At 37.4% G+C, this 262309-nt stretch overlaps 3 protein-coding genes and 1 long non-coding RNA gene across 6 annotated transcripts; 2 read left to right on the forward strand and 2 right to left on the reverse strand.

Moving 5' to 3' along the window:
* Positions 1 to 9971: 9971 nt before the first annotated feature.
* gpc1b (glypican 1b) lies at positions 9972 to 89125 on the reverse strand. The gene is made up of 9 exons (XM_084120372.1): positions 88524 to 89125; positions 42269 to 42427; positions 32183 to 32574; positions 18085 to 18250; positions 15207 to 15337; positions 14971 to 15087; positions 13832 to 13962; positions 13376 to 13551; positions 9972 to 12725 (listed from the first exon to the last, which is right to left on the reverse strand). Exons 1-9 carry the CDS (start codon positions 88666 to 88668, stop codon positions 12517 to 12519), a joined length of 1626 nt encoding a protein of 541 aa, XP_083976498.1. The 5' UTR covers positions 88669 to 89125; the 3' UTR covers positions 9972 to 12516.
* On the forward strand, positions 70422 to 71585 carry LOC311087123. The gene is made up of 3 exons (XR_014607172.1): positions 70422 to 70515; positions 71210 to 71272; positions 71450 to 71585. It is a non-coding gene; the product is annotated as an uncharacterized lncRNA (long non-coding RNA).
* A 20400-nt stretch (positions 89126 to 109525) lies between the features above and the next one.
* gpc5c (glypican 5c) lies at positions 109526 to 243082 on the reverse strand. Of its 3 annotated transcripts, XM_084119784.1 has the most exons (9): positions 242649 to 243082; positions 230636 to 230797; positions 213362 to 214080; positions 200582 to 200727; positions 198412 to 198471; positions 196819 to 196941; positions 164090 to 164210; positions 140250 to 140379; positions 109526 to 112967 (listed from the first exon to the last, which is right to left on the reverse strand). In XM_084119784.1, the coding sequence occupies exons 1-9, from the start codon at positions 242803 to 242805 to the stop codon at positions 112810 to 112812; spliced, it is 1776 nt and encodes a 591-aa protein (XP_083975910.1). In that variant the 5' UTR covers positions 242806 to 243082; the 3' UTR covers positions 109526 to 112809. The 3 variants fall into 3 exon arrangements, with proteins under 3 accessions (XP_083975910.1, XP_083975911.1, XP_083975912.1); XM_084119785.1 differs by lacking the exon at positions 198412 to 198471 and having other exon boundaries at positions 242649 to 243052; XM_084119786.1 differs by lacking the exons at positions 230636 to 230797; positions 242649 to 243082 and adding an exon at positions 224252 to 224585.
* A 6716-nt stretch (positions 243083 to 249798) lies between these two features.
* eeig2a (EEIG family member 2a) lies at positions 249799 to 262258 on the forward strand (the record flags this gene model as incomplete). Its single annotated transcript, XM_084119805.1, has 10 exons — positions 249799 to 250089; positions 251011 to 251131; positions 251244 to 251273; positions 251353 to 251469; positions 252816 to 252862; positions 257737 to 257840; positions 259995 to 260102; positions 260209 to 260392; positions 260486 to 260622; positions 262191 to 262258. Exons 1-10 carry the CDS (start codon positions 249944 to 249946, stop codon positions 262256 to 262258), a joined length of 1062 nt encoding a protein of 353 aa, XP_083975931.1. The 5' UTR covers positions 249799 to 249943.
* Positions 262259 to 262309: the final 51 nt, after the last annotated feature.

Here is a 262309-nt window from a genome sequence, read left to right on the forward strand (position 1 = left end):
CATATAAATTTCCTGCACCTGTCATATAGACGTCCAAATGACGTCCAAAAAAATTACCCAGTTCAAAGGTCCAATGTTGAACGTCAATATGATGTCCAAGTTGGGCCATGGTTGGACGTCCAAATAGTGGACCTAGTTTGGACGTCGAATAGATGTCCAGAATTGGTCATGGACCGACGGACCCAATATAGACATGATCTGCATGTCTATCCAACTTCCAATGTTTAGTGGGCTGGATCATGTCGGAGGAATGTTTAGCTCAGGAGTTTGAATGCTTTTTGTTTTGTAAACGAGGCACAGTGTAATGCAGAGATCTCAAATAAACTTTTGTTGACAGATGAAGCAGTCAGCTGTATTTGGATCTGATAGCAGCAGAATCGCAAACAGCAAGTAAATAATTTCATAATGCTTTGTCTGTGAATAACGGTTTTAAATGGATAATATTTTCAAAACACTTCTTCACATCACAAGCAATAGTGAGTTGGCCTTTAAAGTGTTTACAATGCAATGACCTTAGCCAACCATAATAGTGTCCATTTACTGACAAGCCTTAAAGGTGACATTATGCCCCTTTTCACAAGATGTATTATAAATCTATGGTGTCCCCAGAATGTGTCTGTGAAATTTCAGCTCAAAATACCCCCCAGATCATTTATTATAGCTTGTCAAAGTTGCCCCTTTTAGGGTGTGACCAAAATCACACCGTTTTTGTGTGTGTCCCTTTAAATGCAAATGAGCTGCTGCTCCCCGCCTCCGTTCAGAAGAGAGCCGGTCCTTTACACGTGCTTCGGATACTCCAGCAATAACAAACGTGAATTTCAGTCAAATCTCAGAAATAACCCGTAGCGGAGTGCAGCCTTACAGAGAGACTCAGGAAGAGGTTCAAATACCTGTACGTTTCTGAATGGTTATGGATACACGGATGTAGTTGTTGTGGAGTTGATTAATCTCATCGACTTGCATGTAGGCTACTACTGACTGTCATGTTTAACTTTTATAAGACAGCTGTGATTTTTTTTGGTCAAATAGTGTTCTATGCTCGTCGGTGCAGCCAACGACAGAACAGTTTGCATGCTTTGCTCGAACTTTTGCTATTGCGTTTGAACTGGTTACACTGTTGTCGCTTGCGAAAACCAAATGGCGGTGCCGTGGGTGGAAACGTCCAGATTAAGGGGCAGTAATATTATGATAATATCCCCTTCCTACGTCAGAAGGGGAGCGAAATCAGATCGGCTTAATTATTGACATGTTTGCAGAGAAAGGCTTACCAAAACAAAGTTACTGGGTTGTCACTTTTCACGTTTTCAGGGTTGTAGATGCACAGGGGACCCAATTATAGCACTTAAAAACGGAAAAAGTCAGATTTTCTTGATATGTCCCCTTAAAAGGAGCCGCTCCTTAAAAACAGATCATTTAAGACAGATGGTTAGAATGAGGGTTGAAAGTAATCATTTTTACACACACACACACACACACAGAGAGAGAGAGAGAGAGAGAGAGAGAGAGAGAAAGACATATGAGAAACATCTTGTTATATATATTTATATATTTCTAAGTGTGTAACATTAGTTAAAACATTAACCTAAAATTTGACTAACAATTTCTGCCCAGTTTAGACTGAATGTTTTCATTCTAGCAGTTTATTCTCTGTAAATCCCTGTGCATTGGTTTTCAGTGAAGATTTAAGCATCATCAAAAATTAAATAATGCTTCATTTCAAAACAATTTCTGCAGGTTGCTAATGAAAAACAACTTTATGAGTGTTTTTAACAATGTTCCTTTGAAATGACTTTATTACAATAAAGCACAGATTATCTTCCATAATGACTAGCCATTTTCAAACTGCAGTGGAAATAGGCTCTACTCTTCAGTAACTATGATAATAAGACTAAAGCTGTCTCCGCTGTGCATAACGTAAAGTCATATATTTTGGAGAATGTTGCCCTCTTCTATGCTAGAAAATGTTGTCCTTGATGCTTTCTAGTACCTCTTCCTCGAGAACTTCTACTGATAGAGTCAAAGCGAGTGAGAGAAAGTTTTTAGTTGAAATGTAGTTTTAGGTAGTCATAAACCCTTGAAAAAACTGAACCTGTATCAGCAGTATGGTAATGATCTGTCAGTTTGTTTACACTTGGGCAGCATTTTGGGATGTACTCTATGATATAAAATGTGGCTTAAGGGAAGCCACCAGGGCTTGTTTTTTTATTTCTTTATTTATTTCAGATTAAGTTTCAACTTTGCTCAGCTGGCCTCAGCACTGTTTATTACCTGCAGAGACACACGCACACACACACACACACACACACACACACACACACACACACACACACACACACACACACACACACACACACACACACACACTTCAGCTTCAGCCTGGCTAAAACGGTCTGGAAGCTCAGGAAGTTCTCCATGATTGCTGAGAATTACATCAGGATTCTTACTCACATCTTTTCTTCTATGGAAATTGTAATTGTGTCCCCCTGGTACTGTGCCCTCAAACAGCCTCACATATAATTGAATTTTGAATTTTTATCTAATTATATGACATTTCCTCATCTGAATTAGCTGAACTCAGGTTGAGCGAGCCTCTCAGGATTTATGCACTCTTTAAAAAAAAAAGTAACATACCGCTAATACTTTCATATACAAATATTCAGCAATTGATAAAAAGTGACAGTAAAGACATTTATAATGTTACAAAAGTTTTCTACTTCAAATAAATGCTGTTCTTTTGGAATTTCTTTTCATCAAAAATCAATTCAAAATGTATCATGGTTTCAAAAAAAAATATAATAATAATAAAAATCAGCATATTAGAATGATTTCTGAAGGATCACACTGAAGACTGAAGTAATAATGCTGAAAATTCAGCTTTGTCATCACAGGAATGAATTATAATTTAAAATATATTAAAATAAGAAACAGTTATTATTTAAAAAAAATATTTCACAATACTTTTGTTTGACTATTTTTGATCAAACAATTGTAGCCTCGATGAGCATTATAGAATTAACATTAAAAAAAACCTTAGGGACCCCAACTTTTGAACGGTAGTGCGTGTACCTACATATACCTCAAAACATGCCATGATATTCCTAAATTAAGGTAGTACACAGTATGTTTTTGTTAGTGTAGTAGTCTCTTAAGCCCTAATTGTTTTCTGTTGTTTATTGCATCAGTCCTGCAAAACTTTGACAGTCAGAACTTTATCATGAGTCATGTGCTGTACTGCCTACCAATGGACAGGATGTGAATTGCAGGCGCTAAAACTATAACAGCACTTGCACACATAGACAGTATAAGAAATGGACACAGCGACCCCATTGGATTCAACGGAGACAAGTGAAGTCAATTAGAAGCTCTCACTTCCTGATGGCTGACCGTACTGCGCAGACTCAAACTGAGCTTGACGACGTAGATGTGACGTGAGCAACCCGTCTGTCTTCTAGTAGCTGTGCCAAGAGAAATCTGAATCATTCCCTTCCGAATCTTGCAGAGACGGAGAGTGTGAGTAGGAGGTGTCCATGAGCTTGGAGCAGGAGAAACTTTTGCTACGTACTCTGATTAATTATTTTGTCATTTTGCCTCCATGTCCCCCCGATTGCCCGCGAGCTTCTCCTCCCGTCCATACAGTAATTTCTCTACTGTGCGACAGAGAGTCGCGTGGTTATGACGCAATCGTTAGCCTATTTTTACAAAAACGGCTTCTACGGGGCCATAACGTAAGATACAAGGTAATGGAGCCTTTTATACATTTTCGTGTTTCTTTAGAAATAAATAATGGACAAATGGAGTCTTTAAACGCCTCAGATGTAAAGTTATTCGCTGTCAAAGTGACGCCAAAATGAATGGGAGTCAATGGAATGCTAACAGCAGGTGATGGTCTGCTAATCAATGGCGGCGCCTGGGGAAGCTTGAGTTTTTTCTGAAAGATTACTCCCTTGCTTGCACACTAGTTCTACCAGAAAGACTCGGGGGGGGGGGGGGGGCAAAATTACGTAACAAAGCATACATTTATTAATGGCCCAGCAAGCAAATATTGTGATATAAGTTCTTTGGCGTAGGCCCCATACATAACTCACAATCCGAGGGTAACGGAATCTGCATTTCCTGCCTGAAGACGAAGGCAGAGGCGCAGCCGACCCCTGGGAGGAATGGACAGGGACCATCCTGGTGGTGGTGGGGAGGATGGAGAGGAATGTTGGCGTCAGCATCTGCGAACTCAGACATGTGTAAGTACCGATCTTTTATACTACGAGTATTAGAACACGATTGGTTAGATGAGAAAGTAATAAGTGACGTAACAATTAAGTCTTGCTGGCAGAACTTACGCTAAAGCTTCCATATCTGAAAATTAATTTCTTTAATGTTTGAATTCCAAAAATGTACTTTCTTTCTGCTTAAGACCACAAACGGATCAATCTTTCAAGCAACATAAAAGTAGTCCCTATGATGCACTATATTCCAAGTCTTCTGAAGACATATAGATTTGTTTAAGAAACAGATTATTACTGAAAATATTAACATCCTTGGCATGTCTCCACGGCTTGTTCACAGGAGTAAAGATGAGTAAATGTTTATTATGTGCTTAATCTTTTGAATGAATCAGTTAATTGATCTGATCTGAAATGATGTAGAAGAACAAATACAAAGACAAACCATACTCTGTATGATAGAGATTGATTTGCATGTGATGTTTAACTCAGTCTTTTTAAAACTATTAAAAAGTTGGTCACTGCAACATTGAGATCTTTATGTTTCTCTGTGTAGCCTATATTGGCCACAGAAAAAAACAAAACAAAAAAACAGGCTTCAGGCTTTTCTGTCTGGTGTTAAAATATATACTAGACTATAACCTGCCCCACTCACTCAGAGCCAGTGGAATTGATTATCTTTGTGTGAACTGACCCAGTAGCAGACCAACCAAGCAAGTGAGCAGGTATGTAGGCCAACCTGGCAATTATCCGAGAAGTTCAGACTCTCTCTCCTTGTTCAGCTTTCTCTCTATTATTTTGGGTATATTCTCCTCCAGATGTCTTTAAGAGTGGGATTTTAAAGCCAGGAGAGGCTCGGTTCTGAGAAAACTGTGGGAGAGAGTGGTAAAGTGATCTCAAAACAACAAAAGCCGTACTATAAACTTGTTTTCTAACAGGCACTTTAATAGGCTACTATTGATCGTTCTCAAGTTGTATGTAAACCAGAATGCTCCTTGGAAGGACAGCACTATGAAGTACCACAGTAAATAATTTAGACTCATGGAGGTCTATCATTTTTATAATTATTAATTTTGTGGCAATGAACAGAACGCCATAGAGACTGTCAACAGACCTTAGATACAGAACCCAGAAAATTCCTTATAAACAACCATGAGATGGCAGCAAAGGCTTGGCTAAAAATGAAAACTTTCCATCAGAATATTTAACAGCTTCAAATCTGCATTTGTTTCTAGAAAATCAACAACATGTAGCCTAATTAGAAGCCATAAAACATAGCAAAATAATTACTAAAATGTTCCAGTTGTTTGGCACACATGTATTTTATTGTCATACGTAAGCTCATTGTAAACAGTCAGATGTGATGCTTGAAATTCATCAGATGTTACTGTGATCAAAACCAGCTGAACTCTTCTTTAAACATGACTTTATTATGAATACAATGCAACAAGTCATGGAAAGTCCTGCTGAGAGAGATGTATAAAGGAATAGCTGTCAGTATGAGACATTTAAGAACAAACTGTAGGCCTACGTTGGTAATTGGAAATATTATCAGAAACAAATTAGGATTAATAAATGTCTTTAGTAAATTTTAGCAACTAAACTTCTAGATAGAGTTAGCCTAGTAGTATTAAATAAGGCAAGCAGAACTATTATTGCTCACTTTGGTTTCATCCCAGTGTCCCGAAACTGTTCATCAGAAAGATTAATTTACAGATTCTTACAGTGAAGATTTCAAATGACATATTTCGCCAGTAGGTGGCAGCAAACGATCGACTTGAATTTGCCTGTCTGCAAATTTTTATTTGTATACTATTTCATCCATTGTGTAAACTGCTAAATTTATAAAGACATACAAACAAACGGCAAAGACTGCGAATTGTGCAATCGACAATTTCGTTTGGTTTGAGGTTTGTTCAAATCATTCAACACTGATTATTAGGATTGCCTAAGTATTAAACTTTGGCATATTGCTTGCTATGAATATTTGTGCTACGAGCATTATACCTAAAGATCGGCTTGTTGAGGTGGTGCTAAATTATCCAAGATTTGTCTAGCGAAAAACATGCTAGAAAAAGAAAAATCCCATAGATTTACATTGAAGAAGGCATATGGACCTGAATAGCATACATAATTGAGGATAGACTCTTTAGACTTGGGTGACTACCCAAATAGAAACATGCTAAAAACACTTACCTTAGCAACAGAAAAAAACCTGCTAACTATACAAAACACTATAGCATTGTGGGAAACACAAGCACCACTCACTTTGTCTCTGTGACATATCACTGGAAGGTGGAACAGTCAACGTGTCCCTGAAGACACTGCACAAAAATTTTTGAGGGATTTTCATTCTGTCAGCAGGGTCAAGGCACTCTTAATGTGGAACGCAATGAATCAGTGAAGAGCTCGCTGATGCGGATAAATAACAGCAATGGTCAATTTAGTCTAGCGAGAAAGGAATGTTTAATGGAGACAGAAGAATGTCTGAAAGACATGAACCACAAATACAATAAAATAACATTTGGACTCGCTCTTAAGAACCCAAATAAGAACCGTATGACATTTTATTTCTGCCCGGTGGCTCCACAAACACGAGAGGAATCTCAGATGTGGAATATAGCGCTGTTGACGTTGGACGGTCACATTGTCACACTATTAACCACCATCCATCTGGAGGTGGGAAGAGATACGCTTCAGATCTTCCTACAGCCATCATTGCTTTGAAAAATAAATACACAGGCTGACACGTTGTCGCATTGAAGCTTTTGTTTTATGGGGAATCTGCCTGGTATCAATCTGTTGGGGGAAGATAGCGGAAGCGGATGTGGTGTGTTCTGAGCACACAGGACAAAGAGGATGCGCGTCGCATGCTGACCAGATTTCATCAAAGTGAGAGACGTGCTGCAGGGCCTTTATGTCACATAAAAGAGATAAGCTTCAAACAGACCAATCTGAAGCTGGGCTGCAGGCCTCCATGTGGGGTGTGGAACGTCAGGTTTAAACCATGAAGCAAGCATATAGTTCTCTGTAGAGTGATGGAGAAAGTTTGAGCATTGCTGTGATGGAATCAGACGGGTAATATTTTATGTAATAAAATACTGTACGATTATCATTCATATGCTATGGTATGAATATTATGGTAGTGTCCAAATCCATTACCATGGTATGTGATGCAAGAGGACAATAAAAGTCGGACAATGATAACAATGACAATGGTTAACTGAAGAGAATTGAGAATGTGAGATCTCTTATAAGAAAGAAGTGAAGTACAGTACGTATATCTGGCATCATTCTAGATGTCAAGTGTGATTTTTTTAGGTTAATAATGCTGTTAATGTTGAGTCGAAAATGACTTTTACATCTGCATAAACCAAGAAAACAATATGAATAATACAATAAGCAATCAAACATATAAATGATAATGGAAATAAAACTTAGCATACTAAATTTATAAAAATAGTAAGTTATCAAATAATAAATGTCATTTTCTATATTCAGCCACTGTTTGAGTGTTTGCCAGTTTAATTTGGTCCAGGCTGCGTTTCATGAAAACAAAATGAGTGAATATAAAACCCTGTTTCTTAATGTAGAAATTGCCCATCTGCTGTACCGAGCGTGTGGTGTGTGTTTTTGGATGGGATAAGATGTTATTTTAGCTCCAGAATGAGAGATGCAGAGAGGAGCTCACGATATAAATTATGTCTGTTTCAGTAATCAACCTCCACAATTGGGTGAAATTAACACAGACACACCTGTCAGCAGGGAAAGAGAGAAAAACAGCATGTCGAGAGAGACAGAGATAGAGAGAGAGAGAGAAAGAGAGCGAGAGAGATGTAGAACAAATGAGATTAGGCAGAATAATCAATGAGACACTGATACTGATCCCTGAGCGGATTCACTGGCATGGACAGATTGGCACAATTAGACAGGAAAGGGCTGATGATATCATAAGTTGTGTGGAGGGCACAGATGGGCTCTACCCAGGAGACAAGAAGGTGAGAGGAAAGAAAACATTGGAACAGACCCTCATAGCTGAGATGAAAGCATCTGAAAAAGCTTGATGTGTGTTAGTTTATGGCTTTCAACATTAAAAGAGGGAAAACAGTGTCAGTCTAATTCGTTCTCACACCTCTTAGTGTATTGAATAGGCTAAATAATATTATAATTAAATGTTCAGAATGGGGTAGTTTAGTCTCAAATTTCAGTCAGGGCTGTTCATAGTAAGTTCTTCATAATATGACATCCACAGGACGCATACAATACATTTATAGACAGCTTCATGACAGCTTTTTTTTCCTCACCAGAAAGATGCGAGCGTGAAATCCCGGAGTGGATCCACAGCAGAGTGATTACTGCAAAAAATCTCTGTTGCTCCCCTCCACTCATTTACAATGCTCCGGACCTGTTTTTAGTATGTCCGCTGCTAGTGTCACGCTAATCTTTAGACTTTGGCTGTGTCCGAATTATACCCTCATTCACTATTCCCTACATTAGTCCTCTAATATAGTTCACTTAAGGGAGTGAATGAAAAGTGAGTGAGTGAATTTGGACTCTGGCGCTGAATCAAAAATCGAATACTTCCCTATTATATAGTATGTGAAAAACAGTACGGCAAATGAGTAGTACTCAGCAAACTGGAAGCTCCAGTAGTAAGATGGTGAAATTTAATCTTGAAGTCTGTTATGGAAACTATGTATAAACCTTAATTAAACAATTTAATAATCAATGTTTATATGATGAACATTTAATTTAGGCTTTTATTCACATATAAACATTGATCAGCAAACATAAACAGAAGCTCAACCGAACCTGCTTGACGCACAGGAACAAACCTCTTGCTGAAGCTCAAACGTACTGCGTAACACAAGAATGAATCTCATTGGTTCTTGCTGAAGCTCAAACATGCTGTCTGAGCAATCCGTTTACCACAACTGATGTGTGAGTTGATGAATGTTTATATGTGAATAAAGGCCTAAATTAAATCTGTTCATCATATAAAGCAGGGATAGACAACTCCGGTCCTGGAGGGCCACTGTCCTGCAGAGTTTAACTCCAACCCTAATTAAACACACCTGAACAAGGCAATCAGTGTTTTCAGGATTACTAAATAGATACAGGCAGGTGAGTTTTTATCAGGACTGAAGCTAAACTCTGCAGGACAGTGGCCCTCCAGGACCAGAGTTGTCTATCCCTGATATAAAGCAATCAAGTCTCTTCTGAAAATCTTCTTAATTCATTTGGATTCGTTTTACAATTTCTTTATGAACATTTTGAAGCGTCAATGTGGTAGTTGTGTAGCTGTCAATAGAGGGACAGAAATCTCTCAGATGTCATCAAAAAGATCTTCATTTGTGTTCTGAAGATGAATACAAGTCTTACGGGTTTGGAATGACATGAGGGTGAGTAATTCATTTTTGGGTTAACTATCCCTTTAAATTAGGTTGATAATAATATAGCCTTCATATACATTATAAAAATGTAAAACAGAAACATCTTCACTTGTGGTCTCAAGATGTTTGGACCCCAATGCTTATGAAAGTACCATGGTATTTACTCAGTTGAACAGTAAACTGACCAAAGCTGTTTTGATTATAAAATGGTTTGCACTTATATGTAATGGTTTGATTTTTTTATTTTATTTTTTCTGAAATCAGGCCAATTTAAGAAAAAGATTTTTAGAGAAAGATTCAAAGAACTTGGGTATCATCTCATGTCTATGTGTTATGTGTGTGAACAAAATAAACACGACAGTTGTTTTCAAAATCTTTTGATCTATATAATTGACACAAGGGTTTTTCTTTTTAAAGAACATACAACAACAATGGACAGATCATTTCTTCAGTCTCTTCAAAATGTTTTACTTTCAACCTTAAACACAAACTCCCCATTATTGTTCATTTAAAAACAAACTAACAAAAATAATAAACTATATACCAGAATGGATTTTTTTTTTTTCATCTCAGCACATTTTGACAATATCAGCAACATTCATCAGTAAGGAGAAAGTGGCAGTGCCACCATTACGCCATTGCACCTACAGGTGGGACTGTTTTCCTGACCTGGAGCCAGACCACTAACTGTCAAAGATTTAACAAATGTGCTAAAGACAGCTGAGACTGATTTCAAAGCATATCACTCTACAGATAGTTAGTGAATTGTGCCATGGCACGGGTGCTTTTCTTCAACCACATCTGATGCAATCGATCAACAAAACAATCCATAACACTGCCTGTGGGATATTTCTCTGTTATCGACCCCTGGTCATGATGTAGTCATGCGGACGTGGCTGTGTGCGTCATGCAAAGTGCAGCATTTCTAACTGTAAGAGTAGGGGTGTTGTTCTCCATCTTAATGACCCGGTCAGATCTGTCCACCACTATACAGTGGCTGAAACTGCAGCATTTTCTCTGCAGTGCTCATGGCAACCTCAATCCTCATTCAGGACAGTTACGTCACTTCCTGTAACCTCTACAAACGCAAAGTTCATTAATAATTGGTCAAAATGCGTCATTCTCTCTTAGGCCTGAAACTCAATGCAAGTACGAGAACGCAAATGCTTCTAGCTATGCTCAGTTTCACGTTGCTTTTTGAAATGAGTTTCAATACATAGTTCAGACTCTAAGCAAACACTGATTGGTTCTTCCAACACTATGGCATCGGCCAATCAGAAGTACTTCCTAATCCACGTGACCATATATATCGTACCCTAGCCTGTGATCGGCATGCTGCGTGATTATAAAAGCTTCTGTTATTCCTCCTCCTGCTGGTTGAAATAATCCACTCCGAGAGTTGTCAGGACCGAAATGTATTTAATAATGTAAGAGAAGCAAACTGATGATCTACTATCATGGCGGAGCAACAGTTTGAAGTGAATTCTAGCTGAGCAAGCTTGTTGAAGTCCAACTCTCAACATGTTTATAGCTACCTGGACATGCAAATATCCAAAGGTAACTCTATCGCCCCCTTGAGAACTAAGGTGTGCTATCGCTACATTGCACGCAAAAACACACATTAGTATGCATGATGGCATGTTATTTGCATTTACATACTTGCATAGAGAATGATTCTTGCCTACAACTGACAGACTTTCATTGGTAAAAGTTACGCAAACGTTTGCTCGTTGTTGCGCAACACCATTTTTCACATCAACATTGTGTGCGTGCCATAAACAATCCAACTTGTCCGCTGATGAATAGCAGGGTGTGGGGCTGGGAAATATTTGAGACACACATACAAAATGTGACTCACTGAACTAATCTGATCTGACATGGATGCAGCATGTATTGAGTACACGTGTAGTTTCGTATTGTGAGTTCTTACAATGCTTTCTCTGAAGTACACTCACACATAACACACACATCTCTATGAGGTTGGAATCAATATCAAATTAACAATGTCCAGAAACCCCTCCACATCCCTCTGGTTTCGAGTCTTTCATTCTCTGGCTTGTCTTTTCCCGCGTGTAAAATCCCTTTCTGAGATGACGGTCATTATATATATCTGTCCCACGGATTAGAGCACATCGTTTCGTAAAATGTGCCCGTCTCTTTCTCATTGCTGGTGCATTAACGTTTCATTCCATATATTGCTCTAGTGCCGTTGAGGGTCTTCAAGGATATACTGAAAATGTGACTGTGGTTAGTAGACGTTTATTTACATCCAGAGTAAATACATGTTGGGCTTTCTTTAGGATGGCCCCCGAAACCCATTTGTGAAGCGGAGTGTGGAAACTATTACAATAAACGAGAGAGAGAGAGAGACAGAGAAAGAGTGAGACAGCTGGTCTTCACAAAACAAGACTCAGTAAATCTTGTTTTCAAGATTAGAAAGCTTTAAAACAAAGGAGAACACACTGTTCTTTCATTTGCTTTGATCGAGTGTTGAAGGACATCCTCGAGCTTTGAGACGTCTTATCTTCATGGGTCTTAATTAATAAATAAATATAACCTAAAATATTTTTTGAATAAGGAAAAACCTTCATGTTTTGTTTGTTGGGGTGGGTTTTCATAGCTATTGTTATAGATATCATTGAAGCATTCTCAGAGACCTTTTTCACCACAGACATAAAGACAAGCAAAAGACCAGCTCTAGGGGTGTCATATATCAAATAAGAGACAAAAAAGTACACAGATCTAAGAATATTATTCCATGGTGTTCTTATTCAAGACAAAAAAGTGATGCATTCGCCGGTTTCTGTTGAAGTTTGTACGTTTGTTTTGGCAATGTGACTAACCCCGCCCCTCCACAATCTAACCCTGTCCTGTACTCAGTCCCAGTTGGTGGAAATGCCTGTCAATTATCGCCTAAGCAGGACTGTGACCAATGAGAGAAGGTAGAGGCTGACGCAAGGAAGGTTCTGGCTGCTTTTTCCATTCACCACCTTCTTGATCCCTGGCTGATAGGCGTACACTTTGGGTTTGTCCGTGTTTGGGGCAATTAAACGCGGACCACGGGAACATTGTTCATCGACACACATTCCACTTCCTGAACCGCTGATATCATCACCTAAAGATGAGAAAACAATGAGCTAAAGTGAGACAGAGTTCAGGAACGTTCCACAGGAATGACCAAGCTACATTCCAGGGATGGAGAGTAACTAACTAAGTAGCAACGCTTTTAAAGTTAACTACATTTTTGGATCCTGAATGTAGACTTTTAAATTAGTTTTAAATTTGATTCATTTTAGTGAATCGGTTCATTTTAATGAACCTTAAAAAAAAAACGGTAACACTTTACAATAAGGTCTCATTTGTTAACACTAGTTAATGTACTAACATGAACTAACCATGAGCAATACATTTCGTACTGTATTAGTTAATCTTTGTTAACTTTAGTTAATAGAAATCCAGCCGTTCATTGTTTGTTCATGTTAGTACACAGTGCATTAACTAATGTTAACAAATACAACTTTTGATTTTAATAATGTATTACTAAATGGATTAAAAAATTAACATTAACAAAAATTAATAAATGGTGTTGAAGTGCAGTTCATTATTAGTTCATGTTAACTAATGTAGTTAACTACTATTAACCAGTGAAACCTTATTGTAAAGTGTTATCAAGTCAGTCAATTAGTATCACTTCTTTTGTAGCAAAATAAGTAGTTTTCAGTTCTGTTAAATTAGGATTTTTTTGGTGTATTAGACAGTACTTACTGGTGTCCTGGAAGTCCACATCATTTCCATTGATGGCATACTTCAGTCGGTTGATCATTATCTTAAGCTGCATGATCTGTTTGCGTACAGTCATGTCTGGTTTAGTGATGTCGATCTCCACCTCAGGATTATTGATCTGACTGGCCAGCCCGTCTCCCATCACTTCAGGCAGATACCTGACAGAACACGACGCAATAGGAAAACAGCATGCAACCATCAACAGGCAACATCACAGACACTAAAATCTGAGTACATGTCTTCTGAGTAGCAATCTTTCCATTGCTGATAATATCTGTGCTCCCCAGCTTTTAAAAAGCTGCAGATTTTGTACTATAAAACGCTATTAAATAATCTACAGAGAGCCATCGTGTAGTCACTGTACAAGACAGTACAGCTGTGCAACACTGTGTGTTTCTATTAAAACTGAGGTTGATTGAGCTGTTCATGTGCATTTACCTGTCCACATTCATTCCATTCCAACATCTGTCTACATCACTCGGTCCAGACTCACGATCCACACACAGTTTTCTGGGCAAATGGACCCAGTATTGCATCATATCCCTCAGCATTCTGGACACATCGGATAACTGAGAGAAAGAACATGTGATATCACAAATATGGCATACGGCAACAAAAAAATGTTGGCATACGGCTTCTGCTATTTTTTATGCATTTACAAAATGATTCTAATTTAGATTATGCTAACATTAATCATTGAGCATATTATTGAGCCTGCAGTTCACTCTAATATTAATACTATATATACTGTATCCTATTTGATGCACACATTTTTAAGGCCTCTAAATTATCACCATGATCAAAACGTTGCAAAAAAACCTGTTGCATGCAATATGTCTTCTGTCATCTGATTTATAGTTCATACTTTTTTAGCAAGTATTTTTTAAATTATTCTTAAAAGGTCCACATTCAGTTTGTGGTACGCATGTCTTTTTACTGTGAAATCTTTACTGATCTTTATAAAGTAAACGTAAAAATAACTTTTTATATTGTTAGTGATATTTCAAGATTAACACTTACTGGACTGAAGCAACTTTATTTGATTATCCATATGTATAGAGAGAGTGAAAATGGATATTTATAGGCATTTTATGTACATGCTATACTGTTAAAGATTTAATTGATTTACATAACAAGCTACTGTATCTATATTAATATCATTAACTGCACCAATTTGACTATATTTGAGCCTCTGAACTTCTTTCACAAATTCTTTATTTTTTTTCCTCATCGACTTTGAACTTCATATTCTCCTATGTCATACCATATGAACCATAAAAGACCTATCAAATATTGTACTCAACGAAAAACATATGAAAACCTTCTTCTTCTTTTTTTTTTTTTTTGTGTGTGATTTTGTTTTTAAAAATATAAATATATTTTTACAAATTAGATTTTTCTTATTATTATTTTATATGTCAGGCTTTACAGGTAAAAAAAGAAAACAGTTTTTGAATGAATCTTTTGTGACATTTTGTATAATGAACAATTTTGTTACTGTGGTGGGCTGCCACTTTATGTTCAATGTAAAATCTGGGTCCAAAAACTGCTACAGTACACCATCTAAACACACTCACCAGTTTCTCCAGCTGGGCTTCTGGGGTGCTGCTAACTTCTTCTGCTGTGTTTCTCCCTCGCTTGATCTGGTCCTCAGTGACGGAGCTCTGAGCAGGAGAACCACATGCCTGAAGCACCTGAAGAACAACAAATCATGGCATTGGTTTTGGCACAGGGTTCTGGTTAACTTTGGTTCAAGATATATTAATGAATTCATGATATATAAAAGGTTAAGTCAGTTAACTTCAGCACTGACCTTATTGTTGAATGTGTTGCGGTTGTCTTGCATGTAGAGAATAGCTTCAGCAATGCGTTTTGGTAGAGACAGAACCACCGAATCCACACTGTAAGGCCGACTCAGTTTGTCAACCACCTCCAGCATAGCATCTACACACAAACACAGAGTCTTTCTTGATTTGAAGCAAAAAAAAGGATTTGAAAATCGTACAAAAAGACAGAAAGTTCTAAGACTGTGTACTTAATGGCTTTAATAAGGGGAATAACTACAATCCCACGAAACATTGCAAATGTCAATCAATTAAAAATATTAAATTATTAATTTAAAGGCAGGGTAGCTGATTTGTTTCAAGACCATTTTTTTGTGAGTTTGGTTGAAATTCTCTTGATAGCATTCACCACGTTAACTGGTCTAAATGTATTTATATGTATATATATATCATCTATGGAAGGCGTAGGAAAATGTTCATCCAATCATTGAATTTGGTCCGAAAGCAATGATACGATGTCCTAGCACACCTTTTACAGTTCCTCCTGAACCAAAACAAGCTTATGCTGCGTTCACGCCATAACTACTGTAATTTGGAAGAGATGACGTTATACTCGGAACGGTTTGTGACTCGAATTTATGCATTTCAATGGCAACACCATCAACGCCGAAATGAACCAGTCAGGTGGTACAGGTCAGCTCTCTTTAAGTTGTTTATGTTCATAATAGTGGTGGGCATAGATTAATTTTTTTAATCTAGATTAATCTCACTGTAATCTTGGAATTAATCTAGATTAATCTACATTAAAATGGCTCATTTGAATTCTGCCGAAGGCATTCAGAATATGTGTGCTACCCAAATAATGACTAAAGGGCACGTGTTTCTTAAATACAAAGTGACATTTAAAAGAACTTCTGAAGAAATACCAGAGATTTATTTAATTTTTATTAAAACTAACATAATAAAGTATGATTTTTTTTTTTTTTACTTTGAGCAATGATGGAGCTATAATAGACTCTTCTTATGAGCATCTAAAACAAAACAGCTCCTTGGAAAAAATAAAAAATGTAGCCTAATATTGTAGTAGTTATAAACAAAGGTCTATTTTTAGTTCAGATTAACATTTGAGGGCAGCAATTGTATTCATAATGTCAAAATAAAACCAACGTAATGTTACTTGAAAGCATTATAGCCTACTATTCCTGCCAAACTTCCATGGTTGCAGTTAGTGTTACTACAGTAAATCCATGGTAAATGTTGCTGATCTGTGGACACTGGATAGTTCATTCATGGCACAATGTTTCTTCCTGGTTTCCACGCGCTGTTTTATCCGTTAATAACAGAGAAATGTGAATGTTTCTCACTAGATCTCGCAGCGATGTTATTACTTAAGTAGCGAATTCAAATTATTTATTTACTGGATCTCTTAGCGCTGTGTAGTAACAGTGTCGCTTGATCAAGATCGTCTCGCGCTGCTTTGGTCCAAACTGATAAACTGTCTGTCAACCACACAATAACGAGTAGCTCATTTTCGTTCCGCTTACATTACGTTTGGCATTTGATGTCGGACAATGTTGTGGTCACGCCAGCGTCTCTTACATTATGAGCGTGCTTGCTACGAACACCAAACCGAATCTGCACTAAAATATCAAGGTGAAAGTCATCATAGCTTGTGTAGTATAGACCCAGCTCCCAACCCAACTTTGAGAATAGATTAACGGCGATATTTTTTTTATCGCCCGATAAGAGTCTCACGTTAACGCAGCACGTTAACGCCGATAACGGCCCACCACTAGTTCATAATTATTGTAATGTCATGTGCTTTGAGACATAAGTTAATTTAACGCCATCTCTCGTGACGCTTTGCAAACTCTTGCAAACTGTGTGCGTTCATGTGTTTTGAAGAACGCCAACTTTGGAGACGCTCTGAAGGGCTTTCAAAGCTAACTTGCAATTGCTAGCCATTTCAAAAATTGCCTACCCTACCTTTAAATTTGCTGTATTGAGACCGACTCATTTGCAGTGCTTCATGGGAGAGAGCATTCCATGGCATTTTGGTACAATTTGCTCGCAGCGACTCTCTGATTGAGATTGGTGGCATTTTCTTCTCAGCACTAGGAATTCCACTGTCAAACACGATTATTTTTAAAAAATACGTTGAAATAATGAGAACTGATGGCTTCAGCAAAAGAATACCATCAACTAACAACCTTGGAGATCAACACAGGTCTGTCTTCAAAAGTCTAAAAGTTAAAATCAATCCCCCTGAAGAAAATGAATGGAATTTTTACTTCCGGAAACCGACTGTTGCATTTTATGGCCCTGTCCCAAGTGGCACACTTTATATGCACTTACGGTCTTATGGACTTACAATGGCTGCCGCGTGCACCAGTCTACAAGACCGTAGGGAGTCCCATTTGTTATTTTAGGTTTCAGAAGTGTCCACGAGCGCAATTTTCCCAAATTTTTGCATATCCTGATTTTGATGAATTAGACACATTCCTGGGTCAACATATTTTGTTGATCCTGGAACAACATTCCTGTCAAAAAATGTTTTATCCTAACCATATCCCTACCCCTAAACCTAACCCTACCCATAAGTTATCCCTAAAATCAGAGGGAAATGATTGGCTGAATAACACTGATGAAGAAGCACCTAACCCTGGTTGTAAGACTAAACTTGACATAAATTATAAACTTTGGATTGGTTGATTGGAATGTTGTTCCAGGATCAACAAAGTTGTTGATCCAGGAACATGTTCTACTTGGTGAAATCAGGTTCTGCAGCGAGCTCCAGACAGTCAAAGCGGCGTTACATCACAAAAGGGCGGACTCATAAGAAGACTGCAAGTGTTTAGGGTGCCATTTGAGACAGGGCTTATAAGGGTCTATCTTGGCCCCGCCCACCTGCCAGGTTCCTCCACTCAGAGTCCAGATCCGCTTGATTAGCAAGGCAGCCCTTCATGACATTCTTACAGTAGTTTGAGCAGGGCTTGGCAATGGTAACGCCGCTACAGTGAGGACAGTACGTCAGCTTCATGACGGCACGCACACATTCAGTGCTCAGAGACACCTGCAAGAGAGAGACAAATAAATGAAAGAGCAGCGGAAGCATATCTATACTGACTCATGTAACCAAAGAAAATGTCCTGAATTGTTATGAGTCACACATAATAAATAAAATTGCCAATTACAATCCACAAATAAGTCTTTGTCAGTTCCTACAGTTTCCCATGAGGTCCAAGGATGTGGGATGATACATTTTTATATTGCATAATATCATGCTTCTCTACAGATAGTCTCTGAGAGTAACCTCATGAGGTCAAAGACATCTTTCACAATATTCCCACTTTTTATCAGAAACCTCCACCCTTCTGATGTCAAAGCATGGGATTTATTAAGGGCCCCTTAGGGAAAGTAGTGCAACTCGGAAAGAAAACTTGACATTTGCTTGTATAGATATTTAAATGAATCTAATTTCATGGATATTAAAAGGCAAAACTAGTTTTTGTTTGGGTGTAAATGTAAATACAGTCAGCATGACATTTCGTTTCTGTACATGTAACTGTATTCGTTCTGTCCTAACTGCATTGGGCTGCATGAAACATTGGGGCAGCTGTGATTCAACTTTGACACATTTTCACAAAGCTGAATGTCAGTAACTGTATACTGCAATGACTTATGTGAAGCAACCGGTTCTGAACAATCTTTAATCAAAACCTTCCAAGCGACCAGACGAAACACTTGCAATCACATCCTTTTATTCTAAATTCCTTTTATTTATCCTTTTATTCTAAATTCTGAGTCGTTCATATAGTGATGCGGTTAAATTTGTATCTCACTGAAAATTATACTTTTAAATTCAAATCGAAACAGACAAGTAACCCCAGATGACATCAGCGCAGTTAATGCTGAGCAGCAGTTCTGTCATGCAGTGTGTGTTCAGCCTGATAAAAGTAGACTCCATGGTGCATTATATTAAACCTGGATGAAAAGTAGATGCTATGAGACGAGCAACAGTCAATTCTGCTGTGGCTTCGTCGGCGGAGCAAAAAAAGACAGCGTAAATGGCAATATTGTGTCTAAAATGTAAGTTACTCCAAATTAACTTTTTGTTTGTTGAACTGTAGTAATGTGACTGGGAAAGGCGCCACATGGGTAGCAGATTCGCTTCGCTCTAGATATTAATATGCACATATACTTGGAAATCCGGCAGCATCAAGGGAGGAAGAAATTTTTATCACACGTTGAGATATAAATAACTGGACTGGACCGAGGTAAAAAGATTTGATTCAGACTCCTACACACACACACACACACACACACACACACACACACACACACACACGCACACACACACACACACACACACACACACACACACACACACACACACACACACACACACACACACACACACACACACACACACACTCTTTAATGAGGAGAGAAGAGAAGAACCAGAAAAATAAGATGAGATAGGAATAGAGAATAGACAAATGGAGTGAATGTGAGAAGGATGTGTGAAGATGCACAGGAAGCTCCGGGGAGGAGGGAAAGTGAGGACAGGAGAAGAGTGTGAGAGAGGGAAAAGATAGAACAAGTTGAGGGAGGACAATATGGCACATTAAATCCTCTGAGCACTCATGATTCATCAGATCAGAGCAGGATAGAGAGAGTTCGCTGCCCAGTATACGGCTCAGATTCAGTTCTGACACTGGACCCACATTTAGACTTCAGACTCGTGGACTTCAGTGGAATGCCAGGCTGGACATTCAGCAATCTCAAGATAGTGATTCAACAATGATTTACATTTTTTATGAATCAAATGAATTGATTGAACCAATTTTCAAATGTGTTATTTGCTCATTGAATTGGTCTGGGCATTTCATACCCTCTTTAAGCTGTCACCTTTAAGAAATTATCTCATAATTTACTCACCCTCAAACCATCCTAGGTGTATATGGCTTTCTTCTTTCAGCAGAACACATTTTGAGTTATATTAAATGATATCATGGCTCTTCCCAGCTTTGTTATACCATTGAATATCGTCAGAGTTTTTGAAGCTCCAAAAAGCACATTCATCCATCATAAAAGTAATCCATGCTTATGACGTATGACGTAGGTGTAGCAAAAGATAGAGCAAAACAAAACACCGTTCACGATTTAGAAGTCTAAAATGAGAAGTTTTTAAAAAAAAGGATTTTGATACAAGAGAAGAGGAGCAATGTCCTGCGTCATACGTCGGGTCAAAGGTCACCATTCCGCCGGAACTCGATTCTCTCGTGAACGCACGTACGGTCGTTGCCAGAAGCCAGTTATTATAGTTTATAAAGTTTTAAATATGATATAATATTATATTGATAATATAAATATTTAAATATAATATTTTGCATACAAAAACCTATCACTTCGCTTCAGAATGCATTTATTAACCCACTGGAGCTGTATGGATTACTTATGATGGATTATGATGGATGTGCTTTTTGGAGCTTCAAAAACTCAGACACTATTCAATGCCATTACTAAGTTGGGAAGAGCCAGAATATACTTTAATATAACTCCGATTGTGTTTGGCTGAAAGAAGAAAGTCATATACAGATAGCTTGAGGGTGAAGAAATTATGGGATAAATTTCCTTTTTGGGTGAACTTCTCCTTGCATGTTAGTATCTTTTGAAAGGGTACAGCCCCAGAACCTTTTTTTCTGAGAGTGTGCTGAACTTGATATGAACACTTTTTTTCTGTCAGGATATGACCTTTAGTATTGTTTATGCAAATAATTATTAATGAGCAAAATCATGGCTGCTGTAAAAACAAGGATGAGTTGCATAAGACTAGTGAACTATGCTTAAGGCACAAATATTAAATATTTATCTTACTGCAACACTGTGATGTAACTCCACATCTGCTATAATTTAGGCAATGAGAGAGATTTGATCAATGTCAATATGATGCATAACTGTCAATATGCCTATATAATGAGAATGTAAATGTACATTTTGGATGAGCTTGTTCATATAATCATATTTCAAGGATATATAAGAGCCTGCTTACCTCACTTTTGTGAAAATACTTCCAGCATCCCTCCTTCACCTTTATTTTTTGCCTCCTATATTATTTATTATTACTAAATTCTTTATCTATTATGTTTTTGCTTTAGTTCAAGGGGAGGTCTAAGTCCTTGAGCAGAGTCTCATATTTAATATGCTTATTTAATGTGCAAGTAAAGTATTGTAGTGTGACCGTATATGACATGTTAATCTCAATTAGACTGAACTGGAACACATGAGAATAACTAAATCATTTATGTGGGACTGTCTGGAGAACCAAATTTGCAGAAATGAGTCATACTTTCCAAACGCTGCTAATTTGTGCCCAGAGATTCTGAACATTGTAGGTTTAAGATTTTAAACCACTGAAACTTGCAGAATGATTTAAAAAATGACCGCAGATGGAGGAAAGAATGGTGTGAGACGAGTTCATCCGTAATGTAGAGATCAGTTTGAGTTAAATATCCATGTCTCTCAAAACCAAGCACTCACAGAATCTCTAGGCCTGTATTTTACTTGCCATCTAGTAGGGGGTGTAACGATACTCTCATGTCACGATTCAATACATATCACGAAATTGAACCCATGATACAATATTATAGATACGATTTTAGACGAATATGCTTGTACTCTGTCACTAGATATATTTAAAATAATGTAGGCCACTTTTTACTTGTAACATTAGACATTTGGCATTATCAGGACCCACAAATATTCCCCCAATGCATTATTATACATTATTCAAAATTATATATAGTAGTTTAAGGTACTGACACTAATACTCTGAAAACTTGAATTTATTTCTCACACAGTAATTTTTATTTTGAGTGAACTACACAATATATATTGTCACTATCCACAATACATAGGCTATTGATGCATTTTTGTATTGCAATATATTGTTACACCCCCTGCCATCTAGCCTCTGCATCCTAATGAGAACGCCATGGCACATTTGCCAGAATCTATTTGGCACCAAAATCCCAAAACAAAGGGCTTAATAGAATTAGCGGTTAACCTAATGCTACGATAGCTAGAGGTTAATGTCGGCAACAGTATCTAATGTAATCCTTTTATCTGTTCCCATCTTATCGCCTCACGTTATTAATTTCAGCTCTGAATCAGACACCCCAGTGAGCAGATTACACACGTATCACTGATTCCTGATAATTAGAAGGAACTGCTGGAATATGTGTCAGGGAAACATACCAAAGAACCACAGTGAATCTGATCAAGAGCTTTGGAGTAACAAAACAGAAACGAACCGAAACATGTTTGGAACATTTTTCTTGGACAGAAATTAAAAATTGTTGGACTAAACCTCCCTCACCAAAAGTAGTTCAGAGTAGTCCAGATTAAATTAGACTTAATTAAGCTTATGGGCTACTGTCATATCTGTTTATCTAAAGTGGTTGAGGAAGTATGCTGTTTTCATGGAAAAACCCTTTAAATCAAGCTGAGGTCATGCATGCCATTGGGCAACAAATGTTGTTAAAAACATGTGGTTTCCTATGAGATACAAAGTTATCTTTCTCAAGTGGGATTTACTAAAGTTGAGATGTTTCAGCTACACGATCCTTCAAGAAATCATTGTAATGCGTTGTTTTAGTGTTAAAAACATTTGTGTAAATCATTTGGAATTTTTTGTTTCAGGAGTCTTTGATGCATAAACAGTGCAGCATTTATTTGAAATATTTTTTTTTTTGTAAGAATGTAAAAGTCTTACGTATATGTCACTTTTGATCAGTTTAATGCATCTCATATATATGATATAGACAATGATCCCTTAGCAATGTGCCTTTTTACAGTCAAAGATATTAAGAAAAGGCTGTGTGAAATCCAACACTATCTCACGACCAATTCGTACGAATTCGTACGAATGATAAAAAGATGGCTAATTCGTACGAATTCGTACGACCTCACTCGTACGAATTTGTATGATTTGTCTAAACCCACGTGATGGGTAGGTTTAGGGGCGGGGTCAGGGGTAGGTCATTCGTATGAATTCATACGAATTGGGCAATTCGTAAAATATGTATGATTTTGCAAAAATCTTACTAATTCGTACGAGTGAGGTCATATGAATTCGTACAAATTAGCCACCTCGTAGAATTTGTACGTTTTCCCGTGAGATCGGGTTGGTGAAATCTGTCACATTAAACATTAACATGGGTTTCACATTTAATTTATACTTGAGATCATCACCTTGTCTGTTTAAAAAAATGTAATCTTTATCAGTATCTAAAAGGGCAAAAATCCAGTCAGATAAAGTTAGAGTGCCACTGAGCTATTTCACAACATTGGGTGACAATTTCAGAGAAGATAACTTGTTCTCTTGAGAGCTGAGACTATGGTTAAAAATATCACTGGAGCTTATTGCTCTCATTACCCTTTTTGTGAACAATCCATAGTTATATTTTGCTTTGGGGAAATTAGTAAAATCCACATGAAGCAGAAGAACAGATTCAGAGATGCACATTTTAGTTAATAAAAATTGTGCAAGGTAATAATACTTGTTTTCAGGGAATATATTTTGTAGGGTCCGAAAGTCTGAGATCACATTGAACATCTGGTTGTTGTTTTTAAACTGGAGCATAGATAGAAGGAAATGTATGAAAAATGCAACATGCAACAAAAAAATATTTATGATTCTGCAGTTTTTACAATACTCTAATCAAATACACAATTAGTGACATTAATGATGTGAAATAGCCAATGTTTTACAAAATATAAACTCAATTTAAGATGCACTATACTGTTAAAAACTTTGGGGTCTGTAAGATTTTTAATACATGAAATCTTTTTTGATGAAAAATATAGTAAAAACTGTAATATTGTGAAACTTTTTTACAATTTAAAATAACTGTTTTTCATTTGAATATATTTTAAAATGTAACATTCCTTTAATGGCAAATCTTTTCAGGATCATTACTCTAGTCTTCAGTGTCACATGATCTTTCAGAAATCATTCTAATATGCTGGTTTGATGCTCAAGAAACATTTCTTATTGTTATCAATGTTGAATACAATTATGCTACTTAATATTTTGTGAAAGTTGATACACAAATAGATAAATAGAAAGCATATTTTAAAAGAAAATAAAAATACTGTACAAATCTTTTGTAACATTATAAATGTCTTCACTGTCACTTTTGCACTTGCACTTGCTGAATAAAAGTATACATTTCTTTCCAAAAGAGAAAAAAATTGTGTTGACCACAAACTTTTGAATAGTGGTGTATTCTCTGAAAAGAAATCTTAATATCTAATGCAATTTCTCAAATACAATTGATCTTATTTAATGATGTTAAATGAATGTGCATGTTTTTTTGCAGTGAAATTAGCAATGTTAACACACACATCACAACTGACATTGAGCCATTCTCTCACATAGCTTTCTGCATTCAATGGACCCTTAAAGCCAAAACAATTGAATCATGATGCCTTGTTTCCACATTCCCAGCTGTGATGAATCTGTGTTTGAAAGCAGAAGGCCTGATCCTGTGAGGTCCACTGTGTTTGTCTGCTCTAGATTTTTCGCCTGGGCTCATCCTATCCCACAAAAGCCCTGTTTTTCAGAGGATTCATGCTATTTATTCAACTACAGCTGTTGTAATCGATTCCACAGACATAATATTTGCAAAATATTGCTGTTTAATTACCATATTCAAATGCTACAGTAATTCACATCAACAGAAAATGGCAATCACAACCCGTTTTACTTGTCAATGTACACTTATAAAAAAAATACCATGTACTACCATGTTTTTTAGATGTACAATGGGAGAACTATGGAGTACTATGATAATACCATAGAATACATTAGGGTTAGTGCCATGGTCTATTTCAGAATACCATAATATTATCATCAGATACCATCACTGTACCATGATACTGCCAGAGCATGTTTTTCGCAAGGTTTAATATTGTACTGTAACGTACTTCAAAGAATACCATGGTATCACCACCAAAACACATTTACATTGGATTTTTATGTACCACTGTATTTTTAAAGAAGACCTATATATTATGCCATTTTACAAAGTCTTGATTTTGTTTTTAGGGTCTACTAGAATAGGTTTTCTTGCTTGAATGTTCAAAAAACATTATTTTTCACATGTTTTTCATTGTTGCAGCACCTCTCTTCCCAGTCTGCCAGTAACACTCTGTTTAGTTCCTGTCTCTATGAAGCCCCTCCTTCCCGAAAAGCGCAATGTGCTCTGATTGGTCGGCTGGACCAGTGTGTTGTGATTGGTCAACCGCTTCACAGAAATTTCAACACACTACTAACGCAACTCAACCAGGCCTCGCCACTTTTTTTTGTTTGCGTACATTATTGAACAAATTATTCAAATGAGGAATATTGTGTTGTACATTCACTGATGAAAATGAAAGACTACAATCGAGGCGTTTCAAGGAGTTCAGAAACAGTGCTTATAGATATAGCGAATATCAAATACACAAACTCACTCCCAAAGTGACTTTGCAGACCTTTTTCATGCTTAAACAGCAACATTACACACAAAAGAAAGTGAAAATGAAAAAACATAATTGGTCTTCTATAAAGAGTTTCCACCTCTGTTTGATGTATTACTTCATTAACATGTGCTGAAAGTTCTTGCTAATTTTTTCCCATCTCTTGTCTGTTTTATAAGGCTCTACTTGTGTTTGTGTTCTTAAATGGCACGTCTGATAAAGGATGTGCGTATGTGGTCGGGGTATAGATGTGCTCTTTTTATAGACGACATTCTTTTAAGTAATTAGAAAGAAATATGGCTGCGTTCCTCCCTGTGTTCGGCGTCTGGACTACTTCTGAAGACACGGGGAGCACATGCCGTCCTTAATAAAAATGAATAAAACGAATGACTAAAGAGGAAAGAAGGAAAGACCAGCTGTGCTCATCGCTCTTTTATTCTTTCATTTCCTTCCTTCATTTCAGGCTAATACTCCCCTAATACTTTTTCTTTCCTCTAAAACTCTTTCTTTTTCTTTCTTTTTCATATTCAACCTGAATGACCCCAAACAATTTATAAGTTTGTGTGTTGGAAGAATGAAAACATATTTTAAATCATTCATAATAAGAATAAGAATCCAGAATCCAGCCTAACACAAGCTGTCTTATTCTACATGGAGTGGGTCGCCTCATGGCGGCAGATATATTTAGATCACATGACCACTTAAATGCAACTCATTAGGACACTTTCGTTCACTGAATAAATAAAAAATGGCCAGCTGCTAACAGAGCATTTCTGCAATGGCTTTGGTGACCAAAAACTATTGCTTTTGCATGATACATTTACATATATCACTAAGAATCAGTATGGGTGAGTATATGGATTCTATGGAAGCTTAATTCCGCCACTGAATAACAAAGTAAAAAAGGTAAAAACAACTTTTTATCATCTTGCATTTCTGACATAATTTTGTCTCTGAATTGTGAGATATAAACTCACAATTGCAAGAAAGTGTCTGAATTGTGAGTTGACTTTTCCTCAGAATTGGACTTTATAACTCAATTTATATATCACAATTATGAGAAAAGAAGTCAGAATTACGGGATATAAACTTTATAATAAAGTTTAAAGTAATAAAGTAACTAATGTAAAGTTTATATTAGTGTGTATATGTCGCAAATTTACTTTAATTTTTGCAAGTCTGACTTTAATTCTCGCAATTGCAAATTTATATCTCGCAATTCTGAGAAAAAAAAGTCCGAATTGCAAGATGTAAACTTAAAAAAGTAAAAATTGTGAGATAAAAAGTCGCAACTGCAAGAAAAAATTCTGAAATGCGAGATATAAAGTCACAGTTATAAAAAATAAATAAATTATTCTGTGGCGGAAATAAGCTTCAATAAGCTTCAAATTAAGGTAATTATCTTCTTTTTTTACACAAACAAAGCACATGCGTGCGTCACTCACCACTGGAGTCACATGGATTAGTTTAATGATGTCTTTACTACCTTTCTGGGGCTTGAAAGTGTCAGTTGCGTAGCTGTCTATGATGGTACAGAAAGATCTCAGATTTAATCAAAAAGATATTCATTTGTGTTCTGAAGATGAAAAAGTCTTACGGGTTTGGAACGACATGAGGGTGAGTAATTAATGTTTTTATGTTTGGGTGAACTATCCCTTTAACTAAAACTTAAACTATTAAAATATTTTTGTTGATGGAAATAAAGTGGAAATAACATTTGATTTTAAATATAAGATTAAAAACTTAAAACACAAACATAAAATTTGAAATATTGCCTTGGCAAATAACTGAAATACATTTAAGTTGAAGCACCAAAATTACTGGAAAAACTGGAACTAAATAAAAACTACAACTAAAATTAAAATAAAATGAAAAAATAAAATAAAAATTAAACCTAAATAGTAAGATTTAATAAATACAAAACAAAAATTACAAAAGCACAACAAAATTTGTTTTTGCTGTACTGTTTTCAGTCCTGTCAAAGTTCATGTATATCTTTGAAGCAAACTCCCACTAGAAATTATGTCAGTAACCAAACGTTCATCCACCTAATAAAAGTAGTCCAACACCAAAAAGCACAATTTAGATGACTAATTAATAATTGATATTAATAATTAATAAGGGTTTTACTGAATAATTTATGGGCTTCACATTTCATCGTTTAAAGCCTTTGGAATGTTGGCCTGGTTTACTTCCATTGTAAGTATGTCATTATAACCGCGATCATTGCTTAAAAGAAAAACTGAGGGATGAGTCTAAATTCATTTCTGTGGTAATCGACATTATGCCACACATGCTGAGCTTAACTTTTACTGAAGCCAGAACAATCCATTAAAAGAATTGCCGCTCATAATGAATGCTAAAATTATGAATGAGTATAACAGAATAGAATGACGCATTATTAAACAGAAATGGATGGAGGCATAAGGGAAAGAGGGCACTACTGGAGATCAACGTTCTAATATTAAAGAAACAGGGACGCTAGTCTTATTGCAAAACAATCACTTCCAGATTGAGTTGGATAAGATACACAGAGAGCAAAAGATAAGACAGTATGTTTAACCAAACCCTCAGCAGAAGAGAACAAAGCAAAAGTAGAACGCTCAAGGCGCATGCACACAATAGTATTATTCCAAAACCTTTAGTTGGCTGTCTTGCTGTACGCTGCCTGCATAGGCAACTGCCTAGATCTGGAAAATCCTACACAGGCAGCAACACTGCATTTCACACAAATAGTGGAAGTGCAAGTTTGACATTAGCATGTTGCTAAGCTAACAACATAAAATTCTAATAAACATAAAATACTTGCCACATACAAATATTAGGTAATATGTTTTAATAATAATGGCCATATAGTAAATTTTTAGAACTTGTCAGACTTTTGACATGCATATTCCCATCCCAATCAGCTTCTCTTCACACAGGTTTGATACATTTTTTTTACAAAGATATGTGATGCGATTTGAAAGAATAACAACTAAACTTTTAATGAAACATCAGCCAATCAAGCATTATTATGACAGAAGTTTAGTAATTAGAACTAGAACGTGGCAACTATGAATGAATGAAAATGTATGAATGCTTATTTGTCATATTAAACAGAAATTCGAGAATTTTTGGCTGGTGGTGGTGCTCGAGACATTATTGGTCATTCAAAGTTTCTGTAAAAAATTACTAACAATAAAAACAAATACTGCCTCTAATAACAATACAAAACGTGCTAATGTCTGACAGGCTGCTGAGCTCATGAATATTAATCAAGTTGTTGGAACTGATTTGCTGCAGTCAAAACGTGAAATGTGACAGGTAAGCGCCAGCCAATGGGATTGACGCTTCCGCATTGTGGCTAACAATATACATTATTTAGTCACCTAGTGCAAAATGTAATTGAATATGTGTGTGATGTGCAGTGCATTCTGGGATTTTCTTTTCCCTCTTACATGCTGGGGTTAAAAAGCATCTCTTGGTCAGACAAAACAGACTGGAACTGAACTGCCAAACCAATCCTTTTCCCACCTTAGCGCGCACACAAACACACACACATGCACACACGCGCACACACACACACACACACACACACACACACACACACACACACACACACTGCCCTTTTCAGTATGCAACGCTGGCAGTTTCTCTGTGTTGTCAACCTTGACTTACTTTGAAGAGGTCAGACACAGAGTTAGGTTCCCTTCACTACTCATTTAGATTTCAGGAGAGAAGAGAATTGAGAAGAGGAGAAGAAAAGCGGAGGAAAAGAATGAGAAGTAAACAACAGATAAACCAAAGCGGACAACAGGAATAAAAAGAAATCAAAGATCTTTCTATCCTTTATCAGTGATAATGTAACATGTTTTTAACCCTATGTGAAACTGTCTGAATCACTTCCTAGTATGGGAACAAGCTGCTTGGTTCAACACAGTTTGGAACGACACGAGAGTGAGTAAATAATGATAAGATTTTTGGGTGAAGTATTTCTTGCTAATAGAAGTTTCAAGGATTGAGAGAATGAGAAGGCTTTACCCAGAATTCAATTTCTGCACAATCATATTTTCACAGGAACATACTTTTTCTACAACTAATGTAAGAAAACACTGTTCGCTGAATGACACTGATCAAACACACTAAATTTGTGTTCTCTCTCATTATAAATTCTGATTCTTCACAGTGAATCACTTCAGATAATGATTCACTTCATTAAAAAAAAACGTGATTTTCTGAGTCATTTGAGACCACACATGGACATCTTACATCATTTTGAAGTGATAAAAAAATATTATAATATTTATTACAATAATAAACATAAATTAGTATTATGTACTACAGTATATTGCAATAATAAATAGTAGGGCTGGGTTAAAAATATTGATTTCTCGATTTTAATTGATTCTCATTGCGATGAACCAATATCGATTCTTAAATCCCAAGAATCAATCTTTTAGTCTGTTTTCAGTTGATGAATACACTTTGTGAAATTTGTGTCAATACCTAGTCCTAATAATTAAATGTATACAAAATAATATATTTTTATCAAATGATGCTATTCATGACTAAATGTCTGATGTAATAATAGTAATAAAAATAAATAATAATAATAATAATAATAATGTAGTTATTACCAATTTATTGTACTTTTTATTATTATTATTATATGAAATATGATTAAGTCAACGGCATCTTTTGATAAAATGTTACATTATTTTGCATAATATACAAGAAAACAAAAGGAAATCCCGCTCACTATCAATACTTGCAAAAAGTATAAGACAAATATTTATTAGCAACGTTTCAGTCTCATACGGCGTATATGCTTGACGAAGGTCATGACACCGAAACGTTGCCTATAAATATTTTTTTATACTTTTCGCAAGTATTGAGTGTGTGAGATTACCTTTTGTTTTTTAGATTTTTTACTTTTTTTGGTCTTCTCTCCTACACACCTATTACCTGCAGGTGTGCGATGGTGCGGTGGTTGTTAATTGCTTAATATATAAGACAATTATGTTTTGTAGTTTTATAAATAATTGTTATTAATAAATCTGTTCAAATGCTGATCCTCATATAAATATGGATCAAGCAAAAATATATGAATCTGTCTATAGGTCTATAACCTTAGTTAAAAATAAATAATAATCGCACTGTTGTTGAACTACTAAATATAAGTAGCTTGCCGTTTCCTCTCCAACTGCTGAGTAAACTCCAAAATATCAATGAATGAGAGTCAGGTTGGTTTGATCTATCACTACACTTACTGTCTCCCTGCAATGTAATATATTGCAATAATAGGGGCATGTGCTATGTCTGCGGTACATTTTAGGTTTCATTAACATTTCTGACTTTAACATGTCAGAATATACAGGCACTTTTATTGGCTAAGGAAATGGGTTTTTGCCTCCAAGGATTTCAAACAACAATAAATTGTCTTTACAAGAAACGAAGTAGAGTTTGGATGAACCTGTAAAGGCTGACGTTGAGAGCATCTCTCCATCTAATGTCTACATTAATTGGATAGATGCAATACTTTTGTTGCAGTGTGTCTGTGTGTGTGGGTGTGTTTGTATGTACATTGATTGCCACAGCCTCAGGGATATTCATTTTGTCTTGTTTTCCTGGTGCATTGATCCTACGCGGTTTCCACCAATGCTTCAACATGTGTTTGTATCTGTTTGTGTCTCGGTTCTAGGTGGTATTGGGTTTGTGCATTGCCCCAGGTATAAAATACGAATACAATGAATACTGAGAAGGAAATCTTGCTGAAATCTATAACCAGGCGCGAAACAACAAGTTTTCAGTATCGAGATATTTGTCTGTCCTTCGTGAAATCTGAAATACAGCATAGAGTGAAGAAATCAGAGAAAGTGCCAACATATTTGATGTTTAAAGTAATAGTTCACACCAAAATGCTAAATTATGTACTCAGCCCCATGCTGTTTCAAACCTGCATGCTGTTAATATGCATCAGGGTCCTGCATTTGTTTTGTTTTTATCACAGTTTCCATTAAAACACTAAGCAGAACAACTGTTTTCAACATTGATAATAATAAGAAATGTTTCTTGGGCAGCAAATCAGCATATTAGAAGGATTTCTGAAGGATCATGTGAGGAATAATGATGCTGAAAATTCAGCTTTGCCATCACGGGAATAAATTACATTTTAAAATATATATAAAAAAACGTCATTTTAAATTGTAATAATACAGTATGTCACACTTGTAACTGGTTTTACAGTATTTTATTTTTTCAAATAAATGCAGCCTCTTTGAGCAATAGAGACTTCTTTCAAAAAGACGTTTTACATCTTTCGGTATGTGAAGTGGACCGATGAGATATCATGATATAAACTGGGCTACTCGGTGCAAAGTGATGGAAAAAGCAGCCAAGTGACAGCCAAAATGTCTTTATATCAAGGTGGATGGGACAAAACATTAGATTATGGTGGAAAGGTTATTTGAAGACACAGAGAGTGAAAGTTCCCTACCTGTGAAACCTTCCGGACCGCTTCGCCGCTGATCACCAGACCCTGCGCGAATGTTCTGGCTGCAATAACCGTGCGTGTGACTTTGGTCTTGAGCTCTCTGGGAGTGTCTCCAAAGGGCTTCAGCGTTTCTGACTGCTTGGCTACACACTCCAGATAGTCCTCTCCAATACTGTACTGAGGGTTTAAAGCTTTAAAGAGTCTTTCCAGCAGACGGGCCCAGAATTCGTTCAGAGCCTCCTCGAGATTGAGGTTGGCCCCTCGATAGTAGCGCCGGAGGTCTGAGTACAGATCCTGAAACACCTTTGTCATTTGGGAGAAGAGAGGTCCAAACCCACTCTGGAAGGAAGTCTGGAGTGATGCTTCAGAACGATTCAACAGCTCCAAGAAATAATCTGGAAACACACACACACACAAGAACATTAGAGCAGCGATTCAACTTTGGAAAGCTCAAGGGCCACACTCCTAATAATAAATAACAAAACAAAACATTGGCCTGGTTTCACAGACAGGGTTTAGACTAAGCCAGGATCAGGCCTTAGTTCAGTTAGGACAGACAGTTAGTTCAAGTAGGAAGACAGTGCAATATGACCAATATTTAACATTGCAAATATTTTTATATTACAGTATATCAAATTAATATATATGTATATGTTAAATTATATTTATGTGTGTTGTCCATTAATAGATGCATTTATATTTAATTACAATAAATCACATAACCATGTACTCATAATAATAATAATAATAATAAGTCAAGTAAATTATATAATCATGCTGTTTATTTTAAGGCACTTCATCTCATGATTATTTCCTTATTTGGGGGAATTTGATGGATGCACCCAAAAGATAAGATTATTCATAACAAATAAACCAAATTAAATGAAACTGTAGGATTAATTGAGTATGTTTTACAAGAAAATACCATTTCAGTCTTTCTACTAAAATGTAATGACCAGTTTTTTTTCTCAGTTTTTTTTTCTTCATAAAATAAATGTAACTGAAAAAAATAAAAATAAACTTACTTTATTTCAGCTAGTTGCCAAGACAACATTCCTCATTTTAATTTAGTTTAACTTAATGCACTAAAATAAAATAAATAAATACAAAATGATATAGACATTTTAAAGAAGAAAAAATGAAAAAATAAACATCAAAATGACTAAAACTTGAACTAAAATGAAATCAGAAAATATAAAAATAAAAACTGATTCAAATTATTAATAAAAACTATAATATCTCAATTATACTAAAATTAAAAGAACTATAATAGAATTAAAAGACAAAACATCTCAAAACAGTAATGCATTATAAATCTGATTGGATGTCTATAGTCTTTCTATTATTCACCAGAATCATTCATTAATCTAGCTAAAGTTATTTATTCCCCACATAAAATCACCAAAGACACGTTGAATCACATCTATAGGTAAAATTCCATCCTTAGTCAATAGACAACAGTCAGATGTGTAGTTTGTGTACCAACACAATGAGAGGCAATGAAATAAATATGAATAAGTTTTGCCACACACACACACACACACACACTTACTCGCATGCAAAAATGTTCAGAGACAAAGGCGATAAGTATGAATTTTGTTATGTAACCCAGTGATATCATAAGCTCACAATAACCCATCACATCAGTCAATCACACATTACCCAAGAGAGAGTGTTAACGTACAGAATGAATGATACTCTGCATCAGAAACTGAACACTTCCCTACTACTGTATATAGCATATGAAAAACAGCACATGTCCATATACATAATATTTGAAAACAGTATGCGAAAAGTCCCCCGATGGCCTACTACTTCTGTCAGCATTCTGAAGTTTGCATTCAATGGACACTTTACTGTCCCATGAGGCCACGGGAGAGGATTTATGAATGGCAGTAAAGCGGCACAACTGACAGGTCACGTGACAGTAACAACATGGCGGATGTAGTACGTCTGAATTTCATTCACACTACCCATATTCATACTATAGAGCGTACTTTTTAACGGTCGTGAAGTAAATTCAAATTCAAATGTAGAACCTACTGAGACAGAATGCGATTTCAGGCGCAGCGATTGAAACTGGATAGGGCTGCAGTAATGATGTAAGTTTCTCTAAAAAACATTTTCCCTGAAAGTTTGAATTAGAATAATTTGTAAGATTGTGATTATAAGCATAACATTCCTGTTCTGAGGGCAGACATCACTTTTTTATTCCTCACTGGATTTCCTCCACAACTTGTAACATTTTAAAACAACATTCGGTGGCTGGTCCCCACAATAAAGGTGATCTCAGGTTTTACTATCCTTTTTTTACAAAGGTTTTACAAAGTATATTAAACCTGTACACACACACGTACACACAATTAATAACGATGAACCCTAACACGGTCAAAATTAATCTTCCTAAATCCTATACAATTTCTGTTCCTACTTTTTATATGTGTGTTCAGAGATCTTGCCTAGATTGCACCAATGGGATTATGTCTCTACAAATACTTTCATGATGAAATACAGAGCAGTGTGCTAAATAAGACCTCTTTGTGCCCTACGTCTGATTAAGTTCACATTAATCATACTTTTGAAATGGCCCAACAAATGCTATGTAAAGGATAGTGCACATACTGTAGACTTGATGAAGAATTTCAAAACATCCATATTAAACAGATCATTGACCATTAAGTTTTTCCAGCTGTCCTTTCTTGTTGAAATGACTGTTTCTGGACTCTAAATCCCATCACATTCACGTCCCCCTGCACTGTGAGGATCCCACATTCATTATCTCTCTTCACGCTTCAATGGACACTTTTCTCACCTTTCATATTTTCATTTAAAAGCCTCTCCGAAGTGTGTTACCATTGATCCAGGTGAGCCTATCTTCACTCCCTGTCACTCCGAACGCAGGTTTTCAAAGTCTGATTCATAACATGACAGTCCGCAGGACAGAAATCTCACTGCCCTTGCATATTTGTTCGTTCTTTATTATAAAGGCATAACAATAGTTTTGATCAAAAACACTAAAGAAAATAAACTTTAATAAACTAAAGTTAAATGTTTCATTGTTCTTCCCACATTAAAATGTATTGAGTTGAATTAAAATGAAAATGTACAAATATGACACTTATATATTGATACTTTAATGGCTTATCAATGTTAGCACCATAAAGTAAAATGTAGATATCTTAATGTGATAGTTAATTCATAGATTAAAATGCAACTATACTAACATTTTATATATGTGACCCTGGACCACAAAACCAGTCACATTGAAACCACACACTGAAATTGAGATTTATACATAATCTGAAAACTGAAAAAAAAAAAAAAAGCTTTCCATTGATGTATGGTTTGTTAGGATATAACAATATTTGTCCGAGATACAACTATTTGAAAATCTGGAATCTGAGGGTGCAAAAGAAAATCGACACATTGAGAAAATCGCCTGTAAAGTTGTAAATTTATTTTCGCGACTGTGCTGCATTCACTCACATAAATAAATATTTTATATATTTACGGTAGGAAATTTACAAAATATCTTCATGGAACATGATCTTTACTTAATATCCTAATGATTTTTGGCATAAATGAAAAATCGATAATTTTGACCCATACAATGTATTGTTGGCTATTGCCACAAATATACCCGTGCGACTTATGACTGGTTTTATATATATATATATATATATATATATATATATATATATATATATATATAATGTTAAACTAAACGTTAATTGAAATAAAATAAAATAAAATATAAAGAACTTTCATTTCAGCTAGGTGTCAAGGCAAAATTAACATGATGTAATAAAATATATAGACATTTTTTTTTTTTTTTACTTAAAACAAAATTACTACAATCTACAATTAAAACAAAATTAAAAAGAAAATATTAATAAAAACTATAATAGTATCTTAATGATACATACAGTATAATATGTATGCATTATTTTCAGGTCAAAGTTTTAAATTTAACATATAAGAAGATATTTTTGGTGTCCAAATTGTACGTGTTCTACAAAAGAAACATACAACATTCTGCAAATGGTGACAGAATTTCCATTTTAGGGTGAATTATCCCATTAAGTGTCTGATTATGGGGGGTCAATGTATCAGGTGAACATCCTGACTTTAAATAAAGAGAAACTGATATCAAAAACAAAAAGAAAAAAGGAAGGCCATGAAAGGTAGATCCTCGGTTCTTTATATTCCTGTCACACTCGTCTGACCCTCCACCCCCTCACTACACCCCTCTCTCCCTCTCCCTCTCCTCCATCTATCTCTCCGACAGGCGTGCAGGCGTAATGATATCAGTGGCGTCGTAACAGAACACGCGGGCTGTTAATTTGCGGCCGAGCTCGTGATGGAGAGACAAGCAGCTGGGGACCACAGAGTGATGGAATGAGAGGAGGGAGAGAGGGAAGGGATGAAAGGAAGAGAGGGATTTGGATGTGATTACATGTAATTGTATTTGTGTATTCTGACAAAGTGCTGAATGGATGAATTTATGGAGTACCAGCCCTCCCTCATTTTATTCAATATTTTAAATTAATGCACACACAGAGACATTTGAAGCTGTATTGGTAAGGACCTTTCATAGAAGCATACTTTAGCAAACCCTACTACTACTAAAGGCCAGTTCACAGCAAAAACAATAACTACAACAATAACTATAGTGTCCACACCAATGGGCGATAATCTATTGTAAGTGCACTCTGCAGTTTTGTCATCCGCTGCTTTAAATGCTCGAGCTCTTTAATGACGCTTTATTATTCATCATCTGGACAAAATCAATCAGAACATAACCCTCTGTATCACTCTGTGTCGTTATCGTAATAATGGTGGTATGGACTTCACTATTCTCCTAGAATTAGAATGATCATCAAAACTTGATTTGATGTATCAAAACTTGGTTACTTGACAGTGGTTGGTGGGAACGGGCTTTAACCCTCACAAACACCTGTAGACATTATTCAGTTTAAAGGTGCAGTATGTAATATTGACAACTAGCGGTTGAAATTGGTACTGCAGTCCAAAATCTAAATATTGGAGAGGGTTGTTTCTCTCGTCATCAGACTCGGCGCTCACAGGGGTGGCCAGATTGAAAACGCGCAACAGGAATGAGCGCAATTGACAATGGAAAGCGACAAGTCTTACACTGTAAGTTGATCGACATTTACGGAAACTAAAAAAGTTTAGATGAGCATAAACATGGTTAAACAGTGAATAACAAAAATTGTACAGCAGACCATAGACTACATAATTAATTTACTTAAACCTAAATACATTATTTGTCCCAGTTTTGAATGACAGCACCATAGAATAGAATAGAATAGAATAGAATAGAATAGAATAGAATAGAATAGAATAGAATAGAATAGAATAGAATAGAATAGAATAGAATAGAATAGAATAGAACAGAACAGAACAGAACAGAACAGAACAGAACAGAACAGAACAGAATACAATTGAATTGAATTGAAGAGATGTGAATTGAAGACATGTGAAATAAAAGATTAATGTAAAATGAATTGAAATTTTCAGAAACTTGACCCTTACACAACAACACAAGCACACACACACACACACTTTTTCCACTTGTCCTGTGAAAGGGCGCAGGGTCCATCACATAAGCTGAAGAGTTCTGATTGGGTCTTGAACCCACGTCCGGTGGAGCAGAGCCACAGCTGAAAGGTCATGTTCTTCACCTACTGGTCTGTCTACACCTATATCGGAGATCATGCATTTGGAATGTACATTAATTTCAGGAGCTAAATTGGTCACAGACGAGCTCTTTAAAGCCTCCTTCACTGGAGCTTGTAAACTCTAGCTCTGTCTGAAGGGTCTTAAATCAGACAGTACACCAGCTGTGGCCTAAATCTCCTCCTGATAACATGCATGTCAACCGAGTCTCCACAGGTGCACACACAGGTGGACCTACATGTCAATGGAGCCTATGGTACTTTACTAACGTTCAAAAGTTTGGGGTCAGTAAGATTAATCCTTTTATTCAGCAAGGATGCATTAAATTTATCAGAAGTGACACTAAAGACAAAATGCAGTTCTTTTGAACTTTCTGTTCATTAAAGAATTGTAAAAAAAATATATATCATGATTTCCACAAAAATATTAAGCAATGTTTTTTTTAACATTGATAATATGAAGAAACTGATCTTAAGTATCAAATCCGCATATTAGAATGATTTCTTAAGGATCATGTGACACTGAAGACTGGAGTAATGATGCTGGGAAATTTAGCTTTGCCATCACAGGAATAAATTACATTTTAAAACATTAAAATAGAAAACAGTTATTGCAAAAATATTACTGTTTTTACTGTATTTGTTATCAAATAAATGCAACCTTGATGAGCAAACTTTTTCAAAAACATTTAAAAATACCAAGATTTTGAAAGGTAGTGTACAGAGAGAGATTCATTAAAGCAATAAGGGTGGTGGAGGGTTGTGATCCACAAAAAAAGGTATTTTAAATCACTATGTATTTGTTTTCGCATTTATCTCCAATTAACAGGAAGACTAATTCATGTTTAAGGTTTTCACCCAAACATATGCACAGCACTTTGGCCAGCAACCATTTTGGCATTTGGAAAATGAAGGAGTGTAAAGAAAAGAGGAAACAGAATCATAACATAAAAACTGTCACTGCTCCTCATAAAACTCGTGTGTGTGTGTGTGTGTGTGTGTGTGTGTGAGTGAGAGAAAAAGAGAGAGAAATGTCTCTGGGATCATAGGTCTGTATCACTGCAGGTCTTCCTCAACATTTATTCATTTTACATTTATTTTTTAATTTTGCTGACGCTTTTATCCAAAGCGTCTTTAATTTGATATTCTTACAAATGATATTCTTGCTTAACATTATTTGCATGTCATCATGAAACGGCCAATAAGGATGGGCGACAGAGCAGCTGTCCTTGTCGCAGATGACATCATCAGAGGTGACCTTCAACAGGAAATTGTTTTCCTGGATGACTCAGTGTAATTGAAAATATTATTTCAGTAAATCAGCACTTAAATTGCTCAGCTGCTATTTACAATCAGGACTAAATGTATTCAGATAAGAAAATATCACAGATTAAATCTGCAGTGATTCAGACAAAGGCACTCGAGAACAAGAAAAGTCGTAAATTGAACAATGTGATCTGATAAAAGAGATTTATTATCTTCTATGCTGCGTTTTGATTAGTTGTCTTTACCACAGAAGGGTAAATCTTCGGGCCTGCAACCTGAATTTGATTGTCTTTTGAAAGTCTTTTTCTATCACTTCTGTTTATACGTTTTCAGCGTACGTGTCTGAGTCTGATACGTTCAGAAACCATCCCCTACAGCGAAAGCCACTCAAATTCCTAAACACTACAGAGAATCTCCTCACCCTTACAGAGAATCCAGCATACACACACACACCCTAAAACACATCGAGAGCCATACTTAACCTCCTAAAACAGACTCATAACAGCTCATTATGCTCTAACATACTTTTAGCTGTGATTCTAAGAAGACAAAACAAACTCTCTAGGAGACAAACCTTTCAACACATAATGAAACAAACCCAATCATACACATACCTGACGACAGACACAACTAAACAGACAGTAAAAGAGGAGGAGTGGTGTATGAAAGGATGATTAGATTTACATGTCCTAAGGATAGAAAGATGATGGGTGGATGAAAGACAGACATGATAGAACTGAATGACAGACAGACAGACAGACAGACAGACAGACAGACAGACAGACAGACAGACAGATAGATAGATAGATAGATAGATAGATAGATAGATAGATAGATAGATAGATAGATAGATAGATAGATAGATAGATAGATAGATAGATACTATACTCTTTACTGCCAGTTTTTTCTCTTTATCATTTTTTTTTTTTTTTTACAAAGCTATTAAACTAAACTAGAAAAATGTGCGAGAAAATTAAATCGATGTGGAAATGACAACAGCCCTTGAGATTTATGATTTAAGAGACTGGGCCCTAGGTTGCTGTAAATTGATCTCTTTTGCAGTTAGTAAGGGGTGAAAACTGGAAACAAATATTAGCGTCTTTGACAGCACGCATGATTCAGAGAGGCTGTTTTATAATGTTAATAATAAATATTGTCACATTTTACACTGTTACTGCCTTTAGTCTTTCAAATCTTACATAAATAGCTGCACACACACACACAAACACACACACACCCTGGGTATAATCCACCATCACTGCTTACTGTGCTGCCAAGCATAATTCATGCTGGGAAACACACACTGACCAGATCTCCTCCCTGTGCAACAGCACTTGGGAAATAATCACAGTTCAAGCATTCTCTCCACAAACACACTACATCATGTGTGTGTGAGAGAGTGTGTTTGTACACACACACAGGATTCCTGGAGGTGAGCTGGCAGAGACATGCTTTAAACCCCAAAATTGGCACTTATGAACTCCAGAACAACAGAGACACTGACATTTTTTCAACTTTAAGTACCAAAGTCACCAATTGTACAAAAAAAAAAAAAAAAAAAACAGTACAAGAGAGATTCTATAAATGTTTCTTCAGCTTTTAACATTCACATTCAACAATGATTCTAGAGATTATTAAATCTTTGAAAAGCACTATATATTATGCCTGTTCTCTATTCTACTTTTTTGTTCTGCTTGCCAATAAAATGAATCAAATGCGACATTTGGCAAGGATCATGATTAGAATGCCAGACCTACAAACCCATCTGTTGACCTTTATTATTATAATTATTATACCTCTCAATGTCAAGAAATGTCCTTGTCATGTTTTACCTTTCTAAATATGTAAATAAATAAATATGAATTGTATATTAATAATATTATTTTAATATAACTCAATTATATTTTGCATTAAGAAAATCAAGTATTTTTTCTAATTATTATTTTTTGCATTATGACATTATTTTAATTTAGTTTATACTTATTGAAATACCCATGTCTAGTATGATGTACACCACAGTACTGTAGTATTATTGCAATGCCTGTAATATTGTTTTTTTTTTTTTTTTTAATATCCAGACAGTGATTTTTTAATTGCTGTATCACAATAACAAGAAATGCATTTTTATTTCTTTATAGAAATGAGAATTTAAGAGGAAAATGCACTTGAATGAAAATAATGTCACAATGCAAAAAAAAAAAAAAACTTATTTGTTTTAAAAAAAGGCTTTGATTTCTTAATGCAAAATATAATGTCTTTTTTATTCTTTTGTGAGAATTCCCCCCATCCAAAATCGCAAAACACACACATTTATTGCATGTAATTGTGTGAAGGATGCTGATTGAGAAGTTGTTTAACTCTTACAGAAAGAGCTAATCAAACAAATCTCACACCCACACACACACCAATCTACACAAAAAGCAAAAACACTGATTAAGATGCCTACACACACAGAGAGAGAGAAAGAAATGATTATGAAGCAAGAGAAAGTTAAATGGGAGATATATAAATATATTTTTAACGTTTTTTGGGCTCAATCTCCATCTCTCCAAACACAATCACTCAGGTAAACAGCATGAATAATATTCACACTCACAGTATTCAGCAGGCTTGAGGGTAAGTGAGAAATCCACACACAAACACACACACGCACACACGCACGCACGCTCACACACACACACACACACACGCACACACACACACACACACACACACACAGACACACCATCTGTCTAAAGCCATGGAGGTTTTAACTGTGCTGCTCTGATATCAAGCACAGGTTTGTTGGGCAAGCATATCACCCTCTTAAAAAAGGTTCTATATAGAACCTTAGGGTTCTTGACTCAATTTGTAAGAAGCCTTTATGCCAGTTCTAAAGGAGAAATGTCTTAAATGATTGCATAGAAATTGTATTAAAACAAATTATAACAATCAACTAATTCCATAACATGATCCCATGATGGGAACCCCTAAAAGACTCTATATTATGAAGTACCTGACAGAACCCTTTAAGGTTAGAACATTTTCTTCAAAGAGTGGCATCCTTTTTTCAACAAACGATTCTTCTCAACCTCATGATGGGAAGTGTAATGTAAAGAGACACTCTTTCCAGACAGTAACTCACCGTCAAAGCTCTTGAACTGGACGTTGAGAGAGGCCTGTAAGGTGCGTCCAGACTCCTTCACCTGTGTTTCAAACTCTCTTCTGCTCAGGTTCAGGAGGTTCTCCTCCATCCCGGACGTGCAGCAGGTGTAACCCTGAGGACAGACCCGCAGGTGCTCACCTGAGAGAGACACAATTAACAACATCATCAGGACCGTCAGTAGAAGTGCATTTAACTTTCTCCATCCATCCATCCATCCATCCATTCATTCATTCATCATAACCCATAATATTTCAGTGGCTTGAGCCCCTGCCCCTTTAATGGCTAGTAAATTTGCAGTGCCGCCCCCCGGAATGCGATTTCATCCCCCAAATAAGATTTTTTTTTTTTTTTTCTCTTATGGTCACCAAGCCCTCAAAGATACAATAAAAACAGTAATATTGGAAAAAAATATTATTACAATTTAAAATGACTGTTTTCTATTTAAATACATTTTAAAATGCAATGTATTCCTTCAGAAATCATTCTAATATGCTGATTTGCTGCTCAAGAAACATTTTTGAGGAAACTGTGCTAGATTTTTTCAGTATTGTTTGATGAATAGAAAGTTCAAAATCCAAAATGCAAAAAGAAAAATCTATTATTTATATACAGTGCAATGCATAAGTGAATACACCCATGCTAAAGTTGACTAAAAAGAGGAATAAAAAATCATATTTTGGAAATTGAACTTAATGCCTTAATTTAAAAAATTAGGAAAAATCCAACCTTTAAGGACACCAATTTTCTTTGTGAATGAATAATGTATCGTAAATAAATAAATTTTCTTCCTTAAAATACATGGTGCATAAGTGAGTACACCCCTATGTTAAATTCCCATAGAGGCAGGCAGATTTTTATTTTTAAGTATTTAAAAAAAAAATTTTTTTGGATACTATGCATCCTGATAAAGTTCCCTTGGCCTTTGGAATTAAAATAGCCCCACATCATCACATAGCCTTCACCATACCTAGAGATTGGCATGGGGTACTTTCCATAAGATCATCTCTCAATGCAAATCAAACTAGCTTTTAGGCTAACTGAAATAAAACCATGCCAATCTCTAGGTATGGTGAAGGCTATGTGATGATGTGGGGCTATTTTAATGTAGAAATAACATAAAATTATTTTGTGTGTTAGTATATTTTAAATATTTGATCTAACAGGAAATATCCAGAAATTGAATGAACCTGACGTACATTTTGTGTGTTTTTGTCAATTCAAATGCAAAAGAGAAGTCAATATGATCTGAATGTGTCCGTGACTGACAACTGAACATCACAGCACGGTTATATAATGGAGTACAAATGATTTTTTTTATGATGGGAAGGAGGGGGCTGAAGAGTAATTGAAAGTTTCCACTCAATCGACTGGTGTTCACGCCTGTGTTATTGTTTTATAGAAGTGATGACCTGCTCAGTCGATATAAAAACTCTCTCTGTCCTTTCCAGTTTTCAATTTTCAGAGTGTTCTCTATTAACAGTTTGCAGCACAGTTGCATACAAAAAAAAAAAAAGTGCAAAATAAATGTAATAATACAATTAAAAACTAAGAATTATTATTAATTATTATTATCAGCAGTACAATTATTATTATTCATATTATTCCATTAACAACAATAAAACAAAAAATAATAAATGTTATTATTATATTGCTATTTTTTGTTATTTAATGATAAATAATAAATTCTTGGAAAACCAATTATTATTATTCCCTCTGATTAAGCTCTTATCAATATAAATTTTATTCTTATAAATTTCTATCAATTAGAAAGCCACATCATTCTTATTTATTGCCATCTTGGGCCATAAAGATGTGTGTATTTGTGTGTTAGTGTGTCTATCTTGTGTGGTACGTTAGTGTCAAATAAAGCAAGTGTCTACCTGTGACTTGTGTATCTGAGCACGTGTGTGTTTGTCAGCGGGTGAGAGTACACACTGTCAGAGACAGGATTCTTTTTCTAAAGTGCTGGGCTGTCAGCCATTTCTATCCTGAGCCTATTCTCCAATCCAAGGACAGAGGAAGCATATAAAAAAGCACACAGCAAACAGATGGAATTTAATGCGCTCTTATCTGAGCTTAATGTTACTGCTCAAGAAGGTTTACAGGCCCTTGAACAGCATAGCATTTGATTAAACCCACACAACTAATGTGTTTGGCCTCCAACATCCAAAGTGCAATAAACTGAAAACAGAAACCAAGGAAACAGACAAAATGTGTTTCTGTGAACCATGGCTGGTTAGGAAAAAAATTTGATATAGGGATGTGATTCATTGTCATTTATTTTGTGAGGCTGTGGACAGATGACACTGGGTTCAGCAGTCAGAAAGAGGATTCAGATTCTCATTTATTCCACACACAAAAAAATAAAATGAATGAATAAATAAATAAATAATAATAATAATAATAATAATAATAATAATAATAATAAAAAAAATTGAATTGAATTGAATTAAAAATACGATCTGAAAAAAGTGGGCATTCTGTCACAGAAAATGGCAGGAAATAATTTATCCTAATTAATTAAATTCTTGTTTGAATGGATACATTATATTAATGCACTATAAACTAAAACTGAGCTAGTTATTATCATTTATCTTTTAGTATTTTACCTAACAGACTAGTTACACAGAGGTGTCAAGCAATTTGTTGTGATCTTTTGGTGGCTGATATTCAGTGTTTTTGGCCGTAACAACCCCTGTTCGATTCTGACTCATGTGTGCTTGCTAAATTACCCCTTAGAGATCAATAAATCACATCTCTCTGTAAAGTGAGCTGAGCTGGGCTGGAGTTCTTTTCCGCCTCGATAAATTAGAGTTAATATAAAATAGATTACTCTGTAGGTAAAACTGGAAACATATAAACATCTTCTGGTTTCTGCCTAGAGAGATACCTTACATGACCCCTAATAAAAGCATTTAAAATAGTGAGTAAAACCAATGCTATTTCCCTCTAAGGTCTCTCATGGCCCACTAACACACACACACAGTAAGACTGGAGATTGAAGAAGGACCAATTCACAGACCATTAACTTATCTGAGAACTCTAGGGAGGAAAACTCCAATTAGGATCCAATTAGACCACAGAATGAGAATCCCAAATAAACTGTCTGTGTGTGTGTGTGTGTGTGTGTGTGTGTGAGTGAGTGAGTGAGTGAGTGAGTGAGTGAGTGAGTGAGTGAGTGAGTGAGTGAGAGAGAGAGAGAGAGAGAGAGAGAGAGAGAGAGAGAGAGAGAGAGAGAGAGAGAGAGAGAGAGAGAGAGAGAGAGAGAGAGAGAGAGAGAGAGAGAATGTTATTTTACAGGGAAAGGAAGGAAATGTTCACTTTAATCCGTTCAGCTCAAAGCATCAAATTAACACACACAGTCAGCCTGTATGTGTAGCAGTAACTATAGCATCACCACATTCAGAAGGAAGTGATTATGGATATCTATCTTAAAGAAACCTCTTGGAAGAGAACATTTATAACATGAGATTCCCAGAATACATTTCCTCCATGTGAATGTACACTACCGTTCAGAGGTTTGAGGAAGTGATTATGGATATCTATCCTAAAGAAACCTCTTGGAAGAGAACATTTATAACATGAGATTCCCAGAATACATTTCCTCCATGTGAATGTACACTACCGTTCAGAGGTTTGAGGTCAAAAGTCTGCAAATAGACCGCAAAAGTAAACAATAAGTTGCTTTATGTCAACGCTCTTTAAAATAAACCTTTAGCAACCTTTACCAGGCCCTGATGGAATTTACATAACACTTTACTCACAAAACATGCACATACATTAACACGCAATCGTATTACTCTTTTTTGTTTAAACATCTGAGCAATTTGGCCAGAGAAGATACGTCCCTCCTATACTTTACATGGTCGCTACACCACTAGTACAATCTTTAGATTCCCACTAAGCACAAGCCTTCCTATGTTACTTTAATCCTTTTCACCATCACCAGCCATCCAAACAGTTTTTATTTTATAGTAAACACAGTTATTACCTTTTATTTCCCGTTTCCTTCACAGTATTGCTAAAAGTGCATGCAAAGACAGTTAGCCTAGCAATTAGCCTATCAACACATTCTGAGGAAGCTGCTTAATGATGTTACAAAGCAGAGAAACAAGCAGGCATTGTCCATTTTGCTGTTTCTAAATGTAAAGTGGGTTGTTTTCAATCTATAAGGGAGACATGTCAGCAATTGTTTTAATTTCAGCACATTATTTAGCGGAGTGTCATAGATTTTTCCCTAAACCTAACTAAGTCCTATCTCATCTGACCTAAGTCTACCTGGGCCTATAATATTTACTCTAGTGCGTCTACACATCGATGTCGGCTGAGTACAACTCTATACCCTAGCGCGTCTACACATCGACGTCGGCTGAGTACAACTCTATACCCTAGCGCGTCTACACATCGACGTCGGCTGAGTACAACTCTATACCCTAGCGCGTCTACACATCGACGTCGGCTGGGTGCTAATCCTATACTCTAGCGCGTCTACACATCGACGTCGGCTGAGTCTAATCCTATGCCCTAGCGCGTCTACACATCGACGTCGGAGTCTAATCCTATACTCTAGCACGTCTACACATCGACGTCGGCTGAGTCTAATCCTATGCCCTAGCACGTCTACACATCGACGTCGGAGTCTAATCCTATACTCTAGCACGTCTACACATCGACGTCGGAGTCTAATCCTATACTCTAGCACGTCTACACATCGACATCGGCTGAGTCTAATCCTATACTCTAGCACGTCTACACATCGATGTCGACTGAGTCTAATCCTATGCCCTAGCACGTCTACACATCGACGTCGGAGTCTAATCCTATACTCTAGCACGTCAACACATCGACGTCGGAGTCTAATCCTATACTCTAGCACGTCTACACATCGACGTCGGAGTCTAATCCTATACTCTAGCACGTCTACACATCGACGTCGGCTGAGTCTAATCCTATGCCCTAGCGCGTCTACACATCGACGTCGGCTGGGTGCTAATCCTATACTCTAGCGCGTCTACACATCGACGTCGGCTGAGTCTAATCCTATGCCCTAGCGCGTCTACACATCGACGGCGGCTGAGTCTAATCCTATACTCTAGCGCGTCTACACATCGACGTCGACTGAGTCTAATCCTATGCCCTAGCGCGTCTACACATCGACGTCGGCTGAGTCTAATCCTATGCTCTAGCGCGTCTACACATCGACGTCGACTGAGTCTAATCCTATGCCCTAGCGCGTCTACACATCGACGTCGACTGAGTCTAATCCTATGCCCTAGCGCGTCTACACATCGACGTCGACTGAGTCTAATCCTATGCCCTAGCGCGTCTACACATCGACGTCGGCTGAGTCTAATCCTATGCCCTAGCGCGTCTACACATCGACGTCGGCTGAGTCTAATCCTATACTCTAGCGCGTCTACACATCGACGGCGGCTGAGTCTAATCCTATACCCTAGCACGTCTACACATCGACGTCGACTGAGTCTAATCCTATGCCCTAGCGCGTCTACACATCGACGTCGGAGTCTAATCCTATACTCTAGCACGTCTACACATCGACGTCGGCTGAGTCTAATCCTATGCCCTAGCACGTCTACACATCGACGTCGGAGTCTAATCCTATACTCTAGCACGTCTACACATCGACGTCGGAGTCTAATCCTATACTCTAGCACGTCTACACATCGACGTCGGCTGAGTCTAATCCTATACTCTAGCACGTCTACACATCGATGTCGACTGAGTCTAATCCTATGCCCTAGCACGTCTACACATCGACGTCGGAGTCTAATCCTATACTCTAGCACGTCTACACATCGACGTCGGAGTCTAATCCTATACTCTAGCACGTCTACTCCTATACTCTAGCACGTCTACACATCGACGTCGGAGTCTAATCCTATACTCTAGCACGTCTACACATCGACGTCGGCTGAGTCTAATCCTATGCCCTAGCGCGTCTACACATCGACGTCGGCTGAGTCTAATCCTATACTCTAGCGCGTCTACACATCGACGTCGGCTGAGTCTAATCCTATGCCCTAGCGCGTCTACACATCGACGGCGGCTGAGTCTAATCCTATACTCTAGCGCGTCTACACATCGACGTCGACTGAGTCTAATCCTATGCCCTAGCGCGTCTACACATCGACGTCGGCTGAGTCTAATCCTATACTCTAGCGCGTCTACACATCGACGTCGACTGAGTCTAATCCTATGCCCTAGCGCGTCTACACATCGACGTTGACTGAGTCTAATCCTATGCCCTAGCGCGTCTACACATCGACGTCGACTGAGTCTAATCCTATGCCCTAGCGCGTCTACACATCGACGTCGGCTGAGTCTAATCCTATGCCCTAGCGCGTCTACACATCGACGTCGGCTGAGTCTAATCCTATACTCTAGCGCGTCTACACATCGACGGCGGCTGAGTCTAATCCTATACTCTAGCGCGTCTACACATCAACGTCGGCTGGGTGCTAATACCTGTTCCCCTAACTAGCTTACTTCCTGCGCAGGAATAATCGTATAATACAAAACAATAATTGTCCTTTAAATGCTTTAATCACGGCCGGAGGATCTCTCGAACAGTTCTCAGAGAATCTCCCCCAAGAAGAAGCAAGGCCGGAGGATCTCAGACAAATTCCATTGAGAATCCCACCAGCTAAAACGAATACAACAGTTTTTATAGAATAGCGAGGTATGGCAAAATGATATGAATTTGATTGGTTCTTCATATGCAAACCCTTCTGTTACTAGGTAAAGCAAACTTTGTTTTAATGATTACTTCATTGTTAATCACAAGGTTCAAATTTAGTCATCTGTCTAGTTTCAATTCCCATATTTGTTATTTATACACTCACACAACCAAAGTAAAAGAGGTATGGCAACACAACATACAACATTCAAAAACAGGACAGAACGTTTTAGTACATTGTGTTTCAAAGTGTTATCATGTTAGGCCTAAAAAGAGAAATAAGGTTAGATGTTAGAAACATGGTTAGTTTAATATACAGTTTACTATTTTATCTATTAAAAATCCACCACAGGAGATTGCAGGAACATTCGGATTAAGGTTAATGCACTCTAGAGAAAAAGTGTGTGTGAAAAAGCCGATGACATTCATTAGCATGTCAAACTTTGAAAACTTCCCATTTATTCCTCACATACAGAAGAGTGCGAGTTATCAGCAGGGACACTTTATCTGAGTGATTTGATATGAAACATTTAACACGCTAGCTCTTCACCACCCAATCAATACAACAAGAGCCCTCATCCTAAAACACTTTTCTGAGGTATTTGATAAATGAGTTTGCCAGTGGCGTGCATTTCTCCTAACGATCCACTGCAAACAACGACGATTGTGAAGCTGCGTGTCTAGCATTAATGAGAGCATTTGAATTCTGGGATAGATAGGAGAAGCATCCTATGATAGCATCACTCATTCACATACACAAGCATCCGGCACTGTAACAGACCCTTACACAGAAGTACTCTGGCTGTACCATGGTAAAATGGTGGTATCAGTAATACACTATACCGTTCAAAGGTTTGGGGTCGGTAAGATTTTTAAAATATGTCTCTTATGCTCAACAAGGCTGCATTTATTTGATCAAAAATACAGTAAAGACAGTAATGTTATGAAATAGTATTACAATTTAAAATAACTGCTATATATTTTTAACTGCAATTTATTCCTGTGATGCAAAGCTGAATTTTCAGCATCATTTCTCTAGACTTCACTGTCACACAATCCTTCTGAAATCATTCTAATATGCTAATTTACTGTTCAAGAAACATTATTATTATCAATTATCAATATTATTATCAATGATGAAAACAGTGTGATTTTTTTCAGGATTATTTGATGAATAGAAAGTTTAAAAAACATTTATTTGATATCAAAATCTTTTGTAACATCATAAAAGTATTTTGATCAATTTAATGCATCCTATAGCTGAATAAAAGTATTAATTTATTTATAAAAATGAATGGCTTCTGAATGGCTGTCAATGCATCACAAATGTACAAACAAAAAAAAGCACTTGTTCTCGAATCAGCTAATCTCAGACTTGAATATGCATCTCAAAAATTATGAAATCTTGTCAGAGCTCAGTAATACATCATAGTGTTCTGGTTTATTAATGTCACTTGCATCAGATGAGAGGAAGTAGAGATATCATAGGAAGTTGCAAGACCCATTCTAGTGATTTGCCTCGTTAAATAAATCCCAGACAGAAATCCCACCCACACACCACTCCTGTCACACACACACAGAGAGAGAGAGGGTTATCAGGAACATGATGGATTACAGCGCGTTTTAGAAATGAAGCCTGAACAGAGACACACACACACACAGTGGCGTTCAGTATCACTGAGCTAGTGTTGTGGGCAGAGAGACAGGACAGATGATCCGGTGTGTAAAACTAAACACAAGATTATCACTGTAACATCTTTCTGTCTGCCGCTGGATCAGTTTATTTCACTGGGATTATTTCCTACAAATTCAACCAATGCAGTCATGGGGTTTTTGTGTCATTTTGGCACATGTCTGCAGTGTTTTAGCACCCAATTCACAAAAATATATTATGCAAATAGAGTATGTTGCAAACAGACCCACCAAATTACTGCTTGACCATGCATACAAATTATAACAGTATTTTACTGTATATCATTCGAGGAATTGCTGCTGGACACCCCGCTCACAATTGCTGTTTCGGTCTCTTTTTTCTTGACAAGAATTGCGCTTATTTAGACGCAGAACCCTCTCTTTACAACCACAACACACAGAAGACCTTTCAGGTGCACACTCCAACAAGCACAGAATAGATAGAGGGAGATTGAGTGAACGGCGAACAGTAGATAAAAGAGATAGTGGAACAGTTCATACAACATGAATTAATATGGAGTCGATTAAAGCAGCGTCAAAACTTTGCATGCATGTAGCCTAGTATGTATTTGTTATGCATCACATTTTAGAACATGGCTCTCAAATGTATGGACTAAAATATAATGCTATGTGAGATCACAACATTAGTTGTGACAACATACATTTTTCATCTGTAATTTTAATGCACAAAAAAAGTATGAGAAGTGTGCATTTCTAAAAGAAAATCACCGCCAATTTTGCGGACAAATGAAAATGGATCACATTTAAATGTGCATAAGATAACTAATTTTACATTCTGGCATTTATATGCGGCCGGTGTGATGACAAATCAGGTCCTCCCTCGAATTTGGGTCTCTGTTAGGACCCCAAGCCATCCCATTGGCTCCAATTTTTGTTTGTTTAAAAGCTACTCTTTTAAGCTCCTGATTACAATTCCAACAAAATCATGTTATGATAAAAGCTATTTGAACTACGTTATAATGACAGTTTATGTCTATAGTACTTATGTACTAGCATAGCATACAAATACCCGATTAGCATGTGATGAACTAGCCGTCCTTATTCACTGAAAATATTCCCCTCTGCTGTTGCTCTCAAATCAAATATGTGCTTTTCGGTGTGTAAGTGATGGTTATGAAACATGATTTGATCAATATTTCATGTCACTGACATCCAACCTGTGCAATAGCCACCTATTTCATTCAAGAGCAATGACAGAGTGGAACATGTTCAGTTTAGTCGCTGCTGAAAGAAAAAAAAAAACTCTGTCCCGTCACTTTTTGCTGTTTCAGCTCAATAGAAAACAGGACTACATGGCACTGACAGGAGGCCTTGTTAAACAGACAGGTAATGCTGAGATGACATTCAGATGATCCAAGTTTTGCCGAGAGGAATCTGGATTTGCATCTGTCTCCCCCATCTAGAATCACAGGCAAAAATCACTGAAGCAGAGCTGACTGGACAGTTTTTCACACGCAGCCTCATCAGCAGGCATTTATTGGTGTAAATGAGGGATTTGAGAAATGAATGTGAAAAATATGAAAGTTGAGAAAACAGGGGGCATCTGTTTACTGTCAGATGTGGTGTAATTCAACACTGCATAATGATACGAAAGTCATTCATTTACAAATTTTCCTATAAAGAAACAGACTGAAGGGTTTTCACAAAAAACTGCATCACTTTACAATTTCTTGGAATCAATATTATAGTAAAAAATATTAAATATCTAGTGCCTGACATTATGGTTTCAGCATAAGTAGCCTAATAACAGTAAAGCCAGCTTGCAGTTAGTCATTCAGGACGCTAACTATGAGCTATCTTTACTGCAGTGGGATATTAGTAGTGAACGGGATCCGAGAACCAGCTGGGCTCTGTGGCCCGTGGTGCAGCGCGTTCTGTTCCCTGTGGGAGAGTTCCTCAGGGACACTGACATGGATCTAAATCAGTGTCTAATCCGCTCACTTGTCAGGCCGACGCAGGTGAGCATCAGCGCCCTACATCTGCATGCTAACCTGCTTTCGAGTCTGCATGGTGATTCGCTTCTCATTCCTGTTGTCCCAGTTTCTGAATGAATCGAGTCATAAATGCATTGGGACTAGGAGAATTACAGCGCAGCTGGTGTGTCTGAGATGGCCTAAAAGGTTTACACAGCACAATTTTAGTAGAGTTAAATTGGACTATTTTTATTGAATAGTCAAGGTTTCTTGCACAAATAAAACAGATTTTCAATATGTTCAGCTCTCTTGTTGATTTAACAGGCGGTTTTTATAACAAAGAGGTGAAAGGTTTGTTTAGTGGCTGAAAAAATGTTCAAGAAAAGACTCAGTTCTTGACCTGATCTACAGATGGGCTTTGGTTAATCCGTTTCGTCTGCTTTTGTTTTAACATTCATTATGGACACAGTCTACTGGAAAAGGCAATCCCCTCTGTGTCTTGGTGTTTTGACAGCATGAGATATTTTGGACTTTTGTAATTTGTGTGTGTGTGTGTGTGTGTATTTGTGTCTGTGAGGGTATGAACATTTAGTGAACCTTGTTGCTGAGATACAAAGGAAGTATTAATCAAGGACAAATATAAATTTGTTAATGGCGCAAACACACACACACACACACACACACATATATACACACACACGTTTTATAAAATCTGGAATCCTATTAAGGGAGAATAAAATGCTATATGAAACTTATAATAAATGTTAAATGTTTGACTTCGTTTGATTATATTTTATATATATATATATATATATATATATATATATATATACATACATGCAGATTAATTATAAAATGTATTTATAATATAATCAGTATAATAATATATAATAATAAACATTATTATTATTATTAATAAATATTAATAAAATATAAATGAAATAAAATATACATTATCTAGATATATAATCTGAAATGTTATTAGAGAAAATAAAATTATATATGAAAAGTATAATTAATAAATAATTTAGATTTTAAAATGTAAAATTATATATAGATGTCTTTTTTTTTTTCAATAATTATACATCAATTATTTATACATTAATAATTAGAAAATACAATGGTTATCTATGGAGAACTAATCTGGCATATTCTATAATGAAACTTATTTGTATAGAATGTGACAATAACTTGATTGAAATATAAATATTATACGTACATGTATGTACTATACAAGCACATTACGCAATTGAATAAACAGTGGGTTGTAAGAACAAAACACAGGGTTTACGTTCAAATAAAGCATGCTGAAGTGTGAATTCACCTCAAAGTGTGTTTGAAATGAGACGGCACTAGTCAAAAAACTTTCTGCACACTCTGTAAAGCCTAGAGCAGCTGTCCATGAATCAGCAGACACTGTGGTCCCTTCATGAAATAAGGGCACAAAAACACAATTCAGCTGTCTTTCTATTCTTCACTCTTTCAACACAACACCCACATCAGTCACCAGCAACTGATGAATCACACACATTCACAGGTTTGTGTTTGTCTGGAATATCTCAGCTCCTCGGGCTGGATCAGAGCAAGTGCAAAACTCTGCATCAGTCTGTCTGTCTGTTCCCTTCTCTTGTTTGCTCTCTCTCTCTCTCTCTCTCTCTCTCTCTCTGCTGAAATCTGTCAGCCCTTACTCAAGAGAGCAGATTCGCAGTCGCCCCAAATGTCGACAGCTCGCTTCACTATGAATGTGTTTGAACTAAGAAATAGACTGAGACTTTAGTGGAAGAAAAGCAATGCAATGAGCAAAGGGTCGACTGAGTCAAATCTGACACCCACAGAGATAACTCGAAAGGAAAATTTAATTAAATAATTTGAATGAGAATATAACTCAGTTATTTCTCTTAAACAGTGATGAGAATGAATATGCATTTAATTAAATGTAATGTGTGAAACAGGATTTTTACTGATAAAAAGCTTAAGCTAAAGTAACTACATCTTTAATTAACATTCGATTAGCATACATTTTTCCATAAGTGTAGCCTTTCCAGTAACAAACTACTTTTCTTCGCAAGTAGCCAAGCGGTATCGGGTGACAAGACACTACATCACTGTTTTATGTTATCACGTTGCACAAGCCAAGCCAAGTGAGCAGAGACATGTTCTCTTAACACATTCACATTAACTCTTTCACTCGGATGTAGCGTCAAAGTTTTAGGTTAAGTTATGTCACTTTCCACTCCAGTTATGTCCAGTCATGGGAGTTCAGCTCCTATCTGCAAAATCATATAACATCAGTGTTACTAAATACCATTTAATAATTTAGGGTCGGTAAGATTTTCTCAATGTTTTTGAAAGAAGTCTCTTATGCTCACCAATGCATTTATTTGATCAAAAATACAGTAATATTGTGAAATATTATTACTAATTAAAACAACTTTTCTATTTCAATATATTTTAAAATGTAATTGATTTCTCTGATGACAAAGCTGAATTATCTTCAATACCAAATAATTCTAACATGCTTATTTGGTGCTCAAGAAATATTTCTTATTATCACAGTTGAAAAATGGTAAGCAGTGCTGATTAATGTTTTTATTAATTTAATGCATCCTTGGTGAATACAAATTAATTGATTATATACATATATTTATAATGTTACAAAATAATTCTATTTTAAACGGTATTCAAATGATTTCTTAATGATCATGTAACACTGACAACTTGGGTAATAGATAAATAAAATAAATATTTTTATAGCAGTTATTTTAAACTGTGATAATATTGAATATATTTTTGATCAACTAAATGCAGCTTTGGGACACCCTATTTTAAAAACAAAAAAATTGCACTGATCCCAAACTTTTGGACAGTACCGTATATAAATATATATGAAAAACAGGAATCTTATTTCAAATGAGGAATAAAATGAACATAAAAGGCACAATAAGATGTAACAACAGTTCATAAATCATAAATTGTGCTTATTTTAAGGCTTTTTTTTCTATTTTTAAGTTGTATTAATTTATTAATTTTAATTTTGGAAAAGAGAAACATATGTGAACATATATGTTGATCCATGAAGAAACGTTGAGCCTCCTGGGCTTTGGAAGAGCAACCTCTGCAATAAAATGTGCCTCTGGCCAGAGCAGTCAGCCTATCTCAAGAGCGCAGATGCAGAGTCGCCTCAAACCAAGTAGAAGACTCAACTTCAGAGGAAGAGGGTCAGAGCAGAAAGCACGTCAAACGAGGCGATCCTGACATTCACGTTCAAATGAAATCTCAAAATACACATATGTATTCTCCTCTCTCTCTCTCTCTCTCTCTCTCTCTCTCTCTCTCTCTCTCTCTCTCTCACACACACACACACACACACACACACACACACACACACACACACACACGCACACACCTTTGTGCCCATGTGGGTGGGATACACTCCATCTCACTGATAGCCTAAGGTAAGGTCCTGTTAAGTGTGTGTGTGTGTGTGTGTGTGTGTGTGTGTGTGTGTGTGTGTGTGTGTGGTGTGTGTGTGTGTGTGTGTGTGTGGTGTGTGTGTGTGTGTGTGTGTGTGTGTGTGTGTGTCAGTCTCTGTGTCCTGAGGGTTACATGTCTGTTGATATGCAGAAAGTTCAAGTAACATTGACTAGCCTTTGTTTCCCCAATACAGAAACAATTCCATTCCAACATTTTTAACACCCAGCGGGCAAGAATCAAGTTCATCCAGGAAGACTTAAATACACTCTGGAAAACTGAAATATTCATCGTATCACCTCAGGAGATATGAATGAGAGGTGAAGGCAAATATAATTTAGCTGTCAGGACGGAGTTGTGCTGGGGTTCTGCTAGTCTACGGCACAATCACTGTGGTCTCCAATAGCGTGGGAGCACTAACTGGACAGGCTAAAGCCTAACACATCATAACACAAACCGTTATAGCTTTTCTTTCAGCTACAACATCTAACACTTAAATTAGACCTTTATATTTTAGAATAAATAAGATACGTTTCAGTACAAAACTCGATGCTATCATTTTGAAGTGTGTGGTTGCGAAGGCACTGCTATAGGTGTAACCGGTCCTACTCAACCCTCTCCGAGCGGGATTCAAACCGTGGTCTCTGGCGTGGGACGCGGGCGCTCTAACAAGGAGGTTAAAGACCGCAGCCTTTAGTGTCAGTCACTAGAGAACCTCTTGAGATAAGGGGAGTGAGGTTTACACGTACAGCCAGGGCTCTCAAGTCTCACGCATTGGGCGTGAGACACACGCATTTCAACCCGTTCACACGCTCACACGCCACACCTTGTATTTCTCACGCAGAGACATTACGAGGATTACGCCCTCCAAGTTGCGGCGCTATTTTTTAAACCGTGAAACAGGTAGAGGAATCAAGTGAGTTCCTTATAGAGATTTGAAGGCCCTGACACGGACCAGCTAATCAAATAAAAAAATATGGCTACCGAACAGCCAATCAGAAAATAGCATTGCTGTATCTGGGTAAGATTTTCACAGGCTCGTGCGTGCGACACAGATTCTTCAGATGCTCGCTGAAGTAACGTAACGGTTACAGAGGAGGACAGCGGCTGTCACATTTTAAATGATTTACATCTCGCCAAACTAATTTCTACAGAGTACAGACTGATCAATGTGGGAGAAGAACATCCTATGTAAGTCATCTCACCATTGCTGGGGAATATGTGTCCAGACAGCTGGTAACGTTATGTTAGCTAACAGTTTGACCAGACTATCACGTGAATTAGCCTGTCTAGCCTGTTGAATCCCTGGTAGTTTTATCTTAAGTAACTTAATTCACAAAGCAGTTGAGACCAACTTCTAGGAAGGACATTACCAACTTAAAGGGATAGTTCACCCAAAAATGAAAATTCTGTCAGTAATTACTCACCCTCATTTTGTTCCAACCCCGTAAGACCTTCGTTCATCTTCGGAACACAAATTAAGATATTTTTTTATTAAATCTGAGAGCTGGATCACTCCTCCATAGGCTTCTAAGTGATTTGAACTTGCTGGCCCAGAAAAGTTATTAAAGAGATCGTTAATATAGTCCAAGTGACTACAGTGGCTCAATCTTAAGTTTACGTACAACACAGAAGCGTTGCGTTAAAACACTACGTGAATTCACTCGAGGCCCACAGAGAAGGAAATGAATAGTAAAATAAAGTCTTTTTTTTTTTTTTGCGCACAAAAAGTATTCTCTATAATAATATATATATATATATAATATATAATAAGTATTATACACACACACACACACAAATAAATGCTGAATTAAATAAATATTATTTTATTTGTAAGAATATGTGTCATTTATGAGATCAGACACCCGTCCCCACCAAACCCCTGCCGCCGCTGCGTCCACCGCCAAAATCTCACTCTGAACTCAGTTCAAAACTTGAGAGCCCTGCGTACAGCTCTTACTGGCCTACGACAGTTACATAGGATTGCTAAGGTATTTTACCATATTGTTTTGTATTTAGCATATTGGTAGCATTTCAACTATGTACGGCACATAAATAGCATAACAGAGTTTGTCATTAGCTATACTGCAATGTCCTAAAAACAAAAACAACATGCACAAATACTGGGTAGTTCATTTTCTAATTATATCAAATGATTATGTATCAATATTTTTTTGGTGTTGAATGTAGTATAAGTACACTACTGTTCAAAAGTTTGGGATGAGTAAGATTTTTTTTAATGTTTACGAAAGAAGTATCTTATACTCACCAAGGTTGCATTATTTTTAGCAAAAAACTATACTGTATAGTAAAAACTCTAATATTGTGAAATATTTTTCTGTTTTAATATTTTTACATGTAATTTATTCCTGTGATGCAAAGCTGAATTTTCAGCATCTTTACTGAAAAGTCTTTACAGTCTTCAGTGTCACATGATCCTTCAGAAATCATTCTAATATGCTGATTTGCTGCCCAAGAAACATTTATTATCATTACCAATGCTTTTGAGCAGTATAACCATAACTTTTGAGCATGTAATCAATAATCATAAAATGTTAAAACGTTTAAAGACTTTGTCAAAGACAAGCCAATTAGGAAAAAATAATCCCAAAAGACAATTTAAGTAAATATAGGCTTATCTAATGGAGCAAATAATAATAATAATTTCAAAGCATAAACATCTGCTTTTTATTACATTCAAGCTACTTCAAATGTTATCATTCACAGGAAGTGATGTCACACTCCTTGTCTTTTCCAAGGTCATGCATTGTAGCAATTGCCCACATTGATCCATAACAGTGTGTCTCACCGTCACATGGGCATCTGACACAAAGGAGTCTGAGACACAGTCATTGGACCCATGCTGCTGACTCATGTGGAGCCATAATGTGATATTTCAGCACAATGTGCGTCTTTGAGTGATATCGTGCAAACGCTGGCATGAACGCTGGCACAAAGCAATCTAGCATGAGGATTAGCTCCAGAAATCTGACAAACTCCTGGCAGAAACATCCTTGAGCGTCCAGGAATTCAGTCACCCAGTTCTTTAAATTCCATTCGCCTCATGTGATTTGAGAACAACAAATGTCAATTAAATAAAATTTTAAGTGAATAAACAACAGCACCTTTTACACAGTGAGAAATCAAATCTAATATTTTGATTAATTAGTCAGATGGCATAACATCACATATTAAGATGTGAATGAGAGCAGAAGTCAAGTGGGAAACTGGGCCGCATTCAGCCTGAAACGCTGCTTGACTGGGAAGCCCATAGCCGGGCATCATGCCATGCCAGCCTGTCCTATCAGGCTGACACACGCGACAACACGCACTCGCACAAGCACACACACAGTAAGCAAGGGTCCACAAGAGTTCATCTGCCCCTGTCTCTGCCTGAGTACAATCCAATTTAAAGTTTTCAAATTCCACATACACGCATCATTCACACTCTCTTATACCCCTTACACACAGAGCGTTGATCCCAGAAAATTGCCATATAATTGCTAGAGTGACTTTTGTGTGAACGCAAACACGTCCCGGGATGGGGGCCTAGTAACTTTGCCAGGATCAGTCCCGGAAGCGCGCCCCGTGTGAACAAAAGGCAGGACCAATGCCGTAAGGGATGTGTCGTAGTGATGACTCTGAAGCTGAGATTGTTCGCCAGCTTAGTGGAATGGTACGCAATGTGAAAAAAAAATGCACAAGCATGGTTTCGAGAGAGAGAAATCGCAGACCATAATAAGCAAACTTAGATGCTGCGGAGACATTATATGTCACATCCTGATGTCACGTGTCTTTACGGGATCTTTACGGGATGTGTGTAAACACACGCACAGGTTCCAGAAAATCACTGGCACTCTGAATTAACCAAAATCAAACAATCCTGAAACAAATCCCGGGACACATTATCAGTGTATTTTCCGGATCTATCTCTGTGTGAAAGGGGCTTTACAGACGCCAGCCTGAACCCTTTTCCTCTTGTCCTCATTGCTCGGGTCAGATCCGGCCAGTAATAGACCTGCTTTAAGCTCAGATAGGTATTACATTTTATATACTATATACTGACATACACAGACACAAATTGACAAGGAGCTAGGAGCTAATCCAGCTAGGAAGCCTCCTTCGGCCTCCACACACACTCCTGGCGGTAGCACACTCTTCACTCTTCAGTCTCGGGTGGCGGACAGGGACAGGGTGGCGTTGATATTAGAGCAAGGTATATGTTTGTATGTATGCATGTATGCATATGTTTATATATACACACAGTTGTAATTTAAAGGTGCATTGCGCAACATTTCATGTTAAAAATACCCGTTTTTCTAACCCATACATGCTGAACGAGCCCTTCTCTGATGACTGCGATTGCCTCTATAATCCTGTACAGTAAAATAAATAAGAGGGATTCGGGATGGAATTTGAGACTGGGCGTGACGTCATGCGTGTTCACGCTCACCTGGTAATGTCTGGCAGGTTTGTGTATTCGCCGCCATTCTCCGTATCAGCGAAGACAACTCGAGCGACAAAACAAAACTTTAGTCAACTTTCGACAAAAGTAAAAGATGGATTCAAAGAGACCGGCTTGTAGTTCATTCCAAACCCCAACGCAAACTCCACGTAAGACAAAGAAAAGAAAACATTTGTCTAGTGCCACAGGCGTCGGAATAAGACGAGAGTCAACATCGGGAAGGCTTTCAACAAATGGAGAGATCTCCGGTCTGCACACACTAGGAAGCGCCCGCGCCCTCAGATCACTTGGACGTGGCTGTGTACAAAAGGTAAAAACGATATAAATACTGTTCGTTGGAATCTCCGGTCTGCTCTAGGGCTCAAACGGGATCCTCAGTTGGCTTTTTTCTTGATAAAACGGTAAGATATAGCCCAGTCTCTAATGTCTAATACGGCAAATCTATGACAACAAATGATGTAATAATCTATGAATATTACCTTGAGACATTTGAGTGTACTTTGTTGACCAACTGTGTATGGTATGATTATTATTTTGAGCTTTTACAAAGTAATAACAAAGTAATAACTTATATTGTTCATGAACGTGTTTCCATAATAATACAATCATAAGTGGATACAGTAAACACATAAAACAGTTCAACATGGAGATAGATGGAAACAAAAACCGAAGTTTTCTACTACCCCCGTTTTCCCCTCACACATAAGTGTGTACTTTACTCAAATGCCTTTCCTTTCACATATTTAAAATGACTTGCAGATTTATAACTTTATTACCTCTGAAGACATTATGACTGTAAACAAAAGATTTGTGCGGCTGATGCTCCTTTGGTTATGAACAGCTCGTGTTCGTGCAAGCGTGCGTGTGGTCCATGAGCGTGCACACCTCTGGTTGCAGTTTCGCTTATCGCCAGAGGGGGCATAGTTCTGCAAAAACTCAGAGACTTGCGCAATGCACCTTTAAATTATTCAACCCCCATTGCAAATCAGGTTAATTGGCAAAATGTACAGACTTTCAGCTGTTTGCAATGAACAAATCAAACAAAAGTAATTGAAAAAGCTCAACACAACAAATGTTTCAAGTGGTTTCCCCAAATTCAACTGAAAATGCAACTTTAATGACTTCTGCAGTCTCAAAATTATTCAACCCCTTGAATAGAATCCCTCACAAGAGCACAAATCTGCAAAACACAAAATCTTCAATAGTTGCACCAGGTGTGCTTGAGCTAGAACACATGAAATATTTGAATTGGCTAGGTTTGTTGAGTGTCACGCTTGACTGCATGTTAGAAATATGGCTAAGTCAAAAGAATGATCCAAAAAGTTAAGAGAAGATTTTATTGCCCTTCACAAACAAGGAACAGGATACAAAAAGATAGCGAAGGCACCTAAATGTTCCTAAAGACATTGTTGGTATAGTTTGCAAGTTCAAGGTTAAAGGAACAGTGGTTACACTACCTGGACGGGCAGCTATCAATGGCTGCAACCAGATTTCTGAGAAGGCAGGTTCAGAAAAACCCTTGAGTGACTGCAAAAGACCAGCAGCAAGACTTGGCAACAGGCACTGAGGTTTCAGCTTGAACATTAAGGCGCGAACTAAACGCATGCCAGAACTCTAAGACGTACAGCACTCCTGACCCAAAAGCACAAGAAAACTCGCCTCCAATTTGCTCAAAATCATATTAATTAGCCACAGACGTTTTGGGATTCTGTTCTGTAGAGCGATGAAAACAAAACTGGAACTTTTTGTCCCTATGGATCAGCATTATGTCTGGAGGAAGAAGAATGAAGCATATGCTGAAAAGAACACTGCCTACAGTTCAGCATGGTCATGGCTTGCTGATGCTCTGGGGCTGCTTTGCATCCTTTGGCACTGGAAACCTGAAGCGTGTGGAAGGCAAGATGGATTCATTGAAGTATCAGGAAATCCTAGGAGAAAACATCATGCCGTCAGTGAGGAAGCTGAAGCTGAACTTCCAACAGGACAATGTTCTCAAGCATAGGCCTACCTCAAATTCCACCAAGGCTTGGTTACAGAAGAAGTCCTGGAAGATTCTACAGTAGCCATCAGTCACCTGACTTGAACCCCATAGAAAATCTCTGATGGGGTTTGAAGAAGGCAGTTGCAGCACGCAAACCCAAGAATAATACTGAACTGGAGGAATCTTAGCCTGTTCCACATGAGCAATGGCACTCATGAGGAATGGGCTAAGATTCCGCAGAAACACTGCCAGAAGCTGGTGTCTGGTTATACATCTCGTTTGCAGCAGGTCATAACAGCAAAAGGGTGTTCTACTTAGTACTAAAGATGCTTGCCATGAACGGGTTGAATCATTTTGAGACTGTAGAAGCCATCAAAAGCTGCAAAGGTCATTGAAGCAGACAGTCAGGTCATGGTGGTGTTAGGCCTTGGCTGAGATTCAAACTTTTGGACTGTTGTAGATTCACATTTTTTTATTTGCTTAAACTGATTAATGAAGAGCCACTACACTGACATTATCTAGAAGACAAGATGAGTTCATTAAATGGAAATGAGGTTGATATTGATAAACGAAGCCATTCTCAAGAAAATCCTCGGGAGAGTGGTATTATATAGCTGAAGCATTAAAATGTCTGTGGTCTATAACTGATGGTGCTGGCTAAGGCAACCATCACTATTACTAATGCTCATACTTAAAGTTAAGGATCTGAACAAAACCCCGACCACAAGTATTACACATTTTTAACCATTAATGCTATGGACATGAACAATACCTTAAATCATGTGACTTAGTTACGTTTTTGTACTCAGAGTACAAAACACCCCCACAAAATATGATTCTTACAGACCTTAATATATAGTCTATATATAAATATTATGTACTATTATGTATATTTATTTATCCGGCTTCTAAAGTGCGGTCAGAGCCACTGCTCTACCTGCAGATTCACGGTTTCATTCACGGCTAGTAGGTCTCTTTTACACATAGCACCAAACACGTTAGCAGAGCTACACAGAGACAAAAACAGAGAGAAAGAGTTATAGAAGGCAAGGAATCGCTACAAGTTCAATATAAGCTTTCTTAATATTTTTTTTTACATGAGCGCACAGACAGTGGTGAGAGACGGAGAGTGAATTAAGGTGTTTTGACGGATGAATGGGAGCGGCGTTTAGAGGAATGCACTGTTCTTTCTCACCATCCACTTCTCCCTAATCCCTCTTTCACAGTCACACTGAAAGGAAGCTTTTCATCAAAAGAAGGTTGAAAGGCATGAATGCCCATCTCTCTCGCAGTCTCTCCCTGTGTATCTCTTTTTATCCCACTTTCATTTTAAAAACCACATTCCTGCTTCAGTGTTCAGGTACCGATCTTTTGTTCCAACCCCTTTTTCCATCTCTCTCTCTTTCCCTATGGCCATGCATTTTAGAGAGATTGCGTCTTGTTTTGGAAACAAAAATTCCAGTTCTAAGCTATTCCCAGCCACATTTCTATATTGCCAACAGGACTCTAATACTTTAATTTCACCATGGTAAAGTGTCTGTAAATCTCAAGTGTTATTGCAAATGTGCTTTCCACAGTATCTATAGAGAGAAGCATTTAATCTCAATTAGATTTGAGTGCACAATGCTGAGGTTGCTACCAGGACATTGTTAAATTATTATTTGTCACTAAAGGCATTATCAAACTAGCCAAAACAGCTACAGTAACAAATAAAATACTTCAAATTTGAATTCTGGCCCACTCACAAGTGACAAAAAAAACTTCCCACCCTGCAAAAGCAGGTTCAGTATTCCTCAAAATGAACAAAAACAATGAACTGCAAATAATTACTGCACATCTGCAATGATTAAATGTTAAATTACTCAGATACTTTATGTATTTAATCTCACTTTATTAAAGGGATAGTTCACTTTGATATTACATTTTGGTATGTTTTAGCTTACCTCAAGGGCATCCAAGATGTAGGTGTCTTTTTTTCCGCAGTAGTTTCAATTTTGATCTTTTTAGGTCAAACCGTTCTTGTCTGTCAGTCATATAATGCAGGTCTATGGTCACTATCTCAAAGAGCATGCACAGTGAAGTCCAAATTAAACAATTCCCCATCGTAAGTACACATTGATGGCCTAAGACACGAAACGAGCGGTTTGTGTGAGAAAACGAACAGTATTTATATTGTTTTTACCTCTTGTACACATCCAAGATCACGTCCGGCGCTTTCCGGCGCTAGCACAGACTAAGCCAGAACGCGCGCACACGTCACACACCAGGAAGCGCGTGCGCCCAGATCACTTGGACGTGGTTGTGTAGAGGTAAAAACGATATAAATACTGTTCGTTTTCTCACAAACTCGTTTCGTGTTTTAGGCCATCAATGTGTACTTACGATGGGGAATTGTTTAATTTGGACTTCACTGTGCATGCTCTTTGAGATAGTGACCATAGACCTGCATTATATGACTGACAGACAAGAACGGTTTTTGAAACTGTTTGAAATTGAAACTACTGCGGAAAAAAAGACACCTACATCTTGGATGCCCTTGAGGTAAGCTAAAACATACCAAAATTTAATTTCAAAGTGAACTATCCCTTTAACCAGTGTCTTTGCAGCTGACCTTCGATGATCAAATTCAACCATATTCATAAGCAAAAATTACATTTGTTAAACATCTTCTTTTTTTGTTGCTGAAGTAAGAGCGCCGGACTTTCGTTTCCTGTGTCCTATTCTTCTGCAATCCAGAATGGCAGCACAGCTGAAAGGTTTGTTTGAGATGCGCCCTCTAATGTACAGATATGAATCTGCATTTCCTTCAGCCTAAGGCTTATTTCACTTTTGGTGTGAAAGGGCCTTTATAGTTGCCAAAAAATTAACTTCTTTTTTTTTTTTAAACAAACAAGCAAGCCCAGCCGAGGTCAGAAAAAGTATCGCAACATTACTTTCCATAAAAAGTTACTAGGTAATGCAATTAGTTACTTTTTTAGGGAGTAACATAATTTTGGAATGGATTACTTTTAAAAGTAGCTTTCCCCAACACTGGCAAATATAATCTGTTTTTAATACTAAAAAACTTTAGTCAGTACTAAAAAGTCTCAGATAGGTAGCCTGTCAATCAAACTAACCATAACCATAGCTCCTTCTGTGTATGTACGATCACAAACTGACAGCCAGACCATTTACATGTGATCATCAACAGACTTACAGTTCTGCAACCCCAGGCTGTTTCCTGATTGGCTGAGGATTCGAAAGCCTTGCCAGGACTCAGTCTGGATAACAGTTGACTGTTATTCAATTATTAGCTATAAAGCATCAGGTATGACTACACATGTGTATGTTTGTATAAAGATTACAGGTTGGAATATTTTAGAGGTGACCACACTTACATCATTTTACCCTTTACCCTCAACCACAGAGGCGTACAAAGCATGCATTGTCCAACTCTTTCTTTTTATCCCTCTGTCTTTCTGTCATCATAAAGGGCTGGCTGAGTGAATGGATGAAAAGTTCACTTTTAATTCAGTTGAAATCTGTCTAATGTGTGTTGTGCCAAAAACACAAAGTGCATGTCAGATCATGTGCCACGGGAACTTCGAGACGATCTCTTCCATATTCCATCTCTTTTCCATGTAATATTTCCTAAGCAGCCAATCAATACAGGACCAGTATTGGATGGAAAACAACAGTGCTCACAGGCATTGGGGAACATTATGAACAATGGAAGAGTTCACCGAGTTTATGCCCATTACTAAATTATACAAAACATACACAAAAAAGATGATGCAAATAGACATTACAGTGCAGGTGTTCATTAGCAAGGGCTGATGTTGAGATTTTCTCATTGTTCCAATTATACATTTTGCAGTAATTTGGAAAGATTCTGTGGTTGCCAGTTCACCTTCTGGCTTCATCTTAAACATACAGTGTGTCATTTCTATGCCACAGAATTGCATAAATAATTATTGCTTTCAAACAGGTTTCAATGACTACCTCGTCTAGCCTTATCCCGAATCACAGCATTGGATGAGTCAAAGTTGCTATGTCAGGCTGCTTGAAAAAAACAGATTCAATTTGGGGCCGCTAGTGGCAAGAAATACACACTTGACCCTTAAATAAAGAGAAAAGGTGTTTTTCAGGTTTAAAGTCAGATGCTAAAGAAGAACCTTTTAAAGCTCCATAAGGAACATTTTATCCTGTAATACTTCAGAGAACCATTTACATACTGGTGCTTTAAAGGGTTAGTTCACAGAAAAATGAAAATTCTGTCAGTAATTACTCACCCTCATTTTGTTCCAACCCCCTAAGACTTTCGTTCATCTTCGGAACACAAATTAATATATTTTTTTATTAAATCTGAGAGCTGGATCACTCCTTCATAGGCTGCTAGGTTATTAATATCTGCCAGCCCAGAAAAGTTATTAAAGACATCGTTAAAATAGTCCAAGTGACTACAGTGGCTCAACCTTAAGTTGATCAAGCGACGAGAATACTTTTTGTGCGCAAAAAAACAAAAATAACGATTTTATTCAACTATTAATTTTCTTCTGTGTGGGCCTCTGAGTGAGTTCACGTAGTGTAACAGCGCAGCGCTTCTGGGTTGTACATCAGAACGTATAGGCTCGCTATTGGCCAGCATCACACGCATCACACACATGACCAGCGCCGGCCAATAATGAGCCTACTTTCTGATGTACAACCCAGAAGCGCTGTGCTGTTACACTACGTGAACTCACTCAGAGGCCCACACAGAAGAAAATGAACAGTGTGTATTTCTTGCCACTAGCGACACCAAATTGAATCTGTTTTTTCAAGCAGCCTGACATAGCAACTTTGACTCATCCAATGCCATGACTCATCCAATGCCGACACAAAAAGTATTCTTGTCGCTTGATAAACTTATGGTTGAGCCACTGTAGTCACTTCCCAGTAAACAATTAACGTCTTTCAACGTTGAAATATGGTTGAAAATAAGTCGGTCCGCCTTGTTTTACGACGTGATTTCAACTAAGTAGATTCGGCCGGACTGTTTGACTACGTGTTCAACTGATCATCTAAGACTGGATAAGTCTGTTATACATGCTAAAATAACAGATAAAAACAAACTACCAAACCATGCTCATTATTATCTCAAATAAATTGAAAGAGTTTTACATATTCCATCAAGACGCTGAAGAGCGACCTGTTTTCAGTGTTGAAAAGTCGTAATTAGACATTGAAGATTTTCGTCTATTCAACGTCTAATAGACAACATTTTGCTAGCTAGGTTGTACTATTTTAAACATTGTCTTTACTAACTTTCTAGGCTGGCAAGTTTCAATTACAGAGAAGCCTATGGAGAAGTGAGACAGCTCTCAGATTTAATAAAAAAAATCTTAATTTGTGTTCCGAAGATGAACGAAAGTCTTACGGGGCTGGAACAACATGAGGGTGAGTGATTACTGACAGAATTTTCATTTTTGGGTGAACTAACCCTTTAAAGTAACAAAGTTCAGAGCATGCAGAAGACAGCGGTGATGATTTCAAATCAGACACGTCAACGCTCTGACTTCCTTCCAGAAACCCAACAGCTCATTAAAAACGAATGACCTCACATATGATTCAGACTCTTTAAGTCATCTGTCAGAAGAAAGGCAAAGGTTACATAAAGAACACGTCCTGGGGGGGAAACTATTCAAAATGGGCTGAGATTTTCTAGAGGGCCCTTAAATGGCGAAAGCAAAGTCAAACACATGAGCAACTTAAAACATATTTAAAACATCATCTGACAATGTAGGTGGTGGTGCTTGTTTGTGAAAAAAAAAAAAAGCCAAAATGCTAGAATGTTGCTATGCGGTTGCTAGGTGGTTTGTAGGGTGGTTCCTTATTGGCCCAATTTAAAAGAGCAAATATTTATACTTCTATAATATTATTAATGCTATAAAGTGTTCATTCATTTCCCAACCATAAAGGTGTGGTCACATTAGTGAAATTTTGGAGGCAAAAATATCAATTGTCCATTGTCACGTGTGTAGCTTGGTATGAAGCACAGCTCACAAAGAAGTCATTTTCAAATCAATAAGCATTCTGTTGTTCAACACGTCAAATTTGTGTGAGCAACTTGAACCAGATGCAAAGTCTGCATGGGGAAATCTTTTGTCCTGATCATATGGATTCCTATTGAAATTTTGCTTGCGAAAATTCGCAGAAGAATGATAAATGTGACAGCATCCTTAAGGGTAAGTTCATACAAAATTTTTAATTCTGTCATCAGTTACTGACCCACATGTTTTTCCAAATCCATAAGACTTTCGTTTAGCTTCGGATTCACATACAAACATTTATCAGTGAACAAACTTAACTGTACTTGCTTGACATGCAAGAACATACCTCATTGGTTCTTGCGAAAAATATCATGGACATATAGCATTCGAATTTGGTAAGCATGCTTGCTTGATGAGGTCCACTGTCTAAGTTGAGTTTTCGCACGTCAAGCAAGTACAGTTGAGCATCAGAGTTTTGGGTGAATAGGCTTTCAATGGAGAGGCAGAAATCACTCAGATTTCATTATCTTCATTTGTGTCTTCAAAAATCATACACGTTTGGACCGACACGAGGGTGAGTGATTTTCATTTTTAGATGAACTATCCCTTTAAGTGTGAGCACTACTAGCTCATACTGAGCCTTAGCAAGTGGCACTTGCTCATATTTCAGAACAAGGTCCACACACACTTGCCTGTCTGGACAGGCTCACTTCAAAATTACAGGCTGTCAGAGATGGAGCTGATGTTTTCTGGCAGCTTAATCTGAACGTACATGACACACAAACACACTTTACCGGCTGCCAGACTGAATCTGCTGGTGGTAAACAACAAGGTGCTTTCTGTCTGTTTCTATGTGCGGGTCTGCATTTGTCTACATTGTGTGGACTAAATGTTTTAACAAGGATAGAATTTTGTTATATTGTACTTTTGTATGGACAAGCACCCCTTACATTTTCTTTTGAAACATAAAATACAGATTTAGTTTGTATTATCATTTGCCTATTCTGCTTTAGCTTGGGCTATAATACATCATTGTGCAAATACATTTTCAGAACACTGAGCAAGAGAGATAAAGAAAAAGGAATGAGTGAATGCATAGTAAAACACACACAGAAACACACCATACTCAGTTTCTGTCCATTCTCCAGTGGAGTGTGTAGTACAGATCACTGATACCCTCATTAAAGGGTATCCCATCCCAAAGACCACGATTAGAGGATGATTGATAAACACTGCATGAATTCTTTCCTTGCTTATGTGCAGGACATAAATAAAGTCCACTCACTTCAGCTCTGCTTTTGAAAACACACAAATACATATACACTGTAAAAAGTAATTGCTGAATCTACTTAAGAACAACTAGTGAATTTAACTAACTTTGGAAAATTTGTTGATTTAACTTGATTAGACTTTGTACTCTGAACTTTTAGGTGGATACTAAACAAATCTAGTACATTGTACTTAAGATTGTTAAGTGTATTGTACTAAAGGCATGTTCACACTATTGCAAACTTCTTAAGCACAGAATTTGCTAATAATAATAATAATCCTAATAATAATGAAATGAATAAACATTTTAGTAAATACCCTACAATTAGAAACGGTTGTTAAGTTTATACACACACACACACGTGCGCGCGCGCGTGCACACGTGCGTGTGTTTTTTCCTTTGCACTAAATAACTTGGAAACTACTAAGATTAAAGCTTATTGGCAAGCCCATTTGCTGCTGCTGTGTCACAATATATATTATTATTTATCACAATTATATTTTTATTAACAGATATATTTACTGCCCTTTATTGGTTAAGTTTAAGCCATGATTTCAGCATAAAACCAAACTTTTAATTTCTTAAATGCATTTTCGTCTCGCGCATGCGCAATGGGAAGGTTTGGTTATTGTTTGAACTTGAAGACGACAATCAACGAAGAAGAACTTCAGCTCGCTCGTGTTCGGGATGCAACAGCAAAATTAGGTAAGCTATTTATAAACCTCAATGTCATTGTATTGCTTATAAAAACGTAAATAAATGTAATTAGATTCTCACGTAAGTGGAAAAGGCATAAGTTAACTGTTACTTAAGTAGTTTTATGTCGAAATAATGAGACCAGCTGAGAGACCAGTGGCTTAACTTACTAGCTAGGTTGCAAAAATCGATTTTTACTGAACACTTTTTATGTAACTTAAAGTTTGTAAGCTATTTTACTCGGTTGTAAGTTCGGGGTTTATCATTATGTAAAAACCTGCGCGGCCTACTTTACGAACATTCTTTCTAGAACGTTCGATGCTCACGTGTCGTTCGTTCACATGGAAATGATCAACAGTTAAGAAAGCGTCACTAACAAGTAATTATTACCTTATTATTTTTGTCTTTTTCTTTTGTGTATGCTTATTTTGGAGACTTAATTGATGCACTGAACGTGCAAGTTCTGCTTGTTTTCCTGTGAAAAGAGGTCTCAGCTGTTGAAACACTTTAGATTAAAACATGGAAGCTAACGTTACTCTAGAAGTACTCCGATTCCATATGTCTACAAAGTTTGTCTGTGTTCATTAAAATAATTAAATGCACTAAGAATGTACTTAATAAAAAATCATTAACATAAGGTACATGGTAGCCAATCCAGTTCATGTGATAACATCCTTTTGATATTTTACTGCCCACTTTGCAGTTTTGAGGAGCTTTGCTGTGAAGAATAGTGGAAAGGTGGCCAGCCCTCTTCACTCAGAGTCAGGTGAGTAAATATTCCTGTCTTTATTGTTTTCCTATATAATTTAATCTTCAACATTTTCAAAGCAAGTTGATCATTAACCACTTTTGATGTTTAATTTATACTCTGACATTTCAGTGAAAAGTGCTTAATGTCAGTTTGTCCTACTTTTTTTGTTTTTGTTTTTTTGGATCCTGGCAGAGTTTAGTCTTGTATTTGGCAAAAAACGTCAAACTGAATTCTTTCAAGAACTGGACCGATTCACTCTACGTTTCATCGATATCTTCTGGGCTAAAGGTGGAGACATTGGCTCCAGACTTAAGAAGATATTGCAGCACATTGAAAATAAAGTAAGCTCCTCGACATATTACAATTATTTTCCGATAGCAAAACAACTGTTACCTTTGCTGTTTTTGTTTGCTCTTTGTTGTGTTAGTGTCATGAGCGTTATTTAATATACATTTTATAATTTTGCAGAAATCCAACATCAATGCGGTACGATCAGCCGTTCTTCATGGCCTACCACTCCTCCAAGGAGAGGACCCTTCTGATTTTTACAAGATAAATTTTGTAAGTATTTTCTTCTCTGATGTTATTCTTATTTAAAAGGCAAACTGTTCTTCAAACAGTTTTGACATCTGGCAAGAAGAGTAATGAAGGCAAGATAAAACAGTCAGACACAGAAACAAAGTAAGGGATAGAGAAAATAATTAAGAAATTAGAGGAAAAAAGACACAAGATACATTTTATATTACATAAAGAAATTAATGAAAAACAGTTGTAAGAAAGACCATTTTTTTTGTGTGTTATTTTTAATTTGTATAGCTGGGCTTCAGTTTTATTTGTCTTTTCATGCAGTGGTTTGATGCATGTATTCCTCCCTGCATCCACTGCTGTGTCCTGTTTGAAAGGGCCTTTACATTTAGTGATTTTAATGCACTTTGTGATTTTATCTGTGAAAAGCGCTTTATAAATACATTTTACTTACTTACTTTTACTTAGACATAATACAGTGTTATTAATTTAGTTTCATGCTTTAATTAGAATATGTGCTCTTAAAGGGATCGTTCACCCAAAAATTAAAATTGCCATCATTTACTCACCCTCATGTTGTTCCAAACCTGTATGAGTTTCTTTCTTTCTGCTGAATGTACAGCAGAAGAAAGAAACTCATACAGGTTTGGAACAACATGAGGGTGAGTAAATGATGATATAATTCTTTTTGGGTGAACTATCCCTTTAAAATAAGTTTTGTGGCTTGATTTGACCTCATTTTTGTTATATGCTATTCCCATTTTTAGGACTGTGATAACAATGAAGATATTTCCCACACTGAAAAAGGCATTCTTACAGTGATTCCAAAGGGCTCTGCAGCCATACCCTACTCCCTGCATCTTGATGCCACAACAACAGCAGTCATTTTGGAAGGTACAGTGGTTGTGGATGAACATGAAAATATTCCACAAGCAATTTGTTTGCTCTTTGGACTAATTTATGCTCTAAACTTATCCTGCAACACTGAAGAGCACATTCGACTTCATACAGAGAGTGATTTTGTCCATTGGCCAAAATTTTAAAGAGAACTGTAGTAGGAAATGTGTCCTGTACTAAACTTACAGACTTGTAAGCTCTCCTTTTGACCACTTTATAAAGATGTTAAAAACATTGATCTTTTTATTGTCTTTTTGTTTTCCTGAGTGCAGTATGTGCTTTTTTTTTCTTCTAAAATGTTGTAGTGGGCCATGTTGATTGGCATGCCTTAAGTAATGTCTCAAATTAATATTGTTTTATGGAGCAAATAAACATTCTAGTGTTGTGCCAAATCTGCTGTCTGTCTTTGTATTCTTAACTTAGAATTTTGAGTAGAACTTGCTTGAGAAATTTAAGGCAATCAGTTTCCACATATTCCTCTAGTAAAATGAACAAGCAGACATGTTCAAATAACTGTTTTGTTTAAGTTCACCTTACTTAAATCTGTAAGTTGCCTAAACTTTTGAAATTGAGTTACCTCTACTCAAGTTTTATGGTAATCTGTACAAATGTGCAAGTTAACTCTACAAAGTAATAGAGAGTAGTATCAAATCAAACATTATGACCTAATTCACTTGAAAATTTTGAGGCAATCAGTTTCCACAGCTTTTCTAAGTAAAGTCAACTTATTACTTTTTACAGTGTATACATACATTATAATATATTGTAGATGCAGTGCTTTTCACAAGGCAAGATCATTCACATGCACATTTTTAGCAAAATTACACACGCATCATTTTACGATGCTAATTGTGAGAATTAAAATACTTACTAAATGTATTAGTTATTTTTTTCTTTTTGCTACATTACTCTCTTAGAATACACTATTTTCTTATACTGTATTTTATCAATATCAATTAAATAATTAAATAAAAATATTTTTTAAATTAATGTATTATATTATTTAATTAAAAACATTAATTTCTTTAATTAATAATACTTACAATAATTGAATGTATTATTATTTATTAAATTATCAAAATTAAATTACATTTGCATTATTGTTAGATAATAATGATTCATACAAATCAAGAGGGGGCAGCGATGAAAGTGAGATGACAAGTGAAAAGCAGAAAGAGGAGGATGAGAGGGACAGATGGAGAAAAAACAGAAGAGTGAGACAAGGATAAGGAGAGAGAATGATGGATAGAGGATGGATGCAGAGAGAGATGAGGAAAAACAGAGGGCGGGAAGAAGCTTTGGTGTTCCGCTAAGAACAGGATTACTGCCTTGATGTTTCTCAGATATTCAATTTCTCTGAGGCATTTTAATCCCACGGGAAAACAAACCCTGCAATATCTTTCTCTCCCCCTCTGTTTGCGTTTTGTGTCTCTTCTTATGTGCTTCTGTCTTTAGTTAGACTGCAGAACAAACACTGAATTCATCAAGCTGTACGGAACACCACGTCATTGCCAAAACCCAACAGAGACCAAACACTTCGCTCACGCAACCCTCACCTCTACTAACAAACCGCACACCGTCACACTGGGTTTGGCTTCTGCATGAACTGTCCTCACTTTCGCATAAAACCATGACAAGATCAACACAGGTGCCAAGAAGCAGAAGAGGTCATGTCATAATAGTTAATTGTTTAGTTTGAACTCTTTCTCCGCCAGCGTTTTTGAAAAAAAGTTGCCAGCTACCGCCAGCATTTTTAATAATTTTCACAAAAGTTTCATGGCCCCAGGATATTTTGTTGAATGCATATCTGAACATACAATATATCAAAAGAAAGAACAGAGCCTCTGCTTTGAGAGAGAAAAAAAAAAGTTTTATTCTAGCTTAATGCATTCTTTTTTATGTGAGCAAGTTTCATAAAAAAAAAACACATTTTGAGCAAAAAGCTGAGAAAAAGGCGTTTTTGGATTTTGGATTCAGAATTCAGGATGATGATCAAAACATAGAAGGAGTAGATCATCAACAATACCTAGTCCTGGGTCAACATTTCATTCGATAACATTAGGCAGTTTTGATTTACTGATTGACTGATATACTGTTTAATGTTGATGATTGTATTATTTTACATATGCATCTGCTTACATATGAAATCACTTGTTTCTGCCTCTTCTTCGCCTGTGTTTTGATCAGGAGATTCAGTAGTCTTTCAGAAGATGCGTAATAGCGCCCCCCTACCACATAAAACATGGAAAGAAGGACATTTCCGTCAATGGCAGGAAGCGTTGTCTCATAATTGACGAAAAATTCCACCAAATGGTGGGGAAAGAGTTAAAAAAAGCCATTTAATTTTGTCAAATTTTTCCACTTAAAGAGAAATTTTAATTCTTTCATTTATTCATTCTAAATATTGTTTCAAGCCTGTATGACTTTCTACTTTATTCTGTGAAACACAAACAAAGCTATTTTTTAAAATGTCTCTGTTTTTTTTGTTGTTTTTTTGTATACAGTGAAAGTCAGTGGGGTCCAAAACAACAGTGACTTTCATTGTATGAATGACACCAGTCAAAGCATTCTTCAAAAACATTCTTCAAAATTCTTCTTTGCATTTCAGGCCATTGTCGACTTCTTCGAGACTTCTGTCCACTAATAAGTATAATTTTTAGGACACAGAACATGACAAACAACTGTAAAATTTCCACAGCAATCCATTTCATATATATATATTTGGATAAATCATGGAAATTCATTGATAAAAATTGGTGGAACCCCAGTAATTTTCTTAACATTCAAACTTGCAAATAAATAAATAAATAAATATTATTACAATTAATTATTATTGGGTGGGAACTATGTACTATGTAAAAAAAAATACAATACATTACAATGTCATGCAATACAATATTATATATTATATTAAAATAGTATTTCAAGGGTCAGTTTTTTTCCAATTGCTTTCCAGCTTTTTTTCTTCTTCAGAGTTCATATTTAAAACTTTTAAGAACCTTACAGAAACTGTCACACACACTAAAGTAACCGAAACTGTCACACACACTAAAGTAACCAAGAAAGGGATCGTAAAATAAATATCTGCTGTTTCCTTTGACTCCTCACTGTGATGTCAGAGTTTTGTGCGGTTGTCTTTGTGTAGTTGAATCTTTTTCAAACACGCGGCCCATTGAGTTTCTGTCTACATGTTCATTGTTATCTGATCACTGGTGAAAGGCTTTAATCTGAGACCGCTGTAATGCACTGTATGATGGCCCGTCTCTGCTCAATCTCAACATGATGCCATTAGACTCCCAGCATGCATCAGAACGACAAGGCTTCCCACTGTGATCATCTAACCCATGATGGCCAGCAGAGAAGGATTACATTAAAAGTGAAACACTACAGTACAGCATTTGGGCCTCTGAATGTGATGAGAACCTGATGAATGCCGTCACCCAACCAGCACCACCACACCTCTGGGTGATGATAGACACCCTGAAAAGAACATGCAAGAAGATTCACAGACCAAACATTAAAAATGAAACTAAGCACTGTGTGAGCAGTAACTGCAGACATGTTAACTATCATTCCAAAAATTATTCTATGAACCATATGAGTTTCAGTAAAATGTATAAAAAATTGACAGTATATTGAAAGTGATTATTGCTTATTTTCTTATTTGGTCTGAAATAAAGTGTGACATCTACTTAAATATACTGTGTGTATATTATAGGGACCTTGAGTCACGTAATTTTCAATTGCCCAAGCAACAATTTAATATATTTTTAAGATAATTTATACAGTTATTACAACAACAACAACAACAAAAAAACATAAATGCATAAAACAATATTGCATAAATAAATTAAATTAATGAAAAATAACAACATAAAACCATCTATTTTCTTTTAATTAATAGTTTCAGTTCTCATTTCCCTAACTTGATTCTTTGTTATTTTTTGAATCTCAGAGTGTCAGTCAACAGTGTCTCTTTTATTTAAATAAATATATTACATCAACATAATCTTAAGCCTCCAAAAAGAGTCTGTGTGAAGATGTCATTGTAATTTATGGTCTACAAATGATGAATTTATGAAGGCTTATTATGCTCCTTTATCAAGAACAAAGCGCTGGTATTTAAATCTAATCAGCGGTCATGGAACTATCAAATGCGCTCAGATGAATCAACAATGCAAAAACTACAAAACCTTGATCTAACAGCCGTGATTTTTCCAGTGCAGATGTAGCGGATCTGTTCAGTTGGCTGGAAATTAGAAAATTACAAATTAATGCAACAAACAGCTTATTGGAAATGAGTCAGCTTTCAAACAGAGCCGATGTTTCTGGAGTGTATCAATAACCACAAAACACTCATCATTTAAGAAAGCAATGAAAGATTAGACTAAACAATCCAAAACACATGGAGAACAGAACACCCAATAATCACATACACACTTTTCCCAGCTTCTCACAATGATCAAGCCCTAATCTCAGCCAGTACAACCACAGACTGTATACTGACTATCTGATGCAGTTGCAGGTAATCCAGCCTCTAAATGGTGCATAAAAACAAAATGAACTGTGGTTGGTCTCTATACATGTCAATCAGACAGTCTCCTCCGGTCTAAACGGCAGTTGCTAATTTGCTAAGTGGACCAGACCGTACGCAGTATCGCAAAAGGTCTGTCAATGCTGGACAAACCTAGCCTTTAACACACACACACACACACACACACACACACACACACACACACACACACACACACACACACACACACACACACACAGGCGTAATGTCCTGAGCTCCAGCTCCCAAGTAATCCCAGAAACCATACATGACAGCACAAATGTAACATTAGCGCAAGCTTCAAAGAGCCAGGTACAGATTAGCTGATCCCTGAAGAGGATCAATAACTGTCACATCTGCTGCTTCAGCTAAAGCCTAGAAAAGCCAGACAGTGTCCACCTTCAGCATTTATATTAATACACGCACACACCCCATCCACAGACAGTGTGTTTTATATATATATATATATTTTGGGCACATTTTTGTGGCCAAAACCATATTGTGTGCAGTCAGGTCAATATCAGAGCTATAAAGAGCAAGTATATGATATCACTACTCTGTGCCTCATTTCACTTCATCTTGTCTTTTCCCCTCCTTTTCTCATCTACAAATACAACACCCTTCTACTCAGCCAACATATAAACAAAATAGGTTGTGCCTGACGTCAGACAAAATCAACAACAGTCAGAAATCACTTTGCTTATGTAACAATGCTAATCACTGTGATTCCCAACAGCTGGAATGACTCACTTACACAAGAGAGAGATCAGCACAGGGCGCCTTCGCCTGTCACCGTATGAAGGGCAGTGCGGAATCAGCTCTGCCTTGGCCCACGATCACCACATCTACTATTGCTCTTTCTAGTTGTATTTGGTCTGATTAATGAACATTAAGGCCAATCCACACCACACTGACAGACGTCGAGTCGACCAACATGGACAATCGCCAGATTATAGCAGGCTACGTCACTTACATGACCAACACCAACAGATGCCAACAGGGTTAACACACTGATCTGACAAAACCAAATACTGAAAATGCCTTCATAACACAATAACAGTATTATTGTGTCCTATTTTTTACAGACTTATCTTAGAGTGTGGTTTGCAGGTCTTATCTGGCCCAGCTAGTCTAGTCTGATGGATTTAGAGACCTGTGTTTAAATGTTAAAAATGAATTTCTCTTTAGTGATTTAAAATAGGATTTCTACTTCCATCATCAAACTTCTATTAAACTGCTGACAACTTAATTTTCATTTAGAACCATCTAAGACCTTTGGAAATTGAAGACATGCACTCTTGCATGCTTAAAAACACTGACGCTGGCATCACCATTCAGATTTTTAACAGTATGCATCCATCTTATCAAAGTGTATTCTTACTTATAATGGATTGAAAATCAGAAATCAATGTGCTGGAAACATTTTTACAGATAAGTTTGAAGCTCAAACACAACTGAGAGTAGGTACAGGAATGATGGAAAAGTAAAAAGGGGTAAAGGCTGAAAGAACAGGGATAGGTTTTCTAGTACACTGTAAATCAGCTCTGAATTTCTATTCAAAGCAACAAAGAGATGGACTTGTGTCGTGGTGAGATGTAATGTACTGTAATGACTTTAAGGAGAACCATTGATAAAACTGATGTGTCAGCATTGTTCTCTTTCTCCCCCGTTCCATCCATCTCCCTCCTTTCTTTCCTCCTGTGTGGATTTGTGATTCAATTTTGTTGAGTGATGCCATGTGGTTGGGTCACAGAGGAGAACACCTCCTTTCACAGCCAAAGAGACAGATTCCCTCTATGTGCTGGACTAATTTAAGAGAAGCTTGGTTCACACTGACCAGCCACATCTGCCATAAAACTCTGAGTGCAACCTGATCAGCTATAACTGCTACTGTCAACTAAATGAGATAGATAGATAGATAGATAGATAGATAGATAGATAGATAGATAGATAGATAGATAGATAGATAGATAGATAGATAGATAGATAGATAGATAGATAGATAGATAGATAGATAGATAGATAGATAGATAGATAGATAGATAGATACCCCTAGTTCACTGTGATAACAAGCTGCACTACTTCCACTGGAAATCACTTTATTCTGACATCATACTGGAAATATGCATATAATATAAATCAGCTTGAGAGAGTTTAGAGCCAGTAGGCCATCACCCTCCAGCAGTGTCATTTCACTGAACACGGAAATTAAAGAGACAGCGCTGTGTTGTGTGTTAACACTGAGGCCACATGAAGGACTTGGTTTATCACAATAACAGTATGGACATTACACTTTTAACAGTTTATCTATTATTTTAACTTATTTGTGAGAAAAGTTTTGCTTGAAAAATGATGTGTGCTATCTTTGTTTAAAATGAATGCCACTTGGTTTGATACTTTGTTTTATAATGTAAGACATTCATGCAATTTTAAGTGTGACTTAAGTGTTCAAATACATTCTGTGGACTGTGTACACACACACACGCACGTCGCACACACACACGCACACACACAGAAACTCAACTGAGCACGAACTATCTACATCAAAACAAAGCTGGATTATCTGTATTATTTATGAACAACTTTGGCTCAGAGGATCAGAAATAGAGAAAGAGAGAAATAAAAATAGCAAACAAGAATACAAGAGAGAATTTGCACTCCAGCTTTGTCTCAAATTACACAGACTACTGCACGAGATGACAGTTTATACTTCTCTTTGTGCAGTTATCTTAATGTTAGCTGATTCTTCAGAGAATTAGAGAGATAACTGGATCGCCCAGAGCTTGTAGCACATCTAAAAATACATCAATCTCATCAAACTCACAGAGGACAAAATATATCTCACTCCCCTGTCTCAAGGGCCTGTCTCTAAAAGACGATGCAAAGAAACTGATGGCATTTGAACAATTGTGATGAAATTCCCTGCTCAATACAGAAATTACAATTGGACATGATGACAGCATCTGTCCTGCTTTACTGTACCTGTACTGATAATATGTGTACAGAATTTTTCTACTCTTATTGGTACTTGAGACTTCTTGGCGGTTGAGTAAACAAATGCATCCTTTATCGAAGTATCTTTACAAAAAATGACCGTGGTAATAATGGTTTTAGATTTATGCCAAATATCAGTATTCTAGTACTGTAAAGCCTTAAAAAACTACACTTAACATAAACTAAACTTAAAGGTCAAAGGTGAATGTCACAAAGACAGTCAAGAAATGTTCGACTGGATCTCCTCTTTGCATCAGATAGATACTGTAGATCAGGGATGGGCAACTTCGGTCCTGGAGGGCCACTGTCCTACAGAGTTTAGCTCCAACCCTGAAAAAATCACCTGCCAGTAATTTTCTAGTAATCCTGAGGACCTCGATTATCTTGTTCAGGTGTGTTTGATTAGGGTTGAAGCTAAACTCTGTAGGACAGTGGCCCTCCAGGACCGAAGTTGCTCATCCCTGCTATGGATGGATGGATGGATGGATGGATGGATGGATGGATGGATGGATGGATGGATGGATGGATGGATGGATGGATGGATGGATGGATGGATGGATGGATGGATGGATGGATGGATGGATGGATGGATAGATAGATAGATAGATAGATAGATAGATAGACCCTCAGTGTAGTCTGTCAAAATGACGGCCGGCCTTCAGAGTTTTCCATCACTGCTAAAAGCATTCAGTCAATAATGGAAAATATTCGGTTAACGTGACCTTTAGTTCATTCCCAAGTAACTCTGACCCATGAACTCGTAGTTGTCAACACGACACTTAACCCCTGTTTGCCTCAGGGAGGACAGAGCCTGCAATTAGAGCACTGTTTGTTCAAAGACACTTCATCTTCTGAAGCACAATGGAAATTCTCATTAGAGGTATAATAAATTTATATCTGAGCCAAAGGAGAAGGAAACTACACAACTATAGCATTACGAAATTATGAATTGCATAACATTTTGTTTTCTGGGTTAAGTAACTAATTTGTCATAGTTGATTTCAACAGATACACACAATCTTCTCACTGGTTCCTTCTGCAGACTGATAATGAAAACCAACCCACACAATGTTGTGTAACAAGACTTTTGAGACAAAGTCTGGTCCACTTTGCAGCTTGTTCTGTTCAATTTGTTGTATTACATTTAAATGCATGCTGATTTTAATACAAAGAAGATTTTGAACCAAACTGACTTTCATTTTATGGCTAACAACAGCTAAAACATTCTCCTAAATATCTTCTGTTTTGTTCCAAAGAAGTAAGAACGTCATACAGGTTTGGAACGATGTGAGGGTGAATAAATGATGACAGAACTATCGTTTTTCTCTGTGAAGGCTTCCCAGCTTCCACCTGCAGCTTTTCCACAGCACTGGTGCTTGTACGATTTTTATGAGGTCGCTGTACAAGCTGAAAGTTTCTCATAAGCAGCATTAATGATCATTATTACGTCAGATTCTCCCATAATGAATGGGGTGAAATCTCTCTCCTTTTCCCACACCTCCCTACAGCTGCTGAGAGTCCAGCCAAACCAAACACGTTCTCTCCTCTGCAAGCTCGCTGTTGTGAATATCCAAAGCGGAGTTCGGCCCAGCTTTAACAGGAAGCCCCATTGAGTTTCACATTTGAGAGTACACTGCCCTTCCAAATCCCCCAGAATGCTCTCGCTGTACTTCCTTTTGATTGTAGTGCATGTAATGACTCTTTCAAGTCTTCCCTCTGCTCTCATCTGGAGAAGCTTTGCGCTTAGTCTCCAGGGGTTAAAGTTAAGCTGCTGTTAGAAGTGTCAGGCATGAGACTAAGACACATGCTAAAATTAAAACAAGACTTGACAATTTCCAAGAATTCACAAGCTCTGGCACACTTACTGTTCTGTCAGAAAGTCATTACATGAACTCCATGTGCTGGTTGTGCTTTGTTATTCTAAGTCATGACTCAAAAATGTACAGCAATCAGGAGTTATAGATTGAATTTAGGTTCTCAGCCAACTGGCATCCAGTTCAGTTTCATAACGTAACTGCTGTAACCATCTTGCTAACTTCCTGCATATACAATATAAAACAAAGCATATGCAACCCTGTTTCATCTCAATAAATAAATACAAACATTCATACATAAAATTTATTTTTCATTTATTTTTCTTTGAGGTGTAAACAGGCTTCCATAAGGAGGTAATGGACCACTCATTGAAAAATGAATGAGCAAATCTGCTATGCTCAATATGGTGGCTAGAAATGGAAGTACTGCTTTCAATTAAATGAGCCAAGTAGGTGTAGTTACAGTATATACCAGCAGAGGCTAACTAACCCCTTAGTTGTATCACAAATGACACACTATACACTTATACACCATGTACTTATGTATGAACTCAACAGTGTAGTGTATGGATTTTATATGATTATTTTGTCATTCAACACTGGAGTCTGAAAAGATAAAGTTTTAGTACTTTGCAATGAATTTACAATGAATCATTGAGGCTAACAGGAAATGTGGTTAGGATTATAAAGATTAAACTGCTTTACAGAGAACACTGTGTGACTCTTGCTCAGAGTCATGGTCAATTAAGCTTCATTGGGATGAAACAAACTGTCAAAACATTCAAATGCTACACAGCACAGGTGTAAAAAACAGAAAAAACAGGTTAAAGTCAACTAAATTGACTAAAGTATGTTATATTAAGAAAAAAAGACTTGCAGTATATTGATAACACCTATTGATGGAAATAAATGTTGTGATGTTATTTCCATCAAGAGGTGCATACATTTTTGGTCAAGATCTTGTATTGACAATGCAAGAGTCCATCACTCTGTAAAGTCTCCTCCAGCACATCCCAAAGACTTTCAATGAATTTAAGGTCTGGACTCAGAGTTGCAAATTCATGAGTGAAAATGATTCTTCATGCTCCCTCCCAACCATTCTTTCATACTTATAATTTTTCAAAATCTACTGGGATTTTCACTCACAACCATTTCTAGAGTTTACAGATAATGGTCTCGTGAAAATATCTCGTGAGCATCAGTTCTGAGGGCAAAAATGTCTTATTGATGCCAGAGGTCAGAGGAGAATGTCCAGACTGGTTTGAGCTGATATAAAGACAACAGTATCTCAAATAACTCAAAAAATCTAAAAATGTTGAACCCTGTATATCAGTATGTGCCATGCCGTTCAGGCTATGTCATGTACGTGTAGCCTATGTACACACAGGTAGCAGCTATGGGGGGAATGTGACCCTTCGTCTATCTCTCTATCTGTCTCTCTCTCTCTCTCTCATCCTTAAAAGGATGTCACACAATAACAAATCCATCAAAAATGTCTTCATCTAAATGTCACCTTGGTCTGTCAAGGTTGGTCCTCTCTCTCTCTCCTCTGGCAGGGCAGCCCTTCACTCACAGGAAGACTGAGAACTACATTACACACCATGTATTACAATCTGAGTCAGTTTGTCACATTTAGTGGCTAGATAATTCAATAAGCCTTGCTCTGGACTGCAGATTTACATCACGGCACTGTCCTGGCGTTATCTGATTTCAGAAGTATCATATTCAGCTGTGGATTGCATCTTGGGAGAGAGGCCAAGGTCTTGTATTGACACACAGTATTATGTTTTACCAATTACCAAAAAACTCAGGGTCTGCCTAAAACGGGACAATTACATTCAAGACAAATCCCTGGTAAGTGATCCACTCTGCTGAAAAGACAAGTGGACCATGTTAATTCACACTGGTCCAGCCTGGTTAGAGATGGCTGGTTCAAAGCTGGTTAAGCTATAGGCCTAGTTAAAAAATATAGTTTATCCTAAACGATTTTTTTACCCACCCTTGTTCCACCTCACCATTCCAAACCTGTGACATTCTTCAATTAAAAACATCTGTTCTTGCTCATATGAAAAGTGAATCACTCTTTTCAGTTGGATCTTTTCAATGAATCAGTTCACAAAACCCGTCTGAATGATTCGTTCACAAATCAAACTCCTCTGTATCTCGATTCAGCTCATTGACTCAATGATTCAGTTGGTGGTTAACAGCTCAATGGAGGGAAAAAGTTCACTAAATAACAGCTTAAATTTCCGTCTGTTTTACACACAAAGTTACTGCATGGCTTCTGAAGACTTGAAATATAATGCATGAATAATATGGACCCTTTTTACTTTTATGGTACTTTTCCAACCTTTTTGAAGCTTGAAAGCTTCAGTCCCCATTAATTGTAATTGCATGGAAAAGAGAAACTAATAATAAGTCATGCAGGTTAGTAACAACATGAGAATGTGTAAATGATGACCATTTAGGCTAAAATGTTTGGGTGAACTATCTAGGACACCAGCATCCAAAACACAACATATGCTTGCTAGCCATGAGAATCTTTTTTTTTTTTTAGCAAAGCATCAGGGAGGGAACAACACATCAAGAGAGAAATTAATAAAATACTAGTACTTCTAAAGTCCAACAATCTGTTTTTCCTGTTTCAAGGGACAGAAAGGACAGAGGAAGGAGTAGATTGCATGAGAGTCTCAGTATCAGTTTTTTCTTCCCTCTTTCACTGCTGCAGTGTTTCTCGGCTCTGCATGACATCAAACACTATGTGGTGAGTTTCAGGCTCCAGAGGGCAGATTACAGCTTAATGCCTTCAACATCTACTGCATCAGCACTATAAACACTTCACTCTGTGTCTGTGTGCATGTGTGGGAGTCTAGGAATACCCCATTCTCAATTCATCTTGCTATGGATTGGAGGATAAATGCACAAATTCATTGTGAAAGCATGTTGTGTGACCCCTAAAATCAATGCATGCAAATCAATACACATTTACAACAAATCGATACAAGATACTATGCATTCTGTATGCACACACACACACACACACACACACACACACACAGCATGAATAAAAAGGGGAATTCTATACTATGCCCTAGAGCAAATGTGCTCATGCAACTTAAATATTGAAATATTCCTGCACAAAGAACTTCTGCTGTCTATGATGTTACCATGGGCCATTTCGCTTTCGAGCAACCATGGTTTGCCTCCAGCAGTTGCACTAGTGGCCGTCATCCAGCGGGACGCCACGGCTCAGGGACCTCATTAGTGCTTTCATGCTCGCCTGTGTCCATGACTTAAACATGACTAATGACAGATGCTTTATGACCACTGCCGACTCTAGAGTCACAGCTAGGGGGCGCTACACCTCATCATCAAGGTGAATGGGGTTTGAGAGACTTCAGGTGATATCCTGTTTGAGTAAATACAAAATATTTGCTTTTATACAATATTAAAACTTATAAATAATAATAATAATAATAATAAAGAACTGAGTGAAATTGAGTTCAGAAGGGGGATTCGGTCAGTTGGCAAATAAATAAATAAACTTTCATACAACATTAAAAAATGATCCATTCTAAATTACATACAATTTTAATAAATAATAATATTAATAATAATAATAAAGAGAAACTATACATTACATAGTTTAAATAAAATATACATATAAATATATTTTCATGATTAGAATAATTCATTTATTATATATGATTTATAGCCCACATGAGCACCATGGCTCAATATGCTATAGGGGGCGTGTCTGAAATCGCATTCACAATTCCCTACATTAGTCCACTAATATAGTTCACTTGAGGGATTTCAGACACTGAGTGTGCTGGAAGGGCTTCCGCTTTTGTACAGTTTGTGCTTGCTTTTGAAACTTAGCAAACTGGCAGCTCCAGTCGTAAGATGAAAATATTTATCTTGAACTCTGTCATGGAAACTATGTATAAACCTTAATAAAAAATTGAATGATCAATTAAAAAGGAATTTATACCTGTAAGATGTTACGCTGTACCCACATTGGACCAGCGGCTTGAAAAGTGTATGGATGCGTGATTAAGCTCCGGGCGCCATCTTCTGGTCAAACACAGGAATTCATTCGGTGCGTGACTCTCACAGTTATTTATGAGTATTCTCTAGCCATTGAGCGTACATCGGTCGTACACTCGTTATTGTGGTGCATTGCGGGATTGAATGAGTGCACTCGATAACGTCTACTATAGTTTCGGACACCACTACAAATGGCTGTTCCTCAAATAGTGCCCTGTTTAAGGGTATGGGGGGGGGGGGGGGGGGCAATTTAGGACACAGCCTCGCACTGACTAGCCAACCAATTTGTCAATTTTTTTAAGTCATCCATATATTAAGGATCGCCAAATTGTCCAGTTCTTGAAAAACCTAGACTTACCGTTAATCTGATAAGGTGTGTTTGCAGGGACAATTCCAGAAATGTGATCTATGATTGGAGCATATTAGACAATTATATGCTCTCTAACTGTTTTCAATTGCATCAAAACAGTTTGAAAGATTTTACAACATGATAGCCTTCACATTGGGTGTAACTCAATCTACTATACAAGGAGGGTGAGTACAAAGGTGAGTTGAACTTGGCTTGGTTTCCTAAAATGATTCCTGATATGAGCCTAACAAGAACTGACAGGAGCCATCTTGACCTGATCTGTCACTGAATCACTCTTGAAATGAGGTCAGGTAGAGATTATCGTTGTGTATTGTCGTAACTTCAGGCTCTGGTGTGGGTCGCTCAGCTTGTTTGGGCCATTAGCAGGGTGTGCCACAGTTCGCGGAGGTGGGAACCCCACTCCGGATCGCCAGGGGAATATCATTACTCACTTCTGAGTAAAACAGAAAGCATGGGGACTGATAGAAGACAGCTGCTTTTGCATAAGCTTTGTGGTGTTCTACTAGATAAAACACAGTAAACATAAACACTCACATGACCATGGGCCAAACGTTGCTCTCACAGGGTTGGTGTCAAGTTCATCTCAAATGAGTCAGAGAGAAAGATACAATCCAGCTGAATGTTCAAATCCAGCCTTAAAATATTCAAACGAAGCTTTCCTATCAAAAATTAAAGACACAGCCTGAATGAAATTCATCCATCTGAGGTTAATGCCGACTAGCAGCTGGAGAGGAAAGAATGGAAAAAATCGAGAAGAGTTGGAATAATGGGCGATTCCATTAATATCACAGAAACCGCTAAAGAAGATCTGAGTCTGTGTCCAGATTTCCTGTCCAGCCAGCTGACAACAGTCATGCAACTTTAATATTCACAAAAACCAAAATCAGATTTCCGCAGTTTTACACATGGGAGGACAAGTATGTCAGCTCTTGAGTGGAGAGCCAGAGAAACATCAGTGCTAAAGAAAAAGCTGCAGTATAATTGCAGAACATTTCCTGGGGGAAACTCTTGACTCTGAAACAATTACTTTCAATTAAATCTCATTGTCTCCATACGGTTGAGAAGTTATAGGGATAGGGGTTTGATCACCATCACTTAGACATGTAAAAGTGTGCTGTCTAAACACAGCCCACACTGGCAATGTTAACATGTCTGATTAAAGCGATTGTAGCGATGCATCACTCTGATTGAATGCGTCTGGACATGTTGTACGTGTTTATGAGGATAATATCTCCATCACATTAATGTACAGTAACTAACGTCGGATTTCCACCTCTATTAATCTTCTAAATGGAGAACACTTTCTGATCATTAGGGAATACCGGCCGGGATCAGCTCGTGCGTCATGCGCAAGAGGATGATGGGTAAAAATACATTCAGGCTGCAGTGCTGAGCACAGAATCTACAGTGATAGAAAAATTCAATGAAACAAAGAGAAATCAAGGTCTTCTGTGCGTGAAAGCACCTTTACCACACAGAACACCTGGCGAGGTTTATCTTTTCAACTTACTCCTTAAACATCAAAAGTGAAAACTCTATGCCCTCATGGAGCAACTTTGGATGAGACATACAATACTCCACCCTGACAAACACACACCAGAAGCAACTGCAGAAAGCTCATAATCACCAGTAAATCTCTGTAACCATGCCACACACTCAAACCAAATGACAGCAAAAAAAAAAAAAAAAAAACAGTCTAGGAAACTGTTATGGAATCCTGAGTCATGGAAAATTATAAAGTCCAAAGACCTGTGGGAATGTCAAATACATGTGCAAGACAGGAGATATATATACAGCCTATATTATCATAGCATTCAGTTGACCAGTAGGAATTATTATTAATTGTATACTTTGCCACCTTTTTAATATTTGTATTATTGCACTTTGAATTACTGTATCATTGTGTTGTGTTTGAATGAAGTTGCTGATCATAGCATAAGATGAAAATACATTTTAATCGCAATGTAGGTACTTGCATTAAAGTTTGCCTTTGTATGCAATGTCTCCATTCACAACTGTCATTCACGCTGAGATCTAGAATAACAGCAGGACTGATTCACCTACCGGATATTTCCGTTTGCGGGACTCCGTTCAGATTGAACCCCTTGCTGTTGTAGAACTGCCTGATGTCCGAGCATGTCTTGGGTTTACTTTCCCCGAACACCAGCCCGGTGAGAGCGCACAGAAGCACCAGTACGACAAACCCCATCCTGGACAGAAGAAAGAAGCGTGATGTGCGAATCAAATCCAATGGCGAAGAGCAGCGGACAAACGCATCCACAGCCAAATGTATCTGCCGTTTCCAAAAGCGCACCGGTTCGCTCCCACGCGCTGTGTCTTATTCAGTGGCAACAGCTTGAATTAAAACGGAGAGCGCGATCCTGTGTGAGAGATGACGGAGCGGAGAGGGAGGAATGACACAAGCTCACGGGAGCTCACAGTTCGGAGACGCTTCTGTGCGCTCGCGCTCGCGTTCGCGTTCGGTCAAGTGCGAGGCGGAGCGGGGCGGGCGCGCGAGCGAGCGAAGGCACCAACTGCAGGGCATCGGGTTCGTCTGCCACTGCCGCCGCGATCCTCCACAGGATGTTGCATCAAATCATCCCGCTGGCCAATGAAGACGGGATTCCATTTCCCCACAGGCTCTCCTGTAGGACAGGATAAGGATCTCTGAGATTCCTTATGTAATTTAGTGAAACTCTGGTTTTGAGCTGACTTTGACATGTCATTATGCTGGATTTTTGTCCAGTCCAAAGGGATAAAGTAAGAACTTTAAAGGATTCAGTTTGGAATCGTACTTTGGAACCAATCCTAAAGGGAATTTGCTTATAGGATTAGGACATAAAAATGAAATGTAGGCTATACACTGAATGCATCCTGGCCTTGCTTACACCTGATATTAACATCCAAGTGAAGCAGAATGACACTAAATTGGGTTTAATTAGTTTTTAAAATTCAACCACTTCAACCACAAATTCAAACACGTGACCTCATTGACCTCATTGCAGCTTGCGCTATATTGTCAATGTTAATCTCTGTTCTGATCCCAAATAAGAACAAGGATTTTAACCTTTCCAGTTAGGCCTATGTGCGACTTAAAAAAAAAGAAAATCAAGAAAAATATGGAAGAATACCGTTATCAATTAGAAAATAAAAATTTTGCATTTGAAAAAAAAAAAATGTGTTAAAACATCTTAACATTTGGAGATCCGATCATTTAAATCACAGCTAACAATCAACTAAAATTGCTTCCTGTTTGGTGTTCATGGAAGGTCAAGGTCAAGCATGTTGCATTATGGGATACAGTGATTAACAATAGGCCTATAATAAAAATCTTAAAGCAATTATAGAATCTTAAATATAATCTAAATATAATATAATATAAAGTATTTGTAAGATTAAGCTAAACATTCTCAAATAAGTGAAATTCAGGTTTTTTGGACTAGGGGAATTATCTTCCTTTCTACTGGCCGCAAAAACGCCTCTCAATAGGAGAGTTGGAAGATTATATTGAATTATTTATGAGGTAAATAACAAGGTTGAGTCCCAGCCTCTCTATTTCATGTTAAATGTAATACTCTGCCATATTTATTACGGTCCCAGACTGTCAACCCCTCTGCGGACAGGCCAGATCTTGACATGCTTCAAAGATGCAGTACATTTTTGAACAGGCTGCAGCTCGCCTGTGACAATACACACACCCGTAGTTATTCCTTGACAAGACGCAGTGTTTTCTGAGTCATGTCTGCGGCCTCCAGTTTGACAAATCTGACAGGAAACACAGAGAAAATACCGGCCCCAGGGCCACAAACAAGAGTCGACGGAATATTACAAAGATAATCCAGGAAATGTAGTGCTGAAAAGAGAATAAAGGAGAGCGAATATGAACAGGTTAGTGAAAAACAGTGGCACACTTACATGGGTGAGCAATAAGACATTATACTTGCATAACAACTGAGCGGAGCTGCCAGGGACATTTGTGTGAGTGAATAGCGGGGTGTGGCCGGTTAGAACGCTTTCACAGAGAGGCACACAGTTAGTTAAATGCTTCGCCCTTTCTTTCCTCGAGCAGTTAAGATAATGATTATGTTGTTTCTGTTATGTGTGTGTGTGTAAGAGCAAAATTGCAGTACACAGTTTTGTTGAAACTCATGTACATTGCATGATGAAATATTTTAGTTAAAATAGACTCTACAAATTTGGAACAAACTCAATAGAAATCTCAATTAGGATGACTCCATTAAAGTGCAACTCAAATGTACATGTTAATGTAGCACACTCATGGTTGACCGAATGTGCTGTACAATTCACATATGCTCAATGCAGAATAGAAAAGACAATACAGACAATACAGTAAATAATGAATTTATAACTTGTTGAAAGCTAGTGAAAATAAACTTAAACCTAGGTAAGGAGGAGGCATTTCTACTGGCTCAATTCACCAGCATTATATGATTTTCTCAGAGCAAACTGAACAGATGCCTTGATGCAGTTTTATATGGCAGCCTGTGCATAAACATGGAGTTTTTCTGTTGAGCCTGAGAGACAGCGAGATGCCATTTCAGAGAACGAGTGGAGCAAATTCAGCTTATCTAAACAAGAATAGCAACAGCGGTGGCATATCCTCTCCTACAGAAGCAGAACTCAACTAAGCAGAGCTGAATTTCATGGTGCAGTTATTACCAAAGGTCCATCAGATTTGCTGGTCTTGACCCATGCACTGGTCTCACACTGGACAAGGTTGCCTTGTGGCATTTTTGTGTGTTGTTCAGCTTGCTCTCAGTGAGTCAGGCCCTGGGAGAGCCGAAAAGCCACTGAATGCAGTGGTTTGGGACCTTTGTTCAGGTCCATCCGGTCATGTGATCAAAGCCTTTTGGAGAGGGCTGACTCATCCATGCCCACTCATCTGACTGGTCATCACAACATAACATGTCTGATGTCACAAAAAAGACACATAGTCAGTCTGACAAAAAAACGAATGATTGTTAATATGAATCATCTACACAGCTGAATCTTTTATTAGACTCTTCTGATCGGATCTGGAGATATTTGTAGAAAGATGACGTAAAAAAAAGTAAATTTATACCATTTGACAGCTGATGGGTTTTTAATGAATGATTAGAGGTCTTTCATGGGTCAGAAGACTCAAAGCAGATCTCAGTTATGTGACAAAATTTCTTAGAAATCAAACAGGCCACAATAGAGTGCATATAAAGGAGATAAAATGGACAGTGAATTATACGTTTCAAAATGATACAAAATTAGAGAAGATTATTCTTGATAAAATGTCAAATGTGAATTCTTCTAAATGAATTACTAGTTTATTAACGCACTACTTGAAAATATTTGTTCTACATAAAAATGTTTCCAAATATAAAAAGATGTATCCAAAGATAGCTGAATGTGATATTGAGAAACACTGAATGTGAATTACCATAAAAAAAAAGTGTAAATGCAAATAAATGTAATTTTGACAAGAAAAGGGACATTTTGTAAAGGCAAACTTCAAACGTTGGCATGAAAACAGGTCATAAGCTTGGATTTTTTGAAAGATTTTTTTTTCTTCTGCTCACCGGGGCTGCATTTATTTGATCAAAATTTTAGTAATGATCACACGGTCCTTCAGAAAAATGCTGATTTGCTGCTCAAGAAGTTGAAAACTGCTGAATTATAATCTTTTTGGAAAACATGTTTTTTTTTTTTTCTTCTTTGATGATTAGAAAAAAACAGCAATTGAAATAGATTTTTTTTATAACAATGTAAAATTATTTACTGTCACTTTTGATCCATTGTATCCAATGTATCCTAGACAGACAGACGAACTGATAGATACAACTTTTCATCTGTGAGAAGCGCTTGAACTGCTCTTCCTGGCTTTATTGCCAATATGACACAGAGTTCTGAATGCAGAATCCAAAAACAAAGCACTCTGCTAAAGGAAATCAATTTCCATTTGAAACCATTATATAATACTATTTGAAGTTCCCTCTTCACGGTGACGTGGGCTTGCTGACGTGGGGTATTGTGGTCGAGCCCCTGTAGGGCTGAAGTGGTTGCCGTGGCAGGTGGTGGAAGATCTGCTACGGGGTTGTGCTGCAATAATTACACAAATAAGCTTCTCTGCCCATGTTTGCTCCAGACAGACGCATTCAAGTTTTATTGGATCTGACCATGAAAGAGCCTTCTGCCTAATGAGGAACAGGAGCCATGTGTGTGTGTGTGTGTGTGTGTGTGTGTGTGTGTGTACTTTTACGACTATCTTTGTGAGCACCAGTTTGAGTGAAGTGAGGACATTTTGGCCGGTCCTCACTTTCTGAGACCCCTTTACAGTCGTGTTTGAGGGTCAAGACTTGGTTTTAGGGATATGGTTATAATTAGGTTAAGGGTTAGGGTTCGGGTTTAGTCAGGCACTTAATTGTGATAGTTAAGGTGAGGGTAAGGAGCTAGAGATTACATTGTGTCATTGAACGTCATTGAGTGTGTGTTTGCGGTCGATTACTGAGCTATAGTATGGAGACAAAATTGTCCCCAGAACTTTGCTAACTTTGCTGATAAAAACTCCCTTCAGTGACATCCAAGAAGGAAAGATTTCTTTTAGGGCAGGGCTAAAATTATTGTAGAATTAGTCATAAGCTCTGTATGATAACAATGATGGTATTGGTGTGGTACAAAGGACAAAGATTTATTGATGTGAAATCAAGGGAATGATGGTTTAGGCCCTCCTCTTTACACACACACAAACGTTGGGTTTTCTTATTTAACTGGTCCTACTCGACCTGCTCCAAGCGGGATTCGAACCGGGGTCTCTGACGTGGACGGCGGGTGCTAACAAGGACGCTAAAGACTGCAGCCTAGCGTCAGTCGCTAGTGAGACCCTTGAGGCCAGAGGAGTGAGGTTATGCACAGATCTTACTGGCCTACGTCCGTTACACATGTTATGGGGACTCTCCATAGACATAATGATTTTTATACAGTACAACTGTATATTCTGTCCCCTACACCTAAACCTACCCGTCACAGAAACATTTCTGCATTTTCAAATTGTCTAAAAAGATCACTTAGTATGATTTATAAGCTGTTTTCCTCATGGGGACCAAAACATTTCCCCACAAGGACAAGGCTTCGGATATTGCCATCTTTGTGGGGACATTTTGTCCCCATAACGTAGGTTTTACCACATTTGGGCTGAAGAGTTTGAAGTGAAAAATAAACAGAGGTGTGACAGCAAATAGAATGACGATGCACAAACAACGAAATATGAAAGCTGAGAAGTGTTCAGCAAAAAAGTGAGATCACATATATGAAGTAGCTAAAGGAAGAAAGAGAGAGAGAGAGAGAGAGATGGTAGGAATGTGTTGGTGTGTCTCCAGGCATGCTGGCATGGAAAAGCTAAGTAATTACTGAGACAGAAACCACACTTCTGTCCCACACTCCTTAGAGTGTGGGACGCACACACGCTCGCACACACACACACACACACACACACACACACACACACACACACACACACACACACACACACGCACACCACAAAACGAACAACTATCAAAATGACAAAGTGACTCACAAAACTACTGAAAGCTCTGTAACATTAAAGCCTTTTTAAATAATTATTTACAGCATGTGCATGTGACAGAATTCACAGTGGCCAACATACACTCTCTCATACACAGAAGGTTCTTCTATAGAATCCTGCGAAAAACCACTTTTGAAACCTTTTTGTTTTTAAGAGTGTATTTAGACACTTAGCCACATTATGAATGACTCTGCAACATATCAAACCAAATGGCATCTGCAAACAAATAATACCAGAGTTCTCAGAATAAACTTCACTGTCCTGAGCCATTTACTTTTAACCAACTGGTCCCAAAATTATTTTTAGTGGGTGCATGAAAGCAGTCCCCCTCAAATTCACACAGAAGAGTAACCACGGTGGTAGTTCATCACATAAAATATGGACATGATACACTAACGTTTGACAACCAGAAAGGGTCCAGAAAAATTCTCTTAATTGTCATTTATCTAATGTAGTGATGTTCGTATGTTAAAGTATGACTTATGTGTCCAGATACAAAGCAGCAGCGGGAAGAGTCCTGCCAAAGAAACTGAGTCCTGGGGTATAAACCAACAGCCTGGAATACACAACATGCACACGTCATTTGATGAAACGTACACACAGTAGCATAAGGCTTCTTAATAAACAGTCTGTTTGTGTTTGATCTGTTTTAGCATTCTGGTTTTAAATCGTGACTTGACTCCCTTGTTCACTTTGCATCCTCCTACAAAACTTTCCGAACGATTGAGATGTTATTTAATGAGAAAAGTTAACTTCTTGTTGTGCGGTGACATTTTTATGGAAATAAATGGTTTTCCCTTAAATACAGCTCTTTTAATGAAAACAGATCATGTTGGTTTCATGCACTACTATTCCAAAGTATTGGGTCGGTAAGATTTTTTTATATTTTTGAAAGAAGCATCTTATGCTAAGCTCAAGGCTGCATTTATTTAATCATTTTTTTGATCAGTAATATTGTGAAATAGTATTGTAATTTAAAATAATGTTTTCTATTTTAATATATATATTAATATATTTTATTCCTGTGTTGGCAAAGCTGAATTTTCAGCATCATTACTCCAGTCTTCAGTGTCACATGATCCTTCAAAAATCATTATAATATGCTTTGGTGCTCAAGAAACATTTCTGATTATTATCAGTTGAAAACAATAATTTTGTAGAACCTGTGGAACTGCATTTAAATATATATATATATTATATATATATATTTTTTATTTTATTATTTTAACTAATCAAAAGTCTTTACCGTCTCTTTTGACTCATTTAATGCATCCTTACTCAATAAAAGCATTAATTGAGCTTAAAAACATCTTTCTGACCCCAGATTTTTGAATAGTGTAAGTTTTGAAAACTGTTCAAGAAAAATGTGTTGCAATATTTTCCTTGAATACGTGTGAGTGTAAACAACTTAATCATTATTTTCACATGTAATGCAGGTATTCTCAACCACTTTGGCACATTTTTCAAAACAGCCTTAACATTGTCTATACTGTAAGTGCATCATGTGAGCCATGGTCAAAATCTAAATGTTTTATCTCCATGGAAATATTTGTTATATACAAATTGCATGTGTTTTCTACTTTTTAGTTGACACTGTCTGTTTTCTACACTATACAAAAATGTCACTTTTGTCTAGCTGAATGCTGTTGTGTATTACACTGAGCTTTTTACGGTAGATACACATTTCAGCAGTGATTTACTAGGAAAAGTTAATACTGTAGTAGGCTACACAAAAAGAAAATGGACATTTGGTCACACTTTATATTAGGTGTCCTTAATTACTAGGTCCTTACATCAAAAAATAAGTACAGTGTAAATACTTTTGCTACTATTGAGGTGGGAAATGGGTAAGGTTAGGACATGTTTGGTGGTATGGGATGGTTTAAGGCTGATTTAAGGGGTAAGGGATGGGGCAAAAGATTTAATTACAGCTGTAATTACATGCAGGTATCAATATACTGTAAGTACAAAGTAAAAACATGTATGTACACAATAAGTGCATTGTATCAAATTATTAATTTAAATGTTAGTACATAGTAGGTAAAGGGGTGATATAATGCCCTTTTCACAAGATGTAAAATAAGTCTCTGATGTCCCCAGAGTGTGTATGGGAATTTTTAGCTCAAAATACCACAGATATTTTTATATAGCATGTTAAAGTTGTCACTTTTTGAGGGTGAGCAAAAACGCAGTTTTTTTGTGTGTGTGTGTCTGTCCCTTTAAATGCAAATGAGCTGCTGCTCCCAGCACAGGGGGCGGAGCTTCAACAGCTTGTGTCCTTTTACCTCACACAGACATGCACTGAAAATTTCTAAAACTTTTAGCCTTTTATGTTCAAACCGATAGATGGAGAGACTCAAGAAGAAGTGACAACATGTAGACAATATTTCTGAATGGTTAGTTGGTGAATTTATGTAGCTTATGTGTAGTTATCTTCTAGGCATTGATTAGCATATTCTGTCTTGATAATCTATAAATCACATGATGTCACTTACCCGGAATCTGGTGTCGTCCCCACCAGCCGTTTGTTGTAGTCCTTAAAAAGCAATTTCTGTCAAAGAAAATATCTCCCTTTGTTTTGAACTTTGAGCGTTGTAACTTTGCAGATGTTGTTTATTCTCAAACAGCAACATTACACACTAACTAAAGTTAGAAAAGTGAAATCATAATCAACCACCCCTTTAAAGACAACTAATAGAAATTGAGACCGAACATTTTATTTATGAAGCACATTTATTTTTGTGGAAATGTGTTACATGTAAGCTGAAAATTCACAGCTTTTATGATAAATGCATATATAAATGCAATAAATACAAATAAATGATAATAAATGCATAAAATAAATGAAACAAAAAATGAATGCTCATTATAAAATAGGTGTAGTCACGATATTGCATTTACAATGCATTTTTCAATAAATTAATATCTAGGACAAAAATATTGAGTTTACAGAAAATGTGGCTGGAGACACCAGGTCGAGTAGGACCGGTTACATACCAAACAGTTGAAAGTGTTAAGAAGAAACATACAACTGGAAAGAAAGAGGACACGGGGACAGGGAGGAAGAGTTAAAGAGAAGAGGACCACAGCATCGGTTTCTCACAAGCTGACTGCTATTATAAGATATTGTTAATGGCTCGCTGACATTTTGATAAATGGATTTTTCGTCACATCTCCTCCATGGCACTATAAAACGCTTGATAAATCTAAGTGTTTGTGCCAAACAGTCTGCCAAGCTCAAACAATCTTCTCAGTCCAATTAAATACACATCTAAACCATTGAAAAGGATCTACAAATAAGTGTCATATGCCTTGACAATCTCAAGATATTTTGTAACAAGAAAGAGCTGTTGAGGCCTTTTGTTCTCAATTAAAGAAAACGGCTTCATGGGAAAATCTTTCTCGTAGCCGATGTACGCTTACGAAAAAATCAACCACACACCACAGTCTCAGCAGAACACAACATGCTTCCTGAATGATTGAGCAAAGGTCTGCCACAAGCTAATGACCTCTGGATAACCATAAAGCCAGGCGGTCTGAATGTGAATAGAGCAATGTTCATGAGAGTTGGTTTTTAAGAGTGGAATAGTGCAACACTGAGACACAGCAACATAAAGAGCATGAAGTGTCATTCCTACCGGCATTTATGCCACACAATTTAGTCACAGCCACAAGGAACATGGGGGAAATTAAGTTTAAGTTTTAAATTTTGGTACAATCTCTTGAGAAAAACAACATTAACACTGTTATTAACCCTGTGTTGTTGGTCTTAAAGGTACTTTGCATAATTACTAGTACTTCTGGCAGCAGGTTGAATGCCATTCAGAACTGAATTAAATTTCATTTAAATTTCTCAATCTAAAATGACTGAATTTGAATTGATGAAGCAAATAGAATCCAGAACGGCAATTGTAATTTGCCATTTGAATGTTGACACACACAGACATGGATGGATGGATGGATCATAATTCATTTATTATTCCTACTTTTTTTATCTATAAAAAAATTTTCCTTACAAAAAAAGCCTACACTACTAATATTCGTTCAGAAGGTTCAAAATGTTTGAATTATTACTCATTGTGTCATTTAATCCATTAAAAATCACCAAATTGAACTCATTATGTCTTTGGAAGGCGTTTGTCTTTCAAACACATTAAAATGCAAAAATTCACCTTTCATTTTTACATGCAATGCAGGGATTCTAACTTCTTTGACCTAATTTATTTACTTGAAGTATATTCTGAGATTTTAAGTTAATAAGTTAGGTCAATAATATTAAGTCAATAATAAAAATATAATAAATAATAAAATTAAGTTCACGGTTCTCTGATGTCGGTTAATAGTCACATGACATGTAGGTAAAAAAACAAATATATTAATTTTAATTAAAACATATTATGATTTAATAAAAAAAATAAAAAAATGTATTATTAAACTCACAAACTCCCAGCAGTTCCATTACAAACTTTAGTCTGGAAAACCCTGGCATAGTGTAATATTTAATACACTTCATATTGATAAATATTGGAATATATTTTCTTTCTCTTTTTTATTTTTGAAAATTTTGTTTCAATATCTTGAAAGATTATCCTCTTAATGAGTTAGGTAAAAAAAAAAAAAAAAGACCTTAAATGTGTACTGTAATGGATTACATTACTAACTACAATTTTTGTCATGTAATTTGGAATCAGCAAGTAATCTACCCAGCACAGTGAATCACCTTTGTTGAATTTCTAAAATCAGTAAAAAGTGAGTGAGTGAGTGAGTGAGTGAGTGAGTGAGTGAATGAGTGAGTGAGTGATCGATGAGTGAGTGAGTGAGTGAGTAAGTGAGTGAGCGAGCGCTGAGTGAGTGAGTGAGTGAGCGATGAGTGAGTGAGTAAGTGAGCGAGTGAGTGAGTGAGCGAGCGATGAGTGAGTGAGTGAGTGAGTGAGCGAGTGATGAGTGAGTGAGTGAGTATGTGCTTCAGGCAGGAGGGCTGATCTTTCTCAGTATTGATTGGAGGGTGTCTCTGGCGCTGAGGGGGGTTTGGCTTCTCTGCCCCTGTATTCTTAAACACACTGGATCAATGAGACCACAAATCCCCATCTTGTGCACTCACGTATGCATGTATACACAAGGGAATGTACAGTTATTAGCTCACACACATAGAAAGAGGTGGATGAATAAAGACAGATAGATGTGTCAGACTTGCATTTCCATTTCAGAGCGAACTGTCCAAGCCTCTGCTCTGCAAAGAGAGAAAGACAAGGAAAAAGAATCAAAGAGAAAGAGAAGCAGTGTATCTCCTATGAAAGATCTCTTTCTTTTAACTCCGCACAACTCTGTGTACACACTAACCATTCATGTGTGTTTAATGGGCTCTTTTGTACTGGGAGAACTGGGAAAATTTACAAAACTCCAGTGGCTGGATCCACAGAGTGAAGAATCACTGATATCTGATCCGCTTTGAGCTGAAACGATGCGGGGAATGCAGACTTTCAAAGACATATTGAAGAAGAAAGACATTTGAAAGACGTTCAAACATTGATTCATGTTTAGTGAGTAAAGTTTAAAAATAGATGCTTACAAGCTCTGAGGGAGGAGAACTCGTTGATGACCATAGAGTCACGAATCGGTTAATATGTAAAACGAGTTCTTAAGTTGTTTTAGGCTCCCTGAGGACTATTTCATCTGCAAAATATGTGAGACATTTCTCACAGTAATGCATTTTCCCAGGGAAAAACTTGGGAGATGCTGCAGGGCTTTTGGGAAAGTGTTTAGAAAATAGTTCAGAGATGCTTTAGAGTCATCAGTCGAAATAAATTTCCATATATTAGATGCATTTCACAAGAGAACAATATTCAGTTGTCTTTGCATATTAAACACTTCATGACTCCTGAGGAATTTGTTCTTTCTTTCTTCTGTACTATCAGGGCTGCGTGTAACTCCACTTTTAGACATACACTCGTGAACTTCACTAAGCACTTCCCCTAGGGTGAATCCCTGCCACAATTTTGAAGCGCGTTCAACTTCGTCAAGTGGACAAGTGAAGTTTATTAGGACAGACCCGGCCTCGACCTCTCGATTTTGACAGAGGGAGCGAGTCTATTTAAAAAATGCACTTCAGGCAGATCCATAGACCACAATGCAACATGACTCTGATGTCACAGCAGATCATGCTTAATTTACCCCCACCTCACACAACTCTAGTGTATGATATTGCCGTTATTTTTACTTTTGACAACGTAATACTTGTAGCTTCTTTAAGCTGACTGTTATAGTTTATTGTAATGTTATCATTGTCAATCTCTGTGGGGGGGAAAAAAGATAGTGTACCAGTCAAGCAATTATGAATATAAATATTTTTTTCAAGTATTATTTATTTTAATATCTTCTTATTATGTAATTTTCATTTCTATGGCTGCATTCGAAATCGCATACTTCCCTACTATATGGTAGGCGATAAACAGTATGTGACAAAAGAAGTATGTCCGAATTCACAGTACTCATAAAAGAGTAGGCAAAAACCCGGATGACCTACTACTTCCGGTGAGATTCTGAAGTGTGCATATGATGGACACTTCACTGTCCCATGAGGCCACGGGAGGAGGATTTGTGAATAGCAGTGAAGCAGCGCAACTGATGCTGGTAGGTCACATGATAATGACAGCATGGTGAATGTAGTACGTCCAGATTACATTCATACTACACACGTTCACATTATATAGAACGTAATTTTTTAGTGGTTGTGGAGTAAATACTTATTCAAAATAAGTACCTACTCAAGAGAGTATGCAATTTCGTACGCAGCCTATGTTCCTACTTTGTCATGTTCCTGGCTATATCATGTGAATCCCCTGTTCCTCATGTGATCATGTCATGTGCCTCTTTGCTCAATGTGTTATATTGTAATTGGCTCTGTTCTTGTCTTTATAGCCCTCAAGTTACGGGTCTAGCTTTGTTTCTTGTCATCCCTCTGTTGGTGAGTTTGTCAAGTCTGTTTATGGTTCATGTCCAAGTCTGTTCATGTTAAGTTCAAGTCAAGTCACCATTTGATTCGGTTTACTCTTTCACCATTGTTAAATAAAACTGCACTTGGGTTCACTTCAACTTGCTCGCCTATAGTGGGCTATACTGTACATTACAGTAACCATGTCTAGAACATACTTTTTTGGGGGGGGGTTGGTATGGAGGAGATCCAGTCAGATGATTTAATTCAAATTTCAAATTCAAATAATCAATAATAATGGTAAACACATCAAAATGATCATAATGAGAAACACGTCAACATGATAATAATGATTTCTTAAAATATGATGATGACATTTGATTAAATGATACAACATAAGTGAATGATACAATTTTTTTCTTTTTCTGATTCATCAGGAATGAAATAATTAAAGGATTAAAAGGGATTTAAGCAAATAAAGAAAAAGTTCTAGGTAGTCAATTTGAACTATTTTCAAAACAATATTTTATTTTAAAATAAACACATTCACTCTTATTTGTATATGTGTATCATATGTCAAAAGCGCAAAATGTTTCTTGTTTCACCACATTCAGTTATGATATGAATTGGCCTACATTAATCATGTAAATGATAGCATATTTGCAACTGAAAAAAATTTCATAAAAAAGGTTGAGTGGTTTGAATCAATGGATATTACTGTTGGTAGGTGAACGTTTCATCATAGAACAGCTATCAAATATTAAATATTTAGCTACTTACATCTTACAACACAGAATGCACACTTTCACTGCTAAAACTAAAGAGTAATGTTGGAATTCACACTTGTTTTCTGTGAATAAGGCCACCTTCTTGGATTTGACTGACAATCTCAAACAATTTGACATTGACGATGATTGCTATTAGACCACAAAGGTTACCCAGCCCAACTTTTAAACAATTTGGCCATTTCTAATTATTGGGGGGACTTGTTGTCCCCCTCAATGCCAATGGTGGATATTGCCTATATATATATATATATATATATATGATTATTATCTGATTTAAATAGTTGACCGGCATGGTATTTTTGGTAAAGCAGGATGACTATTGTAGACTTGCTAGATGCTGGTCTTATACCGGTAATATCAGGTCAACTCAAAAAAGCCATTTTTGATCCTGCAGTATGATTTTATTTTTATCCCTCTTCAAAAATAAAACAAAAACACAATAAATCATTGTTGTTTATATTAGAAAAAGAAACATAACTTTTGTTCATATTATAAAAGAACAGGGAAGTTCTATTTTGCTGTCTACCTTTGTCAAGATAATATATCATCCATGTCTCATTTGCTCTTTCTCTCTCGTCTATCATCTCAGTCGCTCCACAGAGCCTTCATCCGGTCGTAATGAGCCCATATTGAGCCGAATCGTTATGGGCCGCTCCTGTACTGTATTACTGAGTGTCTGCATTCCACAGAGTGATAGACGGATACAGAGATCATCACACACACACACACACACACACACTCACTTCTTCCTATTTCTCTGCTTCAAAAGCTCCTCCAATCCCTCTGTCTTTTCATTTAATAAACTTCAGACTATGTCCACATTCCTGTGGGATAGACCTTTATTATCTTGCTTTGGACGCAGAGCTTAACAGTCCATGTTTATTTCCGTTTGCCCCTCAAATACTCATATATGAATTAATAGTTCAACCCTCCAGCTACTGCAGAGACTGAGAGCGAGACACGTAAAAGAAAAAAATAGATAATAAAGTTGAAGTGCATCATCTCTAGACCATTCTACAGTTCTCTAGTTCTGGTCAATTTCACTCATGAGCTCATTACTCTATGAATAGACCCAAAGGAAAGCTCAGGAGACATAAAGGATAATTCATCCAAAAAATGAACATTTTGTCATCATACACTTATGTCTTTTTGGATGTTCTTTCTTCTGTAGAGTACAAAAAGAGATTGTCCAAGATACACTTTTCCATAATGGAAAAAAATGGTAACACTTTTTTTTTCATGATCCACTTTAGACATACTTACAAGTAACTTTGCAACTACGTCAACTAACTCTCATTAGAGTTTTAGTAGACTGTCTGCTTAATATACTTTAATAACACTTTATTGTGATGCTCCACCAACAGACATTGCATGTAATTACAAACATACAACATGTAGTTGCAAAGTAACTTATAGTTAATAGAATGTCTAAAGTGCACAAAATAATGTGTAACCATAAAGTGACACTGTCCATACAAAAGTCTTGAGAGCTATGATGGAAATTTTCATCCGTTTCACAAATGTCATTCATGCTTCAAACAATAGAGAGAATTTCAAACCATGTGCTACATGCTTTGAGGCCCAAATAAGCCTGAATGTGATTTGAGAGCCACACTGTTCTAAGTTATGATTCATATTAAAATGAAATGCAGAAATTATGTACTTCACCGTTAAGTATCAACTTTGTTGCCAAAATTTCTTCTAAAATTCCTTAGCGAGAGAAATAAAACAGACATAAGAGCTCAAGGCTATAAAATTTATATATATATATATAAATCCAGGTAAATTTACTGTAAAATTCACTGTAAAAATAAGTTTCCAGTATTATGGGATATTGGTGCCTGTATATTTTACAAGTTATAACCATAAATTTTATTAAGATAAATATTGTTACTATACCAAGCTACTTTTTACCTTAAAATGAACCGATACCCAACTGTCCATAAAATATCATCAATACTAGTATGGCGGACTGGGTCATCCACACAAAGACAAAACACAACACTAAAAAAATACAATAACATTACACCAAAATGTAACACAAAACACTAATTTACATTATAACAAAATAAGAAACAAAACTGCTTAAACAAAATATAATCATATGCAGTTTTGGGGAAAGTTACTTTTAAAAGTAATATATTACAATATTGCGTTACTCCCTAAAAAAAGTAACTAATTATGTTACTTAGTTACTTTTTTATGGAATATAACGTGTTGTTACTTTTGCGTTACTTTTTCTCACCTGGGCTGGCTTCCTTGTTTAATTAAAAAAACAACTAAAGTTCTATTTTTGGCAAATGTAAAGAGAAGAAGGTAAATGAATAAGCCTCAGGCTGAAGGAAATGCAAATTCATATCTGTACAGTAGAGGGCGCAGCTCAAACAAACCTTTCAGCTGTGCTGCCATTCTGGATTGCAGAAGAATAGGACACAGGAGAAAAAAGTTCAACCAACACTCTCGCTACATCCAAAATCAAATACTTCCCTAGAATCCCTACTTTTTTAGTATGCGAAAAATAGTACACCAAAAGAATAGTATATCTGAATAGTATTTGAAAGAAAAAGAAAAAAAATAGGCAAAAAGTCCCTGGATAACTTACTAATTCTGCCGAGATTTTGAAGTTCGCATTCGATGGACACTTTATTATCCCATGAGGCCATGGGAGGGATTTTATAAATGGAAGTGAAACGATGCATGCTGACGCTTGTAGGTCATGTGACAGTTACAACATGGCGGAAGTAGTATGTCTGAATTTCATATTTTGTTGTACATTACTTAACTAGTTACTTGAAAAAAGTAATCTGATTACATAACTAGCATTACTTGTAATGCGTTACTCCCAACAATGATTATATGTAATGTGTCAGGCAAGGACATCTGGGAATATACTTTTTCTTCCAAATGACATTATGTGATGACTTTACTGTAGCATTTGTTTGTGTTTTACATTGAAACTTGGCAAATGTAAACAAAGTTTGAGACATTGATATCTTCTGAAAAGTGGGGGTCTTTTTGTAAAAAAGCAAGAAACTTAAGCAAAAGTGCTCTCCACTGCTTCTCAATCTTTTCACAAATAAACGGTTGATATTTTCTGTTCTGCCTTGTGGCAACACAATATGCACACTGGACAGTGGGCATCTAAATTATAAATCAAAGTGAAACTGCACGCAAATATTTGGAATGCAGAAATAAAGAAATAAAGCATGTGATTTTCCTCTGAGTTTTTCCTACCACAGTCTCTCTCTCTCCATTCCTTTCTCCATCCAGGAGGATCCAAAGCCCCGGATGGATTCTAAGTCATAAATACTCTTTAGTTAGTTGAGTCCAAATGCTGTTAGTTCTTGATCATGTCATGATCTCCAGCCCAGCTGTCTCAATGCGGTTCTGGACTCAGGAGAGTTCAGCTAACTGGATCTGACTGGAATTAAGGCGATGTTGACCAAACAGAGTAGAGACAGAGAAAGTGAGACAACGGTTTGGTGAATCTCCAGGGGAGTTTAAGTTCATGTTTATATTCACCAGAGTTGTCTTACTCATCTTTTTGTGTATATATAAAGCGAAAAAGTGGAGAGCACTATTATAAATCTCTCATCGCAACCTGTTGCCAAAGACACACTAATATGAGATACCACTTGAAAGCTTTAGGGCCCTATTTTAACGATTTAAGCGCATGGTCTAAGCGCAGGGCGCAAGTTCACTTAGGGAGTGTGTCCGAATCCACTTTTGCTAGTTTAACGACGGGAAAAATGGTCGGCGCATGGTCTAAAAGGGTTGTCCCTATTATCTTAATGAGTAATGTGTGTGTTTTGGGATTTATGTGCGTTAAACCAATCAGAGTCTCATCTCCCATTCCCTTTAAATGCCAGTTGCGCTCGCGCCATGGCGGATTCGCTATTTACATGACAGAATTTGATAGTGGAAAAACCAAAGCCGTCTCCAGAGCAAACGGAACTGCTCGTGTGCGAGGTAAAAGTGCGCAAGCAGACCATCTACGGGACATGCCGGATTCCACCTTATCTTTATGTACACAATAATAATATTTTACATTGTAATCCTTTTATTTTAAATATTTGGCATGTTTGTGTGCTGTTGTGTGTCCCTGTGTGTTTAATAAGAGTGTACGCGCGTTGTGGACCCGCCTATAGGCGCACATTACTAACACGCTCTTTAAATAACAAAAAAAATAATATTGTGCCATTGACTTTAGACCAGGTTTCAGTTGGTCAATGGCGCAGTCTATTTCTGTTGCCTCAAAATAGCAAAGTGCCAACAATGCGCCAGAACACACCTCATTTTCAGACCAGCACCAGCACACGCACGTCATCTATTAGACGTTGAATAGACATAAATCTTCAACGTCTAATTATGACTTTTCAACATTGAAAACAGGTCGATCTTCAACGTCTTGATGGAATATGTAAAACTCTTTACATTTATTTGAGATAATAATGAGCATGGTTTGGTAGTTTGTTTTTCTCCGTTATTTTAGCATGTATAACAGACTTATCCAGTCTTAGAAGATCAGTTGAAAACACATAGTCAAACAATCCGGCCGAAACTACTTAGTTGAAATCACGTCGTAAAACAAAGCAGACCAACTTATTTTCAACCATATTTCAACATTGAAAGACGGTAATTGTTTACTGGGTGATTTATCTGTGCATTTCATTATTTTTAAATTGATGTGCCCTCATAAATCTTTAATCCAACTTCCCCTTCCTCTTGCAGCGGCATCGGTTTTCTTCTCTGATGATGTATTTACTGGCGCGAGGGTGGGACAACCTGTCACTCACATGAGATCGACCAATAGCAAACCACAACCATACAATCTATTCCCAATGGACAAAATCAAGGGTAACACTTTATTTTGATGGTCCCTTTTGAACATTCTGGTGTTGAACTACATGTCAACTTATTCTAACCCTACCAGTCTACTTATAGTCAACAGAATGTGTTAAAGGGACTATCAAAATAAAGTGAAACCAAATCAAGTCCCGCCTTACTTTTCTTTTTAGTTTTTAGTTTTTTTCTTTAGTCGGATATGTGTCACAATAGGGAAGCGACTTTCATTTCATGACGCCTTTAAATATTTCTACGAAATGTCATTTACTCTATTGTTCATAAGTGTTTAATAAATTAAGTCTTAAATATTTTTGTGACATCTATGCTAATATTTATGTCCGTGCATATCAAGATACACGTGCTTTTTTTATCAAAAGCAGTTTAGACAGGACTGGTTTTTCAAATATTAGTTAAAATCATGAATAGAAGATGTCTGTGATTTCACATAACATGAACAATGAGACAAACAAAACATGATAGACAGAACAGGAATAGAAAACTAGGCAGATAGGAATGGAGTTAACATTTATTTGGAGTTAACAAGTTGACATTGGCTGTATTCAAAATCAAATTCATGATCACCTACATACAAAAATGTAGGGTCACAAATTTTTTGTGAAAGAAATTGATCAAAATTGACAGTAAATATATTTATAATGTTATAAAAAAAGTTCTATTTCAAATAATTTTTTCACACTTTTACATTTGGCATCTCATTGGCATCTCATCTCATTCATAGTATATGCTAACACTTATTGCGCTAAATTTAGCACCTGTAGAAGAGAAAGAAACGGGTGCAGGGAAAGTTACTGGTATCCAGGGAGGGCCATATAGAAAGAGTAAGATCCCCCAACACATTCGATTACATTACTGTCTCTCATTTGGTTCTATTTAAAGGCTGAATGCTGGCCAGGCAGTTGTGTTGGCTCCAGTAGCTGCTATATTAGCGTTAGCCGCGTGTGTGTGGGCCAGACTGACCCGTCAGCGCTACCGACTCAAGAGAGAACACGAGACACAAATAACTGCATTCCTCCACACAGCCCGAAAGAGACAGAGAGACGGAGAAAGATTCAAATGAAGTGAATTAAAAAAATAAGACAGAAGGCAAACCACTTTGTTGCCCTTGTAGGGATTAAATTTCTCATAATGTTCAGAGAAATACATGACCTGATTATTGTTGACCTATTATTACAATTATCATTAATGCAATGCTTAGAAATGTTGGGCATGGTGGGCAGCTCAATAGGTTTTGGAACTAATCCAAAATTCTAGAATTCTAAAAATGTCTAAAGGCGTCATAGGGAATGTTTAATTTAAATAAACATTTACCCTAAAAGCATAAATGTCTTTTTTAAAATACTATTACCAAATTAAGACCAAATGGAGTACAAGGAAAGTTCCTTTAAGGACATACTACCAAAAGTTGAACACATTAGCTGTGTCCCAATTCAGAGGATGCATCCTTTGAAGGACACAGACTTCATAGGCCATGCTTTCAAAAACCACAAAGGTTGAACTGAACATTGTTAAATGAGACGGCTGTTTTTTTACATTTGTTTCGTTAGACATTCGAGTTGAAATCCAATACTTAAATTTAAATGGTTAATCTGTCACCAAAGCGCAAAGCATTTTTCTCCTTCGAATGCGGCCAACAAATGCATCCTTCATTTCCCGGGCCGCGAAGGATGGAACGGATGGAATTAATGCATTTTCGACTACCTCTGGAAGTGGTCAAATGTGGACATGGTCAAAATGTTTTAGACCTCATTTACACATTTATTTAGAGTTGTCCACTTGTGATTGGATTGACAAAAACACTTCTTAATACCAGGTGTAAAAAGGGCCTTTGTTGAGCCACTGTTACACATTTGGCCTTTGAATGCAGTCTTTGAAGGATGCAGCCTCTGCATTCATTTATGTTGAAGACATAAATTTATGTTTCTTGTTATTTTAAACCATTTAATTTAAAGGCTTAAAGGCTAGATTTATTTATAAATCAATTGTATTTTAACCAATGATTAAAATTGATTCAGCATATGAGGAAACTTTAGAGAATACTGTCCAAAGTTTAACTTGAAGATGCATTTGAAATACCGTGCCAATGAAAGTCTAAAAATAATCACGTGTTCACACTGTGTGGGTTCACATTTATGACTCATCAACTTCTGTGCAGACCTCAGTGCAGAAAAATGTTTCAATCGCTTCTCAAAGCTACACTCAAAATGGATGGAAGGAAAGTAGGACTTGGATTTTCCACATTTAACAGAAAAAAATGAGGTCTTAGGTTCCATAAAAGCATCTGGTTCTCCCGATAGATGACAAGTAAAAGCTCTGCAGCAATTCATGACTTTGTACATTCACTATGATGAGGGGTCCATTGAAAGAAAGATATAAAATGTGCTATCCATCTGCAATATCTCAGTGCGTTCAAGCTTGTTCAAAAACATCTAAAAAGAGACATTACAGTATTTTAACAGTACAGACTGTTTATCGAGGATGGTCTTTTTAGGAAAGCATTGTTTAAAAAAGAAAAAATTTGGTTTTCCCCATTTCAAAAAATATTCTATTGACTATAGTTCAAATCACCTTGTCAGTGGATTTTGACCCATTTAATCAGAAGCATGTCTTGAATAGAGTGTGTGTATCTGTGTGATGGATTAGAGAAATGAACCTTGTGACAGAAAACAGTGTGGCTTTAAAGGAAAAGTTCACCCAAATGTGAAAATTCTGTCATTATTTACTTACCATAATGTTCCAAATCTTTAAACGAAAAATCTAAATAAAAACATAATTAAAGCAGTCCATATAATACAGTATGTTACCATACTTGCTGACTCGAGTTGCCATAATACACTTTTGGAAAAAAAAAGGTTCAATGGGGTTCTAAATAGTTCTAAAATCTAAAATTTTGATTTTTTTTTTTGGTAATAAAAAGTTTACGAGCTGTTTAGTTCATAAAATGTGATTAAATTCAAAATGAATGAAAACTAAATGAATTAAAATTAAATAAATAAAATGATCCCATGATGGGAACCCCTAAAAGGTTCTATATGAAGCACCTGACAAAACACTTTAAGGTTCTATATAGAACATTTTCTTCTAAGATTGTGGGGGTTTGGAACAATATGAGGAGGACCAGGTCAACACATCATGATACAGATCCACTGAGATAAAAAAAAGACAAAAAAAGTCTTCTTTACAACCAACAAGGCCCTTTCGGAAGGCCAGAGACAGGTATGTTACCATTTATTTTGTTTTTGAATAATTCAATGACTTTTTAAAGCCCCCATTTAGATGCTCTCAAAACTAAAACTGTTTCTTTGACTGAAAGTTTAGTCAAACATGGAGACTTACACCATGTCTAAACCGGACGTTTACAGTCAGGAATTTGTCGTGTCGCTACACATCCAGTTTAGACAGCTCAGCATCACTGAGAATAATGGATTCTATTTGCTTCAGTCGCATCACTCTGCTCACGCCCGGTGTAGACATGGTGTAAAAGTGTTGAGAAACACACTTTTTTCAACATGAAATTTTCTGAAATGATCAGTTTATTAGCTGTTTAACCAACTTTTTATATGCGCTGTGTATATCTGAGTTTTTCAGTAGCTTCATTCACCGAGCCGTACGTGTTCAACTGTACCAACCAAAACATGAACAAACAAATAAAACACATCAAACAAACTGTAATCGCAATCCATTTTACAGCCATACACAGAAATGACAGTTGTACTGCAGCGGCGTAAAAACATTGGTTTTGTATTCGCATTAACTCTATACAGGGTGCGAATTATACAATGACCTTCAACTTTTCTTTTCTTTTTTTATGAAAAGTAATTGCTATAGATACATATTTAGAGTGCGATATTAAAGGAATAATTTACCCCCAAAATTGTATTGTCATTATTTACTCACCCTCATGTCAAGTCAAGTCAAAACCTGACAGAATGACTTTGTTTCTTTTCCTAAAAACAAAAGGTAAATTTTTTTTATCAATATCCTTAGGGTGAATGTGATTAAATAAATGGCAGAATTTTAGGTTCAATTAGGTTTAAAAGAATTTGAAAGGAATTTTTAACATACATTTGTGATATGTGATGTTATGATCAAAAGATAAATAATGACATGACTTGTGATTTGTCAAAGTACAACCCAATATTGGACCTAAAGGAAACCGGTCATTATGTTGCAATAGTTCCTGTACCTCCTCAGGGAGAACCCCGGACCCTTGTTTTCTCAAATTTGTGGGGTCATCATCAAGCCTAGGGATCCAGACCCTGCATAATTCGTACCCTGGGTGTACCTGTGTTATTTGAGGCTTAATGGTTGGTTTGCAAATGTTTAAGAATGTATGAAGATTTGTGAACGTTCATATAAAAACATTATAGAACCAACATCAGAGAGATATGAGAGAAATCAAAAGTAGCAATTCATGTGCAATCAGAAACAACAACAAAAGCTTAACATAAAAAATGTTTGGAGACTCATTAGACCCTCTTTGCTTCTGTGTAAGAACTAAAGCAATGTTTTAATACTGACTCTCAAAAAGTTAACATACAATAGGAAATATATATTTTTTTATGTTGCCATGAACACATTGCTAAAGAAGCTATTATAGAAAATATTTGGCATCTCTAAACCTCTTGCATTGCTTTGCTTTAAGTTCATTATTTATAAAAGAAAGGCATTCTGCATATCTGTGGGGTTTTTAACAGCCTTTTTTGATTTTTTTTTTCTTTTTTTCATTAAACATGACAGAACATTCACCCAAACCTGCATCAAACTTTTGGGGGGAAAAACGAAACACTTTTAAAGTAAGTTTAGTGCAATTTCATAAAACTGACCGAGTATACTCCAAATGACAGAGTATATATCAAATATGTTTAATAAATGTACAGCATTAAGTTAAAGTGTGTTTTTTTAGAAAGGCGGAGCACTGGGGAGGTAAATGCAGGATTAAAAAAAAAAATGTGTTAAGTATTTAAGGGATGTTTCGAGCCCTTTAAAGCCATGGAAGCCGTGCAAACAGGTAATGGCAAAGCCCCAGAACATTCCCAATACGCTGTAAGATTTGTGTAACTATATTTGTGTGTTTGTGTGGGCTTCAGTTAGAGCTCATGAAATATTAAAAAAATGTTTGTGTGATACTAGATAAACATTCGTTGTCCTATAAATTCAGCGCCAGTTCAAACTATATACATACTAAATGTGCATATTCATAGTTTCATTCAATAATGCTCTGTGTGTGTGTGGTAATATCCCTTGCTTATTGTGCAGAGTGCAGACAATTTCTGTTTTCTTTTTTGTTGTGTGGTCATGAGCGATGTTTCCACAGATGCACATATTTTGTCATGCATTCCACAGTCCCAGTCGGTGATGATAACAGTTCTGATATAATAAGTCTGTGGAGAGTGTCAACATTTAAACCCCAGAAAGCACTGCTAGTCCCCCTGCCAGAGTCTTCCACACAAATGGGGCTGTCACAGAAGGCTGGGAACATAATAAAACAACATTGAAATGTGGATTTTTAGGGATACATGTGAAGGGAACGTCATATGAACTGATATGTCAGGAAATGCCCAGGTCACGTGTCACCCCAAAATCAAAAGAGGAAATAAGCCACATTTAAACAATATCCTCCTTTTCTTAGAAGCCTACTGTGGTGCAAAAATACTTATATATACAGTATACATATATAATATATATTTGTATTAGTCATGGTCAGAATTATTGGCAAAAACATTTATTTCATAATGTAATTTTCCCCCACTTTCAATTGTTTTACTTCAATGAAAGGTTATATTTTTGAGAATTTTTTGATTAAAAGATAAAAAGGATAAACAATCATTTTTAGATATTTTTTTTTTTTTTTAGATTATTAAATTAAAAGATTATTTTTACAGCTTTCTTTGATCATATTTACTGAGGGTGCCAATAATTCTGATCATGACTGTATACTGTATATACATGATTTTCTTTGTTGTATGACAGTTATGAGAATTAATAAATCTCTCAGTTTTTGCTTAAACTGTCCGTATTTAATTTTGAATCAAATAAATACAATGCCAAATTTTCAAAATGCATAATTTTAGTTATGCAATATATACTTTCTTTTTTCTTTTGATTTTTAGGGGGAATAAGAGCCTGACATTTCTTTATGATGTTCACGCGTGTGTGCATATGATCTTTGTGTGTGTATGTGGTTGTGGCCTTTCAGATGAAGGGCCACTGCAGCCCCAGAGCGAGGATGATGATGATGAAGCTGGCCGTGGAAAGAGACGCATCAGATGAAGGGTTGATCCGGGTGATGGGCGAGTCTTGGAAAGAGACCTTTACTGGCTTTTCGGATACATCAATTTCTGTATCCAGAGCTGGAAAAGAAAGAGAGAGAGAGAGAGATCATGAGAGAGAGAGCAACAACAGTACAGTCACATGTCCGACATGGTGTCTCATTGTTGAGTCAACAGTGTCTTGTCAGGAAGTTAAATAGACAGATATAAATGTGAGAGATTGAGTCTTCCTTGGCGTGTGTGTGTGTGTGACAAGATTTTTGCTGCGTCCCAATTCATCTACTTATACTGTGCCCTAATATTATGTACTGTTTTTGTGAAGAGGTCTGTAGCAGAATAGTACAGGCAAGCTTTGGTTCATTCTGTCACCGTTTAAACTGCCCTGTCAATCATCTGGTCACAGTTAAAATCCTCTACATTCAATTTAATATATAGTGTGGATAACATTAAATAAATATCTTTTCATCAGGTTAGATACTGATTATTATAGTTAAACCGTCAGTCTCGCACATCTGCCATTTTCTATTCGTGTTTGTACTTCTGATCGAATCCTCGTCCAACGTGCCATGGGTTGTAGGCAGCGCTAGCCGTAAGAGTGTGCACGGATCTGCACTTCAGATTCGAACCGAAAAAAGGAGACCATCCGGGTATCTTTGGGATACTCATTTCAACATACTACGATTTGGGACGCACTAGTTCTAATTTTGAATACTCTTTAAGACGGATAGGATACGAATTGGGTGAATGCAGCATGTATCTTTATATCACATTAAAACCTTGCCTCCTCCCATTACCCAGAATTCCTCTGTGCTGCTGACTTCAGCACTTACCTTGCCTGATCCTGTCAAGGTGAAATGTTTTGTAGCTCTGTAATATCTCTTTCCTTTAGCCTACAATCACCCTGTCTCTGTCTTCCATGCCCTTTACATTCATCTCTCTCTCTCTCTTTTTATCATTAGTCTTTGTCTCTCTTTTTTTACCCTTCTCAAACTCCCTGCGGCTCAACGTTTTCCCCTCTCTATAGAGCTGTTCAGTCATGATGGCAATTTGTAGGCCAGCCCGAAGGCTAATTCGCCACGGGATTCCCTCATGAATCTACTGTGGGTTTTCAGAAAAGCAGTTACGATTTATGAGCGAACAAGCTCTGTGGTAACTTTCACATTTTGTTATACAACATAAATTAAACACAGTCAAAGCTCAAAAGTGAAGTTTGAAGTCAGTTTGCTAAGTAACTTGAGTAGCTTTTTCTAAACTCATATGTCTTGTATCTCCTCATGTGAGTGTATTTTTCACTTTAATCATATTTATTCACATGACCACAGGAGTAAATGATATCTTGAAACAAGGAAGAGGGTTCTGCCATCTAAAAACACAAATCTATACACACACCGAAGCAAATTAACCCTCCAGTCAAACTTTCCACCCATTCCGTTGTGACAATACTGCAGGCTCTCGGACAGTCTCAAGACTCCTTAAGCAACTAATTCTGCGGCCTAATGCGTTTGTTATTACACAGAACAATAGACAATGAGCGGCCTATCCTTGGTGAGAATAAAAGTGATTGTTATGGTAGAGGAGAAGGCCTTGCGTGTTTTGTGAGGTGTGGATGACACTGAAGGCTTGTGAACACTAAAACAATAGAGAATGAGACTCTATGGTCCTTACAGCATACGAATTCAAATACACTCATAAGAATGCCCAGAAGAAATCTGCAAATTACTTTCACATTTTCTGCTCTGATTTTGTGGGAAATTCTGCAGAACAAATGTAAAGATGGCAACGAGTTACACTGTTATCATTAGCTGAAAGCTAACGATAAAGGGCAGGGAATGTGTAGATCTAAAAGTCCATTGTTAACATTAAAAAGTCTTTTTGCTTTCATTAATAGACAATTTGCAATAATATAATATAATATAATATAATATAATATAATATAATATAATATAATATAATATAATATAATATTAAATGTAGGCTACTATTGTTCAAGAAATATTATTACAATTAAATTAAATCTGATACCAAGAATACCAATAGATATACTGCTAATAATTTGAAAGTGTTTAGATTTATGAGGATAAAATGTTTAAAATTATAAAATTATAAACATTAAATAGGCCATAATATAATAGTATACAGCACTGTGCAAAAGTCTTAGGCATGTTAATACCCCAAAATGAATATTTGAATCAATCTGCCCATCAGTTTCTATAAGTACAGATGTATGTGCAAAAACGTAGATTTGTCCAAACTCCCATAATTCTCTCTCTCTCTCATCCTGCACCCTTTTCTCTCTCCATGAGGAAATCATCCAATAAATCCAAAAAATCACTGAATCGAAGCCAGCAAACATATTTGTTTATTTTAAATTTATTTTTAACAGTATTTCGCCAGCTCTGAAATGAAAAACAAACAACTGATGGAATGATGGAAAACAACATTCATACCCAAAACAGCCATGATCTCATTAGCAGCCACAAGACCAAGAACAAAAATCACCCTCTGCCACAACTCTCTTTCATGGTAATAAAGTTATCAGCTCGCAATCATCATCCTGGCATGCTCAATAACAGCAATGATGTCTGAGAGTATAACTGCCATCATCCAAAGTGATTACAGGCTGAATCACCATCTCTGAAATCTCTCAAACGTTCTCCAGGCAAGACCTGTTTGCTCTCTAATAGTCAAGTTCAGCCTTCATGTTCACAGGTTTCATGCTGTGCACCGAGAAGCTGCAGGAATTAGCTTCTCTGACAACTTTCTGGTGTAGCAAAGGTTGTTGTGTGTCTTTGTGAATGTTATGTTTGTCTCTATGTGCGAGAGAAAGGGTGTAAGGTAGACTTGCCAGTTAGTCACCAATTAGCAGGAAACCCACACAAAACTTCAACAAAGACTTGAAGACAGAAGATTCATTTTACAAAAGAGTATTTCAAAGTTATCATTAGAAACCTAAATGCAGATAACTAAATGATAATTACATGTTATTCAAAGGGACTATATCATTTCAAAAATATACATACATATTCTGTCATCTGTCATATTCTGTGATTGTTTCTGAACAGCGTGAGGTGAGCTGTCAAGCATCGTGCTGTGTGAAATACAGACTGAACGAAATGGCAAAACATTCCACCGCTGGCCAGATGACACGCAAACTACGTTTGTCGGCTGGATAAAGCAAACCAGTGCCCCGCTAGTAAAGTTTTGATGGATTAGGATTGCAATCAAGGTTAAGACAATTGCGGTGACGTAGGAGTCATACAGTAAGCACGTTTGAGTCCGTTATATTGATGCGCAAATATGTGGATGTATACCCTGTTCGGTATCGCAGCATGACTTGTCTAAAATGTAAACAAGCTCTTTGCTGTTGCATTATACACATACTTATATACACTGTGAATTCTGAAGTTTTTTTCTGTAACATTTTTTTCCATTTGCTTTGGTGTGCATAAATGTAAGAATTATATGGACTTCTTACTGTATATCATTTGACTATTTGGTGTCCTTTTGGAGTCTCCAAGTGCCCTTTTTTGGAAAGAACCTAAATGTACATTTAAAAAAGCTTGGAGAAAATACAGTTTTGTGAGAGTCACCCTTCAATCTGATGGTTTACTTCACTGGATATAGCAAATGATGACAAAATGTTAAACAAGATAAATGGTGTATTCTTAATTTCACAACAAGTATGCGATTAATCACACAAAAGAGTGTGATTGTTCGGGATTCCATTATTTATTTTTATTGGCAGCCCTAATATATATCAGTACAATTGATCACTCATTCCACTGAAATTAATAAAGCGATTCACTAAAACAAGAGTATAATATATTTAAGAGAGATGCATAATACAGTACATATTATTAATGTGCATTTAAGATGGAAAGAGAGATGGAAAGAGCAGTGCACCAGCTCTTTGGATTGCTGTTTATCGCAGTTAATCCTGCTGCACGTGTTGGGGCCCTAAAATAAACACTTGTTGATCTTACAGAGCACTAAAATAGCTGCACTATTTACAATTTTACTGAAATAGACCAAACTGTCTCAACAACCTGTGTATATCAGACAGAAAAGCAAAACTACAAATCTCTCGAGAGCATGCCACATCGTCTGGTTTGCTCACACTGGGAAAGCTCTCAAACGCGACTCTAAAAGCTACAAAAACACCTGCGAGAAATCTTTAAAAGCATTTGCGCTCCGCAGCAACCAAACCAGTATGGAATTTTTTCCCCTTCAATCATTTTATCCTTGGGTTTCTTCCACCTATCAGACTACCATTTGATTTATTTTTTCCATCAATCTCTCACTGGGTGACCTGTAAGTCCCACTGGTCACAACCTGGCTTCACTTATAAAAGTCAGTAGGAAAGAATGTCTTTAGATACTATCATTTGCTATGTACAGTAACCAAAACTGCATGCGCTACAGACTTTGCTAAACTTAAGCCACATTGGGAGGGTGCTCATTTCCAATGACTAAAAAATGATTTAAAAGGAAACAAAAAAAAAAAAAAAAAGGAAGAAAAGGAAAGGAAAGATTTAAAATGTTAAATGCACTGGTCGTTTTTAAAAAAAACACAAAACAAAACAAAACAGAAACTTGTTGATTCCAACCACTGGGTATTTAAAGCTAGTGATTCAGATTCAACTAGGGATTAAAGAGGTCACTGTTTTCATTTATCAGATTTAGACTCCAAAGCCTTGTTGGCGTGACTTGCAGCTTCACTGACTTTAAGTTGATTCAGCATTGTGGTGTTGTGGTAGGAGAGACAGACTGAGAGACAGACAGGGAGAAAGAGTTTATGACTCAGACTAAGTGGGAACTGATCAGCATCTGATGGGAAAGATACACACTAACCATGCATGACCTCTCACACACTCGCACACAAGCACAATCATTTAGATCATATAAAATGTCCATATCCATCTGTCTATATTGCCCGTTGTTCATGTGTTAGTAATATTTAGTTAAATAAAGGTCACATTAAAATGATTTTCAGTGCTTCCTGTATAGATTTTACTGTTTTATCCAGAAACCCTAAAATATGAAAATATATTATTAAAGTATGAATTTAAGTGAAATTTTCAATTCTTATACAAATTATGACTGTCTGTTGGTTGTCATTTCCAACCTGATCTCACGGCAATTCATACGTATTTAACAAGGTGGCTAATTCGTACGAATTCATACAATCTCACTAAATCAAACATATTTACATATTTACGAATTCGTATGAATTCGTACAAATTACCTACCCCTGACCCCGCCCCTAAACCTACCCATCACTGGGGTTTAGACGAATTAGCCACCTCGTACTCACTCGTACGAATTGGTCGTGAGATAGCGTTGTCATTTCTGTCACAACCACCAATTTTGCCAAGCTTTGTGAACAGAATATTGTTATTGTGAGGCATGTCTAATCAAGCTGTCATTTTATCAAATTACGCAAAGAGTACTTAATGTGTGTAATGCGCAACATACTTCTGTATTCTGTTAAACAGGTCGCATCGCTTCCGGTTTGGGTCTTTTGCATGTCCTTTGTTAAATATAGAGCCGTTTTACTGCCGGAGTGAGTAAAAACGAGCATAACCGATGTCCATTGCAGACTGATATCAAAAAGTTTTTTTTTTTTTATTTTTCTCACTAACATTTAGATATTTAAATCGAATGAAACCCTAACAATAAAAGGAACTATCTAGGTTAGCTGATTACTTTAAAAGTCCATTGATATCACAGTCAGTTGTCACTTTCTCAGACAAGCGAATGCAATGAGACCAGTTTGTTTATGTGACATTACAGGCATAAAGCCTGTAAGCTATGCTATTAAATCAAATGACACATTTTTGGCATCAAAATTACCCAAAGTTAAAGAAACACTAAATAATGTACAAAAGCAGACCAGTATCAATACAGTGTTTTTAAAGGCATCACTTCATTGATATTTCTCAAACTATAACTTAAACACAATTTTTTTTTCTGCCTTGCAAGGACTGCTATTTCCTTCAGGAAATGTAAATCAGGTTCCAATTTTAGCTCAATTGTAATTATTATTTCATATCAATTTTGAATAACTTCTGAATGTTTCCTTTTTGCTAAATAGTCTCCCTATGTCTCTGATAGGTACAGTAATTTTCTGCTCATTACAGGAGCTGTACTGATGCTGGTCAAGCATTCAGGCGTTCGATAAAACAGCCATCCCTGAAGGACCCCAATTATCACACGACACTTTGGAGTGCATACAAACTAGTGACAAGAGTCTAGCTGATTTAAAAATAACCAACCAATTATATCATAAACTACCCTAATAAATATATTTATTTATTCAGAGTAGATAGGATTTTTTTTTCTATGATCTATTAAAGTGTTACCATAAAACATTGCAAACGTTATCATTAGTCATATGACAAAATTGCTTACCAAACACTTAAAGTGCCTCTATTATGCTTTTTCAGGTATAACCTTTCATGTACAGTAGTGTGTAATATAGCTGTTCGTGAATGCAAAACTTCTGCAAAGTTTCAAAGATCAAATTGCACGATAAATTAAGTTATTGTCTCCTGAAAGAAAGAACCAATTCTGAAATGCCTGAAACGAGTCGTAAGTAATCACAGTCTTACTTCCTGCACAAACCTATGTATGTTTGTAATACATTTGCATAATGCCCGCCTATGTTCTTCATTGTCTTTATATGGTGTTTCAGGATAGGTAATTCTGCAACAACATATAACCCAGAGAGATAGAGATATACTGCACAAATCTCATGCTACTTTGTCCCGTTTAGTAAATCTTGCCCATAGACTATTACAGTTAGACGTATTTGTCAATTTGCAGATTTTCACCAACAATCACAAAAACTCTAATAGACAAAAATAATTAGTAATTGAGAATATAAAGAACTGCTCTCAGAGCTCAAACTCTAGACATGTGCAGCTACAAAAGCTCTTATAGATTTCTGTGAATGTACACTTGTGTGTTTGTGTGACTGAACGAGAAAGAAACGTGTTCACAATGACTTCTGTAAATGCGGTCAGACTGGGTCAGAGCTTCATGTAGGAGGACTAAACCACTAGCAGAAGTCACAAAAACAACACCCACACACACGCAAACCTATGTATGTTTGTAACACATTTGCATAATGCCCGCCTATGTTCTTCATTGGCTGCCTGTGAACAATGTCTACTTAGACCTGCTCTCAAACACTGTAGATGTAGCTGAAGCCTGGAAGAGTTTGGTTAGTGTTGGCGATATTTCGAGAAGACGCTGTTTTCTGCGCTGTGAAAGCTAATCCACTTTGCATGCACTTCCAAAGGATGAGGACTCAAGCTTGAGTTAATACGGTAAAACCGACCCCATCGTTACTGTTTGCATCACTACTTGCATAGCAAGTGCTGAGGAAGATCTGGAACTGAAATCAATGTATGGTAATGAGCTTATAGTTTCCAACACGCACTGTAAGAGGTAGACCAATCACAACAGACTGGGTCATCTGACCAATCAGAGCAGAGGCTCTCAGAAAAGAAGGGGTTCAGAGAGACTGAATCCTTTATTGAACCGTTTCAGACAATATGAGAAAAGAGATGATGCTGCATTGTATATTAAGATAAAATTAAGTGTTTTTTGACCTTGGATGAATGTAAACCGACTATAGGAGACTTTCAAAATTGCATAACAGTTAAAGCAATCTTTTTAATCACATCATGACAAACTGAAAAATAAAGCCTGGTTATTTTGGAATTGGTTTAAGCACTGTTTACATACACCCACACACTTCACATACAAAAGTAGCCCGACTGCAAAACGGCAACTTAACTGCACAACTTTTTGAAGTAAAGAATTCAATAAAAATGTGCTTTAACAAAAAACAAAAAACAAAAAAAAGGGTCCACATTTCTGCTTTTGAATTAAATGAATTCATCAAGGACTGTAACAAAAGCCCCTATGAGGAGATGTGAAGGTGTTCTCCATCACTGACTGTCCTAAGGAGCTATAATGAGCATATTTCACACGGATTTGTTTATTCTGTTCTCAAACTGCAGCCATTGTGACCATTTAAACAGGAGGTTGACCTTCTGTTGCCTGGCAATCCACCTTTATAGAGCAGCCCCCTCGCTCTGATAAAGAGCATTCAGCAGAAGCATAATAAATGCCAAAGAGAGTGAGAGACAGATAGTAGAGGGGAGAGAGAGAGACAGTACAGGAATAAAGGCTATAAAAATTGAGAGGTAAAACAAAAAACATTTCAATTTAATTATCAATTTAATTAATGCTGCCCACTTTGCATATAGTTTTTTACAGAATAAAGAATCAGAACAAAGTATTGTCCACACTGCAGCATTCTGGCTAAGAACCACTCACTTATAAAGGAAGATGCCATCTGACCCACATGTAAAACGAACCAACATGTCTTTATATGGTGTTTCAGGATATGTAATTCTGCAACAACATATAACCCAGAGAGATATATATACAGATATACTGTACAAATCTCATGCTACTTTGTCCCGTTTAGTAAATCTTGCCCATAGACTATTACAGTTAGACGTATTTGTCAATTTGCAGATTTTCAACAACAATCACAAAAACTCTAATAGACAAAAATAATTAGTAATTGAGAATATAAAGAACTGCTCTCAGAGCTCAAACTCTAGACATGTGCAGCTACAAAAGCTCTTATAGATTTCTGTGAATGTACACTTGTGTGTTTGTGTGACTGAACGAGAAAGAAACGTGTTCACAATGACTTCTGTAAATGCGGTCAGACTGGGTCAGAGCTTCATGTAGGAGGACTAAACCACTAGCAGAAGTCACAAAAACAACACCCACACACACGCATCATTTGTGCAATCACTGAAACCGACAGTGGTCAACTTCCCACTGACCCACTTAGTAACAGGAAAAACAAAACTGCCAGTCAAGTATTTAATAAATTATACAACAAAAGTGAGCAATATGACCCATTTCATTACAATCAACAAAGATGTCACAGCAGATTTACAGTGTTTCATGTGACTGTTGGAGCCCTGCAGCCCAGTTTCTGCACATTTACTGTCCACATCAGCTCCGGACTCTGTACACTATAATCACTGAAGCTGTATGCAAAATATATCTCTTATTTTCACTCAGTCTACACTGTGTAGATTTTAATGGATGAGTTCTAGTATTGTTGTGTTGCTTGTAGGGATGCACGATATTGCATTTTGGCCGATATTCGATATGCCGATATTTTCAAACTAATTTTGTCCGATGCCGATACATATACACATTTTCCCCCTGATATATTTACACTTTAATTTTACTGAAGAGAAATCCAAGTCTCTCTCCTGTACTACCTTTACCGTATTACACTCATGTGTTGTAGATAAGGCAATACACAAGACAAACAAAACAACATTTGATTCTACCATAAATGTATAATTTTACAAATGTAGACAGACATTCACCCCTGAAAAATAGGCAAATTATTTCACTTGGAGAATAAATTATATGCCAGTGCCACATTTTATTTTTAAGTTCAGACTTCAAACTTCAGTCCTTAGGAGTAAAATAAATAAAAATAAATTTTCAAATAAAAAATTTACATCTACTTGAACAGGTCTACCAAATGCTTCCCTGTTTTCGGTGCTGATGCAGTGGTGACCCGTTCATGTAACATGTAAGGGTGGCGCTGCCAATAAAGCAACTAAAAGCTGTCACAACGAACCGCAAAAGTAATGATTATGAATATGTCAAATATAGCAAGGAGACATTTGAATTGTTTATTAATAAACAAGTGTTTTCTGTGTCGGCTGCAAAGATGAAGTTGACGATGACTCGCGATCTTCGCAGTGAACGCGCCAGAGAGAAATGCACATTTCGGATTACATAGTTTTCTTTCGTTTTGAATTGTTCTGTTTAAAAATATGATTTCAAGCGTTCTGTAGATAATAGATATATTTCTCAGGTCTGTGAGGCAAGTAGGCTATGCTGAGTTTCGTTTCATTTATGAGACTAGCTCCAGTTCAATCGCGGGCGCCTCCGTGTCGTGATATCTATATTATCTATTATCTGCTTTACTTATTATTTATTAAATCCAGGCAATTGGTTTATGAAACATTGATTAAAATTAAGATACAATTAATACAAAACGAAATTCACTTAGAAAGGCTTTGTGCTTTCTGTTTGAGGTCTCTGTGGAAGTTTTAAAGTCTCTTTTAGTGCCGCTTTCAGAGCGCTCACGTCCGTAACCGAGAACTGTCACTGTTTTTCCTCACAAATGCGAACACGAAAAATGAAATAAAATGAATATTTTATGCTCTGTGGAGAGCATAGTAGCTTGGAGAGTTTACATTAGTAAGCTACAGGACATCGTCTTTCAAAACATGACCTGCACGAAAGAGAAAAAAAATTACTGCGTCATTGTACCCAGCACTTCTGAAAATGCACTTGCGAATGCGTCTCTGTCCCCAGCACATTTCAAACCAAACTGACGCCCATGCTCGAAATGCCTCCACATGTTAAGTTGCTGGCCCTCATGCACGGTCGTCACATGCACATAGGAAACATGCCACCCTATCGGCAAGGCTCATCAGCAGAAATGATCATATCGGCCGATGCCGATGATGGTCATTTAAAGCTTTTATCGGCCGATACTGATGTTGTGCCGATATCATCGTGCATCCCTAGTTGCTTGCATTGGTGTTATTGGGCAACACCATATGCTTTACAAAATGAGCATGACAACAGACTGAACAGCAGATCCAAAATAATTACAAATTAACATTACTTTTCAGTTTGGTTTTAATGCCACTAATACTTCTCTGACTGGTTCTAATGCCTCTTTTCAACTGGGTTATTAAAGCATCTGTAGATAAGACTGCTTAAAACTCAGTCTTTAGGACTGTGTGTTACTGATAGGCCTAGATTTATGTGCAATGGACAAAAGGTCTGTGATTGGTTGCAAGTGCTGCAAAAATGTTGTAAATTGGGAGATGGAAAAAATACAATCAATAGTAGTAAACGCTTTTCATGTTTGGGCAATTGTGGCAGTCAAAATTATTAAGGATGCTCCCATATTAAAAATACTGGTCGATGACTAATAAATGGCCACTATTTCATATAATTCTACTATTTAACTAAATCATTTATAATAAAATAAACAAAAAATTTAAATCCACTGTTTGAAATGCTACATGTGAAATCATGACATTATAATGCACAGTGTATGAAAAAATTCAATTAATTTTGAAATTTGCTAAAGATTAGATTTAACAGTATTATTAATTATTATAGTGTTTTTAGAGATTAACTTTTAAGTGACTATTAGACGATGGCAAAGGTAATCTAAATGTAAAAATAGGAAAATACACAATTAAATATATAAAGGGAGAGCATTTTCACATTTGGCTCCAAGACTCTGGAATAGCCTTCCTGATACTGTTCGTTGCTCGGACTCACTCTCCCAGTTTAAAACTAGATTAAAGACGCATCTTTTCAGCCAGGCATTCATATAATATTGTTAATCTCACAGTTTCAAACTACAATCCGGCCTCTAGTTCATAAATGCCAGAGGAGAACTGGCCCCCGACTGAGCCTGGGTTCTCCCAAGGTTTTTTTTTTCTCCATTAGGTCACCTGATGGAGTTTTAGGACACCATTAGGCCGCTTGATGGAGTTTTTTCGGTTCCTTGCCACTGTTGCCTTTGGCTTGCTCAGTTGGGGATATTTTGGGGATATTTAATTTTATTCTATCAATCAATAAATTCCACTAGAAACAAACTTTGTTGTATTATTTTATTTTAATACTGTGAAGCTGCTTTGATACAATCTGTATTGTGAAAAGCGCTATACAAATATACTTGATTTGATTTGATATCCATGTATAATATAATTGTGATTATTTATCTGATTCATTGTACAGCCTTCTATTCTTATTTAAGGCAAAAGGCAATAACATACTTCCCCAGTTGATAAAACAATAAACTTACATTAAGACCACTGTTTTTATTTCAAGTTTTCTGAAATGTTATGCAAAATGTGCAAATGAGTCATAATCTAATTAGATATGCACTCATTTAACAGAAATCTAAACACTGGGAAAAGATGTGTAATAAAACAGTGTCATGAAACAAACACTTAAATGTGTATTTTGTATGATTTCTTTCCACTACTTTCAAAGAAGAAAAGTTATAGAAGAAAAATAACCCAAAACAAACAAATGGATTTGCCAGTAGTGTCTTGCCTTAAATTGAGTCCATAACACAAGGCAATAGCCTGACTGCAGGTTTTGTAATGTTTTGAGAGTTAATTATCCAAGCAAACATGCTGGAAACAGCTGAATAAAGTACAGGATATGACCAAAGATGAGTCCAAACATTCACTAAGCATGAGTGAAGTAAAACTAATGAGCTGTGTGTAGTGTATGCTCTGTGAAAGCTGTATGAGTGCGAAAGAAAGTGGTGCTCTGTGTCAAGGAAGATGCTGGGAAATACAGGATTTGTTGACCTGAGGTTATCTCTCCATTTAAGATTTATTAAACAGTCTGCAGGGAACCATCTCAGTAGATTAGCATATCATAAACACCCCAAACAACCTCCAACAATAAGTGAGAAAAAGACTTGGGATAATTATAGTACCTCTTCCCAACAAGCCACATTATTTGAGGTGCCATGTCCGTAGTGGAAATGGTGTGGATTGTGTTACACCCCAAAGTTTAATATTTATGGTTAGGGGTTTGTTCAAATCCACAAAACATGGTGAAGTTTTGTCACAAACCCAGAGCAGATCCATCACTCACACACCATATAAACATTTCTCTTTGTGGGCAAATGTTTTCATTCGAGAGTGTGTTTCTGGATACACTCGAAGGACGTTTCGGCAAAGAACTACATAATGGGATGTAGATATTCCAAACATCAAAACAACACTCTTTGTCCATAATGAGCAGCCCCACTCTCCTGGTTTTTAAAGGGGGAAACAAAGACAAAACAAAACATGCATAGAGACTTGTGGGATTTTGGGCAGTCCGAGTGTGTTTGTGCGATGGGAGAGAGCTTTTCTCAAACCCAGCCGTTGTTTTTCTGCTATAATCCACAAGTTCTGAGAAGGTGCTTCCCAGCTGTGGCGGCTGCCTGAAGGAGAACATTCCGGGAACATTCAGGGCTGTGTCCAGGATATGGGTAGCTCTCGTCCGCCTTTCCGAGCTTAGGTCCCAATCCCACGGATTACATCTGGATCTCTCGCCCCTGCACGCACGTACCTCTCAACTCCATGCGATGACAACAAACAAGAATGAGAAAGAAAAACTGGTGGCTGTTTCATTATCTGATGTGATAATGGCTGAGGGGATTGAGCTAGACAGACACTGTTAACTGACAGACACTGAGACACTGGTTTCACAGTGTGTCGTGATTTTAAGGGGAAGACCCCTGGCCTGGCCTGTTTGACAGATGTGGACCCAAGTAAGGACGGAAATTGCAACCAGTCTAAGCAATTTCCCGGCCCGCTTTCATCTGTGATCCACAGCAGAGACTCAACAGGTCCTTGGGCCAGGGTGGCCCTGCACACTGCCTTAAAGAAATAGCTTGGCCAAAAAAGACAATGTGTTCATTTACTAATCCTCATGTGGCTGTCAAAATCCAAAAAGGATAATAAAGTACCACAAAAGTAGCACTAAACTAGTCAAGTCTTCTAAAGTTATTTGCAGGTGATTCTTTAACTATTGGCACTTCTGGCTCTGTGGACTTTTAGAAAAAATACCGTTCTCATTAGTTTAGTTAATTTGTCTACAAACATTGCACATCAGTGGACACACACTACTGTTTATTACTTGTTTTTTTTTAAGAAATGAATACTTGTATAAGGCAAGGATCTATTCAATTGATCAAAAGTGACATTAAAGACATTTATAATGTTAAAATTTGTATTTAAAAAAACTGCTGTTCTTTTGCTCTTGATATTCACACAAAAGTATAGAATTAGAATTATTACTGACTGTTATTTTAAATTATAATAATTGCTCACAATATTACTACTTTTCTATATTTTTGATCAAATAAATGCAGTCTTGGTGGGCATAAGAGAAGTCTTCAAAAATCTTACCGACCGCAAACTTGCATAAGCATCACTAAAGAATTACATTTTTTCTTTGTCTTTTTTTCCTGAAAGAAATGGGTGCGATCGGCTTTGATATATGAGAGAAGGTTCTTCACATCAGTGACAGAAAACCTGCCATCATTTTTCATGAGGCACAAGCTAATGCACAATCATGATTGATCAAGACCATGCCAATGCCATGCATAAGGTGTGATTTATCTAAGGCATGATTTAGAGACGCAGAGCTTATAAACTCATGATGCTTCAATGTACGGATATTTTGTGGAACATTTCAGCTGGTGTGTGTTTTTTAACACACAAATGACAGAGGTCAGCACTTCTGTCAAAAAAGGCTGAATTTTCAGACTCAAAAGGAGAAGGCAGGTTCTCAGAGCGTGACTACACAATATCACATGACACTAATGCTTCTGTCTATTCTGCAAAATGCACCAGTCCAACTGCATGCCCACGTCAGAATGTCAGTGTTGCACATGAGATGTGCCAAAGCATGTGTCAGATTCTTTAGCCCTGAGTTTGCACATTTTGGGTTGCAAAAAGAGACTTTATGTGCCAATTTACAAAACATGCACAATATCATACTAGAAAAGCACCATCTTATGTTAGAGACAGTCCACCTACTGTACAGTAACCTGGCTGTATTGTATGGATTTTACAGGACTGTATTTATATATTAACATAGTTTGTTTTGTAAATGTGTCCAACAAATGTGTCAACCTAATAACTGAGCTACAGTGGTATCTACTGTGTTTTTTTTACAGAGGAACTTATCAATTAAGTGTTTGCCAGCAAGTGCATGATCAAATCAGCATTATTGACTATGTTCTGCAAAAAGATATTAAAATGTTGGATTTAGCATAACTAAATATCCCTAGTCAATGGGGTGCAAATCAAACAGGTACTATGGTATGTTTATTTAAGTTTTTTTTTTGGTCATATTTCTACAATGCCTTGCAGTGTGATTGCAGACAAGAAAAAGACAGGTGTGTGTGTGTGTAATTGAGAGGGCTCGATGGTCATTAAGGGGCTCATTGGTCATTAAGGTCGCTTTGGGATCTCATTCACACAGCCTGGGCTAATTAAAGACCCGTTAAATTGTTCACTTGGGAACATGACTAAGCACTTTCCCAGACATAGAAAATGATGATTAAATAGAAGTCACAAATGGGCTGCATCCAGTGATCTGAGACCATGTCGCTTTTTTAAAAAAAACTTGCAACTTCTTGGATCATCTGAAAGTGAGGAGTGGATATTATCTTTAGTTCCTCCTACAAAAACAACACAACAGAAAGCCTGGACAACAGCAAATCTGGATCCCTGATTCTCAGTCCCTGCAGGTAACTAACTAAATAAAATACATTTCTGGAGAACTGACCTTGCGCAGGATGACACAATAAACCAAATCAGTCAGTACCTGAAAAAAACACATTTATATATTATTGGGTCTCATATTTTACTTGATCTGTTCAAGCTATAAAAGGTGTGCTGACCCAATAATAAAGAAACTAATGCTCTTTTTCATTATTGCCACTTTGCTTAGGGCATTTGAAAGGCACTGTAAATAAAAAGAGCTATTATACAAATACACAATAATATTATAAGATTATAATAAGGGTAAAACTTTAGTTTAGGGCCCAATTCTCACTATCAACTATAGTTGCTTACTAACAATCATATTACTAGGATATTGGCAGTTTATTAGTATTTATAAAGCATATATTAACGACTTATTCTGCAGGATGATAAACTACATCCCAAATCCTACCCAAAATACCTTCCTAACTATTAATAAGCAGTAATTAGGAGTTCATTGAGGCAAAAGTCATAGTTAGTTAATAGAGAGAATTGGACCCTAAACTAAAGTGTGACCATAATAATAACATAATAATAGCCTAATTATTATAATACAATATTTATATAATAGTTCCTTTCAAAAGTTTGGAACACCCTAGCCAAGGTGGCAATTTTTTTATTTTGTTTTATAAATATGCATATTTAGTATATTTTATATATTTAGTAGATATAGCATATTTTTTAATATACGTACCCTTCAAAAGTTTGCAAATATATATATACACATGATAATATTATCATTGCAATTTACACCTTTACTACTTAGTGAAAGCACGTATACAAAAATACATTTTAATCAAATATCTTTACTGCAGTTCTACCATGATGGGTAACCAAATGCACAAGAGACATCAATCAGCGAAAGCCCACACACAAAATTAAGCCACCAACTAATTAACTATCTAGGCTTCAACCATCCAACTACCATCAGAAGCTAGTTCTGTATGGATTTTCAAGTACAAAACTGTAAAGAAAATATATGCATGTAGGCTGAATCTGAAAGGCACATTGAACCAAGTTGCAACAGGCTCAATTTCCACCGAACAGGATGATAGCAGTTTTCAGAAATCTTTGGAAATATCAGCGCATGCATGCTTTTCTTCATGTCTTTAGACAGAGCCCTGAGCCCATCAACAGCACAATCACGTAAATAAGGTTGTCATAGAAACGTGGCCTTTACCACAATTAGAAGGAGTGGGACGGATCACGCAGCAGTGGGAAGTGAGAGACGCATGTGGAGCGGGTTGGCCCATCAGTTAGCTGGTGTCAATCACAGGCACGCTACAGGCAGCCGGCGGGCGCTCTGAGCTGAGTGCCGCTGGCGAGGGAGGAATCGATAATCGTAGACAGACAGAAACAGAGAGAACACTGGCGATGTATGAAGGAGGCAGGTAAACGAGGTTATAGGACATACAAAACATGTATAGACACAAATACACACACCTTTCTATGATGGACAAAGCCTGACATTGATGTAGTTCAGCCAGAAACAAAGCCACCTGTCACATCACACACTACACAATATAGGAGGGAAAGAACATCTCGCCATCTGTTTTGAGAAAGTATGCAGTTCATTAGGAAGCCATTTTGTAAAAAAGTTTCTTGTCAAGAAGTTTGGTTAGAAACCTGTGATATGGAACAATGCTATTTTAGTATTATTTATATACTTTATAGTATTTATTCATATTTTGAATGAGCTTTTATTTGTATATTTTCAGTTTTCATGTTATTTCAGCTAGCTAACAAGGTAACATTTCTATGTTACAAAAGCATCAGCTTTTTAACAGTTAAAGGTAACAATAAAAACACTGATGTGGAAGTCAAAAATGATTGTGTAATCAAATTAGAAAGTCACCAAAACAAAAGTTTCTCTATCCAAGCAGAACTGAAAAATTGAGTCCCGTTCAGGGTGTGAATTTAATTGGCCACACCCATCAGGAACTTGAATTGGAATGACAGAAAGAGGAATTTATCTATTTGTAAGGTATTTAAATCTTCCACAAAAAAAAAAGCTTTCAAAACTTTCAAACAAGACTTAGTTCACACTTGGCAGGTTTGGTTCATTTAAAACGAACTCTGGAGCGATTGCTCTGTTAGTGCGGTTCAAGTGTGAACGCTGTCATCCGAACCCTGGTGCACACCAAACAAGTGGACCGAGACCCCAGAAAAGATGGGTGTTGCTCTGCTTCCAAACAAACTCTAGTGATATTCGACAGAAACATGAACGCAACACAGACCAAAGAGATCAAAATGAACCAAAAACAGGGCATGAAGTCACAAGATACGACCCTAAAAAGGACAGAATGCTGAAGCGTACTTGATTTTCTTGTCATAGTCGCGGTGTTGCCATCACAGTTCGGTACAGGCGTCAGAACCGCGTCTCCTCGCAGCAGATCTTTGTTTGTGTGCAACAGAGAAATTCCTGCTGCAGTTTTGACTCCTTTACACATTTTATAAACTCTTCACGAGTTCACAGCTGGTCAAAATGTCATCATACATAAGCACATACAATGATTGCATTTAGCCCAGAACACAGTATTGTTTCAGTCTTAAAAATGACAGTGTGAACATTAATCGAACCAGGACTAAATGTATTATTTTCTTTTTTTGGTCCAGACCAAAAGAACCGAACTACAAGTGTGAACACACCCTTAGTCAGGCCAACATTTTATTTTACTATATTTTTCTTTTCTTTTCTATAGTTAAAATCAGAGTCATACCAATTTCAATTCATTTAATTCTACTTCCTAACATTCACATTTGATTTGCAATTCCTAATCCTGTTTGCTATTCAATTCAAATTTAACAGATAATTCAATAATGTGCCAATGTCTCTAAATGCGGTTTATTATTGTCTATTGTACATTCAAGTCACACGTTACTTTACATTAAAATAAGGTGGATAGGAATGGCTGTATATTTAAAAGAAAAATTGCTTGTGATTATCCTCATTTGTAAGTCACGTTGGATAAAATAATCTGTTGAATGAATAAATGTAAATCACTATTATGCCTGGACATATTCCTCATCAAGTCCACTTCCTATGCCATCTCATTTCATCCAAAGCTTCAAACTCAGTCCCTTCTTCCAGATCCAGTCACTGAGGCCCTCTCAGAACCGCTGTTGCCACATTAACGCTGGTTGCTAAGAGACCCAAAAGATTCCGGAATCCCCATGTGCCCCATCCAAGCCCACAGCCATTTAGATGGAGTTCTGCTTTCCCAGCTTCGGTTACTGAGGGAAGGAAATTGGTATTTTGGAGGAGAGGAGAGTACCAGAATGAGAGAGAGAGAGAAAGCAGGAACTCTTAGCTGAAAACATCCCACAATCCATCTTCTGCCATGGTAGCCAAATAGTCAAGCCCATAAACAAAGACAACATGAAGAGTGATCAGCAATAATGAGCTGTTTGAAATGGCCGCCGGCCTTCTTTTGGCCCAACAAAGTAATAAAACAGTTAAAAAGCGACCAGACAGGCGGAATGACTGCGAATAGTGAAGAGAACGAGGCACTTCAACAGTGATTGCTCATTGAAAATGTTGGCCGTACTGCTTCATGGAAATCCAGCTGGTAGAAACCTGCACAAGGATAAAACATAGGCAGAAAACAGTCCACAATAGCTAATTCTGAACGAAATTCTGATTTCTTTCAGATGGAAGAACAAAAGCAGAGCCATGATGAAGCTATCTGTAGTACATGCCATCTCTGGTCATGTTATGAAACGTTTCTTATCACGTCATGCTCAGCGGTTATCCAATAATTGCTAAACTGGTGGTGTGTCAGCGGTGGCGGATGTTAAGCTTTGGCTGAAGCTTGTCTACAAATTCCACTGAAGTTATAAATCAGTGACGGGTCCGATATGTGGCATCCGTTCCTACGCAACACAAACAAAACTACATTAAACAAGAGACGCCTCACCACTCACAGAATACTAAACGCGAGGATTAGGAAGGTTAATAAAGAGCAATGTGTTCTTCTGTCTCTCAGTCTGACGGATGGTGGACCTGCTGTGGTTTTGCTGAGAATGAATCACAACGCCCCACAATCACAACACTCGATACCGCCTGACATGTTAGCATCATTGTATCCACGACCTTAATGTGATTTGCAACAACATTCCTATCAAACAATTCAGGTTCAGGTTTGGAGTTGAGGTCATCAAGAACATCTGAATCATCATTCATTCCACTATGAGTTCATGGGTTAGTTATGGTTGTGATTATACACTGATAGACACAATAATTTTAGAGGGCTAACTCTTATGTGTTTAGCTTATGATTGTTTGATAGAAATGTTTGCAGGACCAACAAAAGATGTTAATCAAGGAAAAGCAGGACGAACAGCATGCATAACCCCATTTTGCTTATGTAATGTAAATGTTTCTAAGTGAAACAGGATGTTCAACAACAAAAAAAGAAAAATATACATAAATATATAAATAATAATTTGATCAAATTGGACAGCTAAAAGTTGTAGTTTTATAACAAAATGGAGGCAATGGACTGAAGATCAATTATTATAACAATTATTTTTAAAATCTATTCTTATTTTAATATCATACTAAAATATTTTTAATTAGTTACATACAGAACCATTATATATATATATATATATATATATATATATATATAATGTGTGTGTGTTGACTTAATAATAATAATAATAATAATAATAATAATAATATTTTTCTTAAAACTAATTGTGGTCATGGCCTAAATAAAAAAGGCAAGTATTTCCAGAACCAGACCATTTTTTCTTTTCTTTGGAATAATGGATAAATCGTTCACAATAAGTTTGCATCTGGATTGCATACAAAAAAACAAAAAAAAAAAAATCAACAGGGAAAATTTTAAGTCTACTTACAAGGAGCAGGAAGATGGTATCACTGTATAAATGGCATTGCTGATAAATGTAGCAGAACAGCTGTTTGGGCTTGTTATGATACGGGGCATGTGATACTGCCATGAATATCTGTTTCTTCTAAGTACTGAACATTACAGGACAAAAAAATAACATGGTGTCTGTGTGCAGTGTCAGCCAAATCCACTGATAAAATACAGCTCAGGGTATGACCTCTGGACCCTGCTCATATCAAACAGTGAGATGTGACTTAATGATCCAAATGTTCAGCTCCTGTTCTGACACCCTCAATGTGGAACACATCTGCAAATGAATTAGCAACACTGGGGTCAGAAGTTAAAGTATTTAATCACACTGTGCCCGTGGGGCTAGTGCTATGGCCTTGTCGAACTATGCCTCCATCAATTTAAATGCCTCATTGTCATGACGACGGCACCACAGGACACAGGCTCAGGGGTCAACAGAGAGGCGTTTGATGGCCATCTCGTGAAATATTGACCCCTGCGAGAAACGGGATTCACGGAACCTAAATGGCATGAACGTGATGGAACAGGACGTGGTGTCATAAAGGGGAGAGGGAAATGCGAGTGTGAAGAGGATGTGACTGTAGTTAAAATGCAGTTGTGTTGATGAACGGCATCTGTGGTCGATCACAGTCATGCAACAGTGCAAAGCTGCTCCAAATAACTGCTACCAAAGGATTGGGTCTCATCTTGGAAAGAAAAGCTTTAAAATCTCAACTGTTTCTCAGGACAGCAATAAGATTTCATTGAGAGATAATGGAGAGTTTGCCTTAAGTTAAATCTTCCTCACCTGAGAAAAAAAGTCTCACAATCTCACCTGAGTCTCATTTAGAGTTTAGGAACAGGAGATACAAATACCAAAAAGAAGTCAGATCTCATAAGGAAAAATATTCAAGAATTTTCTCATGAAATTCTTAGAAGACCAAATTATGTGTTCCTATCCTTATTTCAAACATGGCAACTCTTGGAATAGTTTTAGCATGTTATTGAATATGGCGATGTTAATGTATTTGGTCTTGGTAGACTAGATCTGTACGCTGTTGCTGCTGTTGATTATTGCTGCTGCTGCTGCAGATAAAATATGGACTTGCTACTGTTAATAGATACACAGACTCACTGCTGTGATCATGTAAGATATGCTGCTGCTGCATAAACAGACATTAATAAATCCTGTAGCAGATCTAGGCAGGTGGAGCTGGGGGAGGTGGAGGGTTTCAGAGGAACTTACAACAAACACTGAACCAGACTATTTAAATGTTGAGCAAGCAATCTCACTGGCTGCAGGATTAGCAGAGGGCAATCAGCTTGTGTCATGAAGTAATGTAGTGAAGTAATGAAGTTATTGCTTTCAGAATGCATGTAAAGGACCTGTCAGCCATTTCATGACTGAACTAGATATTTATCCAAAGGAATATACCATAAGAGACATAGTGAGATAAAAATAAAATTAAAAATTAAAAAATAAAACTAAATCATTTATGATAAATAAACAAATTATATATATATATATATATATACACACACACACAATTAAAATAAATAAAAAATAAATAAATAACCGTTTGATATGCAACTCTTTAAATCACAAAAGTTACTGCTCCCTAAGAGTTGAAATTCTCAAAAGTTGAAACTCTGAAACATCTTTAGCACATCTGCACATAGAGATGTTTCAGCATAATCTAAGAAAACACCTTCTGCTGGCAAACAACACATCCAGAGCACCTATCATAACATCTAACCCTGAGAACTGTGCGTCTTCTTCCAAAAGACAGTTTGAGGAAAAACAGACAGCTTATTTCTTTTGGTCAGCAGGTTCACTTGAGTATTACGACCAGGTGATGAAACAAAAGACACCTTCAGCTTAAAGCCCCCCATGTCGATTTACTTCTGAGGTAAATAAATAAAGAGACATGAGTGTGTGCTCTTTATACGATAGTAGCAGAGAAAGGGTGGTGTGCTCTGGTTCCACAAGTTTACATATTTACAGATAAGCACCGTGGCAAAACTGGGCATGTGTTTGGCCTGGCATGTGCAACCAGAAACAGAGGAAGAAGGCAAACCAAGAGGGAACTGGAAGGAAAGAGAGAGCAGAAGTTGGCTTTGTCTTGCATAAAAACAGATGCAGTAGCTGCAGTACCAAAACCAAAACCATTTCCAAGACTGGAGGTCTAATCGCGTTGACCCCTCTTCTCTCTCACTCTTTATGCCCCTGAGCAGTTGTTTTCTACAGCAGTTGCTCTGTTGTGGTAGATTGCAGTGTTGTCTATTTGCCAGATTCACACTCTAATTATCAGAAAATCAACATTTTACACATTACATAGAATTAGTGGCAGGTGTTATATTAGTGTGCATTTACACTCCAAGACTTAATGCACAGATCTATTTTGACATACAGGATTGGATTTTTTTCCGTACCATACGTTGCCATCACTCGCCTCGTTTATGGCTTCAATCCCGCATTTAAATATGGTTGCCAATCCAGAAACTATGCAGTGTGTGTCTAGAGAGAAAAAAAAGTTTTATTCAAATTGTGAATGGGTTGTAAACAGTTTAGTTTAGGTTTCATTTTCATTTTAGTTGATGGTCAGGACTGGTACGCCTTGCCGGTGAGTGACTGTAAACTAACATTGCTAGTAATTTGGGTTGATATTTAATAACATTTGAGTGTGTAGTTTATTAGTTAATTCTGGTATTTGTGTTTGTGTTTTCATTGCAGGTTTACAACCTAACCTAACTAACGTCACTGACAGGCTAGCGTAGCAATAGCGTTCAAGCTAGCTAGTGTGTGAGAGAGTATTGTGTATGTGTGCGCAATAAAAGCTCATAAAGTGACCCGAGTTGTATCTGCCGTACTTGTCCTGAAACCCTTCCAGTGGGGAGTTTATTGAGCTATAAAAGGTAGCTTAGTGAAGAACTGGTCAATGACCAACACAATCTACCAAGAGCACCGCAAATTAGTGTCTGCTTTAAGACATGCTTTTTTTGGGCGTTAAATAATGGCGCAATTATTAATTGACTAGCGCAAACATTAGTAAATCACCTTGCATGATTCATTTACATACTCTCCTCTCATAAATTTTGCGTCTGAAAGGGGAACTCCTATAAATGCATATGCAATAAGGTCAGATGCAAAAAAAAAAAAAAAAAAAAAAACCTTCCCACACATCTTCAGAGCTAATTTTTCACTGTGTGTCTTTAGTAAATCCTGACAGTAGTTTTTTTTTTAACACCAAAAGAGGGTTTGCGCTGGTCGAAACTGCTGGTAGATCTGGCCCTTAATGTATCACCCAGCCATACTAACAGCTAATGTATAGCTTAATGAATAGCTATAGACCTCCATGATTGTGGCAGTTTTACAAAACAATATGTGCTGAAATGTACTGTTCAAACTGTTTAAACAATCAAAGACTCCTATTAAAATTTTTCAGACATTTCATTTTTGACAAAGTCTCAGATAGAGGCTTTGTTTACACTGTGAGTTTTTGGGATTGACAAACGCATTTACTTACAGGTGTGAGTCTTGAAATGTCCCGTTCAAACAGCAACTTACAATAGCGTCTCGAATACTGTCTGCATGAACATGCAATGGGAGTCAAGCCTGTATTCTTTTACCAGTACCCATAGCAACAGTGGCCAAAGTAATATCAAAGATGGCAATGTCCATAAAACTGAAAATTGTTATTACTTTTAATATGACAAGAGTCCAACTGAGCCGTCAAATCTTCATTAACCGTCAGCAGCTTTTTATCTGGGTGGAGAGCGGAGCATTTGAGTCACGCATAGAACACAAAACTGATGGTAACAGTGACTGGATCTAAAACCTTCAGATGACAGCTCATATATCCGTTGCTTTAAGTTACCAAAACCACCACATGAAAACCCGCAACACACAGTAGACATGGGTTTGTATCGCGCAGAGCGGCTCGCACTGTATGACATGATGACAGACAACTAGTTGTCCAATCCAGTCCGGTTACATTCACACAGCTTCACAGAGAATGCAGTTGTAAGTCCTGAAAATGTACGGGTGTGAGTTTGGTTATAGACTGCGGTTGTCACTCCTGTAAATAACTGAATTGTGTGTGAACGTAACCGTATTAAAGGAACAGTTCTTAAAATTCGAATTAAAATTCAAGTTGTTTCAAACTTGTATGAATTTCTTTCTTCTGCTGAACACAAAAGAAGATATTTTGATTAATGTCGGTAACCAAACAGTTGATGGACCCCATTGACTTCCAGAGTATATCAATGGGGTACATCAACTATTTGTGGTTACCGACATTCTTCAAAATATCTTTCTTTGTGTTCAGCAGAAGAAAGAAATTCATACAGGTTTGAAACAACTTGAAGGTGAGTAAATGATGACAGAACTTTTTATTTTTAAGTGAACTTTTCCTTTAAGGACTACAGAGCTAACAACCATATTGTGCTACTGTGTGAACGCGGCCAGTATGTGTTTGAGTTACAAATCTTTTAAGTGCACTGCCATAACAGCTGGTCTTGCTGTCTGAGAGATGTGATCAATGCTACAGGTGTCAGACATTTTAAAGTCAGACCTGTGGCCTTTGGAGAAATGCAGAATGATGGATGAGCAGCATTCTTCATATCTCGTCTCCCCTCTCAAACACTTTTGCTCTCACTGACCTAGTCTCTTTCTACCCTGGAATGTTTTTCAGCCGCTGATAAAGGGACGTCCTCTCCTCTTCCTGCACCCTGTTTTTTTGATGTGTGGCACCCTGAAGCGCTAAGCGAAGATTAGGGGAAATTGGTCCGGGAGAGCAAGATGGCTGCTGGAAGGCCCAGCGGGGTGATTTTAGTGACGAGTGAAGATTGGGTTTCAAAGTGGTTGAGAAATGCTACAGAGACGAGGTCTACGCTGAACCCGTGGGTCATGTGTTACGGCTCTGAGCAGAAAAGAAAGGCCATTTAGTGGCCATTTTACCGATGATGGAATGGTAGGTACCACCTCAGCACCTGCATTTGAGACAGTCTGAGAAGGTCATACAATCTCTCTGTACCCCTGGGTGGTCTCTGTGGTCGCTTCAACACCTGAGTATACGGATGACATCATGTGACTGTTTGTGAGGTCTAGAAAGCTCCTTTTAGCATTTGCTTTGGACCTAAAATTCTTTTCCATGCAACTACTTACACTAACATTACTAATCTTAACACATCCTGGATATAAATAGGTAACAAGGAGGTCCATAACCATTCTCATCCATCTCAATAGCAGTTGCTCGGCTGCTGCAGGATTGCAGATTGTATTGTTCCAGATGTACAATACCAGTGAAAAGTTTGGGGTCAGTTTTTTATGTTTTTGAAACTCTCTTATGCTCACCAAGGCTTCATTTATTTGATAAAAAAAAAAAAAAACGGTAAAACAGTATTGTGAAATAGAATTACAATGTAAAATAATTATTTTAAAATGTAACTTATTCCTGTGATGCAAAGCTGAATTTTCAGCATCACATTACTCCAGTCTTTAGTGCCACATGATCCTTCAGAAATCATTCTAATATGCTGATTTGCTGCTCAATAAACTTCTTATTATTATCAATAGGGATGGGACTTTTTATCGACAAAACGACCGACATTCGACACATGCTCCACTCGACAAAAAAAATAGAGTGTCGACATGTCGAGGGGGCGGGGCTTGTGGGATTTCCAAATTGCATTTTTTTTTTTGGCTTTTAATTTATTACATTTCCTATTCAAATACACATCATAAAGTGCCACTTTTCCAATAATGAAATAAAACATTTTAAATAAAACAATCCATTTTTTTCTAAATGGGATCGCCACTTGACCGTTGACCCCACTTCTCCCGGAAAGACGCGCGCGCGCACTCGTAGACCAGAGCAAGAAAGCGAAAGCAGTACGCCATCAAAGCACTGTGTGCTCGGGTTTTGGAAGTCAATGTCACCAAAGAAGTGTGTTTTTGTATGCCAGGGCAAGACAACCCTGCACAGATTCCCAAAGAACCCAGCGTTAAGTGGACCAGTGGATGGAGTTTGTTTTTTCAGAGCATCAACGGAGTTGTGTAAGACTGTTTGTTCCCTGCATTTTGACGATGATTGTTTTATAAACAAAGCCCAGATCGACGGATTTGCAGATCGTCTAAAGCGGATCAAGCAGTCACAATGATAAAGTTTCGCGATCGCATTCGGTGAGTAAACTGCTTTAAAAAAATGTCTCTGTGTGTTGTTAGCTCGGTTAGCACAGCTATAGCATACCGCCCACACGGCCCGCCACCAGACGCTCGTTTTTTTGCGGAAAGACTCGGGACAGCCTATCTGTCTTTTAGAAATATAATAAAATTAAAGACTTTTTGGAGATATGAAGGATGCAATACTACTCTATAGGTACTCAAGATTAACAGGAGATTGAGTGAAAATGAGCATTTCACCCCCCCCCCCCCCCCTCCTCCTTTAAAAAAAAGAAAAGAAAGGCCGACAATCCGACAAAAAGTCGACACATGGGCCTCGACAGTCGATTTCCCAAATCCCGTGTCGTTCCCATCCCTAATTATCAATGTTGAAAACAGTCGTGCTGCTTAATATTTTTGTGGAAACTGTGATACATTTTTTTCAGGTGATGATTAAAAAACGTCAAAAAAAACAAAAAAAACACATTTATTTGAAAATTACATTGAAAACATTATAAATATATTTGGTGTGACTTTTTAAGCTTTTATCAATTTAATGTGTCCTTGCTGAATAAATCAATGAATTACTTTCAAAAAAATCCTACAGACCCCAAACTTTTGTGTACCAGCCAAACCAAAACATAAGTTGTTTCCTCAAACATTCTCATTAGAGGTACAAGCAACCCTTCAGAAAACATAGTGCCAGCATTCATTCTAAAACTGGGATAACTAACAGTAGGCCCATGTTATCCTTTTCTCCCAACCAAAATGATTAACTATCTAAACCAGCGTCTAGCAGACAAACAGCTTCACGAGAAAGACCTTGTCAGATAGACCAGCATTGAACTAGCACAAACCAGCCATGGAAGCCCTGATGAAGGTGAGCTTTTGTTGTTAACTCACATGGAGATGCCACAGACTCTCCGGAACCTTCACAACCGTCCTCATCATCACATTCGCCACTGCTCTCCCCACTGCCCGTGTCGTCCCAGGATTCCCTGTGCCCCACACCTGGCATGACCTCTTGGATCTCCTAAAAAGAAAAAGAAAAACACATCACATCACATCAGTATTTATCAGTATAAAACGTATGTGCATTACATACAGAACAAGGTCTGATACATCCAAATCTGAACTAATTACAATAACGTGTTGTTATAATAATGAAAAGTTTGGAGTCAGTTATATTTTTTCTTGAAATTAACACTTTTATTCTGCACAGATGCATTAATTTGATCAAAAGTAAGGAAATTATAATGTTACAACATATTTCAGATAAATTCTGTTTTTTTTTAAAAATGTATCACGGTTTCCAAAAAATATTAATCGGAGCAACTGTTTTCAACGTTGATAATAAATATTACTTGAGCAGTAAATCACTATATTAGAATGATTTCTGAAGGATCATGTGGCACTGAAGACTGGACTGGCTGAAAATTCAGCTTTGCCATCACAGGAATAAATTGCATGACAAAATATATTAAAATAGAAACCAGTTATTTTAAATTGATTTTGCTGTATTTTTGATCAAATAAATGCAGCCTTGGTGACCATAAGAGACCTATTTAAAAAAAAAAAAAACCTTACCGACCCCAAACTTTTGAACAGTAGAGTATGTAGTAATAAATAAATATTTGGACAGGTTTCACGAGTACATGCCCAAAAAAACATGGTAATGCCATGGTACTTTCTGTCCTAAGAGCAGTTTTGATGACGGAAATGAAACAGCTGGTAGTACTAACTCAACAGCGAAGTTAGTGTATAAGCTAGGTTAACCACTTAAAAACGATGTTAAAAATATAGCTAGGTTAACCGACAGGTCTGACCCAGGCACATCTGTGAACACAACACAGGGTGTTTGGCATTTCTAAATCAAGCCCTGGACACATCAAGCACTGGTTTAGGGCCAGAGATGCTCCATGGGACGGGTGAAACTGGTTTATTATAGCACAAGCAAAGATGTGTTTAACCTACACACACAAACTGTACATACAGTGGAGTCCAAAAGTCTGGGATTTGTCATTTCAACCTGGAAATAAACAAAGTTTTTCATGTTTCACTCAATTTTTCATTCGAATTATATTAACAAATACATCATAGAGGCAATTTCACAAGTGGTCTCAGACTTTTGGACCCCATAGGCCTACATCCAGTAAAATCCATTTCACTGACATTTCACTTTAGATATTCCTTCTCGTTCAGTATAAGATTCTGACTATAGTGAAGTAAATCATTTGATTTTAATCTTTCACTACCTGCAGAGGACTAAATGTCACAACATACATGGCTATATACAATTCCTTGAAAGTCACTTTGCACATAATTGCCCACTGGGGAAATAAATGTCAATGTAAAGGTCAAACTCACATGACCCTTTAACTTTTGAGTCAGCACTATCAGGAGCGGGCAGGCTGCACACGCTCACCGTGACCTTTCACCCCCTGCCCAGGGCTTACGAGTCAGCTAGAGACATGAAGCTATAGATAAATATAGCAGGTTGGCCAGGAGTTAGACACACAGATAAATATATAGACGATATTAATGGACAGAAATGACAACGGCTCCACACACATGACTCAACCCTTACTGCTGGGATTTCTAACTTTGTCCTGACAAAGCACATGGATGCCTTTCAGTCATGTGCAGATTGACGCAAACACAGAAGATGACACGTAACCTCAACTGGTGCTCTGGAGAAAGTGTTTCAAACACTGCAAATGCACCAACATGCACACACTCAAACCTTTTTTTTTGTTTCTTATTAATGACCTCATATGGAAGCGCTGATGTAATAATATGCAAAATTATTAATTTGACAGGCCATATAGGAAAGAATTTGGTCACACTTTAGATTAGGGTCCAATTCTCACCATTAATTAACTATTAACTACGAATTTTGCCTCAATAAATTAATTGATTACTGCTTATTAATAGTTAGTAAGGTAGTAGTCGTTTAGGTATTGGATAGGATAAAGGGATGTAGAATATGGTCATGCAGAATAAGGCATTAATATGTGCTTTATAGGTGCTTGTAAACAGCCAGTATCCTAGTAATATGCATGATAATAAGCAACTAGTTAATAGTGAGAATTGGACCCTAAACTAAAGTGTTACCAATAATTTTATATGAGACAGATTTGGATTCTGTGTACAACCTTTGAAATCAACAACAAAATATACAGGATTTTTTTTTAATCTATAAATTTGTTATTTTATGCTCACCAAGTATGATTATATGGTTACTGGGAGTCATTTGCATTTACCAAACACTTTTTTTTTCCACTACTGTCCGTGCCATTATTAGAAAAGCCATGTGACCCTTTTGTGGGTCATGACCCACCAGTTGAGAACCAGCAATCTAGAAACTGAGCGTACAACTTGCAGGTAAAATCCTTCTCACAATGCTTCCTCTTAAAAACTCCCGGTCATGATGGCAAATCCTTCTCAGCATCCTAATGCCAAATCTATTCCTGTCTGCTAATCTATTTTATTGGTTGGTACATAGTACTCCTGCATTGAGAACATGCCCTGCCGCACTATCAATAGACAAACACACACTCGCTCAGCCCGGTACAGACACACACCTCCTCACCCCTAGCATAATGAAACATAATGGAAACATATCATGGAAAACAGGATTTTCTTTGCGCTAAGGAAATAATAGAGTTGGATGTACTATATACAGACATACTCTAACACACTGTTTTCCAGCCTACCTGATTTTAGGGGAACTGATTATGATTTCACACAATCAAGAAATGTGCAACACAGAACTATAGGCAATTATACTATGTTTACAAGCTGAGTGACAGAACAACTTTTGTTAACCAAAAATAGAAGAATGAGTGGATGTTCACAGAATATGCATGTCTTGCTTCTTTTTCTTTTGGAGAATCCTGAACAGAAAGTCCACAAAAAAATCTTAAGTTAGCTATTCTCAATACAAACCATTTCTCAAATAAATAAATAAAAACTATTTATCAGACTATTAAACCCATGGCTAATTACCAAAGAAAATGCTGTTTCTCAAACAACTAACAATTGATTCAATTAAAGGCACAGAACAGATTTAAAGTGCAAAATTTAAATTTGTATTGAAATCATTCTAATCACCCCTGATATAATACTACAGTATTTGCTGTAGAAATGCAGATACAGGGTTCCTAGTAAATATGAAAAGGTATGTAATTCAATGTTTTAATAATAAACAAATTATTCAGAGATGAGAGGTGCTCAATTCTGTCTAATTCAGCTTTATTTACACCTATGCTTTGATTCATGTAAAGCAAAACTTTGCCTGTTCTACTCAGTTTGCTTGATTCAATCATTAAGGACTATGAGCTATAAGCAACCATATGACCGGCCATATTACTCTTCAAATAACATGAACAAGTATGTGCTTGCCAATCATAACAGAGGTCATTTACATAAAGAAGTTATAAAGACAGAAGAGGGTAGAAATTTGTCATTCAAAACTAAAATCGAGTCTGTTTAGGGCAAGAAAACTTACAGCCTGAATAGAAGTGACCTTTTAAATGTTACTCTGACACAATATAAACCAAATAAATGGAATTTTACAGGAATCAACCCTAAATGTTCAAAATGAATAACTAATCAAGTCTATATAAACATATTTTACTATCTGTACTCCATTAGGTCAAATAAAAGTCAACCACCGCTTATAAACAAGTCTCAGAAACTAGTATTTTTTATCAAAGCCCTTATAGACCAATTAACCTTGCAATCATGCAAAGTAGCCAAATGAATAATTGAATTGCATATGCATGTGGTAATGGACTGGCTGGCAGTGTCGTGACTGAGTCAGCAAACCTGTGGAGATCTCAACCAATACGGACAGTCTCTAAAATGCATTAAATAGAAAGCACTCTGGACTCAGTTCTCGCTAAAGCTCTCTAATTAGACACACTGTAAAGAATTAATTAAAGAATGAAAGACTGCAGTGACCATGGTAACAGCTTATTAACTGTCTGAAGGCCTCTCTTTACTTATAATTATGTGAATGACAAAGCGACACATTATTGAAGCTAAAACTGCCAAGGTTGACACGTTAGATTGAGATTAATTAAATATGTTCCAACTTTGTTTTCAGAAATTTTTTTCTATGGCAATCAACAATTAACTTTCTGAACTTGGAATATTCAAGATCAAGGTGATGGAGTTGATTCCTAGGGAACATTTGGAATTTAGATAACAGTTTCGGCCAACAAAGTTAATTGAAATTGTGCTTGTTAGACTAGGAGATCTAAATTCTTACAGAACTAAAGATCAACCAAATTAAGTGCCCTTAGATTTACTGCCCTATTTAAGTATGGCCACCCTGTTGAGTACAGAGCTGTGCAAACTGAGAAAGTCACATCTCACGCTCTATATACTCAATAAGGCAGATATCATAATGGGAGTTCAATGTGCAACTAAAATCATCGCCTGTGTGTGTCCCTCTCTTCCTGTTCGCAAACGATCAGAGCCAAAATTCACATCCTAAGAGAACAACAATCACAGCTAGCCCTGCCATCTGCTCCAAGACGTTTCCAAAGTGAGATCGGACAGCCTCCAGGTTAAATATTGCAACGGGAACATTCCTGCAAAAGTCACTATTGATACAAGCATGTGAACATCTACACAAACATCTACATAAAACACTGCAAAAATTTTTTTTCTTAAAACGTAAGAGTGTTGTCTAATGAAAATATCTAAGCATCTTTAAAATAATTTTATTTAAGCCTAAAACTCACAAAATCATTATGCTTCAATTATGAAAACAAAACGTAATTCTAAATATATAGTACACTACCATTCAAAGGTCAAGGGTTGGTTTTATTTTTTGAAGTCTCTACGGATCCCCTAAAGGGACAAAAAATTGAGATGGGAGGAAAAATATCAAGTCAATGCTTTTGAGTTTCCCCACAACTGTTTTGCGTTCCCCCAAGAAACTTTGCATTCGCTCGTAAAATGTTTGCGTTCTCCCGAGAAAATTTGCGGTTTAGGACAGTTTTAGGCCCTTGCAGTTAGGGCATGTTCTCCAAAAAGAGCAGCGGTACTCATGGTTGATATGAATTCATCTTGTAATTTCCTGATCTTGTTTCTGCCCCCTTCTCCTATTCACTGTCTTCATGTATAAAATGAAAAAGAAAAAAGCCACAAAAAAAAAAAAAAAAGCCAAAAAAAAAAAAAAGCAAACAAACCATCAACCTAACGTATGCCAATTCGCACAGTATTTTACTTTCAGTGTGGGCAGTGGAAAAGAAAAAAAAAGAAAGAAAAAGCTTGCCGCTGGACGATGAAAAAAAAACACGAAATCTGATCCGACTGTTCAGACTTTCCAAATCTGATTTTAATCGGATTTCAAACCACATGCAGATGTGGTTTGTATCAAATCTCATGTTTTTTTTTCTGCTGTTCAGACTACAATATCAGCAAAAAAAATCTGATTTTTGCTGCCTGTCTGAACAAAGCCGATGTAAAAACATCTTGCTTGTCCAGCTTTTAAATGATAATATTTCATGTGCTAAAATAAGTAATCTGTAAGTTCAGAATGGTTCCGAGACTGGATGCATGAGGATGGAAATAAGGTCTCTCTTTTCCAGTGTGGAATCGTCCAATAACAAATCAGGTACTTACTTCGTAAATGTTTTCAAAGCACTAACTCCTAAAAATATACAATAAACCACTCTAACCAGAAACCTTAAAAGACCTCAGAAGCTCTCTCTCTCAACACACACAGGTCTAGTGGAATGTACAAGATTAAATTCCTTCCCATATGCACTAAAATTTCTATTCACCGCAAAGCCCAGGTTTCCAGAGTGACCGATCCTCTTGTAAGAGCAGGTCGAGGTGTGTGTGTGTGTGTGTGTGAGTGTAAGTGGCTAATAGTTCATGCTGGTTTGTTGAACAAACCCCAGCAGGGTTCAAGAAAACACATTCCAGGAGTTAATGACCAAAATGAGGGTAAAATATTACGTATTTACCACACCCTGGCATCCAGTGAGGGAATGAGAGAGAGAGGGAGTGAAAAAGGAAGAGAGACAGACAGAAGGAGAGAGAGAGAAAGTGATCGGGTTTATAAATCTGTGTGAGAGCAGGACAATAGCTCACTAGAGAGCTGACAAACATGCGAGAAGACATTCTTAAGACATTAAAGGGCAACAGAGCAGCAGTGTGTGCATGTGTGAGGCCAAGATTTCTTTCTCACGACTCCCTGAAGAGGGTTTTTGCTGCTTAGCACACACACACACACACACACACACACACACATACTGGTTTGTGTAGTTGACAGTCCCACCCTCACACAGCCAGACTCCATCACCTCATGAGGACCAGTACAAGAGACTGCTGACAGAGAGATGGAAAGAGAAAGAGACAGACATAATAATGGAGAGACAGACAGATAGACAGACAAAGGTTGCATAGACATAGAGAAACAGACAAGTAATAAATAAATGCAGCCCTGGGGAACATTTGAATGGTAGGGAAAGAATGAAAGAAAGAAAGAAAGAAAGAAAGAAAGAAAGAAAGAAAGAAAGAAAGAAAGAAAGAAAGAAAAGCAAGTAAAAGCGAAAGCAAGCAAGAAAGAAAGAGCAAAAGAAAGAGTTAGAGCAAGCAAGCGAAAGCAAGAGCGAGTGAGCAAAAGAAAGAAAGAAAGAAAGAAAGAAAGAAAGAAAGACAAAAAAGAGAGCAAAATAAAGAGCGAGTGAAAGAGTGAGCAAGTAAGCGAAAGAAAAATCAAGCAAGAGAAAAAGCAAGAAAGAAAGAAGAGTGACAAACAGCAGTATGAAAGCCACAGAATGCCCTCTCTTTTCTCTCTGTCACGTCTCCAGCTCTCATGTTAGTGACATCCACTCCTGAAGGAAAAGGGATTTCACAGACATCAGAGCGCCTGGCAAACACGCTCACATTTTCCGCGGATGCAAACTATGTGCTGCTTGTATGGAGCCATTAGGGAGTCATGATTTCACATGCAACTTTGTGAAATATTGTCCATCAGACAGTAAAAGAACATGATAGAACACTGTCAGGAGCGGCCAGTAGGCCATCAGAGGCCTGTGAGAGCTGAACATCAGATTATCATCTGAGAATCACAGAGAATCAAGCTGTATGGACTGAACAAAAATAAAGAGACAAAATCAGACTAGAGGAGAGATTAGTGCAGAGATAAGGAAGAAAAGAGAAGAAATGAGAGAAGAGAAGAGATGCAGTGAGAAGAGATGAGATACAGTGAGAGAATTAGAGATGAGATGCAGTGAGAGAATTAAAGATTAGATGCAGTGAGAAGAGAGGAGAAGAGATGCAGTGAGAAGAGATGAGAAGAGATGCAGTGAGAAGAGATGAGGTGCAGTGAGAGGAGAGGAGAAGAGATGCAGTGAGAGGAGAGGAGAAGACATGAGATGCAGTGAGAGGAGAGGAGAAGAGATGCAGTGAGAAGAGATGAGATGCAGTGAGATGAGAGGAGAAGACATGAGGTGCAGTGAGAGGAGAGGAGAAGAGATGCAGTGAGAGGAGAGGAGAAGACATGAGATGAGATGCAGTGAGAGGAGAGGAGAAGAGATGCAGTGAGAGGAGAGGAGAGGAGATGCAGTGAGAGGAGAGGAGAAGAAATGCAGTGAGAGGAGAGGAGAAGAGATGCAGTGAGAGGAGAGGAGAAGAGATGTGGTGCAGAGAGATGAGAGGAAAAGAGATGAGGTGAAGTGAGAGGAGAGGAGAAGAGATGCAGTGAGAGGAGAGGAGAAGAGATGAGGTGCAGTGAGATGAGAGGAGAAGAGATGAGGTGCAGTGAGAGGAGAGGAGAAGAGATGCAGTGAGAGGAGAGGAGAAGAGATGAGGTACAGTGAGATGAGAGGAGAAGAGATGCAGTGAGAGGAGAGGAGAAGAGATGCAGTGAGAGGAGAGGAGAAGAGATGCAGTGAGAGGAGAGGAGAAGAAATGCAGTGAGAGGAGAGGAGAAGAGATGCAGTGAGAGGAGAGGAGAAGAGATGAGGTGAAGTGAGAGGAGAGGAGAGGAGAGGAGAAGAGATGCAGTGAGAGGAGAGGAGAAGAGATGAGGTACAGTGAGATGAGAGGAGAAGAGATGAGGTGCAGTGAGAGGAGAGGAGAAGAGATGCAGTGAGAGGAGAGGAGAAGAAATGCAGTGAGAGGAGAGGAGAAGAGATGAGGTACAGTGAGATGAGAGGAGAAGAGATGAGGTGCAGTGAGAGGAGAGGAGAAGAGATGCAGTGAGAGGAGAGGAGAAGAAATGCAGTGAGAGGAGAGGAGAAGAGATGCAGTGAGAGGAGAGGAGAGGAGAAGAGATGCAGTGAGAGGAGAGGAGAAGAGATGAGGTACAGTGAGATGAGAGGAGAAGAGATGAGGAACAGTGAGAGGAGAGGAGAAGAGATGCAGTGAGAGGAGAGGAGAGGAGAGGAGAGGAGAGGAGAGGAGAGGAGAGGAGAGGAGAGGAGAAGAGAGGAGAGGAGAAGAGAGGAGAGGAGAGGAGATGCAGTGAGAGGAGAGGAGAAGAAATGAGATGCAGTGAGAGGAGAGGAGAAGAAATGAGATGCAGTGAGAGGAGAGGAGAAGAGATGAGGTACAGTGAGATGAGAGGAGAAGAGATGAGGTGCAGTGAGAGGAGAGGAGAGGAGAAGAGATGCAGTGAGAGGAGAGGAGAAGAGATGAGGTACAGTGAGATGAGAGGAGAAGAGATGCAGTGAGAGGAGAGGAGAAGAGATGCAGTGAGAGGAGAGGAGAAGAAATGCAGTGAGAGGAGAGGAGAAGAGATGCAGTGAGAGGAGAGGAGAGAAGAAGAGATGCAGTGAGAGGAGAGGAGAAGAGATGAGGTACAGTGAGATGAGAGGAGAAGAGATGAGGTGCAGTGAGAGGAGAGGAGAGGAGAAGAGATGCAGTGAGAGGAGAGGAGAAGAGATGAGGTACAGTGAGATGAGAGGAGAGGAGAAGAGATGCAGTGAGAGGAGAGGAGAGGAGAGGAGATGCAGTGAGAGGAGAGGAGAAGAGATGAGGTACAGTGAGATGAGAGGAGAGGAGAGGAGATGCAGTGAGAGGAGAGGAGAGGAGAGGAGAGGAGAGGAGAGGAGAGGAGAGGAGAGGAGATGCAGTGAGAGGAGAGGAGAGGAGAGGAGATGCAGTGAGAGGAGAGGAGAGGAGAGGAGAGGAGAGGAGAGGAGAGGAGAGGAGAGGAGAGGAGAGGAGATGCAGTGAGAGGAGAGGAGAAGAAATGAGATGCAGTGAGAGGGGAGGAGAAGAGATGCAGTGAGAGGAGAGGAGAAGAGATGAGGTGCAGTGAGAGGAGAGGAGAGGAGAGGAGAGGAGAGGAGAGGAGAGGAGAGGAGAGGACATGTGATGCAGTGAGAGGAGAAGAGATGAGGTGCAGTGAGAGGAGAAGAAATGAGATGCAGTGAGAGGAGAGGAGAAGAGATGCAGTGAGAGGAGAGGAGAAGACATGAGATGCAGTGAGAGGAGAGGAGAAGAGATGCAGTGAGAGGAGAAGAGATGAGGTGCAGTGAGAGGAGAGGAAAAGAGATGCAGTGAGATGAGAGGAGAAGAAATGAGATGCAGTAAGAGGAGAGGAGAAGAGATGCAGTGAGATGAGAGGAGAAGACATGAGATGCAGTGAGAGGTGAAGAGATGCAGTGAGAGGAGAGGAGAAGAAATGCAGTGAGAGGAGAGGAGAAGAGATGAGGTGCAGTGAGAGGAGAGGAAAAGAGATGCAGTGAGATGAGAGGAGAAGAAATGAGATGCAGTGAGAGGAGAGGAGAAGAGATGCAGTGAGAGGAGAGGAGAAGACATGAGATGCAGTGAGGAGAGGAGAAGAGATGCAGTGAGAGGAGAGGAGAAGAAATGAGATGCAGTGAGAGGAGAGGAGAAGAGATGCAGTGAGAGGAGAGGAGAAGAGATGCAGTGAGAGGAGAGGAGAAGAAATGAGATGCAGTGAGAGGAGAGGAGAAGAGATGCAGTGAGAGGAGAGGAGAAGAGATGCAGTGAGAGGAGAGGAGAAGAAATGAGATGCAGTGAGAGGAGAGGAGAAGAGATGCAGTGAGAGGAGAGGAGAAGACATGAGATGCAGTGAGAGGAGAAGAGATGCAGTGAGAGGAGAGGAGATTAGATGCTGAGTTAAAGTTTCATATAAAAACACAAATACACAATTTAAACAACAAATGCATTAATAACATCAAAAATGAATGAAAATATCAATATAATAGTCAATATAAAATAAATAATAATTATTATTTTTTAGAATAATATGAACTAATATAAATAAAGGCTGTAGAAGTATTGTTCATTAGCCAGTGCAACACTGATCTTCTTGGCCTTGTAACCCTTATGGGCAGCAACCATTGCTTCTCTAAGATCATCTAAGATGTCTTTCCTCCTTGGCATTGTGTTAACACACACCTGCATGCTCCAGACCAGCAAACTGACAAAACTTCTGCTTATAGAGTTGGTCACAATTGCTGATGATCAATAAATCAATGGCGTTTGATTAGCAGTGCCTGACTGCTACTCACCCTCTTAAAAACTATGCAAGCAGGTAGGGTGTACTTAGTTTGTCACACATGGCTTCTCCACTTTGGCCTAGTTTTTGTTAAATCAACCATGAGGTGTAATATGGCATGTGTTGTTGTTCATCTGAGGTTGTATTTACCTCATTTTAAGACCAGATGTTTTTTTTTATTATGTCCTGATATGTAAAACCATAGAATTCAAAAGGGTGTCCTTTCTTTTTCACAAGACTGTATATATACAGTCAATATATATCATATATATATTTTTTCAATTATTTTTGGGGATTGCAGTAGGCTACTTGACATTATTTAAATATGGTTAATTGTCATGAAAATACTATCATAATGCAAACAATCCTAAAATAAATGCATAACAAAAATAAGACATTTTATACTATATTGATGATAAAATGTGATCCTTCTGTAAAGAATCTTGGTGTACAATTTTCTCATTAGCGTTTTGTCCAACAGGTTAACTAAGGGGCTCCCATTTATTTTATGAATTTACAAAAACAAACAAACAAACAATTAATCAAATCAGATTTTAAAGCTATAAAACTTGAGGCAGTCTGTCTAAATAAACAGCATCCATAAAAATGCAAGAGAGAAAAATTAACAGACTAAATTAACAACATATTTACATTTATGTCTATTCATTTAGCAGAAGCTTTTCTCTGAAATGACTTACAAATTAGTTGACCAGGACAGCACAGGCTGGAACAGATGCGAAACATTCATTAGTTATTTAAGTGCTCTCAGATTCATAACACTCACAGCTTGATGCTAAAGCAATAAGCCTAAAAGGACATGCGTTAAAGTACCTTCACTACAGTTAAAGAGCAATACTAGGCATGATACATCACAGCAACATTATTTTAGAAATCAGTCATTTGTTTTCCAAAACAAAGATCTAAACGTATTAAAAGTACATAGCGCAATACTTGTATCTTAATGTTTACATATTTTTATTGAAAAATGACAAAATACTGCTTAAAATGTGTGTTTTTTCTGCAATAGAATTAAGCTAAAACTGAAATATTAATCACAGTAAACAATTCTTCCACTAAGTACTTCATTAACCTAATTATATGCTGCTTACAAGCCACTCTCATTAATATGAATTCAACTAATGTGTAGTCACTGGTGTGCATATATCGGTTAAAGTGCAATGGCACTGAAAGTGGCTCATTTAATCCCTTTTTAATCTTCACTGGACTGTTGTTGATATTATGCCCACATTAAACTCAGATATGTTCATATATGTGATGCGCAGAAGACAGGCAGTAGTGAGTGTTGAGTGAGCTCTTTATAGAGCTGTAGATCTCTACCCACTTCAAACAGTGTGTTTTGTTCTCCCCGAGGCCTCAGACAAGAGACAAGCCTTTGATACAGAAAACGACTATGCTGCGGTCACACACACCTGATACCCTGCCGGTACAGAATGGACCGTTAAGAAAAATACAGATCAAGTGATAAACCAGACTAACTGATCAACACACACATTTGACCCCAATCAGACAGATGACTGAAACAATCAACACTGCACACAGTGTGTGTGAGTGTAAGCCTTGTGTGATACGGATAGGATATTTAAAGGTGAGGATTTCAGCACCAGGTTGTAACAAATGAAAAAGAACGGTCAGAACAAAAAGAAAAATATATAAAGGAGCCTAAATGAACAGTTTACCCAGAATGAAAATGACCATCATTTACTCGCCCCTCATGTTGTTGCAAAACTTCTTCCTTTAAAAGAAGATGTAAGGCAATGCTGTTCTGTAACATACATTGACATTTAATGCAATCAGATGCTGTCAAGCTCCAAAAATGAAAAACAAAAGGACCCAAGCACTATATTTGAAGTAATGAGTCAATACGATACTTACTCTAGAGAAAAACTCTCCCTGCTCCAAAGCTCCAACATTTCATGTGTAGTTTAAATTTGAATATGAAAATAATAATAAAATTGAACATTCTGGGGTCTGAGGTGTTTTCTGCGCCCTGGGGGTGTTTCTGACATTTGTGCTTATTTCTGTTAATTATAGCACTGTATTCAGCACAAACTCTGCTACAATATGTGAGCAGCATGCATGTAAAAGTTTGTATTTTTGAGAAAATTATTTTTATGTGTGGTTAGTGAATTTTTTAGTGAATCTAAGTCACTGAAATAAGGCCATAAAACCTCATACAGGGTCAGAAATGAACTTTTCCATTAAGGAGCAATATTTGCTCCCTGGAATTGATTTCCAGAGGCATTTTTTTTTAACCTTTGCCAGAGAAAATGTTATAATTACCTTATTAAATGTATCTGTGTTGTTGTTGTTTTTATGTTAAATACTTAAATTTAACCAATCAAATCACAATGCTATAGAGTCTAGACTGTTACCAATCAAATTTTTTTCAACATCAACAAAAGTCATCTTTACTGCAAAGGTGGAACAGAAGCTGCATCTGACAGGGCATTTATGTTTATGTACACAGACTGTTAAATGCTGCACAGGTACTACTGTACGTGTATTTACACAACAACTGCATAATGTAAACAGCCCATGAATTAAAAAACAGGAACTCAGAGGTGAAGCTGCAATATCATGACAAAAATCAGTAATGTTGATTCAATTGATATTGTAATAATAATGATTATTATATTATATAATATTAATGTTGATTAATATAACATTTTTTTGTGGGGAAAAAGGACGTCATATTCTGGCAACAGACGAAACAAGCTAAGAATTGTTAATGAATTTGTTTATTGCTATTTATGGATAAGAAAATCAAGGCTTCACATTGGTTATTTCAGTAGCATGAAAAACAAAATGGTTATTCAAACTGGGAAGAAAGAGAGCAAACACACTGAAGCGGTCCATGACTTAAGTCTAAGTTAAAATGCATTTTCGCATAAACTACCGTTATAATCGCTGAAGCTGTATACACTGCAAAATGAATCTCTTACTTGCACCTTTTCTGCACTTTGTTGTTTATGATGACAAGAGAATTCACAGATGCAGATTTAGGGCCCTATTTTAATGATCTGAAACGCAAGTATCAAGCGCGAAACGCAAGTAACTTTGTGGGCGGGTCTTGGGCGCTGTTGCTATTATACCGGTGGGATAAATGACTCTTGCGCCCGACGCAAATCTAAAATGGGTTGGTCTGAAGTAGCTTCATTATTCATAGGTGTGGTCTGGGCGTAACATGAAATAAACCAATCAGAGCGTCATCTCACATTCCCTTTAAGAGCAGGCACGCTTGTTCTATAGCGGATTCCTATCATAACGGCGGATTTGCCAGGCGCGCACCAGGAGCGGTTCACAGCCGAGGAGACCGACATTCTCGTCAGGGCCGTAAAACACAGAGAAGTGACATTGGGGATTGGAGAAACACACCCAAATTAACTTCGGTTAAACAGGCATATGATAATTTGGGTAAATGTGTAAGCTAGATGTAGGCTATGCTTTTATAATAAACTATCTATCTATCTATCTATTGTAATAATGTATGATTTGCAAAAATGAAAACTGCTGCTTCTGTGTAGATGAATGAATCAAAGTGTATGTGCGTTGAGCACACGCTACATTGATTATGGCTAAGCATGCGCCCTTAAAATAGCATATGAATAACATGCGCAACGCGCCACTGACTTTAAACTAGATTTTTTCGGTTAGTGGCGGAATTGTTTTCTAAACTTGTAAAATAGCACGAGGGAACGTTTGAGCCGCAACGCGCCTCCTCTTTGCGCTGAACTGCCCCTGAGCAAGTTAATTTGCTAGTCTACCGACGTGCGTCTGTGGAGGGAAAAGTCTGCTGTGCGCAGGTGCAAAATAGGAATGATACATGCGTCAGTGTACAAAGTCAATTGCGCTGGGTGCAAGATAGGGCCCTTAGAATTCAGTCAGTGAGCGCACGCACTGAACAACTCCTACGTTCTCTCTATGGTGACGAATCAAAACTCCTCTGATTGGACATTCCATTCATAAGCTCAACAGAAACGTGTGTGATTGGTATATTTACAAATCTACATAAATCTACGGAGCCCCTAAAGGGACGTGGTGGTGGAAAAAAAATTGTGATGGGAGAATTTTTCTTTTCAAATCTTTTGCGTTCCCTCGCAAAACCTGTTGTGAGCTCGGACAAACCCTCTTTTGCCATTAAAAACTACTGTCAGTATTTACTAAAGACACACAGTGAAACATTTGTGCTGAAAAGGTTTATGGGAGGAGGATATTTAAATGAATCATGCAAGATTATTTATAAAATTTGCGCTATTCATTATATTGGTATTTGCGCCATTATTTACCACCCCCCCAAAAAAATTTGCGCTGCTTTTGGTAGATTGAGTTGGTCATTATGGAAATGATCCCGCTGCGTCTGTGTTCATTAATTTGCGTGTCATCAGTAGATCACGCGCAGAACTTTCCACTGCCATCTGTGCTTTTACGGAATTGTGCTCTCACACTAATTTGCCCTGTTTAGTAAATCTGGCCCTATACCTCACACAAAGCTATCCTGTTTTTTACCACTTACTTTCATTGTTTTAAAAAAATAGCCTCTTGCCAAACTTCTCCTTTCATGTTCCATGGCAGAAAGTCAGTCATACAGGTTTGGAACAGCATGAGAGAGAAAAACTTCTGAAAGAATTTTCATATTTGGGTGAACTATTCATTTAATTGATGTGGTAGCTCGAGAGCAAAATCCACACAAATGTACTGGCGGTCCAAACAGGATGGCTAATAAATGAGTTTTCTGTAATACAGTAAAGCAGACTTTCTGTACAGCAGGTGTTAGAGAACAGTAGTGCCGCAGGTCAACACTAGCCAAGCCTGGTCTAAAAGTGAAAACCTCTTCTCCATATAGTCTACATTTACACTCATGGGTGTGATGACATGCTGTGTGTGTGTTGAAAAACACACAAACACACACCATAAGAACAGAGATGCTATTGAGTCTCCACACCCAAAAGCAGCTGTGCCGCTGGCCTGTCCTCCAGATTCCTTCAGGGATATTTAAGGGGAATTAGACATATTTATTAAGCTTTAACGGGAGGGGCAACACAAGAGATGTGAAGAATACGTCTCTAATAATGATTTCGAGCTACACCAAAAACTCTAGTGTGAAAACTTCCCTGACAGTTTTCTAGTAAGTGACTATCAATGACAACCTCGAGATCACCTCAAGCCTCTTGAGCAACTTGCAACGGAAAGTATGAGCAGATTAAATAGTTAAAGAAAAAGAAATAAAGAAAGATAAAAAAAGAGTGAAAGAAAAAGCTAAAGAAAGATTGAAAAAAGACAAAGAAAAAGAAGAGCAAAAGAAAGAGCGAAATAAATAGAGCAAAATAAATAAATAGCAAAATAAAATCATAAAGTAATATTAAATGAAAGAGCAAAATAAAAAGAAGAGCGACATAAATAGCTAAATAAAGTTAAATAATGAAAGAGCAAACAAGAAAGAGAGAAAATAGCAAAACAACTACACTCTAAAAAATGATGTGTTGGATTTACTTAAAATATATATGCACCATTTTTGCATCATACTTTTTAAGTAATCCCAACTTGTAATGATTTTACTTAAAGTTAATAAGAAAACCTTTGTTATATGTACTTAAATATTTGAGTTCATGCAACATTCTTTACTTAAAAATATAAGTACGTATAACAAAGGTTTTCTTGTTAATTTTAAGTAAAATTATTACAAGTTGGGATTACTTAAAAAGTGTGATGCAAAAATGGTGCATATACATTTTAAGTAAATCCAACACATATACATTTTAAGTAAATCCAACACAGTGCAGGTGTAACGATCACCAGCTGGAGTTGCCATTGAGAGCCACCAGAGGGCACTCCACATAAGACTATTATCACTCTCAAACTACATTTCCCAGAACTCACTGCCTGGACTCATTCACTGATCACATTCACCTGTACCTCATTCACTGATTGCATTCACCTTTGTCTTATCATCCTGTTAGTCTCAGTCTATATATACCTTGTTCATTCATTCACTCACCGCGAAGTCTTGTTAAGTGTTTCACTGCATTTCTGAGCGTTTCCCTGGTTTTCTTGTTTCTTGGTTTTTTGATATCTTGCCCTGTTCCCTGGATTACTCTCTTGCCTCTGGTCCCTGGATTACTCTCTTGCCTCTGGTCCCTGCCTGTTAGTTTGTTTTGTTTGTTTCTTTGTTTTGACTGCCTGCCTGTGTATGACCCTAGCCTGTACTTTGCATTACGCCTCTGGATTGCCCTCAAATAAAGCTGCGTCTGGATCCCAACCTTCAAGTCTCAGAGCAGTTCATAACAGAAGACTTCGCCGCCATGGATCCAGCAGCTGTCAGTAATGGAGCTCTAATAAGATGGCTATCTTCCATGTATCAGGATGGTCAACCTATCGAGAGGTATGTGAGGGATTTTCTGGCTTGCTGTCATTTAGCGTCATTAGATGATACTCAGCTCATGGACCTGTTTTGGAGTGGACTGGATGAGGCGATCGCTCAGATGATGCCGGATGACAATACCGGCTGGACCCTAGAAGGGTATATCAACCTGGCCCTTTCCTTGAGCAATTTGGCACCCCCCGAGCCTGATTCAGTTCACGTCCCGTCCGTCCGGCCTGAGAAGTTTCTCATCATGCCAACCATCAAGCTGGTCACCGGATCGGTCTATTACCGTCCAGGGCTGGTATCCAGCATGGCCGATTCCCCGCTGAGGTCAGTACGTGTTGCCATAGGGGCCAACATGCATGAGTCTCGTCCCGCTGAGACTATCCTGCCTAAATCTTGTTTCGCCGAGGCCGTCCTGCCTGAGTATCTTCCTGCCGAGCCAGAGCTTCACGCCAGTCCAGCCGAGCCTGCACTTCACGCCAGTCCAGCCGAGCCCGCACTTCACGCCAGATCTGCCGAAGCCAAGGCAGTATGCGTCATGCCCGCCACCCCTGAGACTGAGAGCGTCATGCCCGCAGCGCCTGAGACAGCAAGCGACATGCCCGCCAAGACAGAGCCTTCACCGCTGGTCCCGTCCAGCACAGAGCCTTCACCGCTGGTCCCGTCCAGCACAGAGCCTTCTTCATTGCCGCTGGTCCTGTCCAGCTCAAAGCCCTCTCCGCCGCTGGTCCCGTCAAGCCCAGAGCGTCACGTCAGTCCTGCCGAGCCAGAGCCAGAGCCAGAGCTTCACGTCAGTCCTGCCGAGCCAGAGCCAGAGCTTCACGTCAGTCCTGCCGAGCCAGAGCCAGAGCTTCACGTCAGTCCTGCCGAGCCAGAGCCAGAGCTTCACGTCAGTCCTGCCGAGCCAGAGCCAGAGCTTCACGTCACGTCTGCCCGTCCAGAGTCTCGTCCCGCCGAGACTGAAATTGTTCCTGAGCCTGAATCTGATCCTGATACTGATCCTGAATCTGTTCCTCTTCCTGCGCCTGTGTCCTCGGACAAGATGGCCGACTCCACGCCTGTGTCCTCGGACAAGATGGCCGACTCCACGCCTGTGTCCTCGGACAAGATGGCCGACTCCACGCCTGTGTCCTCGGACAAGATGGCCGACTCCACGCCTGTGTCTTTGGACAAGATGGCCGACTTCACGCCTGTGTCTTCGGACAAGATGGCCACCACATCCCCTGAGCCCGTTCATGTTCCTGAAGGGTCGTCTCCGCCCCGGCCGCCTGAAGGGTCGTCTCCGCCCCGGCCGCCTGAAGGGTCGTCTCCGCCCCGGCCGCCTGAAGGGTCGTCTCCGCCCCGGCCGCCTGAAGGGTCGCCTGCACAGCCTGCTCCGCCCCGGCCGCCTGAAGGGTCGCCTGCACAGCCTGCTCCGCCCTGGCCGCCTGCACAGCCTGCTCCGCCCTGGCCGCCTGCACAGCCTGCTCCGCCCTGGCCGCCTGCACAGCCTGCTCCGCCCTGGCCGCCTGCACAGCCTGCTCCGCCCTGGTCGCCTGCACAGTCTGCCCCTGCCTGGTCGCCTGCACAGCCTGCTCCGCCCTGGCCTTCTGCCCTGCCGGAGTCTTCAGGTCCCCTTCCGCTGCACGGGCCTGGCCCTCCATCCCGCCCCCGGATCCGCCTCCGCTCCACCTCCCTCCTGGACAGTTTTAGGAGCGTCTGGAATCCGCTCCTTAAAGGGGGGGCTATGTAACGATCACCAGCTGGAGTTGCCATTGAGAGCCACCAGAGGGCACTCCACATAAGACTATTATCACTCTCAAACTACATTTCCCAGAACTCACTGCCTGGACTCATTCACTGATCACATTCACCTGTACCTCATTCACTGATTGCATTCACCTTTGTCTTATCATCCTGTTAGTCTCAGTCTATATATACCTTGTTCATTCATTCACTCACCGCGAAGTCTTGTTAAGTGTTTCACTGCATTTCTGAGCGTTTCCCTGGTTTTCTTGTTTCTTGGTTTTTTGATATCTTGCCCTGTTCCCTGGATTACTCTCTTGCCTCTGGTCCCTGGATTACTCTCTTGCCTCTGGTCCCTGCCTGTTAGTTTGTTTTGTTTGTTTCTTTGTTTTGACTGCCTGCCTGTGTATGACCCTAGCCTGTACTTTGCATTACGCCTCTGGATTGCCCTCAAATAAAGCTGCGTCTGGATCCCAACCTTCAAGTCTCAGAGCAGTTCATAACAGCAGGCCATGTGAGATCAAAATAAATCTTAGTTGTGTTAACTTAACATTTAAGCTCATTTATAAATAAAAATAAGACAATTAAATGAATTAACATTTTTACTTAACATTTTTAACTTATTTTAGATCTTCAGCTATTGGTCTGCTTACTGCACTGCTTTCAATGTCTTAAAATAAATAAAACATGCAAATCACACACAATAAAGCATTTCACTTTATTTTTTTGCCACAGGCTGCAAAGCCTGAAACCACACATCATGAAATATACAACAACATATGGCAAATTGACAAATGGAAGTTCACTTACAACAGGTCACTTTTTTAAAGTCTTAAAAGATTTTCTGTTGAGCCACCTTTCATGATGATCCTCAATGTGAGCTGTTCCAGTTCCTCTTCGTTCCCACGAGTATCCTTAAAAAAAAAAAAAAAAAACAGCAAATCTGCATTTACTTGCAACATCACCTGCTATTGTTCAGATTGTTGCGAAAAATACACTGCATTGAAAATACATTGTATTGAATCACAAAATTAGAAAGAAATGTATAGAATTTCTATAATGTAAGTATAATGCATACTTGCTGAATAAAAGTATTCATTTTGTTTCTTTAAAAAAAAAAACTTTTAAATTGCATCTTAAAATATATTCAATTAGAAAACAGTTACTTTAAATTGTAAAAGAAATTCACAATATTACAGTTTTTGCTGTATTTTGGATCAAATAAATTAAGCCTTGCGAACAGATGGAACTTCTTTTATAAACATTAAAAAAATCTTACTGGTTGTGTGTGTGTGTATATCTATATCTATATAATTATTATTTTGTCTGTTGATCAAAAATCTATCTAAAAATAAAAAAATAATAATTAAATGTTACAAATTAGTCCATTATTAAATGCCTATAAATATAAAAAATGAGTCTATTCAATAATATTGATTAATATATATATATATATATATATATATATATATATATATATAATATAAATAACTATAAGTTAATTAATGAAGACTTTTGTCCAGAGGTTTTGAACGAATCTCATTGAAAACATTTTAACAGTAGCCTAACAATGTAATAGATCTACAATCTTTATTTGCATTTACTTATTTTGATAATAATTTCGAAGGTTTAATAGACAGTCGTCGTTGTCATTTAGGAATAATATTGTGCTTGAATCAAGATCGCCATTTTATTTATGATAAATAGTGCACACATATGGAGCTGTAGCCAATGTGTTTTCGAATTTAATATTTATACGGTAGCCTACGTTAATGTTACCAAAAGTAACCCGCGCAAGGCCACAGGCCGCCCCCATTTCCCGCGATCCATAGAGAATATGGGAATATGTAAACATGCAAAGAACAACTTATATGCATATATAATAAATGACAACTACATTTACTTAAAAAATACTGAAGTATAAGCTACGTGACAACTCGTTAATGTAAAGTACGAATTTCTCCGTGCGGGAGAGCGAGCCTCCCAATAACACCGTCTGAATAGTCATCTTAATGCAATCTTAATGCATACGTGCCAATGCGATGCATGGTCATATCCCACGAAATAAACAATAAATACTCTGACTACTATAAACACTTATCCCTATATTCGATGGAAGCTCACTCGCTTAATAATTCAAACAAAATATAGCCTATAGCCTGTGTTTTTGAATACTCGCACACAGTCACTCATTTCATAGGCTACATCAACTAATATGTCTACAAACGTTTTCATAAGTATTCGTAAGTAACACGTTTCTTGTTGAAAATTCATAGCAATTCTGAAATTCAGTTTAAAAGTTAATTTCTTGACCAAAAATGCAATAAACGAGTGTAGTCTACCTTAAGTGAAAAAAGTTAAGCTTACCTCTTTTCAGTGTCTTCATCACGTTGCGTATCAGAAAATCTTCACCCACTAACACAATAAACAATAAACAAGTGTTTAGCCTATTAATGTTAAAACGTCAAAATCTAATATTTTACTAAGTTTATAGAAAGTTAAGCTTACCTTTTCACCATCTTCATGTGCTTCACAAAATGGCTCCAATTTTTTGGCTGGAAAGGCATCACGGGAAATTGCATATCACGTGGCTCGTTTAGTTACTTAAAATGTTATGCTAGATTTACTTTATTTTGACGCAATTGTTATAGTAGTTGATTTGACTTGTGTTTTTTCATTTTATTTATGCATACATTTAAGTTCACCTGGTAACTTATATTTTTGTGTTACACACACTATATATGTTAAGTAGAGGTTGAAAAGTTATGAATACTACGTTTTTTGTGTTTAATCTAATTACTTTTATAAATAATGGTTGTTCAGCCAACGAAGCATTTTTTAGAGTGTAGATTGAATGAAAGAAAAAAAGAAAAAAACAATTCTATAGAAACAGAGCGAAAGAATGAAAAACCAAAAGAATGAATGAAAGAGTGAAAGAAAGAAAAACAAAGCGAAAGAAAAACAGAAAGAAAGTGAAAGAAAGAAAGAGCAAAAGAAGAAAAAGTGAAAGAAAATGAGAGAGCTAGAGAAAGAGTGAGCAAAGGAAAGAGCAAAAGAAAAATAGAGTGAAAGAAACAGAAAGAGATAGAAAGTGCAAAAGAAAGAGAACGAAAGAAAAAAGTGAAAGAAAGACAGAGCAAAAGAAATAGCAAGAGAAAAAAAAGAGAAAATGAAAAAGCGAAAGAAAGAGTGAAAGAAAATCAGAGCGAACGAGTGAGCAAAAAAAAAAAGAAAGAAAGAAAGAAAGAAAGAAAGAAAGAAAGAAAGAAAGAAAGGTTTCAGGGGGAGAGGTTGGACAGACTGTTGCCACACAGCACCTCAGGGGATTCTGGGAAAATCATCTTTTCTTCTGTAAGTCTTTCAGTGTCCATCCTGACATTAGCATGACAAAAACAGCACTTTACCATCCAAGAACCCTGTTTTCTGAACCTCTGCTCTTTTCAACTCTCTCGTTCTCTCTGTCACTCTCTCCTCCGCTTCTTTAACCATTCAAACCTCCAAAGAACACAGGATCAATTTATCCGTTCTCTTTCTCTGCGCTGAGACTCTAACACTGCAGATTCCTCTGGTGGTTTTTACTATTCTTAATCAGAATAGGAAATCAAATAATTCTGTTGAGAAATTCTCTCACCATCTGGGAAAAAGAAATTCATAACTTTATCAGGGTGAAACAGGGGTGAATATGAAAGAGAGAGAGACATACAATAAACATTATGTTCTTCCCATATCAGTAATTTTCCATAAATGATTTCATTTCTCTGTTAGTTTAAAGGCAAGTCGGAAATAAGTGATCTGATGGCTATCAGACATGACAAATATCAGTTGAGACAGAACAAAACAGTCAAACCCAGAACAGTAAAATTGACTTTACCTTATTATTACTTGCAGGCAGCTGCAGTTTAACAAAATAATACCATTTTCCATTCTACATGATGTTTGTCTTATTCAAATCAACAGAAAAATATATGTTAATAACGTACTAATAAACATAACTGGAGCTGCTTCTATATTAGCAACTAAATTATAAATCCATTTACAGCTTATGATCGCTTTGACTAACTGGATTATTTTCATTTTATTATCAAACTGAATGCAAACATGCACGTGTTTCAAAGCCGTTGTGTATATACTGTATGTATGTATTAGTCCGTTATGTTCTCACACTTGTTTACTGATGATGTCACTGGTTCACATGGCAGTCAGATGACTACTCTGCACAGATTCCCTCTACATCCCCCCTGCCAGTCCTCATTTCTCCTCTTTAATCCTTTACTTCCCATCCGAATCAGCCTGACTTCCACATGTGACATGTAAAACTCCCATCCTCCACAGTCAAAGCTGTAAAACACGTCTCAGAGTCTGTACCGGGTGCCAGTAATTAGGTGGACGTTTCATCTGTTAGTTAATTTTGAAGAACATCAGGACTTATTGTTTAATTCACATCCGAAAAAGAACCATCTGCCCTTGTTTTCTCTGGCACGCCGTTAATGCATGACTGCTCCATCAGGTCTATCAGAACGAGAACACAACAACAGAAAGAAGTTTCTGAAGGCATCAGCACATTTCTTCAGACTGCCTACAGTGGGACGACAACACGGTCTGATGCGATTATCGTTGGAAAAGTTGAGTTTTTTTTTATTTTTTTATAAAAGTTTGCAAAAACACTCATCTGTAAATCAAACAATATATTAGCGTTTTGCATTTAGTGTTCTTAAAGGGATAGTTCATCCAAAAATGAACATTTTGTCATCATTTACTACATTTACTGTTACCAAACAGTTGGTTGCACCCATTGGCTTCCATAGTATTTATTTCTCCTACAATGGAAGTCAATGGGTGCCATCAACTGTCAGACTGAGGACACGCAACAGGAATGAGCGCAATTCATAATGGAAGGCGACGGCCGACGAGCCTTACAACGTACTTACAATTCTTCTGTGAAATACAAAAGAAGATATTTTAAAATATTTCAAAATATCTTCTTTTGTGTTTCACTGAAGAAAGAAATGCAAACAGATTTGAAATTACATGAGGGCAAGTAAATGATGACAGAATTGTTATTATTGGGTGAACTATTACTTTAAGATGTGGCAGACATGTGCAGTACCATCAGCAAATCATAATATTCCTTACCATGTTGAAGAGCTCGAGTTTGTTTTTGACATCCATAAGCACAGGGTCAACACTTCGGACCCTTACTTCTGGATTCTGTCTTTGAGCACGAACTCCATTGCCCACCATTCTGGCAGTATAACTGAGAGAAAGAGATGGAGACAAAAACATTAAGAGATGGTCAGCTGTTATTTGCACCATGAAGCCTCAGCAGAAATTGACCTTTGGTTGAGGTCCCTTGAAAGCTTAAATCTTCAATCTACTGTTTGGCTTTACCAGGATACGGACGGCATTCTGTCCTGACAGCTTAGGAAATCAATATCGCTTGGACTTCTAGATCCCCTGACAGAAATGATGCATTGTAAAGTCTAATTGTTGGTGTGTGTGCTGTCGGAGGTGTCAGTTGGAAGTATATGAGAGTATTGATGAGATAGTTGGTGATAAAATACTGCTTTGGAATAATTAAAAAGAGAAGGAAGGCCATAAATGAAAGTTAGAAATGAGGCTAATTAGAGTCTTGTAAGAGGCCATTAAGAAATGTGTCTAAACTGCTAAAGGCTCCCACACACTATAAAGGGTCGATTTTGTACCCAATTCTCCTCTTCTGACAATCCTAGGTAAAGTCCCGATTATCTTGATGGTTCTACAGATTATTTTATCAGATTTTCCTATGGTGTGAGCTGTGAGTTGTCTAAAGAGTGATTGAATCTGATAGGAAGAACGTCGGGGCTGCACTGATCTCAAATAGTAAATTGTTGAATATTTACAATCAGAAATTCTGCTGTGTGGGGGGAACCCCAAAGACAAACATCTTACTTATATTCAACAGAATGTTCAAAAGGGACCATCAAAATAAAGTGTTACCTACATAATTGCCAAATGAGAAAGACGAAAAGAAAGTCTAACAGTCCGGAAGGAAAGTGAGATGCAGTAAAAAAAACGATTTAGTCAGACGAAAAGCAAATTATACAGAGATTGAGAGAAAAAGATAGTGGAGATACAGTAACAGGAAAGTACATGATTAAGGTGAGATTTGTTGTTCCTGAAGGTCTATATTGACGGTCCTCTTTGCGTTGAGGCCTGTTGTTCTTGAAGGTTTGCGTTGAAGTCAGTGTTGTTATTGTTAAAGGGATATTTCACCGCTGGAAAGATGAATGTATATTTAAATTGGGTCATTTATGTAGTAGAAATGTGAAATTATTTTAGAAGTTGGTGCCTTCTAGACTGAGAAAAGCCAGAAAATGTATTTTTGGCTCATGTGGATGAAAGACAACAACTCCCAGAATGCACTTGCTTCACTGCCCTACGAGGCCACTCCTAAGCCACGCCAACCGGTTACAGAGGGCAGTATAGGAAGGAATGATACAACTAGGCTACTAGTTGACTCGAAACTGAAAAGATGCCGTTTTATCGTGAGATCCCTATGGGTGGGTTGAAAACATGCGGAACTAGCTCCTACTACTGGCTGCAGTCTCTCGCCTCTGGACAAAAAACCCTCCGATGACGCAAAATGGCGATTTTTGTTTCCAGACACACAATACAGAAATCTCTTGTCTCAGGGGGACATGAGGGAGGGAAACACTAGAAAATTCGAGCATTCGAAAATACTACCGGGTTTCTACTGATACAAAGCTTAATGCTAATCGGTGAAGTATCCCTTTAACTGAAACAATAATAACTGAAAGCAGAGAAGCTAATTCAAAACATTAACAAATCCTATAATAGTAGGTACGTTGTTTTTGAGGGTTTGTGTTGAGGCACATTGTTCCTGAGGGTTTGTGTTGAGGTTGAGATGCATTGTTCTGGAGGGTTTGCTTTGAGGCACATTGGGCCTCATTTATCAATCTAAGGTAGAAACGAGCACAGATACGAGTGCAGAGATCATCTTACGTTTATTGTTTTTCTCCATTCACAAGCGTTGTTGTTTATGCTACTATTTGCGAATGTAAAGCTAAACCTCTAGACAAAAACATTTGTGGTATTTTTAATGAGGGTCACAGACATCAATCTATTCTACTTTAATTTAATTAGACATTCTAATCTAGTTGTTTAACGGTTAATGATCGATTAATGAGCTTCGTTTGTCGGAGCTTGGTCAGGACAATAATCTAAATGAACAAAATGCTGTCATTAAAATTGTTTCACCAGATTTACTATGCTAGCTTATGCCAGGTTCACGCTAACTCAAAATCTTGCGTACACGAGCTGAGACCTGAGGTGAGATTTGATCGTAGTTATTGCTCACATCCATGTTGTAAAAAAGTTTTGCATGGAAACAGCCACACGCCCAATTTTCTGCCATTCATTCGTTTCATAAATGAGGCCCATTGTTTCCGATGTTCTGTGTTGAAGAACATTGTCTTGAGGGTGTCTGTTGAGGCACATTGATCCTGAGGGTCTGTGTTGAGGTACATTTTTCATGAAGATTTGTACATTTTGAATTGGCATGATCAGTTCTGAGGTAAATTGAAGCTGAAGCTGTATGTTATCAATTGAGCCGTTGAGTTTGGAGACCAGACTGAAGGATAAACTGAAGTGCTGAGTGAGCAGAATCACCTATTCCTGGCACCTTATTCTGGAGCAGCTACTGCACTAATGAACTGTCCATTCAGGACTCAATTACTGCAATGGACAAGCCACGGGGTGAAAGGATGAGTAGAAGAAAGAAAGTATTAGGACTAAGGTGGAGAGGAAAGTTTGAGTGACAGAAAAAGAGGAATTATCAGTTCATAATGGAAAGTTCACTGCCTTCCCAACAGCGAAGTCCTAAACACCTGCACGCACACACAGAATCCATCTAATTACAAGCGCAGTACACCTCTTTCTCGCTCTCTCATCATCATGCTGTCACAAAAAAATTTGCCAATATTATTTCTGAAAGCGTGAATTTTCAACCCACGCACTAAAAATACATTATTCATCACCCAATTTTAAGATGTGACGAGAACATACAAACACAAATTGAAGAAATATGCATATGGGGTTGTGTGTGACTGTGAATGTTAAATTAAATTTGTGTGGGTGCTCTTATTTTCAATATTGGATTACAGAGATAAATATGATTAGAATTATTCCTAATGCATGAAATTAACCCATGTTGTGGTCTAGCTCCAGGCAAACTATAACATTAAAGTAACTTACCCAAGGGCACAATGGAGGCTGATCATGAATCATCCCTACAACTTACAAGAAACAAACACTTAGCAACGCCATAGCATTGACCAACGGCTGGTTAAATAATGTTGCAATAATATTTAGTTCACATTATGTAAGATTCTTAAGATTAGATTTTTGTGTTTTGTTTTTGGTCAAATCTTTATGTCTGGCTCTGAATTGAGTTATTGAGTGGCAACAGATTTTCAATAAATCTATTTCAGTGCTGTAAACATGTTGCAATCCAACAAATATTTGATTCCTAAATGCATTTATTATATAAAATTCATCTGGTTGTCGACTATAACGTTGCCCCTAACATCATACCTCTCAGACTCACGTATCGTCTCATCTGATTATAGTGTTTTAAAATGATCCCTGTACTTTAACATGGCATCATCTTGTGAAAAATATGGAAACATATTCCTGATGTGCTGATAATCTTATATTATAAAAACAATCTACAAGAGTAGCAGCTCAGAAACATTCACAATGAAAAGACATATAAACTCATTAAGTATGCTCAACCTTTAGTCTTTCTATTTGAAAATGAATTTCACCTGATTTCAGATCGACACTGTGGCTTAAATCTAGACATTTACCTCATATTCCAAACACACTCACAACAAAATACTCATCAAGTCTTACATACATTCAGTAGCATACATGCAGTGACATACATCTAAGTGACCGAAATCAGTATGTACATATTAATAGTATCAGTTCAATGGAGGCAAAAATAACCCACGGTGTTCCTCAGGGCTCCGTTCTGGGACCTAAACTATTTATTATGTACATTAATGAAATTAGTGAAGTCCTCAACAAATTGCAATGTATCCTATTTGCTGATGATACCAGTTTGTATGGTTCGGGAAAAGATCTTGAGCTGCTTTTGAATTCAGTAGAAACCGAACTTAAGATACTCAAAAAATGGTTTGAAGTAAATAAACTTTCCATAAATCTGCATAAAACGAAATATATTGTATTTGGAAACAAGGTAGTAAACAAACTATGTCGACTCAAAATTGGGGAGGTAGAAATTGAAAGGGTGTATGTAATAAAGTTTTTGGGAATCAATATTGATGGTAAGTTAAATTGGAAAGCGCATATAAATATACTAAAGACTAAAACTTATTGCTATACTGTGTAAAATAAAAACCTCTGTGAATCAAAACGCATTATATATACTGTACAATTCCCTCATCCTTCCATACCTTAGCTATTGTGTGGAAATATGGGGGAATACCTATAAAACTAATATACAACCCATTTTCTCATTGCAGAAGAAAGCAATTAGAGTGATTAGCTATGCAGAATACCTTGCTCCAACAAATCCACTTTTTATTAGATTAAATATATTAAAATTTCATGATCTTGTTGATGTTTACACAGCAGTTGTGATGTACAAGGCTCACAATTTCATGCTTCCTCACTGTTTACAAGAGATGTTTCAAACCAGAGAATCTAGATACAGCCTCAGAGGAACTGATCTGTTACAAAAACCCATGGCAAAGAGTAATATTAAGAGGAGGTGTTTATCAGTTAAAGGAGTTGATCTATGGAACGGTCTTCTTATTCAACTTAAGGGCTCTAAAACTGTTAATGCATTTAAGAAAATGTATAAGTTAAACATTATGGAAAAGTATAGAACACTTGAATGAAGAACATTAGAAAAGTAGTTGAAAGAGGATGCATAATATAATTTTGATTGTTGAAGTTTAAGTTCTGTGCTTACATGTTACCATCGTTGGTATAAGAGAAATTGTATAATTGTGTCATCTTTGGACATAGTTGTAAAAGGGGTTAGGCAAAATAAGTCTTGACTTCAGCCTAAACCCCTTCGGTCAGGTATTATTTAGCATTTAAATTCCTAATGTACACATTTTGTATTTATCTTTCTAATGTACACATTTTGTTTTTTTTCTTTCCTTGTTTTTTTTATATATTTTTTTTATTTGTATTATGTACAGGATCTTTGAATTACATGTGACCTAAGATTTAAATGTTCATAACAACCGAAGAAATAAACTACTACTACTACATACACAGGCAATCTTTTGCTGCTTTAATACAATGTCTCAACGAAAAAGTCTCTCTCTCTCTCTCTCTCTCTCTCTCTCTCTCTCTCAATGATGGTGTACTAAGAAAGCCTATAATCCCTGGGTGTGACCCAGAGGAGAGAGTTAGAAGAGCAAGAATCCTAGAATCCTTCTTACTGAACACTCTCTCTCTCTCTCTCTCTCTCTCTCGTTTCCGGTGTGAGCGTGAGCGTTTGGAGCGTCGTGAGTGTGGAGCGTGTTTTTCTGAGTGAGTTTTCTTTTTTTTTCTCTCTCTTTTTTTTCGTTTTTTCACCCTTTATTGCTTTTTTATTGTTTAGTTAGTGTTTTGGTTTTTTTGGGGTCGCGTGGGGGTTTCCCCTTGCGTGGACATGGCGGACTCACGAGTTGGTGTTCTAAAGAATCTCACGCGTCGTCACGGTGTTAAAGTGGCGGCCGCGGTGAGTGTTGAAGATAGTTGTTTGGCAATGGGGGAAGTTGTTGGCCACAACAGTATTTTGTCGGCGTCTAAAATGAATAGTGCTGTTGTGGGTTTTTTGAAGTCAGTCGAAAAAGCAAACGAACTAGTGGAAAAGGGAATAGTTGTAAATAATCTCTTCACACCTGTTCTTCCGCTTTCAACACCCTCAAAAAAAGTAACTTTGTCTAATATTCCACCTTTTGTTTCTGATGATACACTGGTTAAGATCCTTTCCCGCTATGGAAAGCTGGTTTCACCGATCAAGAAAATTCTTATTGGTACTGCTTCACCACTGTTAAAACATGTAGTTTCTTTTAGAAGATTTGCCTACATGATTTTGAAATTTAGCGAAGAACTTGACTTGACTTTTAACATTAAGGTTGACCATTTTGATTATGTTTTCTATGCCACAACGGACAAGATGAAGTGCTTTAACTGTGGTGGGGTAGGACCATCTGATTCGGACTTGCCCTAAAAGGAGTAAAGAGGATAATACATCGACTGATGGGCAAAACATGGAGGTTAGTCTAAACAGTGATGATGAGGACAGGGTTGTAGCAGGGACTTCTAATGCTCCCATTCTGAATGTGAAAAAGGTGACTGTTGTTGAGAATAATGGTGGTGTTTCTGAAGCTCAGGATGTAGTTTCTGATATCACTGAACCAGTAGTGTCTTTGCAAGGAGATAAATTGAATGCTACTGCTGTAGTGAGTGAAGGAGTCAGTGATACCATTACTGAGTCAGTTTTAACAAAGGATAAAAGTGATAATGTGAAGGGTCAATCGTTCGAACTGTGTGATGATGTTGATCTAGAATCAGATACAACTGAGTTTAAGATTCCAGGTAAAAGGAAAAGTTCAAGTGAAGTTCAGAGTGTTAAACAGAAAAAAACAAATTTTGTTGATGATGATGATGATGATAAGGAAGGGATGGAAAGTGGCAACGAATCTTCGGATTCAAATTTCAGTTTTTCTCAAAGAGCTTCATCCAGTCGTGATTATGAGGTAGAAGACATTAAAATATTCCTCAAAGCAACGAAAAATAAAAGAGGAGTACGTGTCTGTGAATATTTTCCAGACATCAAACAATTTGTTGACAAAACCAAGATGTTCATGGTGGAAAGCTTATTCACAAACAAAGAAATTTATCGGTTAAAGAAAATTGTGAGAATTTTAAACCCTGATCTTGTAAATGATAATAGCTAAAAAGCCAAACATGACACATGGGTTTCTAGTTTTGTTTTTATCAGCTTTTGTTTGTTTTTTATTTTCTTCTTTTCTTTTAAAAATGAATGAAATTAATATTGCTTCCTTGAATATTAATGGAGCAAGAGATTTTAAGAAAATAATGGAAATTTATGAATTTGTGAAACAAAGTAAGTTAGATGTGGTGATGCTGCAGGAAACTCATAGTGATCTAAAAAATGCTTCTGATTGGGCTAGAGAGTGGGGTGGTCTTTCGTTTTTAAGTCATAATACTTCACTTAGTGGTGGAGCAGCCATTCTTTTTGCGAAAATTTTTAACCCTCACTCTTTTCAAGTAGAAGAAATAGTAAAAGGTAGACTTTTAAAAATAAGAGCAAACTATGACAAGATTGTTATTGTTTTTATTTGTGTGTACTGTCCGGTCTCCGCAATAGAGAGAATGGTGTTTTTAAATATATTGTCTTCTGTGTTACAAAAATGTGATCAAGAAGAGTTTTTGTTTTTGGGAGGTGATTTTAACTGCACTGAATCTAATCTAGATAGGAATCATTTAGAACCTCATATGCCTTCTAGAAATCGATTGATTCAATTTGTTAAGATGCATGAATTGTGTGATGTTTGGAGACGACAAAAGGACATGCAAAAACAGTATACTTGGACTCACGTGCGTGACAGAATCATTTCTATGGCAAGATTAGACAGATTTTATATTTTCAAACACCATTATAATGTTATAAGGAACTGTCACATTGTACCTGTTAGTTTTTCTGACCATTGTATGGTCAAATGTTCAGTTTTTATAAATCTTTTAAAACCCCAAAGTGCTTATTGGCAATTCAACACTTCATTATTAAGTGACAAACATTTTAAAGATTTTAAAACTAAGAAAGGTTTTTATAACTCTGTACAACAATGGTGGGATGTAGGGAAAGCCCAAATTAAACAGCTTTGTTTACAGTTTACTCGAAACATCACTACAGAGACGACTTTTAGAATGAGTATCTTGGAGGCTGATATTTTAAAACTCAAAGAATTGGCAGAGTCTACTCGTACAAGAGGTTTCTTAGACTTACTTTTAGATAAAAGAACAAAATTGGCTGATCTACTTGGTTCTAGGACACAGGGGGCCTTGGTCAGGTCGAGATTTCAAAACGTGAATCAAATGGATGCTTCAACTAAATTCTTTTTTAATTTAGAAAAGAAGAATGGTCAAAGTAGAACCATTCATGCTTTAAGATCTGAATCTGGAATTCTTTTGACAGATCCTTCGGATATTCGCCAGAGGGCAGTTGGTTTTTATGAGAATTTATATAAAAGTGAAGTTGCTGTAGAGCTAGAAAATGAGGGTGAGTTCTTTGAAAACTTACCTTAGGTGCCTGAAAGTATCAACACTGGAATTTCTGGCCCTCTGAGTATGAGTGAGCTACAGAAGGCAGTTCAGGGAATGGTGTCTGGAAAAACACCAGGCATTGATGGTATACCAGTGGACTTTTACAAGTCTTTTTGGTCAACAGTAGGAGAAGATCTCCTAGAAGTGTTGAATACCAGTCTGGCAATGGGTAAACTGCCTCAAAGTTGCCGGAGAGCTGTGTTGACCCTCCTACCGAAAAAAGGAGATCTTGGAGATATAAAGTGTTGGCGTCCAGTTTCTTTGCTCTGCAGCGACTATAAGCTTTTATCGAAGGTCTTAGCTAACAGACTGGCTAATGTAATGGATAGTGTTATTCATCCTGATCAAACCTACTGTGTCCCAGGTAGATCGATATTTGACAACATTTCTTTTATTCGTGATCTTATCGAAGTCTCCAAGATGCTAAAACTAAATTGTGGTTTTATTTCGTTAGATCAAGAGAAAGCTTTTGATCGGGTAGAACATTGTTTTTTATGGAAGGTTTTAAACGCATCTGGCTTTAGTGATAGTTTCATTAACTACATCAAAGTTCTTTATAATGATCTTGAGAGTATTTTAAAGGTCAATGGTGGTTTATGTACTCCTTTTACAGTTTTTAGAGGCATAAGACAGGGTTGTGCATTATCTGGTATGTTATATTCTTTAGCGATTGAGCCTTTGTTAAATCAGATAAGGTGTAAGCTTCAAGTAGAGATGCACCGATTACAATTTTCTAGGCCGATTCCGATTTCCGATTTTTCATTGAGTTTGACCTGCCGATACCGATTTTAGCCGATTCCGATTAAATTTTTTTCTAACCACTTTACAGCACACACACATATTTATTTTATCTTTATCTTTAACCCTTTCACGCGTAAGTTTAAAATATTCTAACTGACTCCCCCACCCCCAGAGTGAGTTTTTTCAAGGCGAACGTTTCCTTTAATGTTTCCATGGCGACGCGTCACGCGATACACCGCAGACACAATAATACTGTATGACAGATGTGTCGCTTTTATTTCGCTTTTCCTTTTTTATTCAAAATATTCACAAACTTGCTTAAGTTACCATGTCATCAACTAGCCTATCTGATATTCCGATTCTCAAATACGTGTAAGTGAGTGTGTTTGGTTGTTTAAAAACCTTTATAAATAATCTTGATCTATAACATGAGATGGGCGTCGCAATGTTGTCCTGTCAGTCGGATTTAACTTACAGCACGTGAATTCATCAGTTTCTCCCGAAATAAATGCAAGAAAGTGGCCGGTGAACTGAGAAGAATAGAGTAAACTTTATAGTTAACGTTACTTCCACTATGTTTGTCTGATATGAATAACACATGTCGGCAAATTATATTTGAATAGACTGTTATTGCTGCTTCCACAGACATCAGTGTGTATTTTACAAACTCCAAATGCATTGTTTTACTCGTGCTTATGTGTATTTAAATATCTGAAACCTAAAATAAACATTATGAGGTTGAAAACACTGCTTAGTTGTGATATATGACAGCGCTGAACGCGTCCGACTCTGGCTCAGCGCCAGCCAACGCGCGAAAGCACAGTTTGAATCTGGCAGTTATAAGACGTCACTGAACATTCTAAATGTGGCACCATAACCTACTCTCAGGGGCACAGAAATAAAAATCCCATATATGAAACCGTACCGCTCTAAAGGTTAATCATGCGGCGCCCGAGTGCATTTGACCGGCATAAAATCGGCATATGTCAGACTGACCGGCCGGTCGCCGGTCATGGCCGATCACGTGAAAATTCCGGTCACCAGCCGATCAATCGGTGCATCTCTAGCTTCAAGGTATAATTTTACCAGAATGTAGGAATAAATTCACACTGTCGGCCTATGCAGATGACATGAATGTGTGTATCAATGGACAAAGTGATATTCAGGCTTTGTTAAATTTGTTGAAAACTTTTAAAAAAATATCTTCTGCCAATATAAATTGGAAAAAAAGTGAAGCTTTTTTAATAGGGGATTGGAAAAATGATAAACCAAAACTTCCTATGGGCCTGGAGTGGGGAAAAGTTGGTTTTAAATATTTAGGAGTTTTTATTGGAGACGAAGTAGTTACACAGAAAAACTGGGAGGGTATAATTGAGAAAGTTAAAGGTCGACTTGAGAAATGGAAATGGTTGCTTCCAAAAATGTCATTTAGAGGGCGAGTTTTAATTGCAAATAATTTAGTGGCTTCTTCGCTGTGGCACAAGTTTGCTTGTTTATATCCCCCGTTAACTTTGTTAATAAAACTACAAGCACTGCTTGTGGATTTTTTTTGGGATAAGCTGCATTGGATCCCGCAAAGTGTTTTATTTCTGTCCAAAGAAGAAGGTGGTCAGGGACTGATACATTTACAAAGTAGAATAGCTGCTTTTAGATTACAATTTGTGCAAAGACTTTTAACTGTTTCAGATGTTTTTAACTGGAATGCTGTAGCAAGGTTGATTTTGAACAGGTTGGGTAATTTTAACTTGGGAAGGACAATTTTTTTGATGGATCCACTGAAATTAAGTTTTCCTATGTTACCTGTATTTTATAATAATGTCTTTAAAGTGTGGAATCTTTTTACTTTTCAAAAAGTGGAAGACTCAAAATCTCTTTACTGGCTATTAGAAGAGCCTTTAATCCTAAGCGTTTGGACTTAACGAACAATTTTTTCCTTCCCGGAATAAACAAAGCACTTATTGACAACAAAATAGTGACTCTTGGCCGTTTGCTGGAAGTAGCTGGACTTGATTTTAAAAACAAGGAAGCAACATCTCGATGTCTTGGAATCAATTCTTCTCGCGTTATAGCACAACTTCTTCAGAGATGGGAATCTGCAATAAGTGATCAAGAGAGACTTTTGCTATTGGACTATAAAAACAAACGGTGTAATCCAGACTCGGAAGAGTGTTTTCCGGGTTTGTTTTTTTCTCTTAAGTTGGATGGGTGTGCTGGTTTTTATCTTGAACAAGTTGATTCTTTAAGTGTTGATTTTTTTTCCTGTGATAGAAAGCTTTTGTATAAATATTGTGTAATTGTTTTTAATAAGAACAAGTTGAATAATAGAATAGATACACCTTGGCGTGGTTTTTTTTAAGTTAAATGAAGACAAAAAACCTGAATGGAGAGTTTTTTATAAACCACCATTGACCAAAAAAACAGGAGACTTGCAATGGAGAATTGTTCATGGTGTTATTGCAGTCAATGCTTTTACTTCTGTTTTAAATCCTGAAAGCACTGATAAGTGTCCTTTTTGTGATTACAGAGAAACTATTTTTCATGCTTTTTTAAACTGTTGTAGACTTGAACCACTGTTTTCTGTTTTAAAAGATGTTTTTAAAAAATGTAATGAGGTATTTTCACAAGAGATTTTCATTTTAGGATGTAAATATGTCCTAAAACAAAAGTTTGTGTGTCAACTGCTTAATTTTGTGGTGGGACAAGCAAAAATGGCCATCTATTTGAGCAGGAGAAAAAAAATTGAACAGGATGTAATACAAAACATTGTTGTATTGTTTTTTAACTTGGTACAATCTAGAATCTTAATTGATTTTTATTATTATAAAAGTATTGATGATCTGCTTTCTTTTGAAAATATTTGGAGCTGTAATGATGCTCTATGTGTCATTTTTGAAGATGAATTAATTTTCACACTTTATTGATTTTATTTTAAAAGTTGTTGTTGTTTTTTTGGAGGCTGTATCATTGTAACAAGATGAATTTTTGTAAATAAAAGCTTTTTGAATCTCAAATCTCTCTCTCTCTCTCTCTCTCTCTCTCTCTCAATGATGGTGTACTAAGAAAGCCTATAATCCCTGGGTGTGACCCAGAGGAGAGAGTTAGAAGAGCAAGAATCCTAGAATCCTTCTTACTGAACACTCTCTCTCTCTCTCTCTCTCTCTCTAAAGATTCCAACAGCTATATTTGCTCAACATCCTTTATTGCAGGTTCGTTTTGCATTACTGTTATCTACTCTCTCTCAAAGAGGCAAGGATGAAGAGATTGTGATAAAAGAGGCCAGTCACTATTCAGCAGCCTTGGATCTGGGAGGTTTTTTCCACAATTCATTTAAAAAAAGAAAAAAAGAAATAGTTTTAAGCTGTGAACGAACTAAAACTAAATATACTGGAAAAAACTAAGACTAAACTGAAAGCAGAAAAATTAACAGTCAGAGTGAAAATTAAACAAATGGAAAATATATATATAAAAAAAAAAAAACAGACATGCAGCCTTATACACATAATTATATGAATACACACAAACAATGATGCAAATAAAAACAAACTTTGAATAAAACTGCAGAAAATAAATATTAAAAGCATCTCTGACAGGATGCTGTCTGCTTCCCAGCATGAAGCAACTCAGCAAACATCCCATAATCACCGCGTTCCCAGAGTTCCATGGAAACAGAGACGATTCCAAAAGCTTTGAAAATAATGATGGCTGAGCATGAACAAAAAAAAAAAAAGACACATGCAAAACAAAAGCTAACATTTTTGAGAAATATGTTGTGGATTCATCTGCATTCTTAAAAATGAACAGTCCAAAAATGTTTTAATAGCCACAATAATAGTTTTTTAAGTTCCTTATGCCATAGAAGAAACTTTTTAGGTTCTATGGGTCTCTGTTTCCTTTGCTGATTTGAAGAATCCATAACAATTTCAAGAACCTTTTTTAATCTCAAAAGAACTAAAAGTCCAACACAAGAACCCTATAAAGTGAAACATAGTTCCAGATAACAGAACCCAAAATGCTGCAAAGAACCATTAAAAAGCCTTTAATCCATCTTCTCATATTATATATATATATATATATATATATACACACACATATATATATACATACATATCCCAACGTTACAGTATTTGTGTGTGAGAGGAAGAGAAACAGAAATGAGATCTTAGATTGCAAACAGCAGAGCTGCTCTGTAATTAATGGGGCGGCAGAGAGTGAATGAGAACCACTAGAATGTGCAAATCTGATCTGGATAAATTAGAGGTTTGGTGCGCGATAAACTGGCAGAGAGGGCCGTGACACAGACATGTAAATTACAAGCTCGGAGTTCTCTAACTTTCTCAGAATATGCTGATCTGCTGCCTGTGGAATGGACAGCTCTATTGTCCTCCTAACATCTTTCTCTTTCTCAGAGACAATGGCAGCCTGCCTGCATGAGGACAAACCAGACAGAAAACAGCAATCACACACCGACGAGCTGCTTTGACAAGATCTGAGCTTAAGAGGGGGTGTCATTCATCTGAAGTGAGATGTCAAAGCCAAGGCTTGATAGCAGAATAAAGAATCAAAATCTATTTATTCATCCATCTTTACATTTTCTATCTGTCTGTCTATATTTCTATCCATCTCAAACATCTAACCAACCATTTACAGTACCAATCCATCTTTACATTTTATATCCATCCATCCATCCCTATATTTTTTTAAACCATCTGTCTATCTGATCATCTAACTAATCATCTACTGTACTGTACCTAACATCTACCAAACTGTCATATCTATCCATCCATCCATCCATCCATCCATCTAAGTTTAAAATGTTCCATTACGACATCAACCACTTTACCAAACTGATATCCCTCTGTTTTTTAAAACACAATACCATGCACAATCGTGTTTCATTGCAGTTCAACACCATGTAACTTTCTACCCAACTGAAAAGCAGTTTCCGTTTTCTTGCCATAGTTTTTGTCCAAAAAAATACAAACACAGCCTTAGGTTAAACATGGCAAGTCAGGCAGTTTTACCACTGAATTATACAGGAACTCCATACAGGAAACACACAGTTCATTAATCTCAGATTAATATATGATTGTGAAAACAATTATTGTTATCAAGAATCCCAAATAAACTTTTTACGCCTCAGTTTAATTTTCGAATTTTCGAGTGCACTGATCTCAGGCTGTGGCTCAGAGTTAGCTCACTGTCTGCTAATGACTCGGTCATTGGGTTTAATGTGACCATCTGGTTACTGGAAGGTTGTTTGGATCCAATCTCTTGTGCCATGCCCAGACTCACAGAAGAAACTCAAGACATTTGATGAGTTCACCTCAGTCTCTGATGAAAAAAAAACAAAACATCTAAGATAACCCAACAGGATCAGGAAATGTCACAAGTCTGATGTTTGAATTAAAAAAATGTTTGTTTAAATCCATAAATAACACTTTAGGCACAGAGACAGACTTGCAGGCAGTGCCAAACACACATCTGCGCTGAAAACGGATGCCAATCAATACAGACGGGAGGCGAGCCAAATAAAACAAGACGTACACTGCTTAAAATAGACAGAGAGGTGAAGAGAAGGAATTCTATAGAGATGGAAAGATCAGGGAGTGTGAAAGGATGAGCAAATGGTGGAGATAAACCACAGAACAGAGCTCGAACCCGAGCCAAGCTTGCCGCCCCAAGGGATGATGGGAAAGCAGACTGCGGCTGCCAGTGGCAGGGACAGATGCCCATGTGGCCAACAGCTGCATCATGTGTGTGTGTGTGCGTGTGTGTGTGTGTGTGTGTGTGGCTTGGTTCTCAAGAGAAAAGGATATGGCATTGAGGTCAGTCCATTACACACACACACTGTTTCCGCACTGAACATCAGCAGATATGCGTGTTGTGTGTTATTGAGTGCAATATCAATAACTCTCTCCATTAATGTTATGCAAACACACTGAGCATGATGGGATAAAAAACAGAGGGAGAGGGTAACTGAAGGATGGAGAGTGTATCTGAGGTAAGATAAGGTGTGTGGCAGTGCAAAGACACACACACACACACACACACACATTAGCAGGGTTAAGACCTCCCTCTATTGAGACAATTATAATTACTACACTCTACTCCTAAACTATAGGAAACAATTATTTGGCGCTATTGTGAGATTTTTAATTACTATCATTGTGCAGGCATCTCTTACAGTGGAAGCAGAATATTCAGAAATAATGAATTTCGTGCTGTGGTTCGGGGCGTGGCGGTGGGACATCATCAAATGAGGATCAAATGATGAAGAAAGGCACCGTAATCAGGCACAAAACTAGCTACGAGCATTGAGAATTAAGTCACTGTGACAAGTTAAAAATAGTCCAACTTTTTAAAAATACATTCAACCAGAAATTAAAATTCTGTCATAAATTACACACAGTAATGTTGTTCCAAACCTGTATGACTTTCGTTCTCCTGTGGGACACAAAAGAAGGTATTTTGAAGAATGTCTTGCCCGTTTTTTGTCCATATAATGAAAGTCAGTAAGGTTCATTAACTTTAACTGCATGGACAATAAACACTGAGACATTATTCAAAACATCTATTGTGCTCTGCAGAAAAAAGTCATACAGTGATGACAATGACATGAGGGTGAGTAACTGATTTAGTCATTTATTCAACTGGTCATTAAGGAAACCCACCAACTTGCCTATATAAAAAAAAGAATAGTATATAATAAAACATATAATAATATAATAAGTATATCATAATAATAATAATAATCATATATATATATATATACACACACACACATATACATACATACATACATATACATATATATATCTATCAAGGTTTCCACAAAAATATTAAGCAGCACAAACTGTTTTCAACGTTGATAAGAAATGTGATTTGAGCAGCAAATCAGCATATTAGAACGAATGAAGGATCATGTGACACTGAAGACTGGCTGCTAAAAATTCAGCTTTGCCATCACAGGAATAAATTACATTTTAAAATATATTAAAATATTTTTTTTTTAATTAATTTTGCAATATTTCTATTTTTACTGTATTTGTGATCAAATAAATGTAGCCTTGGTGAGACTTTTCGTAAAAACTTTACCCACTCCAAACAGTATTCTTCATGAATCCAGCCAAGATCCTCTGTAAACAGTAAAGCAGTTAAACAAGAGAAAGAGCGAGTGAGAGTACAGGAAGAGGGTAAAAAAACACATGAGATTCCTAGATGAGCCTGTTATTCTAAATTAACTGAAGGAAGTGGCTGTTTATGGGAACATTTACTGGTACATGGTCACTAGTTCTGCCTGGCCACTATTAAAGGCTCTTCCCTGAAGCCTGGCTCCCTGGTTGGCCGAGAAACCAATTTCACACACACACACACACACACACACACACACATGCTAAAGCCCATCCTTGTGTGTGTGACCCTGTGAATGTGGCATTAATTGGCCAGCGGTGACGCCCCATGCAGAGAACTTCCTGTTCTTTGAACTCAACCCAGTGTTTTTAAGGTCTCTTACACTTTCACTGTTCCCCTCATAATGTTGCACAGGTCAGCGGCATACAGCAGTCAATGAGCTCCAGATAACACTGTAATGAGGGTGTGTGTGGAGGTGAAAATCCACTGAGATGTGTTCTCAATTATTTTGGAATTTCGGAAGCGAAACCCAGACCTCCCATTTGTGGACTGACACACACCATCACTTACTCTCTCTCTCTCTCACACACACACACACACACACACACACACTACACATACTAATCATTTAGATGCAGTGGATGATGTCACTGCCTGAGATTGCATCCCTCTCGTTCTATCTATAGTTGTTCTGCAGCACTATTTCCAGCACTGGATTTAAAACACATTCCTGGGTATGCATGGGCAAAGCTAGAGAACTTTTGAACTCGCTCCCTAAAGCGAGAGATGGGCAGAGAGAAAAGAGAGAAACACAAAGAAATGTGAATAAGAGATAGATGGACAGACAGACAGACGATAGATAGATAGATAGATAGATAGATAGATAGATAGATAGATAGATAGATAGATAGATAGATAGATAGATAGATAGATAGATAGACAAACCAGCTGTGGCGAGGGGGGCGTGGTTCAGCGAGGTCTGCGACAGGAGAGAGAGCGGGGAGAGAAGCAGCGGTAAGTGGGTTTAATACGAAATGATTGACACCTGTGTCTCGTTGCAGTAATTGGCGTGGGGAGACTGCATTTAAGGAGAGCTCTCACAAGCCATGGGGGAGAGAGAAGGACTGAGCACTCGTGGGACTGGGAAAAGAAAGCGGACTGAGAAACCTGTGGACTGAGAATACCGAACTGCTTGTTGCTGTAACCGTGTATTGAGTTTGTGAGCGCATGTGGCGCGATTGTTATGTACGAATTGAGTTTATTATTAAAATACCCACGAGTCTCAGTCAGCCGACCCCGGTCTCCTTCCTTCTCACACACGATCTAAGGGATCTTCATTACACCAGCATATTACATTTTAAAATATATTACAATTGTAAATTGTAATAAAATTTCACAACATTACTTCATTTTTGATCCAATAAATGCAACCTTGGGAAGCATATATCTTAAAAAAATAAAAAATAAAAAAAAAATCTTACAGACTCCAAACTACAAAAATTCAGCAAATTGCTGAATTCAGTTTGCTGAATTGTTCCATAAAATCAATCATATTTTGTATAAAGACATCTTAACAGTTTATTTCACCAAAAAATCACTTATTTTACCAAATGTAGTATCTCATTTTGGTGAATACTTTGAGTGTACATACTATATACTGCAGAAATAATATTGTAGTAATAGTAATAATATGCTATTTTAGTGATAAACTATCTTGAGCAGCAACTAAAACTAGTCTCTTTATCGCCCCCTTCAGCTTTTTCTTCAAATAAAAGAAAAAAGATGAATTCAGACTTAATAAACAACTTTGCAATGCGTCTTCTTACTATTCTCTCTTGTCTGAGTACAAACACAAACACACAAAATGTTAAAAACACACTCATGTAAGAGCTTGTTTCCATGAGCACATCTGGATTACAATGTAATCAAATAGAATACTGGAAAACACAAACCAGAAACAGTCCTCTATGTTATATGTAATCATTCTCACTGTGCTCCAGCTATACAGTCTAAGTACAGATGGTATATTGGCACTTCAGTAAATTAATCACTCTAAAAACAAAACAATACAAGGCTTTGTAATGGTTTCATACATTATTAAGGTTGTTCAATCCCTTCCCCAGCAGGCTTTCCACCATCGTCACAGATCAATAACAAGCTATCAACGCATGCAGTGGATTTAAATGCAAATATATCTGTACAATGAAAACTAGATTTAGAACAGAGTGTTAAACTCCATGTTAACAAAATCACACTGAATATCAATGACATTAGGCCAGATGTGCACAGCTTGTGCCAGCATCAAAGTGATGCCAGTGGCTTCAAGCTGGCACTGGCCGACGCCAGACGCTGAGAGGCCAAAATGTTATGACTGAGGGCAAATTTGGCAGTATGCCGTTGAATTAAACACATGGACATATGCATGCCTGCGATCACCTCTCAAGTTTAGAAATAACTGTCTGAGGCAACAACGAACAGGTCAGACATGGATGCCATACAAAAACAATCACGTAAAAAAAAAACATACAATCAATGCAGATAAGCTGCCAAAAGTTGTTTGCTAAATACCTGCTAGAACAGCACAGGCGCATTTTGTCTGGTAACAAAATTATTGATCGGTATTGTATTGAATAGAGAAAGTAAACAGGTCATAAAACAACCTGGCGTCACTGGCATGAGCACCAAGACTTCACATATAAAGCAAATGTGTTAACTGCAAGACCAACACTCCCACTCCAAGAAATAACCAAGATTTACACTCAAAAAGTACCCAAAACCAATTTTTAGCACTCTGTAATAGTGTAAAAGTGCTATCCTACCACCTAGTGGTAGATAAGGTTATTGCAAAGTTTTACAGAAAGAATCCCTAACAAAAACAGATTTGTCTGATCACAGCTGACAAGATCATCATAGTGTTTTGAATGTAAACAATATGGGATAGAGAACATGCAGAAGATTTTATATGAAAGAAATAAATTAATACTTTTATTCAGTAAGGTTGCATTCAATTGATTAAAAAAGTGACAGTAAAAGACATGTTGTTACTAAGATTTCTATTTCATATAAATGCTGTTCTTTTGAACTTTCTAGAAAACTATCACAATTTCCACAAAAATATTAAGCAGAACTGTTGTTTTGAGTAATGAAGCTGAAAAATCAGCTTTGCCATAACCGGAATACATTATATTTTAAAATATATTAAAATGGAAAATTGTTATTTTAAATTGTAAAAATATCTCACAATATTCACATTTTTTTTCTGTATTTTTTGATTAAATAATACAACACAAAGTATTTGAATATATTTTACTATTGCAGTCAAATGTATTTGTGGCTTTTTGGGGTCAGTGTATTTAGCCTGTGGATGGCAGTATAGGCTTTATTCAGACACTCAATCCCAGCAGCTGACTGCAGACTATCTAAACAAGCAGCTGTTCACAGACATTAAAGGGTTAGTTCACCCAAAAATTAAAATTCTGTCAGTAATTAGGCTTCTAAGGGATCGAAACTTGCTGGCCCAAAAAAGTTATTAAAGACATCGTTAAAATAGTCCAAGTGACTACAGTGGCTCAACCTTAAGTTTATCAAGCGACGAGAATACTTTTTGTGCACAAAAAAAACACAAAAATAATGACTTTTATTCAACTATTAATTTTCGCATGTGTGGGCCTGAATGAATTCACATAGTGTAACAGCGCAACGCTTCTGGGTTGTACGTCAGAACGTAGGCTTACTATTGGCCGACGCTGGCCATGTGTGTGATGCGTGTGACGTACAACACAGACGCGCTGCGCTGTTACACGATATGAATTCATTCAGGCCCACACAGATGAAAATGAATAGTTGAATAAAAGTCGTTACTTTTGTTGTTTTTTTGCGCACAAAAAGTATTGCAAAGGAACACCCAAGTTTCGATCCCTTAGAAGCCTATGGAGGAGTGAGCCAGCTCTCAGATTTCATCAAAAATATCTTAATTTGTGTTCCGAAGATGAACGCAAGTCTTCCGGGGTTGGAACAACATGAGGGTGAGTAATCACTGACAGAATTTTCATTTTTGGGTGAACTAACCCTTTAAGGGATTATAAAGCTTGGGAGAGCCAGGACATTTTGATTGTATTTGTCTGAAAGAAGAATGTCATATACACCTAGGATGGCTTCAGGGTGAGTAAATCATGGGCTAATTTTCATTTTTGGGTGAACTATGCCTTTAAGTCTAATTTTGTACTGAGTTACAGTACAACATGAATGAAGGGGTACAGTAGGTGACACGTTTTAAACTCCAGACAGCAGTCAAGCTCTGACTATACGTTCACACAGTCAGGGATTGAGAACCATATTTACTAACTCCATTCAAAACAACAGCAGCTTGACTACCGTCCATGTGAACCAATAATTGATGTCAAGTCCCTTTCTATTCATGAGATAACGTCTGTAACCATAGAGACAGTGAATAAAGAATGCAACTTCCATAACACTGGAAAATCTGATCACAACTGATATTATGTCATTCAATAAATGATTCCAATCAAGGGGCAGATTCATTCTGCAAATCTTTGTTGACTGACAGCTATGATTTTGGTTTTTTACATTTTAAATTACGCCAAAACCACTGATGGGAGCAATTCCAATGGAAGACCTAAAACACTCAGATGACACACAGCTCATTTCTCCATCTCCATCAAAACATCACTTGAAAACAAACCCAAGATATGCGCAGTTCACAGTGACTATTAACCGTATAACTATAAACGTCCTGTTTATACAGCACAAGCTAACAAAACACACTTAAAATTCAGTTGTGAGTCCTCAGAATAAATAGAGCCAGTTTATTAGTAAATTAAGGTTGTCACAATTTATAACTAAACAGTGTGACACACCTGTAGTTAGCACTCTCTAAGACAGGAATGACAACAATGTTGTACCTCTGTATAAACGTAGGCTCTTGTTTGGACCAGTTTGCCTCTGTTATCTCAGTTCTGAAACCAGTAAAACCAGCACAAAACACACTCTCAGACACACCTGTCATTCTCAACTTTAACACACCAACAGATGGCAAGTCTACAGACATCTCAAGCATTTAAAGGCCCTGTAATTTCAAGCCCATTCAAACTAGAGTTCTGTGACTTGTAGTCCATGTGTGTTAGCTTTGAGACCATCCATCTGTATATAACAAAAGGTAGTTGATCTATTGTAGGTCGACTCTCAAACTGTTGAAACAGTGACTGGGGGACAATTCTGGCACAACCCCTATTACGGAGGCAACTGTATGTAATGGATGATGTGTTAAAAAATAGAACTGAGAAAAATAAGACAGATGCAGAATACAGGACACACACGCAGGCAGAAAATAGTGCAACAAAATGAGCTTGAGTACACTGATAGGAATGCAAAGGAACTAAACTGAACTAGATATGATAATGAGCTGGTTTGAACTAAACATCTATTTACATTTATGAATACATCAAGATATATCAATATCAATATATATATACTTATATATATATATTAGGGCTGTCAAAAGATTAATCGCATCCAAAATAAAAGTTTGTGTTTAAATAATATATGTGTGTGCTGTGTATAATTATTTTGTATACACACACATGCATGTATATATTTAAGAAATATTTGCATACATATACTGTATATATTTATATATAATTTATATTATATATAAATATAATTTTTTATATATAAATAACACATTTTTCTTAAATATATACATGCATGTGTGTGTATTTCTAGATACAAATTTAATTATACACAGCACACTATTATTTAAACACAAACTTTTATTTTGGATGCGATTAATCGCGATTAATCTTTTAACAGCCCTAATATATATATATATATATATATAAATAATACCCAAAATTAATTCAGACACTTTGACCTGACCATGTTTTGCTTAAATGTTTTTTCTTTAATTGCTAATGTGATCTTTTTACACAACAGACTGAGCAAAATTAAGCATTGCTTGGTAATTGGTTGACCTAAATTGGTATTATCTAATTGTGAACTTAAAATTAACAGCTGACAGCTATTCAACCTAATTCATTTGTGAGACAGTTTAACAGAAGGATGGCCAAAACCAGTGAAATATCAACTGATTTGACAACTCTGAGTTCTTGTCATATTAACCAAAATGCTGTATATACATTAACATAAACCTAATAAATGCTGCAAAATGTGTTAAATGTCCATGATACCAAATGCATTAAGTAATGTTAATGAATTTAACCTTATTATAAAGTGTTCCCAATATATGAACTAATCAACTCTTAACTCTTAACCTAAATAAGAGTAGTTGTATAATTGAAGCTTCTAATACGTATATTTCTGTCAGCTGTGCTTGCAAATCAACAGTCTGCATCAATTTGCTTGTGATCCGTTGTTTACCATTATTTTGAAACCAAGTAAATACATTTATGGCGCCAGTATATTTGCAGCTTAGATGTGGCTTCTGTTCTGTGCAGAAACAGCTCTAAACAGGCTCACAATTTTGTGAGGGGTCCTCCACATAGTGTTGGCCTCCCATGGGTGTCCAGTACACAGTGGTTATAATCCTGGGAAGGAAATTTTGAGGTCAGACCTCTTAGAACTTCAATTGAATACCCCTTTGACTTTTGTAATTGAAAGACAGGACTTTGTTTCCTTGGTCACTGTGTTGAGCGTTGCTATTTCCCCCATTCATTTTTCAAAATAATGGACCACTAAATTCAAATACATTACATCATCTAGTCCACTTTTCTAGCAAAGTCACATGGAACTCTCCCCTTTCGCACAGGACAGTGCAACTATGAATCAAAGGAGTGATGATGCAGTGAGAAAGAAAGATGAACAGCAAACAGTGAACTGGACGGCAGAGACTCTGAGTCATCAAACAGTCTAACAGAAGGATGGCCAAAACCAATGAAATATAAACTGATTTGATAACTCTGAGTTCTTGGCATATTTTATTACCATTTTCTAAACTATAGCGAATGAACTGTGATAATGTGAGAAATGTTGAAGGTGTCTGTATAAAGTTTGGTTTGACTGTGTGTGTATATATATATATACTGTATGTACACACACACAAACATAATTATAATTTCAAAATTATTGAAAATGATAATGAAATTTTATAAACAGTCAATTGTTTAATTATCAAAATATATCAAATATATCAAAATTTAGTTTCTACAGGAAAAAAAGGCTAGGAACATTCATTGATATTAATATCAACAGTGAGATGCCTTTTAAAAGAATCTGGTCTGCTGAAGATCATCAAATAATTCTTGAATTCATTAAGATGAAATGATTTGTGTGGTGCGCAACAGTAATTGTGGGAAAGGCAGTTCGCAGAATTAGTTTAATTGCTTTCAGGTCTGGAAAATTCCTCCAAGACATGTGGTTCACTGCATGTACTGTGGGTTATGGAGTCATCAATTTGTGTGCGTTCAAGTTAAAATGAACTTCTTTTTTTTTTGTCCATTTGTTTAATCTGCAGGTACCAATAGATATTTAAAGAAATGGGGAAGCTACAAATCTACCATGGGCATTTCCTAGAATCCAAATGTACAGTGTATACTGTACACACATGCATACATACAAACAATGAGAACCTTCTCTTTGATCCAATGTGGTTCCAAAATTCCAAGGCCACACACCATTCAGCTATTTCTGTACATGTGAGCGACTGAACATAAACTCTGAGAATAACAGGACACGCATGACGAATGCCACATGGAGCTCACAGACAGCTGGCTGCACTTACAGGCAGGTGCACACCCAAAGTTCTCCACCTCCAATTATACCTTAAAATTAAATCAAATAAATTTTTTAAATTAAATTAGAAATTAATTCAAATACAATACAATAAATAAATAAATAACAAAATAAAAAGTAGAATACAAATAAGAATTCAATGGCTTAAAATAAAAAAAGACAATTAAAGATATATCAAAGCATTAAAAACATAACATTTATATTTGAAATAAAAATGTGAGTGTTTGCTCATGCAAAAGTCACCCCCATGATGTAGGGTGTTGAGGAAGGTTGCCAGCTATGAAATAGTGATGTTGACCTTAAGTGCCAATAAATGCATTTCCTATGGGAAGAAAAACTGAAGATTGTGAGTGTGATAATCTCAAATCCCTGCAAGTGTGTGTGGGCAAGATCTGCTCTGCTCCACTAAAACCACAGAGAGAGAAAAGAATCACATTTGGTCTGCCACCTTTAATTACTCAGGATAAACGGAGGCGTGCAGGAAAGAGGACAGACCTGCAGAGTATCCTGAGAGTCGTAACTCTCGTGAAATAAAGGAATGTGTCGTCTGACAGTGAGACAGGGCGGCAGGATGGTGTTTCTGGAGCCCATCTGGTGGATGGTGTGTGTGTGTCGGGGTAAAGCTGTCTGGGGAAAGATTCAGGCTTACACAGACGTTGAGATGACACCAGCGTGAGTCATACAAAGAAGGGCGGAGGTGGGGGTCAAGGACACCGCTGGGACGGGCCTTTCATTTACCCTGCAAAAACAAATATGAGCTTTTGTTTCATAACGTCTCCTCTACTACAATTACCTCCTTTCCCTCACCTCCTAGCTGAAAAGACCTGCTGTGTTTAAGACGCATGGGATGCTGGTGCCCTCACAAGGCTCCTTGTTTAACCAGTATGGCTACTTTGGTCAAAGTGCTTCACTAACTTAATTAGCTGTAAGGAAGGACAGAAAAAATAAAAGAGAAAGAAATAAAATAGGATAGTCTTGCTTAAATTACCAGTTTAGACTACCTCTGAATGGAAAGCTTGTGTCTCCACCAGGCTATTTAACTAGCAAAACAAGCTAGGCTGTGCTAGTCAACCTGTTTCACTATCCAAATTCTGCTTAATTCGCTGTGAGGAGAAAGAAAGGGAAGAGAAAGATGGATGAAAAAGTAGATAGCTGTGTTGTAATTACCAACTTTATCTAGACCACTATTACACAAGTGGCTGGTATTCCACCAGGCTTCTTAACTAGCTTAACCAAAGGTACTTTATTGGGCATCAACAAATGTTTTTTTGGATGCCAATGTCCTCACCAGGCTTGTTACCAGCTTAACAAGCATGAATATCTTAGTCAACATGCTTCACCAGCTTCGTTAGTTATGAAAAGGAGAGAAAAGGATGAGATGAAAGAAAAGAGAAAGTTAGGACTACCACTGAATGTAAAGCTAGTGTTCTTAACTACAATAACCAGCAACGTTACCTTGGTCAACCTGTTTCAAGATCTAAATTTTGTTTCATTAGCTTTGGGGAGAAAGGAAGGGAAAGAACTTAGTCTAGAGTAGAATTACACAAGAAGCTGGTATCCCACCAGGTTTCTTAGCTTAACCAGAAATGTACTTTGCTGGTCATCAACATATGTTGGGTATTTTTGGATTATTGACTTCAAAATGTGTTTATGGTTCTTAACTAGCATGACTTACTTAGTTAACCTTTTTCACCAGCTGAAATTAATATCATTGGCTTTCTTAACAAGTGGAATAGAGAAAGAAAAGGGTAGAGGAGATAAAGGGGAAAAAACAGAAATTTCTTGGTGAAGTGACCAACGTAGACCAGCAATACACAAGAAGTTGGTGTGCCCACAAGACTTATTGACTACCCTAACTAGGAAGGTACCTTTTTGGTCACCAGCCATTGTTGTGTTTTGGATGCTGCTTTTCTCCATCAGAAAGTTTTGACTACGGGCTATTACTAGTTCACCGGCACCAAACCAGAATAAAACATCCTGGACATTCATACTGCCCTAAGCTGGTCTTTTCAGCATGGCTATCCTATTTTTCTCCACTATACTCTTATTCTTTGTTTCCAGTATTCTCAAAGCTAATGAAGCGAGCAGAAGCAGGAACAGGAAGCGTCTTTAAGGTCAGTGCTCTAGAGGAGAGACGCTCCCCTCTCCTCTCAGGTCCTGCTCCTCTGGCTCTCTGATCTGCCCACGGGAAGAGTGTCAGAAAACTGATCCTTTTCATCTCCTCCAGGGCTCCCTTCTGATCCCTGTCTCTCGTATTTATTTGATTTCCAAGACGCTGTTTGATGACTCAGAGTCTCTGCCGTCCAGTTCACTGTTTGCTGTTCATCTTTCTTTCTCACTGCATCATCACTCCTTTGATTCATAGTTGCACTGTCCTGTGCGAAAGGGGAGAGTTCCATGTGACTGCTAGAAAAGTGGACTAGATGATGTAATGTATTTGAATTTAGTGGTCCATTATTTTGAAAAATGAATGGGGGAAATAGCAATGCTCAACACAGTGACCAAGGAAACAAAGTCCTATCTTTCAATTACAAAAGTCAAAGGGGTATTCAATTGAAGTTCTAAGAGGTCTGACCTCAAAATTTCCTTCCCAGGATTATAACCACTGTGTACTGGACACCCATGGGAGGCCAACACTATGTGGAGGACCCCTCACAAAATTGTGAGCCTGTTTAGAGCTGTTTCTGCACAGAACAGAAGCCACATCTAAGCTGCAAATATACTGGCGCCATAAATGTATTTACTTGGTTTCAAAATAATGGTAAGCAACGGATCACAAGCAAATTGATGCAGACTGTTGATTTGCAAGCACAGCTGACAGAAATATACGTATTAGAAGGCAGCTTCAATTATGCAACTACTCTTATTTAGGTCTCAGTTAAGAGTTGATTAGTTCATATATTGGGAAAGCTTTATAATAAGGTTAAATTCATTAACATTACTTAATGCATTAGGTATCATGAACATTTAACACATTTTGCAGCATTTATTAGGTTTATGTTAATGTATATACAGTATATTGGTTAATATGACAAGAACTCAGAGTTGTCAAATCAGTTGATATTTCACTGGTTTTGGCCATCCTTCTGTTAGACTGTCTCACAAATGAATTAGGTTGAATAGCTGTCAGCTGTTAAATTAAAGTAAACAATTAGATAATACCAATTTAGGTCAACCAATTACCAGGCAATGCTTAATTTTGTTCAGTATGTGTTGTAAAAAGATCGCATTAGCAATTAAAGAAAAAACACTGAAGCAAAACATGGTCAGGTCAAAGTGCCTGAATAATATTTGGTCCCAAATTGGTAGACATTTTACTGCTAGTCCACTGTATGAAGAATGTTTGGGTATAATATGTCACAGTTTACTTTATTTTGCTATGCTCACTTACATAAATGAACTATGGTGTCCTGCAACCACTAGTAAAAAAAATATATATATATATCAAAAATTATATCTGGTGTCGGAATAATGTTTGGTTTGACTGTATACATTTTTATAAAGAATCAATCAAATATCGATAAGAAGAATTGTTTTTGAGCACCAAATAAAAGCTTTAGGGTTGGCAACCAGTATCTACATAAACCAGCCTGGAAAGGCAGGGAAATCATGGTGGTCTAAGGAGGACAGGAGAGAATTTACCTCATAAATATATTCAGATAAAAACACAACATTCATCCAATAATTGCTAAAATGATAACAACATGTGGCTAATATCCAGCGGGGGAAATTGTTTCTGGTCTGGGCAAATGAAAAACGTAACATTTTTAAAATTCTTCCGTCTTGCCACATTACATTGAACAGACTTTCCACTTGTTTTTCCCCTCTCTCTCTCTTTCTCTCTCTCTCTATGAGGTCAAAAACCCAAGCAGGCAGACTAACTCCTAAATGAACTCGGCATCTACACTACAGCCCTGGCACTGATGAGCCTGTAATGTCTCGCCCATCTCTTGTACGAACTTCTGATTTTCAACAGCATGTGTGGATCGCATCCGAAGGGCCCTGAGGTGATGTTATCGGATCTGATTCAGCCATGCGTCTCTGGAATGAAATGTGGAATAGAATCGTCTGTGTCCCTCCCCGGATTGATTCAGATAATTAAATTCAGGGTCTTATATAAGGGGAGGATTGTTTTTGTCCTTTCGCCAGAAGCACGTTCCAGAACGTGCAAGTCTCACGGGTTCCAGAACGCAGAGCATAACAAAGACATGTGAACAGTGTTGTTAATTAGAACAAAGCAAATATAAAGGCCGGAAAAAAGCAACAAGCACCAATAGGGAACTACAAACACGCTCGTCAGGGCTAATCAACTAAGAAAACAACCAATTAAAGCTAATTTTACACCCTGCCTCTACATAACAGTCAAAACATGTGATGAAATGCAAGGTTTCATCCTCTTTCTTTCTATTTATCAATGTGACTGTAGTGACCGAAGACAATGAACTACTCAAAACGCGCTTGCGCGTGTGTGTTCTGGTCCACAGTCTGAACGTGGGTCATGGGAATGGGTCGGGTGTCTTCTTTCCCAGTGTGCACTGAGCTGGCTTGACTTAAATTGTTCAATATGACCACTTATCTCACACTCACGAACATATTCAACTAGCTATCCAAGTGAAGACATACCAAAGACTTCTATTGTTTTTAAATAAAGCTAATCATAATTACAACCCTGAACCCAAAATACTCAATTTGCAAATACTCAATACTCAAAAACTGCAATTTAAGAATATAATTCTTGAAAGTTACATACTGTACTGATATTAATATGAGCTAATTTAAAACAGCATGTAGTTTTCAGGTATTTGTACTATTTTGCAACACAAATAAAAGAAAAAGAAAAAGAAAATGCATAAAAAGAAACAAAATAAAGTAAAATATATGAAAACAATGGAAACTCAGCATCATATGTTGTTTGTTATGATTGATAGATCAATAAATAAATATTCTCTATCCAAAAGGCAATTGGATTTTTTTTTTTCAACAAACACACAGAATAGAAAAAAATCCCTGCTAGCAAGGTTGAGTAAGTTTAAAATAATAATAATAATATACTCTAAATAAATCATATAAAATATTTATTTTATTCTAAAACTTTCATTCTAAAGCCATCATATTGAGCATCCCCATTTCCAGAATTTCTTACAAGCTACAGACACACAAAATCTGAATTATCAACACAATGGCAGTCTTCACCGAAGACGACTTTAAATGTGTCTCTGGTGTGTGATCTGTGGATGAAGGCCACACACAGAGGAAGAGACAGAACATGGAACTGAGATAGTCAGTAAGAGGAAAGAAGGAAGCAGAGAGAGAGAAAAAGAGAGCAGATCACGGTGACTGAATAGCTTCCAGATGTGTGAATGGTAAACAACTGGTTTGTTGTGAGGGCATAAAAATCTGTGGCATTCAGAATCTCTGACCAAACATCCCCAAATCCTGCAGAACCATGAGCAGAGAATGGACACGCAAGGACAGACACTCACGTACACGCAAACACACAATCGCTTTGTCGCCGTTTCATGCCTGATATCGACTGCTGAGTCTTTCCAGAAGCCTAGCATGAAAGAGTTGAAAACAAATGAGAAATCAAATCACCATCCCCTCTGACATGCTTTGAAGTGATCTGTGCATGAGCATGAACCTTCACGTACATAGATTTGACTGATGAAGAGATGTGACACCATTACAAAGAAAAAGACAGTCTAACATCCGTGTGTGCAATATTTATTCTCTCTGTATGGGTTTTGCTCCATGTATTTAGAGGGCACATTCCCAGGCTGGGCGTTGGGATTCTCTCCTCCACTGTTTCCCACACAGAGCTCACAGGAGGCCCTTTGTTCCGGCTCCAGGCCGCGGGGGACCCAGATTCAGCACAGCGGCCCTTGAGAGACCTTCCTGCATTCTTCTGCAGGACGACCCAATCCACACCTCACCTTCAGAGGTTGTCACTGTATTGTAACGCCAGGAATCACTCTGGTCTTTGAGTCTCGTCTTGTCTCTCTCTTCACACTGACAGCGATTTGGTTCAAGGAGTTTTGGTTATTTTAAACAATATGAGTGACTTTTAGTGACTAATTTGTCCTGATTTTTTTTCATACAACTGACCAATGATGCAGTGACTACAAATGGGAGTGCAAACCATGGAGTTCACCTCTTTTTACATTTTACAAAACAAACAAAAAAGTACAGGGACTTACTTTAGAGATCTACAGTGATGAAATCGCTGTCAATGTGAATAAAACATAAAAGGATGGTTTGCTTAAAATTAACATTTTGTCATCATTTACTTACTCTGATGTTGTTCCAAACCCATGTCCAACAAGAAAAAAGACACCTTTGACTTTTGAAAAAAAAAAAAAAAAGTTTTCTTGTTTCACATAAAGTCATACCGGTTTGGAAAGACATGAGTGGTGACTTGAAAAGTCACTTTCAAGACTTTTAAGTGATTAATCACATCTCTGTTCTTTTTATTCTAATTATTCAGCCATAACTGCAAAAAGCAATGGTACTGGTACTTGCTGTACTAATGGATGGATATTTTACAAGTACTCAGCAGTATAGTTGACCTTTGACAATTGTGTCCAGAACCCAGCACTGTACAAAGTACAGATGTACAAAGATGGAAGTACAATGTACAAAGATGGAAGATTTCAAATCCTGTACTTCAGGAGGTTATGCAGTTTGGACTTGGGTTCTGGGACCAGTGGGCGATTATCAATCAATTTGGAGTCCACAGTGGAGAGGAAAGTTCTGGTGCATAGAAACCATTAAGTAGCAGTCCTGTAACAGTTTTTATCCAAATTACTCTGGAACAGATTCACTTCAACGAAATATGCTAAAGTGCACCACGGTGATGGTTTATGAATCGTCCCTCAGGTGATTTGAACCGACAGCCTTTTGGTTCCCAGCCCAGATGCTTAGCCATTACACCACACCATCCAACTAAGCAAAAGCTGTGGTGAAAAACTGATGAATTTTTAAAAGGATACAAAGTGAGACTCTTGGAGACAGCAGAGAGCTTGGAGTAACACCAACCCAAATGTGAACGTGCATCCAATGGAGTCAAAGATAAAGACCCTGGATGATTCATTAAGTAATCTGCTGAAAAATACAGCTAAAACCACTGTAAAGTACTTTTATTCTAACTGGTCTAAACAAGTCTAAACATTCACATTCAAATACTTATTCCAAATAGTTAAAAAATGCTACAAATTTTTTTGGGATTGTTTCTGTTCTGCATCTCGCTGACAGACAGACTGTTCTGTTGGAAACAAATTGTTAAGCCACATTTCAAAGACTGATTAATTGTGGAAAAAAAAGAAAGAGACAGAAACAGGGATGAAGAAAAGACAACTCTTTTTTTTTTCTTTTTTTTTTTTGGACTGCAGTAGAGAGTATGTTTTTACTGGAGATCGAAATCCTTACATGCTGCTTCAAGTCAACATGAAATCTAAATCGACCCTGTTTGCTTTAATACACGTTCCCAGTCTTATGGGAATGATTCAGTAGTTGCATGATTTTCCAAAAAAAAAAAAAAAAAAAAAACTTTTGTTCATAATTTTACACTAAAATGTACTAATTTGCTCCTCTTTAGAAATAACTTTTCTGTTCAGATAACATTGTCAAAAGTTATATTTATATTATTATAACTTACGTATGTATATAATGCTGAAAGACTTTATGTAAATACCAGAGTACACAGATAATTCAATACCATAGTCTACTGTACATCAAAGTAACATAGTATTACCATCGAACACTATGGTACAACACCAGTACTTTTAATAAGGACATTGATGTGGAGGAGAGCCATATATAGATTATTTCTATCCATCTTTCTATTTTTCTCTCTCTCTCTCACTGCATTGTTGATGGCCAGGATTTGGTTGGTTACTATAGAGACTGATGGGAGGAGGGACAACCACATTTTGGTACGAGGGGACGGAACAAGTTGGAGTGAGGGAGAGAGAGAGAGAGAGAGAGAATATTGTCATAATTGCATGTTCTGCCGATGGTGCTTAAGAAGTGAAGCCAACAGGGAAATGAAACACAGATCGTCGTTTGCCACGTGACCTCTCTGAGAACGAAAGAGTGATGGATGTGAGAGAAAGAGACTTTCTTTGGGCCACAAACACCACAAAACAGCCTCTGAGTCAAACCACTTGGAGACAAAGAATTTGGTGAGAGAGAGAGAGCGGGAAGGAAAGGGAAAAAAGAAAGAAATCAAAATCTGGCATCTTCGACATCTCCTGGCTGTTAATGCAACAGCAATCCTCTATGCTGCCTTACATCAGTTAAGTCGTTTGTCATTGGTCGTTAAGGTGAGTTATCTTTTGAGGCATGAAATTGGAGCCAGACATACTTTCTCAAAGTAAACACTTCTCTCTGAGGGGCAACAGATTTGTTATAAATCTATTAGGCGTCAGTCAGTGCGACCCAAAGGTAATTTCTTGTTAATGGTGGAGCTCTATGGGTGTGTTTGGCTTTTCCATCTGTACTTTCCTGTGTGATTATTTGCAATGATGCGTTTCTTTTTTCTTGAGAACTCACATGCACATACCAGACCCGAGCCAGATGGGACCCGGCAAAACACTGAGTTTACCCTGCTGAAAAAAACCCCCCCACTTAAACCAGCCTAGTCTGTGGCTGGTTACATAAACTGCTTAGATTAGTCTTAAAAGTTAGTCATCTAATTTTTTCCTTCAAGACTAGTCCTAATTTCTTTGAAGTCAGTTACATAAAAAGGTAGATGGTCTACTCCATTTGGAATTGGAAAAGTAAAACCAGGCTCAAAGTGCCAAGTTTCCAGTGCAAAGTAATTTGTTTGTACACTCTGAATGTCTCACCTTTTGACCACGTCGTCTCCACTCCAACACGTGAGCTCATCGACGCCCATTTCTGCTTCGCACAACATCTCTGGAAGTATGGCGAAGAAGGACTTATAACGGGAGATGTAGGCCGTAAACTCCCTATAACACAAATCAACAAATAAACAACACATATAGATCACAAGTGATAAATAACATTATGAAAAAAAAAAAGGTTTTTAAAAGTTTTGAAAGACAAAACTAAAACAGAAATATTAATTTTATCGCTAACAACAGCTTTAGGAACCTGTTTTGAAGTATTTAATTATATGATATTATATTATTTAAAGGGATAGTTCACCCAAAAATGAAAATTCTGTCATTAATTACCTTCATGTCGTTCCAAACCCTTAAGACTTTCATTCATCTTGTGAACACAAATGAAGAGCTTTCTGTCCCATTGACAGCTATGCAACTACCACTTTGACACTTCAAAAAGTTCATAAAGAGGTCATAAAACTAATCCAAATAAATTGATCAGTTTACTCAAAAATGTTCTGAAGAGACACAATTGCTTTATATGATGAACAGATTAAATTTAGGCTTTTATTCACATATAAACATTCATCAACTCACACATCAGTTGTGGTAAACGAAAGCTCAATCATGCTTGCTTGACATGCGAGAACCAATGAGGTTCATTCTCATGTTCCTCAAGAGGTTTATTCTCGCGCGTCAAGCAGGTTCGGATGAGCTTCTGTTTATGTTCACTGATCAACATCTGTGAATAAAAGCCTAAATTAGCTTAAATCTGTTCATCATATAAAGTGATCAAGTGTCTTCAGAAAAATTTTACTAAACCGCTCAATTCATATGGATTCGTTTTACGATCTCATGAACTTTTTGAAACGTCAAAGTGGTAGTTGCGTAGCTGTCAATGGAGGGACAGAAAGCTCAGATTTCATCAAAAACATCTTCATTTGTGTTTCGAAGATGAACGAAAGCCTTATGGGTTTGGAACGACATGAGGGTGAGTAATTAATGACAGATTTTACATTTTTTGGGTGAACTAACCCTTTAAGTCTATGAAAAATAAAATAAAATAAAATAGACTTTAGGAGCATGGAGGTGGGTAGTTACAGGTCACATGCTTAGTAAGGAACCAATCAGGCATCCTGATTTTACAATTACAAAGGTTGTTTTCACACTTTGATTTGTTTGCTTGATCTGAACTCAAGTTCAATTCCATCCCACTCCCATAAGCCCAAATTTTTCGATAACGAACAACAAATTATGGTAAGATTAGTGGTTCACAAACTTCACATGCAAAAATTAGGCCAGACTGTATTCGTAACAAATGTGAATTATACTGGAGTCCACATGAACTGCAGTCCAGAACATTTTTTTGAGCAGACTTGGGTCCAACCATTCAGGTTTCACAACAAACAAACAAACCAAACTCTAATGACAAAGGGACTCAATCAGCACTAAAAGTACTAGTGTGAAAACACCCTAACTGGTAAGGTAGTAAGAGGTAGTAAAATAACCTATATTATCCAAAGTAAGCACACACGCAGACACACATTTTAAAGAAAGATAAATGCAATTTTTAGTAAATGCATTCATGCTTACCGTGCAACCTTTTTCAGAGTTCTAGCTCTATCGCTCTTGGAGGTTTTCAGAGGGAGTGAACTGAGAACGGTCAAACCCCCAGTACAAGATAATGGAACAGTCCAGAGGAGGACGAGGCAAGCAGTTTGGAGGGGAGGACAGAGAGATGGAAGAAACCAAAGGGCAACAAAACAGGGGGAGGGGATGATGGTGAGAGAGGGAGAGAAAATCATGACCATGGAGAAAATTAAAACCACTCATGCACATGCAAACCAGAACCTGGAAGATGGGTTACAACACACCAGCAATAAAACTCAACAGCGACCACCAACTTAGATTCTGAAAGTACTTTTTACCCACTCAGTTTCTCGATAGACATTTCAGAAAACTGTCAAGGATTAAAACCATGCTCTGAGATTAATAAAAAAATGTATTTGGAAATTAAAAAAGGTGCATTTAACATTTTGAGGGAATTAAATGCAAGCACTGCAAATTATGAAATCGAATCAGTTGCTTTTAAGTGTCCCTATTATGCTTTTTCGAATATTAACTTTCATGCAGTGTGGAATAGGTATGTAAATGTAAAAGGACTGCAAAGTTTTAAAGATCTAAGTGCATGACAAATTAGGTTATTAAGGTTATACAAGTCTCTTAAAAGAAAGAATAGATTCTGAACTGATACAAGTCATCAGCAATTAGACTTATGTCCCGTTACATACCTACGTAACAATTTGAAGGGGACATATCATGAAAATCTGACTTTTTCCGTTTTTAAGTGCTATAATTGGGTCCCCTGTGCATCTACAACCCTGAAAACGTGAAAAGTGACAACCCAGTAACTTTGTTTTGGTAAGCTTTTCTCTGCAAACATGTCAAAAATTAAGATGATCTGATTTCGCTCCCCTTCTGACGTAGGAAGGGGATATTATCATAATATTACCACCCCTTAATCTGGACGTTTCCACCCACGGCACCGCCATTTGGTTTTCGCAAGCGACAACAGTGTAACCAGTTCAAACGCAATAACAAAAGTTCGAGCAAAGCATGCAAACTGTTCTGTCGTTGGCTGCACCGACGAGCATAGAACACTATTTGACCAAAAAATGTCACAGCTGTCTTATAAAGACCTCAGGAAACTGTCAACTTGTGTAAAAGTTAAACATGACAGTCAGTGGTACATGCAAGTCGATGAGATTAATCAATGTAACTCCACAACAACTACAAATCATATGACTTAAGAGTGGGAACAAACTAAGGGTACGAATTTTTATTTTAAATTTTTTTTTTAGTGAAAAAAGCATTTAATAACCTCAGAGCACGAACGCTTTGCACATTACTAATCAAGTCCATTTCACTATGAAGATTTTGAATGGCATTTTTACTTCCAGAACCCTGCTGTTGAGTTCCATTATGCATATCATTTGAGGTTCAACATGGACTTAACATATTTTTTACTAATTATAACATTGTGTTTTGACCTCTGACCTGTCTTAATGATGGAGCACTCTAGCTACCCATTGAAAATAATTTTACATTTTTAAATGATAAATCTCCTGGCTTGCTGGTCAAAGCATTTCCATGACTCTGGGTGCAGAGATGATGTCATTTGTACGGTGATGAGTGTTTGCTGTCCTCTCCTCCACCGACTCCTGCACTCCAGAAAAAAAAACTCTAATCCATTTATCTCTCTGTGTTCCTGCTGGCAACAGTCTCAGTGCCCGTTACAGCACTGTCCTTGCCAGCCTACCACTAAGTGATGGGTATCTGTAATGTGTGGGCCTTGAAGATCTGGGTCTGAAGACACTTAGATAAATGTCCAGTAGCATATTTTTAAATCAGGGTCATTAGAGACACTGGCTGAATGTGTCTGTTTGACCAAAGCTTGTGGCTATACATACATATTTACGCACACTATATGGCATGCTTCTTATTTAACACAGAAAGAAATCATGGGCCTAACAAATCAGTTTAAAATACGGATGCACAATGTATTGGTGGTCATAGCCATATTGATCAACATGTGCTTTTATTATTGAAATCGGTCCGATTAAATTTAATTAAACAGATAATCAATCAAGGCTTATTTTTATTCAAACATCATAACCTCTTTCTATGTCCAATACAAAAAAAGTGAATTTTTTTTACTATACAAGTCTTAGTAAATGACAAAACTATAGGGATCCAGCCTAACCTGTGAAGGTGCGCCAACATCCCGATCGTATCGGCTCCTGGAACGTCCTGTGAGATGTTGGCAGGTGGAGGTGTGACTGAAGTCGGAGGAAACGTCCCTACTGTGCTTGAAGACGTGTTTGACGAGTGACCACATACTTTATCCACCTAAAAAACAGAGAGACAGATAGAGGAACAGATATAAGAGAGTGGTGATGTTCTGTTCCTTCGGGAAGACAGAACAGATGATGTAAGCGTGTGTTTGTCTTTGTGATAAATGAAACTAATGGAAAAGCAGACGGTAACAGATCACATTAAAGCCATGAATGAATGAATCAGACAGAAAGACAGAGACACAGTGTGTGTGTGTGTCTGGCTCTGGTTTAGTCTATTATGGGGATCAAATATCCTCATAAGCTCAGTAAAACCTGAAATCAGTTACATGGTGGGAAGCAGCCAACGGTCTCCAAGAGGAAAACAGCTTAATAAACAAAATAAATAACATCTTAATGAAAATCTAAAAATGCATAAAGGATTCTGAGAGGGTAGTGTGTAAGGTTAGGGGACAGAAAATATAATTAGCTCGATATAATAACAATAAAAGTCAATGGAAAGTCCCCACCATGATGAAAAAACAAATGTGTGTATGTGTGTGTGTGTGTGTGTGTGTGTAAACCAGTTAATCTCATTAGAGACTATAGCTGCAACACAGGATCTCATTCTGCATTTGCTTTTATATCTACACCTTCACCTCTGTCTCTTGCTCGTTCTTACACACACATTTAATCAATGGCGTTTCATCCCACTAAAAGCTCCGGCAGACGTCACCAGTCCATTAGTCAAAGACCCGACTACAGCAATCTAAATGATTACCCTCAGTTTCTGCCCTCTCCTATCAGTCACTTTTAATAATGACAATTTTATTTGCCATTAATAAATCTTTATCTCCTGAATCATTTGTCATTGCACTGGGAGGTTGAAGGACAGGAAAAAGACAAGTCTTCGCTCTGTCATTCGCTTTGCAACATGAATGAATAACAAGATACACTGAAAAAAAAAAAAGTAAAAAAAAGAATTTACTTTAAGGAAACAACTGTCACTGATTTTTTTTTTTTTTTTTTAAAGAAACGCCTTATTTGAAAGAAATCAGAAATCGGACTACCAAAAAACTTTATTGTTTAGCTTCTTTCTAATGACTGAAAACTGAAAAATTACATTCTAAGTGTCTTTAAATCAATCAGTTCACTGCAAGTTAGTAATATATATTATTGTTATAGAAAAATTCACAAATGCACCCCTCTAAAAAACCCACACATGCTCAATAAGAATATATAAGAATCAGATGTCTTTTTGGACACCATACCAAGGTAACGGAAAAGAACATTTAAAATATTTATAAAACTACAGTATATTTAAGATATCTGATATCAGTACATTTAACATACTTAAGACCTTGAGCAAACATTATTAAACTCTGACTTGTGTTAAATATCAGCTTTAATGAATAATAATAAACCGAACCAATGTTTTCCTTTTACTTTTAGAAGCATTTGAGAATGAGGCATTATGGGTATCAGCCAAAAATGTGGGAGTGCTGGGAAAAATATTTGTGTTTTGATTTTGTTGTATTCTGTGTAGTTTATTGATTTACCCTCCATTGTAAATATTTGTCCTCCTCCTTTTTGACGAACAGCATGGGAACCATCGTTTCCCCGTAAATAAACCCAGCGGTGGATTTTGGGCTGAGATCTCAAATATACAACGGTTATCCTTGAACCATCATGCATTTTATCAAGTTGCATTATTTCTGCATCCTAGTCACAGTTATATTTAATTCAGATTAGAAATCAGCTGCAGTTCTGATAAAGCATATACTGTATACTTTTTTTAAATAGTGAGTAAATAAACTTACAACAATAGAGTTTCTTTATGCATGGATGGAATTTCTCTTTATCCGGATGAAGTTTCATCATGTATCAAATTACTTTCCGTCCAGATAGTCTGGGAATTTTTCCCTGTGAATCTTGGCTAATTTGGTGTTAATAATAAAAATAAAAATCAATAAACCCCCCCAAATATTCTCTTCAAATCATGACAGACTTTCTATTGGTAAAATCAAAATGTCTTTGGCCCAGAATGAACCCAACGTCACTCTCCTGATCTCCCACTCCTTGGAATCTCTACATTTACCCATGAACCTGTAACATCTGTGTCAGTGATTCATTTGAAACGGGATCCAAAAGGGAGATTTGAGATTTGTTAATTTTATCAACATTCAGAGGTGATCAAAAATTAATTTTTAGTCTAACTGTAATTTTTCTGGAAACCCTTGTTTTTGTTTGATGATTGACAGGTGAGTACTGTTAAATCACCTGTCAATCTTCCAAAGAAAGGTTTCAAACTTTACCGATTATGTGCAACTTTAATTGTTTGATTTACCACACTATTGTTTTTATTTAAAAACTAGGAGAGAGATCCTCACCTCGACAAGTCCAACCAGAACTGATTGAAGAAAATTCATAAACAGGGCCTATGGTATGGCTATTATTTACGTTGCAATTTTTTAAAACTTTTTCTTTAGTATCAATATTATGATACATTAATAATGGAGTCATTTGCAGAATTATTTGTTCTGCTCCTTGAGAGAGACAATATTTAAACAAGTCCTCGTCTAACATAATGGCCCTTCACTTCCTATAACACCACATTACAGTGAAAGCTAGAGTCTTAAACAAAAACCAGACTTGTAATAAGATTCAAAAGCATGTGAAAATAGGCATGACACACTTGTATGTAGAGAAGGCAGAACTGACCTCAGCGACACAATGATCTGTGACGTAAAGCACAATGGGCCATTCCACTGGTCAACTGTTACTCAATTACCTACTGTTGAAAGCAGAGGTTTGCTCTTGTCTGGCGAGTGTGTGTGCACCTGTCCATCCTTGTAATATCTGTGAAATGCCAGTGTGTGAAACATTCTGGGTGTGATTAGATGGGGTCTGAACAGTGCTTTATCCCATGAGTCTCAGAGGAAGACACATGCGGGAGCTGTGAGCGCCTGGCCTTGAGTTACAGGCTGAACGTTTGGCTGCAGTGTGCAATGACGAAGGCCAATTTAAGGCATGCGATCTTTATATGTGCCCACCGCTCTAAAAAAAATGAATATCTCTTTCAGAGCACGGTCTGTTTTTAAGACAGACTTTTCCTTCAATCGTCATGTTTGTGCAAGTCTCTCTCTGGGGAAGTATTGAGTTACATGGTGTGGTGTTGGTGTGTAATGAAGTTTGTTCATTTAAGAATCCGCTCCAGAGGCAGCGTTACTTTCTCAGTGCTCTTTTGCCCCAAATTCAGTTCTGGGTAATAGGCTCAAACATTACAGTTTTACAAACTTATTCTGAGCTTAATTTCTTAAGTTCTGTCTAAATAGATAGAAAAATTGGATGGATGGATGGATGGATGGATGGATGGATGGATGGATGGATGGATGGATGGATGGATGGATGGATGGATGGATGGATGGATGGATGGATGGATGGATGGATGGATGGATGGATGGATGGATGGATGGATGGATGGATGGATGGATGGATGGATGGATGGATGGATGGAAATGAATTATGCTATAGACCTTATGTGGCAGAGAAACAAGCACAGCCACCTTTAGAATTTTGTCTTTGAACTTCCGTTTTTGTGGTAGCTCTGTATATACTGTATCTATGGCATCACTGTCGAAGAGTAATTCGCTGGTGAAGTGGATTTACTGATTGTACAGTTAAATAAAGTTATCATGAGCATTGTAATGTTTGAAGCGGATGTCATAACAAATGTCAGTAGACCGGGAAGAATTTAAAATGAGCAGTTCATTCATAATTGTGTAAAATCTTACCTTCATGCTGTGGAAATACAAACCGGAAGCTAGAACACAACGAGTGCAGCGCTGAAAAGGGGCGGGGCTACATAAGGTCTATAATAGGCCATTAGAACACCACTGATACATTCCAACTATATTTACATTTTAAAAACACATCTAATGCTCTCTTCACATCTTAAAAGAGGAAATGCAGAAATGCCAGCGCTGTTTGAATAACATCACAGTACGTCTCAGTGGTGTTGAATTAAACAGTGTTCTGAATGAGGCCCGTGGCTGTGCCAGCATGGGAGGGGAAGCCAGTTCCACTGTTTGGTTAGCGGGTTGTTTTTCATGTTGGTCTGGCTTTGAGTGTGTGTTTGAACTGTGATTCTCTAACTGCTTTGTTTGGCTTCATTGTTGCCACGCTGTTACTCACACATACACAATCAGCTGATTAATGATCTGTGTGTGTGTGTGTGTGTGCTCTGTTTGTGAACTCTGCATCTCCGCAAGCATTCTACCCTTGTCACAGTTTCAGACCCATGGAACAACTGACTTGATCACATGTGCTGTACATCAGCGGCACAATTCGGAGAATCTCCAATGATAAAACCCATATTTACAGGAAAGACTTATACCTTCACTTTTCCAAAATGTAATGAGCGAAAACATCTATAACAACTATAACCTCATAGGTTGAGGTGAGGAGGGATCCTCATCTTAACAAAACCAACCAGAACTCACTCGACAACACCCAAAAAGCTGTTCTATAATATTATTGTCCAATTAATACTTTCTACAGTATTTTTTTTTTTTTTTCATGCATCATCTGGATTTTATTTCACAATAATTTCAGTTACCAGCCCAGATCATTAAATACTAACCCACAACACCCTCAGGAAAAGAGGGGGAGACCGAAATCAGCAGCGAGGCTCAAATTGTGTCACATCCAACATTTTTATGTTTTGCTGGAAGTTCTAATTGGAAGCTGTAAGTGGAATTTACAACCACCAAACGAACAAACAAAAAACACATTGTCTGTCACAATGAACGCTTCAAAGCTGTGCATGGCTGTATTCGTTTCCAATACGTTTTTGATCTCTCTCTTCACTCTGTCTCAGCCAAGTTTGTGCTCTGGACACATACGCTCCACCTCATAGAGCTTCCCAGATTTAAATCACTTCTCCTAAAAATATTCTCTTTACTAACACAAGGGCACTGAGGATCTGACCCCAGACTGGCTGACTCAGCGACTGTTCCGCTCACTTTCCCCGTCTCGTCTCGTCCCTCTCCTCTCCTCTCAGATCTCCCTAAACTGTAAATATTCTGTTTACGAGCATATTTGAGTTTCTCTGCAGTTCTTCATAATCACTCACACATGATTTGCAATCTGGTTTCCCAGCAAACGGATGTCGACGGCCTCTAATGTTACTGCCTCTCCAAAACATCAATGTAAACAACATTTTGAAAGACGATGTACTGGAAAACCAAATCAGAAAAAAGCAAAAAAAAGCAAAAAACAAAATTCTTCTAAAGGTCATGCTTCTGTCATAACATCTTCATCCAGTTATGTTACAATCTTATGTTATTAGACTAAGACCCTCATCCCCTCCTACTTTTTTTCTTTTCTTTTCTTTTCTTTTCTTTTCTTTTCTTTTCTTTTCTTTTCTTTTCTTTTCTTTTCCTTTCCTTTGATCCTCTTTTGTTCTTTTTTCTAAGTGCTGTATCAACACGAAAACATATGTATGATTGTTGAATTATGCCATAATTGTTTGTACTTGAATTCTGTTTAATAATAAAAAATAATAATCTGACGGATAGTGTTATGATACAGTACTGGTTAAGTTTGAATCAGTCCACTTTTGGTGGGCGTTAACAAACCTACTTACATTTACCAGTACTCAGGAGCTTTTAAAATAGAGTTATAATTTTCTTGAAGTCAAGTCAAGTCCAGTCAAAATTAAATGAAAATTTTAAATAAAATAAAATTGAGATCCTCATTGTTTTTGTGCCAGATAAATTTTCTCTGTGTAAAATAAATGACACATAGTGATTACTGATATAAATTTCTATTACATGCCTGATCAATAAAATAAAATGCATATACACAAATATGTTTCTTTCAAATATGGATCACTTTCACTCCTGGCTGTTGAACTTCACAGCACTGGTCTAATGCCGCATATTAACAAAGAGTGCATTTATATAAAATGTCATGTGACTCAGTTATCAGCGAAGAGCTGCATAAATCATGATCAGAGCTGATCGGATTCCTCTTTCCTCTCGATTCCCCAAACCACAACCTTTCCAGACCCCTTTTGCTATTCCAATATTAAACTCTTCTGGCCCAAACTCAAACACAACTGACTGTTTAAATTCAAATATTCCTAAAATATCTCCTCCCATATTTATAATCCAAACATTTCTAGACAGATTCTCATTTCTTCCTAATTATTCATATCAAATGGACCCTAAGTCCATAAAGTCCTAGTGCATCAATGCACATAATAATTTCCTGTATCCATAAATTTGTGTTCACAGGAATGATTATATGGTACCAAGAGACGAATTCTGCACACTCAGCAAAGGGGAATGACCAAAAAGAAACAAGAAAAAGAGAAAAAAATAAGTGGGGGGCTTTCTCTTTCACTAAAGTCATTCTCTGCGTCAGAACGGAAAATAAATTGCTCTACTGAGGGTTACAAACTTGGTGAGGTAATTGATTCCTCACTTTTCACTCATCAGAAAGATGAATTAGTTAAGGGATAGTGTGATAAGACATGAATAGGGTACAAAATAGAGAAATATTATACACTATATTTCAGGCCCTATATAAAGTAGTATATAGCACTTAAAGGGGTGAAAATAAATATTAACTATTATGTGTTCTTTACAAAGTTCACAATTTAAGCTTAAAACTGCTCAATAATAAAATAAAATAAAATAAAATAATCATTTTCTGCTATGTTCATACCACAATGGAAAAAGGAGAGATGAAGGACTCTTTTACTGACCCCTCTCTCATCGCTGATGTCTGTGTTCTGGGCTTTGGAAATCTTTTCTAATCCCAGGGGCCTTGTTTCCATTATCTAAAAAGCACGAGCTACTATTAAAATTCCTGTGTAAGACTGTAATTAGAGCCCTCAGTTAAACCTTGGAGGAAATAAGGTAGAGCAGCACATTAACTGCTTGGAACGGTGGATAATGAATTATTACATTTTTCTCGTTTTTGTCTGATATGCGCTCATAGTTGTCAGCAGCCTCTTTTAGACACAGCACTTACGGGTCACGGAAAGACTGTCTGCTTCCAAGCTAGCAAGATTGAGACATCACAACACCTCAGCTGAACTCTGACCTCACGGCTACAATCCCTTTCCATCTCCAGTTGGGGAATAACATTGCGGTGTAAATCCTGACGTTCCGTTCAGCAGTAGAATTCTTAATGGACCTTAAACCTGTTGAAATATACAACAATCACTATGAAAACCCTCCGAATGTGAAAAAAAAAAAAACACTGGAAGAGGGGAGAGAAAGAATTTAAAGACGAGTTAAAAAGACAAAATGACTGAGCTTTTCAGCTCATAAACTTTTCCCATTTATAGCAAGGAATATATTCTATAATTCTATATATATAGAATACCTAGAGATTGGCATGGGGTACTTTCCATAAGATCATCTCTCAATGCAAATCAAACTAGCTTTTAGGCTAACTGAAATAAAATCATGCCAATCTCTAGGTATGGTGAAGGCTATGTGATGATGTGGGGCTATTTTAATTCCAAAGGCCAAGGGAACTTTATCAGGATGCATAGTATCCTAAAAAAAAATATAAAAAAAAACTTAAAAATAAAAATCTGCCTGCCTCTATGGGAATTTAACATAGGGGTGTACTCACTTATGCACCATGTATTTTAAGGAAGAACATTTATTTATTTACGATACATTATTCATTCACAAAGAAAATTGGTGTCCTTAAAGGTTGGATTATCCTAATTTTTTAAATTAAGGCATTAAGTTCAATTTCCAAAATATGATTTTTTATTCCTCTTTTTAGTCAACTTTAGCATGGGTGTATTCACTTATGCATTGCACTGTATATATATATATATATATATATATATATATATATATATATATATATATGCCTTTCTATATGTGAGACGCATCTTGAGGCTTCAGAATTGACAGCTGAATCCTACTGTGGGGTGAACATAGATTTAGTGGCAAGTAAACAAGATATCCTTGATCACACCTACTGTATATATTACTCTTTGGGTCCTAAGGTTATATTCGATTTCAGATTTACCTGCCTCTAAACGTCATGTAAAATATACATATTGCGTGGTTGGTCACTTTACCTATGAGTCATACAGCCTCTTCCTGGACAAATCTTGGCCAGGATAAATATGCAAGACCTCTTACTCCCCCCCAAAAAAGGAAGAAAAGGAACAATAGGGGAAAGGTGCGCTCTCTAATTATATAACCAGCACTGACAGTCCAGAATTTAAAAAGACAATGAAAGGAATGTGCATTGCATGCAAAACACACACACATACAAGTCATTACCCAAGTTCAGCTAGTATCACAGCCTAGCATGGTACATGTGTATGACACCTGATCTTAAGGGATTTAAAACCACACACTAAGACCACAGAGATGTCAAAAGACACCCCAGTCCTCTTTTAAAAACTTCTCGATTTACTCTCTCTCTCTCCCCTAGTCCCAGTCTTACAGTGCTGGTCAATAGAAGTCTTTCAGACATGCAAGAGGGCAGCCAGCGCTGTCAGCACCTACAGTGTCTCGACAGACCTCTAAAACCTGATCCCAGAAAGCACACACACATACACTACACACTCAGCATGCCCTCTCAGGCAGCACACATGATGGGACGGCATGCCAACCGCAATCCGTTTGGGAAAGTATCCCAGTGAAAATCAAACCATTGCTATAATTCCTCTAATAACATCTCAGCTTCACACACACACATTTGCAGAGAGAGGAGAAGTCTACAGTTTATGATCTTTGGAAGGAGAATACAAAAATGAGAGAGGCAGAAAAATGCCATGCATTATTTTGACAGAACTGAATACAGCTTAAGCAGGAGATAAAAGCACTAGGACATAATACAAGCACGGGATTGTGGGTAATTGAGTCTGTTATCAGGATGGTAGTCCTGTGGGTTTCAGTCTCACTATTTTCTCTCGAACTCATTGCTTAGTGTAAAGAAAACAGTGGAGATTTACACACAGCAGCAGAGGAAAACAGAAATGGCCTGCCAGAAACAATCTACTAGCTTTTTCCATCGTTTATTGCAGGATTATATCCCCCACATAATTTGGAATACCAAAAGCAATTTTACTGGCTGAAAGAAATACATTCAGTGCCTGATTAGAAAGACTACAAAATCACTTTATGATGTACAAAAGTTGTGGGGGAAAAACTATTAAATTGAACAAAAGTGATAAAAACATTTAACAAAATAAATAAATGTTATTTTGAACTTTATATTGATCAAAGGATCCAGATTTTTTTTTTTAATCAGTTTCCATAAAATAATTAAGCAGCACAACTGTTTTCAACATTGATAATAATAAGACACGTTTAATGAGCAGCAAATCATCATATTATAATGATTTCTGAAGGATCGTGTGACACTGAAGACTGGAGTACCATCACAGGAATACATTATATTTAAATTATTAAATTTAAATTAAAAATTATTTTAAATTGTAATAATATTTTCACAATAATACTGTTTTTACTGTGTTTTTAATCAAATAAACACAGCCTTGGTGAACATAAGAGACTTTCTTTTATTTTAAATATAAACAATCAATGCATTTTTAATTATAAGTCGATTTCATATTATGTAATGGAAGCTATTATTCCTCAAATTAAACATTTGCAAGCTACTCGGTAAGCCTCAACATGAGATTAGAATAGTACCACTAATTAGCCTACTAGCATATCCCTCGCCATTTAGTCTACTTTTTTTTTTTAGCTAACACTGCTAAGGAAGGATAACTGGAAATTCCATTTATAAACATTTATAGTATGACAAATGAACAGGAAGTAATATCAGCCGTGATTTTGAAACATCTCTTTCTTGACATATTATTTGATTGGACTGCAAAAAGAGTCACTGTTTATTTCCAGATTTCAATGCCACTGAAATAAAACATGCAGTGCTATAACAATTCCCCATACTATTGTTTATATCATTGCATATTTTAGACGGTTTCAGGTTTTGGAAAATAAGTAGCAGGCAACATACATGCAGCACAAAGTTAGTAGTTCACTAGTATTCCATTTCAAACACAGCCAAAGCCATCATCACAATTCAGTTAAGCAATCACATTCTGCCATTAAAGCAAACCAATCTTTAACGGCTTCAAAATAAACACACTGGCAGACAGTATAATGCCAGTATGCTAATGGAGTGTCACGTTTAAAATAAAGTGACTGGGTTCACTTTGGCTAGGTCTTTCCAATCCCATTAAGTGGCTTTGAAGTGCGAGTAAATGTTAGTTTGACTTAACGTGTGATAAATGGACTTAAAGTTTAAAGCTAAGAGCATGTGTGTGTGTGTATGTGTGTCAGTGACAAATGTACAAACAAAATTCTGCCAAAAAAGTTCCCATTTCCAAACCCTCATTCAGACACTACAAGATAACAACAGCCTAAGAAACACTTTGTTCAGACACACGGCACCAGAAGAATCTCGCAGAAGTAGTGGACTTGCCTGAACTTTCAGGATTTCCGTGTGATTTCATATTTTCTGCAAAAAATGCCTGCTAAGATGAAATACAACAGCCTTACAGCAAGTGTTGGGGGAAATGCATTACAAGTAAAGCAAGTTATGTAATCAGTAAAGTAAGTAACACATTACTTTTTTAATTTGCAACAAAATATCTCAGTTACTTTTTTCAAACAAGAAACGCAAGTTACTTAATTTTCCCATTTATTGACTGACACCTCTCCTGTCCCCATGTTGAGAGAAATCATGAGTGAGGTGTGTGCGCTGTGTGAAAATGATGGTTATTGTAGTTCTAGAGTAAAGGTAAGCATGTATTTACTATCTAACTTGTATAAAACAGATTCAGTATTCCTCAGTGAAATGCAAACTCAGAATATTATACAAACCTGCAATAATTAAATAGGTTAAAGGTAGGGTAGGCAATTTTAGAGAGGCTAGCAATAGCAAGCTAGCTATGAAAGCATTAGAACACGCCCTCCCTTCAAAGCACTCTCCAAAGCCATGCATCTTCCAAAACACAAGAATGCTCACAGCCAGAGCTGAGTTTGCAAAGCGTCACAAGAGACGGTGTTAAACTACCTCATGTCTCAAAGCACATAACGATGTTTTATTAACAACATTCAGAAGGAGCACATTCAGATAATCAACCAATTTAACGCAAGATGAGCACGTTCAGATATTCAATTAAGTATGATACGAGGTATATATTCAGCTTACTTACCACTGTCCCACGACAGTTTTTCCTGCATCCCTCCACAACCCCAACTCCTCTCTCTCGATTATTACTATCCCAGCCAGGGATGGGGGAGTACTCTGGTTTTGGGCTAAATTCAGACTAAATGACAACACGCCAAATATGCATAATCTTTGCTCTTTCTGATTATATTGTGCGAACTCGTAAATACAATAATAATGAATGAATAATAGGGGGTGTAATGATGTCATGATTCGATACATATCACGATACTGAACTCACGATACAATATTATTGCGATACTCCAAGACATATGATAAAAGGTTAACAAAAAATGTACTGTTGATTAAAATGCTAAATTTGGTATTACATTGGGTGTGGAAATGAATAGGCTTGGCCTTAGTGCTGGAAACCCAATGCACAGGACAATGGTGACACCAGAATAAAAATATAATTCTGAAAATACAGAACTATTTTAGATGAATATGCTTGTCACTGACAAGATATATTTACAATAATGTAGGCCACTTTTTACTGGTAACATAAGACATTTGGCATTATCAGGACCCACAAATATTCCCCCATTGCATTATTATACATTACATTCAAAATTCAACTTGCCAGCAGCCATTTCACCCTGTAGCCCAAGACTGGTTGCCCACTGAAGCTAAGCGGGGTTGAGCCTGGTCAGTACCTGGATGGGAGACCTCCTGGGAAAACTAGGTTGCTGCTGGAAGAGGTGCTAGTGAGGCCAGTAGGGAGTGCTCACCCTGTGGTCTGTGTGGGTCCTAACGCCCCAGTAAAGTGATGGGGACACTATACTGTCAAAGAGTAACGTACTTCGGATGAGACGTTAAACTGAGGTCCTGACTCTCTGTGGTCATTAAAAATCCCAGGATGTCCTTCGGAAAAAGAGTAGGGCATTAACCCTGGCATCCTGGCCAAATTTGCCCATTGGCCCCTGTCCATCATGGCCTCCTAATCATCCCCATAAATATACTGATTGGCTCTATCACTCTGTCTCCTCTCCACCAGTAAGCTGGTGTGTGGTGGGCGTTCTGGCGCAATATGGCTACACATTGGTGGTGGTTGAGGAGATTCCCCCTTCCATATGTAAAAGCGCTTTTGAGTACCTAGAAAGGTGCTATATAAATGTAATGCATTATTATATATAGTAGTTTAATGTCGTACTGACACTAAAACTCTGTAAACTTTAAAAGTTTTCTCACACAGTAATTTTCATTTTGGGTGAACTATACACAATACAGATTGTCACTATCCACGATACATGTTGCATTTTTGCGATGTATTGTGACACGATATATGAAGTGCACTGCACTGAAGGAAAAGAAGGTTCGCCAGATGTAAAGCAGCACAATAATCGTTTTCCCTTGAGTATCTTGTTTTCATAATCTTTGGAAGCCAAAATCGAAAATAATTTTTTTCTAATCTCACAGCCCTACTATAGCATACAATTGAAACTATGCACACTGATACCCACCGTGGCAGTTAGCCTGGGCCCATGAAGTTGAGCATAGAGAATGGCCTCCTCAACTTGACCTCTGATCCCCAGCAAAGCGAGCTCCAGGTTGTGCGCTCCGGCGACCATGTGTGAGAGATCCTGCAGCACGGTGACGTACTGTCTCCATGGGCCGTGTAACTCCGAGAGGCTGGCCAAGCACCCGCGCATGACGTTGAGGCAGTAGCCACTGCATGCCCGGATCAGGGTGAGCCCACGGCAATGAGAGCAGTATTGCATGCGCACCAGAGCGCGCGTGCACTCTTTTGATAACTCCGCAGTCTCCGTAATGTTCATCACCTCTGACCCCACGCCGAGCGCCAAGCTGAGCACCCGACCTGCCCGCAATGCATCCGCAAGCTCCTTTGCCATCGCTTTTGGGTGCGACCCAAAGGGGTTAACGTCCTGCCTCGTCATGCGGAGACAGTCGCCGAGCTGGTTGTTGTCTGAAGTATCTGCGTCAATGCTCGCTGCCATGCCGGGATTGACTATACGAGTGTGGACCAACGGGAAGAGACCGTCGAAGAAACAGTGCACAGCGGTCTCAACGGAGACGTTGCCGGTGCCCTGGAGGAAGCGAGATAGGTCAGTAAAGAGGCAGGCGATGTGAGGAGAGATGGACGACATGAGGGAAGAGTACGTGGTCTCGAACAGAGAGGTCAGGTGATTCTGAGAGAATGATATTAGAGACTGGAACGAATCTGAAAAAGAGAGAGAAAATATTTAAATTAGTGTAAACATAAGGGAAAAATCTCAAAATAAGAACATGCACAAATCACACACAGTCTCAATACAAAACAAGAAACATTTGAAGAGGACATTTGTTATTCGTCTAACAGCTTTAAAAGTGAAGTATGCCATTTCTAAGCCATTAGCCATTGATCAGACAAATGGATAGATCCGCCTCAATGTCATTCTATTGGTTGAGCATTTACTGAACTATTGGTTTAAGTCAGGGGTTCTCAACTCTGGTCCTCGGGGTCCACTTTCATGCAGAGTTTAGCTCCAACCCTAATAAAACACACCTGAACAAGATAATCAAGGTCTTCAGGATTTCTAGAAAGTTATAGGAAGGTGAGTTTGATCTAGGTTGGAGCTACACTCTGCAGGAAAGTGGACCTCGAGGGCCAGATTTGAGAACCCCATTTTGTCAAATGCTGGGCTCAATTAATAATCAAGCTATAGAAAAAGTGACAATAGTCTCAGAGTCATGCTATAGTCAGAATGAGATTGTTTGGGTATCAAGTCTTATAGAGGTGTGTAATAGTTACATGAAAGCTAGACACACACAAGAAAATCAAAACTTCTCTAAGACATGAATTTTTAACATGAGCATATGAAGTTTTGAACTGCTAATAAAAAAAAAATAATAAAAAAAAATACAATAAAAAAAACAATTAAAAATAAAATAAAATAAAATAAAGGAATTCTATATTAAATGTGAATGCAACTGAAATTAAAGTTCCAAACTTTATTAGAAAAAAATAATAATACTAATAATTTGACAAAAAAAAGAAAAGAGAGATGTCCAGAACTGCATGCTTTTTTACTACTATTTGATTTATTTATTTAATAAGAATGTTTATTTTATTTTATAAGAATGATTTGTTCACAAAGAATTTGTGGAAAAATTTTTTTTTTTCAAAATCTGAGAAATCAACCTACAAAAATGACTCAGAGAGGTCTTTTCCATACAATGCAAGTGAATGGTGACCACGGCTGTCAAGCAAGATTTACAAAGTTAGACTGTCAGACTTCCATTGCGGTCTGTTTCTCACACAAAGCTATTGTACTACAGCTTCAGAAAACATGGAATATAGCACACAAGACATATGGACTACTTTTGTGATGGGTTTTTTTTCTGTGTCATTTTTCAGAGCTTGACAGACCCTGTGCCAATTTCATTGTATCATTGTATGTAAAGAGCAGCATAACCATTCTGTCTAACTTTCTGTTCCACAGAAGAAAAAATATTAAAGATGCAATGAAACAGAAGTGGAGACAGATCATCTTCTCTGTATTGCGATGGAATCAGTTGATGATTGGATTTTGAGATGAGCACTGAACTCAAAACCAGAGGAAGATGAACAAGAGTTTTTACAGAGTGGTCCAGAAGGTCAAAACAATTTAAACATATCATCATAATCATCATTATAATGAATGAATGGTTCACAATAAGATATGTATTTAGAAAAAAACAGGGTTATGTATAACATATAGGGTTAATAACATGTACTGTAACATATAGGGTTAGTTTGACTCCATTGCGACTTTAAAACAAGTTAGGGTGAGCAAATGACAACAATTTTCATATAGTTGAACTATTTCTTTTCAACCAGTCACAAAACTTTTGTGCCACAGGAAGGACAAATAAAAGAGGGAAAGGGATTCTGTGGCTCTATTCTGTGGTTTTTCTGTCGTCCTCTCTCTCTCTCACACACACACACACACACAAACACACACTAGACTTGTGTTTGGTCAGTGGTTTGTTAATGCAGGAGCTGCCTGTCTATTCAGCTGCGCAGTAGTCGAGCATGACCACACACACATAGACACACACACACACACACAGGCTGTACCCAGGGTGCCGTTCTCTCTAAGGCCACTGATGTCAGACTGAAGGCATGTTAGGGGATGGAGGAACAGCGGCAACTGGACCGAAACTGAGACCGGTCAACAGACATACATATGAACTCACACACACACAGAAGCACAGCTCTCCATTTCACTCCATAAGCTGCAGAAGCTTCCATCAGTGCCGTCACAATGGACCAGGACAACAACTAAACTCCACCCAATCACGACAGCTGTGCCGTTCACACAGGATGTGTTCTGGCACTCTTTCTGCACTGTTTTTTTTTTTTTTTAAATTGTGCATCTATGTACATATATGTGATACAGACATCTTTATTGCTGCATCGTATTTTGCGGTTTCAAAATCTCATACCATTGCATTATGAAGATGTCATGTTAAAAGTTACACTTTTCGCATACTTCCCCATTATCACACACAGAGACTGTGGAAGAATTACACTTACTGGACCATTATGACATTAAATGTAGGGCTGTCAAAAGATTAATCGCGATTAATCGCATCCAAAATAAAAGTTTGTGTTTAAATAATATATGTGTGTGTACTGTGTATAATTAAATTTGTATATATAAATACACACACATGCTTGTATATATTTAAGAAAAATGTGTAATTTATATATAAAAAAATTATATTTATATATAATATAAATGATATGTAAATATATACAGTATATGTATGCAAATATTTCTTAAATATATACATGCATGTGTGTGTATTTATATATACAAAATTATTATACACAGTACACACACATATATTATGTAAACACAAACTTTTATTTTGGATGCGATTAATCGCGATTAATCTTTTGACAGCCCTACATTAAATGTTTTTTCTTTCCACAATAACCTTACAGAGAGGTCAGTGATGGGAAGAAGAAACAGGAAAGAGATTTGTGAAATGTCATAGATTCAAACTCGTATTGCCCATATCAGCACCACTGCCTAAAGTGTTAGAGCACATGCAAACCAATAGACCACTAAGAAAAAAAGGAAAGCGAGCATTGTAGAAGGAGAAAGTAGGCCTAAGGAATGGAAAGGCCACTTGCCATGTCCCGCTGTGTGTTCGTGTCTGCATATGAACTGTAAATGTGCATGCGTGTGTGTGTGTGTGTGTGTGTGTGTGTGTGTGTGTGTGTGTGTGTGTGTGTGTGTGTGTGTGTGTGTGTGTGTGTCTGTAGATGTGTGCCCGTATAGGCGAGATGGTTGGAATGAGAGCAGCAAACCACCAGCAGAATGTGCCAGTGTAAGGTTACAGCATTTCAGAGGGCAGCCTCATGCCACGAACGCTCCGTAAAACCACCAGAAGTGGACAAGCAGACGGAGAAAGAGACAGGGAGTTGAGAGAGGTGAATTTGTTTGGCTTTGAGACCTCACGCCACAGTTCTGGCAGAAAAAAAAAAAAAAAAAAAAAAAACCTGGAGTATCTTTTACAAGAAAATACTGTCCCACTTTATATTAAGTGGCTTTAACTACTATGTACTAACATTGAAATTAATAATTTGATACAATGGACTTATTGTGTACACACGTTTTTACATTGTACTTATATTTTAAAAATACCTGCATGTAATTACAGCTGTAATTAATTTATGTAATTACACTTGTAATTACATTAAACCTACCCATATACCGCCACACCTGTCCCTAACCTAACCCGTATCACACCTCATTAGCAGCAAAAGTGTTTTACAATACAACATGAAGACAATAAGTACATTGTACTTATTTTTCTATGCAAGTGCATAGCCACTTAAAGCCACTTAATATAAAGTGGGACCGAAAATACTATTTCAGTCTATTCTAGTTTAAAAATTCACATTTAATTCAATGTGTTTCTCGCGGTTTCTTTTTATTTATTATTAGTGAAATTCCCTAGCAACTTCTGAGAAAAAAAGGTTTCTATCCATTTTGTTTTCAGTGTTTACGTCTAAAGACAAGCTTACACGATGTACTTCTACTCAGATGGAATTAGACAATAATTCCAGAAGAATCAGGGATGATTCTGATGATGAGAATTGGTATTTAAACATAGGAAAAAAGAGATCTCCCATGAGAAACCCACATAAAGGCTGTCATTGCTCAGACAAGCACACGCACCAAACTTAATGTCCTGTACAGAAACCAACAGTGGTCTGACAGCTGGGGAAAAGCTATCTGAAACCATTTGTTGCTCCATTAGTGCTTCACCATTAGAGCAGAACTGCCAGACATTGTTCATTTGATTTGTCAGAATTATTACTGGGCAAATTGCAAAGCTTTAAATGGCTTGTTTGGTTTATAGAGAACATGTTACTGATTCTATCTTTCGGTTTGCCTTAAAATTAAGACTCTGGGTATGTTCAGAATGCGACTCATGATATTTTTGCAGAATGCAATATGTAAAATGTAGGGATGCTCCTATCAATCAGCCGCAGATTGGTATCGGTCGATAATCACATTCTATTGCTGCCTTCACATGCTATCGGAAATGTCCTACTTCACACTTCTGAAGTTGTCATTACGAGGCCATCGCATTCAAGTGCTTTGTTGTCGAAAGGAATAGGAATCATGGAGGACACCAGGTTTATTCTTGCCTATTTATTGGGAAAATCTTAATAAAAGCCAAAATGATATTTAGCGTCCCATTCATTGACAGACATAAACATTCACAGCGCTATCTAGATAGTCAGCTTGCTGACAGTTCTGGAATTCCGGTCAAATACAGGCTATTTTCGCTGTGTGATAAAACAAACACTTCAAATAATTATGCATATATGTAAATATGCACTACTTTAAAGATAAGACAAGGGATGTAGCTGTTGTGGAAAAAAAACTAATAAAGAATAGCAGTTAGACAGCAGCAGTCGTTCTCCTCTCTGCCATGTTTAAAGTTTATGGCACCCCCAACGCGGGAACTTGGGTATCAAAATTATCCCGAGCTTCCCAATGGTAAATACAATGTGAGAGGGCATTCATTTCTAATTTTTAACTAGGAAAAACATAATAATTAAAAACATAATAAATAATTCCAATAGCATGTGAAGATCGGTAGTCACTAATTTTGGCCGATCTCACAAACTGATGGCATTATGATGATGTAAAAAACTAAAAAGTTGCCTCAGACTTTTGCACTACGTTCAGCTTTGTAACTTCAAGAAACATTAGTAAACCATGGTAAATCACACATCTTTATTTAGAGTCGGTTGTCTTGATTAAAACGAGCCCACACACAACATAACATGATCTCGAGAAAATCCTCACAGATTGACAGTGGCAGTATGCCAACTAAACCACACAGCATGCAAGAGTATACGCTAGTATTCCATTTCAAGCATCTCCTCTGAATCCAAATGAGCTCAAATGGAGAGAAATAAAGGTTTATAGTGGGAGAATTAATCCCTGTCACTGGGCTCCAGAGGAAAGTAACATTGTACGTTACTGGTTTGTGAGCTGGCGAACTGCAGTGTTGCAGGGATGCCAGTGAGCCAAGATGGAAGCCAGATTTACAGCCATGTAATTGGATGTTATATAGCCTCTTAAGAGGGTCTACTAAAGGCTTTTAGAGATGACTAATCCACCTAATGACCAAGACTCATTTCCTAAACGCACAGTCTGCTGGCGAAAGCATTCAGTCAGATGAGTAAAACCGATAAGATAGACAAAGGTGTTTCCGCATCAAACTCTGCTGGAATATGTAAACATTCCCTGATGTCATGCACCTCTTAGTGCACTAAACATACAGAAACTAATGAACACATTTTTTAACTGGATTCAACTGTAAAACTACAAGTTTGATCCAGTAAACCTGATAAACCACAGTGAGTGACCCACTTTTGTCACGGCCAAGACCCTAAATACAAGGCCATGCTGCATTCCTCAATGACCGCGGTCAGCATTCAGAGCGTTCGAGGGGCTGGCTGGTTCGAGACATGAAGAGTACATCATCTGTCGATCATCTTCCACCCCAGAAAGCCCCGTAATCCAGCCAAGGGCTTGTGTTTCATACGGGTCAGATGCAGATATGAGTTCATCACCTCTGTAGGGGGGCTATAAAATCCCACTTTAATTAGTGACAATACATATGTCCCTGTCCTCTGACTAAAACAGCTGTGATGAGAAAACACGTCACATTACCAAATGCAACTTCAGCATGAGAAGCTGAAGAACGGAGAGCAATGAGATTGAAAAACAAGATGGAAAAATTAATTGAAATTAAGAGAACATGTCTGCTCTGTGCTGATAAACAAATGGGGAATGGATTTTGTTGCTACAAGATTTTGTTGCTTGTTGCTACAACTGGACATTGGTGATATTAAGTGTACAAAGCACTCATTGGACTAATGGTTAGCTTAAGTTCCAACACACAGATGCGAGATATATATATATATATATATATATATATATATATATATATATATATATAATAAATTATAGTATAAGTTACTGTTTTTTTATCTTTGTAAACATTTTAGTGTTAAAATTAGGCCTCTTTTTGACGTGTATAATCTGTCACTGGATTTCAATCGGTGTGAATACCACCCATTACTAAAAAGTTCTTAAACCATTTAATAAATGAAACAAGTTTACACGTTGTCGACTTTATCAGTGAAAGGCCGTTCATTTAACTGCTCTCAAGAAAATTTGCCAATTAAAGGCATTCTTTCACACCATACTGAAATTAATGACTATACTCAATCCACTCAAATCTGAACCCTGAGTTCAGAAATGCTCTGTAAACAGCACATAAGGTTAAATCAACAGCACTTAATGTTACACATTAGGAGACAAACTAGACGTAACCACCTGTCTAAAACTGCAGCAGACTTCAAATCCCCTCCCCTCAGCAGCGTCTTTTCTGTCAGAAGGGAAACAGGTGGAGGGTGCAGAGGAATGTTTCACCAATATCTCTCTCATCAGATTGCAATTAAAATGGCTGCACCGTTATATCAGAAGTCACTAAGACACAATTCCTGAGATGCCGGATGTAGTGTGTGTGTGCGTGCGTGCGTGCGTGCGTGCGTGCGTGCGTGTGTGTGTGAAAAAACTGTGCTCTCTAAAAGATAAAGAGATCGGCTTGTCTGGTTAAAAGGTGAGTGACGTCTGTCTCCAGATTGCTGCACCGATAATTTATCCGAACACCCCAATCATCATCGTTCACTTTTGGACTCGCAGTCAAGAAACAATGCAGTAAATTGCTGTATAAAAGCAAATTGTTTCTGGAAAACAACTGATTTGAAATATTTGTGTTGCCCATAATTATATGCATGTGTGTCTTTAGTCTTGAGGAAAAAAATCTTCAAGCTTGAAACACAAATGCAAAGTTTTTAAACCTACAAGGATGCATTAATTTGATCAAAAGTGACAGTAAAGATATTTATAATGCCACAAAACATATCTATTTCAATAAATGCGGCTATATATTGAGTATAAATCAGACACTTGGGAAAAGAGAGAGAGAAAGACGGGAAGAGGAATATGTAACAGAAGGACTGATGATCCCTTAATTCTGAAATGAAAAATGCTTTTCTCTTCCAACAGAACACTTTCTTCTAGTGCCAGCTGTTCAGACATCTCAAGCATGTTCTGTGATGATTGGTGGCAGCTTTTTCTCCTGAAAAACGGTTCACCATGCTGTTGGAAAAGACTGCACAACAGGAAATCAAACCACCATCTCTTCTCTGTCTCTCCCTCCCAGTATTAGGACAACCTAATGATTTTGGAAGAGAAAAGGGTGGAGAGTTTGAGCCATGATTGGGTTTGGATCGTGTGTTTGGTTGTCCATTTCAGTCTGAGGTAATGAAGTGAATAATGAGACATGAAGCAACTAGACGCTAACCTAAAAGCCGTGTGAAAGTGGCCGCAATGACACTCTGGAGATGAGACCACTCCCTTTCTCCTCAGACGCCCCCTGGCCTAAACACTACTTGTACTCCTATATCCTGTTTTTTTCCCTTTCAAACATCTTTCTTTAGAAGAGTTTGCTGGGGTAAGCATCACTATTACTATTATTGCCCATGCTTTGGGCCCTATCATACACCTGGCACAATGTGGCGCCAGGCGCGACAGAAGTGTTTTTTGCTAGTTTCAGCCCGACGCAGTTATCATTTTCCACATCCTGCGCCACATTGTTTAAATAGCAAATGCATTTGCACCTATTTGTGCGCTGGTCTGAAAACGAGCAGTGTTCAGGCGAATTGTTGGCACGTTGCTATTTTGAGGCAACTGAAATAGACTGCGCCATTATATATATTTTTTTTTGTTATTTAAAGGGCGCATTAGTAATGTGCCCCTTCTAGGCGGGTCCACAACACGCGTACACTCTGCTTATTACACACACAGGGACGTGCAGCGGCACACAAACTAGCCAAATATTAAAAATAAAAGGATTACAATGTAAAAGATTAATATTGTGTACATAAAGATATGATGGAATCCAGCTTGTCCCGTAGATGGTCTGTTTGCGCACTTTAACCTCGCACACGAGCAGTTCCGTTTCCTCTCTGGAGAAGCGTTCAGTCTTTCCACTTGCAAATTCCGTCATGTCAATAGCGAATCCACCATGGTGCAAGAGCAACTGGCTTTTAAAGGGAATGGGAGATGAGACTCTGATTGGTTTATTGCACGTTACGCCCAAAACACACTTATTACTCATTAAGAGAATAGGGACAACCCTTTTAGAACTGACCATTTTTCCCATCGTTGTACTAACAAAAGTGGATCGGACATGTCCTAAGTGCACTTAGACCACGCGATTAGATCGTTAAAATAGGGCCCTTAGAGTTAGTGCCATGATGGTCAACCAAATCAAAAGCAGGTCTACCACCTGGTAATTCAGTTGATTAACCATCTAGACAAGATTGGACCAGCTAATGTAATGCATCTATGTAAAACCAATGCCAACTACCACCTTAAACTTTTTTTTTGTCCTTTTTTACTTCTACAGAAAGTTTCACTCACTTGTTTTGTTTGTTTGCCCCACACAATCTTTCATCATCTGACGTTGGACATTTCCAGACAAATTGCATTTTATTTTTTCTCTCTGAAGTGCTCAGCGTGCAGTCTTTAGGGGAACGCAGACAGCTGGGTCACTCTAAATATTTCTTTAACCTTTGTTGAACAACAAAATCATTCGTTCTGTCCTGTACAGCGAACAACAGGCTAGCATCATTCCCAGAACACCGGCGTCCATCTCACGACAGCTGGACGGCAGGGGCCGGATGGGATGTTTAGAATCCATCCATTCCACTGTTACCATGGGAATGACATAGCAGGTGCATTGCGTGTGAGGCTGAAGCCACTAGATTTGCTCAGAGGTACGGTATGAGCATCACTTCCTGTCCCAAGCCCACTCACCGCTGACATCAGGCTTTGGGTTTGGGTCAACCCGTCAGTTCAGGCCAAACTGCCGCTCTCTCTCAATCCTTTTCTTTTTATTTTTCTCTTTAGTGGACACAAGTTGTGGTCCAGCGCCAGCTAAGGAAGTAACATGGCAAGCTCAATTAGTCAATGGATAAATCGACCCTCCAAAAAGGCCAAATGATCTTTGGGAGGAGGACGTATAAGAGGAGGGGGATTCCTCTGAGACTTTAAGAGTCATGCGATCACTGATGAAGACAAGGGAAAGACGAATAACAACAATGGGAAAAGAGAGAATAAAGGCCAGACAGAACGAAAGACTGAATGAGAATGAGTGAGAGAGAAGGGTTTCCCCAGAGCACAACTGGCATGATGCCACCAAGGCGGCGTCTACTATACTGTCACTGCTAAGCAGTTATGAGGTTTCTACCGGCACTTTCCATGAATACGATACGCTTTAGTGTCCTATGAAATTTTTTAAAGAACTGGAGGCCCAAATCCCATGCCTTACGCTGTGAGCGGCATCAGATTTGTTCAAGGTGCAAGGGTTTGCTGTCTAACATGCCCAACTTAAATCTTATGTAAAAGTGTTACCCAAATTTTGAACAGTCAACAGTCTGTGCAGCCAGATGGTGTAGTTAAGACATCTACAAGCAGGGGCAAAAAGGGCATACTAGACAGCAAAACTGTGCACCTTTTTTCAGAGATTATTTGTTGACAAAGAAGCAGATAATTACACACAAATCTATTTTCATTGAGCAGCATTCCAGAGCTATGTGTAAACGTAAACATCTGAATTTCTCATCTTCTCTTGCCTCTTCTCTACTCTCCTCTATCTAAAGACTTTAAGCAACATCCATCTGTTATTTTGCACCTCTTCAAACCTCTGAGGGAAAATTGAGGACATACTGATATAGAAACACTCACTCTTGCACTTACCCATGGCCACAGGGAGAAAGACGATTAGTCACTGTCATTATGAACCCCAGTGAGGAAAGGCCTGACTGCTGCTCCTGGGACTGCCTTCACTTCATTGTTTCCCTTTCTTTGGCTCTGTTCAGAATGGCATTCTCCCATACCATCAAACATCAGAATGAACAAATAAGTTTGGCAAAATGTGCAGTTTAAAAGCAGAGTGGAATTCTGTATCTCACAATGCAATGCACTAGACTTTTCTATGTGACAAATGAACAAAAAGCAATATGAACCATGTGAATTTATTTATCAAAAAACATTTTTTTTACACAATTTAATTAGGAAAGTAAAAAAAAAAACTATTTTTAAAAAATATACAGTAATGTATAACAAAAGTATACAGTATGAACCATATTCAGGGTACACACTAGACTAGGGGAATTTAAAAAAAAGACAAATTTAAATATTTAGATAAGTAGCCTATCAGTGTTCATTTAGTTGTTGTTTTTTCTTACAGTTTTATTTATTTTTTTGAATGTGCTTATATTTTTATATTTTGAGTTATGTTAATTTCCCTATGTACTTTTGTCATTTTATTAGCTGTTTTTTTTTTTATATATTGCTATTTATCTTCAATTTATTTTATTTCAGATTTAGTTTTGGTTAGTTTTATAATGAATTTTTACTTAATTACTTAATTTTAGTGCTTCAAATCAAACTTATTTCAGTTTATTGCCAAGGTAACATTTCTAAATTTCAATTAGTTTAAGTTTATCAACTAATATTTAGATTTTATTTTATTTCAACTGTTTCAATTAACAAAAATGTTTTTAATAGTTTTATTTTTATTTACGATGATAAGTATCTTTCGATTGTTAAGTATTTAATTCACTGGATCATTCAAAATAAATTACCACATAATAGTAAGAATAAAGTTTTAGTTATAAATATCTGCATAACCATATCATGAGTGATAAAAGAAAATTACTGGTATTAAAAAACGATTCTGGTCATACCCGACCCAAGAAGATGGCATGTTTAATTTGACAAATTAAATTAAAAAGGAAAAGATTCAGTGGACAAAATATGGGAAATTTAGATGCAAATGTTAAAACTCTACAACTTACATAACCATACAGTATTTCATTCCAAATATGGCCCCTGAATCCAAGTTTAGCAGAGAGGAATAAAACAAAGACAGGGTCATTTAATAAACATTCCAAACAAACCCTTTGTCTATTAAACTTTTTCTCACGGACAGTGACTCAACATCCCAGTTTCTCTTTAATTCTGTGATTTCTTCTTAGTCTGAGATGATCAGAGCACACATTATCCTTAATAACTCCTTAAATCCTTTATTACTACAAACATACCCACTAGGGATGGCCCGATACCGATACTGGCATCGGGTATCGGGTCGATACTGCCCTCATATACTCGTACTCGTAGGCTACTCATAAAAATTCGCCGATACCACGCACCGATACCACGTACATTTTGCGAAACGAAACTGGCCGCCGCGAGTGCTTTGTCGAGGTGAACTGAGTCAAAGACGCACGAGCTGGTCGAGCACATCCCTTAGTTTAAACAGACATTAGTGGAAAGTTTGTTCAGTCGGATGTCAATGGCAACAAAATTAAACGAGGCATGTAGCTTTAGCTTATTATTGACGTTAACTGACGAGAGAGAGAGACAGAGAGAGAGAGCGAGAAGCGCACTTCTGTTGAATGCTCTTTGCTGATCGACTCAGCACATGTTATTTGGATGAAAACTAAATCGTATATGTAAGTAAAGTAAAACATGAACTGTTACCTGACTGAAGTATAACGAGTGGTTCCCTACATAATTACAGGACGTGTGCAGGTTAAGAAGTTTCATGAACGCAAACATCCGAAGCGCGCGCCTCACAAACCAGCGTCTCAGCGCGCGAATGCTGAATTAAATTGTCTTTCACGTCTTGCGCTTGTACGGACGAATTCACACACAACTATGTAATAACGCCCGTCTTGGTGAGTATCCTATAGTAAACAAAGTCGGTTATATCTCAAATGAACGTAGCATGTTCAAATGAGCTCTGGTGCGCTCGGTCTTAAAGGGGCAGCAGTTTGATAAACCTGCTTCTGTGTTTTAATGTTAATCAAACAAAGGACAAAGAAATACTGACTGCTCTTGACTAAATAGGCTACCCTTTTCAACTTTACAAAAATATCCATCTATATATAATTTATACAGTAATGAATATGCTTTTTTCACATTTGATTACTTTATTCAAATGTCTGTACCTGTTAGATCTACCTGAAAAAACTCTAAAAACACTGTTTATTTCATTTGTAGCCTTTCTTTGTTGTATTGTATATATTTATCCTATTTGTAATTCGATTGATTGTTTTTATTTTGTTACTGACTGCTTACTTGTTTTAAATTCACATTAATTAGGCTGCTAGTTTTTGTTGTAGTCTCAAAATTGGATTAAATAATTGATATTTCACTGGTTTTGACAAACATTTGAACCGCTGACCCAGTCCTCAGCACTGAGCCCTGCTGAAGCAGCTCTAAATATGTGCTGTGCTATTAAATGAAAGATAAAATATAATAGAGCAATAGAATGAACAATGACAGTACAGAAGTACAGTACAGAAGCTCATACAATGCATTTTAGCAGGCTTAATTAAGCATGAAAATAACTGAAAGAAATATATATATTTGATGAACAAATTAAGCCAACTAATATGATTTATAATCTTTTGGTTTATCTACTAATACATTTAAAAATTACAAATGCAGTGAAAATTCAGGTATCGGTTACGGTATCGGTATCGGCGAGTACCAAAAATTACAGTATCGGTATCGGACTCGTTCTGCAAAAAGTGGTATCGGGACATCCCTAATACCCACTGTCACGATGAAGCTAGATAATTAGAATCAACTGTCTACTGAACTTCCTTAAACGAGATCCCACACAAATGAGAAGAGACAGATTCACACACACCGACAGAAACCTAAACAAACACATGCCTTCTAACTATATTCTTATCGTAATGATGGAAAACCTAAAATCATCATTCTAATTATGTCTGCACGCCACAGGCTAATAATTAATCCAGGATGGAGACATTGTCTCTCGCAGTCTCTTGTATTGTTTACAGAAAAAATTCTCACAATCATTGCAAATATGTGGCAATATATACATTTTATACATTATTCTTAAAGGGATAGATCACCCAAAATCTGTCATTATTTACTCACCCTCGTGTAATTTCAAAAATATGTATGACTTTTTCTTCTGCAGAAAACAAAAGAAGGTATGACCAAGCAACATTGGACCCTCATTTACTCACCCTCAAATTGTTCCAAACCTGTATGAATTTCTCTCTTCTGCTGAACACAAAAGAAGATATTTTGAAGAATATGGCTAACCAAGCAGTAGATGGGCCCCATTGACTTCCATAGTATTTTTTCCCATACTATGGAAGTTAATGGGGCCCATCAACTGTTTGGTTACCCATATTCTTCAAAATAACTCCAGAAGAAAGACATTCATGCAGGTTTGGAACTAGAGGCTGAGTAAATGATGACAGAATTTTCATTTTTGGGTGAACTATCCCTTATACAAGCAAACATTGAGACATTTAAAAATATATATTCTAAAGAAGTTATAGATCTTATAAGTTATAGACGTTATGAGTCATTTACTCACCCTTGTGTAGTTTCAAAGTCATAGAGCTTTGAAACAACATGCAGAGCTAGAGTAAATGATGACTCAGAAATGTTGAAATGTTAATTCTTGGGTGAACTATCCCTTTAAGACGAGCATCTTAAGATCCAGTGTTTTCAGCCTTTCAGAGGTTCTCAGTAAATGCTCCATCTCTGCATGTGCTGTGAATTCAACATGCAAAAAGTTTCACATTTGCATAATTCCCAACATTTTTGTGGACAGAACTTTATAGCATTTCACAAGATTTCTAATGAGCATTTGTAAACCTGATGTCACCAAAACATTAAGGTCTTCCTGCAGTTTTATGTCAAAATAAAAGCTTGAGGGTTTAACTATTGAAAGTGAATGAATGAATGAATGAATGAATGTCTATACAATAATTTTTGTTACACAACCAATTTTCCTCACTAACCCTGATCCATGCAGAAACTAAATAACAATGGTTGAGAATCTATAAATCACTATAGAGACTATAGATTTCTCAGTCTTTCAAACACAGACACCACACACACACACACCAGCAGCCGTAAAAGGCGATCAGCTCCAGAAACCTTCTTCGCATATCTCCGCATTCGAGACACAACCATTAGAAACACTTCAGTGGAATGCAGTGAACAATCTGCGCTGTCTTGTGGATACGTTGCCAAAAGAAAACGGGCTGGGAAAGACAAAGGGATGATTGAAGAGCATAACTGAAAACTATGTATGTGGTTTGCACCCTTCTTGTGAGATGCAGAATGTGTATGAGTATGTCCATTTCTGTGGAGTTACTGTGGCCGCAGGTCGTGTTAAAATGAGCATATCGTGAGTGCAGGACTGAAATAGTGTATGTGAGAACTCATTCATTCACACCAAAGCTTGATACTCATGAATGAACTGACAGAAGACCTTAATAACAACCGGTGCTCTCTGCCAAAGCACACACAAGGCTGCATACGACTGAGATTCTTTAAAGCCTCACTGCCGATTATGGTTTGGCCACTGGGTTCGACACTCGTGAGAGTGTGGGCAAGTACTCTAAATTCCCCTTCTAAAGAATGAATGCAGTAAAACCCAACCAAACCTCATAGAACTAGACTTCATAGAACATAATCTAACATAATTAATTTAAGACTTTAAATGCTTCTGAATGTTTGCAGCTAGTTCATATTTTCCTAAAAGACACATCTGGGGCTTTAATCAAGACGATGAGAAGAGGCTTCCTGTTCACATACAACCAGCGCCAGTCTCTTCCAATCACAATATGCCAAACCACATGGGGGAAAAAAACACTATGCCATTTCTACCAATTAAACAAGTCAAACTATACGGTCAACAAAGAGGTACACAGAAACAGTTAACCCGTAAATTTGCCATACATCCATCCAAATCCAGGTTCATTAGAAAAAAAGTGTGCCTGTGGCAGCATTTCTGTAAAATATTACAGAGTTTCTTGCACATTTTGTGACAATGTCAAAGCGAAATATCAATGTAATGTAATAAAAACAAGGTTTTATTACATTGGTTGTTTTAGATATCTAGAAAGTTCAGTAATGAGATGTTCGGTGAGGGGCGCTAAAATGTTAATGCTCTATTGCATTTTAAAATAACATACCATCTACACTAAATCCTACCCTAAACCTATACTATAACGTAAACAAAAACAAACATGAGATATAAATACATATACTGCAGTTCTTAAACTCTTTAATTGTGACTCGTGTTGTAACTCGTACCCATGTGCTCCACATCGCAAGTACAATGCTGCACCAGGTGAGTTAAAAGTCATATATGGAGATGGTTATGTGTTGTTCGTGTCAAAATGTATTAGTTTACAAATTATACATTATATGTTAAAAGTATTTTGAGGTCATTACATGGTGTAGTGCAGGTAACCGCATGAAAATAAGGGCCAGATTTTTGGACACAGTTATTTTTGCGGCTGAATTTATTACATTTGCATCTGTAGGAGTTTCCCTTTCAGACACAACATTTATGGGAGGATAGTATTTAAATGAATGAGATTTACTAAGGTGTAAGCTAGTCAATTTACTGGTATTTGTACCATTTACTGGTATTTGTGCCTTTTCCTAACGTCCAAAAAAAGAACGTCTTAACCCATTTTGCGTCTGTGATGTTAGTAGATCATCTGCACCTGATTATCAGCGGCTTTGCTTGTTTGCGACTCTACGATAATGCTCCAGTGCTGCTCTTAGTAGACTGAGTTGGTCATTATGGAAATGATCCCGCTGCATCTGTGTTCATTAATTTGCGTGTCATCAGTAGATCACGCACAGAACTTTCCACTCCCATCTGTGCTTTTATGGAATTGCACTCTCACGCTAATTTGCTCTATTTAGCAAATCTGGCCCTGTGTCTTTATTAATCAATAATCTACCCCCATAATCATTATTTTTCATGAAAAGGGATAAAAAGTGTTGGAGTTTTACTGCCGCTAGTGTTCATTTCAGCTGGAAACTGCAGTGAATTGTATGTATAAGTACATTTTGTACCTACACATACAATATACAGAGGCAATTTTTCCAATGAGCTTATGTTGCTCTATCCATATAAATTCATCCATTTATCCATCAATCCATTCCTGTATCCATTCTACAGTTTTTATTTATCCATTCATTTCACTTATCTATCATCCATTCATCCCTCCATCCATCTATCCATCAATCCATCCATTCAAGCATGCATCCATATACCCTGGAAGGCAGCGGCATGTGCAGAAATTAGATATTTCAGCTCAAAGCTGTATGATCTGATGTTCTGGGTGGTGTCTCTCAGGACTGCCGCTCTGTAGCTCTCTTCCATTCTTCGCGTACAACATGATGGCCCAGCGTGCTTGCACACCGACAGGTCCACATCTACAATAAAAGAGAAAAAAAGTAACAGCACTTGTTAGACAGAAGTTGTACAAATCACATTAGTGACACAATAAAAACATAAAATAAACCTGCCTTGCACCAATATGACCATTCACATGCATTCATCCAACTTAATACACAGCAGTTGTGGCATTGAGTGTTACTGAGGCTTTGCCTTGTGCATTGGAGATATCTGGCAGGCGAAAAGATAGTATAATGAAACCTGAACCTCAGAAAGCTCTTGCACTCTCTTCATGGCTGAAACATAATTACTCAGGATGCACCACGTGCTTTGGGTCCCAGAAGGGTTAAGTCAGTTAAAGCAGCATTGAACCCCATGCCCGATGCCCCCACCAGTCTAGGCCTTGCGTGGGTATTTGTATTCCCAATAGTCTATATGAACTATGCAAATGAAAACAAAAACAAGAATCTTTTAAATAACATGACATGCTGTAAAGCTGTATTTTAACACACAAGTGGAATAAGGGTTTCTGCATTTTCCATTGCATACATTTCGAAATGGCTTCCAAGCAAACTTTCCTAAATGGGAAACTCACTCACAGACACATTCTGAAATATTCCAATTCATTGTCACTCGTTATACACAACATTATGAAACGACATGAAATGTTCGCTTACTGTTTCCATAGTTAATTAAATGACAGATTCCAGGTTTAAAAAAGAACCAGCCGCTTTCATTTATGAATAAGGAGTATAAATATATCTTTAGAATAATGTGCCTCAAACTACATTTTTACAAAACGCCAAAAACCTATACATACAATTCATTGCACTTTCCAGCTGAAAAAAAAAAAAACTATTTCTTTTTTTACACAAAATTATGATTACAGGCCAGGGCAGATTACTGATTAATAAAGACTTATTTTCACAGTTTCTTGCACAATATCTCAAAACACTTTTGCTGCATGATTTGTAATGTAAACTAATACATTTTGTTGAGTCTATTAACTACTAACTTTGTTAAAGAAAAAGAAAAACACGCAATGGAAAAAGTGAGATATGCAGACTGTCTGATCATGATGACTGATGTTAGGCCTGTGAGGAAGCTTCATTCCATTTCCATGCTGTACAGACGTCCGCTATGCACTTTAGAGACTCGGGTCACTACTGTGACTCACAGGACATTATTGAAGAACTATCTGAGATTGAGTTTCAGCTGTGTGGGCAGACAGACCTCGTCTACATCAGGTCATCAAATACAAGTAAAAACCACAAGCACCTGCTCCGTAGGATGGTGTAAATAACAGTGGTCAGATTTTAAAGACACACACACATACAGGTACATGTGACATGATCACAAATCCACTGCTGACATGACATGCCTTAGGGATGATGGAAACATATTGACCTTTAATAAAAAGAAAAAAAAAAGAAACTGTAACAGCAGCATTACTAATTGAAATTTTGATTGGTAGATTCAATTATTTGCTAAATATGAATGCACATATTCAAAATAGTTTCAGAATGTGGACATATATTTACTATAAAATAAGTAGAGGTTATAATTCAAGATTTACCTTTTAAAAAAAGCAAATGTAAAATAAACATTCTTTATGAAGCAAGAGAGAAAGAAAGAGAGAGAGATTAAAGAGTTTTAAGGCTCCATTAACTCAGCAGGAATCAGCTAATGATACAGAAGTTGGCAGAGAAAGAATTAACTAAGAGGCCCTTGAATAACAAACATACATGACTTAAAAAGAACGATTCTAATAAAATACTATTTTATTATAAATAATATAAAATAAAGTTAATTTGATAGAAGGGTCATAATATGCTTAAATTATCTAAAGATGTGGAAAACACACATGGATAAATAAATAGTATAGAACAAGCATTTTCAAACTGGGGTTTGGTGGCTAGTACAAAGGGATTTCAGGAAGTCTAAGAGACAAGTTTTGCGAAGAAATATTTAGAAAAAAAATATTTTATTTAGTACAATGCAATTCAATGAGGTCAATTAAAAGTCAATAAATAAATTGTGTTACCTAACCCAAACCCTAAATTTTGTTGATCACTTTTAATATTTAAATAAATTGTTTTTAATTGACTGAACACTCTCAGAAAATGTGGTACAAAAGTTGTCACTAGGCCCCTTTCAAAAGGTAATCATATGTACCATTTAGGTACTTATATAAGGTACAATTATGCAGTCTATAGGGGTAATAAGGTACAAAGGTGTACCTTTTGAAAGGGTACCTCACCACCAGTGACCACTTTTGTACCTTTTTTCTGAGAGTGAAGAAAATATATAGCTGGAATTTTCCTTAACAAAATGTTTGAAAAACCTTGGTCTAGAAGACTATCTGAAACCATCCCTGTCATCTGTCTTTCTCCAAGTCTTAATTAAGAGATGAGGGAATGAATTCAGCCCCTGGTGAGTAAATTAGGACCTCTGTGGTTCTGCCTGAGTGGACACTTCCTTATTCTGGGGTTCAAACTTAGCCAACCTGATCCTATAATCACCCTCAGGTGACAAAAACCATTCATTTGATTGGTCAGATTAAGTCTTTATTCGGTCCTTTTTTGCAACATCACAATGACTACCAATGACCAAAATTCCGACTGCTGGTCAACCAGAACGAGTTGTGCAGAACCCAAACATGACATCTTCAGTATATGGAATGAAAATGTTACGGTTTATTAAGGTTAAGAAGACTTAAGCAATTTCCTGATGCTTGAAGTGCAGAAGCAATTTTATAGGAAAGGAAAGTCATTAAAGTAGACGGCAACCCAACTGATTTAACCCCTGGCTCCCCCCAAGTTCTTCTCAGGAAGCTCTCGCTGCTTTGAAGTGCTGGCGTATGCTGGAACCAGCAGGATATTTACCCACAACTGATGTGCTGTTTTTGGGATGAACCCTGTGGAAAGAAAACATCTCTCTAAAGACCTGGGCAGCACACCTGCATTTCTCAAAGCCACAGGCGTGCGGCTCCGGTGTTTGGCTTTGTGGAGCGCTGGCTGGCATTTGCGCCCACAGTAAGAGAGTGAAAAGCTGATGCAGAGGAAAAGCTGGCGGATTGGGCTGAAATCAGAAGAAGAGGCAAAAGTGTGGAACCTCAAAGTGATTCGCAGACACTCACACAAAAGTCCAAGTTAAGTTAAAGTCAAATCTGTGGTCAAACTAGACAGGAGCTACGATCACCACAAAATGCAGTTGTCAAACTGACCACTAGGGCCATGGGCACAAGTGCTCACGGCCTTCAAATGTGCACACACACAAAGCACTCCACATGAATACGAAGTTAATAACTTATGCTGGGTACACACTAAAAGATTTTTTACATCTTATAAGATTTTCAAAATGTGATAGACCACAAACATGAGGACAAAAAATCCTAGATTTAACCGTTTTGCTCCTATAGTGTGTGGTGTGCCATGATGTGACAAAGACAGCACACCACACACAAACAGATTTTCAACCAGAGTCTCGACTGTGAACACAGGAAATCTCGCAAAATCTCGCGAGACCTCAGAATAAGCATGCCGGACGATATGCAGGAAGAAATTGCGATGATAGTGTTTGGAAAGGTTTTACACAACACGTTGTATAAACATTTGTGCTGTTGCCACAAATCAACAAGCTGATCCTCCATCTCTGCTGTCCACATCAATTTCACTTTGTGCTGCGCCATGACTGCGTTTGTTATGCTTCTGTCTTCCATCATCTCGCTTTCTGATTGGATATTGTTTCCTTTCACGTGATAATCTCCAGAGCGTGCGCGCGTTTGTCCTCGGGGTTCCCCCCACACATCAGGGTTTCTGATCGTAAATATTAAACATGTTGAATATTTACGATTCGCGATCGGGGCGGCTCCGATGTTCTTCCGATCAGGTTCGGACACTCTTAACACACCTCACACCAAGGGAAAATCTGATAAGATAATCTGTAGAACCATAATTTGGGCTCTCCACTTGAGTACTCTGCGATGCTGAATGTAAGAGAGGAATGAAAAACATGATCGAACTAATATATAGTCCATTCATTTCACTGAAATAAAAAAATAACACCAGAGGGTAAGCTTTGGTGCTTAAGTGTATACAGCAGTATATGCTCAGCTAAAAAATCCTCAGCTAAAAAAACATAAAATTATCAGATATTAGAAATATCATTACCCAATAAATTGAACTTGGTTAAGGAGTTGGGTCAAAACAGCAGGAATATCCTTATCTGGCCTCAACAGTTCAAACATGGCAGATATATTTCCACCTTGACCTGGCCCTTAAAACATACCAGGAATTCTTGTATCAGACTCAAAAGACTGAGAAACCACAGATTCACAGTATATGAACCTTTGGTCCACTTTTAATATACTTTGAAACAATAATTTTGACTTTTAACTTCATAACTTTAAAAGCTCAATTAAAAGCTTTTTAGGTAAATATTTCATATTTGCTATGATATGAATAAAATATTGCCTATTTTAATAATAAAATAGAAATACAATTCAATAAATTCAATAAATTTCAATAAAACGTTATCTATGTTTGCCAAAAAATGGGCTTTTTTGACATTTGCAACAACAAGAACATCACAGAAAACGTTTTAATACACTTTAGTGTGCAAAACAAGATCAATGCATGAACAAGATCAATTCATGTAAAATTTCCAGTAGCAGTGCAGCACTCGGCTGAAGTTTTCACAATCGGTTGATCCTTATTGTTGAGCATTTCTTTCTTTTCAAACTATGAATTTTATGAACCATTACACCCCAACTTATTACAGATGTTGATCAAACTCAAAGTTTCCTTGATTGCTCTACGTTTACACTTTTACATTGGACACATTTTGTAACATTTTATTTAAGGTCAAGAGTTTCTTTAACATTTACTTTTTTATCTTAATACAAGACATAAAGAAGATATTTTTGTTAACATTTTATTTAGTTTTTGACTGCTAAAACTAATATAATTTGTTGCTTGGCTTAATAATGTGGATAAATAAAAAACAGTGGTTTAAATTCAAACTTTTCTACTTGTCTTTAAAAAAAAGGTTATTAAAAAATGTCAATAATTATCGATACCGAAAAATATGAAACATTATATCGTGATAATGTTTTTAGCTATATGTTGAGAGGTAAGGGGATACATCAAATCTCCATAAAATAAGTGGACCCTAATTTGGACTCTCCACTTGAGTACTTTGCAAAGCTGAAGGTGAGAGAGGAATAGGGGAAAAAAACAAGCCAGGACCTCCAATCCAATTAAAGTCTGTGATAGCAAGTCAGACACATAAGAAGATCAGGGGGAGACTGAGATCAGTTCTTACCGGGACTCAAAGACCGAACTAGACATGTTAAACTGGTAAATGGGGGATTTTCTGGAACAAACAACCCTACCAAGTACTGACTGTATTTGTGTAGCTCAAACAGTACAGCATGGTGCTAGCAACGCAAAAGTCATGGGCTCGATTCCAAAAGAATTCATGAGTTAATAAAATGTATACCTTGACTGCAATGTAAGACGCTTTAAATAAAAGCATCTGCCAAGTGCATAAATGTAAATTAATGGAGACTGTAATAATACACAGTCCAAGCAAAAAACATGAACAAAAAGGTAAAGGCATGTAAGACTCAGGTATATGGTGTATCTAAAGCAACTTAAGGACACAATGGTCATGGCTCAGCCCTCACAGTGCTTGAACCAAAAACTTTCTGGTTACCAGCCCAAATTTGTATGTATTACACCACATTATATCTGCTACGCAAATACATTTTTATGTATTACACCACATTATATCTGCTACGCAAATACCAACATGCTCTGGCATTAGCATACAGGGTTCTGGATGCACTAAAAGGGTGTTTTGCTGAGGGCAGAGAGACTAAGGGGAGGGCCTGCAGGTGTTAAAGTCTGAAGAAGAGTAAATATTCAAAGACGTTTGGTCTTTCTTCTCATGCCAGAGATTCAAAGCATGAATGCATGGCTGTTCTGCACCTTTCATCATAGAACAGCGTTTACCTCAAAAGTCCCCATCAAAAAAGCATTTGATGTTCCAAACAAGTATAAAAAAATTAGTGGTGGGGATATTCAAGCCAGGTTAGTTTAAGCCAATGTGGCTTTGCTGTTTACATTCCAGTCACATTTAGTTTCTGGATACTAAAAAAGAAGAAAAAATGGAAAAACATAAAAACAAAAAAGTATATATTTTATATTATACAAATATATGAAAAAAATATGTAAATCCTCAGCTAAAAAACTATTAAATTATCAGATATTAGAAATATTGTTACCTAATACATTTAACTTGGATACACAGGGTGAGCAACTTCTGGAACCATAAATAGACAAGGCAGTAATATTGTGTAGCTGTTGAGACCAGGCTGAAGCTCTTACTCAGCAAATAATCCATCTAGATAATTATAAAACAATGCAGCAGACAAGAGGCAAGTCAGACTGCCGTAACTGACTGGCTAACAAACCTCCATATGAATGGCTTAACCCACTAGACAGATAAAAGTCTCTGCAACTTAATTAACTAAAGAACTTTTGACCCAACAGAACGGCTGGAAATCCAATACTGATTAATTAGGCCTGGATTAGCAAGATTTAATGGTGTGGAGTGTAGGACTGACTGTCCTTTAAATATTTGATTGCTGCTTGCTTCATTTCATTAAACGAGTCATAATTAACACTTCCTTAACCCTTCCTCTTTTTAAAGGCTCATCTGGTAGCATCATTCCTGAGGAGAAAAGAGTCATTTTTTGTTTCATTTTAATGAACACACACACGCGCACAAACAGAAGATATAGACCTGAAGAACTGAAGCTGGTTATAAGAAAATAATCACACAAACATACACAAGGTCCTGAAAACTCTTGAATATCCATGCTCAAAGACTCACGGGATTAGTTATGAACACAGACATTTTTGAAAGAGTCTGGGTTTCAGAGGTGGAGATTCAGGAGCTGCTTTGCTTGGCATCTGATCTGAGAACATACAGTGATTCTCATGCCCTCAGATCCTGTCAGCGCTTCTGAAGAGAGGGAGCGAACCCAGATTTCAACCCTCTGCAGCATTAAAGGGGCGGTCACTACACTTTTTGTTCCACTGACTTCCATTTATACGAATGTGTCACACCGGAAACTGAAGCTCATGCGAAAGGTTCAAGTTTGGTGAACTCTGACCTGTGAATTTGCATCACGTGTGTGGATGGATGGATGGATGGATGGATGGATGGATGGATGGATGGATGGATGGATGGATGGATGAAAAACATCACTGAACTTACTTAAGCTATTTTCTTCTGGATACACACTTTGTTGCATTATTTTCCTGTTATCTCTGTAAAGCTGCTTTGAAACAATCTGTATTGTAAAAAGCGCTATATAAATAAATGTGACTTGACTTGACATGAGGGTAAGTAAATGATGACAGCATTTTGTATGAACTATTCAACAATATCAATGTTCATTTATTGGCAGCACAAAGCTTCATCTGAGAGTTCTACGTTCTAAGACTCTGCTCATAGGAGAAACTCACTCAGAAAATGAGAATTCCAGTCTATCTGCAACAAAAGCAATTTAGAACTTATTTAATCATTTGGCTCACTTGAAACTTTTATTTTGTGGACCGCAAAAAGGAAATAAAGACTTTAATGATCTTAGGAGGAAGGCAAAAGCGCTAAACTGAGATAAATTGTAATTATGGTTTTGCTGTGGTATGGTCTTGGCTCCCAGAGGAACGATTTCTATGCTAAGTCTACAAATCACCATTCAGTCAAATAAACAGGAGAAATTGTACCAGAGCACAAGGTGTCTACTGAGAGACCAGACTCATTAAGACTCTCATAAATGCTCGAATTCTTCTGCACATCTAGACCTTACCTAAAAGGGGGCTATTAGCTCATCACCAGTGCTGGGTAGATTACTTACAAATTCTAATCAGTTACAGATTCCAAATTACATGACAAAAAATTATAGTTAACATAATGCATCACATTGCACATTTAAGGTAAGATTACTTTTAGATTACTTTTGACCTAACTTGTTCATCATATTGATTTGAATAGGATAATCTTGTTCATCATATTGATTTTGAATAGGATAGTCTTGTACCATATTGATATAAAAATACAAAGAGAAAGAATATATATTCCATTCTTTGCTAGCAACAACATGAAGTGCATTAAATAATATTTTACGTTAGGGTTTCCCAGACCAAGGCGTGTGATGGAACTGCAGGAGGTTCGTGAGTTTAATGAGCACTTACTAAAAAAGATTATTAACATTTTTTTTTTTTATTTACCTGCATGTCATGTGACCATAAACTGACATCAGACAACAGTGAACTATTGATTCAATTTTATCATTGACCTAACTAAATCTCAGGGGGTACTTCAAGTAAATATATTAGGTTAAAGAGGTTCAGCTGACAAAAAAGTTGGGGAATCCCTGCATTGCATGTAAATATGAAATGACATAACAGTGTACATTTTAATGTGTCTGAAAGACAAAAGCCTTCCAAAGACAGTAACACATTGTTAAATGACTCACTGAGTGATAATTTAAATGATTAATGTGTGAAATGATTTCTGTAAATCCAGTGATCAAATGCTCATGACTAGTGGCTGGTCTGCGTGTGCAGTTCAACAAACCTGGAAGACCTTCTGAACGTATAAGCAGTAGGCTTTTTATAAAGGAAAATGTTAAAGATAAATTTATATTTATAAATAATTTACATGCCATTGTGAGAACAACATGTAATCATGTAATAAATAAAAAAGTTAGTCTGATTGCAAGTGTTTTAAAATGTCTAATCTAAATCTAAATAAGTGCTTAATTTTTGGAATCTTGGCATTCAACTTTTAGCTAACCCTAATCAACACCATCTTGGAAAACTTGCCATCTGTTGCTCTTCAGGACTTCTTGAAATACATCTCTGTCTCAGTCAAAGAATAGGTGTTACACACACCTTGACTGAAAGGTGTTATAGTTTCACAACTCACTTTGCCAGTACAGTAGGTGCTCCAACACACTGGCTGAATTCAAATTGACTGAAATGGGGGAAAAAAAATCTAAAGGAAAAGATACGTTTTTCATGAAAAATCTTAAATGTTATTTGAAAGTCGAAGGAAAAAAAGTTTAAAAAGACATAGACAAAGCGATAAAAGATAGATCAACAGAATTATAAAATTACAACAATAGACAGACAGATAGATAAATGTGAAGACATCACTGTTTAAAGCATATTGTACACCACTTTATACTGCCCATTTGTGGACAAATTATAGAACATCTAGCTTACGGAGGCTTCAAGTAGCGTACAATGATGCAATGAGAATTTCATTAAGGAGACCTAGATGGCATAGTGCAAGTGAGATGTTTGTAAGTGTGGGAGTTAACACAAAACATGTGTTATGAAATCTTATGTACAAATGTATTTACCGACTTAATGCTTCTAAAAAATAGATTATCATGGGTCTATCAAATACAAGGTTTAGCACTACACAATGTCAGTCTAAATTGTGGAAACAATTTTTTTATTGTTGTTGTTATTTGGGTGTGTTTTAAAAATTGGACCCTGAGTCTGTGATAAAGTTTTGATTGATAAATGGATGGATGGATGGATGGATGGATGGATGGATGGATGGATGGATGGATGGATGGATGGATGGATGGATGGATGGATGGATGGATGGATGGATGGATGGATGGATGGATAACAGATATATGGATAGACGGACAGATATAACGACAGATAAAGTGACATGGATGGATGGATGATAAAACGATAGACAGAATGAACAGAGACAGATATATGGATAGACGAATAGAACAACATACAGATCAACAGATAAAGTGAAAATGATGGATGGATGGATGGATGGATGGATGGATGATAAAACGATAGACAGAATGAACAGAGACAGATATATGGATAGACGAATAGAACAACATACAGATCAACAGATAAAGTGACAATGATGGATGGATGGATGGATGGATGGATGGATGGATGGATGGATGGATGGATGATAAAACGATAGACAGAATGAACAGAGACAGATATATGGATAGACGAATAGAACAACATACAGATCAACAGATAAAGTGACAATGATGGATGGATGGATGGATGGATGGATGATAAAACGATAGACAGAATGAACAGAGACAGATATATGGATAGACGAATAGAACAACATACAGATCAACAGATAAAGTGACAATGATGGATGGATGGATGGATGGACAGAATGAATAACAGATAGACAAACAGATATATGGATAGACGGACAGATATAACGACAGATAAAGTGACATGGATGGATGGATGATAAAACGATAGACAGAATGAACAGAGACAGATATATGGATAGACGAATAGAACAACATACAGATCAACAGATAAAGTGACAATGATGGATGGATGGATGGATGGATGGATGGATGGATGGATGGATGGAAAAACGATAGACAGAATGACTGACATACACCTACTGTCAAGCAAATTAATGACAAGTTATCAAGGCAGTTGGCTTCTATTTCAGCAGCCACTTTAATACCTCGATCACCCGGTTCAAGTGTGTATGATTAGTATTTGATTACTAAACTACGCAGGTAGGTTGATCTCTAGGAGCAGGATGGGCATCCCTGTCATTGGAGAACCGGACTTGGCTGTGAGTTCGTGCACCGTGAGAACTTTGGCCCTGAGTATTTGTAACCGGTGAGCTCGACCGATGTCATTCCAGCAAGGCTCACTCCTGTCCGCTGAGTCATGTGTCAAAGCAGCTGGCTGAACGCATCTGTCAACACTGATTCCCTTAACCTGACTCGATCCTTGTCTGAAGTTTACCAAGACTTCTATACTATTTACAGTGCAGAGTCGAGAGCCTTACAGCACACTTGGGCATTAACATTGACTTTGTGGTTGGGAAAATCAGTCAATAAACTTGTAAAACCTATTAAATGGAAATTACATTTTCCTGTCAGGAACAACAAAATGAAGAAAGAAAACATTCCACTTAAATTCCAGTAATAAGGCTGATGAATATATTGATAATAATATATTTGGTAAAACTTGACTCTACATGAATATTCTATTCAGAAATCACATCTAATCATGCCATGCATTTTAATACTCAATATGCATTAAGTGGGTTTTTTTATCATGCAACTTCATGTGAGCTGTTAAAAGTTCAGAGACACCATGAAACATGCAGAGACATGATAACATTTCTAGTAAGTAAATACAGTGAGCAGCTGATGGTTTTTAACAGGGCACTGTGGGAATTTTTAGCATGGACATATTTCAGTAACTCAGGAACCGATTTGACAGCACTAGAAACGGACGAGTAGTGCAACAAATGCTGTTTGAGACACAACCTTTAGGCACTACCTTTAAAGTTCCTTGTGGGCAAATTGCACTTGTTTAAGAATTTCCCATGCACAAATAATTTGTGGTTGTCAGGGTCAAAGGATACCTAAAGAATGCCCTTCATAGCACACTATGGGAATTCAAAGAATCAATATAGCAACCACAGCACCTGGTTGCTCACCACAATACAAATATTTACCATAGTAATTAGCCTACCCATACAGTAATCTATTTCTGCCAAAATACCTAATTAATCACAGATATTGTTGCTTCAAAAACACTGGTCAAAGCAAGTAGGCTAAATAAATGAACACAATGACACAAAGATTCAAAGAGTTTCTAACTCTGAGGAAAATCATGTCGGTTAAGAGGCTACCTATGATTTTACAAGACAAGCAGATGAAGAAGTCTAACTGATATTTTCGGCGGCAACTCTTTACCATGCAAAATTCAAAGCAGGAACATCCATAAAACATAGAGACAGTTTCGTCACAGTCATTGCGTTCACACTCACCTGTAGCAGGTGTTTCCGGCACCCATTTGAGCTGGCCGATCTGACGCACCTGAAACGCCGTTTTCACCTCGTGACAGCTGTGAGCGCGCGCGGCGGACAGTGTCGCGAGCTCCACCGCGAGCACCGCAATAATCCAGCTGACATTCACGCGTGACATGACGGCATTTCAGTGGAGAAATCAGTGCGGTAGAATTGCTTATCTCTGATCAGAAACTGGCTGCAAAATGTGTAAAAAGAAAAGAGGAGAAAGTCGCCCGTGTTGGACTTTCACATGCTGCACCGGCTGGATGAGTCCTTCCTTCCCAGACCGAGACGGGAAAACAAGCGCCCCTGCGTCCCGTTCACTGAGAGTGTCACTGAATTCATTCAGCATGTGGAATCATTCAGAAATCTCTCTCTCTCTCTCTCTCTCTCTCTCTCTCTCTCTCTCTCTCTCTCTCTCACACTTCCGGTGTACGCTGGGAGAGTTTGGGTGTGTGTGGGGGATTCGTAAGGGGAGAGGGTGACTGTTATTTACTTTTTTTCCTTATTTTTCATCTTTAAAATTTGGGGTATAACAGTTGATTTTGGAAAGTGGATTAAGTTGAGGTTAGTCTTGCTTTTTTGGGACGGTGTTGGGATGGCGTCGCTCCCGGACGGGGGAGAGCCACCGCCACCTGTGTCTCTGCGTAACGGAATCAGGTGTGTTACCGCGGCAGGTGTGGATGTGGAAGACGTGCTAGTCGCGGTCGGAGAGCAGATCGGCTTTGAGAACATTTCTTCGGCTTCGAGGATGAATAAGGCCGTTGTGGTTTTTGTAAAGGAGGAAGAGATAGCTAATCGCCTCATTACCAACGGAATTGTGGTAAGTGGTGATTTTATTAATGTTTCACCGCTGATTTCGCCGACGACACGTATAACTATCTCGAACGTGCCCCCATTCATTCATAATGATGAGATTGAGCGGGGATTAGTTCGTTATGGAAAGTTTGCTAGCGCAATTAAAATGGTTCCACTTCGTTGTAAAAATGCAGCATTAAAGCATGTTATGTCGTTTAGGCGGCAGGTGTTCATGTTTTTGAATGAGCAGGAATTAGACATTTCTTTCAGAGTATGGCATGAAGGAAAGGCATACATGGTGTATGCAAACACTGGAAGTATGAAGTGTTTTGAGTGTGGAGATGTGGGCCATAAAAGGATGGCGTGTCCACATAAAGCTCAAAATAGTGAGGAGGCTGCAGGCCCTAGTGATGCTGCCGATGTAGCAAACGGATCTCAGACCGCAAAACAGTCTCATGCTGGAGAGACTAGTGACGGTAGAGCTCCAAGTGCTAAGCAAACTGATGATGTTGTTGACAATGTTGACAACGATGATAATGAGTTTAGTAAGAAAGGTGAAAAATCTGTTTTTTCCAAACAAAATGAAAAGGCTGAAGCTAATGGAACTGTGGATAATGAAGTGGCAGGGATATCTGGATGTGTTGAAATGTCTGAGGATAAAGAGATAAGAGATGATGATTCGGTCTCTGATATTTCTGAGATAGGTTCACAGGTTTTGGATGATACGTACACATTGCAGGAAATTAATAACTTTTTGGATGCAACATTTGGAAAAGTAGTGGAAGTTAAGGATTTTTTTCCAGACACAGATAAATTCATTGGGTCTGTATTGTCGCTGCAGAAAACAGTCAGTTACGAAGCTTTAGATAAAAAAAAGAGATTTCGTCTGAAGAAAATGATAACAAGGTTAAGGAAGGATAAAATGCATGCTTTTAAAAAAGTAAAATGAAGAAGTTGCACCTGGTGATTTCTAAACTTTGTGTGTCATATTTGTACCTGTCCTGTCTCTTTTTCTTTTTTCTTATGGGGCTTTTAAGGGTGGGCTCCTTGAATATAAATGGAGGTAGAGATAGGACAAAATTGGCAATGATTTCAGAGTTTTTTAAAATTAACCGGGTTGATGTAGCTTTTTTACAAGAAACACATACTGATAATGACAATGAAAATGAATGGAGCATGTGGTGGGAAGGGAAGCTCACTTTAAGTCATGGGACAAATAACAGCGCAGGGGTAGCTATTTTATTTTCAAAAAATATCAATGTTAATGTTCTAACTGTAGATGAGGTTATAAAAGGTAGACTTTTGTTAACTAAAATTGAGGTTGGAGGAATGGAACTTGTGTTCATGAATGTTTATGCCCCAAATAATGGGTCTGAGAGGATGGATTTTTTTATGAAAATGACAAGGTTAATTAAGACAATTGATAGTAATGTGTGTATTGTTGTGGGAGGAGATTGGAATTGTACCACAGACTTTACAATTGATAGAAATGGAGAAGAGCCACACAGTCAATCAAGCATGATGTTGACAAAGGTATTGAATGAATTTGAATTAATTGATGTGTGGAGAATGATAAATAAAAGAGCTAGACAATATACCTGGCTTAAAGTAAATGATAATAGAGTTAGTGGTGCAAGATTAGATAGATTTTATTTGGGTAAAGTATGGAATAATAGGGTGATGAATACTTCTATTTTACCTAATGGTTTTTCAGACCATCACATGGTTATTTTTGACTTTAATTTAAAAAATATGTCAAAACCTATTTATTACTGGCATTTTAATGCTAAATTGTTGCAAGACATTCATTTTTGTGATTCGTTTGTTTTATTCTGGAAGAACTGGAAAACGAGGAAAAGTTCATTTGAGAATCTCAATCAGTGGTGGGATGTGGGTAAAGTTAACATAAGGATGTTGTGTCAGAATTATTCATCTCATATTGGATCAGTGGTGAGGGATACTGTGAAAAGACTACAAAGAGACATTGAACTTTTAGAACAGGACATTTTTAATAACAATAATGAACTTGTGCATGATGATGCTCTACAAAAGAAAAATAAAGAGCTTGGGACTTTTCTACAAGAGCAAGTAAAGACAGCTCTAATAAGGGCAAGATTTTGCTCTATTAAAGACATGGACACCCCTAGCACATATTTTTTCAATCTTGAAAAGAAAAGTACAACACAGAAGCAAATGTATCATCTTCGTCGTCATGATGGTTCTATAACAACAGATCCTGCTGAAATAAGGAAGATGTCTGTGGATTTCTACTCACAATTATATGCTTCTGAAAACTGTAACCATGAAAGCGCTGAAGATCTACTTGGTGATCTACCAAAGATTGAGAGTGAACAGAGAAAGACTTTGGATGAGAACATTACTTTTCAAGAGCTTACAGAGGCAATGCAGCAGTTGTCCACGGGTAGATCCCCAGGAATTGATGGACTGACTGCAGAATTCTATCAATGTTTTTGGGGTATTTTAGGAGAAGATTTTTATGAGGTACTTTCTGAATGTTGCCAAAGTAAGATACTTCCCACAAGTTGTAGTCGGGCAGTACTTTCATTACTTCCAAAAAAAGGAGATCTGGGACTTTTAAAAAATTGGAGACCAGTGTCATTGTTGTGTGTTGACTACAAAATATTCTCAAAATGTTTGGCTAACAGGTTGAAGTGTTATCTGGGTTTATTGGTGCAGAAGGATCAGACGTACTGCATTCCTGAAAGATCTATAATGGACAATATCTCATTATTACGTGATGTTATTGAATTAAGTCAATTAAATAATTCTGAAATTGGTGTTCTTTCTCTAGATCAGGAGAAAGCATTTGATAGAGTTGACCATGGGTATCTCTATAATGTTTTACAGATTTTTGGCTTTGGTGAAAATTTTATTTCATATATTCAATTGTTGTATTCAAATGCAGTTGTTCTTGTAAAAGCTGGTGGTGGTTTAAGTGCACCAATACCTGTTTCTAGAGGAATTAGACAAGGCTGCCCACTTTCAGGACAGTTATATAGTCTTGTCATTGAACCTCTTTTGTGCAGGTTAAGGAGAAATCTCAATGGAGTCTTAATCCCAAATGGAGACATAAGTTCTATAGTGTCTGTATCGGCTTATGCTGATGACGTTACTGTTTTTATTAAAGACCAGGATGATGTTACAGTTTTAACGAAGATCATTGAGCAATATGAGAAGGCATCCTCAGCTAGATTAAATTGGGGGAAAAGTGAGGGTTTTATTATTGGACAGTGGATGGGGAAAAGACCTCCGCAGCTTCCTGGTGGTTTAAAATGGGGCAGGGAAGGGCTAAAAGTTTTAGGTGTATATTTAGGGAATAGTCAATTTCAGATGAAGAATTGGGAGGGAATGCTGGAGAAAGTGATTGCCCGATTGTCTAAATGGAAATGGCTATTACCACAGTTGTCGTATAGAGGGCGAGTTTTGGTTATTAATAACCTAGCTGCCTCTACACTGTGGCACAAGTTTATGGTTATGGAGCCACCTGATGAACTGATCTGCCGTATACAAAGAGCATTGGTGGATTTCTTCTGGAGTGGGCAGCACTGGATCCGGGCAGCAACACTGTATTTACCTGTCCAGGAAGGTGGCCAGGGGTTGGTGGATGTGAGGAGTCGTATCAGTGCCTTCAGGATACAGGCAGCACAGAGACTCCTCTATCATAAGGACTTGACCTGGGCCCAAACTGCTTGTGCTTTGCTACAGAGAGCAGGAGGACTGGGATTGGACAAACATTTATTCCTAATAAAACTGGAGGAGGTGAGCTTGTCTGAGCTTACCCCCTTTTACAAGGCTATGTTAAAGGTCTGGAGAACTGTTTTTAAAGTGGAGCGGGACATTGATCCTAATGGACAATGGGTCACTGAAGAACCCTTGTTTTTTAATCCAATGATCCAGACAAGGATGTTATCTTCTGTGAGTATACGAACATGCTTACTAAGGAATAACATTGTAAAACTGGGGCACCTCTTGGATAATAATGGATGGAGATCGGCAGAGACCCTCAGAGAGGTGACAGGATTACGGTCACTAAGACTTACAGCAAAACTAATGGAGGAAATTTTGAATGTAATACCAAGCAGCTACAGAGAGATCATCGCAAGAAAGGAGACCAATGAGAAAGGATTCCCAAAGATAAAAATAACTCCCGCAAGTAAGGAAGATCTGGAAGGTGTGGAGTTTGGTTCAATTTTGTCTTTTGAGGTTCCTCAAATAGAACTCTTCGAGTCTACATCAAAGAAGGCCATTTATCACATTACGGTGAAGATCATACATCAGGAATCACTCAGGAGAGTAAAAGCCTCTGGGTGGCCAGGTCTGTTGACACCAGAGTTCCTCGTGAGGGACAGATGGAGAGCACTGTATAAACCTCCGGTGGAGAAGCGAACAGCTGATCTACAATGGAGGATTATTCACAGGGCAATAGCTACAGACAGACATGTGGCACACTTGAATCCAGCAGTGGGTGGGGAATGTAGGTTTTGTGGAGAGGAGGAGGATTTAGAACATTTGTTTTTAAGATGTGAAAGGCTACAAAGTCTTTTTAACCTTCTTAAGGAATGGTTCAGGGAATTTAACGAGGCTTTTTCGGATAAAGTGTTTATTGGAGGGTTAAAGTATGCATTTTTGATAAGGAAGAAAGTGTGTTTATTGAGTTATTTGATTGGGACTGCAAAATTGGCAGTGTGGAAAACCAGGAAGAATAAAGGCTTGCAATTGGCATCTACGGACCCTGAAGTTATGTTTAGGAAATTAGTAGCAGGAAGGCTTAAAGTAGAGTATGCATATTATAATATGGTTAATAATGTAAGGAGTTTTATTGAAATATGGTGTGTTGATAACGTTTTATGCACTATTTATGATGATGTGATGGTTTTGAACTTTTAATTTTATTTTTACTTTTGTTATATACATCTGTGGGTTTATATATAATCTAATTTAATAATGTAGAATTATTTTAGAATGAGTATATGAATGTATGAGTTTTGAAATGTAAAATAAAAGAATTTTTGAACCTCTCTCTCTCTCTCTCTCTCTCTCTCTCTCTCTCTCTCTCACTCAGAGTCAACAAAAATTTAGTCTACTGCATGACTGTCAGAATTTACAATATTTGAAAAGCATCTAAAGTAGGCTACTTAAAACACTGGGGGGAAAAACGTAAACCGGTGTGTGTACATTTTACTTATAGAATAATAATAAAAGTCCAGAAATATAAACATTGATATGATCCCTTTCGCTGTATTTTGTATTTTAAATTGTATAATATTGCCAAAGCTTCCTTACATGATCTATTCTTGACTACTCTAGTTATTGAACTGGCCAAATATAATCAGTGCAATATTTACAATCTTATTTCAACCCGGTAATTCCAAAATCATGACAAAACACTACCTGCCCCGTGTGAGGCTCGAACTCACGACCTTCAGATTATGAGACTGACGCGCTGCCTACTGCGCCAACGAGGCTGATACAGGGAGGAAGTAAGCGCTAGTAACAACGCTTCTGATTGGCTGATAATTGTTTCTAATTATTTGTTGGCGTCGACTGTGATTGGTCATGGAAGTTTTTAAAAGCGGCTTGAACGAAGACGTTTTCGTTTTTACCTGCTAATGTTATTCAGTGTTTTAATGTTGTTCATGCCCACAACAACACACTGTACTGCATAATCATCGTTGTGTCAAACCCATCCTTTATTTAAAAATAAAATCACCCGCTTAAACATTATTATTTCTAATATATAAAAAGGGGAATTGTGTCTGATTACGACGGTGTAATCTGAATGTTCACAGGTTAGAAGTACCAGAGAAGAAGTACCCTTTTACAGTATAAGGTTACCTAGAAGTATAATGCTTTCGTGATGAGTTGTCTCCCTCTGCCGGGCAACCAGTTTACTCACTTCTACTCTCAACCAAAAAGTTTTTGTTTTTTTTCTCAACCAGAAAGTTGATTTTGTAACCAATACAGTTCTATGTTATGTATCAAATGCACAATAATAAAACCTGTATAATACAGCATTCATGTGTTTGTTTGTTTGTCTGTTTATTTGTTAACAATGAAATATGATTTGTGCAAACTCCATTTATATATTCATTTATTATATATTATTAACTCCAGCAGTCTCTTTTCCCCATATACTCCATGCATTGTGCATTGGCACACGTAACTTAACTTTATTTTATTATAACATTATGTTACATATAAATAATCCAAATATTACAAATAAATTTTGTTATATATTTATTCTGTCTATGAAACCTTTTGGAAGGACTTTTATTTTAAAGTGTCGTCAGTTGTCATTTCGACGCAGTTCACACAGCGTCATTTAAAAAACTGTCGTCTCGCACGCACACTGACTCATGTATTCAACGCGCCCTTCAAAGAGTTTGTGTTCCTCTCTTTAAAAACCTTTTCCAGGAGTGTAGCAGAAAAGCTGTCGTCCTTCGCGTATTTGATTAATGGCGTTCATCATGATGAAAAAGAAAAGGTTTAAGTTTAAAGTGGACGTGGAGCTGGATGAGCTGTCATCTGTCCCGTTTGTGAATGGAGTTCTGTTCTGCAAGGTTCGACTGACGGACGGTGGCTTTTCAGAGGAGTCTTCGAGGTGAGACTTATTATTTTAAGTGACAACAGTTATTTATCTATAAAATATAATAATAATGTAAAATAATACATTTGGTTATGAGTCTGTATAATATATTGTATGTTATGGGTGATTAAGAAGAGTGTTGCTTTTAATATTAAAACTAATCTTTTTATTAGCTTGATATTAAAAGATATTAGCGAGATATTAAAAAAGCAATGTAGAATAGATCATTTTGAACAGAGAAACATGTGGCAGGGGGTATTAGAGGGGGGGTGTTCTACATGGAACTCAACAGGTCGACAAAAGTGGGCAGTGTCTGATTAGCAATTCCTTTCCTTCCTCTAACCGTCAAGGCTGGACTTGCTATAGCAACAGTGTGCATTTTACAGAATGCTAACATTCCATATCTGTCGGAATGCCAGACGTTCCTTCTTTTTGAACACTGCAGATGAAGGTTTACTTCATTACCTTGGCATTAGTGTTACTGTGTTTTCAGGACAAACAAGGGAAGAGCTGACACATAAGCCCCTTTCACACAGCGGGGTGATCCAATATTAATTTCACAATGTACAGTCTTTCACAACCAGAACAATATGACTTAACAGACACTGCAACAAGCTAATCCTTCCCCAGCTTGAAGACATTATTATAAAATACCTTTTCTAAATCACTTTCTCTAATAACACAGCGGTAATGATGTGGCGTATAGAGATTTTCTTGTTTAGATCTATCTATCTATCTATCTATCTATCTATCTATCTATCTATCTATCCTTTTGCTTGTCTGTCTATCTATCTATCCTTCCTTCCTGTCTGTCTATCCTTCTGCCTGTTTGTCTATCCATCCATGCATCCACCTATCTATCCTTCTATTTATCTGTAGTTCTATTGTTTTATCGTGTTATATGTCTCACTATTTTTCTTGTGGTTTCTTCTGCAGAGAGCCAGTTCTGGTGAATTGCGTTAAATGGAAGAAAAGATTCTCCTTCTTATGCAAGTTGTGTGCTAATGCTGGGACAGGGGTGCTGGAACCTTGTGTTTTCCGGATATCTGTAAGAAAGGTACGATTTAACGATTGTTCTGATTCTTAAATTGGGCTCTAAGAATAAACACTTTGGTTCTTTTCTGTGTTTCTGTTGGATTGGATAAATTTTGGTGTGTTCTTTTATGAAGGAGCTGAAAGGTGGGAAGACATTTGCAAAGGTAAGCTCTGTTTTTCCGTGGAATATGGCAACGTTTTCTGTCAGATCACTGGCACTGATCCGATGTGTGTGTCACACAGCTTGGTTTTGCTGATTTGAACTTGGCTGAGTTTGCCGGTTCAGGAAGCACCACACGGCGCTGTCTATTGGAGGGATACAACACCAAAAATACACGTCAGGACAACTCTATACTGAAGGTATAAAGACACACACACATACAGCTATACTGTATATATATATATATATATATATATATATATATATATATATTAGGACAACTTTATAATGAAGTTGCACACACAGAGATTTTGAGACAGTTGCCCTCTTGGGCTTGAGATCACATGCTCTCTATATTGTATCCTTTCGTTTATTTATATCATAAATATGCAGTTGCTAGGGGGCGGGTCCTCTCAGATCTGTGTGCGGTGTTGTGTTACTTTATGTTCCGTTTCATGTGGGTTATGTCTGGCATGCTCCGGCCTGTGTTGAGCTGTGTTTTCCAATCCACAACCCCCACCTATGCCTAGAGCTGTTCACAGCGCCCCCAGAATTCCACAGCCCTGTATCCTTCCACCTCCGCCTGAAGCTGTTCGGGGACCAAACTAAATTCCACAGGCCTTCACTTTTATATCTGTAGAGATCCATGCACACCTTTGAACTTGCATCACTGCAGTCCAACAGTTGGAAACATACATGTTGCCATATTTATTATAGAAGCCAAGTTTATTATAGAAAAACTCATGTGACACAGAGCATTACACTTATTTTACCATGTATGCAGGAAGTTCCTTGTTGAAATTTTAAACTTTTTTCTTTTTCTTTTTTCGTATTGGGTTTGCTGGTAAATGGTACCATTTGTTGGGCCCTTAAAAATGTATTACCACCCAACAATGGTTCACATGTTTGGTACATGAATGTTCTGTTTTAGATTCATTTTCTCTCTGTTTGCTCTGTTCCCTTAGGTTTAGTTCCCATATTTGTTTCAAAAATTAGGTTACTCATTCATGCTCTAGTTTGTTGCTGTTTAATCACTATTATCCTAGTTCCCTTTGTTTGTTCCTTGTATTCAAGCCCTGAGTTTCCCTATTTAATTTGTCCGTTATCGTCGATGTTAAGTGGCTGTGATCTTCTAAATTTTAGTTGGTGGATATTAATAAAGACTGTTTTGTTTATCTACTTCCATGTTGTGCACTTTCAACATAATTGCAATCTGTATCAGTCGTGAAAAAGTAATACAAAAACAAAATGCAAAACATAGAATCTTAAACCCCCTTGATTAAGCTCTGTGTTTATTGCTTTTAGAAAACAGTGTCAACTTTGTACAATATATTTATGTTCATTCTGGGCTATTTTACAGTAGCTTCAAACATGGCTCATCCAATCAGATATTAGATATTATGACTATATCCTTCATGAAAATACAATTTATCACACAATACTCCAGTATTTGATGTTTTCAGTGGGTAATGGGTAGTAATGAAATATTCAATCTGCTACATCTAATATGTGTATAACTACTCACCACCTGTCTCTCTTTTTCTAGGTGATAATCAATATGCAGCTAATGTCGGGTGATCCCTGCTTCAAAACGTAAGTTGTCCCTTAATTTAAATGTGAGAATTTGGAATTTCATATTCAAATCAGAATCTGTCTTCATCCTTTTGAAAAGACCAGCATATGTTTTGGAAGCTTTTTCTCAGCTTCGGATCACCTGGCGTAATGAATGAGACAAAAAGACCATGCTGGGGTGCGTTTCCCAAAATCATCGTCAGCCTACTATGGTCGCATAGTAGCAAAGCCAACGATGGAACTTGCGACCATAGTTGGCTTTGGGAAACGCACACCTGGTGGAGATTTGCTGTTAACCCAGTTAGATCAGTGCCAAACCAGCATGAAATTCATACTGGTCTAAACTGGTCTTTTCAACAAGATATTACTGATATTACATTGAGGAAACCAGCGGCTTAGAATGATCTTGTTGATGTGACAATTCAGGCACAGCTGTCGTGATGCTTTGATGCTGTCGTGTGCAGATGCCAGTATGTGAGTTTGCGCCCGTGTTCTTCTGCAGTGAAATATGTTTTGTCTGACACCAATGTCTGGGACCGCATGAACACAGGAAGTCTATTTCAACCACACTTCCGGTAGCTTTTAGCCAAACGCACAGGTGGTTTTTTTCAGCGTCTGCAGCCTAAAACCTCTGAAAATTAGTTAAGGTGGCAGGTTTACTGCACCGTTCAACAGTTTGGGGTCTTTAAGTTTTCTTTTTGAAAGATATTAATTATAATATTGAAATAATATGAACTTTTATTATTAAATTGATCAAAAGTGACAGTAAATGCTGTTCTTTTTAACTTCTTATTCATGAAACAGGGATGTGATTTTTCCGGATTAATCCGGAATTCCGGATTTTCCGACCTGAAAATGTGACCTACGTGAATCATGCAGATCTGTAAAAAAAAAAAAAAAAAAAATGGGGGGGTAATCTCACAGCCGTCACCATGGTAACCCGGGACGGAACCACAATCGCCGCGAATCGCGGCCACACCGGGCGGCACGTCAACATGGTTACAGATGGCAGAGAGATGCAATCTTTCCCCGCCCAGCGAGTGCTTGAAGTGCGTCAGAAACAGAGCGCGCGCGCGATCAGTTGTTGGTAATTTGTTGTGTAGGGTGCGCGACGCCGCATCCATATAGACAGCATAGCTTTTTTTGAGAGCGCTTAACACACAGGCTCGTAGAAACGGGCCTGGCAGCTCGCGCCAGTTCTAGACGCGGTGAAAGTTTCCTGATTGTGACGGATGGCCGAATTTACGTGACACATTATAAATGAGCATTATAGTCTGCGATAGATACAGTGCCAAAAAGAAGAGAAGAGGATAAAAGGAGATAAAGACAGAGGTAAAGTGATGTAGTGAATGAACAGTTTATCTAATTGCATAGGAGTAAGATACTATAATTTCATGGCAGTTATTTTTACCTTAAACTTATTTGTTAGCAGTTGTTCTGAGTTCTCCAGACTGTGTGATTTTGTTACAATCATGTCAGTTTTAAGACGCATTTTTTATTATCACTTTTTTATTAATGTTTTACCCTACAGTTGTGCAGTTTTGGGGGGAATACAGTACAGGCCAAACGTTTGGAAACATTACTATTTTTAATGTTTTTGAAAGAAGTTTCTTCTGCTCATCAAGCCTGCATTTATTTGATCAAAAATAGATTTTTTTTTTTTTTTAATATTGTGATATATTATTACAATTTAAAACAATTGGTTTTCAATTTATTATACTTTAAATTATAATTTATTTCTGTGAAGCAAAGCTGAATTTTCAGGATCATTACTCCAGTCTTCAGCATGTGACATCCGGTCTATCACATGATCCTTTAGAAATCATTCTAATATTCTGATTTATTATGAGTGTTGGAAACAGTTCTGCTGCCTAATATATTTGATGAATAAAAGGTTAAAAAGAACTGCATTTATTCAAAATAAAAAAAATATTTTCTAATAATATAAATCTTCTTTACTATCACTTTTTATCAATTTAACACATCCTTGCTGAATAAAAGTATTGATTTATTTCAAAAAAAGAAAGAAAAAAATTACTGAACCCAAATTACTGACCAGTAGTCTATATTGTTACAAAATATTTCTATATTTTTTTTAATTCTTATTCTTTTTTATTTTTATTTTATTACTTTTTATTCATCAAAGTATCCTAAAAGTATCACAGGTTATTAAAAAATATTAAGCAGCAGAACTGTTTCCAACTTTGATAATGAATCATCATATTAGAATGATTTCTAAAGGACTGCAGTAATGATCCTGAAAATTCAGCTTTGGGGGGGTCTCAGTATATTTTCCTGCTTTTTTGTCCTTAGCCAATCACATGCCTGATGAAAGAATTCTGAAAGAAGTATCACGGTTTCCACAAAAATTAAGCAGCACAATTGTTTTTAACATTGATAACAATAAGAAATGTTTCTTGTGTTAAATGTTATTGTTATTAAAAGTTATTCAACACTGGTAATGGCATGGTTGTTTGTAATAGAAAATTACATTTATTATTTGTAATGTCAATAATTAACTTTTGTTTTGAAGTTTTCTTTATTTCAATGCTTTATCTCTTTATGCTTATTTGATTCTGCTTAAATAGACTTGAAGCACTACATTTGGTATGGTTTCAGATCAGTGTAATTGTGCTGAATGCGTTTGTGTGTATGTTGAAATAGTTGACATTTATGCTGACATTTAGTGGGAGATAAATGCATCACCTCACACAGCACCCAGGCACACTGAAAGATGCGCTTCCTGTTATGTAAGCGAGCTGGCACACAGTCAAATAAACGTGTGTGTGTGTGTCAGTCAACTTATGAGGACATTTTACTGGTCCTACTAGTTTAAAAGAAATTGGGCCAAACATGTTTCTGTGATGGGTAGGTTTAGGGGTAAGGGTTGGGTTAGGCCATAGAAAATGTCATTAACCTGATATAAAATATATTTACCCACTTGAAATGTGCTTCAGTGAGAGTTGTATCATTCCTTCACTGTGGATAGTTGGTTGTCAAAAATAGTCATACGCACTCATAAATCAAAGTGTTTGGTGGTGTTTCCCTGTGAGTATGTGTTTATGAGAGGCATCAGAGGTGTGATCGTGTGTGTGTGTGGGAGTGCTCATACTGCGCCTGAAGTGCTTTTAGTTCTGGCTGGTACGTCATAGTTTTATGTCACTCAGTTTTAGAGGCACTAAAACCATTGACATTCCAGATTAGTACTTAATAGATTAATATCCTTCTAAAATCAGTGGTTTATAGATTATTTGTTCCCCATACTTAACACTGGAGAAATTTGAATATTTCCATACTTTTAAATGCAGTTACATGCTGAGCTGAACATTTTGAGCTTCAGAAGATGCAAAAATATCTTAAAGTATCAAAAGTTGTTTGTTTTATTCATTGTCTTGAAACATCTGACTTTTCTTTACACCCCTTTAATCAATGCGAATAACCTCTTTTTTGAAAAACTTATTAGTGGTGCTTGCATCACTATTGTTATTCCTCTTACTTATTATTATTCTTCTGGACAAAACTTCAGTATGTAACTCGTCCCGCACCGTTTATTGTAGACCCATGTATGAGGTGTCAAATCATGTGGCTTATTGAGGAGAGGTGTGCTATCTATGAGTTAATTGGTCGTACGATGTTCGTCCGGCGGGCAAAAAAAGTGGGCGAAATAAAATCCCATAGGTTTACATTGGCCATAAATCTGTGAGATTGTATCTCCGCATCAGAATGCCAATTTGTGGTGGGCTCATTTGACTCGACTTAGCAAGCAGCCAATATATAGTTACATTTAAACTTTTGTAGCCAGTTATACTAGCAACCAGTTATAGCACCCTAGCAACCACCCATAGATTTTATATTGAAAAAAGATGTGAGATCTTTGGATCAGAACATTGTACAGACAAGTGGGTGGTCTCTTTTGACTCAGACTGGCAAGTAGTCTTTAAAAATCACCCTGGCAACTGTCTATCCTAGCAACCATTTAGAGCACCCTAGCAACCATAGAATAAAATTAATTGTCTGTGTCTCTGCATCAGAACAACATAGAGACTCAGGGATGGGCTCTTTTGATTCAGACTGACAGGTAGTCTTTAAATATCTCACTGAAAACTGTCTTGCCACGCCCTAGCAACAATTTACAACACCCTAGCAACTGTATGACAGCATGAATAAGCTGTATCTCAGCATCAGAACATCATAGAGACAAAGGGGTTGGCTCTTTTGATTCGGGAAGGCATCCGTCCTGTCTATTACTATCACCCTGGTAACTGTCTAGCCACTCCATAGCAACCATTTAGAGCACCCTAGCAATGTAATAGCAAAATTAACACACCATATCGCTATATTGAGGCTTGTGTGTAAACAATTGGGAGCTGGGATGTAGGAGTCTAAAGGCCAGATTTACTAACAGCTTGCATCAACGCAAACCCTCTTTTGGCGTTAAAAAACTACTGTCATGATTTACTTAGGAGTTTCCCTTTCAGACGCAAAATTTATGGGAGGAGAGTATTTAAATGAATCATGCAATGAGATTTACTAAGGTTTACGCTAGTCAATTTACTGGTGTTTGTGCCTTTATTTATCGCCCAAAAAAGCAATTCTTAAACTGGATGCTAATTGGTAGATTGCGTTGTCATTATGGAAATGATCCCGCTCCGTCTGTTTTCATTAATTTGTGTGTCGTCAGTGGATCACACGCAGAATTTCCACTCCCATCGGGTCTTTTATGGGATTTTGCTCTCATAATGTTTTGTAAAAATATTAAGTTTAAGTTAAGAATATTATTTTGTATATTATATTATGTGATTTTTGTATATGCAACAACGTCTTTTTTTTTGTTGTTGTTGATGTTTTGTTATGTTTACATGTTTTTAATGGTGACATTTTCTTTATTCTTCCAGGCCTCCATCCACATCAATGACCATTAGTTTTCCAGGAGACACAGAGACATGTCTACATGAGGACAGAAGAGGAGAGACACAGAAGGCAACTCTTATCTGTACAGGTACCTTGACAATCCACACACCTCTACCACCTATATATACTACCATATATTTTTACATTACATTTATTATTATTATTATTATTATAAATTTTAAAAACAGTTTTTGCTGCTTTAAATTTTTGTGGAAACTGTGGCAAACTACCATTCAAAGGTTAAGTAAGATTTAAATAAATAAAAAATAATACTTTTATTCAGCAAAGGCACATTAAATTGATCAAAAGTGACTGTAAAGACATTTATGAATAATATAAAGATTTTTACTTCAAATAAATGCTGTTCTTTTGAACTTTTCTTCTCATCAAATAATCCGTTTCCACTAAAATATGAAGCAGCATAACTGTTCAACATTGATAATAATAAGAAATGTTTCTTGAGCAGCAAATCATCATGTTAGAATGATTTCTGAAGGATCGTATGACTGAAGACTGGAGTAATGTCTGGAAAAAAAAAAATTCAGCTTTGCATCACAGGAATAAATTACAATTTAAAATGTATTAAAGGGCACCTATTATGCAAACTTCACTTTTACATGTTGTTTGAACATAAATGTGTGTTGGCAGTGTGTGTACACAACCACCCTATAATGATAAAAATGATTCCGCTGTTCTGAACGGAAATTCTTTAGCCTTTGCAGTCCAAGTACACTTGAATTAGTGGCAAATATTAGCCGGAACTCTAAAATCGCAGTTGGTGTGCCCTAGGCTCCACTCAAAACTGGACTCCAATCCGTTACTACCTGACGCAGATTTGCGGTAACATACGCATTCGCTTAATCTACTTGGGAAAATAATTTCAAAGTCAGAATTAAATCAAATGTAACAATTTATTATGTCAGGTAAATGTATCATGCTAATTACATAATCAATTCAAAAATAATCAATACAAACCATCAAATGCTCAGAGATGAAGAGTAAAAGATGCATACCTGACATTAGAAAAAATACATACAGTAATGCTGAGCGGCCGAGGACATTCAGCATTACGGGCTGATCTGGCAGCAAAATCACGCGGAGACATTTTTTTTTCTATACTTAGACCAAGACAGAAACCTAAACGTGCTAACAATGAGAATTTGCATTAATCGCAGTTGAGGACAGTATTCCATTTGCATGAAAGATCTACCCTCCTCTGTAAGGAATATATCTCTAAACTCTTAAAAACGTTATTACCTTTTGTTTTACTTCTTTGGGGATGAGACCTTTGTACCAGTCGCACTGAGACATTTCAAATGATACCAAACTTGTGTAGTATGTAGGGCTGCACGATACTGAAGAAAAATGCGATATGCGATAACTCATCAAATAATGCGATATTCGATATGCGATACGATAATGCTTAAAAATTGTGTAAAGTAAACTTAAATAATCTTCAAAAAATATTTAAAATTATATAACCTACATACGTGTTCCACATTCTTTTTGTGACAAGAAAACATCCCTACAACTTCTGAAAGTGAACAGCAGTGTTTTACTGAAACATAAGTATTATTTTAACATCAGTGTAAAGCATGGGGTTTAGGGTCTACGGTAGGCCTTTATTTAACAACAGAAACTAAATAATCAAATGTAAAAATAAACACTGCTTAGTTATCACTGTATGAATTAAATATAGGCTATACTGATTCTGAGTGATTTTCTCTTTGTCTTTTGTTCATGACCCCAGTTATTGCAAGCTGTTGCGATATGCATATCGCGATATATACATTTGTATACATGATAATTGTTCACATTAAACCATATAGAGTTTTGGGTGAATTTCTGGTAATCTCAGCATGAGAGAGAGAAGAGATGGGGGGGGAAAGGAGTGAAGGGAAAGAAATGTAAATTAATACAATACTGAGGTGATTGACTCAGTGTGATTGCGTCTTAGATGGGGATGCTAGTTTCTCAAGAGAGAGTTAAAATGTTAATTTCCTTTGTTTTCTCAGGGAGTAGCCTCTCTTCTAGTTCTTCCAGTTTTCCCAGTCTTACAGTGAGAGAACACAAAACTTTTGCAAGAGTATGCAAAAGCATTGAAATATAATTTCTACTCCCATCTCATATTTTTTCCATCACCAGGGCACATCCCTACTCTTGAGTAAAGACCACCAGTTTGCATTTCAACAATCCCAAAATTCACAATGATGCTAACAATCCACTGGATTTTATCTTCTAGAAAACCCAGGAAAAAGTGGCTTAAGTCATGGTTCTGTTCCAGATGAAGTTGGAAAGTGTGGACACTCACGAAACGCCAGTTACGCCAGCCAGCAGTCCAAGTTATCTGGTCTGTTCATTCACACCAAATGTATTGCTTTTCTGTTATTCTATTATACTTTGGCTTTTTGCATAATATTATATCATAATATTGATCAGTCTGGACATCCTTGTAGGCTACAGCACAGGTCACTCGCGCTCCTCCAGCCTGACGGAGCTCTCGCATAGGAGGAACTTGTCTGCGGGAAGTGCCTCCACTGGGATTGGCAGCCTACCAGAGCCCAGTGAGGACAGAGAGTCCCGCACACCTTTGCCCCAGGGCTTAGCCACACCGTCACACAGTGGGATCACAGCCAACAGGTAAACAAGTGTGCTTCAGCTCTTCCTGAAAAATGTTTTTCAGAGTAATATTTAAATGAATCCATTAATAAAGTGTGTATGTTTTTATTTCAGGCACCCTGTAAAGCAGGACTCGGTTGAGTCTCAGCTAACGCGAATGGACGCTACCAGAGTGGATGCTGACGATATCATTGAGACGATCCTACAGGGTCAGGACTTCAGCCACAGCATACTGGATTCTAGTAATGAAGGTACTATTAGAACAACTTTGATGGGTACTATGGGTACACATACACATGCACATATAAAGACAGAAATAGGCCTACTTCTATAAATATATTTTTAATGGCCCTGACATTTTTTTTTTACATTTGAACATCATTCCGATCTCCATAACAGCAGGTTGTGGGAAACAACCAATGATAGACACACACGAAAACATGTTGTGTATGACTACACCACAGAGTGGGCCATTGTCCCATAGTAGGTGCAAATTGCATTCAGTAGACACAAACTCAGTATAAGGAAATTCTGAGTTGTGTTTTACCACATATGCACAGTTGCACTAATATGCACCACATAGTGGTTTTGTCAAATTAATGTTTACTATGGTTACTGCAGTCTCAAACAAACAGATGATTGAATTTCCCTTCTTCTCTCTCTGACTCACGGATAGACCTCAGAGACAGCAACATTAAACCTGCAGCTGCCACAACAACTTTTCCCTGAAACCAACAGAGCTCTCTCTCTCTCTCTCTCTCTCTCTCTCTCTCTCTCTCTCTCTCTCTCTCTCTCTCTCTCTCTCTCTCTCTCTCTCTCTCTCTCTCTCTCTCTCTCTCTCTCTCTCTCTCTGTCCTCTCTGTCTCTCTCTCTCTCTCTCTCTCTCTCAAAATAAAGTAAACTGTGACATAGCATACCCAAAAAGTCTTCATACAGTGGACTACCAGTAAAATGTATACAAATTTGACAGTGTTTTGCTTCAGTGTTTTTTCTTTAATTGCCTTTTTACACCCCAGACTGAACAAAATTAAGCATTGCTTGGTAATTGGTTGACCTAAATTGGTATTATCTAATTGTGTACAGCTTTTAACAGCTTGCAATAACTGGGTCATGAACAAAAGACAAAGAGAAAATCACTCAGAATCAGTATACTTTAAATTTAACAGCTGACAGCTATTCAGCCTAATTCATTTGTGAGACAGTCTAACAGAAGGATGGCCAAAACCGGTGAAATATCAACTGATTTGACAACTCTGAGTTCTTGTCAATATTGTATTACCATTTTCTAATATAGAAGCTATGTATATAATATAGCTTTAAATGTTTTTGAAATAAGTTTGTTATTCTCCTCAAGGCTGCATTTATTTCGTAAAAAATACAGTAAAAAACAGTCATATTAACTGGTTTCTATTTTAATGTATTTTGAAATGTAATTTATTTCTGTTACGGCAAAGCTGAAATTTCAGCATCATTACTCCAGTCTTCAGTGTCACATGATCCTTCAGAAATCATTATAATATGATGATTATATGTGTATGTACATAAATGTTGTGTATGACCAGAATGGCTTCAAACTGGTGCTTGTTCATTCAAAAGTTGATGCTGTAATGTTAAGACATTGCTATGTGGTTGCTAGTGCTCTGGATGGTATAAAACAAAAAATCTATTGTGACCCCTAAATATGACTCTAGTTCCTTCAGTGAAAGTATGAGAGATGCTTTTGCCCATTTTAGTGTCCACCATTTGATATGATTTTTTTATTGTATATATATAAAAAAAATCAATATAGTCTAAATATTTGTGTTTATATGTGTTGCAGAGGAGGGTCTTCGGCTGTTTGTTGGGCCAGGAGGAAGCACAGCACTGGGCTCTCAGCACACCAGGTGAGATATATTATCTAACATCCCTGCCGCAAGGTCACCACAGCAATGGGCATCT

This window comes from Abramis brama, assembly GCF_963993115.1.
Source record: "Abramis brama genome assembly, chromosome: 7".
In the NCBI taxonomy this organism is placed as follows: domain Eukaryota; kingdom Metazoa; phylum Chordata; class Actinopteri; order Cypriniformes; family Leuciscidae; genus Abramis; species Abramis brama.

Excerpts from the sequence above, each read along its gene's own strand:
- gpc5c (XM_084119784.1), bottom strand. The coding sequence starts at position 242,805 with ATGTCACGCGTGAATGTCAGCTGGATTATTGCGGTGCTCGCGGTGGAG. Across the intron at positions 196,942-198,411 it reads ACTCTGAAAAAGGTTGCACG|GGAGTTTACGGCCTACATCT; the intron begins GTAAGCATGAAT and ends TTTGTGTTATAG. Across the intron at positions 164,211-196,818 it reads GGAGACGACGTGGTCAAAAG|TTATACTGCCAGAATGGTGG; the intron begins GTGAGACATTCA and ends TCTTTCTCTCAG.
- gpc1b (XM_084120372.1), bottom strand. The coding sequence starts at position 88,668 with ATGGGGTTTGTCGTACTGGTGCTTCTGTGCGCTCTCACCGGGCTGGTG. Across the intron at positions 42,428-88,523 it reads CCCGCAAACGGAAATATCCG|GTGAGCACCTGCGGGTCTGT; the intron begins GTAGGTGAATCA and ends TGTCTCTCTCAG. Across the intron at positions 13,552-13,831 it reads AATGGAATGAATGTGGACAG|GTATCTGCCTGAAGTGATGG; the intron begins GTAAATGCACAT and ends GTGTTCTGTCAG.